General features: G+C 48.3%; 3 protein-coding genes, 1 long non-coding RNA gene and 1 pseudogene across 16 annotated transcripts; 1 reads left to right on the plus strand and 4 right to left on the minus strand.

Annotated features, from left to right (window-relative positions):
• Positions 1-72634: 72634 nt before the first annotated feature.
• Positions 72635-107566, minus strand: LOC103349989 (neuroblastoma breakpoint family member 6). 7 transcript variants are annotated; one of them, XM_070076817.1, is made up of 15 exons: positions 107505-107566; positions 106563-106667; positions 106200-106386; positions 105973-106074; positions 101754-101960; positions 99639-99738; positions 97573-97787; positions 96497-96545; positions 95450-95664; positions 94205-94259; positions 93784-93950; positions 91160-92404; positions 78766-88365; positions 76404-76735; positions 72635-75452 (listed from the first exon to the last, which is right to left on the minus strand). In XM_070076817.1, exons 5-12 carry the CDS (start codon positions 101926-101928, stop codon positions 92343-92345), a joined length of 1038 nt encoding a protein of 345 aa, XP_069932918.1. In that variant the 5' UTR covers positions 101929-101960; positions 105973-106074; positions 106200-106386; positions 106563-106667; positions 107505-107566; the 3' UTR covers positions 72635-75452; positions 76404-76735; positions 78766-88365; positions 91160-92342. The 7 variants fall into 7 exon arrangements, with proteins under 7 accessions (XP_069932918.1, XP_069932917.1, XP_069932919.1 ...); XM_070076816.1 differs by lacking the exon at positions 107505-107566 and having other exon boundaries at positions 106563-106880; XM_070076815.1 differs by lacking the exons at positions 105973-106074; positions 106200-106386; positions 106563-106667; positions 107505-107566 and adding an exon at positions 102067-102347 and having other exon boundaries at positions 72636-75452; positions 78766-78821; positions 79016-79070; positions 81865-88365.
• Positions 107567-116343: 8777 nt separating this feature from the next.
• On the minus strand, positions 116344-144673 carry LOC108177635 (neuroblastoma breakpoint family member 6). 7 transcript variants are annotated; one of them, XM_070076822.1, is made up of 15 exons: positions 141744-144673; positions 140799-140903; positions 140436-140618; positions 140209-140310; positions 136260-136466; positions 134489-134588; positions 132410-132624; positions 131337-131385; positions 130291-130505; positions 129030-129084; positions 128609-128775; positions 127164-127221; positions 122881-126038; positions 120093-120424; positions 116344-119141 (listed from the first exon to the last, which is right to left on the minus strand). In XM_070076822.1, the coding sequence occupies exons 5-13, from the start codon at positions 136432-136434 to the stop codon at positions 125789-125791; spliced, it is 1284 nt and encodes a 427-aa protein (XP_069932923.1). In that variant the 5' UTR covers positions 136435-136466; positions 140209-140310; positions 140436-140618; positions 140799-140903; positions 141744-144673; the 3' UTR covers positions 116344-119141; positions 120093-120424; positions 122881-125788. The 7 variants fall into 7 exon arrangements, with proteins under 7 accessions (XP_069932923.1, XP_069932921.1, XP_069932922.1 ...); XM_070076820.1 differs by having other exon boundaries at positions 140436-140621; XM_070076821.1 differs by having other exon boundaries at positions 140799-144673.
• Positions 144674-147241: 2568 nt separating this feature from the next.
• Positions 147242-182873, minus strand: LOC138850376 (uncharacterized). The gene is made up of 3 exons (XR_011390069.1): positions 182337-182873; positions 149808-149944; positions 147242-147966 (listed from the first exon to the last, which is right to left on the minus strand). It is a non-coding gene; the product is annotated as an uncharacterized lncRNA (long non-coding RNA).
• On the plus strand, positions 157839-178587 carry HTR5A (5-hydroxytryptamine receptor 5A). Its single transcript, XM_002715025.5, has 2 exons — positions 157839-159391; positions 173685-178587. Exons 1-2 carry the CDS (start codon positions 158648-158650, stop codon positions 174015-174017), a joined length of 1077 nt encoding a protein of 358 aa, XP_002715071.1. The 5' UTR covers positions 157839-158647; the 3' UTR covers positions 174018-178587.
• Positions 182874-251503: 68630 nt separating the features above from the next.
• LOC100353995 (desumoylating isopeptidase 1 pseudogene) lies at positions 251504-254034 on the minus strand (annotated as a pseudogene).
• Between the last annotated feature and the right edge of the window lie 27249 nt (positions 254035-281283).

Raw genomic sequence — 281283 nt, forward strand, 5'->3', positions numbered from 1 at the left:
CTCTGATGGCCGCACACATGCTGAGTGGTTTTGCACAGAGCAATCTGGGAATATGTTGGGTGCTCCTCCTTTGGGCCCCTCATGCTTTCTCGGTTCCAGAATATTTAGCACCCCAAAGTCAGAGGGGACAGTGGAGGGCTGTGGGACAGTCCTCTGTCACCCTCGGGCTCCCTGGCATGTTGGGAAGTCGAAGCCTCTGTCAGCTCAGAGGCCCTGGATCCCTCCCCAGCTGCAGTGCCCTTGCCACGTCTGGCCCAATGTGGTGCAGATGCCTGAGGTCCGGGGCTCTGTGCCAGACCACCTGGATGTGCACTGCTGGTGTTGTCTGACGCAACCTCCCACCCTGTGCTCCAGACCTGAGCAGTACCCTCTCCAGCTGGGCCCTGGGCCAGGGGCCCGTGTGGAAGATGGACTCTCAGGGTGAGTGGCCAGGGTGGCTGTCACCTGCCTGGAGGCACAGCTGAAGACCCCTTCCCCTAAAGGCTGCAGCTGGTGCGCTGGGTACTGTGGCTCACAGGGGAGTTTGAGGAGGGAGGAGGCTTCCCGGGAGGGGTTGGGGTGAATATCCTGGAGACCACTTTAATCATGGCACCTTAAGACATGTGCCTTCATTCCCTGTCCCTGCTGGGCCTGCAACAGACCACCCATGGAGGAGCGTGTGTGGATCCCAGCCGTCAAACATCTAAGCAGAGACAGGAAGTGGCGGGCGGTGGCAGGAGGACATGGACCCCCGGCCCTCTCGCCCTGGCTCATTTCCCACAACTCTTCTAAGAGCTTTCTTTCCTCTGCATCCAATGTAAGGGGGGTGCTCAGGAGGAGGCCTCTCCGTTGTTTACGGAGGACAGAGCCCGCTCTGACAGTGCCAAGCGTTTGGAAATGGGCTGCTTCTTGGTGGAAAACCAGAGCGCTTGCCTCACCAGCTGGAAAGGGCTTTGCTGTGAGCTCAGGGGGCCCCGGCTAGGGTGGGGCTGCTGTCTGGGAAGCTCCAACCAGACCCTCCTACCCAGACATGGAGAGACTGTCCCTGCCGTCTTGGAGATCACTGCCTCCATGGCAGGCTGTGGCCTCTGTGGCCTCTGGTTTTGTGGAAGGGCTGGACTCACCTCCCACACCCACAGCAGGTGCAGCCTTGCAAGAGGAGACGATGCCAAGGAAAACATGGCTCAGTTTTCAAGGCAGCTGATATCTGTTGAGAACCTGGCACCCGCCCATCCCCAATCTGCCAGGTGCATCAGGGACAAAGAGGAAGTACGTGGCCCCAGTGGCCTGGGTCTGAAGGTATGGATTCCTAGTGAGCCCAAGCACGAGTCAGGGAGCTGGAGCTTCTGGGGCAGTCAGGTGATAACTGTGTGCAGGTGATTCTGACAAATTGGCTGCTGCTCTGTCTCATCTGACACAGGGCAGGGGACAGGGAGAGACCATCAGGGCTGGTGTCCCACTGTGTCATGTACTAGAGTGGACCTTCAGGGCTGAGTAGAATTTGCCTAGACCAAGCAGGGACAAAGGTTTGGGAGTGACCCCAGGCTGTCAAGAGGCAGCTGCCAGTCAGTGGGCCCTCTTGGTGAGTGTGGGGAGGGGACATGCATTTCCATGACTGGCTCCAGAGACCCACTTCCCCTTGAGACAGCCTCCTTGTACTTCCAGGCCTGGCTGGGGTGCCCACCTCACACTCTTGTTAACAGGAATTAGACAAGTGACAATAATTAAGACAGAGAATTCAGAAAAGCAAAATGAAAATAGGTGCTGTCATCTGGTCTCCAGTTCTCATACGGGGAGAATGGAGACCGTGTGGGGCAGAGTTAACCTGACCTAAAGAGAAGTCTGGCTTTGGCCTTGACCTGGGTGGTCCCCCAGCCCCCTGTGGTGTCCTGCTGCAAACGAGTGTCTTTGCCTGGGAACTTTGGCCACCTGACCATCTCACTGTAAGTGCGACTTACAGTGGGGCTTTGGGACTTGCCCTCAGCTCTGACCTCTGGAAGGAAGGGAGACTAGAGGTCAGTCACACAGGTAGCACGCAGTCTCACTCCAACAGCAACTCAGCAGCGGAGGCTCAGGGGAGCTGAGGTTGATGATAACCCATCACGTTGTTGTACGTCATTGCTGGGATAGGTAACACCCCCGGACTCCCAAGGAGAGTGTGGCCAGGAGCTCCTCATCAGATCCTCCCAGATTCTGCCTCCTGATTTTTTCTAGGCTGGTTCCAATTTGAATCCTCTTTTTTTCCTGTCTTAGTGTCTTAGTTAAGAATATTGCTTGCTTGAGTTCTGTGAGTCATTCTATGAGGTCATCAAACCTGGAGGAGGTAGTGGGACCCTTGAACTCAGGGCTGGTGTCCCAGTAAGGATTCCTGTGGGTATCCTGCCTTCCGGATGTGTGCACTCCACCTACATTTCTTTATAGAAACTGAGCTGCACAGATGCAGTTGGCAGGGCTGAGCCTGAGGCCTGATCCTGAGCTGGGATGTCTCAGGTTTTCCAGCATTCAGTTGGGTGAGCGTTTTGTTGGAAAGGGGGCAAGTTAAAGTTATTTTTCTGGAATCATGGAGAATCTTGCCAGGGGTCGGAAGGGATGGGAATATTTGACTTCAGCAACAGTATTTAGATAGATCTTCCTATAACAAGTGAGGATGGAATGGGACCATTTTAACAATTCAATCCTTTCTGACTCATTGAATAGAACTTAGTGCCTGCTGCAGGCTTCAGATAGATCCTGCTGCTAATCAGACGTAGTTTATCACTTGCCAAAAGCAAGCCTGGACCGGAGCAGGTTGCCAAGGGCACCTGGAACGTCCCCACTGTTCCCTTTAGTCTCAAAACAAATATACCCACAAGGTTTTCCAATCTGCTTACCTTCAGGAAAGGTTACAGAGGAGCTAGTGTGTGAGAAGGAAGAAAGTGGTGCTCTGTAGGGGGAGGGTGTTCCTGGCAGCAGGGACAGGTGTGGGGAACACAGTGAGCTTTGTGTTCTGGAAGTTGCTAAAGTGTAGGAGGGAGAAGTTACACCTAACTGACAATGCTGGCTCAACTTTCCATTGACCCTCAAGTCCACCCGTGAATCCTTTCTCCTAATTTTCTGAGTCCTAGAACCATCAAAGGACCACTGACTTCTCATCAGCAACCATGGCAGCCAGAGGATGATGGGACAATGTCTTCAAAGAAAAGAAAAAGGAAAACAAAGCTACCAGGAATTTAGATTCTGTACAAATATTCGTTTTGTTTTGTTTTGTTTTTCCTTTTTTATTTAGTAAATATAAATTTCCAAAGTACAGTTTATGGATTACGTTGGCTTCCCCCCCATAATTTCCCTCCCACTCACACCCCTCCCATCTCCCGCTCCCTCTCCCATTCCATTCACATCAAGATTCATTTTCAATTATCTTTATATACAGAAGATTGATTCAGTATATATTAAGTAAAGATTTCATCAGTTTGCACCCACACAGAAACACAAAGTGTAAAAATACTGTTTCAGTACTAGTTATAGCATTACTTCACATTGGACAACAAATTAAGGACAGATCCCACATGAGAAGTAAGTACACAGTGACTCCTATTGTTGACTTAACAATTTGACACTCTTGTTTATGGCATCAGTAATCTCCCTAGGCTCTAGTCATGAGTTGCCAAGGCTATGGAAGCCTTTTGGGTTCGCCGACTTCAATCTTATTCCGACAGGGTCATAGTCAAAGTGGAAGTTCTCTCCTCCCTTCAGAGAAAGGTACCTGTCGCTCCCCCTCTTCGTGGAGGAACGACACTAAGCCCTACCTAGGCTTCATATCCGAGTCACGGCACCATTATGTCGCTCCCCCTCTTCATGGAGGAACGACACAGGACCCTGCGCTGTTCTTTCGTCTGCTCGGCCCTCCCCGGGTTTGCTGCTGGTTCTTCCCGGGTTGGCTACTATCCCTTCCACCTCCGTGGAAGGGCAGTTCCCCCTGGCCACATTCCCCACTTCCGCAGGGGAGCGGCACACCGCCGGCCGGCTCTTCTCGGGGGCTGCACAGGTGTTCCCCTTAGATGTTCCCCTTAGATGTTCCTCATGCATGCCGTCTCTCTCCTCCTTTATAGTCCTCCTCCGCCAATCCCAACTCAGCTGCCCACACGCCGAGTACGCTGCTCTCCTCCAATCAGTAGCAAGTCCTACAGTTTATTGGTTGAACTGGAGGCAGCTGTGCGGAAGCTGTTTACTTCTCTCCCAGCGCCATATTGTGGGAGAGCAGATGCATAGAATAAGTCTTAATTCCAGTAACTCAGTCTAGTCCGGTTTGCTCCCCACAGGTACCTCCTTCTTTGATGGCCCCATTCTTTCCACTGGGATCTTACTCGCAGAGATCTTTAATTTAGGTCTTCATTTTTTTTCCCAGAGTGTCTTGGCTTTCCATGCCTAAAATACTCTCATGGGCTCTTCAGCCAGATCTGAATGTCTTAAGGGCTGATTCTGAGGCCAGAGTGCTATTTAGGATATCTGCCATTCTATGAGTCTGCTGTGTATCCTGCTTCCCATGTTGGATCGTTCTCTCCCTTTTTGATTATATCAATTAGTATTAGCAGACACTAGTTTTGTTTGTGTGATCCTTTGACTCTTAGACCTATCAGTGTGATCAATTGTGAACTGAAGTTGATCATTTAGACTAGTGAGATGGCATTGGTACATGCCTCCTTGATGGGATTGTATTGGAATCCCCTGGCACGTTTCTAATTCCACCATTTGGGGGCAAGTCCGATTGAGCATGTCCCAAATTGTACAAATATTCTTTAATAATAATAATGAAATAAGGAGATTTTCAGGTTAAAAACAATGAGACAGTTAACTTTGAGCAGAAATGTTCAAAGAAGTTTTCCAAACTGCAGTGAAAGATTCCGTACAGAAACTCAGAACTTCAGGAAGAAGGAAAGATGGTCAGAAATGCTAAATATATGGATACATTCATGTGTTACCCAAGACAATTATGTTCAAGGATGGGGACAGGTTGCAAGGTTGTCTAAACAAAGTGTGAAAAATCAGGAGTGTATGTTGCAAATGCTGGCCAAAGAACAGAAAAATTTAGCTTAAAATATATGGGTTCTATGCCTTAATGGGAGAGTGGAGATTTCCTTTCGAAGAATTACTGACTCTTTAGGAAGCATGGGAAGATGGGACTCTGTGGGAAAGATGTGGAACATTTTCTCTGACCCTCAGTGCTCCCCTATAACCCAAAACATCGGAGCAGAGTACTGCCTGCAGGTCAGCCATGGACACGGGGCAGCCTCATCCCAGGCCTGGACCCTGCCAGGCAGTGCCAAGAGCAGGAGAGTGAGTTGTGAGAAGCCTCCCCTCCTTTGCACTGTTGGTCCCTTAGGGAGGCGCCCTCCTGGGAACCCAGGATGGACTCTGCAGAGTGTGGGATGAGGATGCTGGCATCCTGGAGACAGAACAGCCTTACCCAGCAGTGTATGCTGTTCTCAAGCCAACGTTGATCCTTCCTCACTTGTTTAAGGGGAATGCACACGGATATTTCAAAAGGTTCGTGCAAAGTGTATTTTATGAGAAACCTGAGCATGGGTTTTCAAAATTTCTTTTTGAAAACAAACTTATCTTTTAATTTCATTTTCCATGAATTTTTAAAGTACTCTCATTTTTGTTGGAGTACAGGGTTCAGGGCACAAGGACTTGGGCCATCTTTTTCTTTCTTCCTTTTTTTTTTTCATTCCTAAGCCATAGCAGAGAACTGGATCAGAAGTGGAGCAGCCAAGTTTCAAACAGGTGCCGACATGGGATGCCGGCACTACAGGCAGCAGTTTTACCTGCTATGCCACAGCTCCAGCTCCTAGGTTTGTTTCTTTTTAGGGAAAGAGTCCAGGCCTGTATATCTTCTCCTCCTCTTCTTTTATAAGGATATCAACCTCTGGCTTTAAGGTCCACCCTCATTCAGGATGATCTCATCTTGAGTTTCTTAATTGTGTACAAAGAGCGTTTCCCAAATATGGTCACCTGCAGATTCTGGGTAGACAAATCTTTTGGGACCTGCCTTCACCCTACCTGAGCTGATCAGCCCAAACGAGGCTACATCAAATTCCATTCTACATATCCCCCTGGGGATCAGCTAATGCTGCCATAGTCCCATGGGACAGGCCACCCTTAGTGCAGTGCTTGCAATGACAAGCTCTTTATTTTGTTTTTCACCAGTCTGCCATCAGTGGGGGATCTGCCAGGTTTGGCTGGGATGGGGTGGTGCCATGGTCTGAATGTGCCCCGCCCCAAACTTCTTGTGTTGGAAACTTAATCCCCAAATTAATCCCCTGACTGTATGTGGAGGTGGGGCCTTTGGGAGGTCACTGGGATTAGACAAGGTTATGAGGGTGGGAGGCCTGTAATGGAAGCAGTGGCTGTGTAAGAGGAGGAGGAGAGAGCTGAGCCGGCATGGTGCTTTGTCTCGTCCTGCACCATGCCATGATGCAACACGAGGCCCTCACCAGAAGCTAAGTCCATGCTGACACGATGCTCTTGGACTCCAGAACTGCAACCAAATAAACTCTTATTCTTCATAAAGTCCCCAGTCTCAGGTACTCAGTCGTAGCACACAGTGGAGCACAGACTAAGACAGGTGGGCTTGCTACAGGCTGTGGGTTGGATTCAGGGCTGCTCCACACTTCTCATTTTCCTTGGACCAGGGGACACCAGGGCATGTGCTTTTCATGATGAATGATTAGAGCACAAGACATGAGGACAAAATACAAGCTTACATAGGACTTCTGTGTTATCCTGATCTTCAGAGTCCTGTGGCCAAAATTCGTCACCCAGACAACCCAGCCTCAGTGGCATGGGGAAGAATACTCCACCCTCAATAAACAGGAGCAGAAAGGTTACATGGTAAAGGGTGTGGGTGTACTATCCTCTTACAGGTGAGGAGAGTGGGAGTATCACAGGTGCATACTAAGGGGTGTCACTGCAGGTCGTAAGGTATGCACCAATCTCTTTTCACCAACAATGACTGCCCTGGCCACCCCTCCTCTGGGGCTGCCTGGGATTCTCCATATCCTGGTCCCCCACACAGGTGCAGGGGCTCAAGCACTTGGGCCATCCTCCACTGCTTTCCCAGGCCATCAGCAGGGAGCTGGATCGGAAGTGGAGCCACCAGCACTCAAACCTATGCTCATATGGGATGCCAGCGTCACAGGCAGATTCTTAACCTGATACAAAAAACCACAGTGCCAACCCCTACAGCTTTTGACTCACAAGTTTTGTTTAAGAAGTCTTGCTACTTTGAAGGTCATGAAAATATTCTCCTGGAAATTCCTCCCGAGAATTCTGGTACTACCTTTCACATTCAGGTTTTTCCCTCGTTCAAGTCTGTCTTCACAAGTGGAATTAGGTAGGACTCTAGTTTGATTTTGCTTTGAGAGAATTTAATTTTAATTCATGAGAATACTTACACTTTAATTTTTAATTTATTCCTATGGGGATGTTTTTTCTTTTAATAGATGCAGCTATTTTTCTCTGGAAAAAGACCAGTTCAGTTTGTACAGAAAATTAGAAAGAGTTTTCACAGCTGGTAGCTACAATTTCTTGTGAAATACGCAGTGTCTGCTAGTGACCTAGCTATGACACAATAAATGAGTTAAAAATTGATTTCTAGCTTAGTGCTTGGAGGAATCATTAAACTTGACATTCTGTTCTGTTTGAGATTAGAACCTCTATGAGAACTAAAATAATTCCAATTTACTTCTTATCCCATGTGCTGGAAGAGAGATTTCATGGCCTAAATACAAAACATAATGAGAATGAGACATTCCCAACTCTAAAATTGCAAGAATTTAATTTTATCCCAGGAGCAACTGGGGATTAAAAATCACTTCCTTTCCCTTTTGTGTTTCTTAGATAGTTTAATTTTTTTTGTAAAAATGTTATTTCTATTTTTTCCATTTCTCTCTTTTCTCTTGGCCTCATATCCCAATCTCCTGCTTTTTTCTCCACTAATTTGTACTAATTGTGAAATGTGGAAAGTCTTGAGCAAGCAAATATCTGAGTATTATTTCATTAAGTATTTTACTAAATTTAGTTGACCTGTAACACACATACCCCAAAATATAAAAACCCTACATGTATAGCTCAAGAATTTCACAGTGCAATCATGTGACCAGCTCCAGGTCAAAAACACAAAAATTTCTGAAACCATTTCTACCCCAGTCAGCAACAATCCCACTCAAGGGACCTTGTCCTATCTTTCATTAGCATAAATTAGTGTTGCCTGATCTTGACCTTTATCTAAGTAGATTCATAGAAGGTATACCTTTCTGTAATGGGCTACTTTTGCTAATACATCTGTGGAATTTGTCCATGCTGTTGTGTGTATCAGTATTTCACTCATTTGCATTGCTGTATAGTCGTCCACTGCATGAATATCAATATAAGTTATTAATATTAATATGTTTAATATTTATTACTAAATAGTAATATAAATACAGATTTATTTATCTGTCCTCTTACTATACATGTTGGCTTCTCTTCTGTTTTGGGGTATCATGGATGGTATTGATGTAAAGTTCCTTTTTAATTTTTATTATTTTTTTAGAGATTTATTTATTTATTTGAAAGGCAGAGTTATAGAGGGGTAGAGGCAGGGAGAGAGTCTTCCATCTGCTGGTTCACTCCCCAAATGGCCGCGTGGCTGGAGCTGCGCCGATCCGAAGCCAGGAGCCAGGAGCTTCTTCCAGGCCTCCCATGCACATGCAGGGGCCCAAGCACTTGGGCCATCTTCCACTGCTTTCCCAGGCCACAGAAGAGAGCTGGATTGGAAGTGGAGCAGCTGGGAACTAAACCAGCACCCATATGGGATGCCAGCACTGGAGGCAGCGGCTTTACCCAATACACCACAGTGCCAGCTTCATCTTTTTTTATTTTAATTTTATTTATTTGAGAGGCAGAGAGGCAGATGAGAGAGAAGGAGAGACAGAGTGAAAGAGCCAGCAAGCATTCCCATTCACTGGTCCATTCCTCAACTGCCCACAACAGCTCCCGGCCTTGCTGGACCAAACCTGGAAGCCAGTACTCAGTACAAGGCTTCTGCATGGGTGGCATGAACCCTGCTTAAATTTTTTTTGACAGGCAGAGTGGACAGTGAGAGAGAGAGACAGAGAGAAAGGGCTTCCTTTTGCCGTTGGTTCACCCTCCAGTGGCCGCTGCGGCCAGTGCACCACACTGATCTGAAGGCAGGAGCCAGGTGCTTATCCTGGTCTCCCATGAGGTGCAGGGCCCAAGGACTTGGGCCATCCTCCACTGCACTCCCTGGCCACAGCAGAGAGCTGGGCAACTGGGACAGAATCTGGCGCCCCGACCAGGACTAGAACCTGGTGTGCTGGTGCCGCAAGGCGGAGGATTAGCCTAGTAAGCCGCGGCGCCGGCATAACCCATTTACTTGAATCATCACCTGCTGTCTTCCAGGGTCTGCTTAAGCAGAAAGCTGGAGTCAGTAGCCAGAGCCAGCTATTGAACCCTGGCATTCTGATACAGTTCCACGAACGTCTTGAAGACTTCCATATGCATGTATTTCAATTTTTTGCACCCAAATAAACTTGTCCTTTAGTTCATTTTCCAGAAGCTTTTTCCAGTATCCTCTTGTACTTGTTTATCTATCTTTTTCATTTTATCATGCTGCAGGGTGTGGAATATCTCTTTATGGTTTTTATTTGCACTTTCTGGTGACTAATGAATTTGAACTTTTTCATTTGTACATTAGCCACTTGGGTATGTTCTTGTGACATTCCTATTTTCCCACTTTTTATTGGTCTCCTCTCATTTCCTTATTGATCTATAGATTGGGAAGAAATATATACCAGCATGCTCTGGAGATATTGTGGATTTAGGACAGTGAGTCACATGGAACTTTTTGGTTCCCCAGTGCATATAAAAGTTATGTTTATGTTATACTGTGGTCTAGTATATGCAGTAGCATTATGTCTTTAAAAAAATATGTACCTTAATTTAAAAATAGTTTATTGCTAAAGAATGCTAAGGATCATGAGAGCTGTTTGTAGGGTGGAATTCTAATGTCCTCAGGGCCTGAGGTATCCTTCATAGTTGAAACTTTCAATGAGTGATTTAGTGGGAGGTGACGGGGGATGACTTTTCCTATCAATAGGAGTCTTCCTTTTCAACAGCACAAGTAAATATCAAGTGCTTCCTGTGTAGCCTGGACATTCTTTCTAGATGAGTTCCCAGTGGGAAGATCCATGACTTTTACCTCTCCATAAGCCCCGAAAGGGTCCAACAGATCATGTCAGATTTGCATCATTCAGGGAAAAGTGGTGGGAAGCAGGCCAGGAAGATCGGAGGATCGCAAGGTCAGGGCTTTGGTGGATGGATCAGTAAAGACTCAAAAAACAGTGTGGTGAGCAGTGCAGGTGGCATATACATGTGTAAATGCAGGTAAGAGGGCTCTGAAAATGGCTGAATTCTCTGATCCCAGACTTAGGATAGTGCCACTTACCAATTTTTCAACTTTAGGACAGGCAAAAGCCTACCCATACACCCATTCTGTTTTTCACCTTCTGTGCAGTAGTCAGTAAATTACATGGAATATTTAAACCTTTATTATAAATGGGCTCTGTGTTAGATGATTTTTCCCAACTACAGACTTCTGTCCATGTCTGAGACTAAGGCAGAGTAAGCTAAGCGATGATGTTTGTAAGTTAGGTGTCTTAAATGTACAATGGACTTATTGGGATGTCACCCCATCGTAAGTCAAGGAGCATCTGCATTCACCTCACAAATAACTTGTGTCAATTCCTTGTGACCCACGCAGTCCACGCCAAGAGTGGAATCCACTGGGAGCTGCACACCCATGTAGTGATCACAATGCTTGCTCAGCTTTCGTAACAGAAAACAGCCATTGTGCTATCTGCTTCATGTGCATTTTTTTTCTCATTTATTCTCACCCACCTTGTGAAGAAAGGTGCTAATATTGTTCATAGGAAGAGCTGTCTTCAAGGGATAACACAACTTGCTCAAGGTCACCTCGAGAGCGAGAGGTAGATCCAGGATTGGAACCAGGCTGCCTCCAGACCCACTGATTAATAATCTGAAGGTCGGGGCCCCAGGAGGGTCCACATGCACCCTTGGGCTCCCTGGAGTTGGTTCTATTTTTCGTTTTTCCATCTGTTGGCTCCAGCAGCTTTGGCCAGATGGTGATGTCAACTCCTGTGCAGGTTCATTTTCTTCTCAGGAAGGGGTGTTAATATGCTGGCTGTGGCAAATTGCAGAAGCAAAGTCGAGGGAGACACCTGGAGCTATGGGGGCTGGGATGGGGAATGGATGAGGCGAGAAGAAGCACTATGGGCGATTCCCATAGATATGTGTTGTGCCATTGACATACATCAGTGTTCCAAAAGGATGGGGACTGAAGACTGTATCAGCCTAGAAGCTTCTCGGGTAAATGGCTAATTGCAAGTGTGACAGAATGAGGACTAGAAACCCAGACTCATGGACTTCTATCTAGCTCTCTCTTCCCGATACATTGATGCTGCCTGGAATCAATAAGACACAGAAAACCTTAAGTCCAGTTCTCATCAGCCTAGGGTGATGATATTAGCCTTGCCTGCCAGGTAGCAGTGCCACCCCCTTTGTAAGGACACGGTCCTGCCCAGATCCTTCTAGCTCTCCAGTGCCAGCAGTCACGGGGACTAAGATTGTATGCTATCGTCTGAATGCCCCCTCTAACATTCATGTTTATGTGCCATGTCACAATGCAAGCCCCCACACATCTTTAAAGTATCATCCATGGGGCCCTTGCAAAGATCTGTGACTCTCAAAATTGTCCTTTGGTTCATCATGCACGTTTGTACCCCATCAACTGGAGCCCTAGCCGAGCTACAAGTAAATTAAAGTGAGCTAAAACTATTTCTCCCATTGTTCTGTGATTTTATCAATTTTTCCTAATGTTAATGAACCAAAACAGGGGCTGGTGTTGTGGCACAGCAAGTTAAGTTGCTGTCTGCAAGGCTAGCTTCCCATATTGGATACTGGTTGAGTCCCAACTCTTCTAGTTCAATCCAGCTCCCTGATACTGTGCCTGGGAGGCAGCAGATGATGGCTCAAGTGCTTGGGCCACTGCTATCCATGTGGGAGATCCGGATGGAGTTCCTGGCTGCTGGCTTTGGCCTGGCCCAAATCCTGCCATTGTGGCCATTTTGGGAGTAAACCAGTGAATGGAAAATATGGAAGATCTCTCTCTCTCTCTCTCTCTCTCTCTCTGTATATGTGTATGTACATGTATCATTCTCTGTGTCTCTCTGTTTTTTAAATGAATGAATGCATGCATGAATGAATAAAGAACCAAAATAGAATTTCAAAAAGCTGTTCCTGCAGGTTCTGAGTCGCTGGCCTGTTAGTTTTATTGTATTAATTTATTTGACAGGTAGAGTTGTAGACAGTGAGAGACAGAGACAGAGAGAAAGGTCTTCCTTCCATTGGTTCACTCCCCAAATGGCCACTACGGCTGGAGCTGCGCCGATCCAAAGCCAGGAGCCCAAGCACTTCCTCCTGGTCTCCCATGGGGTGCAGGCCCAAGCACTTGGGCCATCCTCCACTGCACTCCTAGGCCACAGCAGAGAGCTGGACTGGAAGAGGAGCAACCAGGACTAGAACCGGTGCCCATATGGGATGCCAGCGCCGCAGGCAGAGGATTAACCAAGTGAGCCATGGCGCGGGTCCTGGCTTGTTAGTTTTATGTCAGGACTGGATAGGACCTGGTTCTGTGAGCCATGGAGATTCTAATGGGCTGATTTCCTGACTATACTGAAATTTTATTTATTGTGTCTTGGATCCTGTAAAGTCGTCTTCTGCCAGGTTTATTTCATTATTTATTTAGCCTTTGCATCTTGATATTTTTCTTAGGAATACGTTGTGGAGTTTTTTCTTCTTTTTAAAGTAGCTGGTATTTCTTGGCCATTGCCCTGTTGTTTTACTATATGGGTGCTTAGGGAAAATCTTATATATTTTTTCTTTTTTTAAAAAATATTTATTCATTTATTTGAAAGTCAGAGTTACACAGAGAGAAAAGGAGAGGCAGAGGCAGAGAGAGAAAGAGAGAGAGAGAGAGGTCTTCCATTCGTTGGTTCACTCCCCAATTAACCGCAATGGCCAGAGCTGTGCCGATATGAAGCCAGGAGCCAGGAGCTTCTTCTGGGTCTCCCATGTAGGTGCATGGGCCCAAGGCCTTGGGCCATCTTCCACTGCTACCCCAGGCCATAGCAGAGAGCTGGATCAGAAAAGGAGCAGCTGGGACTCGAAAGGGCACCCATATGGGATGCCAGCACTGCAGGTGGCAGCTTTACCTGCTGCACCACAGTGCCAGTCCCAACCTTATATTTTCTTATGGCTATCAGGGGCATCTAAGGTTTGTATCTCCTTGAAAATGACGTTGGCCCTCCTCTGGGACATGTGACTGACTCATCTGCAGCTCCCTGTGGAGCCTTTGCTCACCTGGTTATTTCACCTGACACTGAGTTCTGCTGATCTGTCTTCAGCTTCCTGAAGGGACTCATGATTTCTTGTGTGTATTAATTCCTGCTTCAACAGATGGAAGCAAGAGGACGTGCATGCCTTACAAACTGACACACACGAGAATATACAAAATACCCGTATAACAATCAACCCAGATGTCCAAAAACAGTTGACTGGATAAAGAAATTATGGTATATATACACTATGGAGTACTACTCAGCTGTTAAAAAATTGAAATCCCTGCTTTTGCAACAAAATGGACACAACTGGAAACTATTATTCTTAGTGAAATAAGCTAGTCCCAAAAAGGCAGATACCATATGTTTCCCCTGATCCAAGGTAACTAACAGAGAAGCTAAAATGTAACATATTGGAGTGAAATGGACATTTTGAGATTTGATGATTGTTTAAGCCCTTGTCTCTTCCATTGAGGAATAGTGTTTTTTTTCCTTCATACTATTTGTTGAATTGTTTTACTTAGTGTAGGGTTAACTTTATGATCATTAAGTAAACTGAAAGTAGATCTTTGTAAAAATTAAGAGTGGGAATGAGAGAGGGAGGAGGAAGAAGAGTTGGAACATGGGCGAGAGGGAGGGTAGTGGGGGAAGTAAGACTATGTTCCTAAATCTGTATATATGAAATACATGAAACCTGTATAACTTAAATAAAATAAACTATTAAAAACCCCATATAAATAAATGTGCTCTGCCATTGAAATCAGTATCAAATAAATGTCTCTTATTTCATACATCTAATTCCATTACTCCTCACCACTTTGATGTGCACTGCTGTCTTAAGTCACTGATCAGTGTTTTCTTTGTTATCTTGTCTTATTTTATTTTTGTTTCCCCAGGACAAGATGGAAGCCCTATAAGGACAGGCACCTCACTGTGCTCATCAATATATTCTGAGAGCCAAGAATGGTGACTGGCTTCATGTTTGCATGGATATTTCTTAAATGAGCAAAGGAAAGGAAAGTGGAGCCAGTGTATAGCAGGTAAAGCCAACACCTGTGACGCCAGCATCCCATATGCTCATGTCCCAGCATCCCACCAGTTCATGTCCTGGCTGCTCCATTTTCAATCCAGTTCCCTGCTAATAGCCTGAGAAAAGCAGCAGAAGATGACCCAAGTGCCTGGGCCCCTGCCATCACGTGAGAGACCTGGATGAAGTTCCTGGCTCCTGGCTTCTCTCTGGCTCAGCCCTGGCTGTTGGGATCATTTGGGGAATGAAATAGCAGATGGAAGACCTCTCTTTGTCTATATCTCCCTCTCTTTCTGTAACTCTGAGTTTGGAATAAATAAATAAATCTTTTCAAAAGAAAGGAAAAGTTAGGGTAGAGGTCCAGAGAATTCTACACACATGTTGAGGTGGTTGTGGGTGGTGCAGCGATGGCACCTGCTCCCTGCAGGTGGTGGAGCTGGGCAGGAAGGAGACCTCAGGGGGCTGTGGGATGGGCCCATGCAGGGCCCTCTTGTTGACCTTCAGTCTGATGCCTCATGTGCTTTGGCTCTCAGAGGGGCCCAGGCCCAGGCCAGGACTCACATACATGGCCAGCAGGGTACCACGAGGTCATAGAGGAAGGGCAGGCATGACAAGAGATGCTGAATATTAGGAGGGAAGCATCAACAAGGCAAAAGGCTGCCCCACCATGTGAAAATTCTCTCTCTCCATGAATCAAATTGTTAAAGGAGCCAATAGCACCTGAAAGCCTGGGAAATATTTCATGGAGCGCCTGCGTCCAAGGGCATAGGAGAAAGGCCTGTAGTGAACCAGCCTGGTCCTTATTCTTGACACTTAACCTCCACACACTTGAGCTGGCCCAAGTCGTGGCCGGGCCCAGATCCCCATCACTATCATTTTAATCCTGTCTCCATGCTGTCTGTTGTATCTGGCCCTGCCCAAGTTTCTGGAGTTGGCAACGAGGAAGCAGACTTCTGTCTCCTTGCACACTGCTGGCCTTCATGTCACTATGTCCTCATCCGTGACATTCGTCTAGGTCCTCTAATGGGCACGTCTGGTTATGATCATCTTCCTTCATGATCAAGGGCCTCTCCCTGGGCCAGTGACTGTGACTGGCATGATGGGCAGCATTGAAGGGACCAGGAAATAAGAGGACTTACAGGCAGGAGGGTGAGCCCAGGCAAGGCTCGAAGCATCTGTCACCTACTGTGTGTCCACCCTAATCGTCTCCCAGAAATTGGTGCAATTATTGTGCATTAGATTATAACCTGCAGGGGTTTCTGGGCAGTTCAGAGAGAGGAACTCTAAATGACACCTGATCTAATCAGTCATTTTAGTTTATGTTATTTCAGATAGGGCTGTGGTTGCAAATCTTGATATGACCCAAGGGCAGGAGTTACACTTCTCCACCCCTTCACCATGGTGTTGTCCAACGTCAACACGTAATTGCTCGTCTTTTGCCCATTATTTCCAGTAATAAATTGAAAGCCCGTGGCTCTCTAGCCTAGATATTTTTGATGATGTCAAGGGTGCCTGGGAGTTGATGACTTAATTTTCTCAGATACTGCAGCATCATCTGTCACTGCCCAAGAAAATGAAAATCACAGCTCTCTGCCCAGGAGTGCAGTCACTTCTGATCTGGGGGAGGTGGGCGAGGTGGCTGTATCTGGGTCAGTCAAGATCAGGGTGAGGGAAGGAGGAGAAAAGATCAGACAGCGCCTAAGACCACAGGTAATTGGCTAATATCCTGCTTAAAACTTTCCTTGCTAGAATGTGACAGAGACCACAGGAGGGGCCACCTCAGTAGGAGAAAGAGCCCCACAGGCCCATTTGGCACTTTGGAAAGAAAATGGTGATCGTTTAATGTCTATTTCACTCACAGGAATCTACATTCAGGGGCACAGAAAGCTTGGAACCAGGAAAGCAGAAGAGGGAACATAGTAGCAAGTAGAACAAGAATCCTCCTTAAGATTGTTCCAGTGCTCCAGCGGGAAAGATAAATCTGTCTGGGCGGTGGTCCCTGGCTGAGGAAGAGCCCACAAGTCTGAGGGGGCTGCAAGGAGCTGACTCCATCCTGGGATGCCGGGGACCCCATGCAGGGGCGGACATTGCTCATGACCCAGGATGCTGAGGAGGGAGGTTCTGGCCTAGGACGGGGTGGGTGAGGATGTGGAAGCAAAGACATCATAAGGGGGGCTGGAGCTCTGGTGCAGTGGGTTAACGCCCTGGCCAGAAGCACCGGCATCCCATATGGGTGCCAGTTCGAGTCCCGGCTGCTCCACTTCCAATCCAGCTCTCTGCTATGGCCTGGGAAAGTAGTGGGGGATGGCCCAAGTCCTTGGGCGCCTGCACCCACGTGGGAGACCTGGAAGAAGCTCCTGGCTCCTGGCTTCAGATGGGTGCAACTCCAGCTGTTGCAGCCAATTGGGAGTGAACCAGCGGATGGAAGACCTCTGTCTCTGTCTGTCTCTCTCTCTGCCTCTCCTCTCTCTGTATATCTCTGACTTTCAAATGAATAAATACATACATCTTTTTAAAAAAAGACATCATAATCTAAGGCCAGAGGTAGACAGCTCTCAGTTGCTGGGTAGGTCATCTCATCTGTACAAACAACAGGTAGACGCGAATAAGCTCCAGCAAGATCAGATTGTGTGACCTCTTGGAGTAACCTCTCCATTATTTGTAAATTCAGACTATTTAGGTTGCAGATGGCATAAAACGAACTCCAATGGAAAAGGAGTGTTTGTGCTTGCACTGTTGGAAGGCCCAGGTATGGGGCTGGCTTTGGCAGGTGTGGATCCATGGGCTTAACTCATGTCACAGGTATTTCTCACTCCTGGCCTCTGCTCCCTCTTTGTATCTACTTAATTCTTGGGTAGACGTGGTCAACAAGGGCAATGGGACTCCTTAGTGGGTGTAGAAGGGAGAAGTGAGATTAGGAGGTAAAGAATGGACCTGGGGAGCAGATGGAGACTGTCGGGAAGACAAGCAGTATTTGTTTACAGCAACGTCAAAGAAAGCATCTACAATGCTATAAACGTTCAATCACATTTACTTCTTTATTTGAATTAATAGAAGTATATTATGAATATACTCGCAGATAACTGTAATAGAAAAAGACTGTTAGGCCCCAGGACTTGCTGCTGAGGGACAGGATTTTCTGCCCAGCAGGGAGCCTGCTCCGCCGCACTCTTGGTGGGCGCTTGAGGATGTGGCTCGGGGAGTAAAACTGTGGTAGGTGCTTCACGACCAAAGATCGCAAAGAGCTTCATTCTCTATTGGGAGAGTCTCTGAGTGATAATGACTGCTGGGATAGGGACGTGCTGCGGGCAGGCGCGGGCTGCCTCAGGTGGACAGCATCACTGCAGTGCTGTCCTGGGACCCGGCGTTCAGCTGCCCTCTGCTGGCAGGCGAGGGCCCTGCCTCATGACACTCAGGCCTGCATGGTGTCAGCAGCCCAGGAAGTCGGCCCGGTTTATTATTGGGAGGAGGTGCTGGGTGATGCCCTTGGCCGTGTGGCTAACCTCTCAGTGTGGTTAAACTACTCTACTTCCCGACAGGTGTTTAGAGTCTCGTATCCCAAAACATACATGAAAAAGAGCTCCATGCTAAACACATGAGGCCTCCAGGTATGGCCTCCCCATAAACTCTGAAAGAAAAACATGCACACAGAGAAACTGAAACTGTCCTGGAGAACTCAGAACACATGGCCATTGTAGAGGAAGATATGCAGTGTTCCTTCCAGAATCGTGGCATGTGCGCGCACACACACACACACACACACACCCCATGTCTGGCAGAGCACAGTACAGGAGACAGAGGCTGTCAGGGCACATGGTGTAAGGCATTTGCCACATATTATCTGGGATAAACGTAGGAAAGACCTCTTCACCCCTAGACAAGGAAGTTTTCTGTTAAGAGTGACACTCTAAACTAATGTTACAAGGGCATCATAACACAACAAGGCAGAGCTACACCGAGTCCACCTGCCACAAGTCCTTATACACAGGTAATGATCAGGTTTCTCAGATGAGAGCTGGCTTCCACTGCTTGGGTGTTGGCTAGCTAGTCACTCCCTCCAAAAAAGTGAGTGTTTTGAGACAAATCTGAAAAATTGCTTGATAATGTTGTGGTTGTCCAAATAAGAATGAACCAGAACCTTCCCCTCCCCACCCATTTATAGCATCTTTTAAGATAAACAATCATGAAAAGAACTAAGAGCATCAGACAGGACAGGAATTAACTCTTTCAAAACTTTTCATAGCTCATTTCCTCATCCAGCTGCTCCTCAATGTGCAATAGGGTTCCTCAAACCCCTTGTAGCTTGAAAACATTGTAAGTTCAAAATGCATTCGATACATCTAATCTAGCAAGCATCACTTAGCCTAGCCTGCCTTAAATGTGCTCAGAACACTGACATTAACCTACAGTTGGCCAATGTCATCTAACAGAAAGCCTACTTCTAATACATTACTGGATATCTCACATGGTGAATTGAATATCTATATCCAGAGAACACTGACAATACAGTAAACTTAGAGGATTCGTTGTTGCCCTTGTTTTTGCATGGCTAGGAGCTGCAGCCCACCAATGCTGCCCAAGATGGCCGGAAAAGACTTCAAGTTCAACTATGGTTTCTGCTGAATGTATACCACTTTCACACCATGGTCAAGTCAGGAAAAATTGTGAGGGAAACTAATATAAGTTGGAGACCCTGTGTATACTGAGAAGATTTTGCAAAAAAGGTGAGGAGGAGGAGTCCTCTTGTACCATCAGATCCTATGTTCAGCTAAAGAGAAACGCAGGCAAATAGAGTTTCCCACACAAGGACTCAGTGGGCAGAATCCGGTGCTTTGCCTTTAGTGGAAATCAAAGAGAAACCTAAGCAATGAATAAATTTGCTCACATAAAGATGTGGACAGCATCGATGCTGCAAAGTGTTCACATTTCTCATTTTTTCAAGTGAAAGTTAAGAATGTCGGCTCTTCCAGCAATTCAAACGTGACTGGACCAATATGCAGTGTTCCTGGTGTTACGTTAGAGTGAAACCAAAGCTGCTCGCCATTCTCAGGGACTCTCCTCTTTTTAAAAACTTTGCAGACAAAATTTAACCTCAAAGTCTCCATACTCACATCCGCATGGATCCAGAATTCTCAGTTTCTTTATGAAAAGGTCAATACCTTAGAAAAAAGTGAGTCAATAACTTTGCAGGAGATGTAACCCCTGGAGCTTTCAGCCTGGACTGCGGGGAGGGTGCTTTTCAGGAAGGACTAAGACATCCCCGTCAGAGGAGTGGACGTTTCTGGCTGTGGTGGGGCCACAGTGACCCCGCATGTTGGAATTTGCACCCTGTGTAGTCCACCTCCCTCGAGTGTGGTCAGGCTCGCTGCTTTGCTGCCTCTGCTGCTGCTTTTTCAGTTATTGGAAAGGCAAAGCAACAGAGACAAAGAGAAAGAGAGAGTGAGGGAGATGTCCTGTGTGCTGGCTCACTCCCCAAATGCTGCAACAACCAGGGCTGGGTGAGGACTACGCCAAGAGCCAGGCACTGCATCTAGGTCTCCCACACGGGTGGCAGGGACCTCGGAACCAGGGCCATCAGGTGCTGCCTCTCAGGGTGTGCATCAGCAGGAAGCTGGTCTGGAAGTGGTGCAGCCGGCACTCTAACACCAGGTGAAGGCAGACGCCCCTTCCTCCCTCCCTTCCTCCCTCCCTCCCTCCCTCCCTCCCTCCCTTCCTTCCTTCCTTCCTTCCTTCCTTCCTTCCTTCCTTCCTTCCTTCCTTCCTTCCTCCAACATTTATTTTTCTATTTGAAAGTCAGAGTTAGACTGAGAGAGAAGGAGAGGCACAGAGAGAGAGAGAAAGAGAGAGAGAGAGGTCTTCCATCTGCTGGTTCACTCCCCAGTTGGATGCAACCGCCAGAGGTGCGCCAATCTGAAGCCAGGAGCTTCTTCTGGGTCCCCCCTGCAGGTGCAGGGGCCCAAGGACTTGGGCCATCTTCTACTGCTTTCCCATGGCATAGCAGAGAGCTGGATAGGAAGTGGAGCAGCCGGGACTTGAACCGGTACCCATATGGGATGCTGGCACTGCAGGTGGCAGCTTTACCCACTACGCCACAGTGCCGGCCCCCCACTACTTCACTTCTAATGAAGACTGTGGCTGACCACTTGGGCACTCTTGTGGGCTCTTTTTTGCCTTGTTCATGCTGAAGGAAACCAGCTCCCAAGTCTTGAGGAAGCCCAGTGGAGGGGCCACATGAGTAAGGCTGGAAGCGGATCTTTTGAGGCTTTGCAAAACACCATGTGAATGAGCTTGGAAGAAGTTTCTCCCCTGTTGAATGCTGAAATGACTACAGTTTCTGCCAGACTCAGTTTCATAAATGACCCCAAGCAGAACCACCTGGCTGAGAGACTCCTGGATTCCTGACTTGCAAACATTGTGAGATAACACATGTTCTGTTTTCAATCTTTTGAGTTGGTGTTGCATAGCAGTTGATAATGAATGCACTGATCTTTGCCATTTGCCTGCCCAGGCCATGTACACTCTGAGTCTCTGTCTTCTTACCTTTATCATGAGGATAACACCATTTACACCTGGGAGTTTTACCCAGATGGGAGGTAACACATGGGGAGCGCCCAGTCCAATGCCTTAAACCAAAAGGTCTGGTTAAACCCCAGCTGTGCTATCACAATTTTCATAAGAATACTGCTATGTGATTGTCACTTTGCAGATGTGGAAATCAGTTTAAAGATGAGCTGTATGTAGAATCATGTCATCTACAAATAGGGATACTTTGACTTCCTCCTTCCCAATTTGTATCTCTTTGATTTCTTTGTCTTGCCTAATGGCTCTGGCTAAAACTTCCAGGGCTATACTGAATAGCAATGGTGAGGTGGGCATCCTTGTCTGGTTCCAGATCTCAATGGGAATGCATACAACTTTTCCCCAGTCAATAGGATGCTGGCCATGGGTTTGTCATAAATTGCCTTGATTGTGTTGAGGAATATTCTCTCTATACCCAATTTACTTAGAGTTTTCATCATGAAAGGGTGTTGTATTTTATCAAATGCTTTCTCTGCCTCTACTGAGATAATCATATGGTTTTGGTCTTCATTCATTAAGGTGATGTATCACATTGATTGATTTGTGAATGTTGAACCATCCCTGGATACCTCAGATAAATCCCACTCGGTTCAGATGAATGATCTTTCTGAAGTGTTGTTGGCTAGTATTGTATTGAGGATTTTTGCATCTATACTCAGCTGGGAAATTGGTCTGTAGTTCTCTTTCTTTGTTGTATCTTTTTCAGGTTTAGGAATTAAGGTGATGCTGGCTTTAGAAGGAGTTTGGGAGGATTCCCTCCCTTTCCATTGTTTTGAATAGCTTGAGAAGAATTGGGGTAAGTAGTTCTTTAAATGTCTGGTAGAATTCAGCAGTAAAGCTGTCCGGTCCTGGGCTTTTCTTTGCTGGGAGGATCTTTATTCCTCATTCAATTTCCATCTTGGTTATTGGTCTGTTTAGGTTTTCTGTGTCTTCATGGTTCAATTTAGGTAGGTTGTATGTGTCCAGAAATCTATCCATTTCTTCTAGGTTTCCCAATTGGCACACAGCTCTTTGTAGTAAGTTCTGATTATTTTCTACACAGGGGATTCAATAGACTCCACTAAGAAACTATTGGCCCTCAGAAGAGTTTGGTAAAGTAGAAGGATATAAAATCAACGCATAAAAATCAAAACTACATTCCTAAAGTTGTATTCATGAAATGCATGAAGTTGGTATTCATAAATAAAAGGTTTCTGGGGAAAATTTGCATATCAATATTGGTACATTAGTTTTAACAAAGGTACAACATTTATATAAATGTATATAAATTAATGGAGGTCATTGTGCAAGGTGAGGTTGAAATGGGATCGATCTGATTAGTGCCTCAATTTTCTATAAATATACTCTTTTTTGCTGTTTAGTTTTCATCCATAGTTTCTTAAATTTTATTAAGGAATATAAACTAGTTTTCATCCATAGTTTCTTAAATTTTATTAAGGAATATAAACTTCTATTTTTAAAAATAATTCATTAATTTTAAATGTTTCAATAATTTGTATTTTTAATAAAACTATCATTGCCATTTTAATCACATCTCTTTAACTGATATGTGAGAAAATGAGCAAGTATACACCACAGAATCACAAAGTGAATGCTGAAAAAAATCTAATAGTGGGGCCGGCACTGTGATGCAGCAGGTTAATGCCCTGGCCTGAGGTGCTGGCATCCTATATGGGCTCCTGTTTGAGTCCTGGCTGCTCCACTTCCGATTCAGCTCTCTGCTGTGGCCTGGAAAAGCAGTAGAAGATGGCCCAAGCCCTTGGGCCCCTGCACCCATGTGGGAGATGCGAAGGAGGCTCCTGGCTCCTGGCTTCAGATTGGCGTTGCTCTGGCTGTTGCAGTCAATTGGGGAGTGAACCAGCTGATGGAAGACCTCTCTCTCTCTCTGTCTCTCCTCTATCTGTGTAACTGTGACTTTCAAATAAATAAATAAATCTTTAAAAAAAATCTAATAGCAATGTGCTCTTTTTCTCAATTAAGTCTATTTCCTTGCATAGTCAAATTAAGATACACATATAGGAATTTTAGATCCTATGCAATTATACACTTATAGCTTTAAGTGATCATAAGACTACACTCCTGGTATTTTTGGGGATCCTTACATAGTGTAGAATCAGCAACTGAACTGCAGGTACATTAATTTTACTTTAAAATTGTTTTTCATAAACCCCAATGTTAATGTGATATAATTATTTTGAAAACTTTTTTCCTGCAAGAAGCTGAGAATATTTCTGAAAGAAAACTGAAAACAAAAATAAAGATCATTCACTTTGCTGATAAAAAAAAAATAAAGATGAACTGTGAATTACATTTTGGAGTTGTCACATTTGTGGAATTGCGCTGATTAATATAAGGCAACTGGGGCTTTGAGACCCATCAATGAAGGAGGCGCTAGACCAGCGATGCAACTGATGACTTCTCCGCATCTGACACTGAGAGGAGCTGCTGGTCTGCACCTACCTAGGCTCACAGCCGCTGACTGGCAGAGTCGGAAGGGTGCAGGTGAGGACTCCTTGCATTCTGGCATCCTGTTTATTGGCTCTGTGACCTCAGGCACCTTGGCTGACCTCTCTGAGCCTTGGTTTCCTCCTATGCAAAATGAGGACAATCTAGCTCACAGAGCTGTAGTGAGGAGGAAACCAAGGGAGACATGTATGATACGTCTTTGTAGCAGTTCCACAAAGAACTGTTACAAAGAAGCACCCCTCTTCCTGCTTCCCGCAGAGCCTGCCTGGGTAGAATTTCTCTGCTCTCAGGATCACGCAAGCAGGAAGAGCAACACATAAACAGAAATACAGCTCACCATAGGACTGAGTGCTGGTCGCTCTTGTCCCGATTGTCAGTTATGCCAAAAGCCTTGAAGAGGGGGCACTTCCAAGTATGGAAACAGCCCTCAGTACTGCAGGATTCTCTAGTGGGAAGGACAGGTCTGTCCCCCCCCCCCTTTTTTTTTTGACAGGCAGAGTGGACAGTGAGAGAGAGAGACAGAGAGAAAGGTCTTCCTTTGCCGTTGGTTCACCCTCCAATGGCTGGTGTGGCCGGGGTGCTGCGGCCGGCACACCACGCTGATCCGAAGCCAGGAGCCTGGTGCTTATCCTGGTCTCCCATGGGGTGCAGAGCCCAAGCACATGGGCCATCCTCCACTGCACTCCCTGGCCACAGCAGAGAGCTGGCCTGGAAGAGGGGCAACCAGGACAGAATCCGGCACCCTGACCGGGACTAGAACCCGGTGTGCCGGTGCCGCTAGGTGGAGGATTAGCCTAGTGAGCTGTGGCGCCTGCTAGGTCTGTCCTTGAATGCACTAACAGAAGCTCTGCCCTCTGTTAAACGTGGGCATAGCCACTTGCAGAACCAGTCATAGGGCCAAGTTCATTCACCTTGTGTCGGGACAGAATTTTCCACAGCTGTTTGAATTGTTATCAAGCTGCATTTCTGTATATTTTTGAAGACTACTGAATTACACATTTTGTAACTTGAGACTGATTCACTGAAATAAGTCACTGTATAGAAAGAAAAATAAATTTTGGTGTTAGAACCATATGGTTTAGGGGGCCAGCACTGTGACTCAAGGGGCTAAATCTCCGCCTCTGGCACTGGCATCCCATATGGTTGCCTGTTCGTGTCCCAGCTGCCCCCTTCCGATTCAGCTCTCCGCTATGCCCTGGGAGGACAGTGGAAGATGGCCCAAGTGCTTGGGCCCCTGCATCCCTGTGGGAGACCTGGAGGAAGCTCCTGGTTCCTGGCTTCAGATTGGCTCAGCTCCGACTAAATTCTCAAGTCATTTACAAAGCCTTAAAGATTTATTTATTTCTTAAAAATTTATTTATTTGCTTGAAAAGCAGAGTTACAGAGAGGCAGATGCAGAGGAAGAGAGAGACATCTTCCGTTTGCTGGTTCACTCTCCAGATGGCCGCAGCAGCTGGAACTGTGCTGATCCAAAGCCAGGAGCCAGAGGCTTCCTCCAGGTCTCCCATGTGGGTCAGGGGCCCAAGGACATGGGCCATCCTCCCCTGCTTTCCCAGGCCATAGCTGAGAGCTGGGTCAGAAGTGAAGCAGCTGGGACTCGAACCCGTGCCCGCATCGGATCTGGCACTGCAGCTGGTGGCTTTACCTACTACACCACAGCACCAGCCCCAAGGGCCCCCCATTCTATCACTTGCTGGCAGGGGTATTGAAACACAGTTTTGTTCCCTTATTGATCCATTTTTTACGTGAGCCCCAAGGGTTTTCATGGAAAATAGCATTTAAGGTAGTTCACAAAATATGTCCCCTAAATATAATCTTAGCCTTTTAAATAGAATAAATTTTAAATAGAGTGAACCTTTTAAATAGAATGAATCTTATTTTACCTCTGTGAGTATGAATGAGTGTACAAGAAGGAAACTGCAGCAATGCCATGGCGCTGAGGGGCAAACCTGCAGGCCCTGTGGGTGGAGTGCGGGACTCCAGCCCTGCACGGCGCTCTCCCTGGGTCTCTGTTCACTTGGCAGCCACTCTAGGCAGTCTGTGGACAATGAGTGTAAATGTCCATTCTCCCACATTCAGCCCCAGACAGCACAACTGCATCACCATCCTTGCTACTGGACACTTTAAGTTAAGTGTGCTCATGGAACACTGTCTGCCCTTGTCTGTCTCTGTGTGCGCCTGTCCTCCTGCAACAATCAAATCATAACGGAAGTGACCAATGGGTTTGGGCCCTGGGCATAAAATGTAAACTGAACGAAAATAATTGAGGAGCTTCCTCTTGAGGCTGGAGAGGAAGACAAGGAGGTCAGGGTTTCTGGGCTGAAGCTTTCAGTCCAGTTCCCCATCGTCCCATTCCACTGGCTCCTTGCAGGAGCCCACACCCAGGCTCATACTGCTAGCTGAACCAGATCATTGTACAGGGATGGACGCTAACTCATCTAAGTCTGTTTCCTTTGTACATTAACTTTCCATTTCTACAGTTATTTCCTGGGATATTATGCCCCAAGCTAAGGCATACGTCTGAGATATTCTTCTACACACCCACTATTCATTCATTATGCTTTTAGTGTGTATATACTAAACTCTTTATGTGAGTGAACTCTTTCCATGCTAAGCACTGAGTATTAAAGATGAGAAAGACACTGCTTCTACCTCCAAGTGGGACAAAGACAAATAACCAGACATGGGGGTACAGCTCTGCACCTGGGTACAAGGCACCCAGGTAAACTTGAGAGGGACATGCAGAAGCACATGTGTGTGAAAGATGCAAGCCTGCTGGATGAGGCTACATCTGGACTGAGGTCTTGGGAAGTGAGAACTCCACATAGTGGAAGCCGCATTCAGGCACAGGTGGAAGGGTTGTGAATACTTGACAAGCAAAAGAAATGACACACGGGGGTTGGAGGAACCACCAGGAGCTCACATGCCTAGAACTAAATGCTAAGAGCAGATGTGGGAAGTCACTAGAGAGTTCCTGGTTACTCCTTGTCACCCCAAGGATGCTGGACTGGCCCTGAAGTACAGGAGCCTCTAAGAGTCCTCCACAGGACAGGACGCCACCCACTTAAAGAAAAAAGGTCACAAGGACCGCAGCAGGGGTTGACAGAGAGGGCGAGGACTGGGTCAAGAAGCCATTGCAATCATCCAGGGAGAGATGAAGAGAGTGGATCTGAAGCCAGCAGTGTGTGTGCAGTCGAGGAAGGAGATGCTCGAGGGAAGGAGGTGGTGGTGGTGGAGGTGGTGGTGGAGGTGGTGGTGGTGATGGTGGTGGTGATGGTGGTGGTGGAGGTGGTGGTGGTGGAGGTGGTGGTGGTGGAGGTGGTGGTGAAGGTGGTGGTGCTGCTGGTGGTGGAGGTGGTGGTTCTGGTGATGGTGGTGGTGATGCTGGTGGTGGTGGTGGTGGTGGAGGTGGTGGTGATGTTGTTGTTGTTGGTGGTGGTGGTGGCTGTGGTGGTGGCTGTGGTGGTGATGGTGGTGGTGGTGGTGGTGGAGGTGGTGGTGGAGGTGGTGGTGGTGGAGGTGGTGGTGGAGGTGGTGGTGGAGGTGGTGGTGGTGATGGTGGTGGTGATGGTGGTGGTGGAGGTGGTGGTGGTGGAGGTGGTGGTGGTGATGGTGGTGGTGATGGTGGTGGTGGAGGTGGTGGTGGTGGAGGTGGTGATGCTGGTGGTGGTACTGGCAACTCAGTCCTCTCAGCTTCCAATACAAAATATCACATCACACATTGGGGGGCTTGTAAACAAAGCTTACTTCTCACAGTTCAGGAGGCCAAGAAGCACAGACCAAGGCAACAGCACACTCGGAGTCTGGCTGGGGGAAGTCTTCCAGTCCACAGATGGTGCCTTGTCGTTGCATTGTCGCGTGGGAGAAGGGACCTGGGAGCTCTCTGGGGTCTCTTCTGTGAGGACACTAATCCCATTCACGAGAGCTCTGCATTTAGGATCTAATCACCTCCCAAAGAGCCCAGCTCCCAACATCAGCACACTGGGGTAGGGGCTTTCCTTGAGTTTATTTATTTGTCTTTATTTATTCAAAAGGCAAAGTGACAGAGAGAGAGAGGAGAGACCCTCCATTTTGCTGTCCCATTTCCAAAATGCCCACAATTTCAGGGGCTGGGACAGGTCAAAGGCAAGAGCCTGGAGCTCCTCTGGGTCTCCCATGTGGATATCAGGGACTTGACTGTGAGCTATTCCCTGCTACTTCCTGTTAGCAGTAGGTGGATCAGAAGTGGAGTAGCCAGGGCTGAAACCAGGCTGTCCCCTACAGGATGCAGGCATCCCAAATGGCAGGTTAATCCTCTGTGTCACAGCACCCGCCCCAGTGGTGACAATTTTTCTTAAGATTTTATTTGATAGGGAGAGTTACAGACAGTGAAAGAGAGAGAGAGAGAGAGAGAGAGAGAGAGAGAGAGAGAGAGGTCTTCTATCTGCTGGTTCACTCCCCAGATGGCTACAATAGCCGGAGCTGGGCCAATCCCAAGCCAGGAGCCAGGAGCTCCTTCCAGGTCTCCCACGTGGGTGCAGGGGCCCAAGGACGTGGGCCATCTTCCACTGCTTTCCCAAGCCACTGCAGAGAGCTAGATCAGAAGAGGAGCAGCCGGGACTTGAACTGGCACCATAGTTGGAGGATTAACCCACAGAGCCACAGCACCAGCACTGATGATGTTTTAACATACGTGTTTTGGGGGACAAACAACCAGACCACAGCAGTCCTCCTTCTCTGGGGGACACTGGACAGTGTGAGAAGGACAAGAGCAGATGCATGGCTCTGAGGAACCAAATGTATGTGACCGAGAGGAGGCTGAGCCTGGAGAGGGGATTGAGAGTGGCTTGAAAGGTGGGAGGAGATCAGGGGACCGCGGGGTGAGAGCAGCCAGTGAGAGAGAAGACATGGAGAAGGAGGGCGTGGTCACCAGCATTGATTCCTGAGTGTGATTCTCCTGCATGGCTTCCGCCCCGAGGCTAAGCTGCTGCCCTCCATCCCTGGACCGTGCCAGGCCCCTCCTCCTCGCCTCAGCCTTTGCCTGCAGGAGTATTTCTCTCCACCCACCTTCCCACCTATCTTCTCTTAGATGCAGCCACGTTTCCTGTCCTTTGCAACTTCCTCCATAACTACCCCAGGTCAGCTGTGTCAAACTCTCTCTCTTTTTTTTTAAAGATTTATTTATTTATTCAAAAGTCAGAGTTACAAAGAGAGGGGTGAGAGAGAGAGAGAGAGAGAGAGAGAGGTCTTCCAACTGATGTTTTACTCCCCAATTGGCCGCAACAGCCAGAGCTGTGATGATCCAAAGCCAGGAGCCAGGAGCTTCTTCTGGGTCTCCCATGCAGGTGCAGGGGCCCAAGGACTTGGGCCATCTTCCACTGCTTTCCCAGGCCATAGCAGAGCGCTGGATTGGAAGTGGAGCAGCCAGGACTAGAACTGGTGCCCATATGGGATGCCGATGCTTCAGGCTGGGGCGTTAACCCACTGTGCCACAGTGCCGGCCCCACAAATTCACTTTCAAAAAACTTTATTTATTCATTTGAACTACAGAATGATGGGAGGGATGAGGAGGGGGATAGATATCTTCCATTTGCTAGTTTTCTCCCCAGATGGCTGCAACAGCTGGGGCTGGGTCAGGCTGAAGCCAGGAGTCCCACATGGGCAGCAGAAGCCCAAGTGCTGGGCCATCTGTGGCTGCCTTCTCAGGCACATTAGCTGGATTGGAAGTGGAGCAGCCAGGACTTAAATCAGCCCTCTGATATGGGATGCTGGCAATCCAAGTGGTGACTTAACCCACTGTGCCACAGTGCCAGCCACCAGCTGTGTCAAATTCTCATGGTACACACTGTGCAGAGCCTTCTAAGAAAAAAGGCATAGGTTTTGTTTGTTTGTTTGTTTGGTGGCAGGGGCTTGAGGGAGGTTGTTTCTTTGTTTTTGCCACTTGGTATGCATTCTGTCTTCTGCTGGTAAAAGAAATGAGATTTTCCTTTAAGGTAAATCTCCTTCGCTTGAGTGTGGTCAGGCAGAGAGATAAACTAAGATCCAGTTTCATCAATAGCCAAAGGGCGGGCAAGTGACCCAAGCTAAGCCTCTGCTTCTCCCTACAATTCCTGGCTCATGCAGAGAGACAATATGGTGACTCAAAAATAGTTTGAACTAATTCGTCAGGGCCTTGGGGGAAACAGCAATTGTTCTGCTGCTCAGACTCACAGAGATCCCCTGGGGCCTGCCCTCCTACCCACCTGGGTTCTAAATGTGCTCTCCATTCTGCAAACCACTCTCAAGCCTTCTCACAGGGGTCATCATGCTTGGGGCACCCAAGTCAGTTTGCAGCATTTGCCATTTACAACTACAAGTTCATCCTGAAATGAGAAAACTCTCCGGAAGTGGCCTCAAGTGCTCTTCTGGAGCACCTGGAACCCACCCAGCAGGCTCCAGGGGCTTCTGATTCCTTCCAGATAGTGGACTCTTCCTCCTGGCACCATCTTGCAATTCCCAAGGGCCCGACCCCAGGTGCCTAGCAGGTGTCATCCCAGGCATCCCCTCTAAGCCACTGACACCTCAAACCTGGTCCCCTGATGGGGCTGCTTTCTCATGTTCTCCCTACAGAGGTGGGTGATGTCCCCTGCATGACACCCAGACCTAACCTTCCCAGCCAGCAGAGCCCCAGACTCGGCACCCCTTTCTTGGACAAGCCTAGGGAAGTGAGACACCCTCGGCTACTGAGCTTTCATCTCCTCCAGCCCATTGTACACAACATGCAGGAAGTCACTCTCAAACCCTGAGGCTCCAGAGCCCTCATTTTCATGGTGTCTGAGCATCATTCTCCTTCTTCTCATCAGCCTCCTGGTAGGACCATAACTTACACACTCAGCCTAACTGGAAGGTGCACAACACAATCCCACTGCAGAGATGAGGGCAAGTGCACACCCAGGTCAGTGTTCCCTGAGTGGAAATGGGGAAAAGCAAAGAAATTTTCCATTTCCTCACAATTCCAAGGACAAATGTCCACTAAGTCTCATGCATTTTTTTGTCAGTGAATCAAATGCTAGTTTAACCTTTTCTCTAAAAATTTAGCGATAATTGCAGTTCATTGTGTAGACTGTGAGAATGTCAATTCTAAAAGAAGTGGGGTGTGTCTCAGGGGTATGTGAGTTCACAGAAACAGTCATGTTGCAGAGTGGGGGCAGTAGGAGAAGGCCGGGGTGCGCTACCCCTGGAGATACTGTACTTTTGTCCCTGGGAAAGTAAGAGCCCTGACGGTTGGGGGGCTTGTATCCTCCCCTTAGCCACGGCAGGACAACAAGGACTCTGCAAATGGTCCAAAGACATCAGGGAGACCTTAGAGACCTTAGTCCCCTCTGTGGTGGCTTGGTTGATAATGCAGGATGGTTCAAGTTTGTTCCAGTTTCTTAGCAGTAACTGAACAACCCAAGGGTCTGTTAGCAGGAGCTGGCAGGGCCCGGTATTACCATCTGCACTCAGATATCACGTGATTAAGCTGCTACAAATACTCTGTTCCCATGGGAGCTCCTTCAGTATTGCTCCAGTCTGTCAAATAGAATAATCTTGAAGGCCACTATCCACCAACTGTACCATTCTTAACGTGTGTGCAAAATTAATTCAGTTTTGGGAGAAAGCAAGCCCAGGACTAGATGGCTTCACTGCTGAATTTTACCAAACTTTTAAAGAAGTAATTCCAATAATTCTCAAACTATTCAAAACAATTGAAAGGGAGAGAATCCTCCCAAACTCCTTCTATGAAGCCAGCATCACACTACTTACAAAACCAGAAAAAGATACAAGAAAGAAAGAGATCAACACAAGAACTTCCCTGATGCACATAGATGAAAACAAGTGCTCAGTAAAGTACTAGCAAATAAAATCCAACAACACATCAGAAAGAGCATTCACCTGGACAAAGTGGGACCCACCCCATCCCTGGTATGCAGGGATGGTTCAACATAGGCAAATCAATAAATGTGATGTTTTACACTAACAAACTGAAGAATTCAAATGATATGATTATCTCAATAGATGCAGAGAAAGCATTTGATAAAGTACAATGTCCTTTCATGATAAAAACATTGAGCACATTGGGTATAGAGGGAACATCCCTCAACACAATCAGTGCAATTTACAACAAACCCACAGCCAGCATCATACTGAATGGGGAAAGTTGGAAGTATTTCCACCCAAGATCCAGAACCAGACAAGGATGCCCACTCTCACCACTACTATTCAAAATAGTTCTGGAAGTTTTAGCCAGAGCCATCAGGCAAGAAAAAGAAGTTGAAGGTATACAAATGGGAAAAGAGGAGGTCAAACTATCCCTGCCACCAAAAAACAAACAAACAAACAAAACCTATGCCTTTTTTCTTAGAAGGCTCAGCACAGTGTGTACCATGAGAATTTGACACAGCTGGTGGCTGGCACTGTGGCACAGTGGGTTAAGTCACCACTTGGATTGCCAGCATCCCATATCAGAGGGCTGATTTAAGTCCTGGCTGCTCCACTTCCAATCCAGCTAATGTGCCTGAGAAGGCAGCCAAAGATGGCCCAGCACTTGGGCTCCTGCCGCCCATGTGGGACTCCTGGCTTCAGCCTGACCCAGCCCCAGCTGTTGCAGCCATCTGGGGAGTAAACTAGCAAATGGAAGATATCTATCCCCCTCCCCATCCCTCCCATCATTCTGTAGTTCAAATGAATAAATAAAGTTTTTTGAAAGTGAATTTGTGGGGCCGGCACCGTGGCGCAGTGGGTTAACGCCCTGGCCTGAAGCACCAGCATCCCATATGGGCACCGGTTCTAGTCCTGGCTGCTCCACTTCCAATCCAGCGCTCTGCTATGGCCTGGGAAAGCAGTGGAAGTTGGCCCAAGTCCTTGGGCCTCTGTACCCGTGTGGGAGACCCAGAAGAAGCTCCTGGCTCCTGGCTTCGGATCAGCACAGCTCTGGCTGTTGCGGCCAATTGGGGAGTAAAACATCAGTTGGAAGACTCTCTCTCTCTCTCTCTCTCTCTCTCGACCCTCTCTCCCCTCTCTTTGTACCTCTGACTTTTGAATAAATAAATAAATCTTTAAAAAAGAGAGAGAGAGTTTGACACAGCTGACCTGGGGTAGTTATGGAGGAAGTTGCAAAGGACAGGAAATGTGGTTGTGTTACCGGAGAAATTTTTTGTAGCTATTGTGAATGGTACTGATCTTCCAAGCTGAATTCAATGCCATGGCATTGTTTGTGTATACAAATGCAATTGATTTTGTGTTAATTTTATATCCTGCAACTTTACCAAACTCTCTGAAGAGTTCCAATAATCTCTTAGTAGGGGTTTTGGTTCCCCTACTTATAGGGATAAATTTAACCAAGGATGTGAAAAATCTCTACAATGAAAATTACAAAATATTAAGGAAAGAAATAGAAGACACTGAAAAATGGGAAAATCTTCCGCGTTTGTGGATTGGAAGAATTAACATCATCAAAATATCCATACAACCAAAAGCAACTTACAGATTCAATGTGATCCCAATCATAATACCAAATATGTTCTCTTTTTAATAAAGGATATATTTATTTTTACTTGAAAGTCAGAGTTACACAGATAAAGCAGGAGAGGCAGAGAGAGAGAGAAAAGAAGAGGTCTTCCATCTACTGGTTCACTCCCAGTTGACTGCAACAGCTGGAGCTGCACCGATCCGAAGCCAGGAGCCAGGAGCTTCTTCCAGGTCTCCCACATGAGTGCTGGGGCCCAAGCACCTGGGCCATCTTCTACTGCTTTCCCAGGCCATAGCAGAGAGCTGTTTTGAAAGTGGAGAAGCCGGGACTTGAACTGGCACCCATATGGGATGCCAGCACTGCAGGCGGCGGCTTTACCTGCTACGGCACAGCGCCGGCCCCAGATGATGTTCTTCTTCTTTCTCTCTCTCTCTCTTTTTGACAGGCAGAGTGGACAGTAAGAGAGAGAGACAGAGAGAAAGGTCTTCCTTTGCCGTTGGTTCACCCTCCAATGGCCGCTGTGGCTGGTGCGCTGCGGCCGGCACACCACGCTGATCCGAAGCCAGGAGCCAGGTGCTTCTCCTGGTCTCCCATGGGGTGCAGGGTCCAAACACTTGGGCCATCCTCCACTGCACTCCCTGGCCACAGCAGAGAGCTGGCCTGGAAGAGGAACAACCGGGACAGAATCCAGCGCCCCAACCGGAACTAGAACCCGGTGTGCTGGCGCCGCAGGCAGAGGATTAGCCTAGTGAGCTGCGGTGCCGGCCTAGATGTTCTTCTTAGATCAGGAAAAAAATTACCCTAAAAGTCATATGGAATCACAAGAGGCCCCAGATAGCTAAAGCAATCATAAATAATAAAAAGAAAATTGGAGACAGAAGAATTCATAATTTCAAGACATATTACAAGGCATTTATAATCATCAACTCCTCTCTCTCTCTCTCTCTCTCTCTCTCTCCAACCCTGCCTTTCAAATAAATACATAATTTTTTTTTTAGCAACCAAGAGAGGGTGCATGGGGCAGGGTCTGGGGGAGTTCCCAGCACGGGACTGGCAGCTGATTCTCCCTATGGGCTTGTGAGTACAGCACTTACTCACCCACAGTGGCCTGTGATGACCCATGTGGAGTATGGCCAACCAGGGAAGCTCACCTGAAAGTTGGAGGCTGCAGTCTCTGTGGGAGCTCTGTCACACACATGTCATCCTGAGGACCTGCCTGGCTGGCTTTCAGTCTCCAGCCTCCCTTCCTCATGGAACCCAAGACCCCCACACCAATCACATTGTTAGCTCACATATCCAGCATGGCTCAGGGCCCCTCGTAAACAGAGACATCTGCCAGGCAGGGCTCAAGGATCACCTGCCAGGAGCCATGGGCAAAACCCAGACTTCTCTCTGGGTGAAGTGATATTCTTTACCGAGCCAGGTGTAGAATGTTCTGCCTCCCACCCAGACCCCAAATCAGGAGGAGGCTGTGGGGCCGCCCTGGGTCCAGAGGCCCCATGGGGTAGGCTGAGCCTTTACTGAGATGCCGTGCAGCTCACCTCCTCCCTCAACCCACCTGCTCCTTCACTCCCCATCAGGGCTGACTGCAAGGGCACAGCCAGGAAATGTCCCACGTGCCCATCTCCACCCCAGACTGTGTTCCCAGAGACCCCCAACCCATGGCACCTGCCACACACGCCTTGTAAACTGTACTGCTGCATCAGAACGCATCCGGGAGCACTCCTGCCATGTGGGAAGCTTGCTTCACTCGGGAGCAGAGAAAAACTGAGGGACCTGACTGTCAGCAGGGCATGCGTAAATAAATCAGGAGATAGTCCTACACACAGCAGAGCACTTCAGAGCTATTAAAGTGAATGGACCTTTCCTATATCTGCTAATAGGACAAAGCCTTAAACACAATGTTGAGAGGGAAACAAACAAATCACATGGAGTTAGTCTCATTGTACCACTTACATAAATTATTAAAGCACAAAACTCGGTGTCAATAGAACATACATATTTATGAAAAACCCTGAAGCAAATATGGAATAGCATTACCATTTGTTAAATGTGGGAGCTAAAAATCCCTCAGCAGTATGCGGATGCTTGTTTTACCATCTCTATCACTGTTGTTATTAGTTGCTTACTAGTAACTATTTTTGGCTTGAGGTTCAGGCATTTGAGAGGTTGCTCTGCCCTGGTCCATTTTCCTTGCCACTGAGGTGCTCACGTGTTTGCACGGGTGTGCTGTGTGTTCTTGTGGCTGCAGGAATCTTTGGCAAGTGTAGGGGCCTCCCTGGTGTGCTGCCCAGACACTCCCTAGAGATCAGCCACAGGCCGTCTCGTCCCCTGAGGACCCACGGACTCCAGTCTGGGGGGAGTTGCTGGGCGATCAGGGCTCCACCCTCCAGAGGCAGCAGCAGCTGGGGCACGGGGCCCAATGCACAGGGCCATGCAGGGGTGTGGGTGGGCTGAAGGAAGGCACACAGAATCTCCAGCTTGCATGTGGGGAGGGCTGAAGAGATGTTATTACCAGGTCCAGGCTGTGGTCAGAGGAACCATGTTCTGGGCCACTGTGTGCATCTCTTGCACATGTGTGTATTATGTGCTTAGATGTACATGTGTGTATATATGTGACCTGGGCACATGTGCAGTGCACCTGTGTGACAAGTGATGTGTGCATGTGCACAGGTGTGTATATGCATGTGTATGGTGCAGTGTGTATACAGTAGTTTACTCCAGGGTCCCGTGTGTATATGCATGTGTATGGTGTGGTGTGTATACAGTAGTTTACTCCAGGGTCCCGTGTGTATATGCATGTGTATGGTGTGGTGTGTATACAGTAGTTTGCTCCAGGGTCCCGTGTGTATATGCATGTGTATGGTGTGGTGTGTATACAGTAGTTTATTCCAGGGTCCCGTGTGTATATGCATGTGTATGGTGTGGTGTGTATACAGTAGTTTACTCCAGGGTCCCGTGTGTATATGCATGTGTATGGTGTGGTGTGTATACAGTAGTTTACTCCAGGGTCCCGTGTGTATATGCATGTGTATGGTGCGGTGTGTATACAGTAGTTTGCTCCAGGGTCCCGTGTGTATATGCATGTGTATGGTGTGGTGTGTATACAATAGTTTACTCCAGGGTCCCGTGTGTATATGCATGTATATGGTGTGGTGTGTATACAGTAGTTTACTCCAGGGTCCCGTGTGTATATGCATGTGTATGGTGCGGTGTGTATACAGTAGTTTGCTCCAGGTTCCTGTGTGTATATGCATGTGTATGGTGTGGTGTGTATACAGTAGTTTACTCCAGGGTCCCGTGTGTATATGCATGTATATGGTGTGGTGTGTATACAGTAGTTTACTCCAGGGTCCCGTGTGTATATGCATGTGTATGGTGCGGTGTGTATACAGTAGTTTACTCCAGGGTCCCGTGTGTATATGCATGTATATGGTGCGGTGTGTATACAAGTTTGCTGCAGGGTCCCGTGTGTATATGCATGTGTATGGTGTGGTGTGTATACAGTAGTTTACTCCAGGGTCCCGTGTGTATATGCATGTGTATGGTGCGGTGTGTATACAGTAGTTTACTCCAGGGTCCCGTGTGTATATGCATGTGTATGGTGTGGTGTGTATACAGTAGTTTACTCCAGGGTCCCGTGTGTATATGCATGTGTATGGTGCGGTGTGTATACAGTAGTTTACTCCAGGGTCCCGTGTGTATATGCATGTGTATGGTGCAGTGTGTATACAAGTTTGCTCCAGGGTCCCATGTATGACTCCAGGGGCTGATCCTGAGGGAAGAGGAGGAAGAAAATGACGAGTTGCATTTCCCACCGCCCTAAGGGAGCAAAGCCTTAGAATCGCACCTAAGCTGATGTTCTGAAGATGAAAATGCTTGCTTCTTTAACAACTGCTCACGACTGGAAGCTCCTGCCCGTGGCACGTCTTTCCTTCTCCTTGACAATCATCGAATGCTTCCCACGAGCATCTCTGGGCAGCAGTGGGCATCTCTTTGGGATCCCGCCTTCCCCAAGAGGACACCGAGGGCGGGGTGTGCTGTGCAGACAACGTGCTGAGAGCCGAGTCGTCGCCCAGCCCACAGAGCACCGGCGCCCAGGCTGATGCACTTTCATGACAGAGAAGGGCAGTAACGAATGGGACAGAGCCTTCCTGCTCCCAACTTCAGAACCGGTACTAGATGTGCAGTAATGTGGAGTCCAAGAATAACGAAATTGAAACTGTTTTCAATCAAACAGGATATCTCGCATCGTTCACCCCACACCTCCCCTTCCCTCTGTCCACGGATTCCCCTGAGCCTTTGAGTGACAGCTGTTTTCTCCACCCTCCTCCCAAGCCTGGCCTTGTTGATGTCCAGGCCACCCCAGTGGCTCCCACTTGCTGACCTTCCTGCTGGACTCCTCACGTCAGCCCTGGGCACTGGGGGCCACCACCCTCGATGTCACCAGCATCCTCATGTGCCTCCTTCCCACTGCCCTCTGTCTCTTGACCTCTGATGACCTTGTCCCCTGCCACATCATAGCCCCTACTCCGTGTCCATGCCCTTGGCCATAGACAGCCGAGCTGACTCTGAAACCTTTATTCTGATCCTGCCTCCCTTAGACCTCCCCACCCCCTGCCCTACTAACAGCCTCTGTCAGCGATTCTGCTACCTGCAGTTCATTCATCCCAGGCCCTCCACTTGTCCCCTTCTGACCCAGGGGTGAGGCCCCAGGCCACCATACAATCACCGCTTGCCCAGCGCCATCTTAAATCAGTTTCAGCCTGCAGCTGGTGGCTACTTTGTGCCAGCAGTTGCTCAGGCTCAGGGGAGACCTCCTTATTACAGCCCTAACCAGTTAGCACAGATGAGGCCTGAGGCTTCCAAGGAATGCCAAGTGCTATTCACCGGGCTGGGCCTCGTCCAACTCTTTGCTATCTGGTTCCAACTGGTATTGCTCTGGCCTCTCGTGGCCTCCTTTCTACCACTCAGAGAGTGGGCATGCCCACAGCTGTGCAGATCTAGCGCCTGGCACTGCCGTTGCCGCTGTCCCATGGGCTGTCGCTCCGTACAAACATGCGTCCAGTGTCCGCAGCCCTCACCCGGCCATACAGCCTCTGCAGGCACCCAGCCTGCTGTCCACGTGCAGGGGCAGGAGCCCCTGTCTGCGTCCATGCTGGCTGCAGCACCAAACAGAAACAGATGCTGCTGCTCACCCAAACAATGTGCTTGAACCTGGCGGGGAAGGGCCCAGGCCTGCTGCTGGAGATGGACAACTCGGAGCTGCCGCCCATGCTGGGACCCCGAGTCTCTCTGCTCCAAGGTGGCGGAGGCTGTGGCAGTGTTACAAGCTCATCATGCCAAGAAAGAAGCTGCCCAGAAGGTGGGCGCTCTTCCTGCTGCTACCTCTTACACATGGAAAAACCGATTCCAAAGCCAGATATCCCCTCATGGAGTTCAGCTAAAGGATTGAAGACTTTGTAGCTTGTCCTATGGACCTCAACACCAAAAACCACAAATTGCATATTTCATAGGTCATTTTGTACCAAAAAGTCAATTAATGAAGCACCTAGAATTCTTCAATTATATGACTGTATTCTCTGGCTTCTGCTTTGGCCCAGGCAGTGTGAACTTTTTTGTATTGCGGATTTTGATTTTCTTTCTTTTCCCTTCCCTGGAAATTGGTTTTCTTTGATGTACCCAAATCTTATGTTTCTCAGTAATAAAAATCTCCATAAAAAAAACAAAACAAAACCAAAAATCACTGCTTTGCAAGCTTTCAAAATCAAAGTTAATATTAAGACACAAACTACAGGCCGGCGCCGCGGCTCACTAGGCTAATCCTCCGCCTTGCAGTGCTGGCACACCGGGTTCTAGTCCCGGTCGGGGCGCCGGATTCTGTCCCGGTTGCCCCTCTTCCAGGCCAGCTCTCTGCTGTGGCCAGGGAGTGCAGTGGAGGATGGGCCAAGTACTTGGGCCCTGCACCCCATGGGAGACCAGGAGAAGCACCTGGCTCCTGCATTCGGATCAGCGCGGTGCGCCGGCTGCAGCGCTCCAGCCCTGGCGGCCACTGGAGGGTGAACCAACGGCAAAGGAAGACCTTTCTCTCTGTCTCTCTCTCACTGTCCACTCTGCCTGCCAAAAAATAAATAAATAAATAAATAAATAAATAAATGACACAAACTACAGACAGAATTAACCTTTTTTTTTTTTTTTAGTACAAAATCTGGCACTGGCACTTTGGGCTTCTGAGCGTTCCCAGGCACCATCCACGTGCCGTCCTGCTCTTGCCCACCGCAAGCTTGCTGGTGGCAGCACATCCTTCCGGCCCTCTGTCCACACCCCCTCAACAGCTTCGTGCCACTTTGCTGGGCACCCAGCTGCAGCGTCTGTGTTGTGAGGGTGCCTGGGGCCTTCTTTGGGCCTGACGTGCTGTCGTGGGCCAGGTCAGAGGTAACCGCCACACTGAGGACTGTTCCTCTCACAGCCGACGGGAGCCTGAGTTCTCCTGGGGAGTGTGTGCGGGTGGGGAGGGGACTGCATTTCACTGGTTAGGGAGGGGTGCATTCTATTCTGGGGTCTCTGTCCCCCCTGGGGGGAACATTCCCTCCTGGAGGGTACACTCTGGGTGGCTCTGTGTGCTACCTGGGGGGATCACCACCCACCTGGGGGGCTGCACTTTGGCCCAGAGTTGCCTGTGCTGCTGGTTGTCCGAGTGGCCCAGTTACAGTTTCTGCATCCTGCCCTGTCTCACCTACCTCCTCCTTAGAGTGTTTCTCGGATCACCTCCAAACAGAAAAGACACACGCTCTGATCCTTGTGTGGGGCCTTATTTCAAGGTATATACTTGTCTTTGTGCTATAATGGTGAAAAAGCCAGAAACACTAAGAGCTTGCCCTGGTTTCATGCATACTTTATTATGCATTTTGCAGTGTACAAATTGAAGTCAACAGAGGTTCAAGAGAAATTTTTTTTGACACAGATCAATTCTATTCAATTAGCACTTGGTGACATGAGAGAGCACATTTTTAATTTTTTTTTTTATCTTTTTGCACACATCTTGCAGCTCTGCTATGCTGGTTGGTGCCCTTACACAGCTCTTGGAGACAAGAGCTTGTTCACGGGTGACAGTGAGGCATATGCCTTCCCCAAGGACACCAGGGCCCCTAAGAAAGGCTTGTTCACTTGAGAAGCTAAACTTTTAAACAGAACAGAGATTAGGGGGCTTAAAAGTTCAAACAAAAATCAATTGATGTCCATTGTGGAAAATTAAGGTCTCTGAAATTTTTTAAACTGCTCATAGAAATTGCAGTAACTACCATTAACTTTCTGGTTCAAGAGTACTTCAGAGGGGCTGACACTGTGGCTCAGTGGGTTAAAGCCCTGGCATGCAGTGCCGGCATCCCTTATGGGCACAGGTTCTAATCCCAGCTGCTCCTTTTCTGATCTAGCTCTCTGCTATGGCCTGGGACAGCAGTAAAAAATGGCCCAAGTCCTTGGGCCCCTGCACCCACGTGGAGACCTGGAGGAGGCTCCTGGCTTCAGATTGGCTCAACTCGGACCATTGCAGCCAACTACGGAGTGAACCAGCAGATGGAAGACCTCTCTCTGTCTCTACCTCTTTCTGTAACTCTCAAATAAATAAATCTTAAAAAAAAAAAAAAGAGTATTTCAGATCAGCACTGGTCTTCCATATAGAGGTACTACTTTCCCAGTCTCTCTCTCTCTCTGATTTTCAAATAAATAAATAGCTAAATCTTTAAAGAAAAATGCCATGCAGGCACTGTAGCACAACAGGCTTAGCTGCTGCTTGGGATGCCTGCATCCCACATTCAAGTGCCTGTGACCAAGACCCCTCTGCAGTCCAAATCCAGCTTACTGCTAACTGCACCCTGAGAACCCACAGACGACGGCTAAGTACTTGGATTGTTGCCACCCACGTGGGAGGCCTGGATGGAGTATAGGCTCCTGGCCTCAGCCTGGCCTCTCCACGGCTCTTGTGAGTTTTTGGGGAGTGAAGCAGCTGATGGAAGTTCTCTCCATCTCTCTCTTCTGCTGTCTGATCTGCTTCCTTTCAAACAAATAAATGAAACATGTTTTTAAAGATTTGTTATTTTATTTGAAAGTTATAGTTAGAGAGAGAGAGAGAAAGAGAGAGGGAGAGTGAGAGAGGTCTTTCATCCACCGGTTCACTCCCCAGTTGGCCGCAACAGCTGGAGATGCACCCATCCAAAGCCAGGAGCCAGGAGCTTCTTCCAGGTCTCCCACGTGGGTCAGGGACCCAAGGACTTAGACCATCTTCTACTGCTTTCCCAGGCCATAACATAGAGCTGGATGGGAAGTAGAGCAGCCGGGTCTTGAACCAGCACCCATATGGGATGCCGGCACTGCAGGTGGCGGCTTTACCTGCTATGCCACAGCGCCGGCACCAATAAAATATTTTTTTAAATTTCGAATGCTCAGTGGTTATCATCACTGACATTGTGATGACTTGCCTTTCAAGCATCTACAACTCCAAGTCTCATACTCAGTTTTTCTTGATGTCACATAAATATCATGTTACAGAAATGCAAGCATGGTTTTATCTGTCTGAAATATCTTCCTCCTCATTTCAATGCCCTCACCCTTCCTACTCTCACAATCTACTTTTCCAGTTGGTCATGAAGTCCATCTGGCGTGCATTTTGCTATCCATTTCTTTCTCTAGGGTCACACAAAGATGTGAGGGTATCTCAAAAAACTTGTGCAAAATAAGATTTTCTTAATTTTAAAAAATTTATTTTAGAGAGTGAGAGAGAGCACTCTCATATATTGGTTCACTCCCCAAAGCCTACAAAATCTCAGTCTAGGCCAGGGTTGGAGCCAGGAGCCAGGAACACAGTCCAGGTCTTCCACATGATTGCAGGAACCCAATTAATTGAGCTATCGTCACTGCCTGCATTGGCAGGAAGTTGGAGCCAGGAGCAGAGGTGGGAATGGAACCCCGGCACCCTGATGTGGGATGTAGCAGGCTTAACTTCTAGGCAAGACGCCCACTCCTGAGAAGTATAATTAAAAGACAGAGTTGCTTTGACGCAAAATTTTTAAAGCTCATGCAGATCCTCCAGCACTCTTCAAAAGTTCATGAAAATTCATATTATGAGAAAACTATGCATGGATGTCAGAGTGGTTTTGCACAAAAATAAATAGCTTTTAATTTTCATTTTCCATGAACTTTTGGAAGTAATTATATATGAATATTGAATTATATATACAATCATCATTTTATAGATTATATAAGATGCTTTTCTGTGCACTTCGTTATTATCACATAATAATGCAATAGAAATCCTTTTCAGCTATTGATCTGCTCCTTTCTTGTCACCAGCAGAGTTGTATGGTATCAATCAAGGTCTCCAGTCTTTCTTATTAAGTGAATAGATACACTGGCAAATGGAGGAGAGCACTCAAAGAGATCATTTATGGTCATGCAATAGTAATCAGGTAAATAAAAATTAAAACCCCAAATAGAATTGTTACCTTTCCAACTAAGAAATAGGATAACAACCCATGGAAAATATTGGAAGGATAAGACTGTATAAAGACCCCTTAAAATTCAAAGCAGTGGCTATTCATTTTGTTTATAGTGCCCTCAATATATAAAAGTTATGTATGGGGCTTGTGCTGTGGTGTGGTGGGTGGGGCCGCCGCATGCAGTGACGGCATCACATATGGGCACCAATTCGAGTCCTGGCTGCTCCACTTCTGATCCAGCTCTCTGCTGTGGCCTGGGAAAGCAGTAGAAGATGGCCCAAAGCCTTGTGCCCCTGCACCCGAGTGGGAGACCTGGAAGAATCTCCTGGCTCCTGGCTTTGGATCGGCACAGCTCCAGCCATTGCAGCCAATTGGAGAGTGAACCAGCGGATGGAAGACCCCCCCACCCCGTGTAACTCTGACTTTCAAATAAATAAATCTTTAAAAAAACTTATATGTAGCATTGCTAGTGGTTTCTGCCCCTGTTTTCATGTTCGCACACTCTTCTCTACTCTCAGATTATTTGAGGCTATAATCTGTACTTTTCCCTTAAATGAATAGGCAGTTGTTCCCGATGATCCAAAACGCTGACTTCACTGGCGATCACAGCTCCAAGCACCCGGTCTGTTTCTGGACTTCTGCTCAGCCCCACCAGCCTGCTGCGATGGCGCACCACGCGCTCACTCATCGGATCCTGTTAAGCCAGGGTTCCAGACGTGGGGATACCAGAGACCTTTGAGACCTGAGCTGCACCCCCGAGGAAGGACGTCCCCAGCACTTACTGGCCTCAGCTCCATTGACCCACTTCCTTGCAGTCTGGGTTGTGCCCTTCCAGACCCGTGGGCTGTCTTGACTGTTTCAGCAGGGAGAGGGCAGAGCAGGGGCGGGTGGGGGCGGGGTGGGGGTCCTCCACCACTGGGACGGGAGTGACTTTTCCTTCACAAAAGACCTTTCCCCTGGGTTCACCTGCTTCCCTGATCCAACTTCAGGGTCTTCAGAGCTGTGATGAAAACAAACAGGTTGGCATCTCCCATGAACAAGCGCTTCCTCTCTCCCTCCCAATGCACAGAACTGGAAAAGGAGCTGCAAGCTCTGCATCGGGGCTGGGAAGCTGCAGTCAATGTGTGCGGCCAGTGACTCCCGGTGACTCCTGGGACACATTCCATCTAGAGGATGTCACACGTGTGTGACGGACCTCGTTAGCAGAGGTAACGGGAAGTGCCAGGTGCTGCCCATCACCCCCCACTCCACCTCTGCACAGAGCTGTGGCCCCTCCCTCACCCTGATTCTCACATCCAGGCTGCAAGCCCTCCCCCAGACCCAGGAACACAGATGAAGGAAGTCTTTGGCTGCCAAGCTCTGGGGCTCAGCTTCCTCCGTGTGCTGCCAGTCACAAGGTAGGAAGAGGGCAAAACTAGGACCCAGGTCTCACCAGCTGAGCCCCATTTCTTTTCTGCAAAATGAAACCAGCACCTCCTGTGCTGACAGCGTGAGTACCACGGAAGCGAGAGTGTGCAAGGAGCTGTTCTGTATTCTATAAGGCCTGAGTATAATGTGTGCACCATTGCATCATCTTAGCAGTCCATTCTCTGATACCTCATACTAGGGTCTTGGAGCGTGGTCAGCAAGGGTAACTGGAGGAGCCCATCAGGCTGGTGAAACTCACAAGGTGTAACCCGAGCACAGCAGCAGAGGCGACGTGCTGGCCCAGGTGAGTAGTCCCAGCTCAGGTCCAGTGAGGCGGAAGTCCAGCAAATGCCCACCTCGGAGCCAGCAGCCACCCAACTCAGACCAAGATCACTGCCTCAAGGGAAAATGGATACAGACTGACAGTGGAGAGGGAGCCCCTGAATCTTTGTCGCCTCCAAGCCCCAGAACTCCACAGGAACTGGGGTGAATGAGCTGCCCAGCTTCCCCACGCGGCTCCAGACAGCTCCCTCTGGCCACTGTGTGTTAGAACCGCCTGGGAGGTGCTATGTAAACATTGGGCCCCCAGGTGCCAGGACAACTGGATCTCCCCATGCAAAAGAGTAAGTGGCACCATGACTTCATCCCATACAAAAACTACCTCAAGTAACCAAGAGGTAAAAGTATGAACTTGTAGAAGAAAAAAGATAATATAAATTTTAATGATCTCGGACTTGGAAACATTTTTAGATGTGACACAAAATTCATAAGCAGTTTAAGAAAAAATAGATAATCTGGACTTCATCAAAAGTAAAAGGTTTTGTGTAACAAAGGACATGATCAAACAAACAAGCAAACCCAGAAAATGGTAATTGTTGGTGAGGATGTGGCAAAAGGGGAACCTTTATGCACTGATAATAGGAATGTAAAATGGTGCAGCCATGGAGAAACAGTGTGGTGTTTCCCCAAATGGTTTCATGCAGGATTGCCATGTGACCAGAAACTGCACTGATAGGTATACACCAAACAGAATTGAAAACGGGTGCTCCTATACCTGTGCATACATGTTCATAGCAGCAGGATTCACAACAGCCAAAAAGGGAACACAACCCACGTGTCTATCAGTAAAGAAACAGATACATTATGACTTATCACCAAATGGAATCTCACCCAGCCTTATAAAGCAATGACGCCGTAGTGAGACAAGTTTAGATACAGATGAACTAAAAAAGCATTGAAGTCAAAACAGTCACACATGAAAGGTCACACGTGATTTCATTCATACAGAATATTCAGAGTAGACAGATCCACACACACAACCAATCAGCGGGCTGTGGGGGCAGGGGTGGGGGATTCACTGCCTACTGGGTACAGGATTTTATGTTGGGGGATGAGAATGTTTCAGAACTAGATGGGGCTGATGTCTTTCCAGCCCTGTGAATATACTTGATGTCACGGTGTTGTTCACTCTAAAACAGTTAGATTTCTGTTATGTGAATTTCATCTCATTTTTAAAAAGTAACTTTTTTTTGATCATTTGAAATCAGACAGAAGATCAGGGCCAAGTATCAGTATTTTTTAAAAAGCCCTCCAGACAACGTGAACTTGGAGCTAGGTCTGAGAACCCCTGACAGAAGAGGGGAGGGAGATCTCCACTTACCAGGTGTGTCACAGGGGAGGGAGAGGCTGGGCACATGGACCCTGGCTCCCCAGGACAGGGGTGTCTCACTGATAACCTGATACCCAAGTGGACCCTGGCTGATTCCTGATGGGTACAGCTCACTCCCTGGCCCCAGGGAGGGAGGGCGACATGGCAGCTTGGCAGCTGAGGGAGCCACCCAACCAGAGAAAGCAGCTTAGAACGTTAGTCAAGGTGCTATTCTGAGCATGCCTGGAATGTGACTTGAGCCCCCTGGTGCTGTAGGTCCTCTCCACATCCTGATCCCATACATGCTTATCCACACTGAGACATCCCTGCAGGGAGCCATCCCTGCCAAGGAGAATAGGATCCAGGCTACCATTTTACTCATGCAATGTGCTCAATGCAATCAGTCTCTGCCAAGTGGCTCCCACTGTTCTAAGCACTGGCGCCACTACAGTGACCTAGAGAGAAAACAGCCCTGGTCTCCAGTACTTGGCACTCTGGCAGGAACACCACTGTGCCTGTCCATGTTCTGATGGCCTCCACCCTATGCTTCAGAAGTGTCTGGACCCAAGTGGGAGACCTGGATGGAGTTCCTGGCTCCTGACCTAGGCCTAGTCCAGCGCTGGCTGTTGGGTGTTGTGGGCAATGAACTAGTAGTTGGAAAATTTCTCTCTCTCTCTGAGGCCATCTGGGGAGTGAACCAGCAGGTATAAGATCTGTGTGTATGTGGTGTGTGTGTGTGTGTGTCTGTAACTCTACCTTTCAAAAAATAAATAAATCTTAATAATAAAATAAATGAAAAGATGTCTATTGCTATCTTTGGTTGCCCTCTAGCTTTGACACTGCTTGTTCACTCATTAATAATCAAAGAAAAAATTAATGTGTTCCTTTTCCACAACACAGTCAACTCATTACTCACAGATTTCATATTTGCAAATTTGCCTTCTCACGACCATTTATTTGTGAACCCCAACACTCACGACATTTTTGTGGCCTTGAAAACAAGCCGAGATGAGACGCTGCAGGTGCACAGTGCACGTGGTCCCAGCTGGGACTGAACACGGCATGCTCTGACTTCCCGCTCCAGCTCATACTGTAGACAAGTGTCCTCTTCATGGTCTAGTTCGTGCCACATTTTAACATTTCTGTGCTTTGGGGTGGTAGTTTTGCTGCTTAAAATGGCTGCCAAGTGCAATGGTGAACCGCTGTCTGGTGTTCCTAGGAGTGAAGGTTGTGATGCGTCTTACAAAGAAAACACGTGTGCTAGACAAGCCTCCCTCAGGGTGAGTTACAGCGCGGTTGGCCATGACTTCAATGCTAATGACTGACAGCACCGGAGATCCAGACAAAGAGGAGCTAACGGGTTACTCTGCATGTAAGGCCATTCGCAAAATGCTAGAGTGACATCTACAGTGTTTGATGAAGCAATGGAAGGAATGGAAATTCTGCCAGACTTGTGGGCTTACAAGAGGACAACGGATCAAAAATAGCACAGTGGAGAGCGCTGTGGTGAGGCTGAAAGTCAGAGACACGTACGGCCACATGATCCAGAGTCAGGAAAATGTGAAATCCCACTTGGCCGGTGCTGGCTCACACATTTCACAAGACGAGGCAGTGAGAAAAAAAAAATGGGACTTGCAGGTGAGGCACTTCCTGCAGGCCAGGAGGCTGTGGGAACACTTTAAACGCCTGTTAATTACACAGGAAACCTCAAAGCCGATGCTTGTTTTATATGTAGATACTATGTCATACAAACAGCACTTTGATGAAGAAATCTGTGTGGTCAGAGACTCGCAGGAACCTCACGGTACAGGTATCCAAGAAAAGACAGTTCAGCACTCATTGATTCAGTGATCACAGTGCCTTCAGGGAGCTTAAGTACCACTGAGAATGAGAATTCACTGCAGTCTTAAAAACAATTTAAGGGGCCAGCACTGTGGCATAGTGGGTGAGCTGCCTGCAGCGCTGGCATCCCATACGGGCACTGGTTCAAGTCCCAGCTGCTCCACTTCTGATCCAGGTCTCTGCTATGGCCTGGGAAAGCAGTAGGAGATGGCCCAAGTCCTTGGGCTCCTGCACCTGTGTGGGAAGACCCAGAAGAAGCTTCTGGCTCCTGGTTTTTGGTCAGTGCAGCTCCAGCCATTGCAGCCATTTGGAGAATGAACCAGCAGATAGAAGACTTCTCTCTCTCTGCCTCTGTCACTCTGCAACTCTGCCTTTTAAATAAATAAATAAATAAATAAATCTTTTTAAAAAAATGAAGAGTTGTCTTTTATGTTTTGGTCACCTTGGAGCGTGAAATCTTAACAATAAGCAATAGACATCTGTAAGAAGCTTCTCTTCAGTGAAGTAGACAGCCCAAGGATATCTAATTTCCAGCTGGTTAAAACATCCTGCAGGGGAGAGGGTTTGGCACAGGGATTAAGAAGAGGCTTGCGAGGCCTGCATACCATCAGAGTGTCTGGCTTTGAGTCCCAGCTTCCCTCCTAATTCCACCTCCCTGCTCCTGTGCGCCCCGGAAGGCAGTAGGTTATGGCTCAAGTGCTTGGGTCCTTGTTACCCTGTGGAAAACCCAGATTAAGTTCTGGCTCCTAAACTGAATCTGACCCAGATCTGGCTGTTGTGGATATTTGGGGGATGACCCAGCAAATGAGAGATCGGTCTGTCTCTCTCTCCTTGTCTCTTTGCCTTTCCAATAAATTAATAAAAGTTAAAAAAAAAAAACCTGTGAAGATTTTCTAATTTCCTTCCATTATTTCCAACACAAAAATGTCCAAAATTTTAATAACTGAAACAGAAGCCTATTTTTAAACACCAGTTCTCAATGAACAAGAGACCAGCCACACAGAACTGCAATGGGAAGTTTCACTCTTACTAAGCCCCTTTCACCTGGTGGCTTTTCTGCCCTGTTCAGTAAGCATTCTAGATCATGAGAAATACAGGAGCCGGGAGTGGGTACCAGGCACTGCCGGATGCCTGCCCGCCATGCGGATCCTCTCTTCCTCCCTCCTGACGGGCTCCGCTTCATCAGGAACTGGTTTCTGTCTCAGGACACACTATCTCAATTTAACCGGGAGGGAGCAGCCGATCAGCCCAAGAAGTCGCTCTCCGGATAAACTGGTTCAGAAAGGGGCATGCGATGGGATCCGGCTCACTAAGGAGGGATGGCCGAGTGCGGCCAGGTTCCCAGGAAACGCAGGAACACTGCTATCCCTGAAAAGGCGAGAAGAGAGCAGTGTTCCCGTTGTTCAGGAAACAGACCCCAACATCGGATCACTACTGGAGTACTCTACCTTTGCGTCAGCGGCCTGATACCAAAACATGGGCGTGCTGATGGCATCCTGTTCAGACACGAACTTAAACAGAGCGACTGGTCATTTCCAGGTTTGCTCCAGCAACTTGATGTTCCCTGGAGCATCTACTGCTACATTGTGTGTGTTCGCCCTCGCACCACTCTGCTTTTGGTATTCTTAATTCAAGACTGAATAGTGCAGAGCTTTATAAAAAAAAAAAAAAAAAAAACTTGGTCCCAAACAATTTGCAAGCAGATAGAACTAAACGGTTCTTCTTTCACGTCTTTGCCCCCCAATTTTCCCCACTAAGACTCCCCTAAAACGCGCCATTCCCACCCAGGGGCTGCCTTGCTGGCTCGCTCTTCCAGGCGCCCCAGCCTCATGCCTTTCCCCCCAGGGATGCCCTCACCCTCCCTCATGTGGCCCCCTCCATCTCATCCATTCCTCTTCTCTTCCCCCACAGAAAGCCCTCTCTTCTCAATTTCAGTCACTTGCCTTCCAATGGGGGTTTTCGTTTTGCTTTGTTTTTACAAGTTCTTGTGTTCTACAACCAAGGATACCTACTTACATACTTGTTAGGCTTCACTGGAATTCACTGTGACTTTTCCAGATCTTTCTATCAGCATTCCTTGGAACTGGGGTTGTATGCAACACACCTTGAGCAGGGCTGGTTTAAGAAACGCTCCATTTGTAAGGGTCCTCACGGAGGGGCACGGCAGTGAGCAGCACTGCACGGGTTCCGTGGAGGACACACCCGAGGCTCAGCTGAGCAGGAGTGGCCTCTTCTGCTCCGTAACTGCTTCTTAGACCATCGGTTTCTGAAGGGAGCATTAGAAGCAGACGTGCCCTGGAGATGACACAGTCACGTCTGGACAATTTGTGGTATTTCCCGAGTGAGAAACTCTGGGAGGGGTCACCTGGACAAGCCCCGGTGGCTCCCAAGTCCCCCAGCCCTATGGGCCCTGCTCTTCTCAAGAGTGCCTTAGGTGCACTTCTTCCTCCTTTGTCCTTTTCTCTTTTTTTAAGATATATTTTATTATTTGAAAGGCAGAGTTACAGAGAAAGGTAGAGACACAGAGAGAGAGGTCGTCCATCTGCTGGTTCATTCCCCAGATGGCTGAAGCAGGCAGAGCTGCACTGATCTGAAGCCAGGTGCCAGGACCTTCTTCTGGGTCTCCCCTGTGGGTGCAGGGGCCCAAGGACTTGGGCCATCTTCTACTGCTTTCCCAGGCCCCAGCAGAGAGCTGGATCAGAAGAGGAGCAGCCAGGACTAGAACCGGCACCGATGTGGGACGCTTTTGCTTCAGGGCAGGGCTTTAACCTGCTGACCCAAGCGTTGGCCCCCTTTATCCTTTTCTAAGGCTGCAATTTTCTCCTGTATGATGGTGCTGTGGCAAAGTCCCCTCCCTACCCAATGGCCGCAGAGAGCCTCACATCCGGTGAAGGGAGTTTGGTGGCTTTATTGGTTCACACTGTCTGTTCCAGGCCAAATGCTGCACACGACACACACACCAGTGGGGCTCAGCAGGAACTTCATGTGACACGTCAAAAGACGCTTTTTCCTTCTTGTAACGCTTGGGTCCAGGTAAGCAAGAGATTTGGGGTTGACAAGTTGTTCTGCTCAGTAAAAATGTATTTTTTCTGCCTTACATAAAGCATTGGGAAACCAGATGCACCCCTTGAATATTTATGGCCGCACAGCTTCTTCCATTAATAATTCATCACACACAGTAATGTCTATCCATCAACAAGGGCTACACAAGCAAGGAAGAAGGGGGAACGCACCCCGCCTCCCCTCACCCTGGAATCCCAGAACCTCGGCAGACAGATGGGGAGCCACACGCCTTGTTCGGACCACCCTGTGAAAGATAGTGAAACACACTTTGTGGAATTTTCTGTAGCAAGCCTTCATTACTTGAATAACTCCCAGGGGAAAATAATTGGGAAGAAAGCACTGCTTTTCCGGCCAAACTTCTAAGAGGAACATTTAGCTTCATTTGTCATGATGGTGCCAAATATCGTTGCCAAAGTAGCCTATTTAAAATACATAAAGAAGTTTCCTTCTGTCTCAAATTTAGCATTATCTTCAGCTCATATGCTTTCAAAATTGCAAACCCCTTAATTTCTGATGATAAATTATATTCCTCTCATTGCCAGGGTATCAGAAAATATTAAAAAATGAAAAGATGAGGTCACTTTTAATTTTGACACAGAGACAAGGCACCTTTTGCTTTATAGTCTTCTGGGATAGACAAGCCTATCTATAAATACATACCTACAAAGGTGGTATCGTGGGGGCCGGCGCTGTGGCGTGGTAGGCTAAGCCTGCTGTGCTGCTGACATCCCATGTGGGTGCCAGTTTGTGTCCCAGCTGCTCCTTTTCTGATCCAGCTCCCTGATGATGGCCTGAGAAAGCAGTAGAAGATGGCCCAAGTCCTTGGGCCCCTGCACCTGCGTTGGAGGCCTGGAAGAAGCTCCTGGCTCCTGACTTTGGATGGGCTCAGCTCCAGCCATTACAGCCATTTGGGACATGAACCAGCGGATGGAAGATTCTCTGTCTCTCCCTCTCTCTGTCTGTAACTTTACCTCTGAAATAAATAAATAAAATCTTTTTAAAAAGTGGTATCATATCATAGTCCTAATTTTATATGTTATTTTCATTTTATGCATTTATTTTCATTTATTTGAAGAGGAGAGAGACACATTGACAGAGATGGAGAGACTGAGAGAGAGGCAGAGATTGGTGGTTCACTCCTCAAATGCCTACAACAGCTGGGACTGGGCCAGGCTGTCAACCTGGGTCTCCCACATGGGTGACAGGGACCGAAGCACTTGAGACATCACCTGCTGCCTCCCTGGGTGCACAGAGCTGGAAACTGGAATCAGAAGTGGAACAAGACTTGAACCCAAGCACTCCGTCCGGTATGAGATATGGACAAGCTGCGTGGCATGGTAACTGCTGTGCCAAATGCCCCGCCCCTAACGTACCCTCTTACCCACACCCACGCACACACACACACACACACACACACACCATGCAATGGCTTCGCGCCCTTCTAGCGTATGCATCACTCTGTGACATCGTCTCCATCTCTCTGCTGATTATCACGTATTAAAGTTGCATCTACTTTTAGCTGCTATTAAAAAAAAAAAACCATCCTGTACTTAGTACTCTGGTGTCGACCTGTCTTGAAAGTGACTTCCTTCTCCTCCTGTCTCCCCATCCCCCTTCCTGACTGAAGGGCACCTTGTCCTATCACTGCCCTTCACTCAGAACTTGCTTCCTGCAGTTCGTGTTTTTTCCTCCACGTCTAGACAGAGGCAGAGCAGTGGGCATGCACAGCAGGAGAGCCGTGCCCAGCCTGATTCCCTGAGGGCCAGTGTCTTGCTCAGAGAAACAGGTGAGAACTTGGTCTCAGCGTCGCTCTCAGGGAACCCAGAGGAGCCTCTGTGGTGGGGACCTGTCCAGCTGGGGGCCTGAGGGCTGGAGCATCAGCTCTGGGTCTTTGTCGGGCAAGAAAATCAGTGCAGGGTTTTCCTGGAGTAAAAAGCTGAAGATGGTTTCCTTTTTTAAAAAATTAGTATCTGTTAATTTTCATTTTACTTGAAAGGCAGAGAGCCATAGAGCGATAGACAGAGACAGACAGGCAGGCAGATCTTCCACCCACGGGTTCACTCCCCGCGTTCCCACAATAGCCAGGACTGGACCCGGATGAAGTGAGGAGCTTAGAATTGAGTCTCCCCATGTGGGGCTCAGGGACTCGAGTGCTTAAGCTGTCACGGTGCCTCTCAGGGTGCATATTCACAGGGACCTGGAATCAGAAGCAGAACTGGACGCAAACCAGGTACTTGGATATGGAAGTTCCCTCCCGAGCAGGATCCTGGCTGCTGCTACAACACCTGTCCCACCCAGATGGTCTTCTGAGGCATCTATAACACAGGATGCATGGGTGGCAGAGGTGGGGATGTCAGGGCCCTCGGCAGATGAGGTAAGCAGCGCAGCAAGGCCATCCTGGGGAGAGGAGCATCCCACCTGAGCACTGCTGGAGCCCTGCCATCCTGCACTGCTTCCCTGATCCCCTGCTGCCCACCAGGGGGCGCTCATTCCACCCGCTGTCCTGCAAGGACACAGTGTCTCCCTGGTGTCTCCCAGACACACTGTCCCTCAGCTGTCCTACAAGCACACGGTCTGCTCTGGCCCCTCCACTCCATGGAGCTCATCGGCATTTTGGGGAAAGTTTCTTTTCTTCTAATAATTTCCTTGAAAACCAGATTCCACCCGGCTTCCGGCGTGAGTCCATTGACCGTGGACCTTCTGAGGCAGGATTCCTAACTGAGATCCATTCTTCTGTGGCCGTATTTCAGGAGCTTGTCTTTATAAAATCAGAGTCTCTGATAACAATGATCCTCCACTTCAATTCTTTTTTTTTAAGATTTATTTATTTATTTGAAAGTCAGTTACACAGAGAGGCAGGAAGACAGAGACAGGTCTTCTATCCACTGGTTCACTCCCCCAATTGGCTGCAACAGCCAGAGCAGCACCGATCCGAAGCCAGGAGCCAGGAGCTTCTTCCGGGTCTCCCACGTTGAGGCAGGGACCCAAGGACTTGGACCACCTTCCACTGCTTTCCCAGGCCATAGCAGAGAGCTGGATTGGGAGTGGAGCAGCCGGGACTCGAACTGGCGTCCACATGGGATGCCAGCTTTACCGGCTACGCCACAGCACCAGCCCCCACTTCTTCGATTCTTTCTCCAGCCCTCAGCGTGTGAAGCAAACCAACAAGTTATCATCTTCACCTGTGCATCTTAGGAACTGTCCTGCACTATGAGGTGAAATTACTTAGACTCCCGGGTACTCGCTTCAGGACGTGATGTTCCTTTTTAACTGAACAGCAAAGACACTTTCCAGAGAAAAGGTCCCTGCCCCCAGGTGGAATCCAGCGTGTACCCTCAGCAACACAGAAGACCAACCAACCCAGACGAGCCAGGAAATAAATTCTTAGAGACTTCAGTAATTCTAGGTCAGTTTCTTAGGTGGCTTGAGATCAAAGTACTCCAATGCAACTCTCATCTTTCAAAACAGTCTGTAAATGGAGATCTTACTTTCTGAACGTTTGGGAGACGCATTACTGTGCAGATGAGAAGAGCACCTTGAAGCTCTCCAGATTAAGCACATAGTCTAGGCTCCTGTTAAATACAGCCGAATGGCCTTCCAAAATGAGACAATCCTCACTAGCGTGGAAGGAGGTCTCTCTTAACCATCCCATCACTGGGCATAGCCCATTTTAGCAATTTTCCAGTTTTTAAACTTTAATAACGAATATTATTTAAATAATATACTTTTAACATTTATAATAATATTGATTTTCTTATTTGTCAGATGTAAATTTGGGGGTTGCCTACTCACATTTTCACGTCAATTTTATATTCAGATGTCGCTCCCCCTCTTCATGGAGGAACGACGCTAAACCCTGCCTAGGCTTCATATCCGAGTCACGGCACCATTATGTCGCTCCCCCTCTTCGTGGAGGAACGACACAGGACCCTGCGCTGTTCTTTTGTCTGCTCGGCCCTTCCCGGGTTTGCTGCTGGTTCTTCCAGGGTTGGCTACCGACCCTTCCACCTCCGTGGAAGGGCGGTTCCCCCTGGCCACTTTCCCCACTTCCGCGGGGGAGCGGCACACCGCCGGCCGGCTCTCTCGGGGGCTGCTCAGATGTTCCTCAGGTGTTCCTTCAGATAGATGTTCTTGGTGCATGTTGTCTCTCTCCTCCTTTATAGTCCTCTTCCGCCAATCCCAACTCAGCTGCCCACACGCCGAGTACGCTGCTCTCCTCCAATCAGGAGCAGGATCAGCTCCTGGAGGTCATCACTCAAGTTGGCAAGAGGCAGCTGCGTAGAAGCTGTTTCCTCCTCTCCCAGCGCCATATTGTGGGAGAACAGATGCATAGAATAAGTCTTAATTCCAGTAACTTAGTCTAGTCCGAGTTGCTCCCCACATTCAGACATTTTCTTGTATAAGACATTTAGTGGGGGCCAGCACTTGGCAAAAGAGGTTAAGCATTCACCTGTGGCACTGGCATCCCATATGGGGGCCTGTTCGTGTCCTGGCTGCCTCTCTTCCGATCCAGTTCCCTGCTGATGGCCTGGGAAAGCAGGAGAAGACGGCCCAAGTGCCTGGGCCCCTGCAACCATGTGGGAGACCCAGAAGAAGCTCCTGGCTCCTGGCTTCGGATAGGCCCAGATCTGGCCGTTGCGGCCATCTGGGGAGTGGACCAGCAGATGGAAGACCTCTCTCTTTCTCTATGGCTCTCCCTCTCTCTGTCTATAACTCTGCCTCTCAAGTGAATAAATAAATATTTTTAAAATTTCATGTAGGGGTCGGCATTGTGGCACAGTGGGTTAAGCCATCACCTGTAAGCACCAGTTCAAGTGCCAGCTGCTCTGCTTCTAACCCAGTTCCCTGCTAAAGCAGCAGTAGATGCTCAGGTACTTGGGCCACTCCTGTGGGAGACCCAGATGGAGTTCACATCTCCTGGGGTCAGCCTGGAACAGCCCTGGCTGTTGCGGCCACTGGGGAGTGAACCAGTGGGTGGAAGACCTTTCTCTCTGCCTCTGCCTTTTTTTCTCTCTATCACCCTGTCTTTAAATAAATAAATAAATACATTTTTACAAAAACACTCTCTTTAAATAAATAAATAAATACATTTTTACAAAAACATTTAATGTAAAGGGTTATGACAATCTAATGTAGATTAGATGTAATTGAATGAGCAGTTAAGATCACCAAGAATCTAGAACTCAGAAACCCAGGAGATAAATAGCATGATGTGGAAACTGGCCAGACTCAGGGAAGAAATACAGGAATAAGATAGAGTCAACTCATAGATAAAGACAAAATTGCCACAGTCAGCAATAGAGGAGAGAGAGAACCAGGAGCACCACACAGAGCGTAAAGGAGAGAGAGGAGAAAGGTCAAAGGGAAGAAGAAAGTGACCAGCGAGAGCCTGATGACCCAGAGCACTCACAGGACGAGGACCTCAATGACACCAGGCGCTTCCTCCGCGGCTTCTGTTTGCGCTGCGATGGTCCCTGGAGGCGGGGCTTGGGGCTCCTGGAGTTGGGGTTCAGGATCCCCCGAGAGATGAGAAAGCGGGGCCTTGAGAGGTGAGATGATGAGTTATCCCAGTCACAGCTAATTCAGAGCAGAGCTGGGGTAGAACTCAGGTTTCCTGCCTCCCAAGATTGTTAAAATGAGTCTGCGGAAGCAACCCCCAGCGACTTCTTAAAGCGACCAGTTGTAAAATCAAACTCTGGAGCGGGTTAGCGCGGGGTCCTGGCTTGCCTGGGTGGCTACCTGAATACAGCCCTGGAGCAGACAGAAGAATGTGGAAATGGCCAGCGGAAGAGGAAGTGTGGGGACGCATTTATCCGCGGACACGGCGACTCCAGTTTGTTTAACACCAAACGCTGAGTCCAGCAGGGAACTCGGAGGAAGAATTTTGGTGTCTTTCAAAAAAAAAAAAAAAAACTCCTGTTTATCCTGATTCAATTAAAAAGTGTTGTACACCAGTAGACAGAAGAGACTGTGAGGACACCTGGTGGGCAGTCATTTCCATAGGGGGATATGCAGATTTTATCAAGTTGTTTGCTCCATTGTTTGGTTCTTTGCTGATATCATTTGTTCTGCTTTCCTAATACTTGGTGATTTGTCACTGACATGCGAGTAAGATGAACGTAGACAATTGTGGATTTAATTGTAAAAAATAAATAAATAACTAAACTAAAGCAATGGAAGAAAATATTTAAAATTTAAATCAAGGAAGTTTTCCTGAAATAAAAAAAAAAACCCTGAATCTCCATATTAAGAGACCCCACTATGTACCTGGGAAAAATTGATATGTGCACTATGAAATATACCCCAATAGAATAAATATTACAGATGAAAATCATTCCTTCTAGGCAGGTCACTTAGAGGATAAATAACAGGAAGCAAAAATTGAGTAACATTGCAGGAAAGTGAAGGAAAGAATGCAAGCCTTTATTGAAAGTTTGCCTTCCGCTGCCGCGTGGCTTCAGGGCTCAGACGGCCGATCTGCTTTGCTTCTGCCACCGCGAGGCAGCCAGGAGTCGCTGAGCCTGGCGAGGGGCTGGTGGCGGCGCGGCCATGGGACTGGGCCTGCTCTGGTGACAGCAGGGAGGCGAGAGGCCCTAGCCCTGAGCATGGCTCTTCCGGGGGCCCTCGCCCTCCTGCTTATGGGGCAGGGGCTCCTGCTGCCCTTGCTGGTGCTGCTGCTGGCAGCGGCGGCCAGGATCATGTCGGGCCATCACTGCACCAGCCGGGGGGCGGCCTACAATATTTAGAAAAAAAAAAAAAGTTTGCAACAAGAAAACAGTTGAAGATTACTATTCCGGGCCGGCGCCGTGGCTCACTTGCTTAATCCTTCACCTGCTCCTCTTCCAGTCCAGCTCTCTGCTGTGGCCCGGGAAGGCAGTGGAGGATGGCCCAAGTGCTTGGGCCCTGCACCCACATGGGAGACCAGGAGGAAGCACCTGGCTCCTGGCTTCGGATCGGCATAGTATGCCAGCTGTAGTGGTCATTTGGGAGGTGAACCAACGGAAGGAAGACCTTTCTCTCTGTCTCTCTCTCTGTCTCTAACTCGACCTGTCAAATAAAAAAAACAAAAAGGTTACTAGTCCTCGGAGAACAAGAAGTTTGATTTCTAAGGATTAGAAAGGTTTCGATAAGTTACTTCCTGTGAGACAGTATGCCCTTATTTTTCAGTGATCCATTAAAATTACTTTTTCCATTTTAAGTTGATAGAAAAAAATATTTCATGGCATGTGAAAATTATATCAAATTCAAATTTCCATGTCCATAACTATACACTGCAGGAGAGAACTTAGTACCACAACCGCCTTTGCTGTAAGGCAATGAGTCTCATGGTACAGTTCCCATAGGCAGGAGAGTTCAAGGAGAGTTAGCCTCTGAGATGGTTAATTTCAGGCCTACCTGACTGGGTGGGCCACAGGACCCAGAAAAGTATTCTAAGGGTTTCTATGGAGGGAGTTTTCCCATCAGATTAACGTTTAGGTCAGTAGGCTTAGAATGAAGCAGACCACCCTCCATAATGGAGGTGAGCTCCTGTAGTCAGCTGAAGCCCTTAATCCAGAAGACTGAGCGCCCCCAAGGAGGCAGCAATCTGCCAACAAAGAGTCTTCGGGCTCCATCAGCAACACCGGGTCCCCCTGGATGTTTCAGCCTCCTAGACTGTCCCTGCAGACTTTGGACTTGCCAGCTTCTACAATCCTGTGAGCCATTTCCTTAAAAATCTCTTCTCCACCTCCCCACCCCCCAACACACACCCCCCTGTTGGTTCCGTTTCTCTAGGGAATCCTGACTGTCACAGCCTCTCCACACAAATGAAACCATCAGGGTCTCTCATGCCCAGTTATTACACTCCAAAGACAGAGTCAGGGAAATCTAGAAAGTCCCTTCCCATCAAAGCTTTCGAGACGGATACTGTCTTCTCAACTCCATTTGTTGGTCAAAACTAAACTGGTCCAGCCACTCCTTCCCTTAGCAGTCCTGTGGCAGACGGATGCCACTGCTGACTAGGGAGAAGGCTGTGTGCCTGGCTATGCACGAGAATAAGGCACTTGAACACTTGCAAGTAGACCAAATTGCACTAGAATGTACACTTTGAGCACGCAAATGCCATCACAAATACTGCAGACTGGATGACTTACACAGGAGATACTTATTTTCTCATAATTCTGGAAGCTAGGAGTCCAAGTTCAAGGTGCCTGGAGGGGGCTTTCTTCCCGGTTGATAGACAGTGGACTTCTCAGTGTGTCCTCATATGCTCTTTTCTTTCTGTACATGTGGAGAGAACGAGAAAGCTCTCTGGTGTCTCTTATAAACTGTGGGGCTGGCACTGTGGCACAGCAGGTTAAAGCCCTAGCCTGCAGTGCCAGCATCCCATATGGGTGTCAGTTCAAGTCCTGGCCACTCCATTTTCGATCCAATCCCTTGCTAATGTGCCTGGGAAAACAACGGAGGATGACCCAAGTCTTTGGGTCCCTGAACCCATGTGGAAGACCTGGAAGAAGCTCCTGGCTCCTAACTTTTGGATCAGCTCAGCTCTGGCCATTGCAGCCATTTAGGGGGTGAACCAGCAGATGGAGACCTCTCTCTCTCTCTCTCTCTCTCACACACTCTCTCTCTCTCTCTCTCTCTCTCTGTAACTGTCTCTCAAATAGATAAAATATTTAAAAAATAATATAGAATCTTATCATGATCTGCTCACTCTCATGATCTCACATAACCCTAATTATCTCCTAAAGGCCTCATCTCCAAATACCATCACAACGGGGTTGGAGCTCCAACAATGAATTTAGCAGGAGATACGCCCCCCCCCCCCCATAATGGTGGGGTCTGTGCCTTAGGAGAAAAGTTTGAAAATGAAATTTGGGAAACTGGAGGATACATATTTGGATGAGATGCAGGAAGCACTGCATTGGAGTGAGGTCTGATTGTTGTCTTTCCTGGAACCAGCCCTGATGGCCACTACAGAAAGTAATCTCCAGCAGCAGAGATCAGGGTTTTGCTCCAACTTTTTTTGAAAGTGAACTTTCATTGTGCATATGTGATTAGTTTAAAACAACAAACCCATCATTGTTAAAACAAAGATTCATTGTGCTCAAATCTCTGGTTAATTAAGAGTTCCCACAGTTCTGCGTGGGAGGATAGGCCACTGATAAGCTATTTGTTAGAGCAATAGATGTGCAAGCCATGGCATAATCTCTAATTAGGACCTCAGCTACCAATGATGCTCTCAGTTTTGAGAGAAAATCATCTAAGGCCCAGTGCTTTTGCGATAAACAGGATCTGCCAGCCTATTGCTTATTGCCTGAGTACCTGCAGGAGCAGGAGAAATCTGGCTCCAGTAGCATCTGAGAAGTAGGAGTTCAGCTGATTTTATCCCTGGCAGGAGTGAAAACTGGCTTCCCATGGTTGAGGAATATAAAATGATAGTTCCTCAAGGTCAAATGCATTTCCTGGAGTCAGTCACAGTGATGCTGGCTACACTCTGAGCACCAAGAGTTCCATTTTATTCACAAAGGCAGCTCTCAAAACAGCTTGGCAGGGGGGTTGTTGACAGCACCTCCTCTTGTTCTAACTCCTCAGAATTAGTGAAGGGAAAGAACTATGAGGTAAGTAAGCATTGTTTATAGCTTCAGAAAGCAATTAGTCCTTGTGGACATAGGTAAGCCTTCTAAAGTGCTTGCAGGTATTGGTACAACAATTATTTTCTTCTTTGGCTTCTGAGAAGCTGCCTCTAAGTCTTCCATGGACCTGTGGAAGGCAACGATGACTTTGCGTGCGTGTGAACTTCACTGCAATTAGTGCATAGAGGCGCAGCCAGCGTGGGAAGTCATGAATGAAATATGTTTATTATTTTTTAAAGCAGTCAGTTCACTCCAGGGAGAAAATCAAGTTCAGGCTAGTTCTTCCCTTTCTAAGGCATTCCTATCAGAGGCTACTTTATCTGTGGATGGAGGAAGGAGATATGCGATTTTCAAAGTCCCGTCATTGGGGCTGTGGCTCCACCGAGCAGAGAACACACTCGATATTGGTGAGGCAGTAACAGCCAGCATGCTTCCTGGCTCTTTGCTGTCCAGTAAAAGGAGAAAGAGCGAAATCGGCATCTGCATCAGACACCCAGCTGCAAGCCTCTTCTGTTCCGTCCTCTGGAGAATGCATGCGCTTGATGGAAGGGGCTTCCCGCTAAATCAATGTGCAAGCCGACCACCTGGGCTATTGATCTCCTGTCTAGTACAGCAACACCGGAATCCACTCGGAAAACAAGGCCCTGAGCTAGGAGGGGAAGGCACTTTTCCCACCATCCTTTCACACGTTTTACCCAGCCCAGACTCAAGAAAAACCTGGATGAGGGGCTGTGAGATACAACTTTTCCCTAAATACATTCTTTATTTCACACTCTTCGAATCCATGGACTGTTGACTTCAGGGTGAAATTCTGGCTACTCTTTCTGTTTGCATCAACGAGATCTCGGGCTCTTATTCCCCAGTCAACTTTGGGGAGTTCTCCTTAAGCAGCGAGTCCTTGTGTATCTTACAACGCCAGAGTCAGGATTCTTTGGGGCAACCCTGGGAGAGGGCCTGTCTCTACCTACTTCTGCTTCTTTCTCCCCCAAGGGGTAGACCTGGGCCCAGCACCCAGGTGTTGTCAACACTGAGTAGGGATGATCTATGGGAAAGATGATTCTGTCAACAGGAATGAAAGAAAACAATGAGAATGATTCTCCAGGAGTGGAGATATTTATTTGGGAAAAGTAGAGCACTCCAATGGGGATATACACACCGTAGTAACCTGCAGGCATATTCAAAGCGTTTGAGGCAAGGGCGCGTGTTTAAAGGCTGGAGTGGGGAGGATTATACCCGATCTTGTGAAACAATGATCTTCCACCACGGTGCTTACCATCCGGGCTGAGGACGACCTGAGACTGAACTGACAGCTGCTGGCTGGGTGTCCTTGGGGAAGTATTTTCCATGCAAGGTTGCAGCGGCCCCTGGGCCAGCTTGTGCTCCTGGAAGTCATTTGCTTTGCCTACTTTCAGGCACTCACGTATAAAAACTCTTCCTTCATAACCTCCCAGCTTTATTTATTTATTTATTACTGCAGTTGAAACAAGTGACTAATCTTTTTTCTGAAAACTTTCGCATACTTTCACAGTTTGCATAACTGCTGGCGTGGTGACCCACTCTGGTGTTGGTGACTTTGACACCGCCCCCCACCAAGTGTGGGAAGTGCTGTAGCCAATGTCTTCCCCCTGTGAGTCGCCCAGCTTGTTTCCCAGTGAATCCTGTCTGGCCCATTTGTTCGTTAAGTCACATATTAAATTCCATACTCTTTACTGCTTGGATCCTCACCGTGATGGATTTGAAACTTCACAGAGATCCCGGGGGAGGCACCAATCTGGGCAAGCTTGTTTTGCCAAATTAGCTTTCCTCTCTTTGGAAGCAGTAGTGAGGTATCCTGGCACCGGGTGGGCTCAGGCCGAGCCCCACAGAACCTCAGCCCCCGGAGGCCCCCTTATCCTACCCTGGACCATACAATTGCTCATCAGCACCTTCTGGAGTTATTCCTGCATCTTCCAGCTGCTCTGCCTGTTTTCATCAAACCCAGCGACGGCGTTTGCTTAGCTCACCCGGGAAGCATCAGGGATTCCAGGCCAAGGGTACCCAGAGTCACAGATACATTCCCTGCCCTTTGGTGGGTCAATTCTGAGGCGCATTCTATACAGGTCTCCAGTGGGTCCCCAGAGAGGTGCCCAGTTGCCCACATGGGTCACCTGCTCCTTAATCCACCCTTTATTAGGCCTGTCTCCCTCCCTCAGTTCCACTTGCTGGATCACTTCCCAAAAATACTGCTTCGCCAAGCCCTGTTTCAAGGTCTAAGACAGTTAAGCCAAGCGCCATCATCCTATTTCATTCTACGGGAACCCTCGTGCCTTCCCATCACATGGAGGAAACCAGAAAACCTCTCGTGTGCTCCAGACTGCACCCTCGGTGGCCTGGGTGTGCCTGAACCTGGGCTTCATCCTGAGTGTTAGTTCCCTAGACTACGTTTAGCCTCCTCAACAGCACGGACACAAACCAGAGTGCTCTGACTTGCTGCACTCTTCCCCTGAGCTGAGAGGTGACTCCCTTCTGAAGGGAGCAGTCATGATGTTTCTGCTTCATGCTTTTCTTGTTTCAACAAGGGGCTGGTTTTCTCCTATTTCCATGGATGCAAGGAACTGAACCACGATTCTCAGGTCCAAGGAATAGTAAGGAAAATACAGGATGTCCAAATACAGATCTTCCTTACTATTTACATCAAAGTTTGAGTCCTGGCTGCTCCACTTCCGATCCAGCTCTCTGCTGTGGCCTGGGAAGCAGTAGAAGATGATCCAAGTCCTTGGGCCCCTGCACTCACATGGGAGACCTAGAAGAAGTGCCTGGCTTCGGATCAGCCCAGCTCCTGCCATTGTGGCCACTTGGGGAGTGAACCACCAAATGGAATATTTCTCTTTGCCTCTCTGCCTCTCAAATAAAATAAGTCTTTGAAAAAAATCACATCCACAGGTCCTTTGGGCCCCCTCTTCCTACCGAGGGCTGTGAATAGGCCCCTCTCGTCCTGAGGGTACACAGGTGGAGGAGTCAGCACACACTCACCACGTCACCACAGCTGCCGGGCATCATGCTCTCTGCTGACCCAGAGCTCAGGGAGCAGGATGCTGGGGCAGCCAGAGTGCGGGGACTCCTTGTCTTCTTTGGCTCCCCACTCTAGGGTGGGCATCACTCTACCCCCTCCACCCCTCCCAGAGCAACCCCAGCTTCAGGGGACTCCCTGGGCTCAGGGGCCTGACTTCTTAACTCCACAGTTGCATTGTCCTTGATTGGGACCGGGGTAACTAATTGTTACCCACTGACACCGTAACATCTCTTTCTCCACACTGCAGGAGAGGGTAAGTAGCAAACGACACTGTGCAGACAGCTTATTCCAATGCTGTCACCCATCGCCCATCTCATTCTCTAAAAGGCAGGCAGGGAAAGACATACCCACCAGTTCCCACCTCTCCTACCACTTGGAGAGGGTATTTGCTAACAGACACTGGGAAGTGATCTCTCACTCCCTAACTCATCTCACCGTGGACCTTGCCCTGTCCCTTCAGAAAGCCACGTCTATGGGGCCTGGCATTGCCACTCAGCAGGCTAAGCCACCACTTGTGACACCACTATCCCATATCTGAGTGCTGGTTTGAGCACCTGCTATGTCTCTATCCAGCTCCCTGCTACTGCACCTGGGAAAGCAGTGAAAGAGCCCAAGTACTTGGGCCCCTGCCACCCATGTGGGAGACCCAGGTGGAGTTCCTGGCTCCTGGCTTCAGCCTGGCCCAGCCCTTATCATTGTGGCCATCTGGGGAGTGAACCAGCAGGTGGAAGATCTTTCTCCCCCCCTTCTCTGTTACTCTGCTTTCCAAATAAATAAATACTTAACAGAAAGCAAGAGTCAACACAGTTTTTGGGCTAAGACTGTAAGAATGTAGCCAATAAAAGCAAATTGGAAAAATCTGACCCTTAATCCCACACAGGCACTGTATTCCCCGAAACCCCACTTTCCAAGCAGGAACTTGACTTTCTGGAGATCCACTGCCCAAGCAACCACACACTGTTCACGCTCTGCTAGGGTATCTTGTCTTTCCCCTTGGTTTTCTTTCTTTTTTTGGTTAAAAGGTTTGTTTGTTTATTGGAAAGTCAAAGAGAAAGAGAGACAGAGGGAAGGCAAAGGCAGAGGGGGAGAGAGAGATTGACCCTCTATTGGCCTGTTTACTTCCAAAATAGATACAATGGCAAGGTCTTGGCCAAGCTGAACCCAGGAGCCAGGAGCTTCATCTGGGTCTCCCATGTGGGTGCAGGGGCAAAAATACTTGGGTCATCTTTTGCTGCTTTCCCAGGCACATGAACAGGGCATGAGATCAGAAGGGGGCAGCTGGAACTCAATCTGATGCACCTACGGGACACCAGCCCTGCAGACAGCAGTGAACCTGCTGTGCCACTGTGCCCGTGCCCTCCCTGATTTTCTCACTACCTAAACATGACCTGTGAGACAGAGCACTTGGAGGTGACTCATGGAACACTGTGCACATTCAACTGCACGGTGACAGCCAGGACAGTCTCTGGAGGAGATTCTTGCCTATTTTGAGCTGAGTCTTCCATACAGGAAGCCCAAGGGTACAACTGCTCCTCCGCGCTGCCTTCCCTCTACCCACCAGTCGGAGCCTCGGGGTGAGCCCCTAGCTCCTGGCTCCTGGCATCTGATTGGCCCAGGCCTGGCCATTGCAGCCATTTGGGGGAATGAACCAGGAGATGGAATCTCTCTCTCTTAATTAGGCCTTTCAACTAAATAAATAAATCTTTGATTAAAAAGAAGAATATCATGTAGATCTCTTCTGGAACAATCCCTTTACTATATTCTCAGTTCTATCATTTATATGCAGTCGGTTTGATCCCTGGGTGACAGCAGGACCGAAGAACACTGAAAGGATCAAGTAGTGATCGCAGTGAAGAGTTAAAATTGTATATGTGCGGGTGTAAAAAGTTAAGCTTAAGCTTACAGGTTTAAACCTTCCTGGTACAGCTGTAAAAATAAGACAGAGTGAAGTAGCACCTTGACAGTAGGGACTCCATTTTGGAGCACTTGAGACTGCATTCTGGGAAAGCAACCCCCGCCCCCGTGAGACTCTGGTCTGAAACTATGATCTCAAATAGTTGGACAATAGCAGTGCACTACATCACCCTTGGCAACGCACAAAAACCCCCTAGCATGATTGCTCAAGCTTAAAAGTAGAAAGGTTGCACCTGGGTTACCTGAGCTACTAATGAAGATGTGATTTGTCTATGTCTTAAAATCATAATTGCTGATTGTAAGATTTTAGCAACCGCTTAGCAACCGTGTATTCTCTCCCTCCTCCTGATTTTGCAGTTTTTGCCTTTATAAACCCTATGCTGTAGTTCCTCACTGCTCCTCTGTCCTTGTCAGAGGGCCCCAACATGTTGGATCAATAAATTTAACCCTTTGCTGGTTGCATGAGAGAAAAAGTCTCTTGGAGTCGTTCCTTGAGTGGTGGGTTTTTTTGGACCCTAACAGCAGTCAGACACAGAATGAGTTTCTGTGACCACCTCTAGACCATCAGGCTCCTATGCCAGAAAAGGGTCTTCCTGAGACAGGAACACTGTCTGCCTTGTGCAGTTCCTGTCCCAGAGCCTCTGCAAGTGACTCGGAGTAAGGAGTCACTGCCACCATCAAGACACATGACAGAAAACCCACTGGAAAAAGAACATAGGGTACTCACAACAAAATGATGAAATGTTTAAAAATGAAGCTCTAAGCCATCCCTTATCCATAATAACTGTGAATGTCAACAGACAACATTATCCAGTTACAAGATACAGACAGGATGACTGGGTGGAAACCAAGACCCAACCACAAGTTGCCTACAAGAAACACACTAGTAAAGACAGAGACTGAAAGGGAAAGGATGGGAAAAGATGCTTCATGCTGATGGATACCAGATGTGAGCCCTGCACCCGTGTGGGAGGCCCGGATAAACTCTTGGCTTCAGATCAGCCCAGAGCAAGGCATTGAGGCCATTTCAGTGGTGAACCAGCAGATGGAAGCCCTTTTTTCTGTCTCTCCCTCTCTCTGTAGTGCTAACCCTCAAATAAATAAATTAATTATTCACAAAAAAATAAGTAAAGAGGATGAGGCTAGAGAGAAAGTGTGCACCACACAGTGAATGACTCTAAACCCCGGGGCGGAGCTGGCTTGGGCCCAGCAACCTCTCAGGAAGAGAAGAGTGAACTCATGGTAGCCAAGGGAAACAGACACTGTCCTTCTTCTTTTTCTTCTTTTAATAATTTTTATATTTATTTGAAAGACAGAGTTACAGAGAGAGGTAGAGCCAGAGAGAGAGAGAGGTCTTCCATTCCTTGGTTCATTACCTAAATGAACACAATGGCCAGAGCTGAGCTGATCCCAAGCCAGGAGCCAGGAGCTAATTCCAGGTCTCCCACGTGGGTGCAGGGGCCCAAGGACTTGCTCCATCCTCTACTACTTCCCAGGCCCCAGCAGAGAGCTGCAGAGCCAGTGGAGCAGCCCCCATGGAGGCTGGCTCTGAGACTGGGGCTCTAACCCGCTGTGCCACCTGGCTGCCCGACCCTGCCCTCTGTGCATGCCCTGTCCCCCCATGCTGCAGCTCCTGGGCTCCTCTCCTTAGTGTGACTGCGCCAGCTCCAGAGCCTCTGAGCCCAAGACAGAGCGGGATGACCTGCAGCCACCTTAACCCCACTTCCTTAACTGCACTTTAACCCTCAGAGACTTCTGCCTGCAACAAAGTTATACACTACAAGCCCGCACGCAGGAGGCAAGCCCTCCTCTCTCTAAGAGAAAAGACAGCAGGATTCTAGCTCCTGGAGTCTGCTAAGTTTCAAGTCAGTTTCTCTGCACAGCACCAGAAACGTCGTGGTCCGGGCCTGTTTTGTGTCCTGGTGGGCTAAGCCTCTGGCTGCAGGGCCGGCTTCCCCCATGGGCGCTGGTTCCTGTCCCGGCTGCCCCTCTTCCCTTCTGGCTCTCTCCTAATGGGCTGGGGAAGCCATGCAAGATGGCCCGAGGGCTTGGGGCCTGCTCCTGCCTGGGAGACCCCTTGTAGTGGCCATCTGGAGAGCGAACCAGAGCATGGAAGACCTTTCTCTCTGCCTCTCCCCTCTCTGTAATTCTCTCTCTCCAATGAATAAACACAACAGTAAGAATGAAAGGCCTGGAGTTACAAACAGCAGGAGGCTGTGGTCCCGGAGAGCGCCCCCTGCCGCCCGGGCTCCGCAGCCCCGCGGCCTCCTCCAGGGGGGCCCGGCCCTTCCCGCCCTCCCGGGAGCTGTGGGCGCGGCTCCCGCATCCTCCTCCCGAGGAGCGGCGTCCTGAGCCTGGGGCCGGCGCCCGTCCTCCTGGAACCCTGTCCCTCGGCGCGGGGTCCGCCCCGCGTCCGCGGTTCCCTGTCTTCTCCTCTGACTCCGGTTCCGGAAGGCGGCCCTCAAGTGACCCCGCACCGCTGTCCTGTTCCGGAGCCCTGGCGCGGGTCCTCCATGTCCACAGCTCTGTTTTCTGAAGCGGGTCCGCATCCGGGTTCCCCAGGGGGGCGGCAGCCCCCAGGGCCCTCGGCGGCCTGCAGGCCGCTCTGTGGGTCCTGGACAGCGCCTTAGTGGCGCAGGGGCTTGGCTTTGCTAGGGGCTAAGGGCAACGGGTGGGTGGGCGGGGCTTGCGGAGGGCGGGAAAGTGCAGGGATCACACGTGGGGACTTAACCCACTGCACCGCTGCCGGCTCCTTCATCAATGTTGTTAAAGACGCAGGTACAGAACACAGTACAGAGGCAGGGTGGAGCCATGAATGAGGAACCTGCTGGAGGCTATGTTTAAAAGCCTGCTATGGCCAGCGCCACAGCTCACTAAGCTAATCCTCCACTTGCGGCGCCGGCACCCGGGTTCTAGGCTGGGTCGGGGCGCCGGATTCTGTCCTGGTGGCTCCTCTTCCAGTCCAGCTCTCTGCTGTGGCCCGGGAGGGCAGTGGAGGATGGCCCAAGTGCTTGGGCCCTGTACCCGCATGGGAGACCAGGAGGAAGCACCTGGCTCCTGGTATCAGATCAGCTCGGTGCGCCGGCCACAGCGGCCATTGCGGAGTGAACCAACGGAAAGGAAGACCTTTCTCTGTCTCTCTCACTCCTCACTGTCCAAAAAATATTTTTGACAGGCAGAGTGGACAGTGAGAGAGAGAGACAGTGAGAAAGGTCTTCCTTTTGCCGTTGGTTCACCCTCCAATGGCCGCCGCGGCTGGCGTGCTGCGGCCGGCGCACCGCGCTGATCCGATGGCAGGAGCCAGGTGCTTCTCCTGGTCTCCCATGGGGTGCAGGGCCCAAGCACTTGGGCCATCCTCCATTGCACTCCCAGGGCCACAGCAGAGAGCTGGCCTGGAAGAGGGGCAACCGGCCCAGAATCCGGCGCCCCGACTGGGACTAGAAAATTTTAATAAATAAATAAAATTAAAAAAAGAATCAAGTTCTCTACAATAAAAAGAGTCTGCTACATGTTCTCAGGGCATTTCCTGGGGACCTGATGTGCAGGGTGCAGACGTCCCTGTGAGGTCCAGCGTGCAAACCCGCCCTTTGGGAGCCACCTCTGCCCGCTCATCTCATCTGCTGCTGTCCGGGAGCCCTCTCAGAAGTTGGAGGAGTGACCCCAAGTGCCCCACGGGGAAGCTCAGCTTCCCTCAGTTTCAGGGAGGTTGCTAGGGCCGGGTGCTTTGAAAATGCAACATAGTGTGCTTTTCCTGTTGTTTTCCTGTGGCCTCCAGGACTGGGTTAGACCTGGGGCCTGGAGAGGGATGGGGGAGGGGAAACCCAGCTGACAGCAGGCATGGAGTCCCTGTGTCTCTGTGGCTGTCCTGGAGTGCAGAGGGGGAGGAGGGGCATGCTCATCAGGAGAATCCTGGAGGCCTGGGAAGAGCCCTCAGCACACAGCTGCCTCAGAGAGAACCGCTGGCCTCTTCCCTCTCTTTCTTGCCAGGCAGGGAACAGAATTGGAGTCTGGCTGAGCTTGTCTGAAATCCACTGTGTGAAGGTGACAGTCATTGTCCAGAGGATCTTCAGGGACCCAGTGCACCAGGCACTGGAGACAGGAGGAAGGCACGAGTGCACTCAGACAGACCAGCAGGCACTGCAGCCCCCAATTGGAGGACACTTGAGCCCACCCTGAGTGACAGACCCTGGGCTGCACAGGTGACACCACTGGCCCTAGGAACTAGACACTGCCCGTGGACAGGGTTCTGCTGTCCCTGGACACTGTGAGGATCTTGAGATGGGCTGTAATTATGTTACAGGAGCCAGCATGAATTTTCCCAGTGCCTGCTCCTTGGGTTTCTCCTTTCACATCAAGAGCTGGTGTCACTGTGTCAGAATGGCCAGTCCATGGAGGTCTTCCTACATGGTGGAGCCAGGGAAACTGAGAAAGCAGGTGTGGGGCCCTCAGTGTTCAGAACGCAGGACATTCATCACACATGGGAAGGGGTTTGGCAACAGCATGTCCTTGGTTGGACAAAACAGCCTGAGGTGGCCAACTCTGTAGGAGGCCTTCTGCAGACAAGTAGAAATACAACCCCAAAGGTGCCCACACATGTCTGTGAACAACCCGTCCCCAGAATATCAAGTACTTGGGTTCCTGCCACCCACACAGGGAGACCTGGATTGAATTCCCTGCTCCTGACTTTGGCCCCAGTCCAGCCAGGCAGTTGCACACATTCGAGGACTGAAACAGAGGGTGGCAGTACTCTCTGTGTCTCTCCCTCTCAAACAACTAGTTTCTGTGATGGAGCAGTGGTTTACTAGCCCAAGCATTCGCCTGGAATGGCAGCATCCTATATGGACACCTGTTCGAGTCCTGGTTGCTCCTCCTCTGATCCAGCTCTCTGCTATGGCCTGGGAAAGCAGTGGAAGATGGTCCAGTTCCTTGGGCCCCTGCACTCATGCGGGAGACACAGAAAAAACTACTGGTTTATGGCTTCAGATTGGCCCAGCTCTGGCCATGGTTTCCAATTGGGAAGTGAACCAGTGAATGAAGGCCTTCTCTCTGTCTCTGCCTCTCCATGAGAATTCTCTTTGGTTCAAACTCTGCCACCTGGGCCCAGGAGGGTGGCAGCATTATCGCAGACATTTCCGGAGGCCTCTACTGCTGGTCAGTGCAGTGTCCCATGGCTTCTGTCTTGCCTGTCTGCCTGGGGAACACATGCAGGAGCCCTGATTATCTTGGAATCCCCTTCAGGGTCACCTTCATTCTTCTTGACAAAAGCTGCATGTTGTCAACTGATGCCCTGCACTACTCTGTCCTCTCCATCCAGGAAGGCTGTCAGACCACTATCATGTCAACACCATCTGCTCACCCTCGGTGAAACCTGCAGATTCTGTCCATGTCATACAAGCATCTTTTTCAAGGCACAGTCTAGCCACACCCTGGTGTTCTCTTCCAGAACACATTTCATTTGTTGTAATACGGATAGACCCAACTTTCCAAATCTTCAAATTCTAGTTTCTTTTTGTTCAGAATTCCTAGAAATTAAATTCTTTTTGGACGTTACTATAAAGAGTCAGATGGCCATTGGCCAGTGCTGTGACATAGAAGCCTAAGTCCCCACCTGCAGTGTCAGCATCCCATATGGGCACCATTTCAAGTCCAAGCTGCTCCACTTCTTATCCAACTCCGTGCTAAGGTGCCTGGAAATTAAGCGGAAGTTGGACCACTTGCTTGGACCCCACACACATCTGGAAGGAGCTCCTGGCTCCTGGCTCCTGGCTTTGGCCTGACCCTGCCCTAGCTATTGGGGATTGACCCAGCAGCTGACAATCTCTCTCCCAGTATGTCTGTATCTCTCCCTTTCAAAAAAATTCTTTTGAAACACTGCCAGAAGGCAAGCCCCTGAATCAGCGCTTTGCTGAGAATTCACCTCCATTTACTGTCCAGTTTCATTCCTGGCAAGTTATACCTTCTAGAAAAATGCCAGAAACCAAGTTCCCTGCCTCTTACAAACAAGGTTCACCTTGTTCCTGGTCTTCAATCACATCTATTCCTCATTTCCACTGCAGACCTCACCAGAATCCCCATTCCCACCCATAGCTCAGTGTGCATCTGAAAACGCCTCCAGTGGGGACCTGTTCCCCAGGGGCAAAGCTGCTTCTGTCCTTGCAGGATTCATTAGACCTGCACCTCAAGTCTCAGGATGATAATCTGTGTCTGGTGAGACCCTGCGAGGACTTATGGAATATGGACAGTTGTACATGAAGTTCTGTGTCAGATGGGGTCTGGGATCACTTGCGGGCACTAAAGTCACCATTGCTAAAGTCCTGTACATAAATTTGGTAGCATTTGCATTGGACCAAATATTCTCCCATATACATTCAGTTGTCCCTAGATATCTTATAATACCTAAAGGGTATACTGTGTGTAGAAGAATTCAAGGGGAAAAAGATGGTATATGGCCAGTACAGATGCATTCTTTGTCAATGTTCAAAATCACTGCAAATGGAACCTGCACTTGTGGTCCCATGGATCCCAAGGGCATCATGGGATAAGGCACTGTGTCATGTGGTCATGTAGGCTAGGAAGTCCCAAGACCTGCTGGCAGATGGCTGGCCTTCCAGGAGAGACACTTGGATTCTGGCCTGGAGTCCCAAGTGCAGGAATGGAAACATTCAAGGCAGCCAGGAGGTTTTCCCTGAATTTGCAGGCGTTTGGGGAGTGAACCAGTAGATGGAAGGTATTTCTCTCTCTCTCTCCACCCCAGCACCACCACCTCCCTCTCCCTTTTCTCCCACTGCTCATCCTCTGCCTCTTCACTGTAATGCTGCTTTTCAATAAACTTTTTTTTTTTCTAAAGAAGGCAGGTGCTGACATCGTGGGACCATGGGTACAGCCATCAATATGACAGCAGCATCCATATCAGAGTGCCTGGTTCAAGACCCAGCTGCTTCTAAGCCATATTTCCTGTAGTAATGGGAGGCAGCAGATGGCTCAAGTTGTTGGATTCCTTACTTCAGCGTGGTTTAGCTGTGGCTGGCGCAGGCATTTGAGAGGTGAATCAGATGGAACATCTCTGTGTGTTTCATTCTATGTAGCTCTCCCTCTCTCTTATGTTTGCCTTGCAGATAAATAAATCAGTCTCTTTAAAAATTGGTAAACTTGGTTCTGGCACTGTGGTATAGTGGGCTGCACCTCCACCTACAGTGCCTGCTTCCCATGTGGACTCTGGTTCAAGACCCGACTGTTCCTCTTCTGATCTGGCTCTCTGCTATAGCTTGAGAAAAGCAGTCTACTTCATATATAAATAGAGAAAGAGAGAGAGAGAGAGAGAGAGAGAGAGAGAGAGAGAGATACAAGGGTAAAAATTCAGCACACCCAATATGAGATGTAATATATTATAACACTGCAATTAAAAAATCCAAGTGATAGAGAAAAAAATCCAATGGTATGGGCTAACAGGATATTTGCAATAACATTCCACGTTGGGGTGAGAATGCTTTTGAACTACAGAATGCCAAGATCCAGTCTTCAGGAAGAATTCTATTAGAAATCTAGTATTAAACTTGAGTATAATAACTGACACAGGCATGAATGGTTAATGCATGGTAAAATTGTTAAAGGAAGCCCATTTTCAAACAGGAGATTTATACATCTTCCAAGCAGCACTCTCCAAAGTGTTTTATTTCAACTCTGAAATTTTATTATCCAAAGTGTATGATTTTTACAGAACAAAAGTAAAAGCAGGTATCAAAATCAGCAAAGAGTTTGTAAAATTTCTGCAGAGAGTTTCACCTAAGTTAGGGCTGGTGAAAGTGGTATCCAAGGAAAAACCTAGATGACTGCTGATTTGTCTCTTGGCATAAATTACCAGGCGGTTTGTTCTGGAGGTACTGAATAACTTGTCATCATCAGTGGTCAGTTGTTGAGAACAATTCGAGTTGTCAAACAAAGCAAAAACAAATTTTTACATTTTTTTTTGTTGCATTGTGGCATTTTACTGAAGCGGCATTTATTTTTTTCTTCTTAGTAATTTCTTTTTGTTTTGAAATTTTTTCATTTCTTTTTAGCATTTTCTTATTTAGAAAGATAACTAACTGAAATGGCATTGTATGTTGTTTCCTTAGTATTGCTTTTTTTGTTTTAAGTTTGAAATTTTTGCAAAGTTGTTAAATTGTAATTATTTGGCATTTTCTCCATTAAATGAAACAGTGAATAGGAATGACATTTTACACTTGTTCTGAATAATTGTTTTTCTCTTTTATCATTTGTAAAGTATAATCATTTTTCAATTTAAAAATTTTTAGCATTTTTGTATTTACAAAAACACTGAACTGAAATGGAATTTTACTTGTATTTGCTGAGTTTAAATTTATGAAAAAATTTCAATTTATATATATTTCTATATTTTTCCTATTTAAAAAGTTACTAAAATGAAGTGGAACTTTAATTTTCCTATTAGTATTTTCCTATTTTTTGTTTTTTATTGTTTTTAAAGTTTTTAAAATTAATTTTAATTTTTTCAGTATTTTACTTTCAAAAACACTTAAATGACATTTTTTCTAATTTTTTCTTTTTAAAATTTTTTTTAAAATTTTTAATTTTTTAAATCTTTCCTTTTTAAAAAAACAATGGAATTCCATTTTTCTTTTCTAGTTTTACTTTAAAAATTTTTTTATTTTTAAATTTTTAATTTTTTTTTTGGAATTTTTCTTTTTAAAAACACTTAACTAAAACAGGGAATATGTATTGGGACCTGAATCAAAATTTTTGAGATTCCAGTTACACTCCAGGACACTGGAGACTCTTCTGGGCCTGGACAGCTATATCTTAATGAGAAGTTGTAGATTTTAGGAGCCCAAGATGTGCTGACAGGGTGTCTAAGGCAGCTGTTACACTGAGAGGAGGCACACTCAGGTGGAAACACAATTCCCTCCCTAGGATCCCAATTTTCATGAAAGGAAAACAATTGTGTCATCACAGGCATGACAGACAGTGGAAGTAAGAATGGCAGCTGTGAGAAACAGGTCCACCACAGGGCAGCGGTGCCATTGGCTCGGTTTGTTCTTGGACCAGGAACACCTACTAAGCAGTGGGTGTCCAGAATCTGCGAGGACTCAGTTTTCCATGATGGGGGGGCAGGCATATGGCCCCTCCTCATCCTGCAGCTGCCTCAGGCCGGCAGGAACACGGCCTTGCTGTTTGCTGGGGCTCTGGATGCCTTGGCCCACGTCCTGCATCAGGAGCCCCCAGTTCTCCTGCAACACTGAGTGGAGTTGGCAGGACCAGCAGCCGTAAGAGATGAGCGTCCTTGTGATGAGGTCCTGCCCGCATCTGTGCTGCCTGACTCTGGACGTGGAGAGAGGAGTGTTCAGAGAGGTGTCCGGTTCCTTGATGCAGGCTCAGTCCACCTCGCCCACCTGGGCCCTCCCGGCCATACTGCTGCATTCATCACCATGAACTTGCTGTTATCACGCCCATCGACGGCCACCTCCTGGGTTGATGACTGGACCTCCGCCAGGCTGCTGCTCACTCCCATTTTTCTCAGGTTCTGAGGGGTCACCCTCTCCACAGTTGTTAGGATACAGAGGAAGGAGCACATCTTTAGGATGTACAGATCAACAGACAGCTTTCACCCACTGACCGATGCCAGGGTCAGGGGACCTGATGGGCACACAAGATGTTCTCTGCCTCCTGCGGGGGTGTGGGAGGGAGCACACAGCACTCCCTGCATTGGGTGCTTGGCTGAAGAGTGAGGCTGAGTGTAAAATTGAGGAAAGCATCAGAGATCCTCAGGATGCAGACCCCGAGCCAGACACCTGGCCTGCGCCTTCACACAGTCAGCGTTCCCATCATGGAAGACAGCAGAAGGGGGAGATGGTTGGGGTTCAAAAGGAGGAAAGAGACCCTTCCTGTCCTTTGGAGCCCCAAAGTCTCCTCCTCCTGCTGTCCTCTATGCGGAACGCTGGCTGTGTGAAGGAGAGGGCCAGCTGTCTGGGTCAGGGTCCACATCCTGCAGAGTCCGATCCTCTCCTCTGCTCACATGCAGCCTTGTGTGCAGGGTGCTGTGTCTCTGACACTGCCCACACCGAGCTCGCCCCATCCAAAGGCAGTGTGTGCCCAGGGTCCTATGCTGTTTGCTTCCAGCTCCTCCTGACCTCAGATCTCTACAGGAGGCAGTTGGAGAGGAGCCAGGTGGTGTTCTCTCCAGAGCAGCTGTGGAGTCAGGCCTGGGTCTCCTTAGGTGTTCACGCGGATTGGAGGTGGAAGACTGTGCCAGCTCTCAGGGAAGCAGCCTAGTGGATGAAAATAGCCGAGGGCAGTTCATGGTGTTGAAATTGCGTTCTTGGTGTTCTGGTTGCTGTTGAAGTGGAGCTCCTGTGGTAGATGTTTGGAAGAGGTGGGGATGTTACAATCAGCAATACTGTTCTGTCCTTCCAACTGTACTTGGGATCTGAAAGAGGGAGAGAAGAAAAATCAAAGGAGAGCTGGGTGGGGTCCAGGGGAGAGCTGAGCCTGCATCTGGGCCTCAGTGGGGCAGAGGCCAGGCAAACTCAATTGCAGTGGGGAGACTGGCTGAAGGGGAGCCCTGGGCTTCTGAGAGGGAAGTGGCAGCCAAATGAGCAGATTCCTGCCCTGAACTCCAGCCCAGCTCTGCAGTGTTGGGGAACCAGGGCCCTTGACCTCTCCTAACCAGGAGTGGGTGATGTCACCCCACTTCCTCCTGCTCTCTGGGGCATTAGAAATGGATTAGTGTTCTGCAGGAAGCAAAGAGAGCTGGGAGTGTAACCACAGCACAACTCATGTCAATAGAACAGACATCAAGTTTCTCTGAAGATGACTCCACATCTAGTTACACCTAGGACCATTCTGCTGTGTGCCTAATAGCTCACTCACTCAACTCTGAAGGGAACATTAACTTAAAACAGGCACTCTTTGGTCATCCTAGAGTTTCCCCATTTTTTTTTTCAGTTCCCCTAAGAAATTTTCTTTTTGAGAATATCCTGTTTGTATACCGGTCAGAGGGAAGGACAAACATGGGAGAATGAGACCTAAGAATCTGCATTGGAAATTGGCCTAGGCATAAAATCAGATAAAATGTGATTGTTCAATGTATATTTCTCAACCCAATAGAGGACTTGCAATCAAGTGAGTGGATGGTGAACAGCATGTTTTAGGAAGAGAAGTTCAACTGTAAACATTTTAACTTGATTATGAGGGGAGGTATCCTATTTTGTGGGTCAGGTTTCTACATGACAAGGATTTCTTACTGTATCTTCTATTTCCAATTATTGATCCAAACAGAGAGGTTACAGTTCTACCCTATCTGAACAAACAGAAATGAGCTATAATCTGTGCACAGTGTAAGAAGGAACAAGTACATCTAAGACACACACAGGATTACCTCTGTCTAGGCGTGAAGGCCCAGGAATCTGAAGGTCAGTGCCCACATGTTGGTCTGTGGTTTCCCCTTCATCTCCTGGCCAGAAAATTGGCACGTGATTTTCCTCTCTGTGGGCTGTGGTTTGCCCTTCATCTCCAGGCCGGTGAACCGGCAGGCCAGTTTGCATTTCCTGGGCTTCCATTTTCCTTTGATAACATTTTCTTTTGGGGTACTTGGGACATCGCTGGGGCTGATGCTATGACTCTCACACTTGCTGGTGATGGGATCTTTGTGAGGACCTCCCTCCAGCTGGGAATGGGTCTTCCTCTCAGGGGCAGCAACAAAACTCAGTTCTGAAATAGAACCACAGCCATCAGGATTGGTATTCATGCTCTCTCTCTGGCAGTCAGGCCTGCAGCAGAGGGACAACAAGTAAGGAAAGGGGCCCTGCACAGTCATGTCCAAAGTGGGAGTTGAAATCTGCACAGAATCTAAAATGTTTTCATTCAGGTTGATTTTATACATATTCACTGATAATTTATCACTAGGCAAAAGTAATAAACATGGCTCAGATGATCACAATATTCAACAAAGTGGGACTAATAAAACACACAGCTCTTAAGCTTTTAAGGCACAGAAACCACACTGGGTATCTGTTGAAGGTTTGGGGGGATGGAGCAGGATCATCCAACCTGGAGGGCATTGTAATGAGAGACAAGGACAGGGGACCACTCACAGCTGGAATGGACAACACTAGCACAAGAACACATGCATTTCATACATGCACATGCTTTGCTGAACATACACCAAGCACATCGACTCATAGGATATATGCCTTCAGTGCCTGTCATATAGATAATAATATACATGATGTGGCCATCACTTTTCTGGTCAGTTGAAGTGGGAACCTAGTTACAGGCACCTGAAGGATGGAGAGACAAGCTAAGGTGAAACACAAAAGTCAGGAAGAAATCCCAGTGGGAGGTAAGGCATTGCTTTGGCCTAGCACACACATCTCCCTCCTGAGACAGTGTTGTGCACTTGCCTGCTTCCTCATGGCTGCCCAGCCCTGGCACTGGGTGTTTCTGAAACAAAGCCACACAACCACTGGTCTGTGGCAAAGACTAGTTCAAGGCCTCACTGGGACCCTGAGTGCAAAAAGCCCGAGGGGAGAGACCAGGAACTTTCAGGCCGTGGGGCACTCCTGAGCTGGAGCTATATCTGGAGCGCCACAATGAGCTGCTGACCCTGCTCAGGGATGACGCACATCTCTGTACCTCTGTACAGAGGAAAAGCGCATGGCGTCACCACGAAAAGGTGCCTGCTGATCTATAGCATTGGGGGGGGGGGCAACTGTCACTGCCAATTCTACTGCAGAACACTGAGAAACAGGGAAGGGCATCAGGATTTCTTGCTTTTCCTACTGAATGATTTGATGACTGAAGGTGCCTCAAACCCTAAAGATTCCTGCTGAGAGAAAGTGTAAAACCTCATCGAAGCTCAGATTCAAGGAAATTGGACTTTTCCTCTGCCCCCCCCCCCCCGCCATGAAGCCATACTCCAGGGCTCCTACTCAACAAGAGGCACTCTGCCTTTGATGACGTGAGAGACCCCTCAGCCTCACTCAGATACTGAATACATTCCTGTCTTGGTGCAAGATTATGGAGGCTTTACAGCAGAAAAAAATGCTGAGTGTAGACACTGGATTAAAACTACAAACCTCATATGAGCACAAATCAGTGCTGTGAAGCAGAAGATGAAAACCACACCATGGACACAGGTGCGGGACTGGACTGCTGTGGTTAGCACCAAGCTGCTTCAGAGAAAACAGAGTCTGCTGACCAAGGATACCTAGTATCAGATAACTAAGGAAACACTGTACAGACTGCCAAAGCTTTAAGCCTGAGAAGTTTGGAGGATGCTGTTTACAATTGCAACTGTTGCTACAATTAGGAACATCACAGTGAGTTGTTAAAGAAGCCTCTCCAAGAGAGATGGTGGTGGCTCGGTGTTGGCCATCATGCCTTCCCATCCCCTCCTTCCCTGTCTTGATGTCAAAAGCTGCACCTTGAAAGTGGGCCTGGTGACAGCCAAGGGATTCCCCCGTTTTATGACTATGAACAAACTCCATCAAGAGCCACATCCAGACTGAGATAATTCCCCAGGGCCTGAGTGCACAGTGGTCTGTCTCACCCAACACAGGTGCAGCAACCCAAGACTACAGAGGCCACCTGGGAGAGCAGTGGAGTGTTCCTGTTCACAATGGAGCACTCACTGTCTACAAGAGCAGAGCAGACAGGCTGCTTCTCCAGTGAGGACCAGGTGCTCCTAGAATGGGACCAGTCAGAAGCTTCCGGAAGAAGTGCAGGAGTCAAACACGTACCGTGAGAGTCTTGTGAGACATCTTGATCTTCAATCTCTGGAATCTCCCTGATGAGACTGGAGGGAGGGAAAGGTGGGTGAGAAACATAGAGGGAACAGAAAGCCCCTTTCCAAGCTGTTCCAAAGAGGAGGCTTCCAGAAGTGGCTGGGCTGAGCAAGGGGCCACCCACAACTTTGTCCCTATCTGGGGAAGACTGGCTTCTAATTCCCTAGTAGTCCACGCCACACTGTCTGCTCTGCCTCCGAGTTACCTGGAAGTGCATGTGACAACTTGCTCTTGTACCTCCACTGCATGATATTGATTTTCTGCAAACAAATTCAGAGAGATTGACCAGGTTAAGCAGGTTTTGGTCAGATATGAGTATCCGATGGCCACTACTACCAAGGGGACAGATTGTTCTCGTGTGAGAACAGGAGACTGTGACAGAAATCCTCCAGGAGGACTAAGTTGACATCAGGAGATGGGCTTGGTGAGCCATCCTGGGCAAGGGGTCAAATCTCCCTGTTCACAGTTGGATCTGCATCTCAATAACCTCTGTCCAGAACCCTTAGAAACTGCCTGCAATGGTCCTCAGGGATTCTAAGCTTACAGCCCAAGAACTTCCTAGGAGGCAAACTGCAGTTGTCAGGCTGCTCTCATTAAAGGACCCAGGTTGCTGACTGTGGAGAGGAGGTAGAACACTGGGAGAGAGCTATGCATGGAGTCTGATGTCCTGGAATTGAAACCTGTTTGATGCCACACAGAATCTTGGCTATTCTAAGAGTTGCTCATGAATAATCTCCCTCTTGTCTATGGGAACAATACAAGCAATTCAAGAGCGTGTATTTCTGGTCGAACTCTTCCCTAGTCCATTCATCTTCAAATGGAAACGCCATTGAGAACATGAATGACAGAGATGCCTATATGGATGCTGTGGCCTGGACAAGCATGGATGTCGAAGGGCAGAGCTGAGGTTTGGTATTGAAGAAAAAGTAAGCACGTGGCGACAGTGATCCTCCAAGGTTCCAACCAGGAGGGAGCAAACACCACCGGGGCACATGCTGCTGAGCTTGCTGTGAAGTGGTCACAGCTCTGTTCCATAACAAATAAACAATATGAATTCTAACTCCTGCTTACAGCTCAATTCAGGATTTTGAGTCTACAACCACAAGTCTGTAGGTCTGGCACGTAGCAATGACTTCACTCATCCTCAGTGGGGATCGGAGTACAAGGACAGAGCAGTCACCAGGGGCAGAGATGAAGGTTTACCTGCTCTCAAAAGGGATCATTCTGTACATAAACTGCCCAGCAATCTGCTCTGGCTTTCTGAGCATAAGCAGCTCCTGTATGCTTGCAGTCAGACATCCCAGGCACAACTGGAGCCTAGAAACGTTCATCCAGGGAACTCTGTTCTGTGAAACAGCAACCACTTTCGACAGAAATGCAGATGGGCATGCCTCACTGGGAGCCTGAGTGCAAAAAGCCCGAGGGGAGAGACCAGGAACTTTCAGGCCATGGGGCACTCCTGAGCTGGAGTTCTATCTGAGAACCTCAATGAGGTGCTGACCCTGCTCAGGGATGAAGCACACCGATGCCTTCCTAGTGGGAGATGTTTGCAGGAACTTTAGAAGTTCTTGTTTGCAGACCGGAACTTTTCTACTGATATTTGAAATTCTCTCAACACAATTTGTTACAGAAGAAAAGTTTTAAGTGTGAGTACCCAAACCAGCCACATGGCTGGCATGTCTGCTGAAAACAAGTGGACTGAGCCTACAGACAAGGGGCAGGCCAAGGAGTGGTCTCTGATTGCAACGCACACAAGGTGGGGTGACCTGGGAGAGTGACCTTGTTGAGCCTCAGGATCCTCTCCCCAAGGTGGGGACAGAATCTCCACCAGGAGAGGTCCAGTGAGGGTTGCATGGATCAGGATGGCACAGGGTCTAGCACAGCACAGATGCCCATGAGAGTGGCCTTCACAGCTGGGTGTGGATCGCTGTGTCCTGGGATGACTCTGCACATCTCTGTACCTCTGTACAGAGGAAAAGCGCATGGCGTCACCACGAAAAGGTGCCTGCTGATCAATAGCACTGGGGGGACAACTGTCATTGCCAATTCTACTCCAGAACACTGAGAAACAGGGAAGGGCATCAGGATTTCTTGCCTTACCTACTGAATGATTTGATGACTGAAGGTGCCTCAAACCCTAAAGACTCCTCCTGAAAGTGTAAAACCTCATCGAAGCTCAGATTCAAGGAAATTGGACTTTTCCTCTGCCCCCCAACCCCCATGAAGCAATACTCCAAGGCTCCGATTCAACAAGAGGCACTCTGCCTGTGATGATGTGAGGGACCCCTCAGCCTCACTCAGATACTGAATAGATTCCTGTCCTGGTACAAGATTATGGAGGCTTTGCATGAGAATAAAATGCCGAGTTTAGACACTGGATTAAAACTACAGACCTCATATGAGCACAAATCAGTGCTGTGAAGCAGAAGATGAAAACCACACCATGGACACAGGTGCGGGACTGGACTGCTGTGGTTAGCACCACGCTGCTTCAGAGAAAACAGTCTGCCGACCAAGGATACCTAGTATCAGATAACTAAGGAAACATTGTACAGACTGCCAAAGCTTTAAGCCTGAGAAGTTTGGAGGATGCTGTTTACAATTGCAACTGTTGCTACAATTAGGAACATCACAGTGAGTTGTTAAAGAAGCCTCTCCAAGAGAGATGGTGGTGGCTCGGTGTTGGCCATCCTGCCTTCCCATCCCCTCCTTCCCTGTCTTGATGTCAAAAGCTGCACCTTGAAAGTGGGCCTGGTGACAGCCAAGGGATTCCCCCGTTTTATGACTATGAACAAACTCCATCAAGAGCCACATCCAGACTGAGATAATTCCCCAGGGCCTGAGTGCACAGTGGTCTGTCTCACCCAACACAGGTGCAGCAACCCAAGACTACAGAGGCCACCTGGGAGAGCAGTGGAGTGTTCCTGTTCACAATGGAGCACTCACTGTCTACAAGAGCAGAGCAGACAGGCTGCTTCTCCAGTGAGGACCAGGTGCTCCTAGAATGGGACCAGTCAGAAGCTTCCGGAAGAAGTGCAGGAGTCAAACACGTACCGTGAGAGTCTTGTGAGACATCTTGATCTTCAATCTCTGGAATCTCCCTGATGAGACTGGAGGGAGGGAAAGGTGGGTGAGAAACATAGAGGGAACAGAAAGCCCCTTTCCAAGCTGTTCCAAAGAGGAGGCTTCCAGAAGTGGCTGGGCTGAGCAAGGGGCCACCCACAACTTTGTCCCTATCTGGGGAAGACTGGCTTCTAATTCCCTAGTAGTCCACGCCACACTGTCTGCTCTGCCTCCGAGTTACCTGGAAGTGCATGTGACAACTTGCTCTTGTACCTCCACTGCATGATATTGATTTTCTGCAAACAAATTCAGAGAGATTGACCAGGTTAAGCAGGTTTTGGTCAGATATGAGTATCCGATGGCCACTACTACCAAGGGGACAGATTGTTCTCGTGTGAGAACAGGAGACTGACAGAAATCCTCCAGGAGGACTAAGTCGACATCAGGAGATGGGCTTGGTGAGCCATCCTGGGCAAGGGGTCAAATCTCCCTGTTCACAGTTGGATCAGCATCTCAATAACCTCTGCCCAGAACCCTTAGAAACTGCCTGCAATGGTCCTCAGGGATTCTAAGCTTACAGCCCAAGAACTTCCTAGGAGGCAAACTGCAGTTGTCAGGCTGCTCTCATTAAAGGACCCAGGTTGCTGACTGTGGAGAGGAGGTAGAACACTGGGAGAGAGCTATGCATGGAGTCTGATGTCCTGGAATTGAAACCTGTTTGATGCCACACAGAATCTTGGCTATTCTAAGAGTTGCTCATGAATAATCTCCCTCTTGTCTATGGGAACAATACAAGCAATTCAAGAGCGTGTATTTCTGGTCGAACTCTTCCCTAGTCCATTCATCTTCAAATGGAAACGCCATTGAGAACATGAATGACAGAGATGCCTATATGGATGCTGTGGCCTGGACAAGCATGGATGTCAAAGGGCAGAGCTGAGGTTTGGTATTGAAGAAAAAGTAAGCACGTGGCGACAGTGATCCTCCAAGGTTCCAACCAGGAGGGAGCAAACACCACCGGGGCACATGCTGCTGAGCTTGCTGTGAAGTGGTCACAGCTCTGTTCCATAACAAATAAACAATATGAATTCTAACTCCTGCTTACAGCTCAATTCAGGATTTTGAGTCTACAACCACAAGTCTGTAGGTCTGGCACGTAGCAATGACTTCACTCATCCTCAGTGGGGATCGGAGTACAAGGACAGAGCAGTCACCAGGGGCAGAGATGAAGGTTTACCTGCTCTCAAAAGGGATCATTCTGTACATAAACTGCCCAGCAATCTGCTCTGGCTTTCTGAGCATAAGCAGCTCCTGTATGCTTGCAGTCAGACATCCCAGGCACAACTGGAGCCTAGAAACGTTCATCCAGGGAACTCTGTTCTGTGAAACAGCAACCACTTTCGACAGAAATGCAGATGGGCATGCCTCACTGGGAGCCTGAGTGCAAAAAGCCCGAGGGGAGAGACCAGGAACTTTCAGGCCATGGGGCACTCCTGAGCTGGAGTTCTATCTGAGAACCTCAATGAGGTGCTGACCCCGCTCAGGGATGAAGCACACCGATGCCTTCCTAGTGGGAGATGTTTGCAGGAACTTTAGAAGTTCTTGTTTGCAGACCGGAACTTTTCTACTGATATTTGAAATTCTCTCAACACAATTTGTTACAGAAGAAAAGTTTTAAGTGTGAGTACCCAAACCAGCCACATGGCTGGCATGTCTGCTGAAAACAAGTGGACTGAGCCTACAGACAAGGGGCAGGCCAAGGAGTGGTCTCTGATTGCAACGCACACAAGGTGGGGTGACCTGGGAGAGTGACCTTGTTGAGCCTCAGGATCCTCTCCCCAAGGTGGGGACAGAATCTCCACCAGGAGAGGTCCAGTGAGGGTTGCATGGATCAGGATGGCACAGGGTCTAGCACAGCACAGATGCCCATGAGAGTGGCCTTCACAGCTGGGTGTGGATCGCTGTGTCCTGGGATGACTCTGCACATCTCTGTACCTCTGTACAGAGGAAAAGCGCATGGCGTCACCACGAAAAGGTGCCTGCTGATCAATAGCACTGGGGGGACAACTGTCATTGCCAATTCTACTCCAGAACACTGAGAAACAGGGAAGGGCATCAGGATTTCTTGCCTTACCTACTGAATGATTTGATGACTGAAGGTGCCTCAAACCCTAAAGACTCCTCCTGAAAGTGTAAAACCTCATCGAAGCTCAGATTCAAGGAAATTGGACTTTTCCTCTGCCCCCCAACCCCCATGAAGCAATACTCCAAGGCTCCGATTCAACAAGAGGCACTCTGCCTGTGATGATGTGAGGGACCCCTCAGCCTCACTCAGATACTGAATAGATTCCTGTCCTGGTACAAGATTATGGAGGCTTTGCATGAGAATAAAATGCCGAGTTTAGACACTGGATTAAAACTACAGACCTCATATGAGCACAAATCAGTGCTGTGAAGCAGAAGATGAAAACCACACCATGGACACAGGTGCGGGACTGGACTGCTGTGGTTAGCACCACGCTGCTTCAGAGAAAACAGTCTGCCGACCAAGGATACCTAGTATCAGATAACTAAGGAAACATTGTACAGACTGCCAAAGCTTTAAGCCTGAGAAGTTTGGAGGATGCTGTTTACAATTGCAACTGTTGCTACAATTAGGAACATCACAGTGAGTTGTTAAAGAAGCCTCTCCAAGAGAGATGGTGGTGGCTCGGTGTTGGCCATCATGCCTTCCCATCCCCTCCTTCCCTGTCTTGATGTCAAAAGCTGCACCTTGAAAGTGGGCCTGGTGACAGCCAAGGGATTCCCCCGTTTTATGACTATGAACAAACTCCATCAAGAGCCACATCCAGACTGAGATAATTCCCCAGGGCCTGAGTGCACAGTGGTCTGTCTCACCCAACACAGGTGCAGCAACCCAAGACTACAGAGGCCACCTGGGAGAGCAGTGGAGTGTTCCTGTTCACAATGGAGCACTCACTGTCTACAAGAGCAGAGCAGACAGGCTGCTTCTCCAGTGAGGACCAGGTGCTCCTAGAATGGGACCAGTCAGAAGCTTCCGGAAGAAGTGCAGGAGTCAAACACGTACCGTGAGAGTCTTGTGAGACATCTTGATCTTCAATCTCTGGAATCTCCCTGATGAGACTGGAGGGAGGGAAAGGTGGGTGAGAAACATAGAGGGAACAGAAAGCCCCTTTCCAAGCTGTTCCAAAGAGGAGGCTTCCAGAAGTGGCTGGGCTGAGCAAGGGGCCACCCACAACTTTGTCCCTATCTGGGGAAGACTGGCTTCTAATTCCCTAGTAGTCCACGCCACACTGTCTGCTCTGCCTCCGAGTTACCTGGAAGTGCATGTGACAACTTGCTCTTGTACCTCCACTGCATGATATTGATTTTCTGCAAACAAATTCAGAGAGATTGACCAGGTTAAGCAGGTTTTGGTCAGATATGAGTATCCGATGGCCACTACTACCAAGGGGACAGATTGTTCTCGTGTGAGAACAGGAGACTGTGACAGAAATCCTCCAGGAGGACTAAGTCAACATCAGGAGATGGGCTTGGTGAGCCATCCTGGGCAAGGGGTCAAATCTCCCTGTTCACAGTTGGATCTGCATCTCAATAACCTCTGTCCAGAACCCTTAGAAACTGCCTGCAATGGTCCTCAGGGATTCTAAGCTTACAGCCCAAGAACTTCCTAGGAGGCAAACTGCAGTTGTCAGGCTGCTCTCATTAAAGGACCCAGGTTGCTGACTGTGGAGAGGAGGTAGAACACTGGGAGAGAGCTATGCATGGAGTCTGATGTCCTGGAATTGAAACCTGTTTGATGCCACACAGAATCTTGGCTATTCTAAGAGTTGCTCATGAATAATCTCCCTCTTGTCTATGGGAACAATACAAGCAATTCAAGAGCGTGTATTTCTGGTCGAACTCTTCCCTAGTCCATTCATCTTCAAATGGAAACGCCATTGAGAACATGAATGACAGAGATGCCTATATGGATGCTGTGGCCTGGACAAGCATGGATGTCGAAGGGCAGAGCTGAGGTTTGGTATTGAAGAAAAAGTAAGCACGTGGCGACAGTGATCCTCCAAGGTTCCAACCAGGAGGGAGCAAACACCACCGGGGCACATGCTGCTGAGCTTGCTGTGAAGTGGTCACAGCTCTGTTCCATAACAAATAAACAATATGAATTCTAACTCCTGCTTACAGCTCAATTCAGGATTTTGAGTCTACAACCACAAGTCTGTAGGTCTGGCACGTAGCAATGACTTCACTCATCCTCAGTGGGGATCGGAGTACAAGGACAGAGCAGTCACCAGGGGCAGAGATGAAGGTTTACCTGCTCTCAAAAGGGATCATTCTGTACATAAACTGCCCAGCAATCTGCTCTGGCTTTCTGAGCATAAGCAGCTCCTGTATGCTTGCAGTCAGACATCCCAGGCACAACTGGAGCCTAGAAACGTTCATCCAGGGAACTCTGTTCTGTGAAACAGCAACCACTTTCGACAGAAATGCAGATGGGCATGCCTCACTGGGAGCCTGAGTGCAAAAAGCCCGAGGGGAGAGACCAGGAACTTTCAGGCCATGGGGCACTCCTGAGCTGGAGTTCTATCTGAGAACCTCAATGAGGTGCTGACCCTGCTCAGGGATGAAGCACACCGATGCCTTCCTAGTGGGAGATGTTTGCAGGAACTTTAGAAGTTCTTGTTTGCAGACCGGAACTTTTCTACTGATATTTGAAATTCTCTCAACACAATTTGTTACAGAAGAAAAGTTTTAAGTGTGAGTACCCAAACCAGCCACATGGCTGGCATGTCTGCTGAAAACAAGTGGACTGAGCCTACAGACAAGGGGCAGGCCAAGGAGTGGTCTCTGATTGCAACGCACACAAGGTGGGGTGACCTGGGAGAGTGACCTTGTTGAGCCTCAGGATCCTCTCCCCAAGGTGGGGACAGAATCTCCACCAGGAGAGGTCCAGTGAGGGTTGCATGGATCAGGATGGCACAGGGTCTAGCACAGCACAGATGCCCATGAGAGTGGCCTTCACAGCTGGGTGTGGATCGCTGTGTCCTGGGATGACTCTGCACATCTCTGTACCTCTGTACAGAGGAAAAGCGCATGGCGTCACCACGAAAAGGTGCCTGCTGATCAATAGCACTGGGGGGACAACTGTCATTGCCAATTCTACTCCAGAACACTGAGAAACAGGGAAGGGCATCAGGATTTCTTGCCTTACCTACTGAATGATTTGATGACTGAAGGTGCCTCAAACCCTAAAGACTCCTCCTGAAAGTGTAAAACCTCATCGAAGCTCAGATTCAAGGAAATTGGACTTTTCCTCTGCCCCCCAACCCCCATGAAGCAATACTCCAAGGCTCCGATTCAACAAGAGGCACTCTGCCTGTGATGATGTGAGGGACCCCTCAGCCTCACTCAGATACTGAATAGATTCCTGTCCTGGTACAAGATTATGGAGGCTTTGCATGAGAATAAAATGCCGAGTTTAGACACTGGATTAAAACTACAGACCTCATATGAGCACAAATCAGTGCTGTGAAGCAGAAGATGAAAACCACACCATGGACACAGGTGCGGGACTGGACTGCTGTGGTTAGCACCACGCTGCTTCAGAGAAAACAGTCTGCCGACCAAGGATACCTAGTATCAGATAACTAAGGAAACATTGTACAGACTGCCAAAGCTTTAAGCCTGAGAAGTTTGGAGGATGCTGTTTACAATTGCAACTGTTGCTACAATTAGGAACATCACAGTGAGTTGTTAAAGAAGCCTCTCCAAGAGAGATGGTGGTGGCTCGGTGTTGGCCATCATGCCTTCCCATCCCCTCCTTCCCTGTCTTGATGTCAAAAGCTGCACCTTGAAAGTGGGCCTGGTGACAGCCAAGGGATTCCCCCGTTTTATGACTATGAACAAACTCCATCAAGAGCCACATCCAGACTGAGATAATTCCCCAGGGCCTGAGTGCACAGTGGTCTGTCTCACCCAACACAGGTGCAGCAACCCAAGACTACAGAGGCCACCTGGGAGAGCAGTGGAGTGTTCCTGTTCACAATGGAGCACTCACTGTCTACAAGAGCAGAGCAGACAGGCTGCTTCTCCAGTGAGGACCAGGTGCTCCTAGAATGGGACCAGTCAGAAGCTTCCGGAAGAAGTGCAGGAGTCAAACACGTACCGTGAGAGTCTTGTGAGACATCTTGATCTTCAATCTCTGGAATCTCCCTGATGAGACTGGAGGGAGGGAAAGGTGGGTGAGAAACATAGAGGGAACAGAAAGCCCCTTTCCAAGCTGTTCCAAAGAGGAGGCTTCCAGAAGTGGCTGGGCTGAGCAAGGGGCCACCCACAACTTTGTCCCTATCTGGGGAAGACTGGCTTCTAATTCCCTAGTAGTCCACGCCACACTGTCTGCTCTGCCTCCGAGTTACCTGGAAGTGCATGTGACAACTTGCTCTTGTACCTCCACTGCATGATATTGATTTTCTGCAAACAAATTCAGAGAGATTGACCAGGTTAAGCAGGTTTTGGTCAGATATGAGTATCCGATGGCCACTACTACCAAGGGGACAGATTGTTCTCGTGTGAGAACAGGAGACTGACAGAAATCCTCCAGGAGGACTAAGTCAACATCAGGAGATGGGCTTGGTGAGCCATCCTGGGCAAGGGGTCAAATCTCCCTGTTCACAGTTGGATCAGCATCTCAATAACCTCTGCCCAGAACCCTTAGAAACTGCCTGCAATGGTCCTCAGGGATTCTAAGCTTACAGCCCAAGAACTTCCTAGGAGGCAAACTGCAGTTGTCAGGCTGCTCTCATTAAAGGACCCAGGTTGCTGACTGTGGAGAGGAGGTAGAACACTGGGAGAGAGCTATGCATGGAGTCTGATGTCCTGGAATTGAAACCTGTTTGATGCCACACAGAATCTTGGCTATTCTAAGAGTTGCTCATGAATAATCTCCCTCTTGTCTATGGGAACAATACAAGCAATTCAAGAGCGTGTATTTCTGGTCGAACTCTTCCCTAGTCCATTCATCTTCAAATGGAAACGCCATTGAGAACATGAATGACAGAGATGCCTATATGGATGCTGTGGCCTGGACAAGCATGGATGTCAAAGGGCAGAGCTGAGGTTTGGTATTGAAGAAAAAGTAAGCACGTGGCGACAGTGATCCTCCAAGGTTCCAACCAGGAGGGAGCAAACACCACCGGGGCACATGCTGCTGAGCTTGCTGTGAAGTGGTCACAGCTCTGTTCCATAACAAATAAACAATATGAATTCTAACTCCTGCTTACAGCTCAATTCAGGATTTTGAGTCTACAACCACAAGTCTGTAGGTCTGGCACGTAGCAATGACTTCACTCATCCTCAGTGGGGATCGGAGTACAAGGACAGAGCAGTCACCAGGGGCAGAGATGAAGGTTTACCTGCTCTCAAAAGGGATCATTCTGTACATAAACTGCCCAGCAATCTGCTCTGGCTTTCTGAGCATAAGCAGCTCCTGTATGCTTGCAGTCAGACATCCCAGGCACAACTGGAGCCTAGAAACGTTCATCCAGGGAACTCTGTTCTGTGAAACAGCAACCACTTTCGACAGAAATGCAGATGGGCATGCCTCACTGGGAGCCTGAGTGCAAAAAGCCCGAGGGGAGAGACCAGGAACTTTCAGGCCATGGGGCACTCCTGAGCTGGAGTTCTATCTGAGAACCTCAATGAGGTGCTGACCCTGCTCAGGGATGAAGCACACCGATGCCTTCCTAGTGGGAGATGTTTGCAGGAACTTTAGAAGTTCTTGTTTGCAGACCGGAACTTTTCTACTGATATTTGAAATTCTCTCAACACAATTTGTTACAGAAGAAAAGTTTTAAGTGTGAGTACCCAAACCAGCCACATGGCTGGCATGTCTGCTGAAAACAAGTGGACTGAGCCTACAGACAAGGGGCAGGCCAAGGAGTGGTCTCTGATTGCAACGCACACAAGGTGGGGTGACCTGGGAGAGTGACCTTGTTGAGCCTCAGGATCCTCTCCCCAAGGTGGGGACAGAATCTCCACCAGGAGAGGTCCAGTGAGGGTTGCATGGATCAGGATGGCACAGGGTCTAGCACAGCACAGATGCCCATGAGAGTGGCCTTCACAGCTGGGTGTGGATCGCTGTGTCCTGGGATGACTCTGCACATCTCTGTACCTCTGTACAGAGGAAAAGCGCATGGCGTCACCACGAAAAGGTGCCTGCTGATCAATAGCACTGGGGGGACAACTGTCATTGCCAATTCTACTCCAGAACACTGAGAAACAGGGAAGGGCATCAGGATTTCTTGCCTTACCTACTGAATGATTTGATGACTGAAGGTGTCTCAAACCCTAAAGACTCCTCCTGAAAGTGTAAAACCTCATCGAAGCTCAGATTCAAGGAAATTGGACTTTTCCTCTGCCCCCCAACCCCCATGAAGCAATACTCCAAGGCTCCGATTCAACAAGAGGCACTCTGCCTGTGATGATGTGAGGGACCCCTCAGCCTCACTCAGATACTGAATAGATTCCTGTCCTGGTACAAGATTATGGAGGCTTTGCATGAGAATAAAATGCCGAGTTTAGACACTGGATTAAAACTACAGACCTCATATGAGCACAAATCAGTGCTGTGAAGCAGAAGATGAAAACCACACCATGGACACAGGTGCGGGACTGGACTGCTGTGGTTAGCACCACGCTGCTTCAGAGAAAACAGTCTGCCGACCAAGGATACCTAGTATCAGATAACTAAGGAAACATTGTACAGACTGCCAAAGCTTTAAGCCTGAGAAGTTTGGAGGATGCTGTTTACAATTGCAACTGTTGCTACAATTAGGAACATCACAGTGAGTTGTTAAAGAAGCCTCTCCAAGAGAGATGGTGGTGGCTCGGTGTTGGCCATCCTGCCTTCCCATCCCCTCCTTCCCTGTCTTGATGTCAAAAGCTGCACCTTGAAAGTGGGCCTGGTGACAGCCAAGGGATTCCCCCGTTTTATGACTATGAACAAACTCCATCAAGAGCCACATCCAGACTGAGATAATTCCCCAGGGCCTGAGTGCACAGTGGTCTGTCTCACCCAACACAGGTGCAGCAACCCAAGACTACAGAGGCCACCTGGGAGAGCAGTGGAGTGTTCCTGTTCACAATGGAGCACTCACTGTCTACAACAAGAGCAGAGCAGACAGGCTGTTTCCCAGTGAGGACCAGGTGCTCCTAGAATGGGAGCAGTCAGAAGCTTCCGGAAGAAGTGCAGGAGTCAAACACATACCGTGAGAGTCTTGTGAGACATCTTGATCTTCAATCTCTGGAATCTCCCTGATGAGACTGGAGGGAGGGAAAGGTGGGTGAGAAACATAGAGGGAACAGAAAGCCCCTCTCCAAGCTTTTCCAAAGATGAGGCTTCCAGAAGAGGCTGACCCGAACAAGGGGCCACCCACAACTTTGTCCCTATCTGGGGAAGAATGACTACTAACAATGCAGACAGGATGCAATGTTTTCCATTTGAGGAGGCTCCTTGCTGACCACCTGGAGTAGACGACCTGAACATTAACACAGGGCAGCTTTCATGTGAGGAAAAATGAAGTGCTCATATGAAGCACGTGGGAAACAGAAAGCCAGGTAAAACAGAAACACCACTGCCTTCACTGTGAATAGTAAGTATGTGTAGATATATAATATTTACACATGAATCAACTACAGCCAAATATTAAATTTTATTAAATCTATGTGTGCTTGTAGACTTCTTTATGCTTATTTGTACTGCTTGAAGTCAATGTAAAGTAAACAGGCAAACAGAAATCTCATCTTCTTGGAGAAAGAGTGTTAGGTTTGAGGTGATAGGTGAATAGCAGAGATATTGACAGGGCATGGAGACAGAAGCAGAGAGAAATAGAGCATTTCCTCTGTGATGAGGTCATTAGGATCTCAGCCTGGAGAAATGACTCTCAGTTGGTCCACTAGTACCCATGAGTATTTGGAAAACAAAAACCGGCTTCAACAGATTTATGTAAATTACATGCAGAGTCAATGAATTCCCCTTTTGGGATACTGGAGATGATCACAGCTTTAGCCTTCAGTCTTATTCTCAGTGCTGAGGCACTAGTTTCTGTCGGGTGGTTTCACGTGATTAATGGGGGGCAGAGAAGCTCATGAGAAGAGGAGACCTGTGAGCAGCACCCTGCCCTTCACTGCACGTGAGAGAGGGGCAATGATGGCAAGGAATCCCTGGAGAGGCTCCTTCATGGAGTCAGCCTGCTGCAGGTCACTACATGGAAAAGGTAGGGAGAAGTGGAAACCCAGACTGGTACCCTAATGATGGCAGACAGCAGTGCTGACGGGGTACCGCTGGGTTGGCTCAATGGATGGGAGATGCACAGTGGCACTGCTCTTCTTCTCTGGACCTGGAGTCTTCCTGTGTCAGCACTAAGCTCGCTGCCCAGGGTTCCTAAGACTCACCTGGTGTGTGACAGGGCTTGTGCTTCCTCTTGCACTTCATCATTGTCATGTTCCTTTTCTGCAAATGAATTCCAATAGGCACAGTCATCTAGGATGATCCCCTCAAAGCCTGTACAATGCGCTGTCCAGCGCTAGCACAGCACACCAGTATCCTCAGTGTCACTGCCGACTCCTCAGATAGGAATTGTCTAGAGGGTGGAGGTCATTTCTGAGGGAACTAGCTTGTTCATTTTTCTTGACACATGAGGTAAACCTCCCTATTCCTCCAGCCATCACACCAATAGTTGCTGACCTGATTCCCTACAGAAATGAAACAAATTTTCCCAAGTGTGTGTGCTGTGGCATAGCAGGTAAAGCTGCTGCCTTTAACCCCAGGATCCCATGTCAATGCCAGTTCAAGTGCTGGCTGTTCTACTTCTGATCCAGATCCCTCTAATGCACCTGGGAATGCAGTAGAAGATGGCCCAGTACTTGGGCCCTGCACCCACATAGGAGACCTGGAGGAAACTCCTAGTTCCTCCCTGGGCCTGGTCCAGTCGATGCCATTGTGGCCATGTGGGGAGCAGACCAGAGTATGCAAGAGTTGCCACCCTCTCTCTCCCTGTTTCTCTCTCTAATTCTGCCTTTCATAAGGTAAAATCAAATCTAAAATAATATTCTCTGGAGACACTTCGTTCCTAGTGTGATTCCTTTCCATGAGAGGAAGTGCAGTGCCCATGGTTCTCAAACAAGCTATCTTGGTAGTTTGTGGTTTACCATATTTTGTACATTGAGGACAAGATAAAAGGTGGAACAGGTGAATTTTCAGTTCTGGGTATCAGAGTGCATGTGTGCAGCACAAGAGAAAACTGGGCTACTCATGGAATCTCTAAGCATAGGTCTCAGACCTGCAGCCTGGGGACACACTACTAAAGGAATGGCAGAACATTCTGTATGTGTGGTAGGTGAAATGATGCCAATGTTGAAGGGACAGACAATGTGGTTGGGTTCAATGAAACAGGGGGAGTATCTTGACTGTAATGGAGACGAGCATGCTGCTGGCTCTGACAGGAAACAATGTCACATGACAGGGATGGGGAATGACTCGTGTGATCAACACTGCAGGGGGCAGAGGGGTCTGCTTCATTCAGAACAGACGGCAGAGACAAGCATGAGATGTGCTGCTTAGGTTGGTGTGCATCTGTGACATTCTTCTGGCAATGACTGAGCACTGGAATCTGAGTGACAAAGCCACACAAGGAATGGGAGGACAGCAAGGCTGGATGGGCCAACCACACCTGTGCAACAGACTGGTTGAAAAAGAACAGATGCTGGGAACGTCTCAGACCATCCCATGTCCAGGAGCCCTCTCAGTCAGGTGGGAGTGATGAGTGCAAGGATAGTGCGGGCTCCTTGGCAAGCAGAGGGGGTTGTATCACCTCACAGTGGGGGACTCACCATTTGCATCTGGAGCAGAGAGCATGTCCTGCTGCTCCAGGGGGCACCAGCTGCTCCACGTGGAATGGTCAAGCTCAGAAACAACTGGGGAAATCGAGGGAGTGAGGTAGCACTCGTCCAGCGAGTCCTCTGGGTCTTCCTGCTCTTGCTCCTCTGGGAGCTCCCTGCTGAGATGGGAGGGCAGAGACACTGAAGACACGCATCACAGGTACAGAAGTGACTTTGTCATCAGACTACAGGTTAAAATATGTGAGGGATGTTCAAAGGGGGAATATAGAGGGAAACAATGCAAAAGGGAACATTATGAACAGAGCCATTTCATCATTGGCTGAATGTTCCAACTGGCTCTAGTCACCAGTTTCTCCAGTATTTTGATTCCCTAGTAGTCCATGCTACACTGTCTGCTCTGCTCCCGAGTTACCTGGAAGTGTGTGTGACAACTTGCTCTTGTACCTCCACTTCGTGATATTGATTTTCTGCAAACAAATTCAGAGAGATTGACCAGGTTAAGCAGGTTTTAGGTCAGATATGGGTATCCGATGGCCACTACTACCAAGGGGACAGATTGTTCTCGTGTGAGAACAGGAGACTGACAGAAATCCTCCAGGAGGACTAAGTCAACATCAGGAGATGGGCTTGGTGAGCCATCCTGGGAAAGGGGTCAAATCTCCCTGTTCACAGTTGGATCAGCATCTCAATAACCTCTGCCCAGAACCCTTAGAAACTGCCTGCAATGGTCCTCAGGGATTCTAAGCTCACAAGAACTTTCTAGGAGGCAAACTGCAGTTGTCAGGCTGCTCTCTTTTAAGGACCCAGGTTGCTGACTGTGGAGAGGAGGTAGAACACTGGGAGAGAGCTATGCATGGAGTCTGATGTTCTGGAATTGAAACCTGTTTGATGCCACACAGAATCTTGGCTATTCTAAGAGTTGCTCATGAATAATCTCCCTCTTGTCTATGGGAACAATACAAGCAATTCAAGAGCTCTCTCCCCCGGCCCTTTAGGATTTATGTATCTAAAATCTAGGAGTGTTGCTATGTTACTGACTCATCCTATCAGACTGATCATGGTGAATAAGGGTAGAGGAGTTTCTATAGAAGGCTTAATGAACTCCATAACACCTCACATAAATAAATCTATGCAGTTATAGAGAAACATTGAGCACTGATTTTGTAGGGACGTTCCTGGATTCAGCTATGTTTTTTGAACTGTACAGGAAGTACAGTATAAAAGACTTGGTTTTGAGATGATTGCATAGCTAAGATAAGCTGTCTTAAAGGAGATAGAGACTAGGGATGGAAGTAGGGAAACTAGGATCACAACTTGGCCCACACATGGGAAGTGTTACCAAAAGCCTGCATCGGACTAGAACTCCAGGGATGCAGTAGTAGAACAGAATGATATCACTGCAGGTGACAGCAGGCATTATTTCTATGTTAGAGTGTCTGAAAGGCACTTCCTACACAGGGCCTCTGTATGTTCCCTTAGGCTAGGGTGCAGTGAGACAAACAGCCTCTGAGGGGAGCGAAACTCCTTGACTCTCCTGATGTTTCTGTTCAGTGCCACAACCTGGACCCTGACTGAAACCAACTTGTGTCTGCAGGGCCTGTGCTCAAAAGCAACCCTCCACCTGAGAGCCATTGTGTACAAAGAATGGAGAGGCTACCTGGGAGAATGGTGACAGGTTCTTCTTTCTTGTGTGAACAAGCGTGTTCCATATCTACACCTAGCACACCGTGGGTGTCCTCAGCATCAGGAGACATTTGCACAGTGCCCTCAGGCAGGCAGGAGTCACTCGGCAGGTGGTCAACAGCACCAGTGATAGATGTTTCCTGCTGTGAACTTTGTGGGGTTTCCATTTCATCCACTTCCAAGAGCTCCCTGAGAAGCCAGGTGGGATAAGGATGACAGAGATGAAACCAGGAAGGAAGAGACACCAGGGAGTTGGCTGGTTTGGATGGGGTGCATAAGGGATCAGTCATAGACAGCATAGAGGTGGTTCCCCCCATTCTGGACACCGTGTGGCTGCCTAGGGGGAGAGGGCCTGGGAAGAGATCAGCCTCTGCTCATCACACTCAATACACAGCAGCTAATGAGGAAGCAGCCTCCACTGTCACTGCATGGCACAGTCACAGCACAAGCACACATTGACAGCCGCGCGGGCTGACACCCTGTGCTCAGGTTGGGTTGTTGCAGTGTCCTGCAGCCATGTGATCAAGGTTCTAGGGGCTTGGCAGATTCTAGAGATGTGCTACCTTCTGGGCCTTCTCTTAACCAAGTCACAGGACAGCAAACATGGTTTTGTAGAGGTGCTTTTCTGCAGTTGAACTTGGCTGGATTCTTCCTAACTGCTCCCTTTGCACATTGCCTCTTTGCTAGTTTTCTCTGATGAGAACTTCAGCTAACTCTGTAGAAAGCAGATGCCCATCTTCTTCCCTTTTCCAGAAAGCAGAGAACAGGGGTTCCCTTTGTGTGCAGGCAACACCTAAGGCTGTGAGTTCATGATGGATCCTGTCAGCAACTAGGACCAGGACAACAGAGAACTACTTCAACAGGGGGATTTCCTAGTTGGCAAGGAAGGACTCAACACAATCTGCAGTTGTGTTTCTGTGTGCATCTCAACTTCATGACTTCTCGGCCCCTTTTCTGTTCTTTAGGAGACCCTGTGCATCCTTCACCCATTTGTTGCCAGCTCCTAATCATTCACTATTACCTGTCAGCAACAGGTCCTTGTGCTGGTGTTTCCTCCTCTTCAATATTTTCTGGAAACAAATTCAGAAATGTCCAATCAGATATTATCACCCCCCCCCACTACAATCAAGGTGGCCTCTGTGTGCATATGAATATCTACATATGGGCCAACAGTGGACAAAAACTTCAAATGTTCTGTGTTTAAAGGAACACCTTGCCATTCTCTTGTGGTCCATCAGGCTTTGTGTCTCTGCACTTGGAGATCAGAACCATGGCAGATTCTGCCTGAAATTAGGCCAACATCCTTTGCTCTCATATCACTGGAAGCTTCTCAAGCATCCCTGGGACTTCTGCCTGTTATTCCTCATCCTGCCACTAGTGGGAGTCCAAGGCATGGGTTCTATGTTCCCATGGGTCTCACAGAGAACCTCCATCTGTCAGGAAGAAGCAAAGAACCCGACTTCCATCCCTCCCTCACAGGCCCTCCACGTTTTCTCTGCTGTATCATTAGAGGAAATTCTCTCTGTGTTACGAGTTCCCTTCTCAACAGCTTTCCTCACAGAAGTTCTACTAACGCTAGTGCCTGGTCTGGCACTCCCAGGGAGAGGAGGGCCTTTGTCCTATTGGGAAACATACAAGCAACAGCTTCCACCTTTGATGGTTACATCTGCTCTGCCCCAGATTTTTTTGGTCCATCTAGTGAATGAGGAGAGAGAAATCCTGGATGGAGAAAGTAATCACCTGTCTACCATTTGAAAACCACACTGATCACAGAGCTGGAGGCTTCCATTCAACTTAGCTCAGTGACTGTGTTCAGCCTAACAGTGGCCTCACTTCACAAGGTCATCTGGTCTTGATATGAGGATGGACCCTGCCTCTTCCCCCAAAGGCCAACCACAATCAGGAAGGGAGGAGACCTTTGGGATACTGCAAACTTGAAAGACTTCTCTGCCCCTATCTGTTTTTCCCAAGCAGAGCTGACCTTGTCATGGCACACATGTTCAGTACCAAGAAGAGCTGAGGCAAATGCCCATGGCAGAGAGATGAATGCATCTGAACCCTGGAGGCTTCTCAGATGACAGCCTGTGCCCAGCTTACCTGCTCCAAGCAGGTCCTCAAGGCACGCTGACAGCCGGACAGCCTCAGTGAGCAGTCGTCGGAAGCCCTGCCCTGTACAGGTCTCAGGGTCATGCACAGTGAGCACGTCCTTCAGGTACTGCTGCAGGATGTGGGCTAGATTTCTCCCCCTTTGGACCTTTGGACGTAACTGGGAAAGTTCTTGGTCCTGATCTTCAAGGATGCCACGGCAATGCCTAAGGTGCAAGCGTGGAGAAAGTTCTACATGGGAAGGGATGAGTGTTGGGTTCTCTGTGTTTCCACAGATTTTCATAACAATGCCTTATAGAGCCCTCCACCAGCATCACCACTCAGGTTTGGAGAAATACCTGTGCCAAGAATAGCAAAGGGCAACACAAGGCCTTGCTCCCACTTTTAGAGAAAGATCTTGTCACAATTCCTGAGATTCCATTCAGGTTGTTATCTATCAACAGTGCAAGGATTCTTCCTTTCTCGCCTTCATAAAGGTGCTAATTCAGTTCCTCCTTCCAGCCACAGGCATTTCCATGTAGGAAGACACACAGTGTACAGTGCAGTGACTGGGAATCATGGTGCACACAGGGGTTACATGGCAAGAAACAAGAATGAAGGTCTGGCAGGGTCAAGCTAAGCATCAGTCTTCTATATCAGGAGGTGATGGTGACTAAGGGTAAATGAGGATTGATTGGAAGATGACCAAACAGGGGAGCCCAGCATCCCCTCCTCCTCCCCTGAGAAGACCCAATGCAGCTCCATCTCCAGGTGAGTGCCCACAGAAAAGCACCTCCACACTAAGGGAACCATGAGAACACGGGAGAAGAGAGAACAGGCAGAGCACCACCTACAGAGGACCAAAGCTAACTGGTGACTGGATTCCCAGAAACACAGCCATGGGGACTTCCTGTTGCAGAAGAGAGAGTAAACAGGAGGGCCCCATGGGAGCCCATCCACGTGGACACCTTACTTACAGACTCTCCGCACTTGCAGCTCTGAATTCAGATTCCTCTGCTCCCTCCTTGTTTCATAACGTCTGAGACACGGGGCTTTGCTGTAACTCTCTGGCCTTGTCTGGCACAGGCTGGCTCAGTTTTTGATTTGGGCTGCCCACTAGTGAAACACATCCCCACCTGCCTGCCCTACACAGAGAGCCTTACCTGAGCAGCTCAGCAGACCTGGGCTGCTTTGGCAGGGGCCTCCACGTGTAGCTTCTTGGTCAACATGGACTCCATGATGTCTTTTTTTATTATTATCTATTCATACCATTTTATTAAGAAAATAGACAGTAATTGAGGAGGGAAAAATATATTTTCAATTTAATTGCTCCTGAAGGGAGAATTTTTTCAAAGTCCCTATTCACTTTTACTTTCATAGTAAAATTAATTTTTACCATTTCTTTCTAAAAATTTATTCATTCTTTTATTTTAAGGAATATACATTTCATAAGGCAACTTTAGGAATATAGTTATTCTCCACATACCCAGGGTACCACCCACACTCCCAGCCCAGCTCCTCTTCCCTCTCTACTTCTCAGTCTCATTCTCCATTAAGATGCATTTTCAATGAACTTTGTAGACAGAAGACCAACTCTATATTAAGTAACAATTTCAACAATGTGCACTCACACCCACCCAAGAATAAAAACTGTTTGAGAAATGGTTCACTGTAACTCTCTCTTAATACAACTCATTGAGGACAGAGGTCCTGCATGGGGAGTCAGTGCACAGTGACTCCTGCTGTTAATTGAACAATTAGCACTCCTCTGTATGTTGTCAGGGACCACACAAGGCTCATGACATGAGCTGACTAGGCTATGGAAGCATTTTGAAAACTCTGTCTGTATTTAGACAAGGCCATCAGCAAAGTGGAAGTTCCCTCCTCCCTTAAAGAAAAGTGCATCCTCCTTTGATGGCCACTTCTTTGGGGTCCCACAGTGATCCTACATGGAGAACATTGTTTGCCACAGTGCCCTGGCTTTCTATGCCTGAGATGCCTCAGTTCTCCCTTCTGAGCTGCCCCACCGGAGACACCCACACACCTCCCACCTGCCTGCCCCACACAGAGACCCTTACCTGAGCAGCTCTGGGACCGTGGGCTTCTCTGCCAGCGGCTCCTCCAAGTGGAGCTTCTTGGTCAGTATGGACTCAATGATGTTTTTAAACTTCTCACAATCTGGGGAAAGACAGACACACAGAACTCAGGGAGGTGCTTTTGTAGTCAGTGCCTGCTGAAGACCAAAAGAACTCCAGGGCCAGGCTCCAGATTGGGAGTTTCACATCTGTATTTCATCACCTCACTACATAGCATCTGAAATTTCCTATTTTTAAAAGATTTATTTATTTATTTGAAAGGCAGAGTTACAGAGCAACATAGGCAAAAAGAGAGAGAGAGAGAGAGACTCCATCAGCTGGTTCACTCTCCAAATGGCTGCAAGGTTGGAGCTGTGCCAATCTGAAGCCAGGAGCCAAGAGCTGTTTCTAGGTCTCCCATGTGGATGCAGGGGTGTAGCCACGTTGGTTATCTTCTACTGTTTTTTAGGTCCATAGCAGAGAGCTGGATTGGTAATGAACCAGCCAGAATCGAACTAGTACCCATATGGAATGCCAGCACTGCAGGCAGCAGCTTTATCTGCTAAGCCACAGTGCTAGCCCTGCTATTTCCCAATAAAATGAAAAAAAAAGGACTTCAAAGATACAGAAGGTGACTTGACAATGTGATTCCACTGGTGTTTACAGAATCAGAGTTCCCAGCCCCTGAGCTCAGACTGAATCATGAGCCACTGGACACAGCAAGTCTTGCAGCCTCTCAGGTCAAACAGGAACCTGGGGCATGAAGTCGTCACCTTTTGTATGTTTGGGAGCTTGATAAGGGTGTAGGACTGTTTCCTTGCATTGGGAAAGATTTCAAGTGTTTGTTATTTCAGACTTAAGGGACCATCTTTCATGGAACTGTGTAGAGTACAATGTATAACAAAGTAAGGCCCTGAGGCAATATGGCCCAAGAAAAAGTATAGTTCCTGCTAAATTAGAAACAGTACAATAAGGGCCTCATGGATTCTGTTGAATTTTTTTTTTTTGACAGGCAGAGTGGACAGTGAGAGAGAGAGACAGAGAGAAAGGTCTTCCTTTGCCGTTGGTTCACCCTCCAATGGCCACTGCGGCCGGCGCACTGCGCTGATCCCATGGCAGGAGCCAGGTGCTTCTCCTGATCTCCCATGGGGTGCAGGGCCCAAGCACTTGGGCCATCCTCCACTGCACTCCCTGGCCACAGCAGAGAGCTGGCCTGGAAGAGGGGCAACCGGGACAGAATCTGGCGCCCTGACCGGGAGTAGAACCTGGTGTGCTGGCACCGCTAGGTGGAGGATTAGCCTAGTGAGCCGCGGCACTGGCTCAAGATTCTGTTGATCTTGAGCAAGGAACCATCCTTGGAGTTGTATAGGAAAGAAGGAGCACATTTGGTTGTGACAATCTACAGAGGCAGGAATTATGATAGCACCTATGAATGGGAGATAAATCAAAGTTACAGAGAAGGTGGGCAATGGGGTCACCCAGGTGAGTGGCCCTGATTCCCCCCCTACACCCTGTGCTCCCACTCCCAGGTCTCAGGCAGCGTCTTCCTCTTCTGGAAGAAGAACTTGTGCTCCAGGAGCAGGACTTTCTCCCAGCGGGGAGGCTGTGTCGTGAGGGTGTTCCCATGGATACCAGAGTTCCAGTGCACAGGAGACTCTCTGTCTCTCTGGAAGCCCATCCTGCTCACTCTGAACACATGTCCACTTCTGGACCTAGGACAGTGCTTTGCCAATGGGAACTCACTGGAAGCTTGAATTGAGTGAAATGCGTTAGCCCCAGAAATGAGGCCCACAGTGATGGTATAAGGCTGCAGGAGCTGACACAGACAGGATGATCATAAACATGCACTCAATATGGTGGAGCCTGACCCTGAGGACAACAGGCAGCTCTATGCCTCATCAGGACTCCATGACAGATTCAGCCCTCCTGTCACCCTACACCTCACTGCTAACTTGGAAAACTTGTGAAACCCTGTGTGTCAGCTTGGGAGTGTGGTCAGGAGGAAATTAAGTTCAGCAAAAAGAAGACAACAATCATGTAGTGAGGTAAACCATTTAGTTCCTCAGGAGAAGATACAGGACAATCATCACTGTGGTGAAATGACCCGAGAGAACTTACTGTATTTTTTCAGCTCCATGGCCAGGGCAAAGTTTGTAGCCTCAGCTATGAGAAACTTCTCCTGGAGCTCCCAGCAGTCCTGTTGGCTCTTCGCCAGCTGGGATCGCAATTGCTGGCATTCGAGGTCATTCAGTTCTGCCTCGGGATCTGATGCAGGGCTTTGGGATCCTGCCATGCTGATGGTGTGTCACAGCAGGACAACAGGGACTGGGGAGAGGAAACCCAAACACAGGCGAGGGTCAAACAAATGACATCCAAGAGTTTCAGGTAGGCTTGACTTGAGGGGTGACAATAACAGTCAAGCTTCACTTACTGATGTGAAACACCTGATCCACAGCCCGACAACACTGGGAAGTTCTTCACTGGACAAATAAGGATAAAACTGCCAAAGCCTAGATTGAAGGCACTGCCTGTAGCTCAGTCTCTGCTAGGACTGGCTGTTGTGTGGCAGCTAACGGTCTGCCGTTGCCATCGCAGAATTAGAAGGTGGAGCGTGTCACGGAATCTTTGGAACTCTGCCTTCCAGGGGCCTAAGCTAGGTTGAGGCACAAGACCCCCACTGCTGGAGACAACCTACCCATCTGCCAGTCTCATAGTTATAGATCCTGCACTGATACTACAGACCGTGTCCCCAAATCACCTAAGCATGTATCGCTTGTATAGTTATGTATGTGTATGAAAATACCAAGGCAGAAAATGTGTCCCAACAAGCCTTCCTTTCTCAGGGCTGTTAGGAAGTCACCCCACCTGCTGTTTAAAGAGATCTCAAGGCTTTTCTAAGTGTTTGAAATGGTGAATTTTAAGCTTCCCTGATAAATGGGTCATTTTATTATCTTACAAAGGAATTCTGAGAGCTCTTTTAGTTTTCTGGATAGAATTGTTATATTAGGTATGCAATTTCAAAAAGTTTCTCCCTATGTTGGCCTGTATATTCATCTTCTTATCAATGACTTTGAACAGAAAATTTGAACATATTAATTTGAACATATTTGAACATATGGAAATGAAAATGTTCTTTGTTTAATTATACTTATTTGAGATGTAAAGATGAAGATGTAGAGACATACACACAGAGAAACACAACCAAAACTATGTGTTACATTACTATTTCACTCCCCAAAAGCATGCAACAGTCAGGCTTGGCCAGGGTGACACTTGGTGTGCAGAACTCCAATTTGTTCTGCAAATGTATGGGAAGAACCTAATGCTTTTAATAATATATTTATATATAATTACTGCAACTAATTTTATAATGATGGCAAACTTATTTTGAGGAATATGTGTGTTACATATTTGAAGTAGTTTTTAAATTAACTTCTTATTTAATGTTGTATCTATGGCATAAATGCAATGTTAAGAACATAGTCCTTCTTCCCCCCCTACCTGCCCTCCCACCTATTCTCCCCCTCTTCCTCCTCCAACTCTCCTGTTTAGTCTGAGAAAGAAAAAAAGACAGAATGGAACAAGAAAACTAAGAGAACTGTTACTCAGCAGCCTAGCAAAGGGCTGTCCAAGGTTACTGCTTCTCAAAGGGGATTTCACTTTTTGCCCCCTTCTGCTATTCCCTTCCTCTTCTCCCTTCTTTCCTTTTAGAAACTTAATTGTCTTCAAAGAAGAACCCACGGATGATACATCTGCTGTGAGCTCTTAGAACTATAACCTATGAGACATAAGAATATCCTCCATTTAATGCACTAAAAGGAAGTGATTCTGGAGAACAGTTCTACTATTAGGTCCCTTGATACAGCTTTGAGGACAGAGGGCAGTGCACAGTGGCTCTCACTGTGTCTTTAACAAATCACACTCTTATGTCTGACCTCAGTGCTCACCCAGGGCGCTTGACATGAGCTGCCTCAGCTACAGAAGCCTTCTGGATCCACCTAGCTCGACAAGGCCATAAGCAAAGAGGAAGCTCTCTCCTCCCTTCAGGGAATGTGCATCCTTCTTTAGTGGACACTTCTTTCCACTTTCAGTTTCACCCACAGGTGTCCTATATGTAGGGCCTATATGTGAGCATTGCAAAAGCCACTTAACTGCTGAATGAAATGCCAGTCCCCAAAGATGCACATTTTAAGGTTTCCATTTGAGTGGATGATCAAAACTTTTTTTTTTTTTTTTGGAAATTTTAAATTCTGATGTCTAAATAGATGTAGGAGTCTCCACTGTGGCATAGTGGGTTAAGCCACCACTTGAGACGCTGGTCTCCTCTATGAGTGCTGGTGGAGTCCCAGCTGCTCCACTTTCAGCTGATCCAGCTCCCTGTTGAGGTGCAGGGAAAGCAGTGGAACATGGCATATGTCCTTGGCCCTTGAGCTCTTGTGAGATACCCAGATGGCATTTTGGGCTCCTGGCTTTGGCCTGGCTCAGCCCTGGCTGTTGTAGGCACTTGGGGAGTGAAACAGAAGATGCAAGGTCTCTCCCTCTCAGTGTGTGTGTGTTCCTCTCTGTCTGTAACTCTGCTTTTCAAATAGAATAATACATCTTTTAAAATAATTATTAAAATATTCAAAAATGATATTGTAATGTACATATCCATAGTGTAATGATTCCTCTAGACTAGTAAATAAAATATTCATCGTCTCACAGTTAACCTTTATGTGCCTGCACATGGTAAGAACCCACAAAATCTACTGTTAGAAAATTCTCAGACTTTCTCATTCTAATGGAGAATAGCATGCTCCACTAATAACTCAGATTCTCATGCTTAACTTCAGAACCCTAGATTTAGTTCTTCTCTATAACTACCACTTTGTACTCTTGGGTCAACATCTCTCTATTCTTCCCACCAGACTCCACCACCTTGAAGACTTCTCTTATATTCTCTGTTTTGACATATTCAACAATTTTCCATTTTTTCTTTCAGACTCCACACATAGCAGACTTCATGCAGTGTTATTATTTCTATATCTCATTTATTTCACTCACCATAATGTCCTCCAATTTCATTCAGTTTCTCACAAATGACGGGAGTTCCTTTATCTTTGAGTTGAACAGCATTCCATCATATAAATATATATTTAAGCATCATCATACATCTATCATGTATAATGTATTGTTATACATTATATGTATATAAATATCTATACACAGACATGTTAAGAATGATTCAAAAGCTTCAAGTGATTCCAAAGTGTCATGGAAAGTCTGTAGTATCCTTTTATTAAAATATACTTTTCAAGCCATATATATGGACAGCAAGATTGCTTAACCAACCTTCTGTTGATGGACATTTAGGCAGTTTGCATCTTGGCCTCTGTGAATAAGGCATCGACTAGGGATTGCAGGTATATCTACTAAATGCTGATATCGTTTTTTGTTTCTTCTTTTTTTGTACATATGCCCATAAGGAGGATGAATGGGCATTTGACAGTTCTAGTTTAACATTTCAAAAATACTTCAATAATGTTTTCTATAATGGCCATACCACTCAACATTCTCACACATAATGTAAAAGTGTTTCCTTTTCGGTACCCCCTTGCCCACATTTATTCTCTCTTGTCTTTGTGAAAGCAGCTGACCATATGGTTCTGAGGTGATATCCCTCTGTGGTTTGGAATGGTGTTTCCGTGATGAGTACTGATAATGGGCAACTTGTCATAAACCTGGTAGCAATGCATATTCCTTTCATGGAGTAATGTCTACTCAGGTCCTTTGCCAATTTCTCAAATGAATGATTAATTATTTTAGCTACTGAGTTCTGTGAGTACTTTCACACTATAGCACAGAGAAAGCAAAAGCCTTGTGAACAATGTACATAGGTCTTGGCCCCATGTGGGGATCATGGGGATCCTTACTTTGGGGCTGTGGAACTGCACCACTGCCATTTTATTGGATTGTGCAGTGTGTTGCATGACAGAATTGAGCATGGGTGGAAAAATGTACCTAGCTGAAGAGGGCAGGAAGGGTGTGCTTTCTCTCTCTCTCCCTCTTTTTTTTTTTTTTTTTTTTTTTTTTTGGTGGTGACACTGAAGTTACCAGGATCTGTAGTTTGCATGGAAAGCTTGTGTTCAGCATAAACCTGCTCTGATCCCATCCAGGGATCTCCCTGGCCAGGTGCACAGGTTCACTGTGGAGTCAGTTTCTCTCCTGACCTCAGTGCTCATGGAAGGTGGCTCCTTCAGGGGCTGGACAGTGGAGTAGGCCTTTCTGAGTATCCCCTGAGGTTTCTGACACAATGTGTCCTTCATCTCACCCACACTTGGTTTCACCCTAACATTACCTTGTCATTCTCTGGGTCACTCTCACGTCCCAGAGAGCTGCTCGTCTTCCTTCATCTGCACCTTCAGTTCTGGGTTCTCAGGATGTGGACTCAGCTCTGGATCTGGGAGGAGACACAGGAGGGACTAGGTCAGCTCTCAGCCTCAGTTCCCAGGGCACGTGTGGTTCCCCAGGGACTCAGAGGAACCTAAGCAGCAGGACCTCAGAGAGGAACAGTACACACTTTACCTCACTGATGAGGAACCTGGGGTCCATAGAGACTAAGAGGTTATCTCAGCACCACAGCACCTGATGGAAGGAGGGCCACCCCATGAGCTTTGACCTCCAGCTTCCCTGTGCCAAGCATGGCTCTTGTCTTCCAAGAATGCATTGTTGGGTTTTGTGGACTTCGGGTAAAGCACTGCTATTACTGCTCCTAAAAACAAACAAAGTATGAGGGTCATTCCTTGGACACAGCTTTTCCCACATTTCTATTGTCCCATTATGTATTCTCTGTCTGTTTTCAACCACTGGGTGATAGAATGGGAGCAGAGAACACACAAGGTGAAAGAGTATTTAACACAGCCCTGCCTGTCCTGTGTGGTCCCTTACCTCTGGGATTCTCCCTCAGGTTTTCTCCTCTGCTGCAGTGCTGGAGAGTGTCAGACCTCATGGAGGTCATTTCTGTGTGGAGATCCATGTTCTTCTTTTTGTCTCCTGGAGTCAGGGAGAGTAGAGATTCATTCTGGACCTCTGTGGACTCAGCTTTTCAGTGAGGCAATGCTGCTAGTTTCAAAGATAAAAAAGTAAACTCCACAATGACCAATGGAAATCAGGTCAATAAAGATTTCCCTGAGGTGCCTGAGATCATGAGAACAGACCCTCGTACAGTGGTCAGAGCCAAGCACGGGGCATTGGCAGACTGACTCAGGTAAGGTGTATGTGCAAAACAACCAAGAGAAGGCTGCTAACACCAGGAAAAGACACACATCAGAGGAGTGTGAGAAGAAAGCATGATTACTGGATCAAATGAAGATGGAAGTATATGCAGGCTGAGACCCAGAGGCAAGGCCCCACATCACAGAGGATTAGTCCTCAGCCTTGAAACCTATCCCAGGAAGTCCTGTTGGATTTGCCCATCTCAACTTGAAAACTTTTGGATTCATGACTTCCTTGTAGGCTCCATTTTTGCCCTTGCTGAATTAGAGTCACTGTCATTGTCACCCTATGTCCCCTGCACATGGGGCAGATAAGCAGTGTGTTTAATGTCAGAGTAGCACAGATGGAATGGATCACACACAGCATCCACACATAACAAACACCTCCAACTCATTCACATCCCCCTTCATGACCCAGGGAAATCCCACATTCCTGCTGTGAGGCCTCCACCTGACAGGGGAAGTGTTTCCATTCCTTATGTGTTCTGGATTAGTAATTCTTTATTAGCTACACAGTGTGGAATTCCAAAATCAATGGCCTTATTATATACTCAACCATCATGATGAGAATTGGTAAGTGCTATCTAATTCTATACAGATACAAAAAATTAAATACCTTGTGATAAGTTCAACCAGGATGTGAAAGTCCTCTTCAATGAAATTCAAACACATCAAATCTAATGAAAGAAAATGAAGCAGACACAAAATAATGAAATTCCCTCATATATTCTTGATTTGGAAGAATTAATATTATTAAAATATCAAAACTACCCAAAACAATTTAGAGATTCAATGTAGTCTCCATCAAAATACTGATGACATCCTCACAGAATAAGAAAAAAATCTTAAAATTCTTATGAAAACACAAAAGGCTCTGAATACTCAAAATATTCTTAACACAATGAAGCCAAAGATGGAGGCACCACATTTCAAAATTAAAGATATGCCACAAGGCTATTGAGACCAAAACAGTATGGTACCAACATAACAATAGACACATAGGACAATGGAACAAAAGAGAACCCCTAGAAATTCACACACCTACATCCCTACACTTACTTTTGACAAAGGTGTGGAAAACACTCCCTGGAGATATGCACATCTATTTTAATGGGACTGGGAAAATAGATTTTAATTTACAAAAATCAACTCAAAATGGATCATGATCTAAATATAAGATCTGAAACTATGAAACTAACAGAGGAAAACAAGGAGCAAATGCTCTAAGAAATGGGCAGAGTCAACACAGTTTTTGGGCTAAGACACAAGAACATGGACAATAAAAACCAATTGGAAAAATCTGATGTTATCAATCCAACAAATTTCTGCACAGGTAGAAATATTTTACCAGTTGGGTAAGTGCACCTGCTGTTGTGACATCCAAAGAACTGAGGAATTTTCCTCCTTTGTTATACAGGGACATCATTTGGCCATTTGGAGAATGTGCTTCCCCTGTGAGTCACTCTGGTGCTAAGATCTGTCATTGATATTCAGTCAGTTTGATTCCTGGGTGACACAGCAGGACCAAAGAACACTGAAAGGATCAAGTAGTGATTGCAGTCAGACACAGAATGAGTTTCTGTGACCACCTCTAGACCATCAGGCTCCTATGCCAGAAAAGGGTCTTCCTGAAACAGGAGCACTGTCTGCCTTGTGCAGTTCCTATCCCCAGAGCCTCTGCAAGTGACTTGGAATAAGGAGTCACTGCCACTATCAAGACACATGACAGAAAACCCACTGGAAAAAGAACATAGGGTACTCACAACAAAATGATGAAATGTTTAAAAATGAAGTTCTTACCCATCCCTTATCCATAATAACTGTGAATGTCAACAGACAACATTACCCAGTTATGAGATACAGACAGGATGACTTGATGAAAACCAAGATCCAACCACAAGTCGCCTACAAGAAACACACCAGTAAAGACAGAGACTGAAAGGGAAAGGATGGGAAAGGATGCTTCATGCTAATGGATATCAGATGTGAGCAAGAGTACCTATGGTTGGATCAGATAAAATAGGTTTGATGATAAAAACTGAAACAGAGATGACGGTTGCTATATGAGTATCAAGGGTTTGATCCAACAAGAAGATGTGACAATGGTAAGTGCATATGCACCCATTGCTGCAGCACACTAATTTATAAAACAAAATTATTCCATCTAAAGGACACATGAATTCTAATGTAGTAATAGTGGGGGACTTCAACACTCACCTTTCTTCAACAGGAAGAGATCACCTGGAAAAAAATTAACAAGCATCAGAGAGAAACTACTGCAGACCAAATGGCCATAACAGATGACTACAGAATATTTCACTCCACAGCTGCAGAATACACATTCTTTTCATCTGCACATGGAACATGGATGCTATAATACTAGAAATCAACAACACAAGAACCCCCAAAGGTATGCAAATACATAAAGGCTGGATAAGAAACCAAGAGGGAAATTTCAAAATTCCTTGAAACTAATTAAAATGGAAGCACAACACACTGAATCTACGGGAAATTCTAAAAGTAGTATGCAGAGGAAAGGTTATGGGATTAAGTTCCTACATCAAATAATTAGAAAGACTTCCAATAACCTAACAAAGTATCTCAAAAATCCTAGTAAAACAGGAGCAGACCAATCCCAAGTCAGTGGAAAGAAAGAATAAGGAAGCAGGCAGAAAGAAAGGAAAGAGCGACAGAGCAAGGAGGGCCTCACACACAAAATCCAGAACACTGCAGGAACCCAACACGCAGTGGCGTCCACCATGCAAGACTCGTGTGCTCACACTGCTGTTGTCTGATTATCTCAGAACAGAGCAGTCATCCAATACAAGAGAACACAGACCATCCCATTGATCGCAGCCTTTCCAGGCCTATTGAGTGTAATCTGAGTTGATAAAATCTCACAATAAAGAGTTAAGTGCTGGTAAAAGTTAACAGAAGGTAACAGGGGCTGTCTAGTTTCTTCAGGGGGGTATAGAAAAGAACATTCTCATCAGTGGCTGTGAATGTGAATGGGAAAATCTTCTTGCCAGGCAATGGGGCCTGAACAGCACCATCAGGAATGTACCAGAAATTTGATCTTGCAATTGCCTTTATAGGATACAACCTGGAGAAGTACTTTCACAATCAATAAGGGACATACCAAATATATGTAGATGATGCCCCTTGAGACATTAATAATACTAAACATTTGAATCATTAGAAGAACATTAACATATGTGAGTAGAATAGTCCATTACACCATGAACAACTATCCATGTTTCTAAGAAAAGGAGGAAGATTCTGAAAGAGCAGAGGGTGATGGACTGGTAAGAATTAATGTGACTGAGTAGTTACTGTGTGCTAGACACAGACAGGCCTCGATGCTTTGCCCCCACATCTCATTAAAACATGTGCCAGCCAAGTCATGTAGAAAGTACCCCTACTTGTCCATTTCTTAGTGTCTTCTCTACCATGACTATTATGAAACACCAGTGAAAGAACCTGAAGCAGACACAAACACTAGAAAGACATCCATGTCCACGGATTACAAGAATTAACATGATGAAAATGTCTACTCTATCCAATGCAATTTACAAATTCAAGGCAATCCCCACAAAAATAGGAAGCACATTATTAATTGGACTAGAAAAAGCACCTAAGAATTTATGCGGAAAAAGCACAAAAGACACAGGTGTTGTTTTCAACACTATTGGAGGAGGGATCCTTCCCACACATCCCTGCAATCTCATTAATGTGAGCACGGGGTCAGGCAGGATTTCTCCACATCTGATTTAAAGTAGAAGGAGATGGGGCCCGGCTGTGGCTTTGTAGGGGAAGCCTCTGTCAGTTGGGCCAGGATCCCGTGTGGGAGCCGGTTCATGTCCCGGCTGCTGCTCTTGCAATTCAGCTCTCTGCTTATCGCTTAGGAGAGCAGTGGAAGATGGCCCAAGGGCTTGGGCCCCTGCACCCATGTGGGAGGCCCGGATAAACTCCTGGCTTCAGATCAGCCCAGAGCAAGGCATTGAGGCCATTTCAGTGGTGAACCAGCAGATGGAAGCCCTTTTTCTCTGTCTCTCCCTCTCTCTGTAGTGCTAACCCTCAAATAAATAAATAAATGAATGAATCACACACACACAAAACAAGTAGAGAGGATAAGGATGGAGAGACAGGTGCAGAACAAACTTAATAACTCAAACTCCGGGATGGAGCTGGTTTGGGCCCAGTAACCTTTCAGGGAAGACATGAGTGAACTCACGTGGCCCAAGGGAAACAGATGCTGCCCTCCTCCTTCTTCTTTTAATAATTATTTTTTTTTATTTGAAAGACAGAGTTAGAGAGAGAGGTCGAGCCTGAGAGAGAGAGAGAGAGGTCTTTGGTTCACTCCCCAAATGACCACAATGGCCAGAGCTGAGATGATCCAAAGTCAGGAGCCAGGAGCTTCTGCCAAGTCTCCCACACCGGGGCAGGGGCCCAAGGACTAGGGCCGTCTTTGGCTGCTTCCCGGGACACAGCAGAGAGCTGCATAGCCAGCGGAGAGCCTCCGTGGAGGCTGGCACTGCAGGTTGCGGCTCTAACCTGCTGTGCCACCTGGCTGCCCGACCCTGACCTTCTGTGCACGCCCTGTCGCCCCCACGCTGCAGCTCCTGGGCTCCTCTCCTTAGTGTGACTGCGCCAGCTCCAGAGCCTCTGAGCCCAAGACAGAGCGGGATGACCTGCAGCCACCTTAACCTCACTTCCTTAACTGCACTTTAACCCTCAGAGTCTTCTGCCTGCAACAAAGTTATACACTACAAGCCCGCATGCAGGAGGCAAGGCCTCCTTTCTCTAAGAGAAAAGACAGCAGGATTCTAGCTCCTGGAGTCTGCTAAGTTTCAAGTCAGTTTCTCTGCATAGGCCCGGCCTATGCTGTGTCCTGGTGGGCTAAGTCTCTGGCTGCAGGGCCGGCTTCCCCCATGGGCGCTGGTTCCTGTCCTGGCTGCCCCTCTTCCATTCTGGCTCTCTCCTAATGGGCTGGGGAAGCCATGCAAGATGGCCCGAGGGCTTGGGGCCTGCTCCTGCCTGCGAGACCCCTTGTAGTGGCCATCTGGAGAGCGAACCAGAGCATGGAAGACCTTTCTCTCTGCCTCTCCCCTCGCTGTAATTCTCTCTCTCCAATGAATAAACACAACAGTAAGAATGAAAGGCCTGGAGTTACAAACAGCAGGAGGCTGTGGTCCCGGAGAGCGCCCCCTGCCGCCCGGGCTCCGCAGCCCCGCGGCCTCCTCCAGGGGGCCCGGCCCTTCCCGCCCTCCCGGGAGCTGTGGGCGCGGCTCCCGCATCCTCCTCCCGAGGAGCGGAGTCCTGAGCCTGGGGCCGGCGCCCGTCCTCCTGGAACCCTGTCCCTCGGCGCGGGTCCGCCCCGCGTCCGCGGTTCCCTGTCTTCTCCTCTGACTCCGGTTCCGGAAGGCGGCCCTCAAGTGACCCCGCACCGCTGTCCTGTTCCGGAGCCCTGGCGCGGGGTCCTCCATTGTCCACAGCTCTGTTTTCTGAAGCGGGTCCGCATCCGGTTCCCCAGGGGGGCGGCAGCCCCCAGGGCCCTCGGCGGCCTGCAGGCCGGGCTGGGGGTCGTGATGGCGTCCTCGGGGCGCAGGGGCCTGGGCTGTGTGAGGGGCTGATGGGAAAGGGGAGGCTGGGCAGGGCTTGCGGAGGGCAGGAAAGCACTGGGATCACCTGTGGGGACTTAACCCACTGCACCACAGGCTCCGCCTCCATAATCAATGTTGTTAAAGAAGCAAGTACAAGACAGTACAGAGGCAGGGTGGAGCCGTGAATGAGGAACCTGCTGGAGACTGTATTTAAAAGCCTGTTATGGCCAGCACCTTGGCTCAATAGGCTAATCCTCTGCTTGCAGTGCCGGCACCCCTGGTTTTAGTCCCGGTCGGGGCGCCAGATTCTGTCCCGGTTGCTCCTCTTCCAGGCCAGCTCTCTGCTGTGGCCCGGGAGGGCAGTGGAGGATGGCCCAGGTGCTTGGGCCCTGCACCCCATGGGAGACCAGGAGAAGTACCTGGCTCCTGGCTTCAGATCAGCGCAGTGCGTCAGCCTTAGCGACCATTTAGGGGGTGAACAAACGGATGGAAGACCTTTCTCTCTCTCTCTCACTGTCCACTCTCCTGTCAAATAATAATAAATAAATAACATTTTTTTAAAAAGAATAAAAATTCCTAAAACACAAAAAAGCCCGCTGCCTGTATCAGGGCATTTCCTGGGGACCTGATGTGCAGGGTGCAGACGTCCCTGTGAGGTCCAGGGTGCAAACCCGCCCTTTGGGAGCTGCCTCTGCCAGCTCATCTCAGCTGCTGCTGTCCCCAGAGCTCTCAGAAGTTCGAGGAGTGACCCCAAGTGCCCACCGGGAAGCTCAGCTTCCCTCAGTTTCATGGAGGTTGCTAGGGCCGGGTGCTTTGAAAATGCAACATAGTGTGCGTTTCCTGTTGTTTTCCTGTGGCCTCCAGGACTGGGTTAGACCTGGGGCCTGGAGAGGGATGGGGGAGGGGAAACCCAGCTGACAGCAGGCATGGAGTCCCTGTGTCTCTGTGGCTGTCCTGGAGTGCAGAGGGGGAGGAGGGGCATGCTCATCAGGAGAATCCTGGAGGCCCGGGAAGGGCCCTCAGCACACAGCTGTCTCAGAGAGAACCGCTGGCCTCTTCCTTCTCTTTCTTGCTAGGCAGGAACAGAATTGGAGTTGGCTGAGCTTGTCTGAAATCCACTGTGTGAAGGCGACAGTCATTGTCCAGAGGATCTTCAGGGACTCAGTGCACCAGGCACTGGAGACAGGAAGAAGGCACGAGTGCACTCAGACAGACCAGCAGGCACTGCAGCCCCCAATTGGAGGACATTTGAGCCCACCCTGAGTGACAGACCCTGGGCTGCACAGGTGACACCACTGGTCCTCGGAACTAGACACTGCCCTTGGACAGGGTTGCTGTCCCTGGACACTGTGAGGATCTTGAGATGGCTAGAATTATGTTACAGGAGCCAGCATGAATTTTCCCAGTGCCTGCTCCTTGGGTCTCTCCTTTCACATCAAGAGCTGGTGTCACTGTGTCAGAATGGCCAGTCCATGGAGGTCTTCCTACGTGGTGGCGCCAAGGAAACTGAGAAAGCAGGTGTGGGGCCCTCAGTGTTCAGAACGTAGGACATTCATCACACATGGGAAGGGGTTTGGCAACAGCATGTCCTTGGTTGGACAAAACAGCCTGAGGTGGCCAACTCTGTAGGAGGCCTTCTGCAGACAAGTAGAAATACAACCCCAAAGGTGCCCACACATGTCTGTGAGCAACCCGTCCCCAGAATATCAAGTACTTGGGTTCCTGCCACCCACACAGGGAGACCTGGATTGAATTCCCTGCTCCTGATTTGGCCCCAGTCCAGCCAGGCAGTTGCACACATTCGAGGGTTGAGAAGCCCAAGTTCCCACCTGCAGTGTCAGCATCACATATGGGCACCAGTTCAAGTCCAAGCTGCTCCACTTCTTATCCAACTCCATGCTAACGTGCCTGGGAATTAAGCGGAAGTTGGACCACTTGCTTGGACCCCACACACATCTGGAAGGAGCTCCTGGCTCCTGGCTTTGGCCTGACCCTGCCCTAGCTATTGGGGATTGACCCAGCAGCTCACAATCTCTCTCCCAGTATTTCTGTATCTTTCCCTTTCAAATAAATTCTTTTGAAACACTGCCAGAAGACAAGCCCCTGAATCAGTGCTTTGCTGAGAATTCACCACCATTTACTGTCCAGTTTCATTCCTGGCAAGTTATACCTTCTAGAAAAATGTCAGAAACCAAGTTCCCTGCCTCTTACAAACAAGGTTCACCTTGTTCCTGGTCTTCAATCACATCCATGCCTCATTTCCACTGCAGACCTCACCAGAATCCCCATTCCCATCCATAGCTCAGTGTGCATCTGAAAATGCCTCCAGTGGGGACCTGATCCCCAGGGGCAAAGCTGCTTCCATCCTTGCAGGATTCATTAGACCTGCACCTCAAGTCTCAGGATGATAATCTGTGTCTGGTGAGACCCTGCGAGGACTTATGGAATATGGACAGTTGTCCATGAAGCTCTGTGTCAGATGGGGTCTGGGATCACTTGCGGGCACTGAAGTCACCGTTGCTAAAGTCCTGTACATAAATGGGTAGCATTTGCATTGGACCAAATATTCTCCCATATGTTTTCAGTTGTCCCTAGATATCTTATAATACCTAAAGACACTACGACATAAATGGTATACTGTGCGTAGAAGAATTCAAGGGGAAAAACATGGTATATGGACAGTACAGATGCATTCTTTTTCAATTTTCAAAATGACTGTGAATGGAACCTGCACTTGTGGTCCCATGGATCCCAAGGGCATCATGGGATAAGGCACTGTGTCATGTGGTCATGTAGGTAGGAAGTCCCAAGACCTGTTGGCAGATGGCTGGCCTTCCAGGAGAGACACTTGGATTCTGGCCTGGAGTCAAGTGCAGGAATGGAAACATTCAAGGCAGCCAGGAGGTTTTCCCTGAATTTGTAGGCGTTTGGGGAGTGAACCAGTAGATGGAAGGTATTTCTCTCTCTCTCTCCACTCCAGCACCACCACCTCCCTCTCCCTTTTCTCCCACTGCTCATCCTCTGCCTCTTCATTGTAATGCTGCTTTTCAATAAACTTTTTTTTTTTCTAAAGAAGGCAGGTGCTGACATCGTGGGACCCTGGGTAAAGCCATCAATATGACAGCGGCTTCCATGTCAGAGTGCCTGGTTCAAGACCCAGCTGCTTCTAAGCCATATTTCCTGTAGTAATGGGAGGCAGCAGATGGCTCAAGTTGTTGGATTCCTTACTTCAGCCTGGTTTAGCCGTGGCTGCCGTAGGCATTTGAGATGTGATTCAGATGGAACATCTCTGTGTGTGTGTTTCATTCTATGTAGCTCTCCCTCTCTCTTATGTTTGCCTTGCAGATAAATAAATCAATATCTTTAAAAATTGGTAAACTTGGTTCTGGCACTGTGGTATAGTGGGCTACACTTCCACCTACAGTGCCTGCTTCCCATGTGGACTCTGGTTCAAGACCCGACTGTTCCTCTTCTGATTTGGCTCTCTGTTATAGCTTGAGAAAAGCAATCTACTTCATATATAAATAAAGAGAGAGAGAGAGAGATACAAGGGTAAAACATCGGCACACCCAATATGAGATGTAATGTATTATAACACTGAAATTAAAAAATCCAAGTGACAGAGAAAAAAATTCAATGGTATGGGCCAACAGGATATTTGCAATAACATTCCACGTTGGGGTGAGAATGCTTTTGAACTACAGAATGCCAGGATCCAGTCTTCAGGAAGAATTCTATTAGAAATCTAGTATTAGACTTGACTATAATAACTGACACAGGCATGAATGGTTAATGCATGGTAAAATTGTTAAAGGAAGGCCATTTTCAAACGGGAGATTTATACATCTTCCAAACAGCACTCTCCAAAGTGTTTTATTTCAACTCTGAAATTTTATTATCCAAAGTGTATGATTTTTACAGAACAAAAGTAAAAGCAGGTATCAAAATCAGCAAAGAGTTTGTAAAATTTCTGCAGAGAGTTTCACCTAAGTTAGGGCTGGTGAAAGTGGTATCCAAGGAAAAACCTAGATGACTGCTGATTTGTCTCTTGGCATAAATTAGCAGGCGGTTTGTTCTGGAGGTTCTGAATAACTTGTCATCATCAGTGGTCAGTTGTTGAGAACCAATTCGAGTTGTCAAACAAAGTAAAAAAAAAATTTTACATTTTTTTTTGTTGCATTGTGGCATTTTACTGAAGCGGCATTTATTTTTTTCTCCTTAGTAATTTCTTTTTGTTTTGAAATTTTTTCATTTCTTTTTAGCATTTTCTTATTTAGAAAGATAACTAACTGAAATGGCATTGTACGTTGTTTCCTTAGTATTGCTTTTTTTGTTTTAAGTTTGAAATTTTTGCAAAGTTGTTAAATTGTAATTATTTGGCATTTTCTCCATTAAATGAAACAGTGAATAGGAATGACATTTTACACTTGTTCTGAATAATTGTTTTTCTCTTTTGTCACTTGTAAAGTATAATCATTTTTCAATTTAAAATTTTTTAGCATTTTTGTATTTACAAAAACATTGAACTGAAATGGAATTTTACTTGTATTTGCTGAGTTTAAATTTTTTTTGAAATTTTAATTTATACATATTTCTAACTTTTTCCTATTTAAAAAGTTACTAAAATGAAGTGGCATTTTAATTTTCCTATTAGTATTTTCCTATTTTTGATTTTTATTGTTTTTAAAGTTTTTAAAATTATTAATTTTAATTTTTTCAGTATTTTACTTTCAAAAACACTTAAATGACATTTTTTCTAATTTTTTATTTTTAAATTTTTTAACAGTTTTTAAATTTTTTAAAATTTTTTTTCCTTTTTAAAAAACAATGCAGTACCATTTTTCTTTTCCATTTTCATTTAAATTTTTTTTTACTTTTAAAATTTTTGATTTTTTTTGGAATTTTTCTTTTTAAAAACACTTAACTAAAACAGGGAATATGTATTGGGATCTGAATCAAAATTTTTGAGATTCCAGTTACACTGCAGGACACTGGAGACTCTTCTGGGCCTGGACAGCTATATCTTAATGACAAGTTGTAGATTTTAGGAGCCCAAGATGTGCTGACAGGATGTCTAAGGCAGCTGTTACACTGAGAGGAGGCACACTCAGGTGGAAACATGATTCCCTCACTAGGATCCCAATTTTCATGAAAGGAAAACAATTGTGTCATCACAGGTATGACAGACAGTGGAAGTAAGAATGGCAGCTGTGAGAAACAGGTCCACCACAGGGCAGCGGTGCCATTGGCTCGGTTTGTTCTTGGACCAGGAGCACCTGCTAAGCAGCAGGTGTCCAGAATCTGCCAGGACTTGGTTTTCCATGATGGGGGGGGCAGGCATATGGCCCCTCCTCATCCTGCAGCTGCCTCAGGCCGGCAGGAACACGGCCTTGCTGTTTGCTGGGGCTCTGGATGCCTTGGCCCACGTCCTGCATCAGGAGCCCCCAGTTCTCCTGCAACACTGAGTGGAGTTGGCAGGACCAGTAGCTGTAAGAGATGAGCGTCCTCGTGACGAGGTCCTGCCTGCATCTGTGCTGCCTGACTCTGGACGTGGAGAGAGGAGTGTTCAGAGAGGTGTCCGGTTCCTTGATGCAGGCTCAGTCCACCTCGCCCACCTGGGCCCTCCCAGCCACACTGCTGCATTCATCACCATGAACTTGCTGTTATCACGCCCATCGACGGCCACCTCCTGGGTTGATGACTGGACCTCCGCCAGGGCCGCTGCTCACTCCCTTTTTGCTCAGGCTCTGAGGGGTCACCCTCTCCACAGTTGTTAGGATACAGAGGAAGGAGCACATCTTTAGGATGTACAGATCAACAGACAGCTTTCACCAACTGACCGATGCCAGGGTCAGGGGACCCGATGGGCACACAAGATGTTCTCTGCCTCCTGTGGGGATGTGGGAGGGAGCACACAGCACTCCCTGCATCGGGTGCTTGGCCAAAGAGTGAGGCTGAGTGTAAAATTGAGGAAAGCATCAGAGATCCTCAGGATGCAGACCCTGAGCCAGACACCTGGCCTGCGCCTTCACACAGTCAGCGTTCCCATCATGGAAGACAGCAGAAGGGGGAGATGGTTGGGGTTCAAAAGGAGGAAAGAGACCCTTCCTGTCCTTTGGAGCCCCAAAGTCTCCTCCTCCTGCTGTCCTCTATGCGGAATGCTGGCTGTGTGAAGGAGAGGGCCAGCTGTCTGGGTCAGGGTCCACGTCCTGCAGAGTTCGATCCTCTCCTCTGCTCACATGCAGCCTTGTGTGCAGGGCGCTGTGTCTCTGACACTGCCCACACCGAGCTTGCCCCATCCAAAGGCAGTGTGTGACCAGGGTCCTATGCTGTATGCTTCCAGCTCCTCCTGACCTCAGATCTCTACAGGAGGCAGTTGGAGAGGAGCCAGGTGGTGTTCTCTCCAGAGCAGCTGTGGAGTCAGGCCTGGGTCTCCTTAGGTGTTTACTCGGATTGGAGGTGGAAGACTGTGCCAGCTCTCAGGGAAGCAGCCTAGTGGATGAAAATAGCCGAGGGCAGTTCATGGTGTTGAAATTGCGTTCTTGGTGTTCTGGTTGCTGTTGAAGTGGAGCTCCTGTGGTAGATGTTTGGAAGAGGTGGGGATGTTACAATCAGCAATACTGTTCTGTCCTTCCAACTGTACTTGGGATCTGAAAGAGGGAGAGAAGAAAAAGTAAAGGAGAGCTGGGTCAGGTCCAGGTGAGAGCTGAGCCTGCATCTGGGCCTCAGTGGGGCAGAGGCCGGGCAAACTCAATTGCAGTGGGGAGACTGGCTGAAGGGGAGCCCTGGGCTTCTGAGAGGGAAGTGGCAGCCAAATGAGCAGATTCCTGCCCTGAACTCCAGCCCAGCTCTGCAGTGCTGGGGAACCAGGGCCCTTGGCCTCTCCTAACCAGGAGTGAGTGATGTTACCCCACTTCCTCCTGATCTCTGGTGCAATAGAAATGGATTAGTTTTCTGCAGTAAGCAAAGAGAGCTGGGAGTGTAACCACAGCACAACTCATAACAATAGAACAGACACCAAGTTTCTCTCAAGATGATTCCACATCTAGTTACACCTAGGACCATTCTGCTGTGTGCCTAATAGCTCACCCACTCAACTCTGAAGGGAGCATTAACTTAAAACAGACACTCTTTAGTCACCCTAGAGTTTCCCCATTTTTTTTCAGTTCCCCTAAGAAATTTTCTTTTTGAGAATATCCTGTTTGTATACTGGTCAGAGGGGAGGACAAACATGGGAGAATGAGACCTAAGAATCTGCATTGGAAATTGGCTTAGGCATAAAATCAGATAAAATGTGATTGTTCAATGTATATTTCTCAACCCAATAGAGGACTTGCAATCAAGTGAGTGGATGGTGAACAGCATGTTTTAGGGAGAGAAGTTCAACTGTAAACATTTTAACTTGATTATGAGGGGAGGTATCCTATTTTGTGGGTCAGGTTTCTACATGACAAGGATTTCTTACTGTATCTTCTATTTCCAATTATTGATCCAAACAGAGAGGTTACAGTTCTACCCTATCCGAACAAACAGAAATGAGCTATAATCTGATCCCAGTGTAAGAAGGAACAAGTACATCTAAGACACACACACAGGATTACCTCTGTCTAGGCGTGAAGGCCCAGGAATCTGAAGGTCAGTGCCCACATGTTGGTCTGTGGTTTTCCCTTCATCTCCTGGCCAGGAAATTGGCACGTGATTTTCCTCTCTGTGGGCTGTGGTTTGCCCTTCATCTCCAGGCCAGGGAACCTGCAGGCCAGTTTGCATTTCCTGGGCTTCCGTTTTCCTTTGATAACATTTTCTTTTGGGGTACTTGGGACATCACTGGGGCTGATGCTATGACTCTCACACTTGCTGGTGATGGGATCTTTGTGAGGACCTCCCTCCAGCTGGGAATGGGTCTTCCTCTCAGGGGCAGCAACAAAACTCAGTTCTGAAATAGAACCACAGCCATCAGGATTGGTATTCATGCTCTCTCTCTGGCAGTCAGGCCTGCAGCACAGGGACTACAAGTAAGGAAAGGGGCCCTGGACAGTCATGTCCGAAGTGGGAGTTGAAATCTGCACAGTCACTAAAATGTTTTCATTCAGGTTGATTTTATACATATTCATTGATAATTTATCACTAGGCAAAAGTAATAAACATCACTCAGATGATCACAATATTCAACAAAGTGGGACTAATAAAACACACAGCTCTTAAGCTTTTAGGGCACAGAAACCACACTGGGTATCTGTTGAAGGTTTGGGGGGATGGAGCAGGATCATCCAACCTGGAGGGCATTGTAATGAGAGACAAGGACAGGGTACCACTCACAGCTGGAATGGACAACACTAGCACAAGAACACATGCATTTCATACATGCACATGCTTTGCTGAACATACACCAAGCACATCGATTCATAGGATATAGGCCTTCAGTGCCTGTCATATAGATAATAATATACATGATGTGACCATCACTTTTCTGGTCAGTTGAAGTGGGAACCTAGTTACAGGCACCTGAAGAAGGGAGAGACAAGCTAAGGTGAAACACAAAAGTCAGGAAGAAATCCCAGGTGGGCTGTAAGGCATTGCTTTGGCCTAGCACACACATCTCCCTCCTGAGACAGTGTTGTGCACTTGCCTGCTTCCTCATGACTGCCCAGCCCTGGCACTGGGTGTTTCTGAGACAAAGCCACACAACCACTGGTCTGTGGCAAAGACAAGTTCAAGGCCTCACTGGGACCCTGAGTGCAAAAAGCCCGAGGGGAGAGACCAGGAACTTTCAGGCCATGGGACACTCCTGAGCTAGAGCTCTATCTGGAGTGCCACAATGAGCTGCTGACCCTGCTCAGGGATGAAGCACACCAACATCTTCCAAGTGGCAGATGTTGTGCAGGGACTTTAGATGTTCTTGTTTGCAGACCAGAACTTTTCTACTGATATTTGAAATTCTCTCAACACAGTTTATTACAGAAGAAAAGTTTTAAGTGTGAGTACCCATACCAGCCACATCACTGGCATGTCTGCTGAAGACAAGTAGACTGAGCCTACAGACAAGGGGCAGGCCAAGGAGTGGTCTCTGATTGCAATGCACACAAGGTGGGGTGACCTGGGAGAGTGACCTTGTTGAGCCTCAGGATCCTCTCCCCAAGGTGGGGACAGAATCTCCACCAGGAGAGGGCCAGTGAGGGTTGCATGGATCAGGACAGCACAGGGTCTAGCACAGCACAGATGCCCATGAGAGTGGCCTTCATAGCTGGGTGTGAATCACTGTGACCTGGGATGACTCTGCACATCTCTGTATGTCTGTACAGAGAAAAGGCACATGGTCTCACCAAGGAAAGGTGCCTGCTGATCTATAGCATTGGGGGGACAACAGTCATTGCCAATTCTACTGCAGAACATTGAGAAACAGGGAAGGGCATCAAGATTTCATGATTTTCCTACTGAATGATTTGATGAGTGAAGGTGCCTCAAACCCTAAAGATTCCTGCTGAGAGAAAGTGTAAAACCTCATCAAAGCTCAGATTCAAGGAATTTGGACTTTTTCTCTGCCCCCCCCCCCCCATGAAGCCATACTCCAGGGCTCCTACTCAACAAGAGGCACGCTGCCTGTGATGACGTGTGGGACCCCGCAGCCTCACTCAGATACTGAATAGATTCCTGTCCTGGTACAACGTTATGGAGGCTTTGCATGAGAAAAAAATGTCGAGTTTAGACACTGGATTAAAACTACAGACCTCATATGAGCACAAATCAGTGCTGTGAAGCAGAAGATGAAAACCACACCATGGACACAGGTGTGGGACTGGACTGCTGTGGTTAGCACCACGCTGCTTCAGAGAAAACAGTCTGCCGACCAAGGATACCTAGTATCAGATAACTAAGGAAACATTGTACAGACTGCCAAAGCTTTAAGCCTGAGAAGTTTGGAGGATGCTGTTTACAATTGCAACTGTTGTTAAAATTAAGAACATCACAGTGACTTGTTAAAAAGCCTCTCCAAGAGAGATGGTGGTGGCTTGGTGTTTGCCATCCTGAGTTCCCATCCCCTCTTTCCCTGTCTTGACGTCAAAGGTGCACTTTGAAAGTGGGCCTGGTGACATCCGAGAGATTCCCCCATTTGATGACTATGAACAAACTCCACCCAAGAGCCACATCCAGACTGAGATAAGTCCCCAGGGACTGAGTGCACAGTGGTCTGTCTCACCCAACACAGGTGCACCAACCCAAGACTACAGAGGCCACCTGGGAGACCAGTGGAGTGTTCCCTTTTCACAATGGATCACTCACTGTCTACAACAAGAGCAGAGCAGACAGGCTGTTTCTCCAGTGAGGACCAGGTGCTCCTAGAATGGGGCCAGTCAGAAGCTTCCGGAACAAGTGCAGGAGTCAAACGCGTACCGTGAGAGTCTTGTGAGACATCTTGATCTTCAATCTCTGGAATCTCCCTGATGAGACTGGAGGGAGGGAAAGGTGGGTGAGAAACATAGAGGGAACAGAAAGCCCCTTTCCAAGCTGTTCCTAAGAGGAGGCTTCCAGAAGTGGCTAGGCTGAGCAAGGGGCCACCCACAACTTTGTCCCTATCTGGGGAAGACTGGCTTCTAATTCCCTAGTAGTCCATGCCACACTGTCTGCTCTGCCTCCGAGTTACCTTGAAGTGTATGTGACAACTTGCTCTTGTACCTCCACTCCATGATATTGATTTTCTGCAAACAAATTCAGAGAGATTGACCAGGTTAAGCAGGTTTTGGGTCAGATATGAGTATCCGATGGCCACTACTACCAAGGGTACAGATTGCTCTCGTGTGAGAACAGGAGACTGTGACAGAAATCCTCTAGGAGGACTAAGTTGACATCAGGAGATGGGCTTGGTGAGCCATCCTGGGCAAGGGGTCAAATCTCCCTGTTCACAGTTGGATCAGCATCTCAATAACCTCTGTCCAGAACCCTTAGAAACTGCCTGCAATGGTCCTCAGGGATTCTAAGCTCACATCCCAAGAACTTTCTAGGAGGCAAACTGCAGTTGTCAGGCTGCTCTCATTAAAGGACCCAGGTTGCTGACTGTGGAGAGGTGCTAGAACACTGGGAGAAAGCTATGCATGGAGTCTGCATGCCCTGGAATTGACACCTGTTTGATGCCACACAGAATCTTGGTTATTCTCAGAGTTGCTCATGAATAATCTCTCTCTTCTCTATGGGAACAATACAAGCAATTCAAGAGCATGTATTTCTGGATGAACTCTTCCCTAGTCAATTCATCTTCAAATGGAAACGCCATTGAGAACATGAATGACAGAGATGCCTATATGGATGCTGTGGCCTGGACAAGCATGGATGTCAAAGGGCAGAGCTGAGGTTTGGGATTGAAGAAAAAGTAAGCACGTGGCGACAGTGATCCTCCAAGGTTCCAACCAGGAGGGAGCAAACACCACCGGGGCACATGCTGCTGAGCTTGCTGTGAAATGCTCACAGCTCTGTTCCATAACAAATAAACAATATGAATTCTAACTCCTGCTTACAGCTCAATTCAGGATTTTGAGTCTACAACCACAAGTCTGTAGGTCTGGCACGTAGCAATGACTTCACTCATCCTCAGTGGGGATAGGAGTACAAGGACGGAGCAGTCACCAGGGACAGAGATGAAGGTTTACCTGCTCTCAAAAGGGATCATTCTGTACATAAACTGCCCAGCAATCTGCTCTGGCTTTCTGAGCATAAGCAGCTCCTGTATGCTTGCAGTCAGACATCCCAGGCACAACTGGAGCCTAGAAACGTTCATCCAGGGAACTCTGTTCTGTGAAACAGCAACCACTTTCGACAGAAATGCAGATGGGCATGCCTCACTGGGAGCCTGAGTGCAAAAAGTCCGAGGGGAGAGACCAGGAACTTTCAGGCCATTGGGCAATGCTGAGCTGGAGTTCTATCTGAGAACCTCAATGAGGTGCGGACCCTGCTCAGGGACGAAGCACACCGATGCCTTCCTAGTGGGAGATGTTTGCAGGAACTTTAGAAGTTCTTGTTTGCAGACCAGAACTTTTCTACTGATATTTGAGATTCTCTCAACACAATTTGTTACAGAAGAAAAGTTTTAAGTATGAATACCCATAGCAGCCACATCGCTGGCATGTCTGCTGAAAACAAGTGGACTGAGCCTACAGACAAGGGCCAGGCAAAGGAGTGGTCTCTGATTGCAACGCACACAAGGTGGGGTGACCTGGGAGAGTGACCTTGTTGAGCCTCAGGATCCTCTCCCCAAGGTGGGGACAGAATCTCCACCAGGAGAGGTCCAGTGAGGGTTGCATGGATGAGGACGGCACAGGGTGTAGCACAGTACAGATGCCCATGAGAGTGGCCTTCACAGCTGGGTGTGGATCGCTGTGTCCTGGGATGACTCTGCACATCTCTGTATGTCTCCACAGAGGAAAAGCACATGGTCTCACCAAGGAAAGGTGCCTGCTGATCTATAGCACTGGGGGGACAACTGTCATTGCCAATTCTACTCCAGAACACTGAGAAACAGGGAAGGGCATCAGGATTTCTTGCTTTTCCTACAGAATGATTTGATGAGTGAAGGTGCCTCAAACCCTAAAGATTCCTCCTGAAAGTGTAAAACCTCATCGAAGCTCAGATTCAAGGAAATTGGACTTTTTCTCTGCCCCCCAACCCCCATGAAGCAATACTCCAAGGCTCCTACTCAACAAGAGGCCCTCTGCCTGTGATGATGTGAGGGACCCCTCAGCCTCACTCAGATACTGAATAGATTCCTGTCCTGGTGCAAGGTTATGGAGGCTTTGCATGAGAATAAAATGCCAAGTTTAGACACTGGATTAAAACTACAGACCTCATATGAGCACAAATCAGTGCTGTGAAGCAGAAGATGAAAACCACACCATGGACACAGGTGCGGGACTGGACTGCTGTGGTTGGAACCAAGCTGCTTCAGAGAAAACAGTCTGCCGACCAAGGATACCTAGTATCAGATAACTAAGGAAACATTGTACAGACTGCCAAAGCTTTAAGCCTGAGAAGTTTGGAGGATGCTGTTTACAATTGCAACTGTTGCTAAAATTAAGAACATCACAGTGACTTGTTAAACAAGCCTCTCCAAGAGAGATGCTGGTGGCGCAGTGGTTGCCATCCTGCGTTCCCATCCCCTCCTTCCCTGTCTTGACGTCAAAAGCTGCACCTTGAAAGTGGGCCTGGTGACAGCCAAGGGATTCCCCCGTTTGATGACTATGAACAAACTCCACCCAAAAGCCACATCCAGACTGAGATAAGTGCCCAGGGCCTGAGTGCACAGTGGTCTGTCTCACCCAACACAGGTGCAGCAACCCAAGACTACAGAGGCCACCTGGGAGACCAATGGAGTGTTCCTGTTCACAATGGAGCACTCACTGTCTACAAGAGCAGAGCAGACAGGCTGTTTCTCCAGTGAGGACCAGGTGCTCCTAGAATGGGACCAGTCAGAAGCTTCCGGAAGAAGTGCAGGAGTCAAACACATACCGTGAGAGTCTTGTGAGACATCTTGATCTTCAATCTCTGGAATCTCCCTGATGAGACTGGAGGGAGGGAAAGGTGGGTGAGAAACATAGAGGGAACAGAAAGCCCCTTTCCAAGCTGTTCCAAAGAGGAGGCTTGCAGAAGAGGCTGGGCCGAGCAAGGGGCCACCCACAACTTTGTCCCTGTCTGGGGAAGACTGGCTACTAACGGTGTAGACAGGATGCAATGTCTTCCATTTGAGGAGGCTCCTTGCTGACCACCTGGAGTAGACGAACTGAACGTTAACACAGGCAGCTTTCATGTGAGGAAAAATGAAGTGCTCATAGGAAGCACGTGGCAAACAGAAAGCCAGGTGAAACAGAAACCCCACTGCCTTCACTGAGAATAGTAAGTATGTGTAGATATATAATATTTACACATGAATCAACTACAGCCAAATATTAAATTTTATTAAATCTATGTGTGCTTGTAGACTTCTTTATGCTTATTTGTACTGCTTGAAGTCAATGTAAAGTCAACAGGTAAACAGAACTCTCATCTTCTTGGAGAAAGAGTGTTAGGTTTGAGGTGTAAGTGAGTAGCAGAGATATTGAAAGGATATGGAGACAGAAGCAGAGAGAAACAGAGGATTTCCTCTGTGATGAGGTCGTTAGGGACTCAGCCTGGAGAAATGACTCTCAGTTGGTCCACTAGTACCCATGAGTATTTGGAAAATGAAAACTGGCTTCCACAGATTTATGTAAATTACATGCAGAGTCAATGAATTCCCCTTTTGGGATACTGGAGACTATCACGGCTTTAGCCGTCAGTCTTATTCTCAGTGCTGAGGCACTAGTTTCTGTCGGGTGATTTCACATGATGAATGGGGGGCAGAGAAGCTCATGAGAAGAGGAGACCTGTGAGCAGCACCCTGCCCTTCACTGCACGTGAGAGGCAATGATGGCAAGGAATCCCTGGAGAGGCTCCTTCATGGAGTCAGCCTGCTGCAGGTCACTACATGGAAAAGGTAGGGAGAAGTGGAAACCCAGACTGGTACCCTAATGATGGCAGACAGCAGTGCTGACGGGGTACCACTGGGTTGGCTCAATGGATGGGAGATGCACAGTGGCACTGCTCTTCTTCTCTGGACCTGGAGTCTGCCCGTGTCAGCACTAAGCTCGCTGCCCAGGGTTCCTAAGACTCACCTGGTGTGTGACAGGGCTTGTGTTTCCTCTTGCACTTCATCATTGTCATGTTTCTTTTCTGCAAATGAATTCAAATAGGCACAGTCATCCAGATTGATCCCCTCAAAGCCTGTACAATGCGCTGTCCAGCACTAGCACAGCACACCAGTATCCTCAGTGTCACTGCCGACTCCTCAGATAGGAATTGTCTAGAGGGTGGAGGTCATTTCTGAGGGAACTAGCTTGTTCATTTCTCTTGACACATGAGGTAAACCTCCCTATTCCTCCAGTCATCACACCAATAATCACTGACCTGATTCCCTACAGAAATGAAACAAATTTTCCCAAGTGTGGGTGCTGCGGCATAGCAGGTGAAGCTGCTGCCTTTAACCCCAGGATCCCATGTGAATGCCGGTTCAAGTCCTGGCTGTTCTACTTCTGGTCCAGATCCCTCTAATGTACCCGGGAATGCAGTAGAAGATGGTTCAGTACTTGGGCCCTGCACCCACATAGGAGACCTGGAGGAAACTCCTAGTTCCTCCCTGGGCCTGGTCCAGTCGATGCCATTGTGGCCATGTGGGGAGCAGACCAGAGTATGCAAGAGTTGCCCCTCTTTCTCTCTCTCTCTCCCTATTTCTCTCTCTAATTCTGCCTTTCAGAAGGTAAAATCAAATCTAAAATAATATTCTCTGGAGTCGCTTGGTTCCTAGTGTGATTCCTTTCCATGAGAGGAAGTGCAGTGCCCATGCTTCTCAAACAAGCTATCTTGGTATTTTGTGGTTTACCATATTTTGTGCATTGAGGATAAGATAAAAGGTGGAACAGGTGAATTTTCAGTTCTGGGTATCAGAGTGCATGTGTGCAGCACAAGAGAAAACTTGGCTACTCATGGAATCTCTAAGCACAGGTCTCAGACCTGCAGCCTGGGGACACACTACTAAAGGAATGGCAGAACATTCTTTACGTGTGGTAGGTGAAATGATGCCAACGTTGAAGGGACAGACAACGTGGTTGGGTTCAATGAAACAGGGGGAGTATCTTGACTGCAATGGAGATGAGCATGCTGCTGGCTCTGACAGGAAACAATGTCACATGACAGGGATGGGGAATGACTCGTGTGATCAACACTGCAGGGGGCAGAGGGGTCTGCTTCATTCAGAACAGACGGCAGAGACAAGCATGAGATGTGCTGCTTAGGTTGGTGTGCATCTGTGACATTCTTCTGGCAATGACTGAGCACTGGAATCTGAGTGACAAAGCCACACAAGGAATGGGAGGACAGCAAGGCTGGATGGGCCAACCACACCTGTGCAACAGACTGGTTGAAAAAGAACAGATGCTGGGAATGTCTCAGACCATCCCATGTCCAGGAGCCCTCTCAGTCAGGTGGGAGTGATGAGTGCAAGGATAGTGCGGGCTCCTTGGCAAGCAGAGGGGGTTGTATCACCTCACAGTGGGGGACTCACCATTTGCATCTGGAGCAGAGAGCATGTCCTGCTGCTCCAGGGAGCACCAGCTGCTCCACGTGGAATGGTCAAGCTCAGAAACGACTGGAGAAATCGAGGGAGTGAGGTAGCACTCGTCCAGTGAGTCATCTGGGTCTTCCTGCTCTTGCTCCTCTGGGAGCTCCCTGCTGAGATGGGAGGGCAGAGACACTGAAGACACGCATCACAGGTACAGAAGTGACTTTGTCATCAGACTACAGGTTAAAATATGTGAGGGATTTTCAAAGGGGGAATATAGAGGGAAACAATGCAAAAGGGAACATTATGAACAGAGCCATTTCATTATTGGCTGAATGTTCCAACTGGCTCTAGTCACCAGTTTCTCCAGCATTTCGATTCCCTAGTAGTCCATGCTACACTGTCTGCTCTGCCTCCGAGTTACCTGGAAGTGTGTGTGACAACTTGCTCTTGTATCTCCACTTCGTGATATTGATTTTCTGCAAACAAATTCAGAAAGATTGACCAGGTTAAGCAGGTTTTAGGTCAGATATGGGTATTCAATGGCCACTACTACCAAGGGGACAGATTGTTCTCATGTGAGAACAGGAGACTGTGACAGAAATCCTCCAGGAGGACTAAGTCAACATCAGGAGATGGGCTGGGTGAGCCATCCTGGGCAAGGGGTCAAATCTCCCTGTTCACAGTTGGATCAGCATCTCAATAACCTCTGCCCAGAACCCTTAGAAACTGCCTGCAATGGTCCTCAGGGATTCTAAGCTCACAGCCCAAGAACTTTCCAGGAGGCAAACTGTAGTCATCAGGCTGCTCTCATTAAAGGACCCAGGTTGCTGACTGTGGAGAGGAGGTAGAACACTGGGAGAGAGCTATGCATGGAGTCTGCATGCCCTGGAATTGAAACCTGTTTGATGCCACACAGAATCTTGGCTATTCTAAGAGCTGCTCATGAATAATCTCCCTCTTGTCTATGGGAACAATACAAGCAATTCAAGAGCTCTCTCCCCAGGCCCTTTAGGATTTATGTATCTAAAATCTAGGAGTGTTGCTATGTTACTGACTCATCCTATCAGACTGATCATGGTGAATAAGGGTAGAGGAGTTTCTATAGAAGGCTTAATGAACTCCATAACACCTCACATAAATAAATCTATGCAGTTATAGAGAAACATTGAGCACTGATTTTGTAGGGACGTTCCTGGATTCAGCTATGTTTTTTGAAATGTACAGGAAGTACAGTATAAAAGACTTTATGTCCTGGTTTTGAGATGATTGCATAGCTAAGATAAGCTGTCTTAAAGGAGATAGAGACTAGGGATGGAAGTAGGGAAACTAGGATCACAACCTGTCCTATACATGGGAAGTGTTACCAAAAGCCTGCATGGGGCTAGAACTCCAGGGATGCAGTAGTAGAACAGAATGATATCACTGCATGTGACAGCAGGCATTATTTCTAAGTTAGAGTGTCTGAAAGGCACTTCCTACACAGGGCCTCTGTATGTTCCCATAGGCTAGGGTACAGTGAGACAAACAGCCTCTGAGGGGAGGGAAGCTCCTGGACTCTCCTGATGTCTATGTTCAGTGCCACAACCTGGACCCTGATGGAAACCAACTTGTGTCTGCAGGGCCTGTGCTCAAAAGCAACCCTCCACCTGAGAGTCATTGTGTACAAAGAATGGAGAGGCTACCTGGGAGAACGGTGACAGGTTCTTCTTTCTTGTGTGAACAAGCATGTTCCCCATCTACACCTAGCACACCGTGGGTGTCCTCAGCATCAGGAGACATTTGCACAGTGCCCTCAGGCAGGCAGGAGTCACTCGGCAGGTGGTCAACAGCACCAGTGATAGATGTTTCCTGCTGTGAACTTTGTGGGGTTTCCATTTCATCCACTTCCAAGAGCTCCCTGAGAAGCCAGGTGGGATAAGGATGACAGAGATGAAACCAAGAAGGAAGAGACACTAGGGAGTTGGCTGGTTTGGATGGGGTGCATAAGGGATCGGTCACGGACAGCATAGAGGTGGTTCCCCCCACTCTGGACACCGTGTGGCTGCCTATGGGGAGAGGGCCTGGGAAGAGATCAACCTCTGCTCATCACACTCAATACACAGCAGCTAATGAGGAAGCAGCCTCCACTGTTGCTGCATGGCACAGTCACAGCACAAGCACACATTGACAGCCGCGCGGGCTGACACCCTGTGCTCAGGTTGGGTTGTTGCAGTGTCCTGCAGCCATGTGATCAAGGTCTTAGGGGCTTGGCAGATTCTAGAGATGTGCTACCTTCTGGGCCTTCTCTTAACCAAGTCACAGGACAGCAAACATGGTTTGTAGAAGTGCTTTTCTGCAGTTGAACCTGGCTGGATTCTTCCTAACTGCACCCTTTGCACATTGCCTCTTTGCTAGTTTTCTCTGATGAGAACTTCAGCTAACTCAGTAGAAAGCAGATGCGCATCTTTCTCGCTTTTCCAGAAAGCAGAGAACAGGGGTTCCTTTTGTGTGCAGGCAACACCTAAAGCTGTGAGTTCATGATGGATCCTATCAGCAACTAGGACCAGGACAACAGATAACTACTTTAACAGGGGGATTTCCTAGTTGGCAAGGAAGGACTCAACACAGTCTGCAGTTGTGTTTCTGCGTGTGTCTCAACTCCATGACTGTCTCGGCCCCTTTTCTATTCTTTAGGAGACCCTGTGCATCCTTGCCCATTTGTTGCCAGCTCCTAATCACTCACTATTACCTGTCAGCAACAGGTCCTTGTGCTGGTGTTTCCTCCTCTTCAATATTTTCTGTAAACAAATTCAGGAATGTCCAATCAGATATTATCACCCCCCCACTACAATCAAGGTGGCCTCTGTGTGCATATGAATATCTACATATGGGCAAACAGTGGACAAAAACTTCAAATGTTCTGTGTTTAAAGAAACACCTTGCCATTCTCTTGTGGTCCATCAGGTTTTGTGTCTCTGCACTTGGAGATCAGAACCATGGCAGATTCTGCCTGAAACTAGGCCAACATCCTTTGCTCCCATATCACTGGAAGCTTCTCAAGCTTCCCTGGGACTTCTGCCTGTTATTCCTCATCCTGCCACTAGTGGGAGTCCAAGGCATGGGTTCTATGTTCCCATGGGTCTCACAGAGAACCTCCATCTGTCAGGAAGAAGCAAAGAACCCGACTTCCATCCCTCCCTCACAGGCCCTCCACGTTTTCTCTGCTGTATCATTAGAGGAAATTCTCTCTGTGTTACGAGTCCCTTCTCAACAGCTTTCCTCACTGAAGTTCTACTAACTCTAGTGCCTGGTCTGGCACTCCCAGGGAGAGGAGGGCCTTTGTCCTATTGGGAAACATACAAGCAACAGCTTCCACCTTTGAAGGTTACATCTGCTCTGCCCCAGAGTTTTTGCTCCATTTAGTGAATGAGGAGAGAGAAATCCTGGATGGAGAAAGCAATCAGCTGTCTACCATTTGAAAACCACACTGAGCACAGAGCTGGAGGCTTCCATTCAACTTAGCTCAGTGACTGTGTTCAGCCTAACAGCGGCCTCACTTCACAAGGTCTTTCTGGTCTTGATATGAGGATGGACCCTGCCTCTTCCCCCAAAGGCCCACCACAATCAGGAAGGGAGGAGAGCTTTGGGATACTGCACACTTGAAAGACTTCTCTGCCCCTACCTGTTTTTCCCAAGCAGAGCTGACCTTGTCATGGCACACATGTTCAGTACCAAGAAGAGCTGAGGCAAATGCCCATGGCAGAGAGATGAATGCATCTGAACCCTGGAGGCTTCTCAGATGACAGCCTGTGCCCAGCTTACCTGCTCCAAGCAGGTCCTCAAGGCTCACTGACAGCCGGACAGCCTCAGTGAGCAGTCGTCGGAAGCCCTGCCCCGTACAGGTCTCAGGGTCATGCACGGTGAGCACGTCCTTCAGGTACTGCTGCAGGATGTGGTCTAGATTTCTCCCCCTTTGGACCTTTGGACGTAACTGGGAAAGTTCTTGGTCCTGATCTTCAAGGATGCCACGGCAATGCCTAAGGTGCAAGAGTGGAGAAAGTTCTAGATGGGAAGGGATGAGTGTTAGGTTCTCTGTGTTTCCACAGATTTTCATAACAATGCCTTATAGAGCCCTCCACCAGCATCACCACTCAGGTTTGGAGAAATACCTGTGCCAAGAACAGCAAAGGGCAACACAAGGCTTTGCTCCCACTTTTAGAGAAAGATCTTGTCACAATTCCTGAGATTCTATTAGGGTTATTTTCTATCAACAGTGCAAGGATTCTTCCTTCCTCGTCTGCCTTCATAAAGGTGCTAATTCAGTTCCTGCTTCCAGCCACAGGCATTTCCATGTAGGAAGACACACAGTGTACAGTGCAGTGACTGGGAACCATGGTGCACGCAGGGGTTACATGGCAAGAAACAAGAATAAAGGTCTGGCAGGGCCAAGCTAAGCATCAGTCTTCTATATCAGGAAGTGATGGTGACTAAGGGTAAATGAGGATTGATTGCAAGATGACCAAACAGAGGAGTCCAGCATCCCCTCTCCTCCCCTGAGAAAACCCAATGCAGCTCCATCTCGAGGTGAGTGCCCACAGAAAAGCACCTCCACACTAAGGGAACCATGAGCACATGGGAGGAAGAGAGAACAGGCATAGCACCACCTACAGAGGACCAAAGCTAACTGGTGACTGGATTCCCAGAAACACAGCCACGGGGATTTCCTGTTGCAGAAGAGAGAGTAAACAGGAGGGCCCCATGGGAGCCCATCCACGTGGACACCTTACTTACAGACTCTCCGCACTTGCAGCTCTGAATTCAGATTCCTCTGCTCCCTCCTTGTTTCATAACGTCTGAGACATGGGGCTTTGCTGTAACTCTCTGCCCTTGTTTGGCACAGGCTGGCTGTTTTTGATTTGGGCTGCCCACTAGTGAAACACATCCTCACCTGCCTGCCCTACACAGAGAGCCTTACCTGAGCAGCTCAGCAGACCTGGGCTGCTGTGGCAGGGGCTCTCCACGTGTAGCTTCTTGGTCAACGTGGACTCCATGATGTCTTTTTTTTTTATTATTATCTATTCATACCATTTTATTAGGGAAATAAACAGTAATTGAGGAGGGAAAAATGTATTTTCATTTTAATTTCTCCTGAAGGGAGAATTTTTTCAAAGTACCTATTCACTTTTACTTTCATAGTAAAATTAATTTTTACCATTTCTTTCTAAAAATTTATTCATTCATTTATTTTAAGGAATATACATTTCATAAGACAACTTTAGGAATAGAGTTATTCTTCTCCCCATACCCAGGGTACCACCCACATGCCCAGCCCAGCTCCTCTTCCCTCTCTACTTCTCAATCTTATTCTCCATTAAGATGCATTTTCAATGAACTTTGTAGACAGAAGACCAGCTCTATATTAAGTAACAATTTCAACAATTGGCACACACACCCACACAAGAATAAAAACTGTTTGAGAAATGTTTCATTGTAACTCTCTTTTAATACAACTCATTGAGGACAGAGGTCCTGCATGGGGAGTCAGTGCACAGTGACTCCTGCTGTTAATTGAACAATTAGCACTCCTCTGTATGTTGTCAGAGACCACACAAGGCTCATGACATGAGCTGACTAGGTTATGGAAGCATTTTGAAAACTCTGTCTGTATTTAGACAAGGCCATCAGCAAAGTGGAAGTTCTCTCCTCCCTTAGAGAAAAGTGCATCCTCCTTTGATGGCCACTTCTTTGTCTGGGGCCCCAGAGTGATCCTACATGGAGAACATTGTTTGCCACAGTGCCTTGGCTTTCCATGCCTGAGATGCCTCAGTTCTCCCTTCTGAGCTGCCCCACCGGAGACACCCACACACCTCCCACCTGCCTGCCCCACACAGAGACCCTTACCTGAGCAGCTCTGGGACCGTGGGCTTCTCTGCCAGCGGCTTCTCCAAGTGGAGCTTCTTGGTCAGTATGGACTCAATGATGTTTTTAAACTTCTCACAATCTGGGGAAAGACAGACACACAGAACTCAGGGAGGTGCTTTTGTAGTCAGTGCCTGCTGAAGCCCAAAAGAACTCCAGGGCCAGGCTCCAGATTGGGGGTTTCACATCTGTATTTCATCACCTCACTACATAGCATCTGAAATTTCCTATTTTTAAAAGATTTATTTATTTATTTGAAAGGCAGATTTATAGAGAGACATAGGCAGAGAGAGAGAGAAGAGAGAGATTCCATCACCTGGTTCACTCCCCAAATGGCTGCAAGGTTGGAGCTGTGCCAATCTGAAGCCAGGAGCCAAGAGCTGTTTCTAGGTTTCCCATGGGGATGCAGGGGCCTAAGCATGTTGGTTATCTTCTACTGCTTTTAGGCCATGGCAGAGAGCTGGATTGGTAGTGGACCAGCCAGAATTGAACTAGTACCCATATGGGATGCCAGCACTGCAGGCAGCAGCTTTATCTGCTAAGCCACAGTGCTGGCCCTGCTATTTCCCAATAAAATGAGAAAAAAGGACTTCAAAGATACAGAAGGTGACTTGACAATGTGATTCCACTGGTGTTTACAGAATCAGAGTTCCCAGCCCCTGAGCTCAGACTGAATCATGAGCCACTGGACTCAGCAAGTCTTGCAGCCTCTCAGGTCAAACAGGAACCTGGGGCACGAAGTCATCACCTTTTGTATGTTTGGGAGCTTGATAAGGGTGTAGGACTGTTTCCTTGCATTTGGAAAGATTCCAAGTGTTTGTTATTTCAGACTTAAGGGACCATCTTTCATGGAACTGTGTAGAGTACAATGTATAACAAAGTAAGGCCCTGAGGCAATATGGCCCAAGAAAAAGTATAGTTCCCGCTAAATTAGAAACAGTGCAATAAGGGCCTCATGGATTCTGTTGATCCTGAGCAAGGAACCATCCTTGGAGTTGTATAGGAAAGAAGGAGCGCATTTGGTTGTGACAATCTACAGAGGCAGGAATTATGATAGCACCTATGAATGGGAGAGAAATCAAAGTTACAGAGAAGGTGGGCAATGGGGAGCACCCAGGCGAGTGGCCCTGATTCCCCCCCTACACCCTGTGCTCCCACTCCCAGGTCTCAGGCAGCGTCTTCCTCTTCTGGGAGAAGAACTTGTGCTCCAGGAGCAGGACTTTCTCCCAGTGGGGAGGCTGTGTTGTGAGGGTGTTCCCATGGATACCAGAGTTCCAGTGCACAGGAGACTCTCTGTCTCTCTGGAAGCACATCCTGCTCACTCTGAACACATGTCCACTTCTGGACCTAGGACAGTGCTTTGCCAATGGGAACTCACTGGAAGCTTGAATTGAGTGAAATGCGTTAGCCCCAGAAATGAGGCCCACAGTGATGGTATAAGGCTGCAGGAGCTGACACAGACAGGATGATCATAAACATGCACTCAATATGGTGGAGCCTGACCCTGAGGACAACAGGCAGCTCTATGCCTCATCAGGACTCCATGACAGATTCAGCAGTCCTGTCACCCTACACCTCACTGCTACCTTGGAAAACTTGCGAAACCCTGTGTGTCAGCTTGGGAGTGTGGTCAGGGGGAAATTAAGTTCAGCAAAAAGAAGACAACAATCACGTAGTGAGGTAAACCATTTAGTTCCTCAGGAGAAGACACAGGACAATCATCACTGTGGTGAAATGACCCGAGAGAACTTACTGTATTTTTTCAGCTCCCTGGCCAGGGCAAAGTTTGTAGCCTCAGCTATGAGAAACTTCTCCTGGAGCTCCCAGCAGTCCTGTTGGCTCTTTGCCAGCTGGGATCGCAATTGCTGGCATTCGAGGTCGTTCAGTTCTGCCATGGGATCTGATGCAGGGCTGTGGGATCCTGCCATGCTGATGGTGTGTCACAGCAGGACAACAGGGACTGGGGAGAGGAAACCCAAACACAGGCGAGGGTCAAACAAATGACATCCAAGAGTTTCAGGTAGGCTTGAGGGGTGACAATAACCAGCTTCACTTACTGATGTGAAACACCTGATCCACAGCCCGATGACACTGGGAAGTTCTTCACTGGACAAACAAGGATAAAACTGCCAAAGCCTAGATTGAAGGCACTGCCTGTAGCTCAGTCTCTGCTAGGACTGGCTGTTGTGTGGCAGCTAATGGTCTGCCGTTGCCATCGCAGAATTAGAAGGTGGAGCGTGTCATGGAATCTTTGGAAGTCTGCCTTCCAGGGGCCTAAGCTAGGTTGAGGCACAAGACCCCCACTGGTGGGGACAACCTACCCATCTGCCAGTCTCATAGTTATAGATCCTGCCCTGACACCACAGACCGTGTCCCCAAATCACCTAAGCATGTATCGCTCGTATAGTCATGTATGTGTATGAAAATACCAAGACAGAAAATGTGTCCCAACAAGCCTTCCTTTCTCAGGGCTGTTAGGAAGTCACCCCACCTGCTGTTTAAAGAGATCTCAAGGCTTTTCTACCTGTTTGAAATGGTGAATTTTACGTTTCCTTGATAAATGTGTCATTTCATTTTTCTGAATGAAATTTTGAGAGAGCTCTTTCAGTTCTCTGAAAAGAATTGTTATACCAGATATGCAATTTCAAAATGTTTTCTCCCTGTGTTGGCCTGTCTATTCATCTTCTTATCAATGACTTTGAACAGGCAATTAGACATATTGGGACCTTTATGAATTTATTCTTTTATTACATGTAGTTTGGGTATAATAACTAAAAAATGTAATCTAATTCAAGTTGAAAGACTTTGTACTATTTTTTCTTCTAAGAGGTTGAAATTGGCACAAGCATTTGGCACAGCAGTTAAGATGTCACCTGGGGTGCCCACACCTGGATCAGAGTGTCTGGGACCGAGTCCTTGCTTTGCTCTCCCCTCCAGCTTCCTGGTAGTGCACACACGGTGAGGCAGCAGTGACGGCTCCAGTACTTGTGTCACTGCAGTCTATGTGGGAGATCCTGATGGACCCTGTCCTAGTTTCAGCCTGGCCAGGCCCAGGTTAGCTCAGGCCTCCTAGGTTCACACCAGTCAATAGGAGATCTCTTTTCTCTGTCTTTTTGCCCTTTGAATAAAACCAGGAACCAGGTGATATTTTGAGTTCACAGTGCTACTCATTCTGTGAGTCTGCGGTATGGACCACTTTTCTTATTAGACTCTTCACTCCTTTTGAATTCTATTATTGTTTCCAAACACTTTGTCCTATTTATATGATCACTTTAACACTTGATCCTATCTCTATATTCACTTTACCACTTAATCCTATCCATGTACTCTATAACACTGAAGCTGCTCTTTTTATCAGGCAGCTTAAGGGATTTTAAGGTCCTATGGCAAGTTCTTGAACTGTACCGTTAGAACTAAGAGATCTAATACTTGATCCATCACATGCTGCCTCCTAGGGTGCACATTAGCAGGAATCTGGACAGGAAACCCTTTGGTGACTCAAACCCCCCACTCAAATATAGGATGTGAGCATTGCAAAAGCCAGTTAACTGCTGAATGAAATGCCAGTCCCAAAAGATGCACATTTTAAGGTTTCCATTTGAGGGGATGATCAAAACTGGGATTTTTTTGAAATTTTAAATTCTGATGTCTAAATAGATGTAGGAGTCTCCACTGTGGCATAGTGGGTTAAGCCACCACTTGAGACACTGGTCTCCTCTATGAGTGCTGGTGGAGTCCCAGCGGCTCCACTTTCAGCTGATCCAGCTCCCTGTTGAGGTGCCAGGGAAAGCAGTGGAACATGGCTTATGTCCTTGGCCCTTGAGCTCTTGTGAGATACCCAGATGGCATTTTGGGCTCCTGGCTTTGGCCTGGCTCAGCCCTGGCTGTTGTAGGCACTTGGGGAGTGAAACAGAAGATGCAAGGTCTCTCCCTCTCAGTGTGTGTGTGTTCCTCTCTGTCTGTAACTCTGCTTTTCAAATAGAATAATACATCTTTTAAAATAATTATTAAAATATTTAAAAATTATATTGTAATGTACATATCCATAGTGTAATGATTCCTCTAGACTAGTAAATAAAATATTCATCATCTCACAGTTAACCTTTATGTGCCTGCACATGGTAAGAACCCACAAAATCTACTGTTAGAAATTTCTCAGACTTTCTCATTCTAATGGAGAATAGAATGCTCCACGAATAACTCAGATTCTCATGCTTAACTTCAGAACCCTAGATTTAGTTCTTCTCTATAACTACTACTTTGTACTCTTGGGTCAACATCTATTCTTCCCACTCCACCAACTTGAAGACCTCTCTTATATTCTCTGTTTCGACATATTCAACCATTTTCCATTTTTTCTTTCAGACTCCACACATGACAGACTTGCAGTGTTATTATTTCTATATCTGGTTTATTTCACTCACCATAATGTCCTCCAATTTCATCCAGTTTCTCACAAATGACAGGAGTTCCTTTATCTTTGAGTTGAATAGCTTTCCATCATATAAATATATATATTTAAGTATCATTATGTATCTATCATGTATAATGTAGTATTACACATAATATACATATATAAATATCTATACACAGACATGTATAAGAGTGATTCAAAAGCTTCAAGTGATTCCAAAGTGTCATGGAAAGTCTGTAGTATCCTTTTATTAAAATATACTTTCCAAGCCAAATGTAGAGTCAGCAAGATTGCTTAACCAACCTTCTGTTGATGGACATGTAGGCAGTTTGCATCTTGGCCTCTATGAATAAGGCATCGACTAGGGATTGCAGGTATATCTACTAAATGCTGATACGGTTTTTTGTTTCTTCTTTCTTTGCACATATACCCATAAGGAGGGTGAATGGGTCATTTGACAGTTCTAGTTTAACATTTCAAAAATATTTCAATAATGTTTTCTATAACGGCCATACCACTCAACATTCCCACACATAATGTAAAGGTGTTTCCTTTTTGGTACACCCTTGCCCACATTTATTCTCTCTTGTCTTTGTGACAACAGCTGACCCTATGGTTCTGAGGGGATATCCCTCTATGGTTTGGAATGGTGTTTCCCTGATGAGTACTGATAATGGGCAACTTGTCATAAACCTGGTAGCAATGCGTATTCCTTTCATGGAGTAATGTCTACTCAGGTCCTTTTCCAATTTCTCAGATGAATGATTAATTATTTTAGCTACTGAGTTCTGTACTTTCACACTATAGCACAGAGAAAGCAAAAGCATTGTGAACAATGTACATAGGTCTTGGCCCCATGTGGGGATCGTGGGGATCCTTACTTTGGGGCTGTGGAACTGCACCACTGCCATTTTAATGTTTTTTGCTGTGTGTTGCATGGCAGAATTGAGTATGGGTGGAAAAATGTACCTAGCTGAAGAGGGCAGGAAGGGTGTGCTTTCTCTCTCTCTCTCTCTTTTTTTTTGGTGGTGACACTGAAGTTACCAGGATCTGTAGTTTGCATGGAAAGCTTGTGTTCAGCATAAACCTGCTCTGATTCCATCCAGGGACCTCCCTGGCCAGGTGCACAGGTTCACTGTGGAGTCAGTTTCTCTCCTGACGTCAGTGCTCATGGAAGGCGGCTCCTTCAGGGGCTGGACAGTGGAGTAGGCCTTTCTGAGTATCCCCTGAGGTTTCTGACACAATGTGTCCTTCATCTCACCCACACTTGGTTTCACCCTAACATTACCTTATCATTCTCTGGGTCATTCTCACGTCCCAGAGAGCTGCTCGTCTTCCTTCATCTGCACCTTCAGTTCTGGGTTCTCAGGATGTGGACTCAGCTCCGGATCTGGGAGGAGACACAGGAGGGACTAGGTCAGCTCTCAGCCTCAGTTCCCAGGGCACGTGTGGTTCCCCAGGGACTCAGAGGAACCTAAGCAGCAGGACTTCAGAGAGGAACAATACACACTTTACCTTACTGATGAGGAACCTGAGCTCCATAGAGACTAAGAGGTTGTTTCAGCACCACAGCACCTGATGGAAGGAGGGCCACCCCATGAGCTTTGACCTCCAGCTTCCCTGTGCTGAGCATGCTCTTGTCTTCCAAGAATGCATTGTTGGGTTTTGTGGACTTCGGATAAAGCACTGCTATTTCTGCTGCTAAAAACAAACAAAAGTGTGAGGGTCATTCCTTGGACACAGCTTTTCCCACATTTCTATTGTCCCATTATGTATTCTCTGTCTGTTTTCAATCACTGGGTGATAGAATGGGAGCAGAGAACACACAAGTTGAATTAGTATTTAACACAGCCCTGCCTGTCCTGTGTAGTCCCTTACCTCTGGAATTCTCCCTCAGGATTTCTCCTCTGCTGCAATGCTAGAGAGTGTCAGACCTCATGGAGGTCATTTCTGTATGGAGATCCATGTTCTTCTTTTTGTCTCCTGGAGCCAGGGAGAGTAGAGATTCATTCTGGACCTCTGTGGACCCAGCTTTTCTGCAAGGCAATGCTGCTAGTTTCAAAGATAAAAAAGTAAACTCCACAATGACCAATGGAAATCAGGTCAATAAAGATTTTCCTGAGGAGCCTGAGATCATGAGAACAGACCCTCGTAAAGTGGTCATAGCCAAGCATGGGGCATTGGCAGACTGACTCAGGTAAGGTGTATGCGCAAAACAACCAAGAGAAGGCTGCTGACACTAGGAAGAGGACAAACATCAGAAGAGTGTGAGAAGAAAGCATGATTACTGGATCAAATGAAGATGGAAGTATATGCAGGCTGAGACCCAGAGGCATGGCCCCACGTCACAGAGAATTAGTCCTCAGCCCTGAAACCTATCCCAGGAAGTCCTGTTGGATTTACCCATCTCAACTTGAAAACTTTTGGATTCATGACTTCCTTGTAGCCTCCATTTTTGCCCTTGCTGAATTAGAGTCACTGTCATTGTCACCCAATGTCCCCTGCACACTGGGGACAGATAAGCAGTGTGTTTAATGTCAGAGTAGCACAGATGGAATGGATCACACACAGCATCCACACATAACAAACACCTGCAACCCCTCATTCACATCCCCATTCATGACCCAGAGAAATCCCACATTCCTGCTGCGAGGCCTCCACTTGACAGGGGAAGTATTTCCACTCCTTATGTGTTCTGGATTCGTAATTTTCTATTAGGTACACAGTGTGGAATTCCAAAATCAATGGCCTTATATACTCAACCATCTTGATGAGAATTGGTAAGTGCTATCCAATTCTATACAGATACAAAAAATTAAATACCTTGTGATAAGTTCAACCAGGATGTGAAAGTCCTCTTCAATGAAATTCAAACACATTGAATCTAATGAAAGAAAATGAAGCAGACAGAAAATAATGGAATTCCCTCATATATTCTTGATTTGGAAGAATCAATATTATTAAAATATCAAAACTACCCAAAACAATTTAGAAATTCAATGTTGTCCCCATCAAAATGCTGATGATATCCTCACAGAATAAGAAAAAAATCTTAAAATTCTTATGAAAACACAAAAGGCTCTGAATACTCAAAATATTCTTAACACAATGAAGCCAAAGATGGAGGCACCACAGTTCAAAATTAAAGATATGCCACAAGGCTAATGAGACCAAAACAGTATGGTACCAACATAACAATAGACACATAGGACAATGGAACAAAAGAGAACCCCTAGAAATTCACACACCTACATCCCACTTACTTTTGACAAAGGTGTGAAAAACACTCCCTGGAGATATGCACATCTATTTTAATGGGACTGGGAAAATTGGATTTTAATTTACAAAAATCAACTCAAAATGGATCATGATCTAAATGTAAGATCTGAAACTATGAAACTAACAGAGGAAAACATGGAGCAAATGCTCTAAGAAATGGGCAGTGTCTAAGGCAATGAGGAGATTCTGAAAGAGCAGAGGGTGATGGACTGGTAAGAACTAATGTGACTGAGCAGTTACTGTGTGCTAGACACAGACAGGCCTCGATGCTTTGCCCCCACATCTCATTAAAACATTTGCCAAGTCATGTAGAAAGTACCCCTACTTGTCCATTTCTTAGTGTCTTCTCTACCATGACTATTATGAAACACCAGTGAAAGAACCTGAAGCAGACACAAACACTAGAAAGACATCCATGTCCACGGATTACAAGAATTAACATGATGAAAATGTCTACTCTATCCAATGCAATTTACAAATTCAAGGCAATCCCCACAAAAATATGAAGCACTATTCATTGGACTAGAAAAAGCACCTAAGAATTTATGTGGAAAAAGCACAAAAGACACAGGTGTTGTTTTCAACACTATTGGAGGAGGGATCCTTCCCACACATCCCTGCAATCTCATTAATGTGAGCACGGGGTTCAGGCAGGATTTCTGCACATCTGATTTAAAGTAGAAGGAGATGGGCCCGGCTGTGGCTTTGTAGGGGAAGCCTCTGTCAGTTGGGCCAGGATCCCATGTGGCAGACGGTTCATGTCCAGGCTGCTGCTCTTCCAATTCAGCTCTCTGCTTATTGCTTAGGAGAGCAGTGGAAGATGGCCCAAGGGCTTGGGCCCCTGCACCCATGTGGGAGGCCCGGATAAACTCCTGGCTTCAGATCAGCCCAGAGGAAGGCATTGAGGCCATTTCGGTGGTGAACCAGCAGATGGAAGCCCTTTTTCTCTGTCTTTCCCTCTCTCTGTAGTGATAACCCTCAAATAAATAAATAAATAAATCACACACACACACACACACACACACACACACACAAAACAAGTAGAGAGGATAAGGATGGAGAGAACAGGTATAGAACAAACTGAATGACTCAAACCCCGGGGCAGAGCTGGCTTGGGCCCAGCAACCTTTCAGGGAAGAGATGAGTGAACTAGTGTGGCCCACGGGAAAAGACACTGCCCTGGTTCTTCTTCTTTTAATAATTATTATATTTTATTTGAAAGACAGAGTTACAGAGAGAGGTCGAGCCTGAGAGAGAGAGAGAGAGGTCTTTGGTTCACTCCCCAAATGACAACAATGGCCAGAGCTGAGCTGATCCAAAGTCAGGAGCCAGGAGCTTCTGCCAAGTCTCCCACACCAGGGCAGGGGCCCAAGGACTAGGGCCGTCTTTGGCTGCTTCCCCGGGACACAGCAGAGAGCTGCAGAGCCAGTGGAGCAGCCCCCATGGAGGTCGGGGCTGCAGGCGGGGGCTCTAACCCGCTGTGCCACCTGGCTGCCCGACCCTGCCCTTCTGTGCACGCCCTGTCGCCCCCACGCTGCAGCTCCTGGGCTCCTCTCCTTAGTGTGACTGCGCCAGCTCCAGAGCCTCTGAGCCCAAGACAGAGCGGGATGACGTGCCTCCTCTCTAAGAGAAAAGACAGCAGGATTCTAGCTCCTGGAGTCTGCTAAGTTTCAAGTCAGTTTCTCGGCACAGCACCGGAAACGCCGTGGTCCGGGCCTGTGCTGTGTCCTGGTGGGGGAAGCCGGCCTTGCAGGCGGAGGCTTAGCCGGCTTCCCCCATGGGCGCTGGTTCCTGTCCAGCTGCTCCTCTTCCGTTCTGGCTCTCTCCTAATGGGCTGGGGAAGCCCTGGAAGATGGCCCGAGGGCTTGGGGCCTGCTCCTGCCTGCGAGACCCCTTGTAGTGGCCATCTGGAGAGCGAACCAGAGCATGGAAGACCTTTCTCTCTGCCTCCCCCCTCTCTGTAATTCTCTCTCTCCCATGAATAAACACAACAGTAAGAAGGAAAGGCCTGGAGTTACAAACAGCAGGAGGCTGTGGTCCCGGAGAGCGCCCCCTGCCGCCCGGGCTCCGCAGCCCCGCGGCCTCCTCCAGGGGGCCCGGCCCTTCCCGCCCTCCCGGGAGCTGTGGGCGCGGCTCCCGCATCCTCCTCCCGAGGAGCGGCGTCCTGAGCCTGGGGCCGGCGCCCGTCCTCCTGGAACCCTGTCCCCCGGCGCGGGGTCCGCCCCGCGTCCGCGGTTCCCTGTCTTCTCCTCTGACTCCGGTTCCGGAAGGCGGCCCTCAAGTGACCCCGCACCGCTGTCCCCGCTCCGGAACCCTGGCGCGGGGTCCTCCATGTCCACAGCTCTGTTTTCTGAAGCGGGTCCGCATCCGGGTTCCCCAGGGGGGCGGCAGCCCCCAGGGCCCTCGGCGGCCTGCAGGCCGGGCTGGGGGTCGTGATGGCGCCCTCGGGCGCAGGGGCCTGGGCTGTGTGAGGGGCTGAGGGCAACGGGTGGGTGGGCGGGGCTTGCGGAGGGCGGGAAAGCGCCGGGCCGCGCGGCGGTGGGCGTGGCCTTGGGAGCGCGGCGGCTCCGGAGGCTGAGGGCCGCGGTGAGGCCCTGGGGTGGGGCTCTGGGCGCTCTGGGGCCCTGGGAGGAGCGCGCGGTGCGGGCTGAATGGAGCACCGAGGGGTTTTGTGTGTTTGCGTGCTTGCTTGTTTTTTGAAAAAGTCTGTCTTTTGGAAATAGTCACTATTCTGGCCCTGAGTGACAGGCACTCATCTCTGCTTTTGAAACAACTTCCCTACACTAGGTGGTTTCCTGTGTGCACGCCTGGGTCACACTGTGCTGTGTGCTCAGAAGGCGCCTTCTGTGACCCCCCCCCCGGGCGCCCCCTACAGACTCAATGATACTTTGTCTTTCTGGGCCTCTCAGCTCAGTGTCCTCCTACCAAAGGGCCCACTGGGCCCATCTTCACCGTCCTCTCCCTCTGTTTATCTTGGAAACTCTCTGAGGACAGTGAGTTGGAGCAATGACAGGGCTCCCCCGCTGCGTTCCTGTCACTGGTCTTTTTTGCTAGCTGTCAAGGATCTTGAAAATACTCTATTTTGTCTGTTGCTGTGGTTGCTGTTATTTTTAGTTCTTTCAGGCAGGAGAGCTAATTCTTGTTGCTGCAGCACCCCTACTTCAAGAATTCAAAGTTGGGGGCTGTTATGGTATAGGGGATAAAGCTGCTGCCTGTGACACCAGCAACCTCTTTGGGCACTGGTTCATGTCCCAGCTGCTCCACTTCTGATATAGCCCTGGTAATCGCCTGGGAAGAGCAGCAGATGATGGCTCAAGTGCTTGGTCCTGCCACCCATGTGGGAGGCCTGGATAAAGCTCCTGGCTCCTGGTTTTGGCCTGGCCCAGCCTTGGCTGTTGCAGCCAATTGGGAATGAACCAGTGAGTTCAAGATTTTTTTTTCTCTCTCTTTCTGAAACTCAGATGTTCAAATAAATAAGTAAATCTTAAAAAAAAATTCAAAGTTGGAGAATGCCTATCTGGATTCTGAAAGGGGCTTTCACGGAATGCAGAAAACAACCACAGCCCATGTGAAAGCTGTAACTAGGAAGACTTTAAAAAGCACCTTGCTTGTTCTAAGGACATTTTCTGCTTGACCCTATATGTGTGTGGGGGGGAGGGGGAAGTGCAGAAGCCCCACCAGCCCTGCCCCAGGAGCTGAGTAGATGTCCCTGTGAGATCCATGGTGAGAGCCTGTCCTTTGGGAGCCGCCCCCTATGAACCTTCAGCCTTGTTCACTGCTGCTGTCCTAAGGGAAGGAGGAACAATGACTAAAGCAGGCCACATGGGCATCTCAACCTTCTCTGAACTTTTTGGGAGATTTTCATGAATAACAACCCGTGCTAAGCTGACCTGTGTTCCCTGGAGAGCCAGGGAAGCCATGCCCTTGGCCTTAGGCTTCATTCAGGACCCTCACTGGGTACTGAGTCCCCTGGAAGAGAATGTTCCACTCTGAAGGTCTTTCTCTCCATATTGCAAACAATCAAGTGTGTTATTGGCTAAGCTGCAGACCCAGCACTGGGTATTGTCTGCAAGTTGGTGTGATTGCTGTGCCCAGGACAGAAGGGTCAGAATGGAAGCAGGAGGGAGATGTGGCCAGTTGAGACATCTGAAACATCTGGCCCAGGTGAGTGAAGACTTGCAGGTGTTTTGCCCCCTTCTGCATAGTGAGGAAGGCTGGGTGAGTGTGAGGAGAGGAGACCAGTGATGGGCATGGTTACAGAACTCTCAAGGAACTGCAGGCCCTGAAAAGTGAAATCACAATTAGAGGAGGAAGAAGGGTAGGAGTGCGGGTTGGAGGGAGGGTAGGATGGGAAGAATCACTATGTTCCTAAATTTGTATATATGAAATTCATTAAGTTTGTATACCTTAAATAAAAGGTTTGGGGGGGGCTATCAATTAAATAAGAAATGCCAGACATGGGGAAACTCAGCTCCTCCACTACTACAAATTTTGCTGGCTGAGACCCTCCCTCCCTCTCTGTGATGCATGAAGGGACCCTGTATGGGTCCAGGGTTATTGCTCAGAGTACCTATGGGTGCATTTTCTGTGTGTGTCCTTCTTCCTTCTCTCAGTATCCAAGGAGGCATTTCTCACTGTAAAGAACACAAAACATGAAGATTCAGAGAAAGGAGCTGCTGGCTGAAGAAAGGGATAGAGGATGAGTGTTTGCAGAGTGAAGTTAGAGTAGAAAGCTCAGTTCTGTCTGTGCCCAAATACTTGGACCCCTGCCACCCACATGGGAGACCTAGATGAAGCTCCTGGCCTTGACCTGGCCCAGTGCTGGCCACTGGGGCCATCTAGGGAGTGAACCAGTGGATGGAAAATTCTCTTTCTCTCTCTCTCATGCTGATGTTCAAATAAATAATTTTTTAAAAACAATAAAAGAGTAGTGATGTGTACAGTGCAATTTAACTTATCATCAAGACTGGATATCATCATGATAATTCTGGAAAAGATGAACTTACAAGCCATACTAAGTTTTCCCTTTATTTCTCCACCTGTACAAGTCTTAGCTGCAGTCCCCAGTGCACACTGAACACACATCTCTGTCACCCAGCGACTCAGAGAAAACTGAGCAGGAAAGGCCCCCAGACAGGCCCATTGCCTTATCATACTGATGAGGAATATGACTCCCAGAAAGAAAAAGAGATTTTCCCAAGCCCCTACCACAAAAAGTAGGGATTCTTATCTGCTTTGGTTACCCTATCTCCTAGAGCCTCCACAGGAGACTGTGGGTAAATCAATTAATAATTGTCATATTCATAGCTAACAATCAGCAAGGATAACACACTTTTTTGTTTGAATAATAAGCATCCCTTTATTTGCTAATGCCATTACAAAAACAGGTTATACTAGTAACAAAAAAGTATCCTCTTGAATTGAAGTCAGAGGCAGTTACTCCCCAAAATGTTAAGTAAAACAGTGTACAACATCAGTATTAAAATGTGAAATTTTACGTTGTCTTTACCACAGGTAAAGCTGCTGCGTGCAGTGCCGGCATCCATTATAGCCACCAGTTTGAGTCCTGACTGCTCCAGTTCCCATCCAGCTCTCTGCTATGGCCTGGGAAAGCAGTAGAAGATAGCCCAAGTCCTTGGGCCCCTGCACCTACATGGGAGACCTGGAAGAAGCTCCTGGCTCCTGGCTTTAGATGGGCCCAGCTCCGGCTGTTGCAGTCATCTGGGGAGTGAACCAGTGGATGGAAGACCTCTCTCTCTCTCCACCTCTGCAGGACATGAATGTGGGTGAAGCAAGGTTAAATTCATTAAGTGTTTGTTTAATAAAAGGCAGAAGTGAAAACCAATCACTTAGCAAAAGAGACATAAATCATAGGCAACAAAACTGCCAAAGGACTGTTTTAAAATTTACTGTAAATGAAAGAAGTTGAAAATATTTCCATTTGATGATTCTTTATGGGGCTAGCCTATTGTCCAGCCTGTACTTTTTATTGGTTGACTCTTTCTTCAGTGGAGCACTAAGTCTTTGATTATAATGTAAATTGAAAATGTATTATCTCAAAAATACAAAACAATAAGTTGAAAATAAAACTGCCGAGAGAGCTACACATCTTGCTCATGGTCACGGATTAGTGACTGAGTTGGAATTGGAGTCAGGTCAGGCCGCCTGCAAAGCCCATGCTATCAGCTTCTGTGCTGTCGTGCCATGCTCTGTTTAAGGGTGGATCCAGGAGAGCACAGGTTACGTTTCCTGGGCAGAGCACACCAGGGACGTGGAGACAGTGAGGGTGGCTTTTACTGCCAGAAAATGTGGAGAGCCCGTGAGGGTGCAGACAGGGCAGTTGGGCTTCCTGAGTTTCCTCCCTGTGACCCCACTCTTGTGGCTGTCATCGCCTGTCCTCCTGCCTTCATTACAAGTGCTTAGAGAACAGAAAACTGTTAGGACTTTATCATGCCTCTGAGGGAGGCCACAGCGCAGGCGTCAGTTCAGTCCTTCAATATCCACAAGGGTCCCCGGATGGACAGGGTTACTGATGGAAGGTGAAAAAATCCCTAGGACCCTGTTGTCAGTGGTTAGAGTTCTTTTTTCAACAAACAATGCTGAGATTTGATTATTTAAAAAATCATTAATAGGGGCTGGCACTGTGGTACAGTGGGTTAACGCCCTGGCCTGAACCGCTGGCATCCCATATGGGCACCAGTTCTAGTCCTGGCTGCTCCTCTTACAATCCAGCTCTCTGCTACAGCCTGGGAAAGCAGTGGAGGATGGCCCAGGTCCTTGGGCCTCTGCATCCATGTGGGAGACCTGGAGGAAGCTCCTGGCTCCCGGCTTCGGATTGGCCCTGCTCCGGCTGATGCGGCCATCTGGAGAGTGAACCAACAGATGGAAGACCTCTCTTTTGTCTCTACCTCTCTCTAACTCTGTCTTTCAAATAAATTAAATAAATCTTTTTAAAAAATCATTAATAGCAGTCACCCAATCATAAGTGAGAGAATATCTGTTAATAGTTCATCTGACTGAACACCTATGATCATTTTTGGCTCATGTCTTTGGGACAACTTACCCAGTTCTCAGTTTTCTCTCAAGAGGAGTTAAAGAATGTTTTCCTGTGGTTTTCATGCTTAGGTGGTTTTTTTCATCTCAGAAATCCCACAGAACAGTTATTCTAAATGCCTGGACTGTGTTTTTGCTTGCTGAACCCAAGGGTTGGCCTGTACCTCATGGGACATGATTTTTAGCTCCTCCCCCATCCTGGTTATTATGTGGGAGGGAGACAAGCAAACAAGTGAGAGCCTCAGAAGGGAATCAATGCTATTGTTTACAGGTATTTGCAGCCACACACAGACAAGAACAACTAAGTCCACCCAAATCCTGTGTTTCATATGAATTTCTTATAGAATGCTTGGGAGAATACTTGACATTACAAGACTTCCATCCTCTGTAAGACAGGGGCACGTCTGGAGCCATAGCTCTGAGCTGAGGAGTCGGTGCTCAGATGGCAGTGGTTAATGACAGGGTGGTCTAACCTACCTGCTTGTGGAATTTTCTTGCACACTTTGGCTCTGCTCTGTACACTTCTGTTTTATGTCATTTCGCTGCTGGGCTTACCTGATCTTGATGGTAGGTCTGCAGTAATTTAGATCATGATGGCTATATTTGCTCCATTGTCACTTAATGTCTCTTGCTTAGATGCTGTGCCTCTGCTGGAGCCCTGGTGCACTCCAAACTGTTTTTCAAATGGAACCCTAGGAAAATAATACATTATTTTACCCAGAAACTGTCAGCCATATGGAATGGAGGAAAGATCTCTTGGATATGCTATGGAAATGCCATCTTGGAGGTAATATACAGCAGTACCATTATCCTGTTTATACTGAAGTCCATTAATCAATGCCACTTTATGGGCCTGTGCTCCTTAGGTAAACAGTATAGGTCCAGGTACCAGGAAGCAAAAATGGCCATGTGTCCCATTCCATTCAGTGATAATCAGAGAAAGTTGTCCTTGTCCATGAAAGTGTAGGCTCTGTGGGTCTAGAAAGGACAAAACTCCCATCAGTTGCTATTTAACCCACTCACTTTGGGCTGCTTGTGCTGAGACCAGTAGGCAAAGGCAGGAATTAGCTATACAACACAGGTAATGGATTGCAAGGAGGTGGTAAGCTTGTTGATATACATGGTGCACAGGGCAGGATAGGCTTGGCAGCCAAATGATGCACATGAGATGCCAGGGTTCTCCTAAGTGCAACTTGAAAAGAGCTTAGTAACTAGAGGATCAACCCCACCAAGAGTGGCTTAAAACAATAGCAATAGCTTTTCTCACAAGTTTGGAGGCTAGAAGTCTGAAATTGAGGTGTCAGGAGGCAGAACTCTGTTTCTAGAAAATATTTTTCCTTGTCTTCTCATCTTCTCATGGTTGTTGCAACCCTCAGTGTTCACTGACTTTTGGCAGCACCCCTCCACTCTGCTTTGTCTTTACATAGCCTTCTTTCCTTGCTGTCTGTATTTGCAACTCTTCCCCTCCACATGAGGCCATCAGTAATTAGATTTAGGTGTCCCTTTAATCCAGTTAGATCTCATCTTCATGTGATTACATCTGTAAGAACCCTGTTTCCATAGAAGGCCACAATCACAGATAGAGGTGTTAAGACTTTAACACATCTTTTGTCTTGGAACGGGGAGGGACAACTCAACTCACACGAAGTGGTTTGTGATAGGACTCTAAATTGCATGCTCATTGCTACAAAGAGGGGCTGTTGATTCAGGAGGCTGTTTTATAGAATCCTCTATCTAAGGATGGAAACTTATGCAAGACCTTGAGTGGTGATGCTGGCTGAGACCCTGTAGGCAGAAGAAGAAAAGCTGTACTTGCAGATCTCTTCAAAGGATGCTGCTGACTAGTGGGCTCAGCACTGGTCTCTCTTCCTAGGAAGTTGATTTATTAGGCAGCAGCAGGAACTAGATCCATCACTAGACCAGTGTCACTGAGAGGGAGCACATGCTGGTTCACCTATGCATAGCTTTCACCCCTTCCACCATAGCTCCTCCATGCTACACTCAGGTGGCCAGCAACAGGGCTGGCTGTCATCAGTGGGCTCAGCCCTTCTACCTTTAGGGCTCTGTTCTGTGGTGAATGTTCTCTGGAGTGTGTTAAGAGTGAGAAAAAGATGCTCACACTTTGTGCTTCTTCCCTTTTGTTCTTCCATCTGCCTCTTTCACAGATCTCCTTCTTCCAATCTTCCACCTTCCAGGCTGTTAGCACTGTTCATGAGTCTCTGTATGTATATATTCTTTCCTCAGGCCATTTCTCTTTCCACACTAAATGCATGATCACAGGCACCACCTAAAGCTATGCCCACTGGAGAATCTTCTCTGACCAGTCTCCCAAGGTTATTCTAGAGTGGGACCATCAGTCTTCTTTTTGACCTGACCAGCACACCAGACTGTCCTGTATGTGGACCACTCCCAGCTTCCCTCGTGCTGCACGGGCTTGTCATGCAGCCATCGCTCTGAGCTGGGGGGCAGGTGCTCAGGTGGCAGTGGTTAATGACAGGGTGGTCTAGCCTACCTGCTGGTGGAACTTTCTTGTACACTTTGGCTCTGCTATGTACACTTCTGTTTTATGTCACTTCCCTGCTGGGCCCACCCATTCTTGATGGTAGGTCTGCAGTAATTTAGATCATGATGGCTATATTTGCTCCATTGTCACTTAATGTCTTCTGCTTACATATTTTGCCTAACTGGAGCCCTGGTGTACACCAAACTGCTTTTCAAATGGTACAGTGTTTTCTACTGCCAATGGTTTGTCTTTGTTCCAGAACCCTTAGAGGTCTACCCTGTGACTCTTTTATTGATGTTTATCACAAAATCCACATGGAGCCTCTTCTAGTACCATAAGGTTGGCAGGGTTGCTGTCACCACAACCAGACCTGCTGGTGGAGTCTGTTCTGGCTCTTATCTAACAAAGCTGCCATCTTTCATGTCACCTACCATGAGGATCAGAGCAATATTCCCAGGTATGGTATGTGCTGTCTCTAGCATCCAAAGTGCCCAGAGAGCACTGGGCTTCTTTATTAGTGGCAGGAAGTCTCTGATGCAATATATTTTCCTTTATATTGGAAGGAATGTCTTGTCATGTCACAGTCTACTGGCCCCTAATATCTTCAATGATATGATGGACGTCTGAATCCTCAAATTTTTTTTTTTACCCTTAAGAACACATGTGTGAAAAATGTGCACTGAAAAAAAAAAAGATTTATTTATTTATTTTAAAGGCAGAGTTTCAGAGAAAGAGAGAGAGAGAGAGAGAGGGAGAGAGATAGTGAGAGAGATAGTGTTTCAATCTGCTGGTTCACTTCCCAAATGGCTGCAATGGCCAGGGATGGGCCAGGCTGAAACTAGGAGCCTCATCCAAGTCTCTCACGTGGGTTCAGGGGCCCAAATACTTAGGCCATTTTTCACTGCTTTCCCAGGTATGTTATCAGGGAGATGGATCAGAAGTAGGGCAGCTAGGAATCAAACTGGTGCCCATATGGGATGGCAGTGTCACAGGGGGAGGCTTAACCCATAATGCCACAATGTCAGCCCTATGCCCACTTCTTTCAATTACATCTTTCAACGGGTCATCAAAGAAGGATGCACTCTTCTCTGAAGGGAGGAGAGAACTTCCACTTTGCTTATGGCCCTAAATACCGACAGAGTTTGTGGTCACAAAAGGCTTCTGTAGCCTTGGCAGCTCATGGCAAGAGACTTGGGTGATCACTGAGGTCATAAATAAGAGTGTTAATAGTTAAATTAACAACAGGAGTTACTGTGCACTTACTCCACATGTAGGACCTTTGTCCTTAATGAGCTATACTATGAGAATTAACTGCAAAACTTGTTCCCAAACAGTACTTTTTACATTGTGTGTGGGTATGTGTGCAAACAGTTGAAATCTTTACTTAGTATAGAGTTGGTCTGCTGTATATAAAGTTAATTAAAAATGAATCTTAAAGAAGAATGGGATGGGAGAGGGAGTAGGAGGTGGGATGGAAGTGGGAGTGGGAGGGTGGGTATGGTTGGGGGGAAAACACTACAGTCCCAAAGTTGTGCTTATGAAAATTATATTCAGTCAATACAAGATTAAAAAAAAATTACATCTTTTGAAGTACCTTTGTATTTTTAACCAAGGATTCCAATACAGTTCCAACTTTTCTTCTCACTTGTCCAGTTCTACTAAAATTCAGCATCAACACAGTGGACCAATATGCAGTTATGATGAATGCGTAGAACAGGTTTTCTCAAACATTTTGTCTCTGGATCCTTTTATATTCTGTAACATTTATTGTGCATCCCACAGAGCTTTCTTTGCATGAGTTACATCTATTTATAGTTACTAGGACATGCATTGAAATGGAGAAAACTTAAACATATTTGTGTAGTATTAATTCATTAAAATAAAACAATAAACCCACTGTAAGTTTATATAAATGATACTTCTTTATGAAAAACAGCTATATTTTCCAAAACAAAAAAAAATGCAAGTGGCATTATTTAACAGTTTTTTCCACATCTCTTCAAGAGAACTAGAATCCCATATCTGTTTCTACATTCCATCTGTTGTGATATGTTATTTTGGTTTAAGTTTGTGAGGAAAATCCATCCTCACACCGAGCTAGCTGGAAAGTAAAGGAGTATTTTAATAGTTTTTTCAGATAGTTAGGGATATTTTTCTGTGTTGCTGTGTTAAAATTCAGTTAGTGGCAGTTTCTTAAAGCTTTGTTATAATGTGAAATCTGAAATCATACCATGAACTTTTTGTGCCTGCTAGGCTGTAATTCATTGGTCTTAGGCCTTTTCCCACTTACGATTTTGTGGCAATATTTCCTGGCCATTTGAATAACATTAGATCCCTGAATTATCCAGATCACCCAGCTGTTGAGGAATCTCATGTATTGCAATATAAACCATCACAGTTTGAATATCGCATCCATCTTGTTGGAAAGCTAAGTACTGGGGAGATGTCCACTTCACAATGGTAGATAGGAGTTTTTCCAAATGCTGATTTTCTACCTACTGGTTCACTCCCCAAATGACTGCCTTGGAGGAAGCCAGGAGCCCAGGAGCTCCTTCTGGGTCTCCCACACAGGTGACAAGGATGGAAGCACTTTAACTACCAGCTGCTGTTTCCCATGTGCATTTGCAGGGAGCTAGTTCAGAAGCAGAGTATATGGGATCCAAACCAGCCCTCCAATATTGGATGTGGGTATCCCGAGTGGTGGCTTAACCTGCTGTGCCACAATGCCAGCCCCTGAGAGCTCCAATTTTGTCAATTGTTTTCCTTGAAGTGAAGGCTCACTTCATTCATTTTTTTCTTTTTTCTTTCTTTCTTTTTTTTTTTTTTTGAAAGGCAGAGTGGACAGTGAGAGAGAGAGACAGAGAGAAAGGTCTTCCTTTTTGCTGTTGGTTCACCCTCCAGTGGCTGCCGTGGCCGGCGCACTGTGGCCGGCGCGCTGCGGCTGGTGTGCTGCGGCTGGCACACCGCGTTGATCCAAAGCCAGGAGCCGGGTACTTCTCCTGGTCTCCCATGGGGTGCAGGGCCCAAGCACTTGGGCCATCCTCCACTGCACTCCCGGGCCACAGCAGAGAGCTGGCCTGAAAGAGGGGCAACTGGGACAGAATCCGGAGCCCTGACTGGGACTAGAACCCGGTGTGCTGGTGCTGCAGGTGGAGGATTAGCCTATTGAGCCATGGTGCCAGCCCATACTTTCTAATTTGTTACACAGAATATTAAAAAATGTACATGCAAATGTTAAGATTTAATATAATCAATAACTTTATTGTTTCATTAAAGACATTCTTTTAAAATTTATGTTTATTTATTTATTTTGTTTGATTTGAATGGTAGAGAGACAGAGAAAGGGATACAGAGTTAGAGACAGACAGATATCTCTTCTCTGTTAATTCACTCTCCAAATACCTGCAGCAGTCTGGGCTGTGCCAGGGCAAAGTCAGGATCCTGAAACTTAATCAACGTCTCCCACAGGGGTGGCAGGGATCCAAGTACTTGAGCTATTAACTGCTGCCTCCCAAGGTGTGCATTAACACAAAGCTGGAATTGGGAGCAGAACTGGTACTCAAACCTAGGCACCCAATAAGGGATTCTGGTATCTTAACCAGAAGACCAGGCAGTGGCACATTAAGGACATGAATAAGTGAAACTGGCAGTTTTCTCTCTTTTTCCCCTGTGTTTGCACAGAAGTGAAGAATGGCAATGAGTGCTGTCACAATTTCCTATCACTGCAATGATCTGTGCTAGGCACTCACAGGTTTATTCATCATCACCAAGGAGTGTCAGCACAATGAGGCAAGCAAACCATATCTCAGTATCACTGTGAAGATTGCTTTGACCTTGCAGTCCCACAGAAAGGGCCTGGGAGATTCCTAGGGACTCATGGACCACAATGAAAACCATTGCTCTTTGACCTTTTACATGATACCAGGTTCTTCAGACTATATTATAACAGAGAGGGGGAAAGTTTACACAGTTGTAGAGCAAGAACATCAATGCTTGCCACTGTCTGTCCTAAGTTAGTTCAAACTGCTTTGATTCTCCTTTGTGACAGGTGTGGAAAAGGAGTCAGTAGCCATATCTGCAATGGCAAGCTCTGTACTGAATGCTGTGTTCATCCACTCTAGCAAATGCGATGCCAATTCATCAGGTCCTGCAGATCCTGCACTGTGGTGGTGAATACTTGGTTAAATTCTCTGTGCATCACTGTCATCTGATAAGATCCAATCAGGTTTTGCAGGGCAAATTGGGTAAAATAGAGAAGCAATCATCTCTGTGATTTCCCCTCAGATTCTCCTCGGTGTTATTGTGATTTATTACTGTGGCTGCCAAAAAAAGATTTTGGAGGCTCCCTCTTGGCCTTCCATATTATAACAATATTCAGTGTGGGGTTCAGAATCATCCCAATTGCATCCTTGAGCACTGGAGAAGTATACCCTGTGGGACCACTGACCCAGTGCATTCACCATGAGCTGGATTTAGCCCAGGCCTCCATTCATCAGCTGGCCCCTAATAGCTATTTCTCCTTTAGTGAGACCACATTGGCACTTCGGGTTCCTGAACATCCATGTCAGTCCACTCCTGATCCAGCTCTCTGCTATGGCCTGAGAAAGCAGTAGAAGATGGCCCAAATCCTTGAGGCCCTGCACAGACATGGGAGACCTGGAAGAATCTCCTGCTTCAGATTGGTGTAGCTCTGACCATTGCAACCAACTGAGAAGTGAACCAGTGAATGGAAGACCTCTCTCTCTCTGCTTCTCCTTCTCTCCCCGTGTAACTCCATCTTTCAAAGAAATAAATCTTTTTAAAAAATAAATTTAGTCATTCAAATAAATAGAAAAATACAGCATCAATCTGAGATTACCAGGAATAACCTTAATTTATATTACAATGCTTCTGTTCAGATATCTTTAATAATCTAAGTTGCCTAAAGTAAGTACTAAATTACTAGTTGACTCAGAATACAATTTTCTGTGATTTTGTTCTTTCTTATGTTTATGCCTGTACATGTAAAGTTCTCAGTGCATTCTCTGTTAGAAACTGAATCTTTTAACAATGGGTGGTTTTGGGCCAGTGCTGAGGTGCAACGGGTTAAAGCTCTGGCTGCAAGCGCCAGCATCCCAAATGGGCACCGATTCTAGTCTCTGGCTGCTCCTCTTCTGATCCAGCTCTCTGCTATGGCCTGGGATAGCAGTAGAAGATGGCCCAAGTCCTTGGGCCCCTGCACCCACGTGGGAGACCCGGAGGAAGCTCTGGGTTCCTGGCTTCGGATTGGCAGAGTTTGGGCCGTTGCGGCCATCTGGGGAGTGACCAGCAGATGGAAGACCTCTCTCTCTCTCTACCTCTCTCTGTAACTCTTTTAAAATATAAAATAAAGCTTTAAAAATGAATGTTTCTTATTTTCTGTGGCTATATAACTTATGCCCAGATTTACTTGTAAATATGTGAGATTTCATGACACTCATTGTGTGTGCACTTTAACAAAAATGCTTCTTGCCATCTTACTTTCCCTCTTATGATATCTTTTTCTTTGTCCCAAGTTCCTCTATCTTGCTTTCTCTCCATGAAGTACTTTAAATCCCAACATCTGGGTAGGAGCTTTAGATACTTAATCACTGCTGTGGATAGTGTGTGTGTAAGTATGCACAGATGGGGGAGTGGGTGATGCTCCCTCCTGTTCTCACTGAGGTGGAGCCTTTCTAACGACTTACATGCAAGTTTCCCCTCATGAAAAGCAAATTTAGTACAGCCTGCTGAAGAGACGTCTCGCCTTCTTTATAATTCCAAGGAAGTAGATGAATGTTCTGCCGCAATATTCAGCCTTCTCTGGGAGCAGCCATAACTGCTGTCTTGCCTTTTCTCTTTTAAGGACAACAGCCCCTTAAGAGAAGCAGCTCAGTGTTGTGTAAGAAGGAAGCAATCATACAAAAACCTCTGGAGAAGAAGTCCACAAGAAGACAAGCACCTACCGGGACTGAGAAACCGCTCAAGCGCTCCCGACCACCCCTAGAGGGACGGATGTGGGAGGTGGCTAAAAGGATATTTCAAAAGTTCATTGGTCAACTTGTTCCCCGCAGGGGGTCATTTCAGGCAAATCGTGGCAGAACCATGGACAGCACCAAACGGCGCCCTTGGGAGGGGAGAAGCCCCACAGAACCAAGGATTGCGCCGCGCACAGGGACGGTGCGCTGCGGGCCCAGAGGTGAGAGGCCAGAGCAGCACCCCGGACAGCGCCAAAACGCGCGCTCCCGGAACCGGGAGGCGGGGAGAGGTGACCTCATCAGCTGACCGAGTTACGTAGTGCTCCATAAAGCAGTCTGGGTGGGCGCGCCAACGTTTGCTCTGATCCGCAGCCCCAGACGGAGCGGGGAGGTTGGACTGCGCAAAGCGAAGGGCAGGTACCAGAACGCTTGGCTTCCCAGCACTGCGCTGAGGCTGCAGGCGGCCGCCTGGGTAGGGGCAGGTAGGGAAGCAACGCTGCGAGAGCTACCGCTCTGACGCACCAGCCCTTCTGGCGCTCACACGCTGCGGGGCTGCTCTGCCCTGCTCAGGCGGACGTGGGAGCGATCAGACCGCTGTCTCCTCCAGGTGAGGAGTCCTGAGACAGTTGACAGCCTGGGCTGGCCGCGAGTCCAGCTCCTCGCCTCTGCTTTCCTAGCCTCCGAGGGCTCCGACGTTAACGCGGCTTATAGCCCAGGGAGCGCCCTCCTCTCCACCACACTGTCTCCCGGGTTCCCTCACCGGTGGGAGGCTGAAGACAAATTCGCAGGTGCTTCCCAGAAACCCCGCCGCTGGCCCGAGGGTGCAAACATCTGGATTGGCTCCGGGCGCTGCTTTCATCTTAAGTCCTCCTGAATGTCCCTTCTGCACACACCCCGAGCCGGCTCCTAATCCAGAGATGGATTTGGCAGTGAACTTCACTTCCTTTTCCCACTTGACTTCCTCTCCTCTGGAGACCAACGGCAGCCTTGGCACAGAAGACCTGCTGCGCCCCAGCCCGCACCTGCTCTCTGTCTTCGGTGTGCTTGTTCTGACCTTGCTGGGCTTTCTGGTGGCGGCTACGTTCGCGTGGAACCTGCTGGTGCTGGCGACCATCCTGCGTGTCCGCACCTTCCACCGCGTGCCACACAACCTGGTGGCGTCCATGGCCGTCTCGGATGTGCTGGTGGCCGCGCTGGTCATGCCTCTCAGCCTGGTGCATGAGCTGTCTGGGCGTCGCTGGCAGCTGGGCCGGCGGCTGTGCCAGCTGTGGATCGCGTGTGACGTGCTGTGCTGCACCGCCAGCATCTGGAATGTAACGGCCATCGCTCTGGACCGCTACTGGTCCATCACCCGCCACCTGGAGTACACGCTCCGCGCTCGACAGCGCATCTCCAACGTGATGATCACGCTCACCTGGGCGCTGTCCGCTGTCATTTCGCTGGCCCCGCTGCTTTTCGGCTGGGGGGAGACGTACTCTGAGGGCAGCGAGGAGTGTCAGGTCAGCCGCGAGCCCTCCTACGCCGTGTTCTCCACGGTGGGCGCCTTCTACCTGCCGCTCTGCGTGGTGCTGTTCGTCTACTGGAAGATCTACAAGGCTGCCAAGTTCCGCGTGGGCTCCAGGAAGACCAACAGCGTCTCGCCTGTATCTGAAGCTGTGGAGGTGGGTGCTATAGCGATCCTTAAAATACTCTACTTGCATTTGTACAGGCTGTATCCCTGGCGCACGCACACACACACACACACACACACCCCGCGTCTGTAGAAGGTGGAACTTTTTGGTTGGCAGGGAGGAGAGACTTTGCTCTGACAGTTGTGTATCACAGAGATAATCATGTCATTGATCTCCAATGGATTATTTCCTTATCCATAAAATGCATTCATCTCAGTGGATTATTTCCTTATACATAAAATGAGGCGTTTGGGCCACATACCTCTACAAGGTTTGATCTGGCTCCAGAATTCCATGGGTCTGTAACACCCTTTGGAACATCTGGAGAAGTGGGTGGCTGGGGGTACACTGGGGTTAGCACACTATAAAAATATGAAGCTTCCTGCACTTAAAGTAGGAATGTCCTCGGGGGAAAGGGAGTGATGGGAGCCTGGCTGACAGGAAGATTGCTACACATCAAGCACAGAAGATTAGTGTTTATTCCAGTCCATGTTCTTCTTTGCAAGTTCTATCAACTGATTTTGCAAATACATGCCATCTCCTAGGTTACTGTCATTTTGCAGCATCCTGATCTAAGAGTAAAGATGTTGATTATAGCAGTGTCAGAGCTTGCTTTTGTTACCTGCTTCCATTGTTTGTGGAACTACTTTCTGGGTTTTATTTCAATCCCCCACCTCACTGCACTTAGGCTGTCTGTGTGACTTAAAACCACCCCAGAAAAAGCTACAGGAGGAAATTAAAAATCCAGGATAGACGATTCCCTAGCTCTCTTCAAGTGTCATTTAATAGATGACAGCCACTACAGTGACAATGAGGGCTCATCTTCTCCACACCTCCACTTTCCTGCTTCTTATTAACTCTTCATGAGCTGATCCTGTGACTCAAGATTCTGAAACTATAGAGAGCTGAGTCTACTGGATGTGAAGGCCGTTCCAATTCTACTCCCACACACTCAGTGCCAGGGATGATTCTATGAAACTTATTCACATATTTGAGTTTGATCAGGAACCTGCACAAGCCGTACTTTCTGTGATTGGCTCTGGAACAACAATCTACATTCAATGAAGCACTGAGTGCATCTTGTGGGCTTGGTGCAGGGGCAAAAGTACGATAAGGACATCATTGTTGCCCATGAAGACTTTGCTGTAGTGATGGAAGCAGGCATCCATTGTGAGCTTTGCAATAATATTGCATTTTCTAATTCTGGCTATACCAGGTCAGTCAGGCTTAGAGAGACCAGAGGTGTGGCTAGGGAAAGGGGGTAGTTTCTAGCAGAGATAAGGAAAAAGGTGTCAGGGGCTACCTGTCCTTTTATGTGGAACAATGGTATTCAACCAAGAATGATATTGCCCCTAACCCTGAGAACTTTTGGAATATCTGGCAATATTTCTGATTCTAGAAACTTGGACAAAGGGTGCTAATGAAATCTAATGTGCAGAGGTCAGAAGTGCTGCTAAATGGTGCACAATGTACAGGACAGTCCCCCATAATAAAGAATTGTTAAGACCGAAGTGTTAGTCATACTGAACTTGGAGAACTCTGTTCTTGCTAAAATAAACAAGAAGTAAAAATAGATAATAATGGTGGAGCCCCCCCCCCCAATGCCTGGAGCTCTGTTTCATGTGTGTGAGCCAGGTCAGGGACAAGGCAGCTGGCCTCCTTCAAGGGCCCTCCTTACAGGAATCCTCTTCTGTCAGGATGCTTGTCTAGGAAAACATGACTAATACTCAACACCAAACACAGCTTGAAAGAGGGAAATCAGTTATAATTCTCCTCTGGGCTTATTGTCTAAAGGGGCAGGGCGCTCTCATTTCACCATATTGGTGATAGCAGAAGCAAAGTATTAGGACATCTTTACGCTTTCATCTTCTCCCTCTCTGTCTCCCTCACCCCTCTCTCCCACTCTCTTCCTTTCTCTCTGTCTTCATTTCTCCCTCTCTCCCTCCCTCTCTCTCTCCCTCTCCACATACACACACACACACACACACACACACACACACACTACTTCTAGACATTTGTGGACAATGGAATTATAAAATGTTTATTTGGGTGCAGTATATATACTGATTTCTTCTTTTCTCTCTGAAAGATCACTGTCTTGTGTTCTTAAAATATTTTATTTACTTATTTATTTGTAGGAGAGGGAGGGAGGGAGGGAGAGAGAGAGAGACCTTCTAGCCTCAGAGAGAGAGAGAGAGAAAGAGAGAAAGAGAGAGAGAGAGGAGAGACCTTCTAGCCTCAGGTTCACTCCCCAGTGTCTGCAACAGCTAGGGCTGGGAAATGCCAAAGCCAGGAGCCAGGAGCTCCATCCAGGACTCCCACATGGGTGGCAGGGATCCGGGTACCAGGGACATCACCTACTGTTTTCCACGATCACCAGCAGGAAGGCTCAGATGCACGACTCAGTCTCTGGCCCTCCAGCCTCTGGTATGGGATGCGGGGGTCCCATGTGGCAGCTTAACCTGCTGTGCCACAATGCCTGCTCCTGTCAGATCACTCAAAATGAACCCTATGGGTTTGCGAGGCTGCCACATGATCTAGGGTTCTGCATATAACACCAGGGTTGCCTCTGCCCTATGTTTTGCTGAAGAATTAATTACACACCAGGCCTCTTGATTTCTCCATGGTAGTGGGTGTCAAAGTTTCTAAATACAGTTCTATCACTAGCTGTGTTGCCTAGGGAAACCATAATATTTCTTTCCTGTTTCTTTGCTGAATTTTATTCAAATACATTCTGAAGCCCTAACTTATGTCAGACATTGAGATGGGAACTGGTATCATAAGACAAATAGGCCTTGTTTTATCAAAGGATAAGACCACTACTAGACAGAGGTCTGAAATAAAAAGATCTTCCACCCACTGGTTTATAACTGAAATGATCACAAGAGCTGGGGCTGGGCCAGGCCAAATTCAGGATCCAGTACCTCTATGTAGGTCTCTCACATGGGTGACAGTGACCCATGCACCTGAGTCATCTTCTGCTGCTTTCCCAGGCACATTATCAGGGAGCCAGATTGGAAGTGGAGCATCCAGGAGTAATATGCGATGCAAGTGTCACAGGTGGCATCTTAGCCCACATGGGACCCCCCACATCCCATGCCAGAGGCTGGAGGGTCAGAGACTAAGTTGTGGATCTCTATCGCTTCACCACAGCACTGGCCCAAATTATTTTTGATTCAAATAGAATAGGTTTAAAACTTGTGGGCTGGGGCTGGTGTGGAGGCATAGTGGATTAAGCTTCTACCTACAACTGCCATTCCTCTATGGGTGTCAGTTCAAGCCCCAGCCACTCCACTTCTGATCCAGCTCCTTGCTAATGCACCTGATAAAAAAAAAGAGGTAAAGCAGGAAGTCGGTCCAACTGCTTGGGATCTTATACCCATGTGGGAGACTTGGAAGAAGCCCCTGGCTCCTGGCTTTGGCCTGGCCTAGCCCTGGTCATTGTGGCCACTTAGGAAGTGAACCAGCAGATGGATACATCTCTCTCTCTCTCTCTCTCTCTCTCTCTCTCTCTCTCTCCTTCTCTCTATGTAACTCTGCCTTTCAAATACATAAAAATAAATCTTTTTTAAAGGCTTATTTATGTATATGAAAGAATTACACACAGAGAGAAGGAGAGGCAGAGAGAGATAGAGAGAGGCCTTTCATCTGCTGGGTCACTCCCCAATGGGCCGCTATGGCTAGTGCTATGCCGATCTGAAGGCAGGAGCCAGGAGCCTCCTCTGGGCCTCCCACACAGGTGCAGGGGCCCAAGCACTGGGGTCATCCTCCACTGCTTTCCCAGTTTATAGCAGAGAGCTGGATCAGAAATGGAGCAGCTGGGACCTGAACCAATACCCATATGGGATGCAGGCACTGCAGGCTGCAGCTTTATCCACTATGCCACAGTGCCAGCCCCAAAAAATAAATCTTAAAAATAAAAACAAAAAAACAAATAACTGTGGGCTACAGAACACTGTCTTTCCCTAAGTTTTTAGGAGCATTTACCTCTCTGCCCTCCCACTCATTCAGCCAAGCTTCAGGAGAGATCATCAAGGATCGTCCCGATTTTCACTGCTATTGGTTCTCCTGGAAGATGAAATTTCCTCTGTGGAGATCTGATGTTCAGATGGTACATTAGGTCAATAGAATTTTTATCCTGTTTCTTAATCATATATTGAATCATCCACCAAGGACAGTATTGTTTAGAAGCATGTGAAGTTCTGAAGAGGCCCAGAACACCTGTGAGACAAACAAGTATACTTGCAAGGATGATGAGAAGGGACTGGAAGGTCTCCCTAGTTATGACCCAAGACTTCTCAGTCCAAAATTTCCTGTGTCTTCACAGGTAGCTAGGTTGGTTTTTCTTCCATCTTATGTATAGATCATTTTCTTCTGTGTTAATTCAGGTACAACATGAAGTATTATCTAGGGGGTAGAGTCAGTTGGACAAAAGTAAATTCAAAGCTATTGTTAGTCTGGATTAGTTGGGTTAGGATATTTAAACTGATTTGTCATAGCCAGAGAGCTTTGGGTATATGGTATGCTGTGTTAGCCAAAATAAGCATTATTTACTATGGCAACATTTAATAAAAAGCAATACAAACTTCTAATTATCTAACTACCATGAGTGGGGCCACTATCCTGAGGAATCTTTTCCTTGAAAAAGCTTCATCTTCTGGAGTCTTTGTAAAGGAGACACAATTCATTAAGGGCATTGAGGAGAAACTGTACTATTCATTGTACATCAAATGTCATATTGTTCTTTTTTTAAGATTTTAGTTATTTGAGAAGTAGAGTTACAGAGAGAGGGAGAGACCAAGAGAAAGGTCTTCCATCCCCTGGTTCACCCCAGGTGGTCACAATGGTTGGAGCTGAGCCGATCTGAAGCCAGGAGCCAGGAGCTTTTTCTTCTGAGTCTCCCGCACAGGTGCAGGGGCCCCAAGCACTTGAGCCATTTTCAACTGCTTTCCCAAGCCATAGCAGAGATCTGGGTTGGAAGAGGAGCAAGCAGGACTTGAACCGGCACTGGTATGGGATTCTAGCACTGCAGGCAGGGAGGCCTAACTTAATACACAGTGTTTGTCCCCTTTTTTCTTTTTAATATACTATCAATGAATAATATTTATGTGGACTTTGGTGCCAGAGTGTCAGAGTTCTGTTGGAGCAAAGACACTTCAATTACAGGAACACAAGCATGAGGGTTTTTCCTTCACTAGCTAAGGATTATATAGTATCGTTACACCAGTGGATGGGACTAGGATAAAGAGAAGCAATAATGAATTGTTCATCAACTAGTAGAGAAATGCTGGGTAGTTTTGGTTAGCAGTTGGAAATATTACATGTGGTAACATAAGAATGGAGGGGCTGATATAAAATATTCTGAAGATGTGTTAACTAATTGAATTGATTCCTATACTTTCTCTTTAGCAGAGAGGCAAAGCCCTGGTTACTGAATTGAGAGGTAGGCTTAAAATGGGCCAAGATTCTTTTATAGATGCCATTTTAGCACATTAATCTGCCTAGAGCATGGCCCAGCATTTTTATATTTGTTGAAAAAGGAAGGTTCGTGGGGCTGGCACTGTGGCACTGCAGGTTAAGCAGCTGCCTGTGAGGCCAGCATACCATATGAGCTCCCATTCAAGTCCTGACTGCTTCACTTCTGATCCAGCTTCTTGTTAATGTGCCTGGGAAAGCAAAAGAAAATGGCCCAGGTCCTTGGGGCCCTGCATCCGTGTGAGAGACCTAGATGAAGCTCCTGGCTCCTGGCTTTGGTCTGGCCCAGCCCAAGCCATGGAGGGGCCTATGGGGAGTGAACCACTACATGGATGATCTCTCTCTCTCTCTCTCTCTCTCTCTCTCTCTCTCTCTCTCTGTCTTTCCTTTGTCATTGTAACTGTGAGTTTCAAGTAAATAAATAAACTTTTTTTTTAAATAAAAAGAAAATGGTTCATGATAACCCAGGAAAAATCAACCTGGACTCTTAGGTACTCTACTCCAGTTAATTTTTCTGCTTGTGAATCTTTTGTCCCTAGGGATTCTAAGACCACTGCTGTTTCTCCAGAAATTTCTTCAATTACACACAGAGTAGGTGTTCTCATGTCTAGATCAGCTATAGTTTCGTCATGCAGAAGGGCTTCAGGATATCTTATCTGGAAGCAGATTCTACTTATTGAATTTGTAGGTGTATCTCAAAGATTAAAGAAGTATTCTTTTGATAATGATAACCACAATATCAGTGATAAGGTGGCATATAGAATTGTTAAAGATTCTTACTAGTTGGATTGCTCTATTAAGTAAAATATATTTTCCACTCAAGTCTTTTTGAACTTAACCATATAGCCAAAAATTTGTCTTTCACTATCCTTTCTTGTCATCGGGTGCAAATAATTATTTTATTAAAAAAACTCTTCTGTTTTTTATTTTAAAAACTTGTTACAAGTCAGTTTTTTTATTTGTATAGATTTATTTTATTTATTTGAAAGACAGAGTCACAGTGAGAAGTAGAGAGAGAGAGAGAGAGAGAGAGATCATCCATCTGCTGGTTCACTCCCCAGATGGCCACAAGGGCCAGAGCTGTGCCGATCCAAAGCCAGGAGCCAGGAGGTTCTTCCAGCTCTCCCACTGCACCACAGCACCGGCCCCACAAGTCAGTTTACTTTTCAGACAACTTTAAAACTTCACACTGAATGATGTATTGTTCTATAGTGGTGGGGTTAAAGCTAGTTACAGTTTAAATAAAAGTTTTATTGCTGTCCCTGTATACTTAGAGATAATTCCTCTTGAACGTTTAGAAGGACAGCTATTTCTGGGCTATAATATCTCCATTGGGGTGACTGTGGTACAGATTTTATGTAGTTGTATTTTGCCTTTTAGTCAGTATGGGAATTGATTCTTTCAAGGACCCTACTGCTAGTAACATTTACCATGGAACTTTAAAAAGCTGATGGGGGGAGAGTCATTGCTGTGCGGTGGGCTGAGCTGCCCCTTGAGATGTCTGCATCCTATATCAGACCCCATCAGAGTGCCAGTTTGAATCCTGACTCCTCAGCTTCTGATCCAGCTTCTCCCTAATGCAGCTAGGAAGGCAGAGGATAATGGCCCAAGTACTGGGTTCCTGCCACTCACTTCGAGGAGCCCTGGATGGAGTTCTGGGCTCCTGCTGATGCCTGACCCAGCCCTGTCCATTGTAGGCATTTGAGAAGTGAAGCATTAGATGGAAGATCTGTCTAAATATCTCTGTCCCTTTCTCTCTCTGTTACTCTGTTTTTCAAATAAATAAATATTTAAAAAAAATAAAGTTCAGGGCCAGTGCTGTGGCTTAGTGGGTAAAGCCACCGTCTGCAGTGCTGGCATCCCATATGGGCACCAGTTCAAATCCCAGCTGCTCCACTTCTGATCCAGCTCTCTGCTATGGCCTGGGAAAGCAATAGAAGACGACTCAAATCCTTGGACCCCTGCACCCACATGGGAGACCCAGAAGAAGCACCTGACTCCTGTCTTCGGATCAGTGCAGCTTGGCCGTTTGACCATCTGGGGAGTTAACAAATGATGGAAGATCTCTCTCTCTGTTTTTTAAATAAATAAAATAAATATTTTAAGAAAATAAAGTACATGGAAAAAGGAATTAAATGATAAGTTGTGCAAAAAGCTTTTTGAAATATTTTCTCTAATAGGCATTTACATGAACTATTTGAAGACCCCTTAGATAAACAGATTTCAAATTCTTTTGCACCAAAATAAACTTCGCTTTTAATTCTATTTTCCATGAACTTTCAAAAGTACCCTTGTGTATACAGGGATCTTTATCTAGGTTACTGAATCTTCGAGAACAGAAGCCCTTTTGGATGTTTTGCCTAGAGAATCAGCTTGCACTGATTTCTAGCATTGACTTTCTGGAAAAAATCAGCCCCACTTTAGATATTTTCTAAGTTGGTAAGTTCAGAATTAAGTAATTTTTCAGATTAAACTCAATATTCAAGCTTGAGCCCATTTGTAGGAAGACAAAACAAAATAATCCAGAATACTGCTGGAAAGTTTTCTCAAGTCTGTTTACAACCTTGATTTAGTTTATGATGTTGAGCCTTTATTCAATCTTCCCTTTAAAGAAGGCTTCTAAAATGTCCTTATGTAATGTATTTTCTATTTTTTTATTTAAGTTTTCACACCTGGATCACATAGTTTTCTTTGTTATCCTTCTGCTTTTAAATATTTTTCAATCTTATGAGATTCCAGTCAGACTAACTAGTTGATAAGATTTGTAGTTCAGCACAAGATTCACTTTTTCTTTTTATATTCTAACTAAATTCTTTTTTAAAAAAAGATTTATTTCTTTACTTGAAAGTCAGAGTTACAGAGAGAGAGAAGGAGAGGCAGAGAGAGAGAGAGAAGTCTTCCATCTGCTGGTTCACTCCCCAGTTGGCCGCAATGGCTGGAGCTGGGCCAATCTGAAGCCAGGAGCCAGGAGCTTCTTCCAGTCTCCCACGTGGGTACAGGGGCCCAAGGACTTGGGCCATCTTCTACTGTTTTCCCAGGCCACAGCAGAGAACTGGATCAGAAGTGGAGCAGCTGGGTTTTGAACTGGCACCCATATGGGATGCTGGCACTGCAGGTGGTGGCTTTACCTGCTATGCCACAGTGCTGGTCCCTCTAACTAAATTCTAAATTGCATGATACATTTTTGCCCTTCTCCCTGTAGTTTAGGAAAATTCTTAATTAGTGCCCTTATCTTAGCTCTAGACCAGTGTTTCCATTTAAATATTATAAATTTATGACTTTTGCTTGGCAGTTTTACAAGATGATTGCATTTTCCAGAGAAACCTCAAAGGAAGATTAGTTCACATAGTCAGATAAAGCTGAATAGAAATAACACAAGATAGAGAAGTGCAAGGAGGGTAGGTTTTGGAAGCTTGCAAAGTCTTTGAGACTATCAAGATTTATTTATTTATTTGAAAGGCAGAGTTAGAGAGGGAGAGATCTTCCATCTGCTGGTTCACTCCCCAAATGGCTGCAATGGCCAGGGCTCAGCCAAGCTGAAGCCTGGAGCCTGGAATGCCATCCGGTCTCCCATGTAGGTGGCAGGGCCAAAGGACTTGGGCCACCCTCTGCTGCTTTTCCAGGCACAGGACTCAAACAGGGGCTTATATGGATTCTGGCATCACAGGTGGTGGCTTAACCAGCTCTCTTGGGGTTTGTTTCCTATTTTTTGAGAGATTCTCTAAAATAAGTCAACTTTGATTTTCATTTGTCAGAAATTTCTCAGTAAGTAAAACTGCTGGTAGTTGTCATGAAAAATGCAAAGAGTTAGCTATTTCTTAAAGGAGAAGAGACTTTCACACAGATAAACCAACAGGTCACTCTGGTTAGTCAACAGTTTGTGTTTGTGCATGGTGCCTTAGGGTTCCCAACTAGAGGCGAAGTAGAGACATTACAAACACCAATGCAACAATCGGTTGAGCTGGAAAACAGGCTGAACTAAGTGGCATGCTTTCACAAAGTGACCAGTCAGGATTTCCCATACAAAAGTTCTGTATGGTTCTAAAGCAAAGTTCCACCAATTGCTTTGACACACATTTGTCACTGGTCTAGTGATCCTCAATTCATTAGCCCTCAGACTTGGCTTGGCTTGGCTTGGATGGGCATGAAGCCTATGCCTTCTAGAATGACTCCCTTTACAATCATCAGAAAGAGATATTCCAGAACAAAACAAAGACCTATCACGTTAAGACTTTGTATACATTGACAAACAACTGCATCTTAGACTTCTGGTCCCTAGAACCATGAGCTTAATACACTTTTTTCCTTTATTTTTTATTTTTTTTATTTTTTAAGACTTTATTTCTTTACTTGAAAGTTTGAGTTACAGAGAGGCAGAGGCAGAGAGCGAGAGAGAAGTCTTCAATCCACTGGTTCACTCCCTAGATGGCCACAATGGCCAGAGCTGCACTGATCCGAAGCCAGGAGCCAGGAGCTTCTTCCAGGTCTCCCACATGGGTGCAGGGGCCCAAGGATTTGGGCCATCTTCCACTGCTTTCCCAGGCCATAGCAGAGAGCTGAATCAGAAGTGGAGCAGCCGGGACTCGAACCGACGCCCATATGGGATGCCGGCACTGCAGGCGGCTGCCTTACCTTCTCTGCCACAGCACTGGCCACAACTTCTTCCCTTTATGATTATCTAGTCTCAAGTGTTCTGTCTTGGTGACATAATAAGGACCAAGACAGTCACAAACTCTGAGATAGTAAAATACACTGAGCATCAAGAGCCCAGTGGAACTAGTCAGAAGTCAAATTACCAGTATCTCTACCTGACTGCAGATCCATTGGGCAACTGGAGTTTAGGGCCCAGTCAATGCACCTGTGTTCCAAGCAGTCTATGGTGAGTCAGCGAATGGTCTCAGTAGAATCTCCAGAATGACCACTGTTGAGGATCTGAGATAAAAAGACACAGCTGTGGTTAAGCCTTAGCATTACAAGAGGAATGCTCTCTGCTTGCAGATACAGTCCCTCAGAGCATAGCAGAATGCTGATCGTCCATGACTGCTTGGGGCAGCGTGGCGCTCAGGGACTAAAGGATGTTCAGAGGGGGAGTGAGCTTGCATCACCGTGAAGTGTGGCTCCACGGGTGAGAGTGCTGCTGGCTATTGGTGCTCAGAGGCACAGTTCGGTGGTGAGTCTGCCCTGATGGGCTGACTTTCACAAGTGAGTGCTGACACCAACAATTTAGTTTTGCAAATGTGTATTCATAGAACTGCATTGTGGCCAGTGCCACAGCTCAATAGGCTAATCCTCCACCTAGCAGCGCCGGCACACCAGGTTCTAGTCCTGGTCGGGGCACCGGATTCTTTCCCGGTTGCCCCTCTTCCAGGCCAGCTCTCTGCTGTGGCCTGGGAAGGCAGTGGAGGATGGCCCAAGTGCTTGGGCCCTGCACCCCATGGGAGACCAGGAGAAGCACCTGGCTCCTGCCTTTGGATTAGCGTGGTGTGCCGGCTGCAGCGCACCAGCCGTGGTGCCCATTGGAGGGTGAACCAATGACAAAGGAAGACCTTTCTCTCTGTCTCTCTCTCTCACTATCCACTCTGCCTGTCAAAAAAAAAAAAAAAAAAAAAAAGAAAAGAAAAAAAAGAATTGCATTTTCCTTGATCATTTAGAGAGGTTTAAACAATGAACACGGATCTTTATTGCCACAGCTACAGAACAATCAGACTTTCCTTAAGTTTGCAGGAACATTTTTATTCTCACCCTTGCATAGTGGAACCAATGTGTCAGACTATTTCTAGTTTGAATATCCTGATTATTCCATCAAATTCTTGTGACCCATCATGCATTTTAACAACACATTGCTTTAGCCTGAAAATCTCCTGAAACCACACTTCCCAAGTACAAGCTGTTTTTTTAAGACTTATTTTATTTGCTTGTAAGGCAGAATTAGAAGGAGAGAGGGAGAGATAGAGATACAGAGCTCTTCCACCCAATGGTTCACTCCCCAGATGGCTGCAGTGGCCAGGGCTGGGCCAGGCTGAAGCCAAAGCTAAGAGTCAGGAACTCATCCAGGTCTCCCACATGGGTAGCAGGGGCCCAAATACTTGGGTCAGTGCTGCTGCTTACCTGGGCCCAGTGGCAGGGAAGTAGAGCAGAGGTGTAGCAGTGAGAACTTGAACCAGGGCTCCAATATGGGATGCCAGCATTGAGGATTAACCTGCTGTGCCACTGTGCCAGCCCTGCAGATGTGAGTCTTTGTCCCTTCATTCAAGTAGCTACTATTGATGGAAATCTATTGGTTATCTGAGATAGTAATAGGAGAGTGAAGCAGAATGGCTAGAGAGAATATAAGAACACATTAGGTTTGTGATTGATCAGTAAATAATTATACAATATGTAGACATTTTGAAAGAATGTGCTATAACACAACTGTCTTCTCCCTGATTTGTAAGTGTGTAAAATCTTGGCTTCCAGATATCCTTGTGAAAAAAATCCTCCTACAGCCTCAGACCACATCACCTGCCTGACCCTGTCTAGAATCCCATATGTAAATTGTCCTATAATAAATTCTATTTTTAAAAGGCTTGGACTTTTTTTTTTAAAGAGATTTATATTTATTTATTTGAAAGAGTTACAGAGAGAGGTAAAGAGAGAAAGAGAGGTCTTCCATCCGCTGGTTCACTCCCCAGATGGCCACAACGGCTGGAGCTGCACTGATCTGAAGCCAGGAGCCAGGATCTTCTTCCAGGTCTCCCATGTGGGTGCAGGGGCCCAAGACTTGGGCCATCTTTGACTGCTTTCCCAGGCCATAGAGAGATGGATTGGAAGAGGAGCAGTGGGTTTTGAGCCAGCGCTCATATAGGATGCTGGTGCTTCAGGCTGTGGCTTTAACCGACTGGTGCCCACAGCCCCAGCCCCTATAATAAACTCTTTTATTCTTATATGGAGCTTCCTTCTTCCTTCTTCAGTCTCAGAATTCTTTCTCAGCTCGAGGGACATTACATATTCCACTAAACTTTAACCGTCCATCCACCTAATTTTCTCATATTTGGGCGGCTCATTCTGAGACTCTCATTAGTTTCTTTTTCCTAAGAGCTAAAAATTGGACTGGAGAAGAACTGCTTCCTGGGAGACAGAAATGAATCTGTACAGCCAAATTCTGCAGGAATCTCCCCTGCAGAAGACTTGGGCGCATCCAAGGGGAGAGAGTCTCTGCTTTCTATAAATGCATGAGTAGGGGGGTAGCAAATGGGAACCAGAATATACTGAGACAGAGACAGATGCCACAGCAAGGGGGCTGTCTCAAACAGTAGAATATGCGAGGAAGCACAATGGAAGATAGGTCCTGGGAAAATTCTAGTATGTTAGAGGACCTCACATGGACTTAGAAAGTTACAATGACTTCAGCAAATCTGCGTCTAGGGCTGGCATTGTGGCACAATGGGTTAAGCCACTGCCCACAATGCCAGCATCCCATATGGGCACTGGTTCAAGGCCCAGCTGATCCACTTCCAATCCAGCTCCCTGCTAATGCATCTGGGAAAAAAAGCAGCAGAAGATGGCCTAAGTCCTTGGGTCCCTGCATGAATGTGGGAGACCTGGATAAAGTTCCTGGCTCCTGGCTTTGGCCTGGCCCAATACCAGCTATTGTGGCCATTTGGTAAGTGAACCAATGAAGGGAAGACCTCTCTCTCTCTCTCTCCCTCCATTTATCCCTCTCTTTTTTGTGTGTAACTGCCTTTCAAATAAATAAAATAAATAAAAAAAACACAGGAAATCTTCTCCTAAAAGTGATAATGAGATTTGATAAGGATTTGGCATACTGTTGATTACAAACAGTCCCTAGATTAAGATAGTGCAATATATGATTTCTCAACTCTGATAGTAGAAATTGTAGGCCAGCGCCGTGGCTCAATAGGTTAATCCTCCGCCTTGCGGCACCGGCACACCAGGTTCTAGTCCCGGTTGGGGTGCCGGATTCTGTCCCGGTTGCCCCTCTTCCAGGCCAGCTCTCTGCTGTGACCCGGGAAGGCAGTGGAGGATGGCCCAAGTGCTTGGGCCCTGCACCCCATGGGAGACCAGAAGCACCTGGCTCCTGCCATTGGATCAGCGCAGTGCGCCGGCCGTGGCGGCCATTGGAGGGTGAACCAACGGCAAAAGGAAGACCTTTCTCTCTGTCTCTCTCTCTCACTATCCACTCTGCCTGTCATAAAAATAAATAAATAAAAAAGAAATTATAGCTGGGGTTTGAATTTTGATCTTTTCCTGGGCTAGCAAAATGCAGTATGATAGTCTTGGCAGCAAGCCACAGCTCCCAATCAGCCATGTGGTCTCAGCAGTGAACAACCCATTGTCTACAGTGTAGTGTGTTGTTATGATATGATGTTTGGCAAGTTAGACATATTAGGTGTATTTTCAGCTTATGATATTTTTAACTTATGATGTGTTTGTTGGCATGTGATCTCATCATAATTTGCGAAGCATCTACACTTGTGTATCTTGGCCACTAAACCATACATGCCCTATAATTTGTTTATGAGTGTTTCTGTTGTCCCAAGGGTTGAAGTGGCAGCAGTAGGGTATCCACCCTCATCACACATGCATGCTCCAGTTTTCCTCCCTTTTCTAAGATGTAAGCAAGCCCTCCAACTCTGTCACTGTGTTGCATATCTGAAGTTGAGTCCCACGAGGCTGTCCGATTCCTGCACCTAAAAATCCAGGACCTTCCTTTGAAGTGGATGTGCATGGTCTGGGCCCACCAGCCTGGCCCAAACCTGGCAGTGATCAAGAGGTGGCTCTCCACAAGGCTTCTGCTTGTCTTTTACAGGTGAAAGACTCTACTCTGCAGCCGCAGATGGTGTTCACGGTCCGCCATGCCACTGTCACCTTCCAGACTGAAGGGGACTCATGGAGAGAACAGAAAGATCAGAGAGCAGCCCTCATGGTGGGCATCCTCATCGGGGTGTTCGTGCTCTGCTGGATTCCTTTCTTCATCACGGAGCTCGTCAGTCCCCTCTGCTCCTGTGACATCCCGGCCATCTGGAAAAGCATTTTCCTTTGGCTTGGCTACTCCAACTCCTTTTTTAACCCCCTGATCTACACAGCCTTCAACAAGAACTACAATAGTGCCTTCAAGAACTTCTTTTCCAGGCAACACTGAGTAAGAGTCCTTGGGGAGACAAAGGAGCTCTTCCAAAAACTCGATGAGATGTCCAATTTCATCTGTTTCTACACCCCTACCCAACAGCCGCGTGGAAGAGATAACTCCTTCAAGTGCCCCAGGATCACCTTTAGTACTAAACTAGCCCCACTTCTGCACTCCAGTGAAAGAAGACGCGTCTTCACAGGCAGTTTGGTGACTTCACCTGTCTAATTATTTACTATTCCTCACCCTACACTACAGCCACAGAGTTTGCCCACAAAGTGCCCTTTCTTCTGCCAAAGCCACTCCAGGATGGTTCTATCTTTTTTATTTTTTTGACAGGCAGAGTGGACAGTGAGAGAGAGAGAGACAGAGAGAAAGGTCTTCCTTTTGCTGTTGGTTCACCCTCCAATGGCCGTCGCGGCCGGCGCGCTGTGGCTGGCGCACCGCGCTGATCCGAAGGCAGGAGCCAGGTGCTTCTCCTGGTCTCCCATGGGGTGCAGGGCCCAAGTACTTGGGGCATCCTCCACTGCCTTCCTGGGTCACAGCAGAGAGCTGGCTTGGAAGAGGGGCAACCGGGACAGAATCCGGCACCCCAACTGGGACTAGAACCCAGTGTGCCGGCGCCGCAAGGTGGAGGATTAGCCTAGTGAGCTGCGGCGCTGGCCAGGATGGTTCTATCTTAAAGAAGCCGAGTAAGTCAGATGGGAGGGAGGAGATAAAACAACATGGGAAGATTGATAATGGATGGAGAATAGATAGGAGATCACAACGGGAATACCTAGGGGTTAGGAGGCCATAATTCCAAGCTTTCTGAACTTCAACTGTTCTGCTTTATGGTCCTAGTAAGTATATCTCAATACATACTGGTATTTTCCAATATTGGACCACTAAATATTGTCTCCAAACATATTAAAGTATGTAGTGCCATCTGTGAGACCAATGAATCCTGGCTTTGTTTGTGTCAAACACACATACACACACAACTATGGAAAAGACATGTGTTCTAGCTGGACAGTTTACTGCAAAATGCAACCCATCAACTTGGAGCAGACACTAAGAGGCACCTCCATTTTGAAGCAACCATCCAAAAACAGTAGACAAGTCTACTAATTTATCTGTCAAATTTGCTTATTTGCCACGGGTTTCATGTGTATGGAATTTATTCAGGCGTTTCCAGGCAAGAGCCTTTGTCCTCAGATCATGAAGTTAGTGTGCATTAGCTGTCAGGAAGTTATGGATTTTTTAAATACAGCCTCAGGACCAATAACATTGAAAGCAGCTTCACCAAACACACACACTTTCACAGGATGGTTGATTAGTGCACAAATTGCTATTTGGGTTGGTATGTGAAGGCCTATTAGGAACACTAATAAATTTGAAAAAGACAGAAATGGGGGGGGGCAAATGTGACTTCAGTTCTCTACAAATGGTCAGTGTAATTGTTGAGGGAGGATGATGGCGTGGTGCTGGAGTGTTTGCATGATCGTCTAAAACCTTGGCCACACCCACTCTCCAGAGGCAGATGAAGGAGCTTTGAGGAAGATCATAGAAGAGTCTGAAGAGAGAGTAGACAATTATCTTCCCAGACTGGTGTGCATACCAACTTCTTGCCAAGAACAGGGGATAGTCTGCGTCAGCCCTGGGAACCTGCAGAGGAGTGGTGCTGACAGCTCAGCACACTCGACTCCCAGCAAAACCCTGACCTATTGACTGGTAGCATCTCCTGTTGCCACAGTCACTGATATGAAAGGAGGGATCAATACTTTAAGTCTCACTGATCTATAGTGACAGTTACTTTTTATGATTAAACAGAAATCTTTGCAGAGGGGTTTCCAGCTAGTGAGATCATTCTTAGTAACAGAGAAAGATAATGGGGTTATACAAGGATCCCTAAAGTGATATAAACCTATGTATTTCTCTGATAAATGTGCAACTACTATCACCATCAAAAGCTTTTGACTTCAAATAAAGGAGAGGGGTGGGTTTTGGGCTAGTGGTTAGGATGATGATTGGGATGATATAGTGTCCTATATCAGCATGGGTGGGTCTGATGCCTGCCTCCAGTTCTTGACTCCAGCTTCCTGCTCTTGCGGTCCCTGGAAGGCCATGGTGATGGCTCAAGTAACTGAATCCCGGCCACCCATGTGGGAGCCCTGGATTGAGTCTCTGCTCGTGGCTTCTGTCTGGCCCCAGTCTTGGAGGGCATTTGGGGTTAGTGAACCAGCAGATGGAGACTCTGTCTCTGCCTCTCAAATGAATAAAAAGTTTTAAATAAAAATTTTTTAAAAAGGAGGAATTCTTCAAAAATAGATCCACTGCCATAGAGCACTGGCCTCAAATGATCGAGCCAGTTACGTGAGAGTTGGAGTGTGAATAAATGCTTTCTTATCTCTGCCAGGCTGAAAAGTAAGCAAGGATACCTTTCTGTCTTGGAGAAAGAATACCCCACAAATCCATAAACTGCTTTCTTATCACATGGTTTGGTCAAGTTTATTGTTTAAGTAAGGGCCTTTTACCTTAGTCAAAACTGACAGAATAAGCAAGAATTTTTCTACTGAGTCTGAATCCTGTGAGAACAATGCTTGCAAAATGTTCTAAGTTCTGTAAGTTCTGAGCCATTTTACTAACTAACCATTGTCTTTTTGTCAGGTGTCCTCAACAGTTACAAATCTTACACATTTTTAAGAAATATTTATTTATTTGAAAGAGTGAGAGGGAGAGAGGGAGGGAGGGAGGGAGAGAGAGAAAGAGAAAATCGTCCCTTTGCTGGTTGCAAAAGCTGGGACTGGGCCAGGCAGAAATCAGGAGCCAGGAACTCCATCCAGGCCTCCCACAGGGGTATCAGGGGTCCAATTACTTGGACCATCTTCTGCTGCCTTCCCAGGCACATTAGCAGGGAGCTGGATCAGAAGCTGGGTAGCCAGGAATGGAACCGGCACTCCAATATAGAATATTGGTGTTGCAGGTGGCAACAACTTTGACAAGCTGTACCACAACACAGGTCCCCAGTTATAAAGCTTAAGGAAAAGGAAAAAACAGCAACAACAAATAGGAATACAATTTTTTCACTGTTTTTTCTTTGTAACTTTTACTTTTTAGTGAGTACCTACTAGGCCCTGTGCTAAATATTTTTACATAAATTACTTCATCCTTTCTATCCCAGATGATTTTGACTTCTCTAACACCACTCTTTTCATATTTGGTCATTTCACTTATGTCTAGTTTCAGTTTAAAAAAAAAACAAACTTGGCCGTTATAGAAAACTTTAAAATGATCTTGGGCAATAAATTCTCTTGCCTGTTATCTCTGACTCTTTGAATGCATGAATTTTAAAATTATGTGTTATAATTATCTAGTAATTATTATATCATACATTACAAAATACTTGTACTATATTGTGCATAATAAATTATATCAATATTTCCAAAATAGGAAATTTGTGCTAATTTTGGGGGGGGAGTGTTTGGTTTGAAGTTGAGCTTTTAATTTACTGAAAAGACTGTCTTTATTCAAAGAATGTGAACAGATAAGGAAATGTTAGCCATCTGTGAAGTCACGACTTACATGCTATGCAGACCCCGTGTCTATGCATCCGTGCACATTTATTGAAGAATTTACTTGGAAAACTGTTCGATTTTTCTTATTTCTGCATAGGTACTTGAAGTACTAAAGTCACAAATATGAATACTTAAAAATACACACTGTTTACTTGCTCAGTTACTTTTTCCCACTAACGCTTAGAAACAGCAATACCACCAAATGCTATTAGATTCTAGTGTTGTAATAAGGGAAGTGCTTCAAAAATTTCAGTAAGTGCTCCATAAAAGAAAAGAAGAAACTGAGGAGGTACCTGGAGAGGGGATACCAGAATCAAGGGTAACTTTTTAAAATCCCTGAAAAATTTTTCATTCTTCATTTATTTTTTATTTTTCGTATTGTTAAAAGAATTCTTCCTTCCCCTTGAAAGGGAAGCTTTGGGAAGATGTGCCACATCTGTCTGGTGCTTTCGGGCCCCCCCCCCCTTCTCCTGGATTCTGCAACCCTCCGAGGAGAAAGAGGTCATTACAATATTCATTCAAACTCCAACTGAGATTCTTACTAATATTTTCACAAGAGGAATGAGTCCATTACTGTTCCAATATGTATTTACCATCTCCAAGATACATCACTTAATTACGCATTGTATAAAATGTTCTGTTGATATACTACCTAGAGCCAAAAACATTGTACATGAGAAGGAAGAAATGGAAATTAATGAATTATTTTGTTTCCAATTGAATACCAAAAGTTGTTTACAACCAGGGAAAAAATATCACAAGACAGAGACAGCATTGATTGAATTGAATCTCTAATGTACAATTCAAATATTTATTAAATCTTTTCCTTACTTCTAATGGTTAATATTTCATCAAGTTAGCAATGAGCGTGAATCACAGACAGAAATCAACTTAAAAACATTGGCCCCTATTCCTTGTGTCACATGGGAACAGCCACCTGTATCAGAGCAGTGCCTATCGCAGGCGGGAGGCTTCCTTGCAAGTCCTCTCTAGGTGGTTAGCACTAGCCATGTCAAAGTCCTTCAAAATGCAAAATAGGAGGAGGAGGAAGAGGGGTGGGAGTGTGGGTGGGAGGGCAGGTACGGTGGGAAGAATCATTATGTTCCTAAAGTTGTACTTAGGAAATGCATGAAGCTTGTATTCCTTAAATAGAAGGTTTCTGAAAGAAAAAAAAAAGAAAATCCAAACCCAGCTTTCTCCACTCTGTTTTGTGAGTACAGAAGCTGGGGCCCTAGACACCTACAACCATATTTCTCCCTTGACAGCTGGCTCCCTGTCAGCGGCTGCCAGTGGGGAGGAGGCACTGGAGGGAGAAGCGACTCACTCCACTGTCAGCATGAGGACCAGGAAACCCTGGCGGCAGCAGTGACTTCCGGGTCTGCTTCCTCAGCTGTATCAGAATGGGCTGGCTGGGTCAGATGCCAGGGTCCGCCACGGAGCTGGACGTCCTCCTCTGAGCTCCTGAGGTCCCAAGAAAGCTGACGACAGCTGCTCCCTGCAGTTCTAGCTCGGCAGAAGCTCAGCGTCCTCTCATCTTTTCTGTTTTCTGCTACTCATTTAACCAAGCCCTCTCATTAAGTTATGCTATGAAAGGTACAACACCAACTGCATACCTAAAGGTAACTTACTAAGGAGATAGCCCTCTCATGACTGATGACGTTACACATCCTCAAGGTCATTTTGAGTTCTGAGTTTTCATTGTACATTAGGGAAAGGTGGGTGGTAGATGTTTCTGAATCTGTATTGAGATTAGGTCATTTTGTGGGAATTAATTTTATTTAAATATTTATTTATTTGAAAGTCAGAGTTACAGTGAGAGAGGGAGAGACAGAGAGATCTGCCATCTGCTGGTGCACTCCCTAGATGGCTGTAATGGCCAGGGCTGTGCCAGGCTGAACTCAGGAGTTTCATCAAGGTCATCCATGTTGGGGGCCAACTTCTGCTGCTTTCCCCAGGCCATCAGTAAGGAGCTGTATAGGAAGCAGAGCAACTGGGACAGGAACCAGTGCTCATATGGTTGCCAGCATACCTGCTATGCCACAAGGCCAGCCCTGGGAATTAACTCTTGAGACAAGCTCAGTATTTGATCTTCCTCCTAAAGGGAGCACATTTGTCTCTGTGTGGGTTCTATTGGATCATAATGCTCTTCTCATAGCCAGAGATGCTACAGATGCAGAAACAGGCACCCATTCTGTGAAAGAGAAGATATCAGAGTAAAGTTATGCTTGCCAAGCATGGATTTGATTAGTAGGAGGGAAACGTCTCTGTCCTGTGTTAGGCGAGCAGAGCACCTGTGTTGCTTCTGGGCTGGCCCTACCTGGGCTGGTCAGCTGGACCTTGATTAATTGTTGAGCTGGCTCCTTGTGGTCTACAAATGACTCCACTCAGGACTGTGGCACCCCATGCATCCAGCGACAAGAGGGTGGAAGTCCTGTCAGCAGATTAGGGAGCTCTGTAAAGAACTATCGGTTCTGCAGGTGACCTTTTGGTGCAGTGGTCAACTGGCCCGTGGGATGCTTGCATCCAATAAGGGAGTGCCAGGTTCAAGTCTAATGTGCACCCTGAGAAGTGGCAGACGATGGCTCAGGTACTTGTGTTCCTGCCACTCACGTGAGAGATTCTGGATTGAGTTCCCAATGTCTAGTCTGGCTGTTTCAGGCATTTGAAGAGTGAACTAGCTGGTAGAAGATTTCTCTCCACCTGTCTCATTCTCTATGTATCTCTGCCTTTCAAAAACAAAACAAAACAAAACAAAAAAACAAACAAACAAACAAGAAAATGGGGCCAGCGCTGTGGTGCAGTAGGTTAATCCTCTGCCTGTGGCAATGGCATTCCATATGGGTGCCAGTTCTAGTCCTGGCTGCTCCTCTTCCAATCCAGCTCTCTGCTATGGCTTGGGAAAGTAGTAGAAGACGGCCCAAGTGCTTGGGCCCCTGCACCCATGTGGGAGGCCCAAAAGAAGCTCCTGGCTTCAGATAGGCTCAGCTCTGGCCATTGAGGCCATTTGAAAAGTGACCCAGTGGATGGAAGACCTTTCTCTCTGTCTCTGCCTCTCACTGTCTGTAACTCTACCTCTCAAATAAATAAATAAATAAAATCTTAAAAAGAAGAAGAAGAAGAAAAGGAACCATGTTAGTCCCAAAGAGACTTTTTCTGGCAGTCCTGGGCCCTCTGGTCCAGCTACATTCAAGCTCGCATCTCCCTCTTTCTCCTCCTGAAAAGAATTTTCCTTTCCATCTGGCTTTATCATAAAAACCCATGATCACATCTACCCTGGCCTCCTTTGGGAGAGGTTAGGCCAGCTGCCTGCTGAGTGTAGTGTGGTCTGGCTCAAGGCACAGAGGTACACAAGGGAAGCAGGAATTCACAGGACAAGAAGTGGCTAATTTAATAAGCTCTCCTCATTATCAAGAGGTATGCCACACAAGGAGAAATAATTAATAATTGCTAAGTACTTCCTACACATAAGGTAGCGTGCTAGCACTATATACACACCACATTCTGTCCTGACAATGACCCTCTGAGATGGTATGGGGATTTAACACCAAAGTCCTTTGAGTCTCGTTAAAATAAAAGCACTTATCCAAGATGAAACAGCTAATAGATCACAGAGCCAAGATCAAAACTCAAGATCAGGTGCCAACCCCAGCCCTTCAGCTCTGTAATAGTGCACAAAAGCAGCCCTGAAGAGTGGGAAGTGATCTACAGGATCCAGATGAAGGCAGAACCCCAACATCTCCACCAGATGCAGCCCACACATTGGCTGTAAAATGACCAGCTTTCAGAGGAAACCTGGAGCAGGGTTCTTTCCCTTTATGTTATTTGGTGACTGTGTATCCACCACTGGGTGACTCCCGCTTCCCAGATCAGCACTGCTGTGTGCATCCAACACCAGACCCTCTCTGCTCCAAGCCTGGCTGATCAACAACTGCATCTGGACAGAGCGGTGCCCGATGGGAAGCAGGAGAGGAAAACAACTCTGCCCACAAGGACTAATGAAGGGAAGACACTGAGATGAATTTATATGTACTATTAGCACATAAATTACATCATCCCAGCCAGTATGCTGGGCCGCCCTTCCCATTGTCTGTAAAATGATGGGCTTGGAGCTGGTTACACCAACTTCCTGCGTTGGAGCATTGCTTGGAGTCCTGACTACTCTGATCCAGCTCCTGCCAATGCTTCTGGGAAGGCATAACATCATGGCCCAAGTAGTTGGGCACTTGGCACCCATGCAGGAGACCTGGATGGAGTACCTGGCACTTGGTTTCAGCCTGGGTCAATCCTGGTTCTTGAGGCCATTTGGGGAGTGAACCAGCAGGTGGAAGCTCTCTCTCTCTATCTCCCTCCCTATCTCTGCCTTTCTTTTTTAAGTTTTTTTTTATTTGAAGGCAGAATTGGAGAGAGAGAGAGATCTTCCATTCTCTGGTTTACTCCCCAAATGGCCACAATAGCTGGGGATGGGTCATGCCAAAGCCAGGAGCCTGGAACTCTATCCAGGTCTTCCATGTGGGTAGCAGAAGCCCAAATACTTGGGCCAACTTCCTCTGCTTGGCCAGATGCATTAAAAGAGAACTGCTTTGGAAGCAGAGCAGCTGGGACTCTAGTAGGCACTCTGATATGGGATACTGGTGTCAGAGTTAGCAGCTTAATCCACTGCACCACAATGCTGTCCCCCATCACTCTGCCTTCCAAATAAATAAACCTTTAAAAAATAAACAATCAAAAAAGGTGGGCTTGATGTTCTCCCCAGTGCCTTCTATAAACGACTGCTCACCTTGCACACACACTGCTGGGGAGAGAGAGGTCACACTTCGCTTGGCCGGTAGACCCTGCAGGCACTTTCCATGTCACTGGCCCCTCCCAGTGGGGCTCTGACCACGGGGTCCCTGGAGACAGGCAGTGGGAAGGACAGCGTCTTCAGGCAGCATCGGTTGGTTTCAGCAGGAACAGTCGTCTCCAGTTTGCTTTTATCCTCAAAGGTACCTGCCCCAGCCAACCGCCAGCCCCTTTCGGCAATGGCTTGATCCTACTTCTGCAGAGCCGGCCCTGCCAGGCCCTGGGGGAGCAATGCGAGTCGGAAAATCAGTCCGGGGGGGGCCCTACAGGACAGGCACTGGCTCAACCCGTCCCTCCCTGGAGGTCTCAGCCGCTCCGCGGGGCTGCTCCCCTAAGCTTCAGGATTCTAGTGGTCCTTGTGCTCCGTGCAGCCGAAGGCCCAGTAGGGCGGCTGTGTTTCTCCCTCCCGCCCAGACTCCAAACATTGGGAGGGGATGGGCGGCCACAGTTGTGCGCAGGTTGTGCCCGCCCGGTCCCGGGGGCCTCTCCCGTGAGGATGGTGTGTTGGAGCGCGATCCTTTGGAACTCAGCGCTGCGCCACTTCCCCTCGGAGGATCTGACAGAAAAGCAGCGGCGCCGCCTAGTGTCCGAGCTGGCCGAGGTTTTCAGAGGTAGTAGACTCGGATCGCCCCCAAAGCGGGGCCATCAGGGACCTGGGGGGGGTAGTGGTCCTCCTCTCCCCAGACTGTGGGCAGTGTTTTCTCCCCCTAACTGCCTTTGCTTCTCTCCGTGAGGCGGTTTTATTAACTGCGCGCCTTACATCTAAACAATTTGTGAGCAAAGAGTTCGCAAGCCAAAATCAGTTTGTAAAACAGCTGGGGGTGCCTCACCCCACACCTTTCCTTCAGTGGTGGGAAACCTTTAGTTTGCAAAGTCAGCTGTCCCCTTCCCCAGCCTTTAGTGTAGCTCGCGGAAAACGTAAAAACGTGCTGAAAACAAATAAACAACAACAACAACAACAACAAACAACCAGATGTTTTCGAGTTTTTCCATGAGGTGTGTTCGGCTGAGATGTTGGCACCGAGCTCTGCAGCCAGATGGAGAACATTTTTACTATAGCTGCAGCAATATTTCCTCAAGGACTGAAATTGCCTCCCTCCCTCCCTCTCTCTCTTTCTCTGTCTCCCCCTCCCTCTCTCCAATTTCAAGGTTGGTTTTGTTTCTTCTGGTTCTAGTAGCCCTTGGGGCTTCTTTATGGGTGACTGTGCTGGCGAGCACACATGAGATCGCAGAAGAATGGTATAAAATTCTGACCTAATCCCTAAAAGAGGACATGGAATTCAGGTATTTAGATAGAAAATACTCAGACTCATAAAAAAAAAAAGGAAGGTTAAGCTATCAAACTGGTACTTAGTAAGAACTCGGTGTTTGAAGTTACTGGATTTCTCTTGACATCATTTTCCCAAGCTGGGCAACACTTCTGCACTTTATGAAGTGGGAACCCTGACAGGGGACAAGCACTTGGGCTGCAGAGTTCCACTCCTGGGGACTAGCATTCACACGGCTGATGAGGGGAAATAATGTTCAAGTGACCCCAGACTCCACTGGTAAAAGCTGGAATTCAGGAGAAGACTTTCATTGTTGGCAAACAATAAAAGGTCGAGGATCTGGATCAAAAAATTTCTCGCCGCGGCTCACTAGGCTAATCCTCCGCCTGCGGCACCTGCACCCCAGGGTTCTAGTCCCGGTTGGGGCACCGGATTCTGTCCCGGTTGCCCCTCTTCCAGTTCAGCTCTCTGCTGTGGCCCGGGAGTGCAGTGGATGATGGCCCAAGTGCTTGGGCCCTGCACCTGCATGGAAGACCAGGAGGAAGCACCTGGCTCCTGGCTTCAGATTGGTGCAGTGCACCAGCTGTAGCGGCCATTTCAGGGGTAAACCAACAGAAAAGGAAGACCTTTCTTTCTGTCTCTCTCACTGTCTAACTCTGCCTGTCAAAAAAAAAAAAAAAAAAAAAAAAAAGAAATTTCTCTTGGTTCTTATGTTCAGGACCTCAAATGTAAATGCTGCAGATTGAAATGTGAGCAGTTTCAACAACAAAAAAGTGTCTTCCTGCTTATGACCTGGGAAAGTAGTAAAAGATGGCCAAAGTGCTTGGGCCCCTGCACCTGCGTGGGAGACCTGGAAGAAACTCCTGGCTCCTGGCTTCTGAAGGGCTCAGCTCCCACGATTGCGGCCATCTGAGGAGTAAACCAGCAGATGGAAGACCTTTCTCTCTATCTTTCCTTCTCAGTCTGTAACTTTACCTCTCAAATAACCAAACATAATCTTTAAAAAAATCTTAAAATAATCTTAACTGACACATAATGCCTGGATAGGGGGATTCAAAACATTTGTGAAAGTACACATTATCTTTTTTTTTTTTTTTAAGATTTATTTGAAAGTCAGAGTTACACAGAGAGAGAAGGAGAGGCAGAGAGAGAGAGAAAGAGAGGTCTTCCATCCGCTGGTTCAAACCCCAGTTGGCCACAGCGGCCAGAGCCACGCTGATCCAAAGCCAGGAGCCAGGAGCTGCTGCTTCTGGGTCTCCCACACGGGTACAGGGGCACAAGGACTTGGGCCATCTTCTACTGCTTTCCCAGGCCACAGCAGAGAGCTGGATCAGAAGTGGAGCAGCTGGGACTCATACTGGCACCCATATGGGATGCCAGCATTGCAGGTGTCAGTGTGCATCAGTGTGGCTACGCCACAGCTCTGGCCCCACATTATCTTTTTTTTTCTTATATTATTTATTTATTTCTTTATTTGAGTGGTAGAGTTACACACAGTGAGAGGTAGAGACAGAGAGAAAAGTCTTCCTTCCATTAGTTCACTCCCCAAAATGGCCACAATGGCCAGAGCCATGCTGATACAAAGCCAGGAGCCAGGTGCTTCTTCTCGGTCTCCCATGTGGGTGCAGGGGCCCAAGCACTTGAGCCATCTTCCACTGCTTTCCCAGGCCACAGCAGAGAGCTGGATTGGAAGAGGGCAGCAGGGCTAGAACCGGTGCCCATATGGGATGCTGGTGCCGCAGGCGGAGGATTAACCTACCATACCTTGGCGCCTGCCCCCCCTACATTATCTTTTAATTCCATTTTCCATCAACTTTTTGAAGCCCCCTTTATATATTCATGGAATATCGTGTGATATCTTGGCATGTGTATACAATGCACAGTGATCAAATCTAGGTGATTAGAATTTCCATCACTTCAAGCACTTATCATTTCTTTGTATTGGGAACATAACATCCTCTCTTCTAGCTATTCTGGAATATATTTGCTGTAATCGCCCTGTTGTGCTGTGGGACACTGGCACATACTCCCCCTAGTTAACTGTATCTCTGTACCTGTTACCCAGTCCTTCTCGATTCCTCTTTCCAACTTCTATAGTTTTAATCTTCCCTGTTTATAGTGCTTTTGTACAGCAGTCCCAGGAAGCTAACACAGGTAGTTATTAGCCTTCAGTTCAACCCTGCATTCTTTCTTATCTTAAAAAAGCAGTCATCTCCTCTGAGTTGAGTACAGTGTTAGCTCTGTAATTTAAAAAAATATGCTTTTTGAAAAATAATTATTTATTTATTTATTTATTTTTATGAAAGGCAGAGTGATTCGGGTGAAGAGAAAAGGGAAGAGAGACAGGGAGAGAGAGATGGTTCACTCACTGGTTCACTCCCCACGTGGCTGCAAAACAGAACTCCATCCATCCAGGTCTCCCACTTGGGTAGCAGGAGCTCAAGTACTTGGGCCATCTTCAGCTGCCTTCCCAGGAGCATTAGCAGGGAGCGGGTTCAGAATCGGAGCATTCAAGTCTCCGTCCAGGGCTCCGATAGAGGATGTCAGTGTAGCAGCCAATGGCTTAACCCGCTGCGCCACAGCATCAGCCCTTGGCTCTGTAATCTTGAGGTCTGCTTCTCTGCTCTGGGCAGTGCCTGAGGTTCTGAGCAGTGTTCCTAGTGCCACGCTGCTGGGCGGATGCCCTGACACCAAGGTCTCAGATGCTGTCTGGCAGATACTACGTACACACATGCAGTCCCTGGTCTCCTGTCCCAAATGCCAAGGACGACTTCTCTCATGCCCCACTACTTCTAACGACATGAGCAGGTAAGGTTTTGTAGGAATACAACAGCTATCTCAGTTTGGAGGCTCTAAATTATTTTGATTTCATTATATCCCCATGGTAACCACTTTCTAAAAGATGGGTCTAAGATTCTGCGAGCACATTAATATGTTGTTGCTATCCTACCTGTTAAACTTGAAACTGATATTGGTAACATTTAATATATTCAACCAGGACGGCTTCCTGTAACAAGCCTGAAGATGGACTCCAGGCACAGAACCAGACTTAACCCAAAAAACTGTATCTGTGACTGGTATTTGGAGCCACCAAGGTTCTCCCTGCTCCCCTGGAACACACAACCTGAGCTGTCTGGGATCTTTTGCTGCCGAACTGACTCTTGCTTTGGTCAGCCTTTCTGCCATGCTCCCTGGGGATCCAATGGTTGGGCTATTCCTTCTTCATCCTGAGAATCAGAGGTGGCTGGCTTGCTTCAGCCTAATTGTCTCACGCCCAACCTTCATGCCACCTGCAAAAAATTTCCTCTACACATACCTCTGCCACTGTTGTCTTGGCCACACTTGGACCAGTTTCATCATTACTGCCTGTTAAGGAAGCAATATGCCGTGGTCCCTGGGTACACCTGCACATGCTTGCCGACTGGGCCAAGAGTGTAAGAGTGCTTAGTTCTCTGCTGGCGATGCTTGTCTGCCTGCAGAGACAAACTCAAGGGAGGAGGTCCCACCCTAAAACATCCCAAAAGGAATACGTGCACAGGCTGCTGTCAGGGCATAGTAGGTAAGGCTACCACCTGTGACACCAGTATCCCATATGGGCACCAATTCAAGTTCTAGCAGTTCCACTTTTGATCCAGCTCTCTGCTAATGGCTTGGGAAAGCAGCGGAGGATGGCCCAAGTGTTTGGGCCCCTATACACATGTGGGAGACCCAGATAAAGCTCATGGCCCCTGGCTTCAGCCTGGCCTAGTCCTGGCCATTGTGGCCATCTGGGGAGTGAATTAGTGGATGGAAGATTGACTTCTCTCTCTCTTTCAAACAAATAAATAAATCTTAAAAAAATGAAACAAACAAACAAAAACTGGAATGGGTGCTTCTACTTGCTACAAAGCAAGGGATTCTCCAAGCTCAATATTTTCCCCCTGTAACTCAGTCTGCTGCATGTGTAGCATCCATTTAAGCTCACTTGTGTCAATCTCTTAGAATTTCTTAAAAATATAGATCACTCATTTCATTTACCTTTCTGGCTGAACAGTACACATCATATATTTGGATATCAATCTGTGAATTAATATGGCACTTTTGAAAAGATTCTGTTTATTTTTTTTTGAGAGGTAGAGTTACAGAGAAAGGGAGAGAGAGAGATCTTCTATCCACTGGTTCATTCCCCAAATGGCTATAACAGCTGGAGCTGTGCTAATCCGAGGCCAGGAGCCAGGAGCTTCTTCAAATCTCCCACATGGGTTGCAGGGGCCCAAGAGCTTGGGCCATTTTCCACTGCTTTTACAGGCCATAGCAGGGAGCTGGATCAGAAGTGGAGCAGCCAGAACTGGAACTGACGTCCATATGAGTCACTGGCACCATAGGTGGATGCTTAGCCTACAGCAGCACGGTATCGCTCCCCCAGTATAACTTCTAAAGTGTCCTAGATAATGCAAATTTAAATTACTTAAAATACACGCCAATGCACTTTTATTGATAGGACAAATGAAAATTATTTGTCTTTTGCTATGCTGCCAGTTTTCACTTTTATAGTGCAAAGAGGACTTTACCACTTCTGAGTCATGCTAGCCTTTGCAACGCCAAGTAAGCAAATGTATTTCCAAAGCAAGGGTTGTACATGCTTTGTGTCACCTCTAAGGATACAAAACTAAGTAATCCTGACTGTAAACTTTTATAACCTTTGCTTAGATTAGTGGTTTCTCGTCTGTTTGTGCTGCTACAACAGCACCATAGACAGGACAATGTATAAAGAAATTGCTTCTCAGGGTCTGGAGCCTGGTAAGTTCAAGATCAAGGCCTTGGTAGGTTGGTTGTCAGTTGAGGGTCCGACCTCTGCTTCCAGCATGATGCCTTGTTGCTGTGCTCTTCAGAGGAGAGAAGCGTTGTGTCCTTACATGGTGGAAGGAGGGAAGGCAAGAGAACTGAATGCATCGTGAGGCCTCAGTGCCATTTATAAGGGAGAAGCCTCCTAGCCTAACCACTTCTTAAAGACCACCTCTTAATACCATTACCTTGTCAACACCTGAACTCTGGAGGAGACACATTCAAATCAGCGAAGTAGTTCATGGCTAATTGTCATGGAAAACCTAAAAAACCTGCAAGATACTGTTACCTTATTAATAGGCCACCTGTGTTGTAAAACACAAGCCAGTTTTGTATATACTTGTATTAAACATAAAACATTGAAAAGTGTAATCACCCTGCTTGTAGGATATAGAAGAGCTGCCAGGCATTCAGTCTTTAATCCAGCAAGGTTATGAGGAGTTAGGAATGTATTAGGATAATGAATGAAGAGAAAAACATGAAATCCTGGATTTTGCTTTTCCTGTTGTCTTGAATAAGAAAATCACTTTTCTCTGGCGCACAAGTCTTGTGTTTTCTGCCAGCATCAAGAAACAGTCCCTGGCTAGCTAAGGCTTACAAAGAAACCCTTCCCAGTTCCCAGTGGCTTAAGTCATGAGAATGAGAGGCTGGCACAAATATCACTGGCTTGCTTGCTTTCTGTTAAATATTTATTTATTTATTTGGAAAGCAGAGTAACAGAGAGAGGGGGAGAGAAAGATCTTCCATCTGCTGGTTCACTCCCCAGACAGCCACAATGATAAGGGCTGGGCCAGGCTGAAGCCAGGAACCAGGAACTTCATCTGGGTCTCCCACATGGGTGGCAGGGGCCCAAGTACTTGGGCTCTTTCACTGCTTTCCCAGGTGCATTAGCAGGGAGCTGGATTAGAGACATAGCAGGTGCTCGAACCAGCACTCAGATATGGGATAATGGTGTCACAAGTGGTGGCTTAGCCTGCTAAGTGGCAATGCCAGGCCCCATAGATGTGGCTTTCTGAAGGCACAGGGCAAGGTCCACTGTGAGACAAGTTAGGGAGAGGTCACTCCCAAGCGTCTGTTTACAAATACCCTAAGTGGTAGGAGAGGTGGGAACTGCCTGCCTTTTAGAGAATGAGATGGGCGATGGGTGACAGCATTGGAATAAGCTATCTGCACAGTGTCGTTTGCTGCTCACCCTCTCCTGCAGCGAGGAGAAAGAGATGTTACGGTGTCAGTGGGTAACAATTAGTTACCCCTGGTCCCAATCAAGGACAACGCAAATGTGGAGTTAAGAAGTCAGGCCCCTGAGCCCAGGGAGTCCCCTGAAGCTGGGGTTGCTCTGGGAGGGGTGGAGGGGATAGAGTGATGCCCACCCTAGAGTGGGGAGCCAAAGAAGACCAGGAGTCCCCGCGCTCTGGCTGCCCCAGCATCCTGCTCCCTGAGCTCTGGGTCAGCAGAGAGCATGATGCCCGGCAGCTGTGGTGACGTGGTGAATGTGTGCTGACTCCTCCACCTGTGTACCCTCAGGACGAGAGGGGTCTATTCACAGCCCTCGGTAGGAAGAGGGGGCCCAAGAGACCTGTGGGTGTGATTTTTTTCAAAGACTTATTTTATTTGAGAGGCAGAGAGGCAAAGAGAAATCTTCCATCTGCTGGTTCACTCCCCAAATGGCCGCAATGGCAGGAGCTGGGCTGATCCGAAGCCAGGAGCTTCTTCCAGTCTCCCATGCGAGTGCAGGGGCCCAAGCACATGGGCCATCTTCTACTGCCTTCCCAGGCCACAGCAGAGAGCTGGATCGGAAGTGGAGCAGCCGGGACTCGAACTTTGATGTAAATAGTAAGGAAAATACAGGATGTCCAAATACAGATCTGTGGGGTAGAGTGAGCCTTGGACCTGAGAATCGTGGTTCAGTTCCTTGCTTCCATGGAAACAGGAGAAAACCAGCCCCTTGTTGAAACAAGAAAAGCATGAAGCAGAAACATCATGACTGCTCCCTTCAGAAGGGAGTCACCTCTCAGCTCAGGGGAAGAGTGCAGCAAGTCAGAGCATGCTGGTTTGTGTCCGTGCTGTTGAGGAGGCTAAACGTAGTCTAGGGAACTAACACTCAGGACGAAGCCCAGGTTCAGGCACACCCAGGCCACCGAGGGTGCAGTCTGGAGCACATAAGAGGTTTTCTGGTTTCCTCCATTTGATGTGAAGGCACGAGGGTTCCCGTAGAAGGAAATAGGATGATGGCGCTTGGCTTAACTGTCTTAGACCTTGAAACAGGGCTCGGCGAAGCAGTATTTTTCGGAAGTGATCCAGCAAGTGGAACTGAGGGAGGGAGACAGGCCTAATAAAGGGTGGATTAAGGAGCAGGTGACCCATGTGGGCAACTGGGTACCTCTCTGGAGACCCACTGGAGACCTGTATAGAATGCACCTCAGAATTGACCCACCAAGGGGCAGGGAATGTATCTGTGACTCTGGGTACCCTTGGCCTGGAATCCCTGATGCTTCCCGGGTGAGCTAAGCAAACGCCGTTGCTGGGTTTGATGAAAACAGGCAGAGCAGCTGGAAGATGCAGGAATAACCCCAGAAGCTGCTGATGAGCAATTGTATGGTCCAGGGTAGGACAAGGGAGCCTCCGGGGGGCTGAGGTTCTGTGGGGCTGGGCATGAGCCCACCCGGTGCCAGGATACCTCACTACTGCTTCCAAAGAGAGGAAAGCCAATTTGGCAAAACAAGCTTGCCCAGATTGGTGCCTCCCCCGGGATCTCTGTAAAGTTTCAAATCCATCACGGTGAGGATCCAAGCAGTAAAGAGTATGGAATTTAATATGTGACTTAAGGAACAAGTGGGCCAGACAGGATTCACTGGGAAACAAGCTGGGTGACTCACAGGGGGAAGACATTGGCTACAGCACTTCCCACACTTGGTGGGGGCGGTGTCAAAGTCACCAACACCAGAGTGGGCCACCACGCCAGCAGTTATACAAACTGTGAAAGGAATGCGAAAGTTTTCAGAAAAAAGACTAGTCACTTGTTTCAACTGCAGTAATAAATAAATAAATAAAGCTGGGAGGTTATGAAGGAAGAGTTTTTATACGTGAGTGCCTGAAAGTAGGCAAAACAAATGACTTCCAGGAGCACAAGCTGGCCCAGGGGCTGCTGCAACCTTGCACGGAAAATACTTCCCCAAGGACACCCAGCCAGCAGCTGTCAGTTCAGTCTCAGGTCGTCCTCAGCCCGGATGGTAAGCACCGTGGTGGAAGATCATTGTTTCACAAGATCCGGTATAATCCTCCCCACTCCAGCCTTTAAACACGCGCCCTTGCCTCAAACGCTTTGAATATGCCTGCAGGTTACTACGGTGTGTATATCCCCATTGGAGTGCTCTACTTTTCCCAAATAAATATCTCCACTCCTGGAGAATCATTCTCATTGTTTTCTTTCATTCCTGTTGGCAGAATCATCTTTCCCATAGATCATCCCTGCTCTGTGTTGACAACACCTGGGTGCTGCGCCCAGGTCTACCCCTTGGGGGAGAAAGAAGCAGAAGTAGGTAGAGACAGGCCTCTCCCAGGGTTGCCCCCAAAGAATCCTGACTCTGGCCTTGTAAGATACACAAGGACTCGCTGCTTAAGGAGAACTCCCCCAAGTTGACTGGGGAATAAGAGCCCGAGATCTTGTTGATGCAAACAGAAAGAGTAGCCAGAATTTCACCCTGAAGTCAACAGTCCATGGATTTGAAAAGAGCGTGAGGTGAAGAATGTATTTAGGGAAAAGTTGTGTCTCACAGCCCCTCATCCAGGTTTTTCTTGAGTCTGGGCTGGGTAAAACGTGTGAAAGGATGGTGGGAAAAGTGCCTTCCCCTCCTAGATCAGAGCCTTGTTGTCCGAGTGGAATCCGGTGTTGCTGCACTAGACAGGTGATCAATAGCCCAGGTGGTTGGCTTGCACATTGATTTAGCGGGAAGCCCCTTCCATCAAGCGCATGCATTCTCCAGAGGGCGGAACAGAAGAGGCTTGCAGCTGGGTGTCTGATGCAGATGCCAATTTCACTCTTTCTCCTTTTACTGGACAGCAAAGAGCCGTGAAGCATGCTGGCTGTTACTGCCTCACCAATATCGAGTGTGTTCTCTGCTCGGTGGAGCCACAGCCCCAGTGACGGGACTTTGAAAATCGTGTATCTCCTTCCTCCATCCACAGATAAAGTAGCCTCTGATAGAAATGCCTTAGAAAGGGAAGAACTAGCCTGAACTTGATTTTCTCCCTGGAGTGAACTGACTGCTTTAAAAAATAATAAACATATTTCATTCATGACTTCCCACGCTGGCTGCGCCTCTATGCACTAATTGCAGTGAAGCTCACACGCACACAAAGTCATCGTTGCCTTCCACAGGTCCATGGGAGACTTAGAGGCAGCTTCTCAGAAGCCAAAGAAGAAAATAATTGTTGTACCAACACCTGCAAGCACTTTAGAAGGCTTACCTATGTCCACAAGGACTAATTGCTTTCTGAAGCTATAAACAATGCTTACTTACCTCATAGTTCTTTCCCTTCACTAATTCTGAGGAGTTAGAACAAGAGGAGGTGCTGTCAACAACCCCCCTGCCAAGTTGTTTTGAGAGCTGCCTTTGTGAATAAAATGGAACTCTTGGTGCTCAGAGTGTAGCCAGCATCACTGTGACTGACTCCAGGAAATGCATTTGACCTTGAGGAACTATCATTTTATATTCCTCAACCATGGGAAGCCAGTTTTCACTCCTGCCAGGGATAAAATCAGCTGAACTCCTACTTCTCAGATGCTACTGGAGCCAGATTTCTCCTGCTCCTGCAGGTACTCAGGCAATAAGCAATAGGCTGGCAGATCCTGTTTATCGCAAAAGCACTGGGCCTTAGGTGATTTTCTCTCAAAACTGAGAGCATCATTGGTAGCTGAGGTCCTAATTAGAGATTATGCCATGGCTTGCAAATCTATTGCTCTAACAAATAGCTTATCAGTGGCCCTATCCTCCCACGCAGAACTGTGGGAACTCTTAATTAACCAGAGATTTGAGCACAATGAATCTTTGTTTTAACAATGATGGGTTTGTTGTTTTGAACTAATCACATATGCACAATGAAAGTTCACTTTCAAAAAAGTTGGAGCAAAACCCTGATCTCTGCTGCTGGAGATTACTTTCTGTAGTGGCCATCAGGGCTGGTTCCAGGAAAGACAACAATCAGACCTCACTCCAATGCAGTGCTTCCTGCATCTCATCCAAATATGTATCCTCCAGTTTCCCAAATTTCATTTTCAAACTTTTCTCCTAAGGCGCAGACCCCACCATTATGGGGGGGGACGTATCTCCTGCTAAATTCATTGTTGGAGCTCCAACCCCGTTGTGATGGTATTTGGAGATGAGGCCTTTAGGAGATAATTAGGGTTATGTGAGATCATGAGAGTGAGCAGATCATAAGATTCTATATTATTTTTTAAATATTTTATCTATTTGAGAGACAGTTACAGAGAGAGAAAGAGAGAGAGTGTGTGTGTGTGTGTGAGAGAGAGAGAGAGAGAGAGAGGTCTCCATCTGCTGGTTCACCCCCTAAATGGCTGCAATGGCCAGAGCTGAGCTGATCCAAAAGTTAGGAGCCAGGAGCTTCTTCCAGGTCTTCCACATGGGTTCAGGGACCCAAAGACTTGGGCCATCCTCCGTTGTTTTCCCAGGCACATTAGCAAGGGATTGGATCGAAAATGGAGTGGCCAGGACTTGAACTGACACCCATATGGGATGTTGGCACTGCAGGCTAGGGCTTTAACCTGCTGTGCCAGAGTGCCAGCCCCACAGTTTATAAGAAGAGACACCAGAGAGCTTTCTCGTTCTCTCCATGTGTGCAGAAAGAAAAGAGCATATGAGGACACACTAGAAGTCCACTGTCTATCAACGGGGAAGAAAGCCCCCTCCAGGCACCTTGAACTTGGACTCCTAGCTTCCAGAATTATGAGAAAATAAGTATCTCCTGTGTAAGTCATCCAGTCTGCAGTATTTGTGATGGCATTTGCGTGCTCAAAGTGCACATTCTAGTGCAATTTGGTCTACTTGCAAGTGTTCAGGTGCCTTATTCTCGTGCATAGCCAGGCACACAGCCTTCTCCCTAGTCAGCAGTGGCATCCGTCTGCCACAGGACTGCTAAGGGAAGGAGTGGCTGGACCAGTTTAGTTTTGACCAACAAATGGGAGTTGAGAAGACAGTATCCATCTCGAAAGCTTTGATGGGAAGGGACTTTCTAGATTTCCCTGACTCTGTCTTTGGAGTGTAATAACTGGGCATGAGAGACCCTGATGGTTTCATTTGTGTGGAGAGGCTGTGACAGTCAGGATTCCCTAGAGAAACGGAACCAACAGGGGGGTGTGTGTTGGGGGGTGGGGAGGTGGAGAAGAGATTTTTAAGGAAATGGCTCACAGGATTGTAGAAGCTGGCAAGTCCAAAGTCTGCAGGGACAGTCTAGGAGGCTGAAACATCCAGGGGGACCCGGTGTTGCTGATGGAGCCTGAAGACTCTTTGTTGGCAGATTGCTGCCTCCTTGGGGGCGCTCAGTCTTCTGGATTAAGGGCTTCAGCTGACTACATGAGCTCACCTCCATTATGGAGGGTGGTCTGCTTCATTCTAAGCCTACTGACCTAAACGTTAATCTGATGGGAAAACTCCCTCCATAGAAACCCTTAGAATACTTTTCTGGGTCCTGTGGCCCACCCAGTCAGGTAGGCCTGAAATTAACCATCTCAGAGGCTAACTCTCCTTGAACTCTCCTGCCTATGGGAACTGTACCATGAGACTCATTGCCTTACAGCAAAGGCGGTTGTGGTACTAAGTTCTCTCCTGCAGTGTAGTTATGGACATGGAAATGTGAATTTGATATAATTTTCACATGCCATGAAATTTTTTCTATCAACTTAAAAATGGAAAAAGTAAATTTTAAAGTAAATTTTAATGGATCACTGAAAAATAAGGGCATACTGTCTCACAGGAAGTAATTTATCGAAACCTTTCTAATCCTTAGAAATCAAACTTCTTGTTCTCTGAGGACTAGTAACCTTTTTTTTTTATTATTATTTGACAGGTTGAGTTATAGACAGAGAGAGAGACAGAGAGAAAGGTCTTCCTTCCGTTGGTTCACCTCCCAAATGGCCACTACAGCTTGCATACTATGCCGATCCGAAGCCAGAAGCCAGGTGCTTCCTCCTGGTCTCCCAGGTGGGTGCAGGGCCCAAGCACTTGGGCCATCCTCCACTGCACTCCCTGGCCACAGCAGAGAGCTGGACTGGAAGAGGAGCAGGTGAAGGATTAAGCAAGTGAGCCACGGCAGCCCGGAATAGTAATCTTCAACTGTTTTCTTGTTGCAAACTTTTTTTTTTTTTTTTTAAATATTGTAGGCCGCACCCTGGCTGGTGCAGCGACGGCCTGACATGAGGCCAGGGCCTCTCGCCTCCCTGCTGTCACCGGAGCAGGCCCATCCAGTCCCATGGCCGCGCCGCCACCAGCCCCTCACCCAGCTTTGAGACCCCTGGCTGCCTTGCAGCGGCAGAGGCAAAACAGATCCGCCCTGAAGCCACGCGGCGGCGGAACGCAAATTTTCAATAAAGGCTTGCATTCTTTCCTTCATTTTCCTGCAATGTTACTCAATTTTTGCTTCCTGTTATTTATTCTCTAAGTGACCTGCCTAGAAGGAATGATTTTCATCTGTAATATTTATTCTATTGGGTTATATTTCATAGTGCACATATCAATTTTTCCCAGGTACATAGTGGGGTCTCTTAATACGGAGATTCAGGTTTTTTTTTAATTTCAGGAAAACTTCCTTGATTTAAATTTTAAATATTTTCTTCCATTGCTTTAGTTTAGTTATTTATTTATTTTTTACAATTAAATCCACAATTGTCTACATGCATCTTACTCGCATGTCAGTGAAAAATCACCAAGTATTACAAAAGCAGAACAAATGATATCAGCAAAGAACCAAACAATGGAGCAAACAACTTGATAAAATCTGCATATCCCCCTATGGAAATGACTGCTCTCCTGGTGTCCTCACAGTCTCTTCTGTCTACTGGTGTACAACACTTTTTAATTGGATCAGGATAAACAGGAGCCAAGGAGTTGTGTTTTTTTTTTTTTTTTTTTTTTTTTTTTGAAAGACACCCAAATTCTTCCTCGAGTTCCCTGCTGGACTCAGCGTTTGGTGTTAAACAAACCGGAGTCTCCGTTTCCACGGATAAATGTGTCCCCACACTTCCTCTTCCGCTGGCCATTTCCACATTCTTCTGTCTGCTCCAGGGCTGTATTCAGGTAGCCACCCAGGCAAGCCAGGACCCCGCGCTAACCCGCTCCAGAATTTGATTTTACAACTGGTCGCTTTAAGAAGTTGCTGGGGGTTGCTTCCGCAGACTCACTTTAACAATCTTGGGAGGCAGGAAACCTGAGTTCTACCCCAGCTCTGCTCTGAATTAGCTGTGACTGGGATAACTCATCATCTCACCTCTCAAGGCCCCGCTTTCTCATCTCTCGGGGGGATCCTGAACCCCCATTCCAGGAGCCCCAAGCCCCGCTCCAGGGACCATCGCAGCGCAAACAGAAACCGTGGAGGAAGCGCCTGGTGTCATTGAGGTCCTCGTCCTGTGAGTGCTCTGGGTCATCAGGCTCTCACTGGTCACTTTCTTCTTCCCTTTGACCTTTCTCCTCTCTCTCCTTTACGCTCTGTGTGGTGCTCCTGGTTCTCTCTCTCCTCTATTGCTGACTGTGGCAATTTTGTCTTTATTTATGAGTTGACTCTATCTTATTCCTGTATTTCTTCCCTGAGTCTGGCCAGTTTCCACATCATGCTATTTATCTCCTGGGTTTCTGAGTTCTAGATTCTTGGTGATCTTAACTGCTCATTCAATTACATCTAATCTACATTAGACTGTCATAACCCTTTACATTAAATGTTTTTGTAAAAATGTATTTATTTATTTATTTAAAGAGAGTGTTTTTGTAAAAATGTATTTATTTATTTATTTATTTAAAGACAGGGTGATAGAGAGAAAAAAAGGCAGAGGCAGAGAGAAAGGTCTTCCACCCACTGGTTCACTCCCCAGTGGCCGCAACAGCCAGGGCTGGTCCAGGCTGACCCCAGGAGATGTGAACTCCATCTGGGTCTCCCACAGGAGTGGCCCAAGTACCTGAGCATCTACTGCTGCTTTAGCAGGGAACTGGGTTAGAAGCAGAGCAGCTGGCACTTGAACTGGTGCTTACAGGTGATGGCTTAACCCACTGTGCCACAATGCCGACCTCTACATGAAATTTTAAAAATATTTATTTATTCACTTGAGAGGCAGAGTTATAGACAGAGAGAGGGAGAGCCATAGAGAAAGAGAGAGGTCTTCCATCTGCTGGTCCACTCCCCAGATGGCCGCAATGGCCAGATCTGGGCCTATCCGAAGCCAGGAGCCAGGAGCTTCTTCTGGGTCTCCCACATGGTTGCAGGGGCCCAGGCACTTGGGCCGTCTTCTCCTGCTTTCCCAGGCCATCAGCAGGGAACTGGATCGGAAGAGAGGCAGCCAGGACACGAACAGGCCCCCATATGGGATGCCAGTGCCACAGGTGAATGCTTAACCTATTTTGCCAAGTGCTGGCCCCCACTAAATGTCTTATACAAGAAAATGTCTGAATGTGGGGAGCAACTCGGACTAGACTAAGTTACTGGAATTAAGACTTATTCTATGCATCTGCTCTCCCACAATATGGCGCTGGGAGAGGAGGAAACAGCTTCTACGCAGCTGCCTCTTGCCAACTTGAGTGATGACCTCCAGGAGCTGATCCTGCTCCTGATTGGAGGAGAGCAGCGTACTCGGCGTGTGGGCAGCTGAGTTGGGATTGGCAGAAGAGGACTATAAAGGAGGAGAGAGACAACATGCACCAAGAACATCTATCTGGAGGAACACCTGAGGAACATCTGAGCAGCCCCCGAGAGAGCCGGCGGTGTGCCGCTCCCCCGCGGAAGTGGGGAAAGTGGCCAGGGGGAACCGCCCTTCCACGGAGGTGGAAGGGTCGGTAGCCAACCCTGGAAGAACCAGCAGCAAACCCGGGAAGGGCCGAGCAGACAAAAGAACAGCGCAGGGTCCTGTGTCGTTCCTCCACGAAGAGGGGGAGCGACATAATGGTGCCGTGACTCGGATATGAAGCCTAGGCAGGGTCCTGTGTCGTTCCTCCACGAAGAGGGGGAGCGACATAATGGTGCCGTGACTCGGATATGAAGCCTAGGCAGGGTTCAGTGTCGTTCCTCCACGAAGAGGGGGAGCGACATAATGGTGCCGTGACTCGGATATGAAGCCTAGGCAGGGTTTAGTGTCGTTCCTCCATGAAGAGGGGGAGCGACATCTGAATATAAAATTGACGTGAAAATGTGAGTAGGCAACCCCCAAATTTACATCTGACAAATAAGAAAATCAATATTATTATAAATGTTAAAAGTATATTATTTAAATAATATTCGTTATTAAAGTTTAAAAACTGGAAAATTGCTAAAATGGGCTATGCCCAGTGATGGGATGGTTAAGAGAGACCTCCTTCCACGCTAGTGAGGATTGTCTCATTTTGGAAGGCCATTCGGCTGTATTTAACAGGAGCCTAGACTATGTGCTTAATCTGGAGAGCTTCAAGGTGCTCTTCTCATCTGCACAGTAATGCGTCTCCCAAATGTTCAGAAAGTAAGATCTCCATTTACAGGCTGTTTTGAAAGATGAGAGTTGCATTGGAGTACTTTGATCTCAAGCCAGCTAAGAAACTGACCTAGAATTACTGAAGTCTCTAAGAATTTATTTCCTGGCTCGTCTGGGTTGGTTGGTCTTCTGTGTTGCTGAGGGTACACGCTGGATTCCACCTGGGGGCAGGGACCTTTTCTCTGGAAAGTGTCTTTGCTGTTCAGTTAAAAAGGAACATCACGTCCTGAAGCGAGTACCCGGGAGTCTCAGTAATTTCACCTCATAGTGCAGGACAGTTCCTAAGATGCACAGGTGAAGATGATAACTTGTTGGTTTGCTTCATACGCTGAGGGCTGGAGAAAGAATCGAAGAAGTGGGGGCTGGTGCTGTGGCGTAGCGGGTAAAGCTGTCACCTGCAGTGCCGGCATCCCATGTGGACGCCAGTTCGAGTCCCGGCTGCTCCACTCCCAATCCAGCTCTCTGCTATGGCCTGGGAAAGCAATGGAAGATGGTCCAAGTCCTTGGGCCCCTGCCTCAACGTGGGAGACCCAGAAGAAGCTCCTGGCTCCTGGCTTCGGATCGGTGCTGCTCTGGCTGTTGCAGCCAATTGGGGGAGTGAACCAGTGGACAGAAGACCTGTCTCTGTCTTCCTGCCTCTCTGTGTAACTCTGACTTTCAAATAAATAAATAAATCTTAAAAAAAAAAAAGAATTGAAGTGGAGGATCATTGTTATCAGAGACTCTGCTTTTATAAAGACAAGCTCCTGAAATACGGCCACAGAAGAATGGATCTCAATTAGGAATCCTGCCTCAGAAGGTCCACGGTCAATGGACTCACGCCGGAAGCCGGGTGGAATCTGGTTTTCAAGGAAATTATTAGAAGAAAAGAAACTTTCCCAAAAATGCTGATGAGCTCCATGGAGTGGAGGGGCCAGAGCAGACCGTGTGCTTGTAGGACAGCTGAGGGACAGTGTGTCTGGGAGACACCAGGGAGACAGCGGGTGGAACGAGCGCCCCCTGGTGGGCAGCAGGGGATCAGGGAAGCAGTGCAGGATGGCAGGGCTCCAGCAGTGCTCAGGTGGGATGCTCCTCTCCCCAGGATGGCCTTGCTGCGCTGCTTACCTCGGCTGCCGGGGGCCCTGACATCCCCACCTCTGCCACCCATGCATCCTGTGTTATAAATGCCTCAGAAGACCATCTGGGTGGGACAGGTGTTGTAGCAGCAGCCAGGATCCTGCTCGGGAGGGAAATTCCATATCCAAGTACCTGGTTTGCATTCAGTTCTGCCTCTGATTCCAGGTCCCTGTGAATATGCACCCTGAGAGGCACCGTGACGGCTTAAGCACTCGAGTCCCTGAGCCCCACATGGGGAGACTCGATTCTAAGCTCCTCACTTCACCCGGGTCCAGTCCTGGCTATTGTGGGAACGCGGGGAGTGAGCCCGTGGGTGGGAGATCTGTTTGCCTGTCTGTCTTGTCTATCACTCTATGGCTCTCTGCCTTTCAAATAAAATGAAAATTAATAGATACTAATTTTTTTAAAAGGAAACCATCTTCAGCCTTTTAACTCCAGGAAAACCCTGCCTGCACTGATTTATTACCCGACAAAGACCCGGAGCTGTTGCTCCAGCCCTCAGGCCCCCAGCTGGACAAGTCCCCACCACAGAGGCTCCTCTGGGTTCCCTGAGAGTGGCGCTGAGACCAAGTTCTCACCTGTTTCTCTGAGCAAGACACTGGCCCTCAGGGAATCAGGCTGGGCACGGCTCTCCTGCTGTGCATGCCCACTGCTCTGCCTCTGTCTAGACGTGGAGGAAAAAACACGAACTGCAGGAAGCAAGTTCTGAGTGAAGGGCAGTGATAGCACAAGGTGCCCTTTGGTCAGGAAGGGGGATGGGGAGACAGGAGGAGAAGGAAGTCACTTTCAAGACAGGTCGACACCGGAGTACTAAGTACAGGATTTTTTTTTTAATAGCAGCTAAAAGTAGATGCAACTTTAATACGTGTTAACCAGCAGAGAGATGGAGACGATGTCACAGAGTGATACATACACTGGAAGGGCGTGAAGCCATTGCATGGTGTGTGTGTGTGTGCACACGCGCGTGTGCTCGTGTGGGTAAGAGGGTATGTTAGGGGCGGGGCATTTGGCAAGCAGTTACCATGCCACGGAGCTTGTCCATATCTCATATCAGACGGAGTGCTTAGGTTCAAGTCTCGTTCCACTTCTGATTCCAGTTTCCGGCTCTGTGCACCCAGGGAGGCAGCAGGTGGTGTCTCAAGTCCTTCGGTCCCTGTCACCCATGTGGGAGACCCAGGTTGACAGCCTAGCCCAGTCCCAGGGCATTTGAGGAGTGAACCAACAAACTCTGCCTCTCTCTCACTCTGTCTCTCTGTCTCTGTCTGTTGATTTTCTCTCTCCTCTTCAAATAAATGAACATAAATGAAAATAAGTTACAGAAAATTAGGACTATGATATGATACCACTTTTTAAAAAATATTTTATTTATTTATTTCAGAGCTAAAGTTACAAACAGAGAGAGGGAGAGACAGAGAATCTTCCATCCACTGGTTCACGTCCCAAATGGCTGTAATGGCTGGAGCTGAGCCCATCCGAAGTCAGGAGCCAGGAGCTTCTTCCAGGCCTCCCATGCAGGTGCCATCTTCTACTGCCTTCTCAGGCCATCATCAGGGAGCTGGATCAGAAAAGGAGCAGATGAGACACAAACTGGCACCCACATGGGATGTCAGCACCATAGCAGGCTTAGCCTACCACGCCACAGTGCCAGCCCCCACAATACCACCTTTGTAGGTATGTATTTATAGATAGGCTTGTCTATCCCAGAAGACTATAAAGCAAAAGGTGCCTTGTCTCTGTGTCAAAATTAAAAGTGACCTCATCTTTTCATTTTTTAATATTTTCTGATACCCTGGCAATGAGAGGAATATAATTTATCAGCAGAAATTAAGGGGTTTGCAATTTTGAAAGCATATGAGCTGAAGATAATGCTAAATTTGAGACAGAAAAAAACTTCTTCATGTATTTTAAATAGGCTACTTTGGCAACGATATTTGGCACCATCATGACAAATGAAGCTAAATGTTCCTCTTAGAAGTTTGGCCGGAAAAGCAGTGCTTTCTTCCCAATTATTTTCCCCTGCGAGTTATTCAAGTAATGAAGGCTTGCTACAGAAAATTCCACAAAGTGTGTTTCACTATCTTTCACAGGGTGGTCCGAACAAGGCGTGTGGCTCCCCATCTGTCTGCCGAGGTTCTGGGATTCCAGGGTGAGGGGAGGCGCGGTGTGTTCCCCCTTCTTCCTTGCTTGTGTAGCCCTTGTTGATGGATAGACATTACTGTGTGTGATGAATTATTAATGGAAGAAGCTGTGCGGCCATAAATATTCAAGGGGTGCATCTGGTTTCCCAATGCTTTATGTAAGGCAGAAAAAATACATTTTTACTGCGCAGAACAACTTGTCAACCCCAAATCTCTTGCTTACCTGGACCCAAGCGTTACAAGGAGGAAAAAGCGTCTTTTGACATGTCACATGAAGTTCCTGCTGAGCCCCACTGGTGTGTGTGTCGTGTGCAGCGTTTGGCCTGGAACAGACAGTGTGAACCAATAAAGCCACCAAACTCCCTTCACCGGATGTGAGGCTCTCTGCAGCCATTGGGTAGGGAGGGGACTTTCCCACAGCACCATCATACAGGAGAAAATTGCAGCCTTAGAAAAGGGGGCCAGCGCTTGGGTCAGCAGGTTAAAGCCCTGCCCTGAAGCACAAGCGTCCCACATGGGTGCCAGTTCTAGTCCCGGCTGCTCCTCTTCTGATCCAGCTCTCTTCTGAGGCCTGGGAAAGCAGTAGAAGATGGCCCAAGTCCTTGGGCCCCTGCACCCACAGGGGAGACCCAGAAGAAGGTCCTGGCACCTGGCTTCAGATCAGTGCAGCTCTGCCTGCTTCAGCCATCTGGGGAGTGAACCAGCAGATGGAAGACCTCTCTCTCTGTGTCTCTTCCTTTCTCTGTAACTCTGTCTTTCAAATAATAAAATATATCAAAAAAAAAAAAAAAAGAAAAGGACAAAGGAGGAGGAAGTGCACCTAAGGCACTCTTGAGAAGAGCAGGGCCCGTAGGTTGGGGGACTTGGGAGCCACCAGGGCTCGTCCAGGTGACCCCTCCCAGAGTTTCTCACTCAGGAAAAAACAAAAATTGTCCAGACGTGAGTGCTTCATCTTCAGGGCACGTCTGCTTCTAATGCTCGCATCAGAAGCCGATGGTCTAAGAAGCAGTTACGGAGCAGAAGAGGCCACTCCTGCTCAGCTGAGCCTCGGGTGCGTCCTCCACGGAACCCGTGCAGTGCTGCTCACCTGCCGTGCCCCTCCGTGAGGACCCTTACAAATGGAGCGTTTCTTAAACCAGCCCTGCTCCAGGTGTGTTGCATACAACCCCAGTTCCAAGGAATGCTGATAGAAAGATCTGGAAAAGTCACAGTGAATTCCAGTGAAGCCTAACAAGTATGTAAGTAGGTATCCTGGGTTGTAGAACACAGAACTTGTAAAAACAAAGCAAAACGAAAACCCCCATTGGAAGGCAAGTGACTGAAATTGAGAAGAGAGGGCTTTCTGTGGGGAAGAGAAGAGAGGAATGGATGAGATGGAGGGGGCCACAGGAGGGAGGGTGAGGGCATCCCTGGGGGGAAAGGCATGAGGCTGGGGCGCCTGGAAGAACGAGCCAGCAAGGGAGCCCCTGGGTGGGAATGGCGCGTTTTCGGGGAGTCTTAGTGGGGAAAATTGGGGGGCAAAGACGTGAAAGAAGAACTGTTTAGTTCTATCTGCTTACAAATTGTTTGGGGCCAAGTTTGTTTTTTTTTTTTTTTTTAAAGCTCTGCACTATTCAGTCTTGAATTAAGGATACCAAAAGCAGAGTGGTGCGAGGGCGAACACACGCAATGTAGCAGTAGATGCTCCAGGGAACATCAAGTTGTTGGAGCAAACCTGGAAATGACCAGTCGCTCTGTTTAAGTTCGTGTCTGAACAGGATGCCATCATGTTTTGGTATCAGGCCGCTGACACAAAGGTAGAGTACTCCAGCAGTGATCCGATGTTGGGGTCTGTTTCCTGAACAACGGGAACACTGCTCTCTTCTCGCCTTTTCAGGGATAGCAGTGTTCCTGCGTTTCCTGGGAACCTGGCCGCACTCGGCCCTCCCTCCTTAGTGAGCCGGATCCCATTGCATGCCCCTTTCTGAACCAGTTTATCCGGAGAGCGACTTCTTGGGCTGATCGGCTGCTCCCTCCCGGTTAAATTGAGAAAGTGTGTCCTGAGACAGAAACCAGTTCCTGATGAAGCGGAGCCCGTCAGGAGGGAGGAAGCGAGGATCCGCAGGGCTGGCAGGCATCCGGCAGTGCCTGGTACCCACTCCCGGCTCCTTTATTTCTCATGACCTAGAATGCTTACTGAACAGGGCAGAAAAGCCACCAGGTGAAAGGGGCTTAGTAAGAGTGAAACTGCCCATTGGAGTTCTATGTGGCTGGTCTCTCGTTCATTGAGAACTGGTGTTTAAAAATAGGCTTCTGTTCCAGTTATTAAAATTTTGGACTTTTTTTTTGACAGGCAGAGTGGACAGTGAGAGAGAGAGAGAGAGACAGAGACAAAGGTCTTCCTTTGCCGTTGGTTCACCCTCCAATGGCTGCCGTGGCCAGCGTGCTGCGGCCAGCGTACCGCGCTGATCCGATGGCAGGAGCCAGGTGCTTCTCCTGGTCTCCCATGGGGTGCAGGGCCCAAGTACTTGGGCCATCCTCCACTGCACTCCCGGGCCACAGCAGAGAGCTGGCCTGGAAGAGGGGCAACCGGGACAGAATCTGGTGCCCCGACCGGGACTAGAACCCGGTGTGCCGGCGCCGCAAGGCAGAGGATTAGCCTAGTGAGCCGCGGCGCCGGCTCAGACATTTTTGTGTTGGAAATAATGGAAGGAAATTAGAAAATCCTCACAGGTTTTTTAAAAAATCTTTTATTAATTTATTGGAAAGGCAAAGAGACAAGGAGAGAAACAGAGACAGACCGATCTCTCATTTGTTGGGTCATCCCCCAAATATCCACAACAGCCAGATCTGGGTCAGATTCAGTTTAGGAGCCCAGAACTTAATCTGGGTTTTCCACATGGGTAACAGGGACCCAAGCCCTTGAGCCATTACCTACTGCCTTCCGGGGTGCACAGGAGTAGGAAGGTGGAATTAGGAGGGAAGCTGGGACTCAAAGCCAGACGCTCTGATGGTATGCAGGCCTCGCAAGCCTCATCTTAATCCCTGTGTCAAACCCCCACCCCTGCAGGATGTTTTAACCCAGCAAGAACTTACATATCCTTGGGCTGTCTACTTCACTGAAGAGAAGTTTCTTACAGATGTTTATTGCTTCTTGTTAAGATTTCACACCCCAAGGTGACCAAAACATAAAAGACAACTCTTCATTTTTTTTAAAAAAGATTTATTTATTTATTTATTTGAAAGGCAGAGTTGCAGAGTGACAGAGGCAGAGAGAGAGAGAGGTCTTCTATCTGCTGGTTCACTCTCCAAAAGGCTGCAATGGCTGGAGCTGTGCCGACCTGAAACCAGGAGCCAGGAGCTTCTTCCAGGTCTTCCCACGCAGGTGCAGGAGCCGAAGGACTTGGGTCATCTCCTACTGCTTTCCCAGGTTATAGCAGAGAGCTGGATCAGAAATGGAGCAGCCGGGACTTGAATCGGTGCCCATATGGGATGCCAGCACTGCAGGCAGCAGCCTCACCCACTATGCCACAGTGCTGGCCCCTTAAATTGTTTTTGAGACTGCAGTGAATTCTCATTCTCAGTGGTACTTAAGCTCCCTGAAGGCACTGTGAACACTGAATCAATGAGTGTTGAACTGTCTTTTCTTGGATACCTGTACCGTGAGGTTCCTGCGAGTCTCTGACCACACAGATTTCTTCATCAAAGTGCTGTTTGTATGACATAGTTTCTACATATAAAACAAGCATCGGCTTTGAAGTTTCCTGCACGACCCTTTTCCTGTGTAATTAACAGGCGTTTAAAGTGTTCCCACAGCCTCCTGGCCTGCAGGAAGCGCCTCACCTCCAAGTTCCATTTTTTTTCTCACTGCCTCGTCTTGTGAAACGTGTGAGCCAGCACCGGCCAAGTGGGATTTCACGTTTTCCGGACTCTGGATCATGTGGCCGTACGTGTCTCTGACTTTCAGCCTCACCACAGCGCTCTCCACTGTGCTATTTTTGATCTGTTGTCCTCTCGTAAGCCCACAAGTCTGGCAGAATTTCCATTCCTTCCATTGCTTCATCAAACACTGTAGATGTCACTCTAGCATTTTGCGAATGGCCTTACATGCAGAGTAACCCGTTAGCTCCTCTTTGTCTGGATCTCCGGTGCTGTCAGTCATTAGCATTGAAGTCATGGCCAGCCGCGCTGTAACTCACCCTGAGGGAGGCTTGTCTAACACCCGTGTTTTCTTTGTAAGACGCATCACAACCTTCACTCCTAGGAACACCAGACAGCGGTTCACCATGGCACTTGGCAGCCATTTTAAACAGCAAAACTACCACCCCAAAGCACAGAAATGTTAAAATGTGGCACAAACTACACCATGAAGAGGACACTTGTCTACAGTATAAGCTGGAGCGGGAAGTCAGAGCATGCCGTGTTCAGTCCCAGCTGGGGCCACGTGCACTGTGCACCTGCAGCGTCTCATCTCAGCCTGTTTTCAAGGCCACAAAAATGTCGTGAGTGTTGGGGTTCACAAATAAATGGTGGCGAGAAGGCAAATGCAAATATGAAATCTGTGAGTAATGAGTTGACTGTATTGTGGAAAAGGAACACATTAAATTTTTCTTTGATTATTAATAAGTGAACAAGCAGTGTCAAAGCTAGAGGGCAACCAAAGATAGCAATAGACATTTTTTCATTTATTTTATTATTAAGATTTATTTATTTTTTGAAAGGTAGAGTTACACACACACACACACACCACATACACACAGATCTTATACCTGCTGGTTCACTCCCCAGATGGCCTCAGAGAGAGAAAGAGAGAAATTTTCCAACTACTAGTTCATTGCCCACAACACCCAACAGCCAGCGCTGGACTAGGCCTAGGTCAGGAGCCAGGAACTCCATCCAGGTCTCCCACTTGGGTCCAGACACTTCTGAAGCATAGGGTGGAGGCCATCAGAGCATGGACAGGCACAATGGTGTTCCTGCCAAAGTGCCAAGTCCTGGAGACCAGGGCTGTTTTCTCTCTAGGTCACTGTAGTGGCGCCAGTATTAGAACAGTGGGAGCCACTTGGCAGAGACTGATTGCACTGAGCACATTGCATGAGTAAAATGGTAGCCCGGATCCTATTCCCCTGGCAGGGATGGCTCCCTGCAGGGATGTCTCAGTGTGGATAAGCATGTATGGGATCAGGATGTGGAGAGGACCTATAGCACCAGAGGGCTCAAGTCACGTTCCAGGCGTGCTCAGAATATCTCCTTGACTAAGGTTCAAAGCTGCTTTCTCTAGTTGGGTGGCTCCCTCAGCTGCCAAGCTGCCATGTCGCCCTCCCTCCCCGGGGCCAGGGAGTGAGCTGTACCCATCCGGAATTAGCCAGGGTCCACTTGGGTATCAGGTTATCAGTGAGACACCCCTGTCCTGGGGAGCCAGGGTCCACGTGCCCAGCCTCTCCCTCCCCTGTGACATACTTGGTAAGTGGAGATCTCCCTCCCCTCTTCTGTCAGGGGGTCTCAGACCTAGCTCCAAGTTCACGTCCTCTGGAGGGCTTTTTAAAAAATACTGATACTTGGCCCTGATCTTCTGTCTGATTTCAAATGGTCAAAAAAAATTCACTTTTTAAAAATGAGATGAAATTCACATAACAGAAATCTGTTTTAGAGTGAACAACACTGTGACATCAAGTATATTCACAAGGCTGGAAAGGCATCAGCCCATCTAGTTCTGAAACATTCTCATCCCCCAACATAAAATCCTGTATCCAGTAGGCAGTGAATCCCGCTCCCCCACCCCTGCCCCCACAACCCTCTGATTGGTTGTGTGTGTGGATCTGTCTACTCTGAATATTCTGTATGAATGAAATCACGTGTGACCTTTCATGTGTGACTGTTTTGACTTCAATGCTTTTTTAGTTCATCCATATCTAAACTTGTCTCACTACGGCGTCATTGCTTTATAAGGCTGGGTGAGATTCCATTTTGTGATAAGTCATAATTTATCCATTTCTTTACTGATAGACACGCGGGTTGTATTCCCTTTTTGGCTGTTGTGAATCCTGCTGCTATGAACATTTATGTTCAGGTATAGGAGCACCTGTTTTCAATTCTGTTTGGTGTATACCTATCAGTGCAGTTTCTGGTCACATGGCAATCCTGCATTTAACCATTTGGGGAAACACCACACTGTTTCTCCATGGCTGAACCATTTTGCATTCCTATTATCAGTGCATAAAGGTTCCCCTTTTGCCACATCCTCACCAACAATTACCATTTTCTGGGTTTGCTTGTATGTTTGATCATGTCCTTTATTACACAAAACCTTTTACTTTTGATGAAGTCCAGATTATCTATTTTTTCTTAAACTGCATATGAATTTTGTGTCACATCTAAAAATGTTTCCAAGTCCGAGATCATTAAAATTTATATTATCTTTTTTCTTCTACAAGTTCATATTTTTACCTCTTGGTTACTTGAGGTAGTTTTTGTATGGGATGAAGTCATGGTGCCACTTACTCTTTTGCATGGGGAGATCCAGTTGTCCCGCACCTGGGGGCCCAATGTTTACATAGCACCTCCCAGATGGTTCTAACACACAGTGGCCAGAGGGAGCTGTCTGGAGCCACGTGGGGAAGCTGGGTAACTCATTCACCCCAGTTCCTGTGGAGTACTGGGGCTTGGAGGCGACAAATATTCAGGGGCTCCCTCTCCACTGTCAGTCTATATCCATTTTTCCCTTGAGGCAGTGATCTTGGTCTGAGTCGGGTGGCTGCTGGCTCCGAGGTGGGCATTTGCTGGACTTCCGCCTCACTGGACCTGAGCTGGGACTACTCACCTGCGCCAGCACGTCGCCTCTGCTGCTGTGCTCGGGTTACGCCATGTGAGTTTCACCAGCCTGATGGGCTCCTCCAGTTACCCTTGCTGACCACGCTCCAAGACCCTAGTATAAGGTATCAGAGAATTGACTGCTAAGATGATGCAATGGTGCACACATTATACTCAGACCTTATAGAATACAGAACAGCTCCTTGCACACTCTCGCTTCTGCGGTACTCATGCTGTCAGCACAGGAGGTGCTGGTTTCATTTTGCAGAAAAGAAATGGGGCTCAGCTGGTGAGACCTGGGTCCTAGTTTTCCCTCTTCCTACCTTGTGACTGGCAGTGCACGGAAGAAGCTGAGCCCCAGAGCTTGGCAGCCAAAGACTTCCTTCATCTGTGTTCCTGGGTCTGGGGGAGGGCTTGCAGCCTGGATGTGAGAATCAGGGTGAGGGAGGGGCCACAGCTCTGTGCAGAGGTGGAGTGGGGGGTGATGGGCAGCACCTGGCACTTCCCGTCACCTCTGCTAACGAGGTCCGTCACACACGTGTGACATCCTCTAGATGGAATGTGTCCCAGGAGTCACCGGGAGTCACTGGCCGCACACATTGACTGCAGCTTCCCAGCCCCAATGCAGAGCTTGCAGCTCCTTTTCCAGTTCTGTGCATTGGGAGGGAGAGAGGAAGCGCTTGTTCATGGGAGATGCAAACCTGTTTGTTGTCATCACAGCTCTGAAGACCCTGAAGTTGGATCAGGGAAGCAGGTGAGCCCAGGGGAAAGGTCTTTTGTGAAGGAAAAGTCACTCCGTCCCAGTGGGGGGGGGGACCCCACCCCGCCCCCACCCGCCCCTGCTCTGCCCTCTCCCTGCTGAAACAGTCAAGACAGCCCACGGGTCTGGAAGGGCACAACCCAGACTGCAAGGAAGTGGGTCAATGGAGCTGAGGCCAGTAAGTGCTGGGGACGTCCTTCCTCGGGGGTGCAGCTCAGGTCTCAAACGTCTCCGGTATCCCCACGTCTGGAACCCTGGCTTAACAGGATCCGATGAGTGAGCGCGTGGTGCGCCATTGCAGCAGGCTGGTGGGGCTGAGCAGAAGTCCAGAAACAGACCGGGTGCTTGGAGCTGTGATCGCCAGTGAAGTCAGCGTTTTGGATCATCAGGAACAACTGCCTATTCATTTAAGGGAAAAAGTATAGATTATAGCCTCAAATAATCTGAGAGTAGAGAAGAGTGTGCGAACATGAAAACAGGGGCAGAAACCATTAGCAATGGTACATATAAGTTTTTTTAAAGATTTATTTATTTGAAAGTCAGAGTTACATGGGGGGTGGGGGGAGGGTCTTCCATCCACTGGTTCACTCTCCAATTGGCTGCAATGGCGGGAGCTGTGCCGATCTGAAGCCAGGAGCCAGCAGCTTTTTCCAGGTCTCCCACTCGGGTGCAGGGGCACAAGGCTTTGGGCCATCTTCTACTGCTTTCCCAGGCCACAGCAGAGAGCTGGATCAGAAGTGGAGCAGCCAGGACTCGAATTGGTGCTCATATGGGATGCCGTCACTGCATACAGCGGCCCCACACACCACGTCACAGCACAAGCCCCATACATAACTTTTATATATTGAGGGCACCATAAACAAAATGAATAGCCACTGCTTTGAATTTTAAGGGGTCTTTATACAGTCATATCCTTCCAATATTTTCCATGGGTTGTTATCCTATTTCTTAGTTGTAAAGGTAACAATTCTATTTGGGGTTTTAATTTTTATTTAGCTGATTACTATTGCATGACCATAAATGATCTCTTTGAGTGCTCTCCTCCATTTGCCAGTGTATCTATTCACTTAATAAGAAAGACTGGAGACCTTGATTGATACCATACAACTCTGCTGGTGACAAGAAAGGAGCAGATCAATAGCTGAAAAGGATTTCTATTGTATTATTATGTGACAATAACGAAGTGCACAGAAAAGCATCTTATATAATCTATAAAATGATGATTGCATATATAATTCCATATTCATATATAAAATACTTCCAAAAGTTCATGGAAATGAAAATTAAAAGCTATTTATTTTTGTGCAAAACCACTCTGACATCCATGCATAGTTTTCTCATAATATGAATTTTCATGAACTTTTGAAGAGTGCTGGAGGATCTGCATGAGCTTTAAAAATTTTGCCTTTTAATTATACTTCTCAGGAGTGGGCGTCTTGCCTAGAAGTTAAACCTGCTACATCCCACATCAGGGTGCCGGGGTTCCATTCCCACCTCTGCCCCTGGCTCCAACTTCCTGCCAATGCAGGCAGTGACGATAGCTCAATTAATTGGGTTCCTGCCATCATGTGGAAGACCTGGACTGTGTTCCTGGCTCCTGGCTCCAACCCTGGCCTAGACTGAGATTTTGTAGGCTTTGGGGGAGTGAACCAATATATGAGAGTGCTCTCTCTCACTCTCTAAAATAAATTTTTTAAAATTAAGAAAATCTTATTTTGCACAAGTTTTTTGAGATACCCTCACATCTTTGTGTGACCCTAGAGAAAGAAATGGATAGCAAAATGCACACCAGATGGACTTCATGATCAACTGGAAAAGTAGATTGTGAGAGTAGGAAGGGTGAGGGCATTGGAATGAGGAGGAAGATATTTCAGACAGATAAAACCATGCTTGCATTTCTGTAACATGATATTTATGTGACATCAAGAAAAACTGAGTATGAGACTTGGAGTTGTAGATGCTTGAAAGGCAAGTCATCACAATGTCAGTGATGATAACCACTGAGCATTCGAAGTTTAAAAAAATATTTTATTGGTGCCGGCGCTGTGGCATAGCAGGTAAAGCCGCCACCTGCAGTGCTGGCATCCCGTATGGGTGCTGGTTCAAGGCCCGGCTGCTCTACTTTCGATACAGCTCTATGTTATGGCCTGGGAAAGCAGTAGAAGATGGCCTAAGTCCTTGGGCCCCTGACCCATGTGGGAGACCTGGAAGAAGCTCCTGGCTCCTGGCTTTGGATGGGTGCAGCTCCAGCTGTTGCGGCCAATTGGGGAGTGAACGGTGGATGAAAGACCTCTCTCACTCTCTCTTTCTCTCTCTCTCTCTAACTATAACTTTCAAATAAAATAACAAATCTTTAAAAACATGTTTCATTTACTTGTTTGAAAGGAAGCAGATCAGACAGCAGAAGAGAGAGATGGAGAGAACTTCCATCGGCTGCTTCACTCCCCAAAAACTCACAGGAGCTGTGGAGAGGCCAGGCTGAAGCCAGGGGCCTATACTCCATCCAGGCCTCCCACGTGGGTGGCAACAATCCAAGTACTTAGCTGTCGTCTGTGGGTTCTCAGGGTGCAGTTAGCAGTAAGCTGGATTTGGACTGCAGAGGGGTCTTGGTCACAGGCACTTGAATGTGGGATGCAGGCGTCCCAAGCAGCAGCTAAGCCTGTTGTGCTACAGTGCCTGCATGGCATTTTTCTTTAAAGATTTAGCTATTTATTTATTTGAAAATCAGGGAGAGAGAGAGACTGGGAAAGTGGTACCTCTATATGGAAGACCAGTGCTGATCTGAAATACTCTTTTTTTTTTTTTAAGATTTATTTATTTGAGAGTTACAGAAAGAGGTAGAGACAGAGAGAGGTCTTCCATCTGCTGGTTCACTCCGTAGTTGGCTGCAATGTTCCGAGTTGAGCCAATCTGAAGCCAGGAGCCAGGAGCCTCTTCCAGGTCTCCACGTGGGTGCAGGGGCCCAAGGACTTGGGCCATTTTTTTACTGCTGTCCCAGGCCATAGCAGAGAGCTAGATCAGAAGAGGAGCAGCTGGGATTAGAACCTGTGCCCATAAGGGATGCCGGCACTGCATGCCAGGGCTTTAACCCACTGAGCCACAGTGTCAGCCGCTCTGAAGTACTCTTGAACCAGAAAGTTAATGGTAGTTACTGCAATTTCTATGAGCAGTTTAAAAAATTTCAGAGACCTTAATTTTCCACAATGGACATCAATTGATTTTTGTTTGAACTTTTAAGCCCCCTAAACTCTGTTCTGTTTAAAAGTTTAGCTTGTCAAGTGAACAAGCCTTTCTTAGGGGCCCTGGTGTCCTTGGGGAAGGCATATGCCTCACTGTCACCCGTGAACAAGCTCTTGTCTCCAAGAGCTGCGTAAGGGCACCAACCAGCATAGCAGAGCTGCAAGATGTGTGCAAAAAGATAAAAAAAAAATTAAAAATGTGCTCTCAAGTCACCAAGTGCTAATTGAATAGAATTGATCTGTGTCAAACAAAATTTCTCTTGAACCTCCGTTGACTTCAATTTGTACACTGCAAAATGCATAATAAAGTATGCATGAAACCAGGGCAAGCTCTTAGTGTTTCTGGCTTTTTCACCATTATAGCACAAAGACAAGTATATCCCTTGAAATAAGGCCCCACACAAGGATCAGAGCGTGTGTCTTTTCTGTTTGGAGGTGATCCGAGAAACACTCTAAGGAGGAGGTAGGTGAGACAGGGCAGGATGCAGAAACTGTAGACTGGGCCACTTGGACAACCAGCAGCACAGGCAACTCTGGGCCAAAGTGCAGCCCCCCAGGTGGGTGGTGATCCCCCCAGGTAGCACACAGAGCCACCCAGAGTGTACCCTCCAGGAGGGAATGTTCCCCCCAGGGGGGACAGAGACCCCAGAATAGAATGCACCCCTCCCTAACCAGTGAAATGCAGCCCCCTCCCCACCCGCACACACTCCCCAGGGGAACTCAGGCTCCCGTCGGCCCTGAGTGGAACAGTCCTCAGTGTGGCGGTTACCTCTGACCTGGCCCACGACAGCACGTCAGGCCCGAAGAAGGCCCCAGGCGCCCTCACAACACAGACGCTGCAGCTGGGCGTCCAGCAAAGCGGCACTAAGCTGTTGAGGGGACCGGAAGGATGTGCTGCCGCCAGCAAGCTTGCGGTGGGCAAGAGCAGGACGGCACGTGGATGGTGCCTGGGAATGCTCAGAAGCCCAAAGTGCCAGTGCTAGATTTTGTACTAAAAAAAAAAAAGGTTAATTCTGTCTGTAGTTTGTGTCTTAATATTAACTTTGATTTTGAAAGCTTGCAAAGCAGTGATTTTTGTTTTTGTTTTTTTTATGGAGATTTTTATTATTGAGAAATATAAGACTTGGGTACATCAAAGAAAACCATTTTCCAGGGAAGGGAAAAGAAAGAAAATCAAAATCCACAATACAAAAAAGTTCACACTGTGTCTGGGCCGAAGCAGAAGCCAGAGAATACAGTCATATAATTGAAGAATTCTAGGTGTTTCATTAATTGACTTTTTGATACATAATGGCTATTAAATTTGCAATTTGTGGTTCTTGGTGTTGAGGTCCATAGGACAAGCCACAAAGTCTTCAATCCTTTAGTTGAACTCCACGAGGGGATATCTGGCTTTGGAATCGGTTTTTCCATGTGTAAGAGGTAGCAGCAGCAAGAGCGCCCACCTTCTGGGCGGCTTCTTTCTTGGCATGATGAGCTTGTAACACTGCCACAGCCTCCGCCACCTTGGAGCAGAGAGACTCGGGGGACCCAGCATGGGCGGCAGCTCCGAGTTGTCCATCTCCAGCAGCAGGCCTGGGTCCTTCCCCGCCAGGTTCAAGCACATTGTTTGGGTGAGCAGCAGCATCTGTTTCTGTTTGGTGCTGCAGCCAGCATGGACGCAGACAGGGGCTCCTGCCCCTGCACGTGGACAGCAGGCTGGGTGCCTGCAGAGGCTGTATGGCCGGGTGAGGGCTGCAGACACTGGACGCATGTTTGTACGGAGCGACAGCCCATGGGACAGCGGCAACGGCAGTGCCAGGCGCTAGATCTGCACAGATGTGGGCACGCCCACTCTCTGAGTGGTAGAAAGGAGGCCACGAGAGGCCAGAGCAATATCAGCTGGAACCAGATGGCACAGAGTTGGACGAGGCCCAGCCCGGTGAACAGCACTTGGCATTCCTTGGAAGCCTCAGGCCTCATCTGTGCTAACTGGTTAGGGCTGTAATAAGGAGGTCTCCCCTGAGCCTGTGCTACTGCTGGCACAAAGTAGCCAGCAGCTGCAGGCTGGAACTGATTTAAGATGGCGCTGGGCAAGCAGTGATTGTATGGTGGCCTGGGGCCTCACCCCTGGGTCAGAAGGGGACAAGTGGAGGGCTTGGGATGAATGAACTGCAGGTTGCAGAATGGCTGACAGAGTCTAAGTTGGTAGGGCAGGGGGTGGGGAGCTCTCAGGGAGGCAGGATCAGAATAAAGGTTTCAGAGTCAGCTCAGCTGTCAACACAGGAGGTGCTGGTTTCATTTTGCAGAAATGAAACTCCGTGCATGGACACGGAGTAGGGGCTATGATGTGGCAGGGGACAAGGTCATCAGAGGTCAAGAGACAAAGGGTGGTGGGAAGGAGACACATGAGGATGCTGGTGACATCGAGGATGGTGGCCCCCAGTGCCCAGTGCTGACACGAGGAGTCCAGCAGGAAGGTCAGCAAGTGGGAGCCACTGGGGTGACCTGGACATCAAAGAGGCCAGGCTTGGGAGGAGGGTGGAGAATACAGTAGTCACTCAAAGGCTCAGGGGAATCCGTGGACAGAGGGAAGGGGAGACATGGAGCTAACGATGTGAGATATCCTATTTGGTTGAAAACAGTTTCATTTTCATTATTCTTGGACTCCACATTACTGCACATCTAGTACGGGTTCTGAAGTTGAGAGCAGGAAGGTTCTGTCCCATTCGTTACTGCCCTTCTCTGTCATGAAAGTGCATCAGCCTGGGCGCCTGCGCTCTGTGGGCTGGGCGATGACTCGGCTCTCAGCACGTTGTCTGCACAGCACACCCCGCCCTCGGTGTCCTCTTGGGGAAAGCAGGATTCCAAAGAGATGCCCACTGCTGCCCAGAGATGCTCGTGGGAAGCATTCGATGATTGTCAAGGAGAAGGAAAGACATGCCACAGGCAGGAGCTTCCAGTCGTGAGCAGTTGTTAAAGAAGCAAGCATTTTCATCTTCAGAACATCAGCTTAGATGCGATTCTAAGGCTTTGCTCCCTTAGGGCGGTGGGAAATGCAACTCGTCATTTTCTTCCTCCTCTTCCCTCAGGATCAGCCCCTGGAGTCATACATGGGACCCTGGAGCAAACTTGTATACACACCGCACCATACACATGTAAATACACACAGGACCCTGGAGCAAACTACTGTATACACACCGCACCACACACATGCATATACACACGGGACCCTGGAGCAAACTACTGTATACACACCGCACCATACACATGCATATACACACAGGACCCTGGAGTAAACTACTGTATACACACCGCACCATACACATGTAAATACACACAGGACCCTGGAGCAAACTACTGTATACACACCACACCATACACATGCATATACACACGGGACCCTGGAGTAAACTACTGTATACACACCGCACCATACACATGCATATACACACGGGACCCTGGAGTAAACTACTGTATACACACCGCACCATACACATGCATATACACACGGGACCCTGGAGTAAACTACTGTACACACACTGCACCATACACATGCATATACACACGGGACCCTGGAGTAAACTACTGTATACACACCGCACCATACACATGCATATACACACGGGACCCTGGAGTAAACTACTGTATACACACCACGCTATACACATGCATATACACATGGGACCCTGGAGCAAACTTGTATACACACCGCACCATACACATGCATATACACACGGGACCCTGGAGTAAACTACTGTATACACACCACACCATACACATGCATATACACACGGGACCCTGGAGTAAACTACTGTATACACACCACACCATACACATGCATATACACACGGGACCCTGGAGTAAACTACTGTATACACACCGCACCATACACATGCATATACACACGGGACCCTGGAGTAAACTACTGTATACACACCGCACCATACACATGCATATACACACGGGACCCTGGAGTAAACTACTGTATACACACCACACCATACACATGCATATACACACAGGAACCTGGAGTAAACTACTGTATACACACCACACCATACACATGCATATACACACGGGACCCTGGAGAAAACTACTGTATACACACCACACCATACACATGCATATACACCCGGGACCCTGGAGTAAACTACTGTATACACACCACACCATACACATGCATATACACACGGGACCCTGGAGTAAACTACTGTATACACACCACACCATACACATGCATATACACACCTGTGCACATGCACACATCACTTGTCACACAGGTGCACTGCACATGTGCCCAGGTCACATATATACACCCATGCACATCTAAGCACATAATACACACATGTGCAAACAGGTGCACACAGTGGCCCAGAACATGGTCCCTCTGACCTCACAGCCTGGACCTGATAACAACCTCTGTTCAGCCCTCCCCACATGCAAGCTGGAGATTCTGTGTGCCTTCCTTCAGCCCACCCACACCCCTGCATGGCCCTGTGCATTGTGCCCCGTGCCCCAGCTGCTGCTGCCTCTGGAGGGCGGAACCCTGCTCACCCAGCAACTCCCCCCAGACTGGAGTCCGTGGGTCCTCAGGGGACGAGACGGTCTGTGGCTGATCTCTAGGGAGTGTCTGGGCAGCACACCAGGGAGGCCCCTACGCTTACCAAAGATTCCTGCAGCCCACAAGAACATATAGCACACCCATGCAAACACGTGAGTACCTCAGTGGCAAGGAAAATGGACCAGGGCAGAGCAACCTCTCAAATGCCTGAACCTCAAGCCAAAAATAGTTACTAGTAAGCAATTAATAACAACAATGATAGAGATGGTGAAACAAGCATCCGCATACTGCCGAGGGATTTTTAGCTCCCCACATTTAACAAATGGTAACGCTATTCCATATTTGCTTCAGGGTTTTTCATAAATATGTATGTTCTATTGACACAGAGTTTTGTGCTTTAATAATTTATGTAAGTGGTACAATGAGACTAACTCCATGTGATTTGTTTGTTTTCCTCTCAACATTATGTTTAAGGCTTTGTCCTATTAGCAGATATAGGAAAGGTCCATTCACTTTAATAGCTCTGAAGTGCTCTGCTGTGTGTAGGACTATCTCCTGATTTGTTTACGCATGCCCTGCTGACAGTCAGGTTCCTCAGTTTTTCTCTGCTCCCGAGTGAAGCAAGATTCTCACATGGCAGGAGTGCTCCCGGATGCATTCTGATGCAGCAGTACAGTTTACAAGGCGTGTGTGGCAGGTGCCGTGGGTTGGGGGTCTCTGGGAACACAGTCTGGGGTGGAGATGGGCACGTGGGACATTTCCTGGCTGTGCTCTTGCAGTCAGCCCTGATGGGGAGTGAAGGAGCAGGTGGGTTGAGGGAGGAGGTGAGCTGCAAGGCATCTCACCAAAGGCTCAGCCTACCCCATGGGGCCTCTGGACCCAGGGCAGCCCCACAGCCTCCTCCTGATTTGGGGTCTGGGTGGGGAGGCAGAACGTTCTACTCCTGGCTCGGTAAAGAATATCACTTCACCCAGAGAGAAGTCTGGGTTTTGCCCATGGCTCCTGGGAGGTGATCCTTGAGGCCTGCCTGGCAGAACGTCTCTGTTTACGAGGGGCCCTGAGCCATGCTGCATATGTGAGCTAACAATGTGATTGGTGTGGGGGTCTTGGGTTCCATGAGGATGGGAGGCTGGAGACTGAAAGCCAGCCAGGTAGGTCCTCAGGATGGCATGTGTGTGTGACAGAGCTCCCACAGAGACCGCAGCCTCCAACTTTCAGGTGAGCTTCCCTGGTTGGCCATACTCCACATGGGTCATCACAGGCCACTGTGGGTAAGTAAGTGCTGTACTCACAAGCCCATAGGGAGAATCAGCTGTAAGTCCCGTGCTGGGAACTCCCCCAGACCCTGCCCCATGCACCCTCTCTTGGTTGATTAAAAAAAAAGATTTATGTACTTATTTGAAAGGCAGGGTTGGAGAGAGAGAGAGAGAGAGAGAGAGAGACAGAGAGGAGTTGATGATTATAAATGCCTTGTAATATGTCTTGAAATTATGAATTCTTCTGTCTGCAATTTTCTTTTTATTATTTATCACTGCTTTAGCTATCTGGGGCCTCTTGTGATTCCATATGACTTTTAGGGTAATTTTTTTCCTGATCTAAGAAGAACATCTAGGCTGGCACCGCAGCTCAATAGGCTAATCCTCTGCCTGCGGCGCCAGCACACCGGGTTCTAGTCCCAGTTGGGGTGCTGGATTCTGTCCCGGTTGCTCCTCTTCCAGGCCAGCTCTCTGCTGTGGCCCGGGAGTGCAGTGGAGGATGGTCCAAGTCCTTGGGCCCTGCACCCGCATGGGAGACCAGGAGAAGCACCTGGCTCCTGCCGTCGGACCAGTGCAGCGCACCAGCCACGGCGACCATTGGAGGGTGAACCAACGGAAAAGGAAGACATTTCTCTCTTTCTCTCTCACTGTCCACTCTGCCTGTCAAGAGAGAGAGAGAGAGAGAGAGAGAGAGAGAGAGAGAGAGAGAGAGAGAGAGAGAAAAGAAGAAGAAGAAGAAGATCTGGGGCTGGCGCTGTGCCATAGCAGGTGAAGCCGCCGCCTGCAGTGCTGGCATCCCATATGGGTGCCAGTTCAAGTCCTGGCTTCTCCACTTTCAATACAGCTCTCTGCTATGGCCTGGGAAAGCAGTAGAAGATGGTCCAGGTGCTTGGGCCCCAGCACTCATGTGGGAGACCCGGAAGAAGCTCCTGGCTCCTGGCTTCAGATCGGTGCAGCTCCAGCTGTTGCAGTCAACTGGGGAATGAACCAACGGATAGAAGACCTCTTTTTTTTCTCTCTCTCTCTGCCTCTCCTTCTCTATCTGTGTAACTCTGACTTGAAAGTAAAAATAAATATATCTTTTATAAAAAAAGAACATATTTGGTATTTTGATTGGGATCACATTGAATCTGTAAGTTGCTTTTGGTTGTATGGACGTTTTGATGATGTTAATTCTTCCAATGCAGAAACGTGGAAGATCTTCCCATTTTCCAGTGTCTTCATCTATTTCTTTCCTTAATATTTTGTAATTTTCATTATAGAGATTTTTCACATACTTGGTTAAATTTATCCCAAGGTATTGAAATTTTTTGTAGCTATAGTGAATGATACTGATCTTCCAAGCTCTATTCAATGTCATGCCATTGTTTGAGTATACAAATGCAATTGATTTTGTGTTAATTTTATATCCTACAACTTTACCAAACTCTCTTAAGAGTTCCAATAATCTCTTAGTAGGGTCTTTTGGTTTCCCTACATATAGGATCATGTCATCTGCAAACAGGGATAATTTGACTTCCTCTTTTCCCATTTGTATACCTTCAATTTCTTTTTCTTGCCTGATGGCTCTGGCTAAAATCCAGAACTATTTTGAATAGTAGTGGTGAGAGTGGGCATCCTTGTCTGGTTCTGGATCTTGGGTGGAAATACTTCAACTTTCCCCATTCAATATGATGCTGGCTGTGGGTTTGTCGTAAATTGATTGTGTTGAGGGACGTTCCTTCTATACCCAATGTGCTTAATGTTTTTATCATGAAAGGACATTGTACTTTATCAAATGCTTTCTCTGCATCTATTGAGATAATCATATCATTTGAATTCTTCAGTTTGTTAGGGTAAAATATCACATTTATTGATTTGCCTATGTTGAACCATCCCTGCATACCAGGGATGGGTCCCACTTTGTCCAGGTGAATGCTCTTTCTGATGTGTTGTTGGATTTTATTTGCTAGTACTTTGCTGAGCACTTTTTTTTTCATCTATGTGCATCAGGGAAGTTCTTGTGTTGATCTCTTTCTTTCTTGTATCTTTTTCTGGTTTTGTAAGTAGTGTGATGCTGGCTTCATAGAAGGAGTTTGGGAGGATTCTCTCCCTTTCAATTGTTTTGAATAGTTTGAGAATTATTGGGATTACTTCTTTAAAAGTTTGGTAAAATTCAGCAGTGAAGCCATCTAGTCCTGGCCTTTCTTTCTCCCAAAACTGAATTAATTTTGCACACACGTTAAGAATGGTACAGTTGGTGGATAGTGGCCTTCAAGATTATTCTATTTGACAGACTGGAGCAATACTGAAGGAGCTCCCATGGGAACAGAGCATTTGTAGCAGCCTAATCACGTGATATCTGAGTGCAGATGGTAATACCGGGCCCTGCCAGCTCCTGCTAACAGTCCCCTGGGTTGTTCAGTTACTGCTAAGAAAGTGGAACAAACTTGAACCATCCTGCATTATCAGCCAAGCCACCACAGAGGGGACTTAAGGTCTCTAAGGTCTCCCTGATGTCTTTGGACCATTTGCAGAGTCCCTGTTGTCCTGCCGTGGCTAAGGGGAGGATACAACCCCCTACCCTCAGGACTCTTACTTTCCCAGGGACAAAAGTACAATATCTCCCGGGGTAGCTCACCCCGGCCTTCTCCTACTGCCCCCACTCTGCAGCATGACTGTTTCTGTGAACTCACATACCCCTGAGACACACCCACTTCTTTTAGAATTGACATCCTCATATGTCTACACAATGAACTGCAATTATCGCTAAATTTTTAGAGAAAAGGTTAAACTAGCATTTGATTCACTGACAAAAAATGTATGAGTCTTAAGTGGACATTTGTCCTTGGAATTGTGAGGGAATGGAAAATTTCTTTGCTTTTCCCCATTTCCACTCAGGGAACACTGACCTGGGTGTGCACTTGCCCTCATCTCTGCAGTGGGATTGTGTTGTGCACCTTCCAGTTAGGCTGAGTGTGTAAGTTACGGTCCTACCAGGAGGCTGATGAGAAGAGGGAGAATGATGCTCAGACACCATGAAAATGAGGGCTCTGGAGCCTCAGGGTTTGAGAGTGACTTCCTGCATGTTGTGTACAATGGGCTGGAGGAGATGAAAGCTCAGTAGCCGAGGGTGTCTCACTTCCCTAGGCTTGTCCAAGAAAGGGGTGCCGAGTGTGGGGCTCTGCTGGCCGGGCAGGTTAGGTCTGGGTGTCATGCAGGGGACATCACCCACCTCTGTAGGGAGAACATGAGAAAGCAGCCCCATCAGGGACCAGGTTTGAGGTGTCAGTGGCTTAGAGGGGATGCCTGGGATGCCACCTGCTAGGCACCTGGGGTCGGGCCCATGGGAATTGCAAGATGGTGCCAGGAGGAAGAGTCCACTATCTGGAAGGAATCAGAAGCCCCTGGTACCTGCTGGGTGGGTTCCAGGTGCTCTAGAAGAGCACTTGAGGCCATTTCCAGAGAGTTTTCTCATTTCAGGATGAACTTGTAGTTGTCAATGGCAAATGCTGCAAACTGACTTGGGTGCCCCGAGCATGATGACCCCTGAGAGAAGGCTTGAGAGGGGTTTGCAGAATGGAGAGCACATTTAGAACCCAGGTGGGTAGGAGGGCAGGCCCCAGGGGATCTCTGTGAGTCTGAGCAGCAGAACAATTGCTGTTTCCCCCAAGGCCCTGACGAATTAGTTCAAACTATTTTTGAGTCACCATATTGTCTCTCTGCATGAGCCAGGAATTGTAGGGAGAAGAAGAGGCTTAGCTTGGGTCACTTGCCCGCCCTTTGGCTATTGATGAAACTGGATCTTAGTTTATTTCTCTGCCTGACCACACTCAAGCGAAGGAGATTTACCTTAAAGGAAAATCTCATTTCTTTTACCAGCAGAAGACAGAATGCATACCAAGTGGCAAAAACAAAGAGACAACCTCCCTCAAGCCCCTGCCACCAAACAAACAAACAAACAAACAAAACCTATGCTTTTTTTCTTGGAAGGCTCTGCACAGTGTGTACCATGAGAATTTGACACAGCTGGTGGCTGGCACTGTGGCACAGTGGGTTAAGTCACCTCTTGGATTGCCAGCATCCCATATCAGAGGGCTGATTTAAGTCCTGGCTGCTCCACTTCCAATCCAGCTAATGTACCTGAGAAGGCAGCCAAAGATGGCCCAAGCACTTGGGCTCCTGCTGCCCATGTGGGACTCCTGGCTTCAGCCTGACCCAGCCCCAGCTGTTGCAGCCATCTGGGGAATAAACCCGCAAATGGAAGATATCTATCCCCCTCCTCATCCCTCCCATCATTCTGTAGGTCAAATGAATAAATAAAGTTTTTTGAGAGTGAATTTGTGGGGCTGGCACTGTGGTACAGTGGGTTAACGCCCCGGCCTGAAGCACCAGCATCCCATATGGGCACCGGTTCTAGTCCTGGCTGCTCTACTTCCAATCCAGTGCTCTGCTATGGCCTGAGAAAGCAGTGGAAGATGGCCCAAGTCCTTGGGCCTCCACACCCGTGTGGGAGACCCAGAAGAAGCTCCTGGCTCCTGGCTTCGGATCAGCACAGCTCTGTGTGTTGCGGCCAATTGGGGAGTAAAACATCAGTTGGAAGACCTCTCTCTCTCTCTCTCTCTCTCTCTTTCTCTCTCTCACCCCTCTCTTTGTAACTCTGACTTTTGAATAAATAAATAAATCTTTTTTAAAAAAAAGAGAGAGAGAGTTTGGCACAGACGATCTGGGGTAGTTATGGAGGAAGTTGCAAAGGACAGGAAACGTGGCTGCACCTAAGAGAAGATAGGTGGGAAGGTGGGTGGAGAGAAATATTCGTGCAGGCAAAGGCTGAGGCGAGGAGGAGGGGCCTGGCACATTCCAGGGATGGAGGGCAGCAACTTAGCCTCGGGGCGGAAGCCATGCAGGAGAATCAGACTCAGGAATCAACGCTGATGACCACGCCCTCCTTCTCCACGTCTTCTCTCTCACTGGCTGCTCTCACCCCGCGGTCCCCTGCTTCTCCTCCCACCTTTCAAGCCACTCTCAATCCTTTCTCCAGGCTCATCCTCCTCTCGGTCACATATATTTGCTGTTCCTCAGAGCCATGCACCTGCTCTTCTCCTTCTCACACTGTCCAGTGTCCCCCATAGAAGGAGGACTGCTGTGGTCTGGTTGTTTGTCCCCCAAAACACGTATGTTAAAACATCATCAGTGCCGGTGCTGTGGCTCTGTGGGTTAATCCTCCACCTGTGGTGCCGGTTCAAGTCCTGGCTGCTCCTCTTCTGATGTAGCTCTCTGCAGTGGCCTGGGAAAGCAGTGGAAGATGGCCCATGTCCTTGGGCCCCTGCACCCACATGGGAGACCTGGAAGGAGCTCCTGGCTCCCGGCTTGGGATTGTCCCAGCTCCGGCTATTGTAGCCACCTGGGGAGTGAACCAGCAGATAGAAGACCTTTCTCTCTCTCTCTCTCTCTCTCTCTCTCTCTCTCTCTCTCTCTCTCTCTTTCACTGTCTGTAACTCTCCCTATCAAATAAAATCTTAAGAAAAATTGTCACCACTGGGGCGGGTGTTGTGACACAGAGGATTAAGCTGCCATTTGGGATGCCTGCATCCTGTAGGGGACAGCCTGGTTTCAGCCCTGGCTACTCCACTTCTGATCCACCTACTGCTAACGGGAAGTAGCAGGGAATAGCTCATAGTCGAGTCCCTGATATCCACATGGGAAACCCAGAGGAGCTCCAGGCTCTTGGCTTTGACCTGGCCCAGCCCCTGAAATTGTGGGCATTTTGGAAATGGGACAGCAAAATGGAGGGTCTCTCCTCTCTCTCTGTCACTTTGCCTTTTGAATAAATAAAGACAAATAAATAAACTCAAGGAAAGCCCCTACCCCAGTGTGCTGATGTTGGGAGCTGGGCTCTTAGGGAGGTGATTAGATCCTAAATGCAGAGCTCTCGTGAATGGGATTAGTGTCCTCACAGAAGAGATCCCAGAGAGCTCCCAGGTCCCTTCTCCCACGCGACGATGCAACGACAAGGCACCATCTGTGGACTGGAAGACTTCCCCCACCCAGACTCCGAGTGTGCTGTTGCCTTGGTCTGTGCTTCTTGGCCTCCTGAACTGTGAGAAGTAAGCTTTGTTTACAAGCCCCCCCAATGTGTGATGTGATATTTTGTATTGGAAGCTGAGAGGACTGAGTTGCCAGTACCACCACCACCACCACCACCACCATCACCACCACCACCACCATCACCACCACCTCCACCACCACCACCAGCATCACTACCACCATCACCAGCACCACCACCTCCACCACCACCACCTCCACCACCACCACCACCACCTCCACCACCACCACCTCCACCACCACCTCCACCACCACCTCCACCACCACCACCACCACCATCACCACCACCATCACCACCACCATCACCACCACAGCCACCACCACCACCACCAGCATCACCACCACCAGCATCACCACCACCTCCACCACCACCACCACCAGCATCACCACCACCATCACCAGCACCACCACCTCCACCACCAGCAGCACCACCACCTCCACCACCACCTCCACCACCACCACCTCCACCACCACCAGCATCACCACCACCTCCACCACCACCACCACCACCACCACCTCCACCACCACCTCCACCACCACCACCACCACCATCACCACCACCTCCACCACCACCACCACCAGCAGCATCACCACCAGCATCACCAGAACCACCACCTCCACCACCAGCAGCACCACCACCACCAGCATCACCACCACCAGCATCACCACCACCAGCATCACCACCACCTCCACCACCACCACCACCAGCATCACCACCATCATCACCACCAGCAGCACCACCACCTCCACCACCACCAGCATCACCACCACCTCCACCACCACCAGCATCACCACCACCACCACCACCACCACCACCAGCATCACCACCACCATCACCAGCACCACCACCTCCACCACCAGCAGCACCACCACCTCCACCACCACCTCCACCACCACCACCTCCACCACCAGCATCACCACCACCACCACCTCCACCACCACCCACACCTCCTTCCCTCCAGCATCTCCTTCCTCGACTGCACACACACTGCTGGCTTCAGATCCACTCTCTTCATCTCTCCCTGGATGATTGCAATGGCTTCTTGACCCAGTCCTCGCCCTCTCTGTCAACCCCTGCTGCGGTCCTTGTGACCTTTTTTCTTTAAGTGGGTGGCGTCCTGTCCTGTGGAGGACTCTCAGAGGCTCCTGTACTTCAGGGCCAGTCCAGCATCCTTGGGGTGACAAGGAGTAACCAGGAACTCTCTAGTGACTTCCCACATCTGCTCTTAGCATTTAGTTCTAGGCATGTGAGCTCCTGGTGGTTCCTCCAACCCCCGTGTGTCATTTCTTTTGCTTGTCAAGTATTCACAACCTTTCCGCCTGTGCCTGAATGCGGCTTCCACTATGTGGAGTTGTCACTTCCCGAGACCTCAGTCCAGATGTAGCCTCATCCAGCAGGCTCGCATCTTTCACACACATGTGCTTCTGCATGTCCCTCTCAAGTTTACCTGGGTGCCTTGTACCCAGGTGCAGAGCTGTACCCCCATGTCTGGTTATTTGTCTTTGTCCCACTTGGAGGTAGAAGCGGTGTCTTTCTCATCTTTAATACTCAGTGCTTAGCATGGAAAGAGTTCACTCACATAAAGAGTTTAGTATATACACACCGAAAGCATAATGAATGAATAGTGGGTGTGTAGAAGAATATCTCAGACGTATGCCTTAGCTTGGGGCATAATATCCCAGGAAATAACTGTAGTAGAAATGGAAAGTTAATGTACAAAGGAAACAGACGTAGATGATTTAGCGTCCATCCCTGTACAATGATCTGGTTCAGCTAGCAGTATGAGCCTGGGTGTGGGCTCCTGCAAGGAGCCAGTGGAATGGGACGATGGGGAACTGGATTGAAAGCTTCAGCCCAGAAACCCTGACCTCCTTGTCTTCCTCTTCAGCCTCAAGAGGAAGCTCCTCAATTATTTTTGTTCAGTTTACATTTTATGCCCAGGGCCCAAACCCATTTGTCACTCCATTATGATTTGATTGTTGCAGGAGGACAGGCGCACACAGAGACAGACAAGGGCAGACAGTGTTCCATGAGCACACTTAACTTAAAGTGTCCAGTAGCAAGGATGGTGATGCAGTTGTGCTGTCTGGGGCTGAATGTGGGAGAATGGACATTTACACTCATTGTCCACAGACTGCCTAGAGTGGCTGCCAAGTGAACAGAGACCCAGGGAGAGCGCCGTGCAGGGCTGGAGTCCCGCACTCCACCCACAGGGCCTGCAGGTTTGCCCCTCAGCACCATGGCATTGCTGCAGTTTCCTTCCTGTACACTCATTCATACTCACAGAGGTGAAATAAGATTCATTCTAGTTAAAAGGTTCACTCTATTTAAAATTTATTCTATTTAAAAGGCTAAGATTATTTTTAGGGGACATATTTTGTGAACTACCTTAAATGCTATTTTCCATGAAAAACCTTGGGGCTCACGTAAAAAATGGATCAATAAGGGAACAAAACTGTGTTTCAATACCCCTGCCAGCAAGTGATAGAATGGGGGGCCCTTGGGGCTGGTGCTGTGGTGTAGTAGGTAAAGCCACCAGCTGCAGTGCCAGATCCGATGCGGGCACGGGTTCGAGTCCCAGCTGCTTCACTTCTGACCCAGCTCTCAACTATGGCCTGGGAAAGCAGGGGAGGATGGCCCATGTCCTTGGGCCCCTGACCCACATGGGAGACCTGGAGGAAGCCTCTGGCTCCTGGCTTTGGATCAGCACAGTTCCAGCTGCTGCGGCCATCTGGAGAGTGAACCAGCAAACGGAGGATGTCTCTCTCTTCCTCTGCATCTGCCTCTCTGTAACTCTGCTTTTCAAGCAAATAAATAAATTTTTAATAAATAAATAAATCTTTAAGGCTTTGTAAATGACTTGAGAATTTAGTCGGAGCTGAGCCAATCTGAAGCCAGGAACCAGGAGCTTCCTCCAGGTCTCCCACATGGATGCAGGGGCCCAAGCACTTGGGTCATCTTCCACTGTCCTCCCAGGGCATAGCGGAGAGCTGAATCAGAAGGGGGCAGCTGGGACACGAACCAGCAACCATATGGGATGCCAGTGCCAGAGGCGGAGGTTTAGCCCCTTGAGTCACAGTGCTGGCTCCCTAAACCATATGGTTCTAGCACCAAAATTTATTTTTCTTTCTATACAGTGACTTATTTCAGTGAATCAGTCTCAAGTTACAAAATGTGTAATTCAGTAGTCTTCAAAAAATATACAGAAATGCAGCTTGATAACAATTCAAACAGCTGTGGAAAATTCTGTCCCAACACAAGGTGAATGAACTTGGCCCTATGACTGGTTCTGCAAGTGGCTACGCCCACATTTAACAGAGGGCAGAGCTTCTGTTAGTGCATTCAAGGACAGACCTAGCCGGTGCCACGGCTCACTAGGCTAATTCTCCACCTTGTGGCACCGGCACACCGGGTTCTAGTCTAGGTCGGGGTGCCGGATTCTGTCCTGGTTGCCCCTCTTCCAGTCCAGCTCTCTGCTGTGGCCAGGGAGTGCAGTGGAGGATGGCCCAAGTGCCCGGGCCCTGCATCCCTTGGGAGACCAGGATAAGCACCTGGCTCCTGCCTTCGGATCAGCGCGGTGCGCCGGCCGCGGCGGCCATTGGAGGGTGAACCAACGGCAAAAGGAAGACCTTTCTCTCTGTCTCTCTCTCTCACTGTCCACTCTGCCTGTCAAAAAAAAAAAAAAACAAAAAAAAAAAGACAGACCTATCCTTCCCACTAGAGAATCCTGCAGTACTGAGGGCTGTTTCCATACTTGGAAGTGCCCCCTCTTCAAGGCTTTTGGCATAACTGACAATCGGGACAAGAGCGACCAGCACTCAGTCCTCTGGTGAGCTGTATTTCTGTTTCTGTGTTGCTCTTCCTGTTTGCCTGATCCTGAGAGCAGAGAAATTCTACCCAGGCAGGCTCTACGGGAAGCAGGAAGAGGGGTGCTTCTTTGTAACAGTTCTTTGTGGAACTGCTACAAAGATGGTATCATGCATGTCTCCCTTGGTTTCATCCTCACTGCAGCTCTGTGAGCTAGATTGTCCTCATTTTGCATAGGAGGAAACCAAGGCTCAGAGAGGTCAGCCAAGGTGCCTGAGGTCACACAGCCAATAAACAGGATGCCAGAATGCAAGGAGTCCTCACCTGCACCCTTCCGACTCTGCCAGTCAGCGGCTGTGAGCCTAGGTAGGTGCAGACCGGCAGCTCCTCTCAGTGTCAGATGCAGAGAAGTCACCAATTGCATCACTGCTCTAGCGCCTCCTTCATTGATGGGTCTCAAAGCCTCAGTTGCCATATTAATCAGCGCAATTCCAAAAACGTGACAACTCCAAAATGTAATTCACAGTTCATCTTTATTTTTTTATCAGCAAAGTGAATGATCTTTATTTTTGTTTTCAGTTTTCTTTCAGAAATATTCTCAGCTTCTTGCAGGAAAAAAGTTTTCAAAAGAATTATATCACATAACATCAGGGTGTATGAAAAACAATTTTAAAGTAAAATTAATGTACCTGCAGTTCAGTTGCTGATTCTACACTATGTAAGGATCCCCCGAAATACCAGGAGTGTAGTCTTATGATCACTTAAAGCTATAAGTGTATAATTGCATAGGATCTAAAATTCCTATATGTGTATCTTAATTTGACTATGCAAGGAAATAGACTTAATTGAGAAAAAGAGCACATTGCTATTAGATTTTTTTTAAGATTTATTTATTTATTTGAAAGTCACAGTTACACAGATAGAGGAGAGACAGATAGAGGAGAGACAGAGAGAGAGAGGTCTTCCATCAGCTGGTTCACTCCCCAATTGACCGCAACAGCCAGAGCTGGGCCAATCTGAAGCCAGGAGCCAGGAACCTCCTCCGCATCTCCCACATGGGTGCAGGGGCCCAAGGGCTTGGGCCATCTTCTACTGCTTTCCCAGGCCATAGCAGAGAGCTGGATCGGAAGTGGAGCAGCCAGGTCTCAAACTGGAGCCCATATAGAATGCCAGCACCTCAGGCCAGGGCATTAACCCACTGCATCACAGTGCCGGCCCCACTATTAGATTTTTTTCAGCATTCGCTTTGTGATTCTGTGGCATATACTTGCTCATTTTCTCATATATCAGTTAAAGAGATGTGATTAAAATGACAATGATAGTTTTATTATAAATACAAATTATTGAACCATTTAAAATTAATGAATTATTTTTAAAAATAGAAGTTTACATTCCTTAATAAAATTTAATAAATATGGATGAAAACCAAACAGCAAAAAAATAGTATACTTATAGAAAATTGAGGCACTAATCAGATCGATCCCATTTGAACCTCACCTTGCACAATGACTTCCATTAATGACAATTTATATAAATGTTGTACCTTTGTTAAAACTAATGTACCAATATTGATAGGCAAATTTTCCCCAGAAACCTTTTATTTATGGAATACAGACTTCATGCATTTCATAAATGCAACTTTTGGAATGTAGTTTAGATTTCTGTGTGTTGATTTTATATCCTTCTACTTTACCAAACTCTTCTGAGGGCCAATAGTTTCTTAGTGGAGTCTTTTGAACCCCTTGCATATAAAATAATCAGAATTTACTACATAGAGCTGTATGCCAATAAATTGGGAAACCTAGAAGAAATGGATAGATTTCTGGACACATACAACCTACCTAAATTGAACCATGAAGACACAGAAAACCTAAACAGACCAATAACCAAGGTGGAAATTGAATGAGGGATAAAGACGCTCCCAGCAAAGAACAGCCCAGGACCGGATGGCTTCACTGCTGAATTCTACCAGACATTTAAAGGAAAACTCACTCCAATTCTTCTCAAGCTATTCAAAACAATGGAAAGGGAGGGAATCCTTCCAAACTCCTTCTATGAAGCCAGCATCACCTTAATTCCTAAACCTGAAAAAGATACAACAAAGAAAGAGAACTACAGGCCAATTTCCCTGCTGAGTATAGATGCCCAAATCCTCAATAAAATCCTAGTCAACAACACATCAGAAAGATCATTCATCTGGACCAAGTGGGATTTATCCCAGGTATCCAAGGATGGTTCAACATTTGCAAATCAATCAATGTGATACATCACCTTGATGAACTGAAGAACAAAAACCATATGATTATCTCAGTAGAGGCAGAGAAAGGATTTGATAGAATGCAACACCCTTTCATAATGAAAACTAAGTAAATTGGGTATAGATAGAATATTCCTCAACACAATCAAGGCAATTTATGACAAACCCATGGCCAGCATCCTACTGACTGGAGAAAAGTTGGAAGCATTCCCATTGAGATCTGGAACCAGACAAGGATGTCCATCTCACCATTGCTATTCAGTATAGCCCTGGAAGTTTTAGCCAGAGCCATTAGGCAAGACAAAGAAATCAAAGAGATTCAAATTGGGAAGGAGAAGTCAAACTACCCCTATTTGTAGATGACATGATTCTACATACAGCTCCTCTTTAAACAGATTTCCACATCTGCAAAGTGACAATCATATAGCAGCATTCTTATGAAAATTATGATAGCACAGCTGGGGTTTAACCAGACCTTTTGGTTTAAGGCATTGGACTGGGTGCTCCCCGTGTGTTACCTCCCATCTGGGTAAAAACTCCCAGGTGTAAATGGTGTCATCCTCATGATAAAGGTAAGAAGACAGAGACTCAGAGTGTACATGGCCTGGGCAGGCAAATGGCAAAGCTCCGTGCATTCATTATCAACTGCTATGCAACACCAACTCAAAAGATTGAAAACAGAACATGTGTTATCTCACAATGTTTGCAAGTCAGGAATCCAGGAGTCTCTCAGCCAGGTGGTTCTGCTTGGGGTCATTTATGAAACTGAGGCTGACAGAAACTGTAGTCATTTCAGCATTAAATGGGAGAAACTTCTTCCAAGCTCATTCACATGGTTTTTTGCAAAGCCTCAAAAGATCCGCTTCCAGGCTTACTCATGTGGCCCCTCCACTGGGTTTCCTCAAGACGTGGGAGCTGGTTTCCTTCAGCATGAGCAAGGCAAAAAAGAGCCCACGAGAGTGCCCAAGTGGTCAGCCACAGACTTCATTAGAAGTGAAGTAGTGGGGGGCCAGCACTGTGGTGTCGTGGGTAAAGCTGCCACCTGCAGTGCCAGCATCCCATATGGGTGCTGGTTCAAGTCCCGGCTGCTCCACTTCCTATCTAGCTCTCTGCTATGACATGGGAAAGCAGTAGAAGATGGCCCAAGTCCTTGGGCCCTTGCACCTGAAGCGGGGACCCAGAAGAAGCTCCTGGCTTCAGATTGGCGCAACTCTGGCGGTTGCATCCAACTATGGAGTGATCCAGCGGATGGAAGAACTCTCTCTCTCTCTCTCTCTCTCTCTCTCTCTGACTCTCCTTCTCTCTCAGTCTAACTCTGACTTTAAAATAGACAAATCTTGAAAGGAAGGAAGGAAGGAAGGAAGGAAGGAAGGAAGGAAGGAAGGAAGGAAGGAAGGAAGGAAGGAAGGAAGGAAGGAAGGAAGGAAGGGCGTAGGCCTTCACCTGATGTTAGAGTGCCGGCTGCACCACTTCCAGACCAGCTTCCTGCTGATGCACACCCTGAGACGCAGCACCTGATGGCCCTAGTTCCGAGGTCCCTGCTGAAAGGAGCCAAGAGCCACCATAAAAAAATGGGGCTCCTGAGACAAACCGTTCCAGAGACGGCCTTGGGAAATGGGGAGTAAACCGGTTCACAGAGAAAGCAGTCAGCTACTAACCAGAGATACACAGAACACCTGCCTTATAGATAAGCCCCTTCCCTACGCTTGCTCAAGGTTAACAAAGAAAGCTACAAGGCACATAGCAACCTACTCCTGTCTCCTAGAAACCCCCTCCCCTAATGTATCCCTTTGACCTAGTACTTTTCCACCGACATTACCACTTTTAGACTGCCATACAAGGCCTGCTACTGAAAATTATCCAATGAACTTACACCAGCCTATAATATGTTAATTTTGTGGTTTTGCCCTTTAAAAGCTGTGTGAGATAGCTGCTCGGGGCTCCTCTCACTTGCTTGCTGCTTGCAGCAGTAGGGGGCCCATTTGTACAAATGAAATAAAATTACCTCCTGTTCTATTGCATCGTCTGGTCCGGAGTCTGTGTTTCTGGGGTCGTCACAAGAGGACACCGCTTTTGGGGTCCTACACCTGCCATCCGTGTGGGAGACCTAGATGCAGTGCCTGGCTCTTGGCATAGTCCTCCCCCAGCCCTGGTTGTTGCAGCATTTGGGGAGTGAGCCAGCACACAGGACATCTCCCTCACTCTCTCTTTGTCTCCGTAGCTCTGCCTTTCCAATAACAGAAAAAGCAGCAGCAGAGGCAGCAAAGCAGCGAGCCTGACCGCACTCGAGGGAGGTGGACTACACAGGGTGTAAATTCCAACATGCGGGGTCACTGTGGCCCCACCACAGCCAGAAACGTCCACTCCTCTGACGGGGATGTCTTAGTCCTTCCTGAAAAGCACCCTCCCCGCAGTCCAGGCTGAAAGCTCCCGGGGTTACATCTCCTGGAAAGTTATTGACTCACTTTTTTCTAAGGTATTGACTTTTCATAAAGAAACTGAGAATTCTGGATCCATGTGGATGTGAGTATGGAGACTTTGAGGTTAAATTTTGTCTGTAAAGTTTTTAAAAAGAGGAGAGTCCCTGAGAATGGCGAGCAGCTTTGGTTTCACTCTAACGTAACACCAGGAACACTGCATATTGGTCCAGTCATGTTTGAATTGCTGGAAGAGCCGACATTCTTAACTTTCACTTGAAAGAAATGAGAAATGTGAGCACTTTGCAGCATCGATGCTGTCCACATCTTTATGTGAGCAAATTTATTCATTGCTTAGATTTCTCTTTGATTTCCACTAAAGGCAAAGCACCGTATTCTGCCTACTGAGTCCTTGTGTTGGAAACTCTATTGGCCTACATTTCTCTAGCTGAACATAGGATCTGATGGTACAAGAGGACTCCTCCTCCTCACCTTTTTTGCAAAATCTTCTCAGTACGCACAGGGTCCCCAACTAATATTAGTTTGCCTCACAATTTTTCCTGATTCACCATGGTGTGAAAGTGGTATACATTCAGCAGAAACCGTAGTTGAACTTGAGGTCTTTTCCGGCCATCTTGGGCAGCATTGGTGGGCTGCAGCTCCTAGCCATGCAAAAACAAGGGCAACAACGAATCCTCTAAGTTTACTCTATTGTCAGTGTTCTCTGATAGAGATATTCAATTCACCATGTGAGATATCCAGTAATGTATTAGAAGTAGGCTTTCTGTTAGATGACATTGGCCAACTGTAGGTTAATGTCAGTGTTCTGAGCACATTTAAGGCAGGCTAGGCTAAGTGATGCTTGCTAGATTAGATGTATCGAATGCATTTTGAACTTACAATGTTTTCAAGCTACAAGGGGTTTGAGGAACCCTATTGCACATTGAGGAGCAGCTGGATGAGGAAATGAGCTATGAAAAGTTTTGAAAGAGTTAATTCCTGTCCTGTCTGATGCTCTTAGTTCTTTTCATGATTGTTTATCTAAAAAGATGCTATAAATGGGTGGGGAGGTGAAGGTTCTGGTTCATTCTTATTTGGACAACCACAACATTATCAAGCAATTCTTTAGATTTGTCTCAAAACACTCACTTTTTTGGAGGGAGTGACTAGCTAGCCAACACCCAAGCAGTGGAAGCCAGCTCTCATCTGAGAAACCTGATCATTTAACTGTGTATAAAGGACTTGTGGCAGGTGGACTCAGTATAGCTCTGCCTTGTTGTGTTATGCTGCCCTGGTAACAACATTAGTTTAGAGTGTCACTCCTAACAGAAAGCTTCCTTGTCTAGGGGTGAAGAGGTCTTTCCTACGTTTATCCCAGATAATATGTGGTAAATGCCTTACGCCATGTGCCCTGACAGCCTCTGTCTCCTGTACTGTGCTCTGCCAGACACGGTGTGTGTGTGTGTGTGTGTGTGTGCGTGCGCACATGCCACCATTCTGGAAGGAACACTGCATATCTTCCTCTACAATGGCCATGTGTTCTGACTTCTCCAGGACAGTTTCAGTTTCTCTGTGTGCATATTTCTCATTCAGATTTTATGGGGAGGCCATACCTGGAAGCCTCATGTGTTTGACGTGGAGCTCTTTTTCATGTATGTTTTGGGATACGAGACTCTAAGCACCTGTCGGGAAGTAGAGTAGTTTAACCACACTGAGAGGTTAGCCACACGGCCAAGGGCATCACCCAGCAGCTCCTCCCAATAATAAACCCTGGCAGACTTCCTGGGCTGCTGACACCATGCGGGCCTGAGTGTCATGAGGCAGGGCCCTCACCTGCCAGCAGAGGGCAGCTGAACGCCGGGTCCCAGGACAGCACTGCAGTGATGCCTTCCACCTGAGGCAGCCCACACCTGCCCCCAGCAGGTCCCTATCCCAGCAGTCATTATCACTCAGAGACTCTCCCAATAGAGAATGAAGCTCTTTGCGATCTTTGGTTGTGAAGCACCTACCACACTTTTACACCCCTGAGCCACATCCTCAAGTGCCCACCAAGAGTGCGGCGGATCAGGCTCCCTGCTGGGCAGAAAATCCTGTCCCTCAGCAGCAAGTCCTGGGGCCTAACAGTCTTTTTCTATTACAGTTATCTGTGAGTATATTCATAATATACTTCTATTAATTCAAATAAAGAAGTAAATGTGATTGAATGTTTATAGCATTGTAGATGCTTTCTCTGATGTTGCTGTAAACAAATACTGCTTGTCTTCCCGACAGTCTCCATCTGCTTCCCAGGTCCATTCTTTACCTCCTGATCTCACTTCTCCCTTCTACACCCACTAAGGAGTCCCATTGCCCTTGTTGACCACGTCTACCCAAGAATTAAGTAGACACAAAGAGGGAGCAGAGGCCAGGAGTGAGAAATATCTGTGACACCAGCTAAGCCCATGGATCCACACCTGCCAAAGCCAGCCCCATACCTGGGCCTTCCAACAGTGCAAGCACAAACACTCCTTTTCCATTGGAGTTCGTTTTATGCCATCTGCAACCTAAATAGTCTGAATTTACAAATTCTGGGGAAGTTACTCCAAGAGGCCACACAATCTGATCTTGCTGGGGCTTATTCGCATTTACCTGTTGTTTGTACAGATGAGATGACCTACCCAGCAACTGAGAGCTGTCTACCTCTGGCTTTAGATTATGATGTCTTTTTTAAAAAATATTTATTCATTTATTCATTTGAAAGTCAGAGTTATACAGAGAGAGGAGAGGCAGAGAGAGAGACAGACAGAGACAGAGGTCTTCCATCCGCTGGTTCACTCCCAATTGGCTACAACAGCTGGAGTTGTACCGATCCGAAGCCAGGAGCCAGGAGCTTCTTCTGGGTCTCCCATGTGGGTGCAGGCGCCCAAGGACTTGGGCCATCCCCCACTGCTTCCCCAGGCCATAGCAGAGAGCTGGATTGGAAGTGGAGCAGCTGGTACTAGAACCGGCGCCCATATGGGATGCCGGCGCTTCTGGCCAGGGCGTTAACCCGCTGCACCAGAGCTCCAGCCCCTCTTATGATGTCTTTGCTTCCACATCCTCACCCGCCCTGACCTAGGCCAGAACCTTCCTCCTCAGCATCCTGGGTCACTGAGCAATGTCCGTCCCCTGCATGGGGTCCCCGGCATCCCAGGATGGAGTCAGCTCCTTGAAGCCACCCTCATGCTTGTGGGCTCTTCCTCAGCCAGGGACCACGGCCCAGACAGATTTGTCTTTCCTGCTGGAGCGGCTGGAACAATCTTAAGGAGGATTCTTGTCCTACTTGCTACTATGTTCCCTCTTCTGCTTTCCTGGTTCCAAGCTTTCTGTGTCCCCTGAATGTAGATGCCAGTGAATGAAATAGACATTAAATGATCACCATTTTCTTTCAAAAGTACCAAATGGCCCTGTGGGGCTCTTTCTCCTACTGAGGTGGCCCCTCCTGTGGTCTCTGTCACATTCTAGTAAGGAAAGTTTTAAGCAGGATATTAGCCAATTACCTGTGGTCTTAGGCACTGTCTGATCTTTTCTCCTCCTTCCCTCACCCTGATCTTGACTGATGCAGACACATCCACCTCACCCACCTCCCCCAGATCAGAAGTGACTGCACTCCTGGGCAGAGAGCTGAGATTTTCATTTTCTTGGGCAGTGACAGATGATGCTGCAGTATCTGAGAAAATTAAGTCATCAACTCCCAGGCACCCTTGACATCATCAAAAATATCTAGCTAGAGAGCCACGGGCTTTCAATTTATTACTGGAAATAATGGGCAAAAGACGAGTAATTACGTGTTGACGTTGGACAATGCCATGGTGAAGGGGCAGAGAAGTGTAATTCCTGCCCTTGTGTCATAGTAAGATTTGCAACCACAGCCCTATTTGAAATAAAATAAAATGACTGATTAGATCAGGTGTCATTTAGAGTTCCTCTGTCTGAACTGCCCAGAAACCCCTGCAGGTTATAATCTAATGCACAATAATTGCACCAATTTCTGGGAGGCCATTGGGGTGGACGTACAGTAGGTGACAGATGCTTCAAGCCTTGCCTGGGCTCACCCTCCTGCCTGTAAGTCCTTATTTCCTGGCCCCTTCAATGCTGCCCGTCATGCCAGTCACAGTCGCTGGCCCAGAGAGAGGCCCTTGATCATGAAGGAAGATGATCATAACCAGACGTGCCCATTAGAGGACCTAGACGAATGTCACGGATGAGGACATAGTGACATGAAGGCCAGCAGTGTGCAAGGAGACAGAAGTCTGCTTCCTCGTTGCCAACTCCAGAAACTTGGGCAGGGCCAGATACAACAGACAGCGTGGAGACAGGATGAAAATGATAGTGATGGGGATCTGGGCCCGGCCACGACTTGGGCCAGCTCAAGTGTGTGGAGGTTAAGTGTCAAGAATAAGGACCAGGCTGGTTCACTACAGGGCCTTTCTCCTATGCCCTTGGGCACAGGGCCTCCATGAAATATTTCCCAGGCTTTCAGGTGCTATTGGCTCCTTTAACAATTTGATTCATGGAGAGAGAGAATTTTCACACGGTGGGGCAGCCCTTTGCCTTGTTGATGCTGCCCTCCTAATATTCAGCATCTCTTGTCATGCCTGCCCTTCCTCTATGACCTCGTGATACCCTGCTGGCCGTGTATGTGAGTCCTGGCCTGGGCCTGGGCCCCTCTGAGAGCCAAAGCACATGAGGCATCAGACTGAAGGTCAACAAGATGGCCTGCATGGGCCCATCCCACAGCCCCTGAGGTCTCCTTCCTGCCCAGCTCCACCACCTGCAGGGAGCAGGTGCTATCCCTGCACCACCCACAACCCTACAACATGTGTGTAGAATTCTCTGGACCTCTACCCTAACTTTTCCTTTCTTTTGAAAAGATTTATTTATTTATTCCAAACTCAGAGTTACAGAAAGAGAGGGAGACATAGATAAAGAGAGGTCTTCCATCTGCTATTTCATTCCCCAAATTATCCCAACAGCCAGGGCTGAGCCAGAGAGCAGCCAGGAGCCAGGAACTTCATCCAGGTCTCTCACGTGATGGCAGGGGCCCAGGCACTTGGGTCATCTTCTGCTACTTTTCTCAGGCTATTAGCAGGGAACTGGATTGAAAATGGAGCAGCCGGGACATGAACTGGTGGGATGCTGGGACATGAGCATATGGGATGCTGGCGTTACAAGTGGTGGCTTTACCTGCTACACGCTGGCTCCACTTTCCTTTTCTTTGCTCATTTAAGAAATGTCCACACAAACATGATGTCAGTCACCATTCTTGGCTCTCAGAATATATTGATGTGCACAGTGAGGTGCCTGTCCTTATAGGGCTTCCGTCTTGTCCTGGGTAAACAAAAATAAAATAAGATAAGATAACAAAGAAAACACTGATCAGTGACTTAAGACAGCAGTGCACATCAAAGTGGTGAGGAGTAAGGGAATTAGATGTATGAAATAAGAGACATTTATTTGATATTGATTTCAATGGCAGAGCACATTTATTTATATGGTTTTTTAAATAGTTTATTTTATTTAAGTTATACAGGTTTCATGTATTTCATATATACAGATTTAGGAACATAGTCCTACTTCCCCCACTACCCTCTCTCTCATCCATGCTCCGACACTTCTTCCTCCTCCCTCTCCCATTCCCACTCTTAATTTTTACAAAGATCTACTTTCAGTTTACTTAATGATCATAAAGTTAACCCTACACTAAGTAAAACAGTTCAACAAATAGTATGAAGGAAAAAAAACACTATTCCTCAACAGAAGAGACAAGGGCTTAAACAATCATCAAATCTCAAAATGTCCATTTCACTCCAATATGTTACATTTTAGCTTCTCTTTTAGTAACTGTGGATCAGGGGAAACATATGGTATCTGCTTTTTTGGGACTAGCTTATTTCACTAAGAATAATGGTTTCCAGTTGTGTCCATTTTGTTGCAAAAGCAGGGATTTCAATTTTTTAACAGCTGAGTAGTACTCCATAGTGTATATATGCCATGATTTCTTTATCCAGTCAACCATTATTGGACATCTGGGTTGATTGTTATACAGGTATTTTGTATATTCTCGTGTGTGTCAGTTTGTAAGGCATGCGTGTCCTCTTACTTCCATCTGTTGAAGTAGGAATTAATACACACAAGAAATCATGAGTCCCTTCAGGAAGCTGAAGACAGATCAGCAGAACTCAGTGTCAGGTAAAATAACCAGGTGAGCAAAGGCTCCACAGGGAGCTCCAGATGAGTCAGTCACATGTCCCAGAGGAGGGCCAACGTCATTTTCAAGGAAATATAAACTTTAGATGTCCCTGATAGCCATAAGAAAATATAAGGTTGGGACTGGCACTGTGGTGCAGCGGGTAAAGCTGCCACCTGCAGTGCCGGCATCCCATATGGGTGCCTTTTAGAGTCCCAGCTGCTCCTCTTCTGACCCAGCTCTCTACTATGGCCTGGGATAGCAGTAGAAGATGGCCCAAGGTCTTGGGCCCCTGCATCTATGTGGAAGACCCAGAAGAAGCTCCTGGATCCTGGCTTCAGATCGGCACAGCTCTGGCCATTGTGGCTAATTGGGGAGTGAATCAATGAATGGAAGATCTCTCTCTGTGTCTCTCTCTCTCTCTCTGCCTCTGCCTCTCCTTCTCTCTCTGTGTAACTCTGACTTTCAAATAAATGAATAAATATTTAAAAAAAATAAAAGAAAATATAAAATTTTCCCTAAACACCCATATAGTAAAACAACAGGGCAATGGCCAAGAAATACCAGCTACTTTATTTTTGACAGGCAGAGTGGACAGTGAGAGAGAGAGACAGAGAGAGAAAGGTCTTCCTTTGCCGTTGGTTCACCCTCCAATGGCCGCCGCTGCAGCCGGCGCACCGCGCTGATCCGATGGCAGGAGCCAGGATCCAGGTGCTTTTCCTGGTCTCCCATGGGGTGCAGGGCCCAAGCACCTGGGCCATCCTCCACTGCACTCCCTGGCCATAGCAGAGAGCTGGCCTGGAAGAGGGGCAACCGGGACAGAATCCGGCGCCCCAACCGGGACTAGAACCCGGTGTGCCGGCGCCGCAAGGTGGAGGATTAGCCTATTGAGCCACGGCGCCGGCCCTACCAGCTACTTTAAAAAGAAGAAAAACCTACACAACGAATTCATAAGAAAAACATCAAGATGAAAAGCTAAATAAATAATGAAATAAACCTGGTAGAAGACCACTTTACAGGATCCAAGACATAATAAGTAAAATTTCAGTATAGTCAGGAAATCAGCCCGTTAGAATCTCCACGGCTCACAGAACCAGGTCCTATCCAGTCCTGACATAAAACTAACAAGCCAGGCCTGGTGCTGTGGCACAGCTGGTTAACCCTCCGCCTGTGGTGCCGGCATCCCAAATGTGTGCGGGTTCTAGCCCTGGTTGCTCCTCTTCCAGTCCAGTTCTCTGTTGTGGCCCGGAGGGCAGTGGAGGATGGCCCAAGTGCTTGGGCCCTGCACCCGCATGGGAGACCAGGAGGGAGTACCTGGCTCCTGGTTGCGAATCGGCAGAGCACACTGGCCATAGCAGCCATTTGGGGAGTGAGCCAATGGAAGGAAGACCTTTCTCTCCGTCTCTCTCTCTCTCGCTCTCTCTCTCTCTCTCTCTCTCTCTCTCACTGTCTACAACTCTACCTGTCAAATAAATTAATAAAATAAAATAAAATAAAATAAAATAAAATAAAACTAACAAGCCAGCAACTCAGAACCTGCAGGAACAGCTCTTTGAAATTCTATTTTGGTTCTTTCTTCATTCATGCATGCATTCATTCATTTAAAAAACAGAGAGACACAGAGAGTGATACATATACATACACATACACACACACACACACACAGAGAGAGAAAGAGAGAGAGAGGGAGAGAGGGAGAGAGAGAGAGGGAGAGAGAGAATCTTCCATATTTTCCATTCACTGGTTTACTCCCAAAATGGCCACAATGGCAGGATTTGGGCCAGGCCAAAGCCAGCAGCCAGGAACTCCATCCGGATCTCCCACATGGATAGCAGTGGCCCAAGCTCTTGAGCCATCATCTGCTGCCTCCCAGCCACAGTATCAGGGAGCTGGATTGGATTGAACTAGAAGAGTTGGGACTCAACCAGTATCCAATATGGGAAGCTAGCCTTGCAGACAGCAACTTAACTTGATGTGCCACAACACCAGCCCCTGTTTTGGTTCATTAACATTTGGAAAAATTGATAAAATCACAGAACAATGGGAGAAATAGTTTTAGCTCACTTTGATTTACTTGTAACTCGGCTAGGGCTCCAGTTGATGAGGTACAAACGCACATGACTAACCAAAGGACAATTTTGAGAGTCATAGGTCTTTGCAAGGGCCCCATGGATGGTACTTTAAAGATGTGTGGGGGCCTGCATTGTGACATGGCAGATAAACATGAGTGTTAGAGGGGGCATTCAGACGATAGCGTACAATCTTAGTCCCTGTGACTGCTGGCACTGGAGAGCTAGAAGGATCTGGGCAGGGCCGTGTCCTTACAAAGGGGGTGGCACTGCTACCTGGCAGGCAAGGCTAATATCACCCTAGGCTGATGAGAACTGGACTTACGGTTTTCTGTGTCTTATTGATTCCAGGCAGCATCAATGTATTGGGAAGAGAGCGCTAGATAGAAGTCCATGAGTCTGGGTTTCTAGTCCTCATTCTGTCACACTTGCAATTAGCCATTTACCCGAGAAGCTTCTAGGCTGATACAGTCTTCAGTGCCCATCCTTTTGGAACACTGATGTATGTCAGTGGCACAACACATATCTATGGGAATCGCCCAAAGTGTTCCCTCTTGTATCATCCATTCCCCATCCCAACCCCCATAGCTCCAGGTGGCTCCCTCTACTTTGCTTCTGCAATTTGCCACAACCAGCATATTGACACCCCTTCCTGAGAAGAAAATGAACCTGCACAGGAGTTGACATCACCATCTGGCCAAAGCTGCTGGAGCCAACAGATGGAAAAATGAAATATAGAACCAACTCCAGGGAGCCCAAGGGTGCATGCGGACCCTCCTGGTGCTCTGACCTTCAGATTATTAATCAGTGGGTCTGGAGGCAGCCTGGTTCCAATCCTGAATCTACCTCTCGCTCTCGAGGTGACCTTGAGCAAATTGTGTTATCCCTTGAAGACAGCTCTTCCTATAAACAATATTAGCACCTTTCTTCACAAGGTGGGTGAGGATCAATGAGAAAAAAATGCACATGAAGCAGATAGCACAATGGCTGTTTTCTGTTACGAAAGCTGAGCAAGCATTGTGATCACTACATGGGTGTGCAGCTCCCAGTGGATTCCACTCTTGGCGTGTACTGCGTGGGTCACAGGAATTGACTCACCAGAAGTTATGTGTGATGTGAACGCAGATGCTCCTTGACTTACGATGGGGTGACATCCCAATAAGTCCATTGTACATTTAAGACACCCAAATTACCAAACATCATCGCTTAGCTTAATCTGCCTTAGTCTCAGAACATTGACAGAAGTCTGTAGTTAATGGGGCCGGCGCCCTGGCGCAGTAGGTTAATCCTCCGCTTGTGGCACCAGCATCCCATAAGGGCGCCAGTTCTAGTCCCAGCTGCTCCTCTTTCAATCCATCTCTCTGCTATGGCCTGGGAAAGCAGTAGAAGGTGGCCCAAGTCCTTGGGCCCCTGCACCCCCGTGGGAGACCAGGAAGAGGCACCTGGCTCTTGGCTTCAGATCAGTGCAGCTCCGGCTGTTGTGGCCTTTTGAGGAGTGAACCAATAGATGGAAGACCTTTCTCTCTGTCTCTCCCTCTCACTGTCTGTTACTCTACCTCTTAAATAAATAAATATTTTTTTAAAAAAAGTCTGTAGTTGGAAAAATATCATCTAACACAAAAGCCTGTTTTATAATAAAAGCTTGAATATTCCATGTAATTTACTGACTACTGCACAGAAGGTGAAAACAGAGTGCGTGTATGGGTAGGCTTTTGCTGTCCTAAAATTGAAAAATTAGTTAAGTGGCACCATCCTAAGTCTGAGATCAGAAAATTCAGCCATTTTTAGAGCTCTCTTACCTGCATTTACACATGTAAATGCCACCTGCACTGCTCACCACACTCTTTTTTGAGTCTTTACTGGTCCATCCACCAAAGCCCTGACCTTGCGATCCTCCGATCTTCCTGGCCTGCTTCCCACCACTTTTCCCTGAATGATGCAAATCTGACATGATCTGTTGGACCCTTTTGGGGCATATGGAGAGGTCAAAGTCATGGATCTTCCCACTGGGAACTCATCTAGAAAGAGTGTCCAGGCTACACAGGAAGTACTTGATATATACTTGTGCTGTTGAAAAGGAAGACTCCTATTGATAGGAAAAGTCATCCCCCGTCACCTCCCACTAAAACATTCATTGAAATTTTCAACTATGAAGGATACGTTAGGCCCTGAGGGCATTAGCTTTCCACCCTACAAAAAGCTCTGGTGATCCTTAGCATTTTTTAGCAATAAACTGTTTTTAAATTAGGGTACATACTTTTTAAAGACATAATGCTATTGCATGTACTAGACCACAGTATAACATAAACATAACTTTTATATGCACTGGGCGACCAAAACATTTCACATGACTCACTGTCCTAAATCCATAATATCTCCAGGGCATGCTGGTATATACTTTTTCCCAATCTATAAATCAATAAGGAAATGAGAGGAGACCAATAAAAAGTGGGAAAATAGGAATGTCACAAGAACATATCCAAGTGGCTAATATACAAATGAAAAAAATTCAACTTTATTAGTCACCAGAAAATGCAAATAAAAACCACAATGAGATATTTCACACCCTGCAGCACCATAAAATGAAAAAGATAGACAAAACAAGTACAAGAGGATACTCGAAAAAGCTTCTGGAAAATGAACTAAGAGACAAGTTTATTTGGGTGCAAAAACTTGAAATACATGCATCTGGAAGTCTTCAAGACGTCCATGGAACTGTATCAGAATGCCAGGGTTCAATAGCTGGCTCTGGCTACTGACTCCAGCTTTCTGCTTATGCAGACCCTGGAAGACAGCAGGTGATGATTCAAGTAAATGGGTTCATGCCACCCATGCGGAAGACTCGTATTGAGTACTGGCTGCCAGGTTTGGCCCAGCAAGGCCGGGAGCTGTTGTGGGCAGTTGAGGAATGGACCAGTGAATGGGAATGCTTGCTTTCTCTTTCACTCTGTCTCTCCTTCTCTCTCATCTGCCTCTCTGCATCTCAAATAAATAAAATTAAAATTAAAAAAGGATGAAGCTGGCACTGTGGTGTATTGGGTAAAGCCGCTGCCTGCAGTGGTGCTGGTTTGGTTTCCAGCTGCTCCACTTCCAATCCAGCTCTCTGCTATGGCCTGGGAAAGCAGTGGAAGATGGCCCAAGTGCTTGGGCCCCTGCATGTGCATGGGAGGCCTGGAAGACACTCTTGGCTCCTGGCTTCGGATCGGTGCAGCTCCAGCCATGCGGCCATTTGGGGAGTGAACCAGCAGATGGAGGACCTCTCTCTCTCTGCCTATGCCCCTCTATAACTCTGCCTTTAAAATAAATAAATAAATCTCTAAAAAATAGTAAAAATTTTAAAAAATGAAACTTACAGCAGTACCATCCATGATACCCCAAAACAGAGGAGAAGCCAACATGTATAGTAAGAGGACAGATAAATAAATCTGTTTATATTAATATTTAATAATAAATATTAAACATATTAATATTTACATTAATATTTTATATTGATATTCATGCAGTGGACTACTATACAGCAAGCAAATGAGTGAAATACTGATACACAACACAACATGGACAAATTCCACAAATGTATTAGCAAAAGTAGCCCAATACAGAAAGGTATACCTTCTATGAGTCTACTTAGATAAAGGTCAAGATCAGGCAACACAAATCTATGCTAATGAAAGATAGGACAAGGGTCCCTTGAGTGGGATCGTTGCTGAATGGGGTAGAAATGGCTTCAGAAATTTTTGTGTTTTTGACCTGGAGCTGGTCACATGATCGCACTGTGAAATTCTTGAGCTATACATGTAGGGGTTTTATATTTTGGGGTATGTGTGTTACAGGTCAAAAGCTGCAGGGGTTGGCACTGTGGCTTTTTGTATTAGGTTAAGAATCTGCCTGTGATGCCAGCATCCCATATGAGCATTGGTTTGTGTGCTGGTGGCTCCACTTCCAATCCAGCTCCCTGCTGGGAAAGCAGTGGAGGATGGCCCAAGTGCTTGAGCCCCTGCACCTGTGTGGGGGACCAGGATCTGGAGAATCCCAGGCAGCCCCAGAGGAGGGGTGGCCAAGGCAGTCATTGTTGGTGAAAAGAGATTGGTGCATACCTTACGACCTGCAGTGATACCCCTTAGTATGCACCTGTGATACTCCCACTCTCCCCACCTGTAAGAGGATAGTACACCCACACCCTTTACCGCATAACCTTTCTGCTCCTGCTCATTGAGGGTGGAGTATTCTTCCCCATGCCACTGAGGCTGGGTTGTCTGGGTGACAAATTTTGGCCACAGGACTCTGAAGAACAGGATAACGTAGAGGTCCTATGTAAGCTTGTGTTTTGTCCTCATGTCTTGTGCTCTAATCATTCATCATGAAAAGCACATGCCCTGGGTGTCCCCTGGTCCAAGGAAAATGAGAAGTGTGGAGCAGCCCTGAATCCAACCCACAGCCTGTAGCAAGCCCACCTGTCTTAGTCTGTGCTCCACTGTGTGCTACGACTGAGTACCTGAGACTGGGGACTTTATGAAAAATTAGAGTTTATTTGGTTGCAGTTCTGGAATCCAAGAGCATCGTGTCAGCATGTACTTAGCGTCTGGTGAGGGCCCCATGTTGCATCATGGCATGGTGCAGGACGAGACAAAGCACCATGCCGGCTCAGCTCTCTCCTCCTCCTCTTACACAGCCACTGCTTCCATTACAGGCCTCCCACCCTCATAACCTTGTCTAATCCCAGTGACCTCCCAAAGGCCCCACCTCCACATACAGTCAGCACATGAATTTGGGGATTAAGTTTCCAACACAAGAAGTTTGGGGTGGGGCACATTCAGACCATGGCACCACCCCATCCCAGCCAAACCCGGAAGATCCCCCACTGATGGCAGACTGGTGAAACACAAAATAAAGAGCTTGTCATTGCAAGCACTGCATTAAGGGCGGCCTGTCCCATGGGACTATGGCAGCATTAGCTGATCCCCGGGGTTATGTGTAAGATGGAATTTGATGCAGCCTCTTTTGGGCTGATCAGCTCAGGTAGGGTGAAGGGAGGTCCCAAAAGATTTGTCTACCCAGAATCTGCAGGTGACCATATTTGGGAAAAGCTCTTTGTACACAGTTAAGAAACTCAAGATGAGATCATCCTGAATGAGGGTGGACCTTAAAGCCAGAGGTCGATATCCTTATAAAAGAAGAAGAGGAGAAGATATACAGGCCTGGACTCTTCCCCTAAAAAGAAACATACCTAGGAGCTGGCACTGTGGTGTAGCAGGTAAAACCACCGACTACAGTGCTGGCATCCCATATGGGCACCGGTTTGAATCTTCGCTGCTCCACTTCTGATCCAGTTCTCTGCTATGATCTAGGAATAAAAAAAAAGAAAAATTAAAAGATGGCCCAAGTCATTGAGCCCCTGAACCCTGTACTCCAACAAAAATGAGAGTACTTTAAAAATTCATGGAAAATGAAATTAAAAGATAAGTTTGTTTTCAAAAAGAAATTTTGAAAATCCATGCACAGGCTTCTCATAAAATGCACTTTGCACGAGCCTTTTGAAATATCCGTGTGCATTCCCCTTAAACAAGTGAGGAAGGATCAACGTTGGCTTGAGAACAGCATACACTGCTGGATAAGGCTGTTCTGTCTCCAGGATGCCAGCATCCTCATCCCACACTCTGCAGAGTCCATCCTGGGTTTCCAGGAGGGCGCCTCCCTAAGGGACCAACAGTGCAAAGGAGGGAAGGCTTCTCACAACTCACTCTCCTGCTCTTGGCACTGCCTGGCAGGGTCCAGGCCTGGGACGAGGCTGCCCCGTGTCCATGGCTGACCTGTAGGCAGTACTCTGCTCCAGTGTTTTGGGTTATAGGGGAGCACTGAGGGTCAGAAAAGGTTCCACATCTTTCCCACAGAGTCCCATCTTCCCATGCTTCCTCAAGAATCAGTAATTCTTTGAAAGGAAATCTCCACTCTCCCATTAAGGCATAGAACCCATATATTTTAAACTAAATTTTTCTGTTCTTTGGCCAGCATTTGCAACATACACCCCTAATTTTTCACACTGTGCTTAGACAACCTTGCAACCTGTCCCCATCCTTGAACATAATTGTCTTTGGTAACACATGAATGTATCCATATATTTAGCATTTCTGACCATCTTTCCTTCTTCCTGAAGTTCTGAGTTTCTGTATGGAATCTTTCACTGCAGTTTGGAAAACTTCTTTGAACATTTCTGCTCAAAGTTAACTGTCTTATTGTTTTTAACCTGAAAATCTCCTTATTCATTTTTATTATTAAAGAATATTCGTGCAGAAACTAAATTCCTGGTAGCTTTGTTTTCCTTTTTCATTTCTTTGAAGACATTGTCCCATCATCCTCTGGCTGCCATGGTTGCTGATGAGAAGTCAGTGGTCCTTTGATGGTTCTAGGACTCAGAAAATTAGGAGAAAGGATTCACGGGTGGACTTGAGGGTCAATGGAAAGTTGAGCCAGCATTGTCAGTTAGGTGTAACTTCTCCCTCCTACACTTCAGCAGCTTCCAGAACACGAAGCTCACTGTGTTCCCCACACCTGTCCCTGCTGCCAGGAACACCCTCCCCCTACGGAGCACCACTCCCTTCCTTCTCACACACTAGCTCCTCTGTAACCTTTCCTGAAGGTAAGCAGATTGGAAAACCTTGTGGGTATATTTGTTTTGAGACTAAAGGGAACAGTGGGGACTTTCCAGGTGCCCTTGGCAACCTGCTCCGGTCCAGGCTTGCTTTTGGCAAGTGATAAACTACGTCTGATTAGCAGCAGGATCTATCTGAAGCCTGCAACAGGCACTAAGTTCTAGTCAATGAGTCAGAAAGGATTGAATTGTTAAAATGGTCCCATTCCATCCTCACTTGTTATAGGAAGATCTATCTAAATACTGTTGCTGAAGTCAAATATTCCCATCCCTTCTGACCCCTGGCAAGATTCTCCATGATTCCAGAAAAATAACTTTAACTTGCCCCCTTTCCAACAAAATGCTCACCCAACTGAATTCTGGAAAACCTGAGACACCCCAGCTCAGGATCAGGCCTCAGGCTCAGCCCTGCCAGCTGCATCTGTGCAGCTCAGTTTCTGTAAAGAAATGTAGGTGGAGTGCACAGATCTGGAAGGCAGGATACCCACATGAATCCTTACTGGGACACCAGCCCTGAGTTCAAGGGTCCCACTACCTCCTCCAGGTTTGATGACCTCATAGAATGACCCACAGAACTTAGGCAAGCACTTTCCTTAACTAAGACACTAAGACAGGAAAAAAAGAGGATTCAAATTGGAACCAGCCTAGAAAGAATCAGGAGGCAGAATCTGGGAGGATCTGATGAGGAGCTCCTGGCCACACTCTCCTTGGGAGTCCGGGGGTGTTACCTATCCCAGCAATGACGTACGACAACGTGATGGGTTATCATCAACCTCAGCTCCCCTGAGCCTCTGCTGCTGAGTTGCTGTTGGAGTGAGACTGCGTGCTACCTGTGTGACTGACCTCGAGTCTCCCTTCCTTCCAGAGGTCAGAGCTGAGGGCAAGTCCCAAAGCCCCACTGTAAGTCACACTTACAGTGAGATGGTCCAGTGGCCAAAGTTCCCAGGCAAAGACACTCGTTTGCAGCAGGATACCACAGGGGGCTGGGGGACCACCCAGGTCAAGGCCAAAGCCAGACTTCTCTTTTTTTCCCACAGCAGGCAGACATGAGTTTATTGCATTAGAAAAAACATCAAAGGAAACCAGAAAACACCTCCATACTAGACACAGTTATTAGTTTGACTTGGAGGGCATGAACAAATCTCAGGTACAAGCTTTTTTTTCAGAGAAGGGGTGGCAGCCTCATCCCTCCTCCTTCCCTGTCCCTTTTAACCAATGGACCTCTATGGAGGTGTCCACTCTGACACAAGTACGTGACCCCATTCCACTCTGCCTGTCCACGTCCATGCGGAGTTAGCTGGTTACAATGAGCACGTTCCTGTGGTTCTGGGTGAGACAGCGAAAGGTAAGGACGGGGCGGGGGAGGTCGGAGCCTGAGCCTGGGCTTCCAGTCAGTGACGGTGGGGCCTGCCTTCCTGCAAAGCTCTGGAAAGACTGCTCATGGTCCCTCTGTCTCCCCACAAGCCCCAGGGCACAGGCATTGGCACGAATGCTGCTGGGCATGAATGGGGGTGACTCCGACTCTCTAGGGGCATCACTTGGGCTAACTTTTCAGAACAGCACTGGGTCTGAGGGAGACTGCAGGAAGGAGCCAACTGGCTCCTGGATATGGGAGAGGAGAAGAAAACCCAGTACTTTCTGGAGACAGGGGAGAGGTCTGGAGCAGGAGGCTGGGGGCGAGGGGCCGGACAAGGAACGCTGGAAAAGGAAGACACTGGTGGGAAGCAGAGCGATGGCCTTGACCAACACCCTGCCCCCCCCAGAGGAAACCCAGCCTCTAAAACTCACCTTCTGGGGACCCGAGCCTGCTATGAGGACCAACAAACAACGGTCCCTGGCAGTGTTTGCTCCAGTTGATCTCTGCCATGCACACTGTGAATCAGTGACTGCATCTTGAGAAAAACTAAAGATGCTCCAATCTTACAGTTCTAAAGCGTCACTTGACGTCCCGGCTGGATGTGCCCCCAGTGAGGTCCCAGCAACACTAAGGCAGAAGGCACCCCTTCCTTTAGCTGAGCCCCTGATGAGGCCAACTGCTATGGCTCATGGAAAAGGCAGCAGGGGACGGGCCAGAGATGGCAGCAGCTTTCCGGGGAGGAGCAGCACAGCTCAAGTCTGCGAAGAGGCAGGAGCTGAGCAGGAGGGGCGTGAGTACACCGGGGCTGACTCGGGCTGCCTGGGTCCCGTCCCCTCACATCCTCCTCCAAGCCCGACTGATGGGAGGGAGGCTCATGTGACAAGAGGGAACGCGAGGGTCTCTTCAGGTCAGAGACTCCCAGTAGCAAGTCCTCCAGAGAATGCCCACTTGTGCTTCCTGAGTCAGAATGACAACGCAATAATGGGTGCTTTGGGACACAGTCAGGACAGGGTCAAGTTTCCAGCGGAAACAACTCTAAGCCTTCTTGCCACCTTGATTCTGCACTGTTATTTCTTTATACGTCAGAGATATTTTTCTAGAGCCAGGTGTCAGCCCTCTTGGTACCTAGCTGCAGCCTGCTTGTTGGTCTGGACGGGTGGTTACAGGGGCTGCAAATGACCTGCACCAGGATTTGCAGGCACAAGGCTTGGTTTCCGCCCTGCAGCCCAGACTTTCGCCAGCTGTGCCAGGATGGCCGTGCTGAGGAAGTGGCCTGAGGGCGGCCAGGCAGGTTTTCCAGAACTGATGGTGGAGGCCTGGCCATCAGTTCGGTGCAGGGAGGAATGGCTTTGTCCTGTTTGCTCTGGTCCTTGCTGTCACTCTCCCTCAGTCCTGAGGTGCTGGTTGCTCCAGCTCTGGCCCCACAGCTTTGCTGGGGTTGGGGAGGGAAGGGAGCGAGGTCGTAGCTGAGTTCACTTAGGCTGGGCTAGTCACCGTGCGCCAAATCCTTTGGTTCATTTAACTCTAGGGGGTAACGGATGTGGCTTGGCTCACCTGCAGTGTGGGTGTCCTCTGGAAAGAACTTCCAGGCTGGGGCTCCCCCACATTGTGCTTCTTGCTTGCTGCTTAACCAACCCCCCTTCTCCAGTGTGGAGGATGCTTAGGAAACAGCGTCAAAAGTGAACTCACAGACAAGACAGCCTTAATAAATTAGTGTAATACTATTGGAAGGGGTGGCATTTTGCTCTGTTCCTTAGCAGCATTGTCCCATGTGCAGCCTGGTGATCTCATTCCCTGGGATATTTAAAAAGCCGTCCCCTGGTTGTTAGCTCTGATGTAAAATTATAAAATAGAAATCTGGTAGGGTTTGTTTTGTTTAAAGAGGAAAAGCCCTGGTGAGCAGGGTGGTCCCATGTGGTCTTGTTAGCTCTGGCCGTTGGGTCTGCCCACGGTGCTCCCCCCAGGATGCTGGATCTGGATGGAGTCCAGGAGGGGCTGAAGCACCTGTCTGAAGGGCATGGAGAGAACTTCAGAGGGCAGGTCAGTGATGTAAGAAGGGATCTTCTGCCCCATCAGGAACTGTGCCACTTCGTTGCTGAAGGTGTTACAGTTGTGTTCAAAGAGGTTGTAGGCCTCACCTCAGAACAGAGACTCCCCCAGGGAGGACAGGTACTCCAGAAAGATTTCTTCTGTGACTTCTGTGATGCCCACATCAACCACAGAGTCTGGGGGCCCAAGCAATGTCCCTCCCAGCAGGCAGCTGGAGATCCCACCACTTGCAAAGAAGGACTCGTCCTTGTACACAACTATGGAGGTATGCCAGATGCCTTCCAGTTGTTTTCCCAGCATGATGGGGCTGAGTCGCCGGGCCAGGCCCTTGGACAGGTCATACATGTAGAGCTTCACCAGATAGAGATTCGGCAGCTCCACTGGGATCCGTGGGGGCGGCCATGAAGGCCCTCAGGCACCCGGCAGCGGCTTGGACCTTCCCGTGCCTGACCCGGGCGGGGAGAGGAGGAAGCGGGGGGGGGGGGGAGGGATCGAGCCTGGGGCCTGGCCTGAGGGGTGGGGGAGAGGCCGCCCGGCATTGCTAGCGCCCCTGCACCCGCTACCGGCAACAACTACTGTGTCCAGACTTCTCTTTAGGTCAGGTTAACTCTGCCCCACATGGTCTCCATTCCCCCCGTATGAGAACTGGAGACCAGTGAGAGCACCTATTTTCATTCTGCTTTTCTGAATTCTCTGTCTTAATTATTGTCACTTGTCTAATTCCTGTTAACAAGAGTGTGAGGTAGGCGCCCCCAGCCAGGCCTGGAAGTACAAGGAGGCCGTCTCAAGGGGAAGTGGGTCTGTGGAGCCAGTCATGGAGATGCATGTCCCCTCCCCACACTCACCAAGAGGGCCACTGACTGGCAGCTGGCCTCTTGACGGCCTGGGGTCACTCCCAAACCTTTGTCCCTGCTTGGTCTAGGCAAATCCTACTCATCCCTGTTGTCCCTGCTTGGTCTAGGCAAATCCTACTCATCCCTGTTGTCCCTGCTTGGTCTAGGCAAATTCTACTCAGCCCTGAAGGTTCACTCTAGTGCATGACACAGCGGGACACCTGCCCTGATGGTCCCTCCCTGTCCCTGCCCTGTGTCGGATGAGACAGAGCAGCAGCCAGTCTGTCACAATGACCTGCACAGAGTTATCACCTGACTGCCCCAGAGGCTCCAGCTCCCTGACTCGTGCTTGGGCTCACTAGGAGTCCATACCTTCAGACCCAGGCCACTGGGGGCCACGTACTTCCTCTTTGTCCCTGATGCACCTGGCAGACTGGGGATGGGCGGGTGCCAAGTTCTCAACAGATATCAGCTGCCTTGAAAACTGAGCCGTGTTTTCTTGTGTTTTCTTTGGCATCGTCTCCTCTTGCAAGGCTGCACCTGCTGTGGGTGTGGGAGGTGAGTCCAGCCCTTCCACAAAACCAGAGGCCACAGAGGCCACAGCCTGACATGGAGGCAGAGATCTCCAAGCTGGCAGGGACAGACTCTCCGTGTCTGGGTAGGAGGGTCTGGCTGGAGCTGCCCAGACAGCAGCCCCAGCCCAGCCGGGGGCCCCTGAGCTCACAGCAAAGCCCTTTCCAGCTGGTGAGGTAAGCGCTCTGGTTTTCCACCAAGAAGCAGCCCATTTCCAAACGCTTGGCACTGTCAGAGCAGGCTCTGTCCTCCGTAAACAACGGAGAGGCCTCCTCCTGAGCACCCCCCTTACATTGGATGCAGAGGAAAGAAAGCTCTTAGAAGAGATGTGGGAAATGAGCCAGGGCGAGAGGGCCGGGGGTCCATGTCTTCCTGCCACTGCCCGCCACTTCCTGTCTCTGCTTAGATGTTTGACGGCTGTGATCCACACACGCTCCTCCATGGGTGGCTCTGTTGCAGGCCCAGCAGGGACAGGGAATGAAGGCACATGTCTTAAGGTGCCATGGTTAAAGTGGTCTCCAGGATATTCACCCCAACCCCTCCCGGGAAGCCTCCTCCCTCCTCAAACTCCCCTGTGAGCCACAGTACCCAGTGCACTAGCTGCAGCCTTTAGGGGAAGGGGTCTTCAGCTGTGCCTCCAGGCAGGTGACAGCCACCCTGGCCACTCACCCTGAGAGTCCATCTTCCACGTGGGCCCCTGGCCCAGGGCCCAGCTGGAGAGGGTACTGCTCAGGTCTGGAGCACAGGGTGGGAGGTTGCGACAGACAACACCAGCAGTGCGCATCCAGGTGGTCTGGCACAGAGCCCCGGACCTCAGGCATCTGCACCACATTGGGCCAGACGTGGCAAGGGCACTGCAGCTGGGGAGGGATCCAGGGCCTCTGAGCTGACAGAGGCTTCGACTTCCCAACATGCCAGGGAGCCCGAGGGTGATAGAGGACTGTTCTACGGCCCTCCGCTGTCCCCTCTGACTTTGGGGTGCTAAGTATTCTGGAACCGAGAAAGCATGAGGGGCCCAAAGGAGGGGGCACCTGACATATTCCCAGATTGCTCTGTGCAAAACCACTCAGCATGTGTGCGGCCATCAGAGGACCTCGTTTTGCTTTTAAAAGGTTGGCTGGGGCCTGGTTCCTGCATGCTCCCCATTGGTGGAACCCAGGAGCCTCTCCCTCTCTCTTGTCCTGAGCCCCCCGAGTCTTGCTCCCCCTCAACCCCCCACACTTTCTCTCGTTATCTTGTGGCCATTCTCTGCCAGGCATACAATCAGCCGACTTCTTCACAGCCTTTGGAGGGGTGGGTTTGTGCCAGGGGTGCTGTCCGGGTCTTCACTGCAATCCCTAACAGACATTTATGGCAATGCTGGGATGCCCCAAGTGACGGGATGTGGTCAGGTGACCTTTTGTTCCCTTGCTTGATGGAAAATCAGTGACCTACACGCTTTTCTAGAACCAAGAGAAGTGTGACCCGGGCTTTGCAACTCCTGTCTCTGCAAAGGATTAGGGGGTCACACATGCAGAAAACCAGCAGCCCGCCCCCCAGCAAAACAAAACAAAACCCCACCCTCTTCTCTCGGGCCTTTCCCTGATCCTGCGGACACAGACCTGCTGCCACCAGGTGTACAGATCACCTGGCTCCCAAGTTCTGCTTCCAATCGCCCTGCGTGGATTTATTTTCTCTTTTTCTCTTTTTGTTTTTCCTTTTAAGATTTGTGGCACAGCAGGTTAACGCCCTGGCCTGAAGTGCCTGCATCCCATATGGGCGCCGGTTCTAGTCCCGACTGCTCCACTTCTGATCCAGCTCTCTGCTGTGGCCTGGGAAAGCAGTAGAAGATGGCCCAAGTCCTTGGGCCCCTGCACCCATGTGGGAGACCTGGAAGAAGCTCCTGGCTCCTGGCTTCGGATTGGTGAAGCTCCAGCCATTGTGGCTATCTGGGGAGTGAACCAGCAGATGGAAGATCTCTCTCTCTCTCTCTCTCTGCCTCTCCTCTCTCTCTGTAACTCTGACTTTTGCATAAGTAAATAAATCTTTTTTAAAAAAAGGTTTATTTATGTATTTGAATATCAGAGTTACAGAGAGAGGGGGAAAGAGAGCTCGGGATGGGCGAAGGGGAGAGAACTTTCCATTTGTGGTTTCACTCCCCAGATGGCTGAAATGGCCAGGGCTGGGCCAGGCTGAAGCCAGGAGACAGGAGCTTCATCCGGGTCTCCCACATGGGTGCAGGGGCCCAAGCATTTGGGCCACCCTCTAAGGCTTTCCAAGGTGCGTTAGTAAGGAGCAGGATTGGGAGTGGAGGAGCCGGTTCTCAAACCGGCGCCCATATGTGAGATTGGCATTGCAGACAGTGGCTTTACCAGCTATGTGACAATGCCGACCACGCGACAGCTTTCTGATCACGATTGTGCTGCTTTGTCTGGGGACTTTGAGTGTTCCTTTGGGGACAGGTATTTCCCTCGTGAGAGAAGGAAGTTCTCCTAAGGCTGCCTTGCATGCTTGGCCACTGTGAGTCGTGTGTGAGATGCAGAGCCCCCACCAGCACTGGCATTAGGACAGACTGAGCCAGGCTCGCGGGTGTCCCTTGAGGGTCTCGGCCTCTTGTTTTCCTCTAACTCACCCCATCCCCAAGTGCCGTGGCCTCAGCCTCACCTCTCCATTCCTCCACATCAGTCCCCCTCTCTCCTTTCAGGCCTGGGTTTCTTCTCCCTCTGAGGGTTGAGATCTCTCCCTGCCTTTTCCTAGTCCTGGGTCTCCCCTGGGTCCTTTCCTAGACACACGGAGGTGCCTGGGAAAGTGGGCAGTGTTGATTACAGATGTGTCATGGCCAAGCTCACAGCGCTTCTGTGCAGTGAACTGTGAGGTGTGGGGCCAAGGTCCAAGGAGGAAGGGCTGTCAGAGCTGGGGACTGGGAACACCCCAATCAGTGAGGCCTGCTAAATCTGATCTTCAAGCATAAAGTTGGTTCTACTGCAAACATCCACTCACTCATGCAACTACGTGAGCTTCATCAAGTTTAATGAGGACTGAGCAAAATCTCATGAAGGAAGCAGTCGGCCTTTGTCAAGCTAGAAGTGGAACCCACTCTTGTTCAGGTTAGGGCAGGGACACCCATCCCCGCTTGCATTTGGAGGCTAATCCCCCAGGACATAGAAAGTGACAGTGGGGGCCGGCGCCGTGGTGTAGCGGGTTAAGCCGTCACCTGTGACGCCAGCATCCCGAATACGGCCACCGGTTCTAATTCTGGCTGCTCTGCCAATGACCCGGCTCCCTGCTGGTGGCCTGGGAAAGCAGCAGAAGGTGGCCCAAGTGCTTGAGCCCATGTAGCTTTATGAGATACCCAGGAAGAAGCTCCTACTCCTGGCTTCAGATCGGCTCGGCTCTGGTCATTGAGGCCATTTAGGGAGTGAACCAGTGGATGGAAGACCTCTCTCTCTCTTTGTGTAACTCTGTCTTTCAAATAAAATAAATAAATCTTAAAAAAGAAAGAAAGAGAGTGACAGTTGCTACAAACGGTGATAACGACTTGTGTTGTCATGGCCTACATCTCCTGACGATGCAGTGTGCCCTCTGGAATATGCCTAGAACAGTTACAGCAGAGCTGGTTAGCAGTGGAAAGTCCAGACCCCACCCCAGACGGCCCGAGTCAGAGCTGCGGGGCAGGCCCAGCCCTGCGTGTTGTAACGAGCCTGGCAGGGTCTGGTGCACGTTCAAGTTTCAGAACAGCTTGCCCAGACAGCACTCCTGGCTCCTGCAGCCCTCGTGCACCCTGGGAGTCTTCCCATCACGCGTCCTTCTGTGCGGAAGCCGGGGCAGCTGGAGAGAGACGAGCAAGGCCCTTTAGCAATCTGTGGGGTGACGAGACTCCTGTCTCAGGCCCCAGTGCATCCATGATCTGACGCTGCCTCTGTGTGAACTTCAGCAAGCCAGAGTTTCCCGGAGCCTCAGTTGCTTCGCTATAAAATGGGCCAACGACTACTGTAAGGACAGAACTGTGTCCTCCAAAAATCACAGGTTGCAGCCCTAATCCCCACGTGACTTTACTTGGTGACAAGACTCCTAAGGAGGAGGAGTTAAGTGGGGTCATAAGGGCGGGGCCCGACTGTAGCCACATAGGAAGAGGGGAAGTGATTTCTCTTTCCAACACAAGCAGGTGCAAGCTAGAAAGCCAGGCGTCAGGGGACACCAGTGCTGATGGCCCCTGGCTCCTGGACACCCCGACTCTAGAACTGCAAGGAAATAAAGGCCTGCTGTGGAAAGTGCCCAGCCTGGGATGTGTCGTTGTGGCAACCCTAGTGGAAACTCTCTTCCAGTTATTGTCTGCGAGTCTCTTGCCTTCCAGGTGTTCGATGGATCCCAATTATTACTATCTAAGCTCGTGTCTCAGGAAGACAAGGTTTTCTTGCAAAGATTGCCTGCCCTGACTTGGTGAACTGGAAATGTTACCGGACACAGGGCTCCATCTGCTGGGGTGTCGCAGATGAATCAGCCTCAAGTGGGCATTGCTCGGAGGAGGAAAGCTCCATGTACCTGGGACAGGTAAAGGTGACAGGGCTATGCCAGGGCTAGGGGAGTGTCTGGGATACAGCAAAAGCGCAGAGGGCCACCCCTCCTGCCCATGCACACCAGCCACACGCATCTCCCTACACTGTCTGTTCAGAAAATGGTGGCTGTCTCCTCCCGGGCAGATAATGTACTGTAAGGAAGAGAGTTCAATTTAGGTCACGGAGATCTCACTCCAGTGGGTTTCCTGGTGCTCTAACTGCTCCCGGCGGGTGGTGGTCTGACCCCTGTGAGTGCAATGTTGTAGGACAAGCTCTCCTGCAGCATGCTTGGAAAAGCAGGTTCCAGAGTTGGGATTCTCTGCAGCTGTTCCTGTCCCTTGTTTGCTCAATCCTCCAGTCTTGGTTACAGAATGGAACACACACAACCCCAGACTTCTGCCCACTGTTTTCATCTATGTAGTCTCTCCTTCCATGTCTGCTCCCCACCAAAAAAAAAAAAAAAGTTGGAAAACTCAAGCAATATCACACATGACAGTGCTGGAATGTTCTCAAATCCCAGCGGGACCCTGCAGTACCAGACACGGCCACTGAGTGGCAGTCACACCAGGCAGAGCCTGCTCCCACCAGACCTGCCGCTGGGAGTCTGGAAAGGGTACACTGCTTTGGCTGGAAACCAAATTTTTAATTCTGGCAAATTTAAACTGACAGACGGAAGCGGTGAAAATCATTTTCCCTTTAAACGCATTTGTATTGATCTTTGGGACTATGTTTCACGTTGGTGCTTGATAATGGGGCCTTGGAACTGGCAGGTGCTATGGCTATACATCGCAGGGACACACTGGATCTTAAAGAATCAGTGCCCCCAAACGTGCACCGGTCCCTGGCACATTTTGCATGAATTACCTGTGGGAAGGGTCATGTGCTGGCAACAGTGCAATCAGATGCAAGGTTGAAGTGAGTACCACCTATTTTCTTTTTACTTTTTGCATTTGGCAAACCAGACCATTGGCTGATATAGGCTTCCTATGGGGTGGGGCTGATCTGGGGCCTCAGCCCAGGGGACTGGGGTTTGCTGAGCAAGGGTGCAGGGCCAGCCAGGCCCAGCCTGGAGCTCACAAGTCAGGGCTGCCCAGGGCCTCAGGGGGGTGGGGGTCAACACAGACCTCCTGGTGCTGAGGGAGAACACTGAGGGCCCAGGCTCAGGGTGGCCCTCCTGCCAGTCTCTCAAATCTACATCCTTGGCCTCTGTTTATAGGGCGGGTCCTTTATCAACTCAACCAACACCTACCGAGCAGTGACTGCACAGGCCCTGGGTGGGCTGCAGAGGCAGGGACATGAAGGGCAGGAGACAGACTGACAGAGCTCAGGGGGACAGGGAGCGGTACATGGGGGCTGTGGGCACTGGGGAGGCCCCTCCTCATGGGGTCAGGGGGCTCTAAGCCAGGCCCACCCCCTAGGGGCAAGGACACCTGCCCTAGTGCAGGCTGGCAGAGCTCAGGAGGCACCTGGCCCTGCCACCTGCTGTGCCTGCTCAGGCCTCAGATTTACTTGCAGAAAGAGGGGAGAATGTGCAAGTTGTGTTCTCAAACTTTCTCACTTGGGGATGCTTTTGAAAAGAGAGGGCCCCCCCCCCCGAAGAGTTTGATTGTACCTCTCAGTATGGGCCACATCAGAAAGGAAAATTGAGACACCAAAAATATCCACAGCTAAACCCTTGCTAAATAACACCCATTGCTTATCATACATAACATTTATGCAAAGTAAGCACATTGTCCACAACAGAAAAGAATGGAGCTGCTTTCTCCTTTTTTTGCAAATCCTTTATCCTTTAGCGGGTTGGTCTGTTGTCAGATCCTGCATCTTTCAGCCTCAGGAAACTCCACCAGATGGACATGTGTGACAGAGAGGACAAAATGATACCAAGGCATTTTCATGGCAATGAGTCTGAGCTCTGCGAGGGACTCAGCACCCCCTGCACGGCACCCTGAGCCCCACCGTGCTTAGCTCTGGGAATGTGGGGTGGACTGATCTTCCAGCCAGCAGGGTGGAGACACTGAACCCACAGGGGGAGTGGGGAGGAGCCCCCAGCAGGCTCCAGGGAGACGTGGGGCCTCCCCAGACATCCCAGTGTGTGTCAGCCGAGCTTATCTTCACCTCGCTCTGCCCCTACCCTGCTAGCCTGTGAGGGCCTTTAGAACGAGCAGGACTGACATTTGCTGATACGGGACACATTTCCCAGGGTCCCCTGATGCCTGCATACCCTCCCTTCCTGAGGCCCCAGAACACCTGTGTGAGTCAGGGCCTCCCTGGAAAGAGAACCCGTACGGTGTGGGCATGTGTGCATGTGTGTGTGCATGTGTGCATGTGTGTGTGTGTGTGTGTGCATGTGTGTGTGTGTGTGCACACATACAGAGAAGAGCGAGTGGGGAATTGGCTCGTGTGCTTATGCTGGAGACCCAGGGAGGCGTGGATGTAGCAGTTTGCACCTAAAGCCCCTTTGTTGGCTGAATTCCTTTCTCAGGCTGTGTATATATATATATATACACACACACACACACACACACATACATACACTGTCTCTTAAGGTCATTGTCTGATTGACTGAGGCCCAGCCACGTTAGAAACAGTCATCTGCTCTACTACATATCCGCTGATGGAAATGTCAAGCTCATCTCTCTGCATGGGGAGAACCAGACGAGTGTTTCACGGCTCCCCTGGGTGCAGTGGCCTAGCCACGCTGACACATAAAATGAGCCCTCACACCCACAGCATCCAGGAACCAGGGTCGGCCCCAGTTGCCACGGGGCTGTGGGTGCGCCCTCCGTGCAGCCTGCTGGTCTTCATTATCACCCTGGTGGGGTCCCTGCTCCACGCTGCCTCTCTGGCTTCTGCTCCTTAGAGATCAGCTCCAAGCAGCCTCCCCAGGTAGGAGGGATTTGGCAAGGACACGTTTGGTGAACATCTTGTGGTCTAACAAGGGACACGGTCCCATGGGACACTGTCCAGAGCAGAACCACCCACCTGAGTCACAGAATCTCAAAAAAGCAGGTGCTGTTGCTCTAAGCCATTGCAGGGCTGGATGGTTTGTTATGAGAAGTGTACAGCTTTGGGTGACCCTGACGTCCTGGGCTGGTGGTCACAACCATGCTGGTGACAACACAGCAGGCGGCCCTCGCTGAGCACAGGCTGGTGATGGCACCCCCACTGCTCTCTGGCCTGGTGGTGGGCCTGCAGCTGGGCTGGGAGCTCTGGAGATAACCCTGCCCCTGGGAGCTGACCCGGGACGTGGTCATCTGCTGACGGTGCCTGGAGCCCAGACTTTTCCCCTGTAGGAAGGATGTGAACAGAGTTCACCTCCAACGTCGTAGGAAGACGTCAGTTAATCCACCCCACAAGCCGAGAAGCAGAAACATTAGCTACTGCTGATGCTTCCCCTTGACAGATGAGGGAAGGGAGGCTCAGGCAAGCTGGAGGCACTGGGATGCGCATGACGAGACCATTGAACCGAGATCTGCACTCAGGGTATAATTATTTCTTAACGAACTTAAAAAATATTTCTTGGAAAGTACATGTGTTTTTTTAACCAAGTTTTTTAAAAAGGTTTATTTATTTATTTGAAAGTCAGAGTTAGGAGAAGAAGAGAGAGAGAGGTCTTCCATCCTATGGTTCACTCCCCAATTAGCCGCAATGGCCAGAGTTGAGCAGATCCAAAACCAGGAGCCAGGAGCTTCTTCTGGGTCTCCCACACGGGTGCAGGAGCACCACCCCCTATGTGATGCCGGCCCATCAGGCCAGGGTGTTAACCTGCTGTGCCACAAATCTTAAAAAGAAAAAAAAAAAAGAGAGAGAGAAAAAGAAAAAAGAAAGCCACTCAGGGCGATTGGAGCAGAACTTGGGAACCAGGTGATCTGTACACCTGGTGGCAGCAGAAACCTGGGCCTGAAAGGAGAGAAGGGGACTGATGTGGAGGAATGGAGAGGTGAGGCTGAGGCCATGGCACTTGGAAATGGCGTGAGTTAGAGAAAACAAGAGGCCGAGATCCTCAAGGGACACCCGCGAGCCTGGCTCAGTCTGTCCTAACGCCGGAGCTGGCGGCGGCTCTGCATCTCACACACGACTCACAATGGCCAAGCATGCAAGGCAGCCTTAGGAGAACTTCCTTCTCTCAGGAGGGAAATACCTGTCCCCAAAGGAACACTCAAAGTCCCCAGACAAAGCAGCACAATCGTGATCAGAAAGCTGTCGCGTGGTCGGCATTGTCGAATAGCTGGTAAAGCCACTGTCTGCAATGCCAGTCTCACATATGGGCGCCGGTTTGAGAACCGGCTCCTCCACTCCCAATCCAGCCTCCTACTAATGCACCTGGGAAAGCCTTGGAGGGTGGCCCAAATGCTTGGGCCCCTGCACCCATGTGGGAGACCCGGATGAAGCTCCTGTCTCCTGGCTTCAGCCTGGCCCAGCCCTGGCCATTTCAGCCATCTGGGGAGTGAAACCACAAATGGAAAATACTCTCCCCCCACCCCCGGCCCATCCCCAGCTCTCTTTCCCCCTCTCTCTGTAACTCCGATTTTCAAATAAATAAACAAATCTATTTTTTAAGATTTATTTATTGATTCAAAAGTCAGAGTTACACAGAGAGGAGAGGTAGGGAGAGAGAGAGAGAGAGAGAGAGAGAGAGAGAGATCTTCCATCTACCGGCTCACTCCCCAGATGGCCAAATGGCCAGAGCTGTGCCAATCTGAAGCCAGGAGACAGGAGCTTCCTCAGGGTCTCCCACATGGGTGCAGGGGCCATCTTCTACTGCTTTCCCAGGCCATAGCAGAGAGCTGGATCGGAAGTGGAGCAGCCGGGAGTAGAACCGGCGCCCATATGGGATGCCGGCGCTTCAGGCCAGGGTGTTAACCTACTGCACCACAGTGCCAGCCCCAGCACATGGTTTTTCAAAGGATTCTGACATCTCCTGCATCTCTTCGTGCTCTGAATAGTCCTGAGATGCGGATTGGGCTGGGGAGGTTGTCTCCGTGCTACAGATCAGGGCTGGGGACCAAGAACGCTACTTCCCTTTGTCCTACCCAAAAGGTCGTGAGTGCTGGAGGGCTCTTGGCTCACATGGGGAGTGACGAGAAGAGCCTCGTGCTCCAGCTGACATCACGGGGCTCTGGGAATGACCAGAGACGAGCAGGTGAGGCTGGAGGCTGTTTGAGGGGAGAAGGCAGCGACACCTGTCACGCCAGAGAGACGCTGGCTGGCTTCACGTCGCTGTTCAGAGAACACCTGTGGAACTTCCAGAAAAGGTGCTTCCGTCCAGCCTCTCTCCCATCCTTGGCATTTTGGGGAGCTTCCCATTAAACCCCAAATTCCCCGCACATCCAAGCCTGCTCTTGCAGCATTCCGACAGCTGTCACTGAACTGTCCCATGGCTATGCGATGCAAGGATTCTTTTTCCTGACTCCGACCTCTCCCTCTGGGAGAAAGCACTCTGGTTTCTGTGCAAGGAATCTCAGGGAGCCTTGGGGAGACCCATGGCGCAGGGCAGGAACGGGGCTGGCTGGGCTCTGGGCCCTGGCGTTCACACCCAGGAAGCTGGACCCATGTGTCCTACATTTACATAAGGAAAACCCCCCAACACTCGGCAGCAGTAAGGCAAATGGTTGTCCATGCCCCAGCATGTCACCCTGGAACCTAAACTGGCCCGCACACAAGCCATAGCTTGCTTAATTATCAAAAATCCCTTACTTCGACTTGCTATTTACTGTTGATTGGACTTTCTGAAGTTACACGCTAGTTTGCAGACTCTTTGTCAGCAGAGACACACATGCTTTCTGTCTGAAACAGAAGACAACCCCAAAGCCTGCAGTGTTATTTCCCTGCAGGGCGTGGGTCATGTCTGCCCCTCACTTAGCAGGCTGCCTTTACCACGCCTGCCTCGGCTGATGAAACAAAATCTGCCCCCCAGTCCCCCTGTTTGAACAAACGCCACTATTTTGGTAGTTCCATGGTTGATAAATCTATGACATGCATTGATTCCATATTTGTATGAGAGGCTTGGCTTTCTATTTTATTTTAAAGATGTATTTATTTATTTGAAAGTCAGATTTACACAGAGAGAGAAGGAGAAGCAGAGAGAGAGGAGACAGAGAGAAAGGTCTTCCATCCACTGGTTCACTCCCCAGATGGCCGCAACGGCCGGAGCTGTGCCGATCCAAACCCAAGAGACAGGAGCTTCTTCCGGGTCTCCCATATGGGTGCAGGGGCCCAAGGACTTGGGCCATCTTGTACTGCTTTCCCAGGCCACAGCAGAGAGCTGGGTCAGAAGTGGAGCAGCTGGGCCTTGAACCTGCGTCCATATGGCCACATGCAGGCAGTGCCTCTACCCACTACGCCACAGCACCAGCCCCCAGAGGCTTGGTTTTAACATTCTAAGGATGCACTTGGCCTTGTAAGACTTACTTCAGTAGGTGAGGGAGTCTGGAGAGAAGATTGAGATGTCTGAAGGTAACCTCTGGGAAAATGACAGCCCAGCAGCATGTGGAAGGGGTGAGCAGGGAGATGGGGGCACACACATGCAGACGGAAGACCCCCTCTTCATCTGGAGAGATGAAGACTGAGAGAGACCAGTTACACTTACAAGGTCACAGGAAGCAGCAAAGAGAAGCAGCGAAGCTTTTCCCCAAATCTAAGAAGGGTGCGCCTCTTGCTGGTGGGCAGGAATGGCTGTGGAGGAGAAAGTCTCCCTTGCAATGACATCAGGAACCAGAGACCCGTTGACCGAGGCTTCTTGAGCAATCGTCTCCGTGTGCCCAGCAGCCTTTACAGAACGAGCTGTGTGAGAGACAGCCCCTGGTGCCGGGAGGGTAAGCTGCAGCCGGGGCCACAGATTAAACATTGTAACACAGCTTTCAGGAAATGGGTGGACAGCTTCGCCTGGTGCAGAGGGTCATAGCTCAGAACTCAAAGGAAGTAGTGACAATGGGGCTGGAGTGTGCTACCTTCTATGGCAAGAGATGTGATTAAGGTAAAGACCTTGTGGAGAATTGCTCATCCTGGACAATCTGGCTAGACCCTAAGTGCAACCATATACTTCAAAAAGTTCATGAAAAGTGGAATTAAAAGATAAGTCTACCTGGGCCAGTGCTGTGGCATGGCAGGTTAAGCCGCTGTCTGCAGTGTTGCCAAACCATATGGACTCCGGTTCGAGTCCTATCTGCTCCACTTCTGTTCTAGCTCCCTGCTAATGCTGCTGGGAAAGGAGTGGAAGATGTCCCAAGTCTTGGATTCCTGTACCCACATACAAGACCCGGATGAAGCTCCTGGCTCCTTGCCTCAGCACGGTCCAGCCCCGACCTTTGTGGCCATTTGGGGAATAACCCAGCAGATAGAAGATTCCTCTGCCTCTCTCCCCCTGTAATCCTGACTTTCAAATAAAGTAAACAAATCCTTTCTTTAAAAAAGAAGATAAGTTTATTTAAGCATAAAAATTTTTAACTGGCTGGTAGTGCGGTGTAGTGGGTAAAGCAGCCACCTCTTTCCCGGCTGTTCCACTTCTGATCCAACTCCCTGACAATGGTCTCGGGAAAGCAGCAGAAGATGGCTCAAGCGTTTAAGCCCCTGCCACCCACTTGGGAAACCCAGATGAAGCTTCTGGTTCCTGGTTTTGGCTTGGCCCAGTTCTGGCTATTGTGGCCATCTGGGGAATGAACCTGTGGGGAGCAATCCGGACCAGACTGAGTTACTCGAATTAGGACTTATTCTATGCATCTGCTCTCCCACAATATGGCGCTGGGAGAGAAGTAAACAGCTTCCGCACAGCTGCCTCCAGTTCAACCAATTAACTGTAGGACTTGCTCCTGATTGGAGAGCAGCGTACTCAGCCGAGTTGGGATTGGCGGAGGAGGACTATAAAGGAGGAGAGAGACGGCATGCACCAGGAACATCTATGGGGAACATCTAAGGGAACCCGTGCAGCCCCCGAGAAGAGCAAGCCGGCGGTGTGCCGCTCCCCTGCGGAAGTGGGGAATGCGGCCAGGGGGAACTGCCCTTCCACGGAGGTGGAAGGGATAGTAGCCGACCCGGGAAGAACCAGCAGCAAACCCGGGGAGGGCCGAGCAGACGAAAGAACAGCGCAGGGTTCAGTGTCGTTCCTCCACGAAGAGGGGGAGCGACAGAACCAGCAGATGGAAGATATCTCTCTCTTTGACTTTTTTTTTAAAGATTTATTTTATTCATTTTAAAGTCAGAATTACACAGAGAGAGGAGAGGCAGAGAGAGGGGGGTGGTCTTCCATCCACTGGTTCACTCCCCAATTGTCTGCAACAGCTGGAGCTGGACTGATCCAAAGCCAGGAGCCAGGAGCTTCTTCTGGGTCTCCCACATGGGTGCAGGGGCCATCTTCTACTGCTTTCCCAGGCCATAACAGAGAGCTGAATTGAAGTGGAGCATCCAGGACTTGAACCAGCACACATATGGGATGCCTGCACTGCCAGCAGTGGCTTACCCACTATGCCACAGCACCAGCTCCTCTCTTTGACTTTCAAATAAATAGATAAATCTTTAAAAAATTTGAAAACCAAGCATAGTTTTTTCATACCATACACTTTCTGTGACTTTTTAAAAAGATATTGTTCATTTATTTACTTGAGAGAGAGACAGTGAGAGGGAGAGACAGAGAGAAAGACCTTCCATCTGCTGGTTCACTCCCCAAATGGCCACATTGGCTGGAGCTGGGATGATCCATGGCCAGCAGCCAGGTGCCTCTTCCTGGTCTCACATGCAGTGCACGGGCCCAAGCACTTGGGTTATCTTCTTTTGCTTTCCAAGGCCACAGCAGAGAGCTGAATTGGTAGAGGAGCAGCTGGGACTCGAACCGGCACCCATATGGGATGCCAGCACTGCAGGCGGCAACTTTACCTGCTAAGCCACACAGCGCCAGCCCCTAAATATATATATTTTTAAATTTCAAAATCATTGGCATAAAAAATTTATGGGGGGGGGGCTGGAGTTGTGGCATAGAGGGTAAACCTGTGACAGCCAACATCCCACATAGGTTCCAATTTGTGTCCCAGCTGTTTTAAGTCTAATCCAGCTTCCTGCTATGGCCTGAGAAAGGCAGCGGAAGATGGCCCAAGTGTTTGGGCCCCTGCCACCCACATGGGAGACCTGGAAGAAGCTCTTGGCTCCTGGCTTGATCTGGCAAGCAGTGGCTCTTGTGGTCATCTGGGGAATGAACCAGTGGGTGGAAGATCTTTCTCTCTCTCTCTCTCTATCTCTCGCTCTCGCTCTTGCTCTCTCTCTCTCCATAACTCTGGCTTCCAAATAAATATTTACAGGATCTTTCTTGGTGTGTAAGTCCATCCAGTGAACTGATTTGCAAAGATCTCCAAGTCCTTCTCTTGCATGAAAAAGCCGAGCTACAAACCAGTCTGTGTTAGAGGAGCCCATCAATGCAAAATCAAAAAGGTGGCGCTGCATTTTGCTTCAGTTTAATGATCCATGGTGTCTCTGCAAAACGCCAGGTAGGAGAAAAAGCCACACAGCTCATGGTGGCACTTTCAGGAGAGAAGAGCGGATGGCAGCTAGAGGAGAAGGACTTTTACTTTGTCCTGCACACGTCTGTACAGGTGGAAGCTTTTACAGTGGTCCTTGTTTATTATGTAACTTTTTGGTTTTTTGTTTCTTTTTTTTTTGGCAGGCAGAGTTAGACAGTGAGAGAGAGACAGAGAGAAAGGTCTTCCTTCCATTGGTTCACCCCCCAAATGGCTGCTACGGCCAGCGCTGCGCCGATCCGAAGCCAGGAGCCAGGTGCTTCCTCCTGAACTTTTTGTTTCTTTAAGAATGGAATGGGGCCAAGGCTGTGATGTAGCAGGTTCAGCTGCCACCTGCAGGGCTGGTGTCCCATATGAGTGCCAGTTGGAGTCTGAGCTGCTCCACTTCCCATCTTGCTCCCTGCTAATGCACCTGGGAAAGTAGTGGAAGATGGCTAAAGTCCTTGGGCCCCTGCACCTATGTGGGAGACCTGGAGGAAGCTCCTGGCTCCTGGCTTCAGTCTGACCCAGCCTTTTCTGTTGGCTGCCATTTTGGGAGTGAACCAGTGGATAGAGGATCTGCGTGTGTGTGTGTGTGTGTGTGTGTACTTGTGTGTGTGTGTCTGTCTGTCTCTCTCTGCCTCTTCCTTTCTCTCTGTAACTGTCTTTTAAATAAATCTTTTTAAAAAAGAAGAGAAGGGGGGGGAATGAAGTGAAAGTTAAATGCCTGGCCCAGCTGGGTTGTCTCTCAGGGAGAAGGCAGGAGTTTGAGGCAATGGTCAGGCATCAGGAGATTTGGAGTGACAATAAAAGCCACGTGCACGGGACACACTTTCTGACTCAGCCTCATGGTCGTCATGCCCTTGCTACTTTCTAATGACTTCTGAAGGCAGGAAGCTGCAGAACTCCCTCTCAGATGGGCAGACAGGCTCAGGCAGATGTTGGGAGAGGAGTGAAACTTCTCAAACTACCTTCTCATGCTTCTCCCTCAGAGGGGTCCCCCACTCTGGTTGCCAGGGTGCCAGACACACCACAGGCAGGCATGCATGTGAGGGAGGGTACAGCACCACTCCAGGCCCAGCCAGGCCCACCACCAGAATTGCGGCCCAAGCCGGCTTGAATTGCAGTGTCCTCATAGCAACCTCATCACCATGGCAACTGGAAACTGGTCGAATCAGCCATCCTTATGGTGCAGGAGAACAGAAGAGATCTTGAGATCATCCAGTATCAACTCAACACTTCACAGACAGGGAAATGGAAGCCGAGGACGGTGTTTTATTCATCATCAATGGTAAGCATCAACGCTGACTCCGGTGATATAAAGAGCTGCTTTAGGACAGGTGCTGTGCATTGCAGCTCAGCTTCAGGACCGCCCATTGTACACGTGAGAAAACGGGATGAGAAAAGTCCGGGCTTGCCCAAGCTCCAACTACTGGTTCGTGAAGGGAGCAGAACTTGAACCCACACTTGCAGGATTTGAGAGCCAGTGCTCTTAGCCACCTCACCAGCAGAACAGAGGAAGTCACACGTCCTGTTTGTCTCTGCACTGCACAGTAGGACCCTCTGAGTATCCCACACACGTCCCAGGAGTTCTTGGAGCCCAGTAGGATCCGGGCAACTTGGGCCCAGCTGGGAGACACTGAGCAGTCATCCACCCCCCTCAATTGGCACCATCCTTATAGCACTGCTTGGACCATGATCAGCACTCTCCTGCACCTGCCTGGGCTGCGACCAGCTGCATTCACTTTTATAAACCAGCACCTAAGACCCCACCTGATACACACCAGTACTACTTAGTCTACGAGTGCTGAGTGGATGGATGTCTGAGGCGCACGCCCTCGGGCTGCTGTGTCCTTGATGTGTGCCTTCTTCCTTGTGATAGAATGTCTGCACATGCACAAAAGACACACACACGCACGCACACATACACACACACACACAACTCCTGATCCCAGAGAGGTGGACCCACATCTTCTCCCTTCTTCAGAACTGGGGATACAGGAGCCTGAGAACACAAGGTCCAATTTGCTGAGCCCTGGGAAGAACTCTGATCAATGGGTACAATCTCCCAGAAAATTAGCCTGTGACATTTCCCCACCTCTTGACCCATGCTTTCTGTGTCTTTTGGTCACCTCCCAAGCAGCTCATCCTGTGAGTGAGAGCATCCCCTGAGAACATTGTCTGGGTCCCAGGACTTGTCAGTGTAGCTTCTCTTCACACCACCGACAATTCCTCTCAGAAAAACTGACAACCTTCCTCCCCATCGACATTCATCCTTTTAAACAAATTATTTTCATTTTATTTGAAAAACAGAGACATAGAGACAGACAGACAGAAATCTTCCACCTGCTGGTTTGCTCCCCAAATGACCACAATGGCTAGAACTGGGTCAGGCTGAAACCACCATCCGGGTCTCCCACATGAGAGGCAGGACCCAAGTACTTGAGCCACCACCTGCTGCCTCCCAGGGTTTGCATTACAGGAAGCTGGATTGACCATGGCACCAAATGTCCATTCAACACTTGCTCTTTGTGTCTAATCAGAATCCGAGCCAATTCACAAATCCTTCACTTACTCAGCCAAAACAACAGTAGCAACAACACTAAAGGCCACCAACCCCGAAACACTGACTGAGAGCCCTTACACAGGCAGGGTACTCAGACGGATGTTGGGTGCATCAGTGAGCCGGACAAGCATGGTCCCTGTTCTCCGAACGCATGCTGGCAGAGGTGTGCCCAGTGTCCCCCGGGTCCCTCCACGTCACCACAGACACCCTCTGCAGCTCCTTCCCCTCCCAAGGTCACTGTCCCGGGTCAGGCTCCTAGGCACCAGGGACCGGCCAGCAGGGCCGAAATGTAAGGGAGTTTCCCGGGAAGCACTCTGGGGAACCCCACCCATGGGGCGGCAGGGAACTGGGACAGGTAGAAGGAGCAGCTGAGCAGCCTCCGCCAGGCCTCTGGTCATACGGGGAGCTCAGAAGCAGGGACGGCCCCTCGGAGGACAGGGAACCAAACCTCTACCTCCCATCCATCAGTGGCTGGACACAGAGGGCAGCTCCCTCCGTCTCATGGCGATCCCAGAGAGGGGCCCTGTGGTGAGCAGGCAGCAGCCACACTCCCACAGGAGGAGGCCCGGGCCTCAGTGCTGAGGGATCTTGAGCAGCGCCCCAGCCTTCACGCAGCTGCCCCGCTGGCCGCTTTAACTGCGTGTTCTGAGCTTGGCATCACCTGCGGCACAGGTAACCCCTCCTTGGGGACAGCCCGCTTCCCAAGCACCTGAGGGTAACCAAGTCCCAGGTGTGCAGACAACTCAGGCCTCACAGGCCCTTAGACCCAGACCCTGTGAGTGTCAGGATCCTCACCAGAACACTTTACACGGAAAGCTAATTAGCACGGAGAAACCAGGAGCTTTCAAAAGAAGCCGAGGCCTGGAATTCCCTGGCTGATGTTCGGGTAGAATTGACTGGTGTGGGGGCACCCCAGCATCTGTTTCACACCTCCAGGTGTGAAAATCACCAGGTTGGGAATCACCACTCTGGTGACAAACTTACTAACTGAGAAGCAGGAAAGCAGAGCGACCGTGACCTTCAGCAGGGCAGCTTCAACAGCCTCAGGGTCTCCCCCACCAGTGGGAAGTTGGAATGAGGCAGCGTGCACGGACCCAGGGCCACTGGAGGCCATGCGCAGGGTCCGCCCCTTCAACCTTGAAGGGTGTCCATGTCTTTCCCAATCACAGAGGGGGAAATTGGTGGGCAGAATCGCCCAGGCTTCCCTTCTGGGTTCTTTTCTATGGTCGTCTTTTCTTAAGGCTTCTCACCCACTACAAGTCCTCCTAAGCAAACAATCAACCCTGCCTCGGTGCCTGCAAAGACTGGCGAAGAAGTGTGCAGTGCTGGGGCCATGGTCTCTGGCCTCCTCCACATTTGGGGCTGGGGTGGTGCCCTGCCTGCCGCAAGGTGCAGCGCACGCGCCGTGTTGCTATGGACAAGGCGAAGCCCAGCAAACGGGGACCTGGTGGCCTTTTGGCTGGAAGTTTCCGTTCCGGTGACCTCTCAGCCAACACTGTGAGCAAATGGACTGCTGGCTTATTCTGGGATCCTTACCCAGCTTTCGGGGGTGGGTCCTCGGTTAACGCGAATGAGCTCCCTTGGTGATCAAGAACCTCTTTCCAGCCCACAGTGTTGGCGCCCTGTAGAAATCTATGAGCACATCTTCCAGTTTTAGTTCACTGTGGAAAGGGCCAGACACACCTAATAAAGACAATGGGGGACCAGTGATGCGCTGGAACACGCAGATCTCAACTTACAACTCAGGCCGTGCTGTCCCTCGGGGTAACTATTGATTTGGTATTTAAGTTCTGTCAATATTTACCTCTTCAGTCGATAAAGTTTGATGTCTATGTCAGGGCACTGATATCTGCTTCGAGTTTATTTCTCACTTCCTGCTTTTGCTCTATCAGCCTGGGGAGGAGAATGGGGTTTGGCTGGGGGGAACGGTTCCTAGACGACCTGGTGTGGGATGGGGCCGTAGTTCTGTTTCTCCCCCTTGTGCCTCGGCGTCCTGGGTGGCTGCAGAGGTCCCTTCACCGCTGGCATCTGATGCCTCCATCCTTGAATATCTAGAAGGATCAGGTAGGTGAATCACCCAAGTTTTGCGGGTGGCAAGTCGGGAAGAGAAAACATAATTTTCCATTTGGATAGACTAAAGAACAGTGTTTGCACTGACTTCAACTGTGCCTTCTTGGAAGCAGATTTCTGCAGAACATCATGCAAACATTGACAGGGCCTTCAAACTGGGACTCAGGAGGCCAGACCCTGTCAGAGGACTGTGGGCTCTATGGTAGGGCCTGCTGGAGACCCCTGCGAGGCCTCCCCGCCCAGAACCTGAGTTCTCTCTGATCCAAGGCCTTGGCCAGCAGCTGCAGAAGGGACCAGCACCAACGTTCACCCCAGCCATGCTCTGCAGAGCTGTTCAGGGGTCAACGACTGTGCTTCAAGAGCTGTGAGGGTGACCGGCCCAAAGCTTCCCCTACAGCAAGGGCACAGCCAGTCAACTTCCAAGTGAGGCCGGGAGCTGGGGCCTCCTGCCTTCCCAGGGCTGTATCTCCCCTTAGCTCTCTATGCAAACAATAAAACTGGGTTGGATGCCGCGTGCGCTCTGGCCTGTTCTAGGAAGGGAACAACCCAGACAACCGTCACCAGCCATAGTAGTTCATTCTGGGGCGTGCACCTGCCTGGGACCCAAGGACATTTCCGCAAGAGACCAGCATTGGAATCTGTGGCCTGAAGAAAGGCACGCCCCTCCCACTAAAGTAAGCCACAGCCCCTCCCAACGTGGGTGGGAGTCATCCAATCAGCTGGGGGTCTGGGTGGACCGAGAGGCACGAGAAAGGAGAGTTGTCCCGCTCTGCCTGTTTGTCTACAGCCTGGACATTGGCCCTCTCCTTCCTTCAGAGTGGAACTCCCACCCTCAGCTCTCCTGGGTCTCCAGTTTGCTGACTGCAGATCTTTGGACTTCACCTCCCCAATAAATGTGAGCGGTCCCTTGTAGCCTCTCTCCGTCCCTCTCTGTACGTGTGTGTTTGTATAAGCACACACATGGCATGTGTATATTTACAGTCACTCTGAGATAAAAAGTATAGCGAGGTTAACGATGTAAAGTTACATAGCCATTTACTGTCGGGATCAAGCATTATCCACTGTAGATAATTGCATGTGCTACACTTCTTTTTTAAAATATGTATTTTATTTACTTGAAAGGCAGAGTTACAGAGATAAAGGAAGAGACACAGAGAGAAAGAGAGACCTTCCATTCACTGGTTTACTCCCCAAATGGCCTCAAAGGCTGGGTCTGGGCCAGGCCGAAGCCAAGAGCCTGGACTCCATCCGGGTCTCCTATGTGGATACAGGGGCCAAGTCCTTGGGCCGTCTTCTGCTGCTTTCCCAGGTGCACTAGCAAGAACCTGGAGCAAAAGTGGGGCAGGCAGGACTGGAACCAGTGCCTATACAAGGATGCCAGCATTGCAGGTGGTGGCTTAACCCGCTGTGCCACAATGCCAGCCACATGTTGTTATTGTTAAATGAACTAATAATGGGGCCAGCACTGTGGCATAGTGGGTAAAGCCACTACCAGCAGTGCCGGCATCCCATATGGGAGCCGATTTGAGTCCCTGCTGCTCCACTTCTGATCCAGCTCTCTGCTGTGGCCTGGGAAAGCAGTGGAAGATGACCCAGGTCCTTGGGCCCCTGCACCCATGTAGGAGACCCGGAAGCAGCTCTTGGCTCCTGGATTCAGATCGAAGCAGCTCTGGCCATTGTGGCCAACTGGGGAGTGAACCAGTAGATGGAACCCCTCCCCCATATCTGCCTTTCAAATGGATAAATAAATCTTTTTTAAAAAATGCCAGTTGTGCTCCCTGTGAGAAAGTTCCCAGGAAAGAAGAAGCTGGGAGAATGGTGGCCACAGCCACGGCAGGCTAGGGGTGACATTTCTGAGACAGTCTGAAGGGCAGGCCCATCACATGAGCGTCCATTTGCCCCCCTCCCCCGAGTGTCTAGGGGACACAGAGGGACGGCTCAGCTTTCTCCTGCCTCTCCAGGAGAGCAGCTTAATCCACTTAGCTGTTTCTGTCCAACACGCCCCACAGGCCTGCAACCCCTGGCTGAGCACCAGCATCTAAAATGAAAACTCATGGCTTCTCCTCGGCCCAGCTCAATCTCAAGAGTTAGAGGTGGGGTGCTTCACCCCAAACCTTGCAGAAGAGGGAGGAAGGGACAAAGGAGGAAGAACCTGCCAGGATGCTGCCTCACTGTCCCGGGGAAACGCTGTGACTCTCTAATAAAGACACTGTTACTGATACTGCAGTCACGACTCAGCGTCTGACACTTCAGTCTCCTTACAAAGCATCAGCTGCACCAGGGGAGGGAAGAGGGGGCGTGTCCTAACGTCAGGCCCCGCCTCCTCACACGGGATGGCCCCTGTCCCAGTGTCTCACTCAGTGAGAGAAGGAATCCGGAAGAGTTTGAAGTTCAAGGAAAACAGACCTGGGCCAGGTTCAAGTGTTTTATTGCCACAAGTGCAGTGCGTTAACACTTGGGCAGATTGTGGAGAGTTCCATTTGCTTGATGACGCATCTTGTCCAGGAAGTGGGGATGGGGTGGGGGAGGGGAGATCCAGGTTCCTTAGGTTTTCAGAGTCTTCCTCAGCTGGGTGCTCCCCTCCCGCTGTGATGAGAGCTGTGCAGATGTCAGGAGCAGATGGAGGGCAGAGGTTTCTTCAGATCCACCATGGGTCTCAGTCTGTGGCCCGAGGAGGGCTGAGGCAGGGGGTGCTTCAGGGAAGGGGGGTTTGGGGGCGGGAGGCTGCCAGGGGACAGAACACCTGTGTCCCACAAAGTCCTCCACGTCTGGCCCCAGTCGCGCTCCTGGGGAACTTGAGCTGCAAGCCCCGTGGGACCAGGCGCATTGTTCACCCCCTCCTGGGGCTGCGCTAGTGGATTCCAACCATGTGTTCTCAAGGGAAATCTCTCTGCTCACAGCCAAGATGCGGCGGACCTGGAAGCCAGGGCTGCCCGCTAACCTGAACTTGCCCGCTGGTTCCCAGCTGGCTGGGAGAGCCCTGGGCACAGACAGAAGAGATGCTGGGCTGCTTCTGCACAGTGGGCCCTGCTGGTCACAATGGGAGACTTCACGGGGTGGGGGGCGCTTGGGGATGCTGGGAAGATGGGGATCCGAGTTGCCTGAGCCCAGGAAAAGGACCCCTGCCCCACCAATCAGAGAGTGCCCAGGACTCTCTCCCACCCTTCCTCAGCTCTGCCCACACTTCAGGCCAACTTGCTTTCCGATGCTGCTACAAAAGCTATGTTGAAAGAACAATAGTCCCTCGGCCTTGTCACCTGGAGCTGCATGCGATCTACAAGAGGGAACTGTGCCTTCTCCCCCAACTTCACTCCACCTGGCAGGTGTTCTCCATCCTTCCCCTCCTCTCCCTCCCTCCCTTCTCCCTTGCACACTGGAACACACTCCCGCACAAGCATCTCAGTGCGCATGCCTCCAGGAGCAGCACAGCTCAGATGGGGCGCGTCTTCACAAGGCGTCTCCGCAGCTCGCTTAACCACTTAGCAGTGGTTAGAGTCACCCCAGGTCAGGACCCAAACTCCTTCTGGGCTATTGTGGACAGCCAAGGGAGAGGGAGGCTGAGCTGTGCACCCTGCAGTCCCTGTGCGTGCAGTGGGCAACTCAGGCCCTGCGACTGTGCTTTGTCTTCATGGTTTCTGGTCACCCACAGGGTGCCTTTCGGAGTTTATCTTAACTCAGCCAGTGGTAGAATGTGCTCTTACTGAGGCCAACTCCTCTGCCTCCTGGTCTCTCTGCAGGATTATACCAGCTTCCCAAGGCCATGGCCACCCCTCACCCAGCCCTCCAGGGAGCAGGACAACTGCAGGTGGACATCTGTCCCCACCCTCAGGCCCTCGTCCACCTGGCTATGCGGTTCACTTCTCCCCTGCATGGTTCCATGCCCTGTAACGCAGATCTGCTGGCACAGGAGCCACTGTCCGCCCAGGGCCCTCTCCCACTTGTTCCTGACTTGGTCTCCAGTACACAGCCAGGTACAGAGTGGCGACTCAGCACCTCCCAGATGTGACCCTTCCCTGGGGCCACTATCTCTTCCTCCTTTCATTAGCTGAAAATAGGTATCAGGACTTACTTTAAAGGCACTTGATGTGAGAGATCCTGTGAAATTCTCACTTCATTTTAAACCCCAGCTTAATCAGACGGTTTTTCTTGGAGCTAAACACTTTCATCCTTCGCCTCCTTGGGGAAATGGGCAAAGCTGAAGATCTCCTTGCTGATGAATCCATTTCTTCTTCCAGCCTCCTTCCCCTCTCTCATTTCTGTTGCATGAAAGACCTGCCTCCTCTCTGGATCCGTTGGTTAAGCAGAGGCACCTGCACATAGGAAATGGCTGGGATGAAGGCCTGGCCCTGGACTCTTCCTCTGCTCTCCCAGAATTTGCACTTAACTGGTACCCACAAATTACTCACCCTGGTTAGGACCCTCCAATTTGGGCATTTTTTTCTTTTCTTTTCTTTTCTTGAAAGGCAGGGAGACACAGAGAGGGAGATCTTCCACCTGCTGGATTACTCCTCAAATACCTGCAGCAGCCAGGGCTGGACCAGGTCAAAGTCAGGAGCCTGGAACTCAATCCAGGTCTCTCCCATGGATGACAGGGCCTCAGGTTCTTGAGCCATCACCTGCTGACCCCAAGAAAGCACATTAGCAGGAAACTGGATTGGAAGTGGAGGAGCCAGGACTCGAACCAGGCACTCTGATGTAGGATATGGGCATCCCTAGTGGTGACCTAAGATACTGTGCCAAACACTTGTCCTGAATTTGGCCAGTTAGGAATTTCATGCAATTCCAACAAGAGCAATGTGTTTCAGGAAAACATGAAGATGCATTGAGATTTGGGGAGAATTTTTGGTAAGGTGGAGGTATCATGATTGCCCAGTTGCAGGAGAGTTTTGGCTTCAGGCGACAAGGGGACACTGGGCAGGTAGCCTGAAACTCTGGAGCCTACACAGTTTGTCTGCCAGAGCTGACCTGTGACCTGTCATGGTCGAGGAGGCCAAAAAAGCAGGGAAAACAAGACAGCTACTGTGGGCATCAGGAGAACTCAGGAGGCAAGCTGAATGGCCAAGAGGAAACCAAGCTGGGTCCCAGAAGCCCAGTGGCAGCTGGCTCCTGCAGGAGGCCTGGTGATGTGACTGAGTTCCACAGTAAGACACCTGGGCTGTGATGCCCTGCATGTCTGCACCCTAATTACTTGTTAACCTCACATTTACACTGAATATACTTCTCTGTGAGTGAGGTTTTTGTACGATGCTGTCGCTCCCCGTCTTCGTGGAGGAATGACAAAGGACCCTGCGCTGTTCTTTTGTCTGCTCGGCCCTTCCCTGGTTTGCTGCTAGTTCTTCCCGGGTTGGCTACTGACCCTTCCACCTCCGTGGAAGGGCGGTTCCCCCAGCCACTTTCCCCACTTCCGCAGGAGAGTGGCACACTGCCGGCTGGCTCTCTCGGGGGCTGCACAGGTGTTCCTTCAGATAGATGTTCCCCTTAGATGTTCCTGGTGCATGTTGTCTCTCTCCTCCTTTATAGTCCTCTTCCACCAATCCCAACTCTGCTACCCACAACGCCGAGTACGCTGCTCTCCTCCAATCAGGAGCAGGTCCTACAGTTTATTGGTTGAACTGGAGGCAGCTGTGTAGAAGCTGTTTCCCTTCTCAGCGCCATATTGTGGGAGAGCAGATGCATAGAATAAGTCTTAATTCCAGTAACTTAGTCTAGTCCGAGTTGCTCCCCACAGATCCTCCTTTCTTTTTATTTTTGGCATTGATACGCGCCTGTCTTCGGTGCCCCGCGGCACACACTCTGCTCTGCTTGCTAGAGTTGCCCACAGGTGCTTACAAGCCCTACCAATCAGGCAAACCGAGTCCGGGCCCTCTCTTCGCCATGATGTGAGGAGGTTTTTAGGCGCTGATGCGTGCCTGTGTTCGGTGCCCTGCAGCGCATGCTCTGCTCTGCTAGAACTGCCTGCAGGTGCTTACAAGCCCTACCAATCAGGCAAACCGAATCCGAGCCCTCTCATTGCCGTCTTGTGGGGAGACTTATTGGTGTTGATTCGTGCCTATCTTCGGTGACCTGCAGCTCATACTCTGGTCGAGCTGCCTGCTGGTGCTTATCGCCTTACTAATCAGGCAGACCGAATCCAAGCCTTCTTATTGCGGTATTGTGGGGAGACTTATTGATGTTAATTCGTGCCTGTCTTCGGTGACCTGCGGCACATAAGCTGCTAGCCGCCCGCAGGTGCTCACCACCTCCCTAATCAGGCAGACCGAATCCAAGCTCTCTCATTGCCATGTTGAGAGGAGGCCTTATTTTTCTCTATCTCCGGGCATTCCTATCTCTCCCATTTTACTTCTATCTACCAGCATTCCTATTTCTCTCATTTTACTTCTAAACTTCTGTTTCTCTTATCCCTGCGGCTTCCCGGCGCCCGCCCCGAGGCTGCTTCTCCGCACCTCCCCCCGCGGCGGCTTCTCCGCTCTGTGCTGCTTCAGCCCGCGCTTCTCTCATCTGCGCAGCTTCCCGGCGCCTGCCCCGCGGCGGGTTCCCAGCTCTGTGCGCACGCTCCGCGGTCTCCGCGCCCCTTCGAGCCCGCACCACGGCCTCGCACTAGCCCCATGTTCCCTATCTATTCACGCCCCGTGCTCTCTCTGCACGCGGCGGCTTCCGTGAATCACACAGCCTAGCTCATGTTTCTGCCACTAGCATTCAATCCAAGTTCCCCGGGCTAACCTGGCGAATTCAACCTAGCCCACGCTTCCGCCTCACGGTTTGGCTTCCCGTCTTTTGCTCCCCGGGCTAATCTGACGGATTCCAACCTGGCTTACGCGTCCACCTCTAGTTTTAGCTTTTCGCCTTTTGTTCCCCGGGCTGACTTGAAGAATTCCAACATAGCTTACGTTTCCGCCTCGGCCTGCCCCCGCAGCTTCAATTTCCCTAACATTTTTCTCTACCCGGTATGTTTCCCTAACTTTTCTTCCAACAATATTCCTCCCTCATTTGTATCTGAGTCTAAGTTTCTTCTTGCTTTCACTTTAAATCCTAACTTCTTTCCCACAGTCCGTATCCGAGTCTATGCCTAAGCTTTCGATAGCTTCTTCTGGCACCTTTTCCGTCCGGCTTTTCCCTAGGCTCTTTGCTAGTCTCTCTCTCCGGTATTTTCCCACTTCTTCCCGCTTCTTCCCTCCTAGGTTTCCTATCCGAGTCACGGCTCCATTATGCCTCCTAAGTTTCCTATCCGAGTCACGGCACCATTATGTCGCTCCCCGTCTTCGTGGAGGAACGACACAGGACCCTGCGCTGTTGTTTTGTCTGCTCGGCCCTTCCCTGGTTTGCTGCTAGTTCTTCCCGGGTTGGCTACCGACCCTTCCACCTCCGTGGAAGGGCGGTTCCCCCTAGCCACTTTCCCCACTTCCGCAGGAGAGTGGCACACCGCCGGCTGGCTCTCTCGGGGGCTGCACAGGTGTTCCTTCAGATAGATGTTCCCTTTAGATGTTCCTGGTGCATGTTGTCTCTCTCCTCCTTTATAGTCCTCTTCCACCAATCCCAACTCTGCTACCCACAACGCCGAGTACGCTGCTCTCCTCCAATCAGGAGCAGGTCCTACAGTTTATTGGTTGAACTGGAGGCAGCTGTGTAGAAGCTGTTTCCCTTCTCAGCGCCATATTGTGGGAGAGCAGATGCATAGAATAAGTCTTAATTCCAGTAACTTAGTCTAGTCCGAGTTGCTCCCCACACGATGCCAAATAGTAAATAAAATAGTTTCTTTTCTCTTACTTGGCCAAAAACCAGAAAAACTCTGTTGTGGACACATACCAGCCCATAGCCCAGTGTTTTCAAACCATGCTTTAGGGAGTCATGAGGAATTCAAGTCAACGTATGTATTCATCAAACAACAAACAACTCGGAAGGACAGGGGCGCTGACGAAACAAAGCAGTGAAGCTCAGGCACATGTCCTGGTGCTGGGCTCTGGCCTTTGGCCACCCTGCTCACCCCTACACCCAGGGCTCCTTCATTCATTCCCGATCATGTGGCAAAGGTTCTGCTGATCAATGAAACAGCACCCTGCCACCCCCAACCCACTCAGGCCTAGGCCCGTGGCCCCAGAGCCCTGCTGCTGTGGTTCTGTCCCTGCTCTCGGCCTATGGCTTTGCTTTGGGTGTGTCTCTCAGTATCCACGGACTTGTCCAAGGGCTGAGTGTACAGCCATCTGCCTGGTCTTTCCCACCAGCTGAGACCTTAGAATCCAACCCTGACACCAATCACAGGACAAGGATCCCACCAAGCCACCTCAGTACCCTCCCCTCTCCAGGCCTTGGCCAATACACTCACCCAGCAGGGGGAGGCGTGGAAGCAGGGTGGGTAGGGAGAGTGGCTCCTGGGACCGGAAGGAGTCAATGCAGGTGAGGTCCAGGGGCCCTGAAGCCGTGCTGGTGCATCTGCTCCTGGCCGTCTGAACTGGGGCATTGGAGAACAGTGCAGAACCCTCCTCTTGACATTTGAAAACACGGGAACAAGTAGAATAAGTTACAGGGCTGCGTCATAGGCAGGCTCTCCTAGGAGCAGGCCTAGAGCTCCTTAGTTTCTCCGTCCGTGGCTGCGAGTGACGGGGGCACAGGCAGTCTCACAGGTGAGGCCACACCCAGTCTGAGCTGCTGAGAGCAATCCTGGCAGTGAAGGGGTGAGGAGGACCCTGGCAGAGTGAGTATAGGGGATGTGGCCCCTACTGCCCCTGCAGGCAGAATTTCTCACATGGGTTGGAAAGTACATTCTTCCTGCTTCCAAGCACATCTGATGTCTTAGTGTTGAGTGTACAATGTCAACTAGTAACCCTGGGGGTGGGGCATAGGTGATCCTCTGCAGCCCACACTCACGCCTCGTGCACAGTGCCAGGGGCTTGCTTCCCCCACGGCACCGGCACACATGCTGCTGCTCACACAGTGAAGGTGATCAGGAGCTCTTAAGGGGGTTGGAATCTCAAAGTCCCCCAGGAAGGGCAACCAGGCTCCAGAACACCTTCTGTGGGGCGGCTCCAGGGCCAGGTTGTGAATGGGCTGGTCCCAAGATTCACAAATCCACTGTGATGTGTGAAGCTGCCCAGCGCACCATCAGAGGAAGGCAAACAGGTTTCAGGCGCTCATTGTTAAAGCTGTGGGCAAGCTTTCCACTGAGGTTCTTCAGGACCTGATGCTGTACTCGCTGTACCAGGGAGGCATCCATTTGAAAGGCGTTTCTCAGGGCCAGCACTGTGGCATAGCGGGTAAAGCTGTTGCCTGCAGTCCTGGCATCC

Source organism: Oryctolagus cuniculus, chromosome 7 (genome assembly GCF_964237555.1).
Source record: "Oryctolagus cuniculus chromosome 7, mOryCun1.1, whole genome shotgun sequence".
NCBI lineage: Eukaryota > Metazoa > Chordata > Mammalia > Lagomorpha > Leporidae > Oryctolagus > Oryctolagus cuniculus.

What these genes read in the sequence shown, in the direction of transcription:
- LOC103349989 (XM_070076817.1), bottom strand. Translation starts at nt 101,928, where the DNA reads ATGGCAGGATCCCAAAGCCCTGCATCAGATCCCGAGGCAGAACTGAAT. An exon ending in TGAGGACCTGCTTGGAGCAG is followed by an intron (nt 96,546 to 97,572) that starts GTAAGCTGGGCA and finishes ATTTGTTTCCAG; the next exon opens with AAAATATTGAAGAGGAGGAA. An exon ending in CAAGGACCTGTTGCTGACAG is followed by an intron (nt 95,665 to 96,496) that starts GTAATAGTGAAT and finishes CTGGCTTCTCAG; the next exon opens with GGAGCTCTTGGAAGTGGATG.
- LOC108177635 (XM_070076822.1), bottom strand. Translation starts at nt 136,434, where the DNA reads ATGGCAGGATCCCACAGCCCTGCATCAGATCCCATGGCAGAACTGAAC. An exon ending in TGAGGACCTGCTTGGAGCAG is followed by an intron (nt 131,386 to 132,409) that starts GTAAGCTGGGCA and finishes ATTTGTTTACAG; the next exon opens with AAAATATTGAAGAGGAGGAA. An exon ending in CAAGCCCTGTCACACACCAG is followed by an intron (nt 126,039 to 127,163) that starts GTGAGTCTTAGG and finishes CCCTCCCTCCAG; the next exon opens with TCTCATCAGGGAGATTCCAG.
- HTR5A (XM_002715025.5), top strand. Translation starts at nt 158,648, where the DNA reads ATGGATTTGGCAGTGAACTTCACTTCCTTTTCCCACTTGACTTCCTCT. An exon ending in CTGTATCTGAAGCTGTGGAG is followed by an intron (nt 159,392 to 173,684) that starts GTGGGTGCTATA and finishes TGTCTTTTACAG; the next exon opens with GTGAAAGACTCTACTCTGCA.